Source organism: Rutilus rutilus (genome assembly GCF_951802725.1).
Source record: "Rutilus rutilus genome assembly, chromosome: 1".
NCBI classification, from domain to species: Eukaryota; Metazoa; Chordata; class Actinopteri; order Cypriniformes; family Leuciscidae; genus Rutilus; species Rutilus rutilus.
The window spans coordinates 20,729,659-21,012,158 of NC_140209.1; the positions used below are offsets into that span (position 1 = coordinate 20,729,659).

At 37.5% G+C, this 282,500-nt stretch overlaps 9 protein-coding genes and 1 long non-coding RNA gene across 15 annotated transcripts in view; 7 read left to right on the forward strand and 3 right to left on the reverse strand.

Annotated features, from left to right (window-relative positions):
* kdelr3 (KDEL endoplasmic reticulum protein retention receptor 3) overlaps positions 1-10,849 on the reverse strand; it is a 50,915-nt gene extending 40,066 nt beyond the window's left edge. The window contains exon 1 of one of the 2 annotated variants that reach the window (XM_084412504.1): positions 10,683-10,849. The gene's annotated coding sequence lies outside the window, so the exon portion shown is untranslated. The remainder of the gene's footprint in view (positions 1-10,682) is intronic. The other variant, XM_084412502.1, reaches the window with a different exon arrangement.
* A 2,302-nt stretch (positions 10,850-13,151) lies between these two features.
* On the forward strand, positions 13,152-21,538 carry sox10 (SRY-box transcription factor 10). 2 transcript variants are annotated; one of them, XM_084405596.1, is made up of 4 exons: positions 13,152-13,262; positions 15,589-16,268; positions 17,809-18,071; positions 19,710-21,538. In XM_084405596.1, the coding sequence occupies exons 2-4, from the start codon at positions 15,829-15,831 to the stop codon at positions 20,459-20,461; spliced, it is 1,455 nt and encodes a 484-aa protein (XP_084261722.1). In that variant the 5' UTR covers positions 13,152-13,262; positions 15,589-15,828; the 3' UTR covers positions 20,462-21,538. The 2 variants fall into 2 exon arrangements, with proteins under 2 accessions (XP_084261722.1, XP_084261723.1); XM_084405597.1 differs by lacking the exon at positions 13,152-13,262 and adding an exon at positions 14,147-14,840.
* A 6,416-nt stretch (positions 21,539-27,954) lies between these two features.
* Positions 27,955-87,173, reverse strand: polr2f (RNA polymerase II, I and III subunit F). Of its 2 annotated transcripts, XR_014627792.1 has the most exons (6): positions 86,811-86,957; positions 86,456-86,525; positions 81,548-81,678; positions 78,226-78,297; positions 77,675-77,893; positions 27,955-27,993 (listed from the first exon to the last, which is right to left on the reverse strand). XR_014627792.1 is itself a non-coding variant. In XM_084412599.1 (5 exons), exons 1-5 carry the CDS (start codon positions 86,828-86,830, stop codon positions 77,803-77,805), a joined length of 384 nt encoding a protein of 127 aa, XP_084268725.1. In that variant the 5' UTR covers positions 86,831-87,173; the 3' UTR covers positions 77,549-77,802. The 2 variants fall into 2 exon arrangements, 1 of the variants encoding a protein (XP_084268725.1); XM_084412599.1 differs by lacking the exon at positions 27,955-27,993 and having other exon boundaries at positions 77,549-77,893; positions 86,811-87,173.
* Positions 34,713-66,807, reverse strand: LOC311291786 (GTPase IMAP family member 8-like). 2 transcript variants are annotated; one of them, XM_084411057.1, is made up of 7 exons: positions 66,740-66,807; positions 66,379-66,423; positions 66,248-66,283; positions 39,717-40,424; positions 39,230-39,265; positions 38,324-38,914; positions 34,713-36,679 (listed from the first exon to the last, which is right to left on the reverse strand). In XM_084411057.1, exons 1-7 carry the CDS (start codon positions 66,753-66,755, stop codon positions 35,466-35,468), a joined length of 2,646 nt encoding a protein of 881 aa, XP_084267183.1. In that variant the 5' UTR covers positions 66,756-66,807; the 3' UTR covers positions 34,713-35,465. The 2 variants fall into 2 exon arrangements, with proteins under 2 accessions (XP_084267183.1, XP_084267182.1); XM_084411056.1 differs by having other exon boundaries at positions 34,713-36,682.
* A 1,168-nt stretch (positions 87,174-88,341) lies between the features above and the next one.
* LOC311291708 (uncharacterized protein) lies at positions 88,342-181,459 on the forward strand. Of its 2 annotated transcripts, none has more exons than XM_084410899.1 (7): positions 88,342-88,393; positions 88,974-89,069; positions 98,419-98,478; positions 98,660-99,229; positions 99,295-99,891; positions 163,666-165,588; positions 177,431-181,459. In XM_084410899.1, exons 2-7 carry the CDS (start codon positions 89,048-89,050, stop codon positions 178,999-179,001), a joined length of 4,743 nt encoding a protein of 1,580 aa, XP_084267025.1. In that variant the 5' UTR covers positions 88,342-88,393; positions 88,974-89,047; the 3' UTR covers positions 179,002-181,459. The 2 variants fall into 2 exon arrangements, with proteins under 2 accessions (XP_084267025.1, XP_084267026.1); XM_084410900.1 differs by lacking the exons at positions 163,666-165,588; positions 177,431-181,459 and adding exons at positions 102,199-104,031; positions 106,745-107,878.
* On the forward strand, positions 110,074-120,481 carry LOC311292883. The gene is made up of 3 exons (XR_014627835.1): positions 110,074-110,131; positions 120,123-120,222; positions 120,299-120,481. It is a non-coding gene; the product is annotated as an uncharacterized lncRNA (long non-coding RNA).
* Positions 121,096-142,384, forward strand: LOC311291942 (GTPase IMAP family member 8-like). The gene is made up of 6 exons (XM_084411316.1): positions 121,096-121,151; positions 122,041-122,136; positions 131,965-132,021; positions 132,188-132,826; positions 133,505-134,089; positions 139,099-142,384. Exons 2-6 carry the CDS (start codon positions 122,115-122,117, stop codon positions 139,836-139,838), a joined length of 2,043 nt encoding a protein of 680 aa, XP_084267442.1. The 5' UTR covers positions 121,096-121,151; positions 122,041-122,114; the 3' UTR covers positions 139,839-142,384.
* A 10,250-nt stretch (positions 181,460-191,709) lies between the features above and the next one.
* On the forward strand, positions 191,710-204,272 carry LOC311291734 (uncharacterized protein). Its single transcript, XM_084410949.1, has 8 exons — positions 191,710-191,765; positions 194,717-194,812; positions 196,208-196,264; positions 196,981-197,619; positions 198,378-198,977; positions 199,393-200,724; positions 201,803-202,411; positions 202,527-204,272. The coding sequence occupies exons 2-8, from the start codon at positions 194,791-194,793 to the stop codon at positions 203,396-203,398; spliced, it is 4,131 nt and encodes a 1,376-aa protein (XP_084267075.1). The 5' UTR covers positions 191,710-191,765; positions 194,717-194,790; the 3' UTR covers positions 203,399-204,272.
* A 19,145-nt stretch (positions 204,273-223,417) lies between these two features.
* LOC311292709 (GTPase IMAP family member 9-like) lies at positions 223,418-242,627 on the forward strand. Its single transcript, XM_084412489.1, has 4 exons — positions 223,418-223,497; positions 224,315-224,411; positions 241,016-241,072; positions 241,238-242,627. Exons 2-4 carry the CDS (start codon positions 224,390-224,392, stop codon positions 241,903-241,905), a joined length of 747 nt encoding a protein of 248 aa, XP_084268615.1. The 5' UTR covers positions 223,418-223,497; positions 224,315-224,389; the 3' UTR covers positions 241,906-242,627.
* A 9,014-nt stretch (positions 242,628-251,641) lies between these two features.
* Positions 251,642-262,945, forward strand: LOC311292251 (GTPase IMAP family member 8-like). Its single transcript, XM_084411866.1, has 3 exons — positions 251,642-251,831; positions 259,403-260,011; positions 261,822-262,945. Exons 1-3 carry the CDS (start codon positions 251,699-251,701, stop codon positions 262,607-262,609), a joined length of 1,530 nt encoding a protein of 509 aa, XP_084267992.1. The 5' UTR covers positions 251,642-251,698; the 3' UTR covers positions 262,610-262,945.
* Positions 262,946-282,500: the final 19,555 nt, after the last annotated feature.

Here is a 282,500-nt window from a genome sequence, read left to right on the forward strand (position 1 = left end):
GGAGAGTATACTTAACACACACACACACACACACACACACACACACACACACACACACACACACACACACACACACACACACACACACACACAGACACAGTCACACACACACACACACACACACACACACACACACACACACACTTTACACCATTTTACATGTCTGTGTGTGTTTGTCTGTGAATGTGTGTGTGTGTGTGTGTGTGTGTGCGTGTGTGTGCGTGCGTGTGTGTGTGACTGTGTCTGTGTGTGTGCGTGTGTGTGACTGTGTATGTGTGTGTGTGTGGGTGTGTGTGTGTGTGTATTAAGTATAGCACACTCTCCTCATAAACACACATGATCTGAGCAACATGACAACAAACACACTCAACATTACGACTGCAGGTTTGGTCAGTATGAACCATTTTCACCTGCCGGACGTACTATGTCCAATGAAGGAACACCCTAAAACCATATCACAACATCATAGCAATGGCACTACTAATTCTTGCTAAGTTATCAGGTCTTTGTGTTTGTTTGTTTTTATTATTATTGTAACATCTCCGCTTGTGAAGACATTTATATTTATGCATTTAGCAGACACTTTTATCCAAAGGGACTTGCATTGCATTTCAAGGTACACAATTACATTCTTATCAGTTCTTGCTTTCCCTGGGAATCGAACCCATGACCTTGGCGTTGCAAGAGCCAACGCTCCACTGTTAGAGCTACAGGAAAGCGTAGCTTTTTAGTGTTTGTGTGTGTGTGTTGAAGAAAAGCTTCAGATCAGATCTTCAGGTTTATCAATCCGTGATGTGATTTCAGTGAAGATCCGTAGTAAACCTCATTTGACAGAGTCACAGCTGGATGATTTGTGCTCTCGTCACTGAATCCGATCAGCAGGAACGAGGCATGAGAAACTTTTGCATCCGAGCTGAAGCTCCTCAATCCAGCGTGACCTCCGAAACCCAGAGGAGCGTCACGAGGCCCGAGCGGCCCGAGGGCAGGGGCTTTACAGGCCCGGCCTGAGAACGCACAGACACACACAGAAAGAGTCTTTTGTCGTCTGAATTCTTCTGCAGCGTTTTCTGCATTTCATCAGCTGTGACTCAGACTCACCCACAAATCTCATTCCTTCCCTCTCCGTCCATCCATCCATCCATCACTCACTGTGTGCGTGTGTGTGTGTGTGTTCTGCACAATAACACACACACACAAACATACATAAAAAACAAAAACATTTAATCAGGTAACCTAAAATGTGCTTCAAGCAGAAACAAAGATCAACAGGTTTTATTCAACGACTGAATCAACCTGACTGCGATCTGACAGAAGGAAGCTATAGAATGAATGATGATTTTCCTATTTCCCAATGGCATATGTTCCTCAGTCACCCCCAACCGACTCTGTAACTTGTGCTGCAACAAAATACAGAAACACGCAGCAAATACTCACAACACATCCAAATACAGAAACATGCTGCAAATACAACACACACAAATATATAAACTCATTGCAAATACAACACAACCAAATACTCACAACGCACACAAATACATAAACTCACTGCAGATACTCACAACACAACCAAATACTCACAACACAACCAAATACTCACAACACAACCAAATACTCACAGCGCAACCAAATACAGAAACGTGCTGCAAATACTCACAACGCACACAAATATATAAACTAATTGCAAATACTCACAACACAACCAAATACTCACAATGCACACAAATACATAAACTCACTGCAGATACTCACAACACAACCAAATACTCACAGCGCAACCAAATACTCACAACACAACAAAATACTCACAGCGCAACCAAATACTCACAGCGCAACCAAATACTCACAACACAACCAAATACTCACAACTAGGGCTGTCACGGTGAAGGATTTTCCCTTGCGGTAATTTTGAGTGGTTCAATAGCGCGATATGCGGTTTTACCGCATTTATTAATTTATTTTGATTTATTTATATTTATTTGTTGCTATAAGTGTCACGATGTGGTCAGCATGCACAAAAACGAGTACATTTTCAGTAACCAATAAACCGAAACTAAACAGCGTCTCTCCGCATTGAAAGCCTGTCACTCAGCGCGCAGTTGTTACGGCAACGGACTGTCTTTGAGTGAGTCATTAAACCATTCATTTAACAACACGTTCAAAAACGCTGATTGATTCATTAAAAGATAGTAATGAAACAAGGTAAATTATTTTTAACTTTGAGCTCCACTTTTCAAGGCTCAGCTGACCAGCAATGCGTCGCATGGGTAACGCTGAAGCTTCACAGAGACAAATGGCATTGATTCAATGCGTGACTCACTAAGTTTTGTTTCCCGCGACCGCGAGTTCCTCGTGCTGTGGATGCAGACCAGCGCTGCCTGTCGCTGATGCCATTCATGGTAAATACCCTTTATTTTAAACGTTAAAAGGATGACAGGACAAATATTTAACTTTCCTTGGACACGGCAACCTTTTCACGTATATGACTTGACCTCAAAGACAGACGCAGGTAATCGCACGCGCTCAGTCGATCTCTCTCATTCACTGTCTTTTTAGGCTTAAGTGCAACTCCACGAAGCCTCTGTACAAATCACCATAATAAAACCATGATCACCACGTCTTATTATCATTAACTTATTTAACATTCAATACACATGAACAAAACAAGAAGGGTATTATTGCCTTATGAAAAAAGAAAACACGCGAATATCGCGGTTGCTGCGGTTACTTGAATTCCTCTGCGGTTGGCTTGTCAGAAGCGCGGTACTGCGATATTGCGGTTATCGCGACAGCCCTACTCACAACGCAACCAAATACAGAAAACTGCTGCAAATATTCACAATGAAACTAAATACAGAAACATACAGAAAACACTCAAACAAAACCAAATACAGAAACATGCTGCAAATACTCACAACACAACCAAATACTCACAACGCAACCAAATACAGAAACACACTGCAAATACTTACAACGCAAACTAATACATAAACTCAATGCAAATACTCACAACACAACCAAATACTCACACAACCAAATACAGAAACACACTTCAAATACTCACAATGCAACCAAATACAGAAACGCACTGCAAACTCACAACGCAACCAAATACAGAAACACGCTACACACATACTCACAACGCGAACGCATTGCAAATTCCACAACGCAACCAAATACAGAAACCCGCTGCAAATACTCACAACGCAACCAAATACAGAAATACGCTGCAAATACTCACAATGCAACTAAATACATAAACTCACTGCAAAAACTCACAACACAACCAAATTCTCACAACGCAACCAAATACAGAAATACGCTCCAAATACTCACAATGCAACCAAATACATAAACTCACTGCAAAAACTCACAACACAACCAAATTCTCACAACACAACCAAATACAGAAACGCACTGCAAACTCACAACGCAACCAAATACAGAAACACGCTACACATACTCACAATGCAAACAAATACAGGAACGCATTGCAAATTCTCACAATGCAACCAAATACAAAAACCCGCTGCAAATATTCACAACGCAACCAAATACAGAAACCCGCTGCAAATACTCACAATGCAACTAAATACATAAACTCACTGCAAAAACTCACAACACAACCAAATTCTCACAACACATCCAAATACAGAAACGCACTGCAAATACTCACAGACCACAACAAAAATGTTTCACGTAGACCCCAACAAGAGACTAACCTGGCTGGAACTGCTCAGTGTTCAATGTTGTCAGTGGTGTTGCTGGTGCTTTTTCTATTTGCATGTGTTTTCTTCAGTTGCAGCTTTCCCAGCCACCACTGATATCAAATATGTCACAAAAAGTGATGTATTTAATGCATGTATTCAAATGGGAATCATGATCTCAGGAAACAATGTATCAAATTCTCAAATGTCACGTTTATTATTGACTAATATCATAAGGAATCAAACTTTTGAAATAAAACAGTTTGGTGAGCTCTGCTTTGGATTATTTGGATAAAATTGTCCCCTAAATCAATAAATGTAAATATACTATGTAAAATGCTGTAACATTAAATCCAAACTCAATCCACCCAGAACATTTAATGAATCTTATAGACAAGTCCTACTTGAAACAAGCAGGTGTGTGTTTCCAAACCTGTGTGACTTATGTCTTCTATGAAACACAAAGGTCTGTGAGAAACTGAACAAATATTTAAATGAATCTTCCCTGTTGTACAAAGCTCTTCAGTCTTATTTTCATTCAGTTCAAATATTTTGTGTTGCTGTCAATCATCTGTCATCATCAAGGTCACATGTGGTGTAACGTGTCTTAGTGCGCCACAGTTAAACTGAACAAACACAAAGGGTATTTGAGAGCTACAGCAGATTTTAGCATAATGGTGGTTTTTGCCATTTTTCATTCACTTTCATGTGGAAAAGAGCAACCCGGCTAACAGGGAACATTCTTAGAATCTTATGGCAAGGTTCTCTCAAAGTTATGAACAAATGTTCTTACAGTAACATTAATAGAACGTTCGTTCAAAGTTATCTGGTCTTTAATAATGTTCTCCAAACATTATCACTAAAGCGTTATAATGGAACGCCAAGGAATGTTTGCAAAATGATAAAACAAAATGTTTTCTTAACGTTCACATAACCAATTTTTTTTTTTTTTTTTTATTAACAAAACTGGACGTTTTGAACACTCAAAAAAAAATTTTTTGGAATGATTGCAAAACTTTTGTAGAAAACTATGGCCATATTTACATGTCAGCGACACCTAATCATCATTGTTCAGTTCATGTGCACATGATAATGGGGCGTTTATACAGGAGTCTTGAAGGTACCGCAGCAAAAATGGCTTGTTTTGGGTCAAAACCCATCAAAATGAAGTCTAACAAGTGGAGCTCAGATTTGAATGATAAAACTGTAGGAAATGCGCTCTTTAAAAACACTCTATCTGAGCTTAATTCATCTGTTTCAATTATATGAATGATACTTTTCATGCTGATATCACTAGAGTCAATCTGAAATGAACACATCATCTAAACAATGGAAACATAATGTTACATTATAAACACTAGCACACTACTCTAACTATCTACTGCATCCCACACACAATGCAGAGCACACTTGACCTGATGCTGCATTCCCAGTGTCAATAAACTGGAAGAAACACCACCTTAACACTTAACCAAATTAAATTAAAAAAAGACACTTAAAGATAATAATCAACTCACATGACATATAATGAGGTCATGTGACGAATACAGCGGATTGCTAATTGAAGCGTTTAGCATGAAGCAATTCTCACTGCAATGTGACTCACACTGTTTGCTCAACCTCAACAGAACAATGCCATATTTGACTGGTGAAATATGTGTTTTTGTGTTGTTTATATGTTGCACACACAAAAATAATAGTTTTGCTAACGTTGCTGAATGTTCTCTGAATTTAAGAAAAAAAATTTTTTCAGAAAAAAATATTAAGGAAACATTTCATTTGATTATTTTAGGAAAGTTACTTTTGAATGTTCTCTGAACATTTAGAAACATAAAAACCATCCACCTAAACCGTTTGAAAAAATGTTCGATTAACTGATGTATAAATAATATTTCGATAAGATTATTAAAGATGTTCTAAGATATATATGTTCTAAGAACATTTTTGCAAACGTTCCTATGAAATCATGAAAATGTGATTTCAGAATGTTCACTGAATGTTCCAAACATCCAGATTTTGAAATGTATGGAAACATTCCGTTTTATCATTCTTCAAACATTATTGGAATGTTTCTTTGAAATGTTCTGTGAACGTTCCGAAACAAGAAGTAACATTTAAAAACTGAAACGTTTCAGGAAAACAAATGTTCTAAGAACGTTTTGAGAACATTAAAGACCAGATAACTTTGAACGAACGTTCTATTAACGTTATTGGAGGAACGTTTGTTTGGAACTTTGGCAGAACGTTTTTAGAATGTTTTCCCTGATAGATGGGATATTGCTTGAGAAGGATTTACGCATACCTGAAAACCAGGTAACCAATTCTCTCTCTATCTTTCTCTCTCTCTCTCTTGCCCTCCTCCTCCTCCTCCTCCACCCGAACCCCCATTAAACCCTCCGAAACCCCATATCAGCTTCCTTTAGATGTTTCTCCAACACAATTGGGGTAACTGGACTCTTGGCGGAGGCAGTCGGTGCAGATATGAAGTGACCACACAATGGTGCATTCATGCTCTCTCTCTCTCCCTCTCTCCATCCATTCTTCCCCAGCTGCAGAGGAATCCTGTCCAACTTTTGCCCCCCACCACACAACTGCCACCCGTCCACCAGCAGAAAGAGAGAAAACACAAAAGCAGGATTCATCCCATAGAGACGGGGATCCATTTAAGCGTTACGCAGCTGCATGGATTTATTAAAGATGGGTGGAGAGGGAGAGATAGAGGGGGGTCAGCAGAGGTCACGGACCCCCAGACTTTTATTAACCCTCTCAACATGATGACATGTTAATGAGCTTTAAGCATTAATATTCAGCAGAGAGTGGGAGAATGTACAGAATGGAGGGATTGATGAGAAAAAGAGAGAGAAAGTCTTCATCGCATAATGATTTAAAGTCAGTCGATGTATTTCAATTCACATGTATTTGTATAGCGCTTTCGCGACATGTCGTTTCACAGCATAGATTCGTGTTTCAGATGTTACATTCAAGACTGTTGATTGTAATATCTCTTCATGTATCATGTTTATGTTTAGAAATCTCAAGCATCTAAATAAAGGAATGTATGCAAATGTAAACAAATGTTTTCCTGCTTTTACTGTGTTTCACAAATGTCTGTTATGAACAAACTGTCTCTCACACTTACACACAAACACAAGCTCTTTGTATTTCCACACCTGGAGGATCGAGCGCAGGTGCAGATGATCTAGAAATATGTCATATAAACATAGAAATGAAGAAATCCATCGCCAGCATTCAAACACACTGAATCACAGCCTATAGCTGAACTTCAACAGCTGCCGGAATACATACATACATACATATATATATATATATATATATATATATATGTATATATATATATATATATATATATATATATATATATATATATAATACAACATTTAATTAATAATAAATAATTCATTAAATTATTTCATTTTTAATTAATTAATGTTAATTAGTTGAATTTTAATTCATTAACATTTAATTAATTTAATTTTAATTATTTTAGTTTTATTTTATTTTAATTTTAAAAAGTAAAAATTAAAGTTAATTATAAATAAATTATTTATTATATATTCACTTTTATGATGAATAAAGTAAGTAATCAATTGAAAAAATAAATTATATATATAATCAGTATTCATAACCAGGAAAAGTGATTCATTAATTATTCATTAAAAGTAAATAAAAATGTAAATTATTCTTATGAGCAAAAGCCATGAGGTATGGCTGTATATCAGCACGTGATTCGTCCGTAGGTAATCGCTGATATACATACGGCTGCGAGTGTGATATTGCATTTATACCACAGTTCGACGGCAAACGTGAGTAAATAAATAATAAACAACATCGGAGTGTCTTCCGCCACGGATTCAGATCTCAAATTGACAATTTAATAGTTGAGCGCGAGCCTCCGTTACTAAAGTCTAGTCACTTTAGAACTATTAGCGAAGGAACGTTGAGTCGCTTCATCGATGCTTGTCGTATTATGTAGAGTACAGTATTATAGTATTATGAGAGAGATATCGGCTAAACGAGTGTAGGCTATTACCTGCATCTGAAATAGCATGCATTTCGTAGATGTTCTTCTCGTGACAGCGCTAAAATAAAACAACTTCCTTGTTCCGACTCACTCATAAAGACCGTCTTTGCTGCCATCTAAAGGCGTAATAATGTAACTTTCACTGAAGTCCAAATCACAATCACTGTTACAACATACTGTTCATACAAGATACATACAAGCAAATAGTTCAGTCAAAAGTACAAAATCAGCGTTAGTTGTAATACCTAGGGTAAACATTTTATATTTCAGTCTGATGGCCAAAATAAGTTTTCTTTTTGCATGTTTAATTTATTGTATTTCCTAGTCGTTTTACTGTTCATATGTGGCCAGAAAGCCTGTAATATATTACTTTTATCATGGTCATAGTAATAAAATCAAGTAATGGTAAAATGAATGAATCGATTAATTGAAAGATTAATTAATTAGCCTATAAAAAATATATATATTATGTATAATAGAAAAATAATAATAAACGGAAATAAACAAAAAATTGTAAATAAATAATATATAATTCATATTCAGGAAAATTGATAAATATTAGATTCATTAGTTGCCAGTAATTAATTTTAATTTAAAGTAAATTATATGTATAGTCCTAGTCATAATCACTGTAAAAGAGTTGTTACCTTAAATTAAGTACAATCAACTTGGAGGTTTAAGTCAATTCAACTTAAATTCCATAAATCTGACCTAAAATATTAGTTGAATCCCTTCTAACTTGAGAACTGCTAAACTTATTTTGATGAGTTAAAGCAATGTAAAAACATATGTTGTCATAACTTATTGCTCATATAACTTTTACAGTTCTATATGTGTGTGTATATATATATATATATATATATATATATTTATATATTTATATACACACACACACATACACACACACACACACATATATATATATATATATATATATATATATATATATATATATGAACAAATTTACTCTCTTTGCAGCTGTTTGTGAATAGAAAACTAGAATTGAAGCAAATTCTGACTGTTAGTTACACACTCCAGCCTGAAAGAGTCTGAGATTCAGCACAGATGAAAGATGAAGCCCAAGCGTTCAGTAAAGTGTGTTTCTCAGGCCTATCAGAGTGTATAGAGTCAGACAGGTGAGTGTGTACAGGTGAAGCTGAGGCTCCGCCCACAGGAACTCATTCAGTGAGGACAACAACATGAGATCATCCCATCAGAGTCTGACCTTTCCTCCAGCACAACTTCATCCACATGCAGGAATTCCCCCAGGAATCTTCACATCATCACCAAAGCAGACAAAAGGGCAAAACCTTTCCTTCTCAGAGGGAAAATGAGAAATGCTCCGCCCACTCGCTCCCTCTCTCTCTCCATCTCCATGTCTTTTGTTCACTCCACTTCCTGTTGTGCCAGAAACTCAAAAACATGCAGACCCAATGCCATCAGGTGTGTGTGTGTGTGTGTGTGTGTGTGTGTGGAAGCTGGTCATGAGACAATCATGTCCTCATATTGACCTTTTGACCTCCACAGTCACAAACATCTTCAGCCAGCATCTCCAACGGCAACCGTCAGCATCATCACTGTCACATGCTGCACTAACACACACACACACACACACACACACACACACACACACACACACACACACACACACACACATTAACCAATTAACTGTGCTCAGAATGACATGTTTTAGTTTGCTGAGAGCATCAGTTTGGTACAACTGAATCTGTTCATTCTCTCTGGTTCAATAATCCACTTCATTTAAAAAGCGCTGTTGTAAGACAGATTATTAATTACTGCACACAAAACGCTTTCATTTACATGATCTGGTTTGGTTATTCAGCCTAAATCATTCACGCGCGCTCGCAGTTTTAACGGGATTTACTCTGGAAGTAACGCGAATGATAATAAATCTCGCGATTAAATAACTAATCATATTATCGCACGAATAGAGGCGCATTAATAATAAACCAGCGACATATATCCTGCCTCGAAATCACTTATTCTTCTGGTCGTCTTGATGCAGATGGTGTTTAATAAAATGTAAAAAAAAAAAAAAAAAAAAAAAAAAAAACGATTGAACATGAAGTGAAACAAGTTCAACTTCTTTTAGCAAATTTAGTTAAATTATGAGTCGGCGAGAGTGAAAACAATCTTCACAAAACAACTACGAAATAATATTTTTTGCCAATTGTCTATTTGATTTTCAGGCAGAATTTGAAATGGAAATGCAAACAGGATAATTCAGATATTATATATTTTTCGATGATAATAGTTTTGACAGTATTTTAGCTGTGATTTGTAAAGATTCCGAATGCACGAAAATAATAATTATAATTAATTAGTCCAGATGATGACGAGCATCTCGCGCACCTTAGCTTATTTCGATTTGAATATTTTTTAATTTATTATAAATTCAATTTCTGAACTGTACGACAAATACTTATTAATTATTATTATTATTATTATGTTTCTGATGTATCATTAACACGGAAGCCCTTGCAGAGAACGAATGTATAACAGTAAACTGATCATTTGTGATCATGTCAAATAATTAACGTGAAACGAAACAATTGACATTAGTGCAAATTAATTTATAGAGCAAGAGCCGTAAATGAAATCTCAATTTGACGCGATGCAGAAACGCAGAACAAAGATGCAATACAACAAAACTTTCCAGTTCTCAATCACGACCATCAAAAATAACAAATCATGACAAATAAAAAAAGCAACTTGAGTTTAACAGCTACACTTCAATTCAATTCTATACAAAACCCCCGATTTCCCTGCGAAATGTTCCTTGAGGATCAACACATCTCCAGCTCTGCGCGTTTTAAACGCTTCTTTGGAGACAGTGCTATTTCTAAACGCGTTGTCTGTCTCCTCGCTTCCCTGCTTCCCAAACTTTTCCCTGAGATCAACAGGCAGAAACTCACATCAAAGCTCGCTCTCTCGCGCAGGCCTCGGTCCGCTCCGTCCACGCGCCGCGCGACGCGTTCATTCCCGCTATATGTGTACGTTTGAAGGACACGGAGAAAAAGACGCTCTAAAGGGAGACACACGTCTTTTCTCTTTTCTTTTCTTTTTTTATATACACAGAACTGCTTTTTGTTCCTCATTTTTTCATTTAAGAGGGTAATGGAAGGGGGGTGTTCGTTTGATCACATGATTACAATTCACCTGAGATAAAACAAAGGACGCAAAGAAAGGAGAAACCGAGACAGAGAGATGCTCTCATGGTCAGGATCCCCTTATCAGAGTCAACATTCATGGATAATGAAAAAGGCAATGATTTTTGGCTTGGGTGGGGGGGCGTCGCGAGCTGGAAATACAAGAGGTTATTGTTGGCCAGAACAGCGCGCGTGTTTGTGTGCGTTTGGCCCGTCGTTTGCCTCGCTTCTCGTCTTGCTATATTTTCTGTTTAAACGTGTTAAATGCGCTCTCTGTGTGTTTATGTGATGCGATTATAAAACTAACGCATAGCACTACACGACGCGGCAGGAGCTCGTTCCAGCGCCAAGCGCGCGCGCGAGGGTCACAGGCCTGCGCGCGCACCGTCCCGCATTCACAACTGATGTTTAACTATTCTACAGAAATAAAACTAAAGTGTAATGCTGAATAAAATTAGCTCACTTGGACATTTTCAGTTCCCTACTTATTTGGGAGATATTTTAACATTTTTAGAAACCATACACTCTTGGGAATTTTTTTTGCATACGCTTAAAAATAAAGGCATCTATGAAGAACCATTAGCATCATAAAAAAATAAAGGGGGGTTTCTCAGCGATGCAATGATAAAAAAAAACGCATATTTGGTTCTCTAAAGAACCTTTCAGTCATCAGTTCTTTAAATAACCATTTTTTTCGTAATGTGAAGAACATTTTAATAGTCAAAATAACCTTTTGTAGTTACTTGGATGTTAAAGGATCTAAATGGAACCATCGATGCCAATAAAGAACTTTTATTTTTATAGAGGAAAAAATATATATTTCGATTTTTTTAAATGTTCTTCACAAATGGCTATTTTAAGAAATGTTCTATGGGGAACCAAAATTGTTGCGAAACCCCCCTTTAGGAAACTTTATTTCTAAATATTATGGTGAGTGAATTCAGGTTAATTGATACATTCTTTGCCATTGAGATGACTGGGGGAAAAAGTGTCTCAATTAACCTAATGTCACCCCTACATATCAGTACATTTTGAAGGGGTGGCCTACACGAATATCCAGAGGTTTGCGAGTTAAAACCCTACAGTTGTGCTGTTGCTCCACGCGCTGCGTCAGAAGGAAGCGTTATTGCGCACAGCAGGTGCGCAGAGTCCCGGGGGCGCGCGAGCTGTGACGGGGCCGGTGGAGGACCTCTGCTTCACCCTGAGGCACACCCGGGCCAACAACAGGCCAGTGTGATCGGACAGACCTTAAAAAAGAGAAATCCCACAACCCCCGGGACACGCCGACACTAATGAACGACCACCTGTGACAGTCAAGGCATGATGCAACCAAAAAACTCATCAAATATATCGCGCGGCGGCATTATACTATTACAAATTTGAGAACTTATTATACAATTGAAATGTTTCCCAAACAACTTTGAACTAAAATATTTTTGACGTCTCCCTTACATTTTCAGTTAATATTTCAATAATTTAACAACATGTTCACGCGGTTCTCTGACGCAGTTAAACAAATACAAGTTTTTTTTTTCCAGTAAGTGTTTTATTTTGATTGTTTTTTTTTTATATTCTAATTAGTTAGACCTATTTATTTTACTTTAACCTTTTTATGATTTAATTAGCTTTTCATAAACTCTAACTGTTATATTGAAATAGGCTACAACAAATTATTATTATCATCATGGTAACACTTTATTTTACAGTGTCCTTGTTACAAATGTTACATGTATTTACCATAGTAATAACAGTAAATTATGCATGGTTACATGCAACTAACCCTCAACCAAACCCTAACCCTAATGTATAGTTGCTTAATATTACTCAGTTCTTAAATATATAATTACACTGTAACTATGACACCTTAAAATAAAGTGTAACCATTATTATTAGAACTTAAAATCTTGCAATAAATTGTGCCTGAATAATAAGGAATACGAATAATGTCTGATTTTAAAGTGACACATTTATTATGACAAAGACAAATATATAGACCTAACTGAGATCTAGATCAAGAATGTTGACTTTCAAATAAATGTATAAAAGTTTAATATCACAAATAAAGTATGATCAGAATCCGATCTGCCGAATATGACAGCAGAAATCACCGCCCTCCGCTGAGAGAAACTTCACGGCGAACTCCATCAGCCAATCAGAGGAGGACCCGATGGGGCTCTGCTGCTCCTTTAAGAGATTTTTTCCATGAATTGATTTTTTTTCTCGCTCTTCACACAACGAGGCTCTTTAAGCCCCGGCGCGCGACACAGAGCAGGCATTCAGAGCGCGAGCGAGGGGGCTGAACCACGGACCGATCTCGCGCTGGGCGGGCGACCTGCGACCAGTGCAGTAAGACCTCTCTCTCTCTCTCTCTCTCACTGACTCTCTCTGTGCATGGGGATATACGACACTGCAATGTCTAAACCGAGAAATGACGATTTTATTATTATGATTAATATGAATAAATATTATTCGCGATGAATTTATTCGCTGCATTGGCTTCTCACTTGAATTCGTTTTCTGTTCGGTTTATGTTTGCTGAAGTTTGAGGGATAGCAAAGTTTCTCATCGAAATGGATTAAAATATACATGCGATTATTTATTAAGAAAGTTTGTGTCACGAGGTGTACCCTACATTTCGAGATTTGCTTGATTGAGTAAATGGGAGACGTGTTGAGTTAATCTGTCTTAGCTTGGGGAAAAAACGGCTTAATCTATCCAAACTACTCCAAATATAATACACTTCGATCTTTTAGTACAATTTGAATTTGAATACTTTGATTTGATACGAGCGCGTAATATTTGTCCAGCATTTTACGTATGTGCAATTATATTATAAATCTGTTTTATAATCTGTTTGTATACGCTTAAGGCTAAATGTGGTATATTTTCTGTTTTACCTGCATATTTGTGAGCAATAGCTATATCTGGTCCAAATGCTCGTGTAACCTGCTTAATTATGAAGTAAAAATTCCTTTCAGCACAATATAGAGAAAATTGCCGCATTCCAATATTCTGAATTTATAGGCTATATCGCCCAAACTTTTCAGTAAACTAATCAAATCAATAGAATTTCGCATCACCTGAAGGTCGAATCTAATATTTTGTCAAATCTAAGCACATTTGTTTAATTGTGCCATTTAGGAAATGTTTTGGCATGAGTGAATTAGGGGCAAATTATTGCCAAACCAGGCGTTATGATCCGCCCTACTCCAGCCAAAGATGAACTCAATCACATTTGAACAAATAAAGTTAGGAATGGCGATGCGGTAAAGAGTTAAGAGTGGTTAACATTAATAAACAGAAAGTTTATATGTGCGCGTTGTTCTGAAATGTGAATGGAAAACAGAGCAAATCCAGAAGCGCAATTAGCCTACTAAATGAAATGGACCGTGTTACTAAAAAGAAAATTGCTTAATGTTTTGCCCCAAAGAAACTTCAACTTCACACACAAGTCAATCAGATAAATTATTAATCACGTGTAGCTATTCCCGTGACCCCAACAAATGGGTCTGAATTAATATGAACTCAATCTGTTATCTGCTGAAGTGAAGTCACCTGTGTGTGATCTTAATTAATACTGGTGTCGGATGGTTTGCTCTCGTGTTCGGCGGAGATTTGATCAGTCGTTCAAGCTCAGCTCTGGATAAAGAGTTTTTGCCTTGGGCTATTTAAATCAATACCTGCTGTTATAGGCTACTCATCTTGGATTGATTTTAATAATCAGACCAATAAAAGGCGCAGTATCATGTCGCGCGTGCGTGTATTCACTGTGCCGGACCGGTTGCTTGCGTTTTCCTAAACACACAGCTCTGATTTTCCTTATTTTCCTGCTGGTTATGAGTCGTCGCTTGTGCTTTCACCAACAAACACTGTGTAATTCAGCAGCGCTCCGTGTTTATCCAGCAGCGAGGCGGAATGAAGCCGGTATTATTCCAGCACTTTCTCTCCCGGGAGCTTGAACAAACCGACAAACCTTCAACAGTAGCTGTTAGCAGGAGTGAAGCTAAAATAACACACACACACACACACACTCACGCAGACCGAGGCGAACTGACGCCACCGTATGATTGGCCTGGAAAAAGAGACCAATTCTAAATAAAGTCAAAGCCTCAGTGTTTGTAACTGTTTTTCCCTGAACAGGTTTTTTCTTGTTCGCAAGGCGTTTGAGTGAACAGCGAAGAGGTTGTGCGTGAGGGAACGTTCAGAATGTTAAAATTCTTTAAATGACATATTTAGAACGTTCTCATCACATTATCTGAAATGCGTTCTCGTGATGTTGAGAATTTTTTTTTTGGAACATCATGATGCTATTTCTACTTAATGATTCTTAACGTTAACATTCTTGGGATATTACAAATAAATCTCCATAAAATTGAAATAAAATGTTTATATTGTGAGTAACAATAAGTTTCAGGATAATGATGGAATATTAAAGTACATGAAAGTAACCTTTATATTGTTCAAATCAGACAAGAACAATTGATTTTTTTTAGAAACATTGCTTTTCCCACATTGTTTTCAGAACATACGTTTATTAGCCGGTATAAAAACACGAAAATAATATTATTGTACACTGAGAAGAAATGCTTTACAGAAACATGACAATGTAACATACAAACTCCAGGCCACCTATAATATTAATTAAAATTACCTTTGTGTTTGACTTTTGCAGGTTTATCAGCAGATCTACTTCCTGAGGAAGACGGCGGATGGATTCATTCTGACAGAACCGAGCTTGTATGATAAGAAATCTCATAAAGTTTCACTGGATGACCTATAGTATAATAAAACAAGAACCCCTGGCAATTGTTTTCCAGAAAATAAAATAGTTTTTAGAGAATAAAACAGAGGTCCTGTTTGGGGGGGAAAGTAGACCCACCGAAGCCCCCTGTGTCCGCAGAGCGAGAGCACGATGTCGGCGGAGGAGCACAGTATGTCTGAGGTGGAGATGAGCCCCGGGGTCTCGGAGGACGGTCACTCCATGTCCCCCGGTCACTCTTCAGGAGCTCCAGGGGGCCCGGACTCCCCTCTCCCCGGCCAGCCGCCTCTGATCCCGGGCGTCGGGGAGGATGGAGCCGGAGTCTCCGCCGGGGTCTCGGTGAAGTCCGATGAAGAAGACGACCGGTTCCCCATCGGCATCCGCGAGGCGGTCAGCCAGGTGCTCAACGGCTACGACTGGACGCTCGTGCCAATGCCCGTGCGCGTGAACTCGGGCAGCAAGAGCAAGCCACACGTGAAGCGGCCGATGAACGCGTTCATGGTGTGGGCGCAGGCCGCGCGCAGGAAACTGGCGGATCAGTACCCGCACCTGCACAACGCAGAGCTCAGCAAAACACTGGGAAAACTCTGGAGGTGAGAGAAAAACATCACTTTAACGGGCACAAGCCTTGAAAAGGTCACTGTGTGCCATGTCATGCACTAATTGTAGCCTATCATGCATTCATATAGGGTAAGGCAAAGCTTTATTTATAGGCTACTACAGCAAAGTTGCATGGGCCTAATTCAAACTGGTTTACATAAAAAGGATTTAAAAAATAATCATAATTAACAGTAAAAAAATATCTTAAAATGTATTCAAAACAATTGTGCATCTCCATTAAACCATGATGATCTGAACACAAAGCACTCAAGAAACAGCCTCCATCAATTCATTACTGTAATTCTGTCAGTTAATAATCGACGCTCCAGTGTCAGTGTAACGTGTTCTGCTGCAGATCCTCATATTCACTGCTATCCGGCCTCTGGCTTTGAGTTTCTCAGGGGCTTTAGCTCAGAATAATCATTCCTTCAACATGCCAGATTAGAGGGACAAATCCCTTCAGGAGCTGCTGTGGAAAACACACGGCATTAACCCGAGCGAGAACGCCAAGAGGGCATTTATCTCAAACGGGTTATTTTCAGAAGGATTTTGTAGATGCACAACTAAACTAGTGAAAGAGTCTCGCTTTACAGATGACAGCATACATATATATATGATATATATATATATATATATATATAACAGGTGGAGAATCAAAGCGCTCAGAGTTGGTTCATACACCAGCTGGAGTATCTGATGGTGTTAAACTCTCAGAGGAGAAATCTGAGCCAGAATCAGCATTCAACAGTTCAATACTCTCAGAGTCAGGTGGCATTACAGGTCATTCGATGCTTCACTTGTGTTTTAAAAAGCTCTGATAAAGTTTAGACAAGATTCTATGTTTCATATGAGAGTTTATAGTGATGGTGTGTTAGTTATTTGTCCAGTGATCAGGTTACAGGACCTATTTCTCTCTATATGTCATGTTTTTTAGTCAAAATACATATTTAAAAAAACGTTTTTTAGTGCACATGATACTGATCTTTTGGTAACACTTTTACAAAAAGGTTCGTTAGTTAACATTAGTTAACTACATTAATTAACATGAACTAATCATGAACTGCACTTATACAGCATTTATTAATCTTTGTTCATGTTAATTTCAACATTTTCTAATACTTTGTTAAAATCTTGTTAACATTAGTTAATACACTGTGAACTAACATGAACTATCCGCTGCATTTTTTATTAACTAACATTAACAAAGATGAACAAATACAGTAACAAATGGATTGTTCATGTTAATTAATATATTAACTAATGTTAACTAATGAACCGTAAAGTGTTACCGTTCTTGGTAACACTTTATTTGACAGTGTCCTTGTTACATATGTTACATATATATACAAGTACTTACCATAGTAATAACAGTAAATTATGCATAATTACATGCAACTAACCCTCAAACAAACCCTAATCCTATAGTAAGTACATGTAGTTGATTAATATTACTCAGTACTTAAATATATAATTACACTGTAACAATGACACCTTGAAATAAAGTGTAACGATGTGTTTTTGTGTGTGTTTCAGGCTGCTGAACGAGACGGATAAGAGGCCGTTCATCGAGGAGGCCGAGCGTTTGAGGAAGCAGCATAAGAAGGACTATCCCGAGTACAAGTACCAGCCTCGTCGACGCAAGAACGGCAAACCGGGGTCGAGCTCTGAGGGCGACGGCCACTCCGAGGGCGAGGTCAGCCACAGCCAATCACATTACAAGAGCTTGCACCTGGAGGTGGCCCACGCCGGGGTCACGGGGTCACCACTGGCCGACGGACACCACCCGCACGCCACAGGTGAGGCTCATATAGTAGTGCCAAAAACCTGTAGTGTTTTTAAAGAGCATTTTTGAAGCCCAAAGTGGGCGGAGCCGGCTTTCGCCATCTTTGCAGCGCGTCACTCCAGGATAAATGAAAATGGGCAAAGAAGCGGGATTAGCTGAGGTGACGTGACGCTAGACAGCAGACAAACGGCTAGTAGTGACATCAGCGGCAATCCACCTGTCACTCAAGTGGCCACGCCCTTAATTATGCAGAACTTTAAGGCTTAATATAATTTAAACAGATGTTTTATAAACAAATTCACCCCCTCACAGTTGTCATGAATGGCAAAATTAGTTATATAGACCAAAAGCACTTTCTGCACCAGGCTGTAAACATATTTTTTTCTGCTGTAAAGTTGGGCATTTTAACATGGGAGTCTATGGGATTGACTCTCTTCTGCAGCCGGTCTCTAGTGGCCAGTCGATGAACTGCAGTTTAAGTCACTTCTGTGTTGGACTCAAGAGAGAGACCCGCTTGTTTTCAACATAACAATCAAAAATGTTTCTTGAGAAGCAAATCAGCATATTAGAATAGCTTCTGAAGGATCATGTGACACTGCTAAAAATTCAGCTTTGATCACAGGAATCAATTCCATTTTAAAGTATATATGTGCATAGAAAACATACATTTTTAAATTATAGTGCTGGGCAACGATTAATTGCTATTAATCGCATCAAAAATAAAAGTTTGTATTGACAATATATGTGTGTATAAAATATATGTGTGTATAACTGTGTATAGTTATTTTATATAAATACACACATATGCATGTATATATTTAAGAAATATTTGCATGTATTTACTGTGTATATATTTATACATATTTTATATTATATATAAATATAAATATTTTATATATAGTCAAGTCAAGTCACATTTATTTATATTGCACTTTTTACAATACAGATTGTATCAAAGCAGCTTTACAGTGATAACAGGAAAATAATGCAACAAAGTTTTGTTTGAAGAAGAAAATAGCGCCACAGTCCAGCTTAAGTAAGTTCAGTGATGGTTCATTTTGTTGTAAAAAAAAAAGAAAAGAAAAGTTATTTATTTAGTTCATTTATATATATAGCCACTTTGGAGAAACCGGGATGTCATCGTCCAGCTCAGTTCAGTTCTCATATAATGGTGTCAATGCAGGCTGATCGATATTATTGGTGAATATTCAATTAAATGTAATAGATAGATAACTCCTAGATAACTTCTTACACATATACATGCATTTGTGTGTATTTATTTCTACAACATAATTATTCACAGTACACACAAACTTTCATTTTGGATGCGATTGATCGCGATTTATCGTTGCCCAGCACTAATAATTATATTTGACTGTTTTTACCGCATTTTTGATCAAATAAAAATGCCTTGAGAAGAGACCTTGTTCAAAAATGCCCTCTAAAACTCTTTGGTTTGTTTCTTCAGGTCAGAGTCACAATAAAAAAAATAAAAGTCTATAGTGTTTCATCGCCATCTAGTGGCCTAGCAGCAGAATCCAGCTTTTTTTGGGATTGTTTTGACAATCGTCTATACATGGAAAACTCAAAGGAAAAGCTTCTTTGTTTTAAGTGTAAACGTACCTTAAACCTCTTCCGTTCTTCTCTCCAGGTCAGAGTCACAGCCCCCCGACGCCCCCTACGACCCCGAAGACGGAACTGCAGGGCGGGAAACCCGGCGAGGGGAAGCGTGAGGGCGGAGCCTCCCGGAGTGGTTTGGGGGCGGGGCCAGACGGAAGCTCTGCCTCCTCGTCCGGCGGCGGCGGCAAACCACACATCGACTTCGGCAACGTGGACATCGGCGAGATCAGCCACGACGTGATGGCCAACATGGAGCCGTTCGACGTGAACGAGTTCGACCAGTACCTCCCGCCGAATGGGCACCCGCAGGCGTCGAGCGCCGGGTCTTCGGCGTCACCGTACGCGTACGGCATCTCCAGCGCTCTAGCGGCCGCTAGCGGGCACTCTACCGCATGGCTCTCCAAACAACAGCTGCCATCTCAGCAGCACTTGGGCTCGGATGGAGGGAAAACACAGATTAAGAGTGAGACGCACTTCGCTAGCGATGCCGCCACGGCTAGCGGTTCGCACGTAACGTACACGCCTCTTAGCCTGCCACACTACAGCTCCGCCTTTCCCTCGCTGGCGTCGCGCGCGCAGTTCGCGGAGTACGCAGAGCACCAGGCGTCCGGCTCGTACTACGCCCACTCCAGCCAGACCTCGGGCCTGTACTCCGCCTTCTCCTACATGGGCCCCTCGCAGAGGCCCCTGTACACCGCCATTCCCGACCCCGGATCCGTGCCGCAGTCGCACAGCCCGACTCACTGGGAGCAGCCCGTCTACACCACACTATCCCGACCGTGACGCGCGTTACGGAGGTGACACGACGCTCTCGTTTCATTTCCAGTCACTGAAGGTCCAAACTAAAGTGTGTATGTGACCGAAAATCATCAAAACACTCGCCTGCACCACAATCCACACACAGAAAAAAAACGTGTGTGGAGATCTGCAGGGAAAACATATTCTCACGTTGCCTCAGGCTGATTAGATAAACCATCATGACCCGTATCACAGAGATCTTGCTCGTCCGCCGATTTGACACCAGTGGTATTTCATGAGGACACATTACCAAAGTACTGAGACCAAAACATTAAAATAAATGAGCAACTTAAACGGGCGTAGTCATTGAACTCTGTATGGTTTGGTATCAGTGTATCAGATCACAAACTTCTTCCAATACATTCACATAAACTTACACCCTGATGTTATTACCTGTACATCCACATGTTGTTGTTTTTTTGTATTTGTATGTATGAATAATCTCTTTTTATTAACCAAAATAAGGCCATATTGTTTTTATCTTGGACAAATAATGACGTGTTTTTATTGTTGTAATCTTTTCTATTGTTGTTACTCTTGTGTTGCCATAACTACACTGAAAAGTCTTCACCACTGTCTAGTGTTTGTTAATGACATTTGTGTTTTATGACTTTCAGCGTGTGTAAATATCAGTGCCAGGACGCGATAAACGCGTCTAAACGGTGTTACTCCAAACACACAAACGGAGTACTGTATTGTAATATGTTTTGTCACATCTGAATTAACGTGATTATAAGTTTCCGCTATAAAATTACCTTATATTTTGTTTAGCTAACACCGCTAGTGCCTCAGTCCATCGGAAACGGTTCATAACCGCTGATCGAATTAAATCACGTGATACTCTTTTCAGGGCGCGAACTTTCATCCATTCGCCAATTTGAATATTTTATGCCCACCTGTATGCGAGTTTGAAATAGATTTGTATTTTGTGGAAATAATGTCCGTTTCAGAACATTACCCTTGATGCCTATCAGTAAAACACAGCGATATTATTTCATAAAGACAGTCTGTTACTGTAAACGATGTTTAGTTATTTGCTAAACTAAAGCAAGTTTAGCCCCCCCCCCCCCCCCCCCCCCCCCCCCCCCGGTACTACTTTTTATAGTTTTCGCCCTCTTTATTAGTACTATTCAAAAACAACTGAAGCAAACAAACAACATTATTGTTATATATTACAAAATATTATTTATATTTGTTTTTTTTTGTTTTCATTTTTTATCAGTAGCGTTTTACTCTGATGTTGGAAACTTTTGTCGTGTAATTCTGTGGTGGGTACAAGTGTTGTTGTTTTTCTTTATCAGTGTAAATAGAAGAGAGCAGTGACTAACTTCCCTCACTCTAAATAAAGCTGCAGTCTGTACAAACGCGTCTTCATTTTCACACACACACACACACACACACACACACACACACACACACACACACACTTGAATATTAATCTTATCTGCTCTACCTGTGAGATCATGACACAAGTCACGTCAGTTTTCAGAATAGCACATTACGATAGAATCATTTATCATCTATAGGCTACTGGTATTATTATCCGTATATTTCCACAGAATTCGGTATATCCACAATATATTAATTTTCTGCACTGAATATAACTGACATTCAGCAGGTTAAATTATATCAGAGTAAAGAGGTTGTTAGCTGAAAGTCAGTGGAACGTTCTTCAAACCTAAAAAGAACATTATTTTTTCATAAATAAAACTTCAAACACAAACTTTAGAAAAATGCATGTTTTGGGAACATTATGGGAAACAAAATGGTTAGCCTAACTCCAGTATACACACTGTAAATAAGATATTGTATATAATAATGCAACATGCTTGACTTGATTTCCATAACTGAATTAAACATGCAAAATAATGAGGTCATGGGACAACAATATATAATATTAATGTTTGAAATATGTGCAGTATATGCTTATGATTCATAATGAAACCAGTTTGCTTTTATTATGCATATGAGCTTGCAGGTTCATCCTGATTGGCTGAAACCAATATCATGACAGCGCATATCTCAACATCCTCTGCATTTCTGCATTAATATGTGTGTGTGTGCTGCCCTGTATATCTGCATGTGTGTGTGTGTGTGTGTGTGTGTGTGTGTGCTGAGAACTGAAGCTGATTTCTAATTCCCCTGATTTAATCATCTGTGTGATACTTTGGTTAAACAAAGAGACTCATTCAGCTCTGGCTGAGCGAGAGGAGGGGAGGGGGGGTACTGGCCTGCAGTTTCACTGGATACAAAGACACACACATACACACACTGCAGGTCTCACTGCAGCAGGATTTGCACATTCCTAAACAGTGCAATGAGAGAGAGAGAGAGAGAGAAGGAGAGAGAGAGAGAGAGAGAGAGAGAGAGAGAGCAGATGGACGAGTCTAACCCAGCATCTGAAACATGGCTAGTTTTCTGCCACTATATCATCATACGACTGTGACTCCATGTATCATGAGGGTTATCAATATTAATTTCCCATCAGCCACTGCGAATCTGTGTTCAGAAGTGATACTAGAGTATCATTCACTGGATACTGTGCACTAGTTATACATGAAACCCAATTACTTGATGTAACTATCCATACCACACTGGAGCTGTGTATATATTTCCACCACAAACAATCATGCTTTGGTAGACCGATTGTGACATACTAAGTCCTTATTATGAACAACAAGTCATAATTATGACATTTACAATTTACAAAAAAACAATCTAATTATGACTGTCATAATTCCAGCTTTTCATTTCATAGTTATGCCTTAATTACGACATAAAATGAATAAATAAATAGATTTACAACAAAAATGAACTAACAATGAACTGGACTATGACACTATTTTCTTCTAGATCTGATGTACAGCAGAAACAAACTCTGTTGCGTTATTTTCCTGTTATCACTGTAAAGCTGATTTGAAACAGTCTGTATTGTAAAAAGCACTATAGACATAAAGGTGACATAAAAAGTCAAAATATTGACATACTGTTTGACAAAAGCATGATATTTTCTCCTGTGACGGCTTCCATAAGTATGCGTCTACTGTACACTTTCTATACTCATGAATCACAGTCATCAGTTTGCTCATCTTCAGGATCAGTGTGAGGAATGAACTGGAACTGATGTATACTGGCCCCGTCTCAAACGGCACACTTCATGTGCACTAGTGCTCGTGTGTTTGTGTATCTAAGTCCACAAGACCGTAGGGGCCCAGGAATACTTCAGCCAAACATGAAAATGATGCCGTGGTTTACTCACCCTCAAGCCTCATCCTAATATGAGTGTGTTCTTCCAGCCGGACACAATCCTGGCTCTTCCAGGCTTTATAATGGGAGTGAATGGTGCCCAAGTTTCTCAAGCTCCAAAAAGCGCATCCATCTCTCATAAAACATGTTAATAAATGCCCTCAGAAGTGAAGCGATGGGTTTTTGTAAGAAAGATCGCCATAACTTTATACACTGTAATCACGGGCTTCCGGCAACAGCCGCACGCGTGTTCACGAGAGAGTCGAGTTCTGGTGGACGAATGACCTCTGACCTGACACATGACGTTACTGCTCTTTTCTTATATTGAAAATCTCCTAAACTTTTCTTTAAAACTTCTCGTTTTAGACTTATAATTGGTGACGGCGTTTTGTTTTGCTCTATCCTCTGTGAAAGTTTGGATGCGTGTCTCTAGTACATTTGACACCATGTTATATCTCAAAAAGACACAAACTCTTCATGGAAGTAAGATTCAGCAAACAATGAATTCATTCATTTAATGTAGCCTACAAATTAACTACAACATAGGCTAAATATGTACTCATTTGGCAGTTTAATGTAAGCTTTTACTCTAATAAAAGATGGTTTTCTTATAAATGTTTCACCCTCAGTGCTGACAGAGAAGAGACTCCACTACACATGTGGCAGGCAGAGCAAGAGACACTAACAAGAGAAGATGATGGTCTGTGCACTGTGTAGGAGTGTACTATGTAAAGCTCACACACTCAACTGTGTTCAAGGCAGAGCAGAACGTGGAAAATGAACTATATTCAGGGTTTCTTTTTGGGACAGGGCCTAAAATTCATTTTAAAGTTGCATTGTGTATAAAGAAGGATCTGTTGACAGAAATGCATTTTCATATACATTACTATGTTTTCAGTGGTGTATAAAGACATACTTAATGAACCGTTATGTTTTTATTACCTTAGAATGAGCCATTTCTCTCTACACACACCGCGGGTCCGCTTACATCGACATGTTACTACAGTGGCCCTGAACGCACAAACGCGTTTCGTTACTATGTTGTTCTTCGTGCAAAGAAGCTAAAGCTAAAGTCAGCGAATAAAACACTCACACAATGATGAATAAAGTAACAATAATATTCGCAATAACATATTGTTTTACTGAATAATTAAATAAACCTCATTGCTGAACTGGCTACTCTCTGCTGTCTCAGACCATAGACTGTAAAAAAAGATGGACAACGCCCCTTCGCTCTCTTTTTTTATTTATTTATTTTTTTTTTATTAATGCATAACACATTTGATACAATTTTCAAAAAAATAAATTAATCTTGTAATACAAAATTCATTTAGATGCAGTTCACGTTTTCAAAAGGAATAAAAAATTAATAAAAGTAAGAAATACACATCAGCCAATAGAGAGTTGAGACAAATATCATACAAGTAACAAATAATCTGTATAAAAATTATAAATAACATAAAAGTATACAGCCAGAGTATCAGACAGTAAATATCAGTTAAATTAATTATAAAGTTAACTTAGATAAGTATTGCATACATTTTGATGCTGATTTACCATCTAATCCAGAGATACAATCTATATAATTTTTTAAGTCAAGTTTAAAAACATTGAAAAGAGGTATGTTCTTCATAAATTTCGATTTATGAATAAAGAATTTTCCAAACAAAATAAATAAGTTGACTATATATTGTACAGAGGAGTTTGAGTCAGAAAAGTAAAAGAAGACGTCAAAATTAGATAAGTGAATGTTTGAGCCAAGTTGTCCATTAATGAAACACTGTATATCATTCCACAGAGAAGAGCTATGTGAACAGCTATAGGGTCTAATGTTTCTGTTTCCAGAGAGCAGAAGCTACATTTTTCGTCTACAGTAGGGATAAATTTAGAAATAATCTTGTTACAGGGGTAATAATGATGAAGAATTTTAAATGATATTTCTTTTACTTTGTTTGTAATTAAAAATGTGTGTGGGTTACTCCATGCTCTATTCCAATTAATATTTTCATATAAAGGGGACCATTTGTATCTGGAAGCAGGGATAGATTTTGCACATAAAAGGTTTTTTATTACTTTGTTGTTGACTTTTCTGTCTAGAAAAGGTAGACCATTTATTGAAACATTATTGGAGAATGATATATTAATTTGATCCAACTCTGACTCATCTCTAAGTAGGGTGATGATCCCATGGGGTATAGCTCTGGTTACAATATCAAATTCTTTTCTTGGAGGATGGAAATTAAATTTATGTGTGAAATCATCATAAGTTAAAATTTGATTTGAGTTATTTAATAATTGGGATACCAGCATAATATCATGTTTAAACCAGTTTTCTATAAAGAGAGTCTTGTTTCTATATATTCCCCTTCGCTCTCTTCCATTGATGAGAACTGAAGCCGCCAGAGTCTCGATATGGCGCTGACATATTGGAACTTGAGTCTGCGCAGTAGCGATCTCGGGACCAGACCTAAGCAGTAGTGAGCAGGAAGTAAAGCCGCGAAGTCAACGCTCCGCCCTCACTCCCGCAGAATGCACTTAGGGAGAGTGGATTCTGCACACTTTTTTAAAAATTGATTGCAGTAGGACAAGAGGCTTGTTAAAATAAAGTAAATACAATCTCCTCAGTCCTCCGAAGATCCCGAAAAAATGTCCGTTGGTGCTTCAGTGACTACTTCGCTCAGAGAACCTGTCAATCACAGCTGTCAATCATGACGTTACACCACCGCATCATGTAACTAACTAAAAAACAACTTATTTTTGAAACAGACACTTGAACTCACATCAGCGTGATAAAACGACAGCAAATGAAAGAAACCACGTTTGGAAAAAAGATATTTGAAGTGTATTTTATTTGTTTAGTTGGTCTCACGTCCCGTTGAATAACACGGGGAGGCGGGGCTTATGACCTATACTAGGACCAGTCACCGGGGGGCGATCGAGACGTTTTGGCTTCACTTTTCAGGGCTTGTGTGGCACGCTTGTCTCAGACGACATCACTTCCTGTCGACCACCCTAACTTCTGCTGGGTGCAATTCACAACCTCTCCACTAGATGCCGCTACAATCACACACTGCATCTTTAACCACTTTTGGAAAGTACACCTCACATGCTAAATTAAACATACAATATAATGCGGTAATGTGACAATATATAACACACTACTGCTTGAAAGAGCTTATTGTTGGATATTACATATTTTGTCTTCAATTATTATTGTTTAAACAGTAACAGCACACCGTGCAGTCTGAATTAACTGTGTGCAAATGAAATGCACATTAAACTCCGCCCACATGAACGACATCATCAGATGTTCATCCACTGGTAAAGTAGCGAGTTTCTCTGGAAGCTTGACCACAACAGAATAAAAGAAAAAGAATAATAAAAGAACAAAAAAAGGTAAATATGACTCCTTATCTCACAATTCTGGCTTTTTTCCTACTAATTGTATGTTTATATTTCGCAAATTTTGACTTTTTTCCTCACTGAGAGTTATCCTCAAACTGGGACTTTCTTCTCTCAGAATTGTGAGATATAAAGTCGCAAATATTATTTTTTATTCCATGGCGGCAAGTTTCCACAAGTTTCACTTCAAAACGTTTATTCACACACCTAACAGTGTAAACAATGAATATTTACATTTAGATCACATCGCTCTTGCAAAAACTGATACATTTGATATGAAGCAAAACCTTTTCAGCGCGAAAACTTTATCAACTGTTAAGCTGAGCTGAATATTTTTATTATTAGAACTTAAAAAATATATTTCTGAATCAGATATGAAACAGATAATTGCATAATTATATCTTTAAAGACAGCCTGTTACTGTAATTGACGTTTAGTTAATCGACGGTTTCCTTCATTTCCTCCACTTTTATAGTTTTGCCCTCTTTATTAGCGTTATTTAGAAACAAAACAACTCATTCTGCATACCCTCCGTTTTACAAACTTAAGTACAAAATGATTTAGTGGCAATCAACATTTGATTGTAGATGCTGTATATCGAGTTTAATTGTATTTAATCAGCAATATTAATTTATAAACACTCAACTATAAACAATTAAAGCGTTGAGTGCGAATCTACCGATGACACAGTATTTCCCAACAACAAAGATAAAAACAAAGAGTGGCATTTACTACAAAAAGGTTTAATCTCGCATGAATAAAACACAAATACACATTAAATAAGAGATTCAGAGTGAAGTGTGTGTGTTTATGGTGTGTGTGTGTGTGTGTGTGTGTGTGTGCTGCCCTCATGTGGACGAACACCAGACCTGCAGGATGAAACCAAACCAGTATATACACAGTACAGTCATATATAGGGGAGCGCGGGGCACAACCTAACGCGGGGTTAGTTGTAACACGCTTGTTTTAAATACTTCCGCACATGTTTGGATAACGAAACTTTGTGTATTTACTAGTTGTCATATCAACACTATATAGAAAAAAAAAATCCGCCAAAATTATTTATTTTTTGGAAGATATCCATAGACATTTATTAAACCATAGCAAAAGTAAATTTCTTACTTAAGATAATTTTTCATCTCTATTTTTTTGTGTTTATTTAAAATAAGACAAATCTGATATTATTTTAATCTCCAAGATGTTATTTAACAGTTGAGATAGTTCTTTAATGCTTCGCTAACTAGCAGAAGACACTAGCAGGGTTTAAATCCCAGTTGTGCAGGCGGGGCATGTTGTAACACTGCGTTACAATGTGCCCCTATTAGAAATATGCTATTATATTCTATACTTTTATTAATTTTATTGAGAAAACGTGAGAAAAACGTGAATAAAGACTGAGAGTCAATGTTCAGAAATTACTAATTATTTATTTGTTTTGAACTATGTTGTATAGCTGTGTTTTCATGTGTTCGTAGTCAAAACTCAAAAATGAGTTTCTATTTAATTATTAAAAATTGCCATTATTTTATATGAAAAAGTTTTTTAATTGTATTTTATTTAGAAAATATTTTGGTTTGTTTTGTATATTTTTTTTATTAGATCAGATAACATTTTAAGCTGTCATATGGTCATGTTACAATGTGCCCCTGCACATGTTACAATGTACCGCACCTATGGGGCATGTTGTCACATTTCACTTCCATTCTTTCGGGGTATATCAAGAAAAAAGTATATACTGTATTGATAAAACAAAAACACATAATTGTAGTAGACATGTGGGAAATTAATGTGGGAAAAAATAAATACTCTGAACCATAAGTAGATTTACACAAACTGAGAAAGTCAAAAAGCGTTAGGTTGTGCCCCGCTCTCCCCTACACTTAAATTTTTTGAGAATACAAGACACAAACAAACACGCCTATCTTCATAATTCTAGTTTTCTTCTAAAGTTTTTAATTTGACCCAAATCAAAGATTTCACTGCACTGACTAGGCTACATTATGAGATACAGTAAAAGTCACTTTTCATATAATTTTTTCATGATTAATATTGCATTGCACTAATACCACACTGACCAACTGTCACATTCTGCCTTTTCAATGTCAGTGACAACAACAAGCATAATTAAAGCTGCAAGCAGCATTTATCGGGGTTCAAACAGTTTAAGGCCTTTAAGCACATGCGTAAAAATATATTACATTTTTTTTTAGCAAGCATGTGAACACTTAAAAAACTTAGGAAACAAAAAGTAATTTATAAAAGATCATATAAGAGATTCAGTCAAGAATCATTGTGAATAATGTATGTTGGATTGATGTTTATAAGGAAGTTCATCCTGATAATGCATTGTCAGCATTTGAAAGATTATTTTACCATTTGTTGGACAAACATGCACATATGAAAAAATATACAGTGAAGAATGTTACAGGACACCATGGATTGGTAATGAGTTGAAAAACATTATGTTTGAGAGAGATGTGGCAAAGGGTACAGCAAACAGAACTGGGAGGATTGGGACGTCTTTTGCAAATTAAGAAATCAAGTAAATAAAATTAATAGGAAAAAGAAAAGAATGTTTTACAAAATTAAAATAAGTGAATGTAAATATGATTGTAAAAAAATCTGCAGTACACTCAGTGAAATAATGGATAGGAAATTCCTTCTTTTATTGATACAGGTGAATCTTTTTTAACTATTTTAAACCATATGAAATTGGAAATTATTTAAGAAAAAAAAAATCATAAATAAAGTTGATAAATTAAGGGAAGAAATGTTGTTTGGCTGGCCCAGTTTGCCACATCTTTAATATCAGTATTGAAAAGGGGATTTTTCCTTTAACCTGGAAAGATGCAAAGGTTATTCATCTACAGAAAATTTGGTTTGAAAGTTAACTGTCTAATGGGACAATGTGTATTTATAATGGAAGCTATTCAGATGTGAAAGAGTTGCAATGTGGTGTGACTCAAGGAAGTTGTTTAAGACCAATGATCTTCCTTTTGTTTTAAAGTGTGTGGACAGTCATGTGTGCAGATGATAAAACATTATATTTACCTGCAACATCAATTAAGCAGTTGTCTACTGCTTTGGATGAAGAAATACAATTGGTCATAATGTAGGTTCAGAATAATAAGTTGTTTCTAAACTTGATAAAAACCAAAGGCTTTTATCATTTATTTGCATCAAACTGAATCAAAAGTTACATGTGTCTGTAAAGACTCTGCCTATTGAACAGGTAGAGGAAATAAGACTTCTTGGACTTATATTAGACAGTAGGCTGAAGTGGTCAAAACAGATATGAACATATGAAAATAACAGGTGGGAAGAGGTTTGCCAGTTATTAAGAGATGTGTAAACCTTTTTACCACAACACTGTATTTCTAAAATTGTGCAAAAAATGGTTCTTGCTTAGATTATTGCCCAGTGGTGTGGCCGAGTACATCAAGTTATAACACAATAACTTAACACAATTGTTAGGCTAACTAATTGAAAAATTACAATTAGTCCAGAACAGAGCGACACAACTCACTTTAAACTGTAATAGAAGAGCTAAGAATGCACTGGTCAAGGATTGTCTCTCTGCTTTGTTTTATAAGAAATATTTCTGTGTCTAGAGTTCCTAATGTCTTGTACTCTCAACTTTTGTATAATAGTACTAGTCATAATTTTAACGCCAGGCTGTTTTTTTAATTTATTTCCTGTTTCGAAAACCACTGCAAAACAACGGACTGTAATATATAGAGGAATTAAAATATGGAATGATTTACCTTTGATATTACACATTTTTTAACAATAAAAATTAGATATTTGGAATGAATGTTGGGTTAATATGTGTCATTGACTTAACTTTTTATTGTTGTTGATTAAATGTAGTTTTGTATATTTTACTTGTTGACCCCAGGAAGAGTAGCCACTGCCTAGGTAGTGGCTAATGGGGATCTAAATATACAAATAAACTTAGATGATTGATGAAAAATACCATTTACAGCATATACAGGTAATTTACCGAGGAAAAATATGTTTTTAAAAAATTTTTTGACAGCTATAGCACCATGTCTTGACTGATCTCCACCACTTTTATTAGGTGTCCTCAAAGTCTGCCCATACTGTGTCAAATTTGTTGTAAATATCTCATTTCGTTTTGAAGTTTAGACACTTATAGTTATGAGAGCATAAAAATGATCTATGGGTGATATTGGATTTTTTTTTGTCAGTTCCTATCATAATTTTGACATTTGGGCGTTATTGTTTAGCTATTGATCAATGTTTTCAAATTTACTGTGGTGTTTTTGTCTCGATCGGACTAACGGTTTCAAAGATAATCGCAAGTTTTTTAAAGTGCTAAATGACACAGTTACACAAACCATAAGGCGAAACCTGGCATGTTTTGTATCGTTGGACTCAGCAAGGATTCAGGAGTCTAAGGAGATCACTCTCGTGAAAAACGCTGGCTTGAAACTTCTCAGGCTCCTTCAGGGCATTGTGCCGATGACACGTACTGAGTTTTTTTGAGATACACCAATGTTCTCATAGATTATCATGGCACCCTGGACAAAGACACTGCATGCCAATTTTCATCGGACTAACGGTTGGGTGCGGTTATAGCCATTTTCATGATTTTTTTCCCTGTTATAGCACCACCAAGTCGCCAATTGTCGCAATTTTTTTTCATGTAACCTGAGATTGAGCTCATAAACATGTGTTCCGAGTTTCGTGAAAATATCTCTTTCCGTTCACAAGTTATAGGTGTTTTAGTAAAAGTGGCCCTGGTCACATTGAACATTTTGGACCCCTTAGCGACTGTGAATTGAAATTTCAATTTTTTTTTAATGATTATTGAGTCACTGTCCAGAGAATATTTCTGCAGTGGTTTGGTTCTGATCAGGCCAAAACCCTAGTAGTTCGCAAAAGTAGGTTTTTCAAAAGGCCTCAATTTACTCAAAAAAGGTGCCTGAAGGGGGAGCAAATCCTACTAAACGCATTGACCCAAGGATTCCAACGATAAAAGACACTTGAGCCTACATCTAACGGTTTAGGAGTTATGAGCCATTTCGTACTTTTGACCGCTGTAGCACCCCCGTCAGGCCGATTGGGGCGGGCCCTTGTGACGTTGTAGGCGGTGTGAGTACTACCAGCCCCCGAAGTTTCAAGTCTCTATGACTTACGGTTTGGTCTGCCCGATCATTTTTATATGGACAATGCTGCATCATGCACTGAAAAAAGTGAAATGTGCAATTCATTCAAAATATATATTTGCATTGGTCCAATGGAAAATTGTGATTTTCAGTTTATACCTTCTGTTTTCACTTTGTCTCAAAGTAAGTGTTACGCCCTCTAAAAGGATATTTTGGATTAACTTAAAAAAATTGATGTAATTTGTTACAGCTAATTTTTTAAGTTTTTCTCAAATTGTATTTATGATTTAGTTAAAACCATAAATTTTGATTAATGTCAAACCAAAATTTTTATTTTTTCCAACTCAACGTTTTACCTTAACCCAAAGTACACAGCAAAAACTCCAGTGTTAAATTAACACTCAAGAGTGTTAAAGTTAATGAGATAATTAAGTGATTAATTGAGTGATGATTGAGCATTATTGAAGACACCTGATGTTAACAAGCAGAATCACTGAAGGAGAAAATCACAAATTGTAAGTTACCATTATGGTGATCATTGTTTGCTTTAGTTGGACTCTTGACCCATATACGTTTACTTTAGACTTTGTTTGGCTGTTGTATCTGAGTTATAACTGACAGATGAGCAAAGTAAAAAAAAGTGATCTGATGGTGTTGGTTATATTATGACAATCATCATTTGAACTTGATCACTGATCACATTAAGATTGTTATTTCTGACATAGGTTTATGTTGTTGGTTACAACATAACTGTGATTCTGCATAAATATCCAGAATTTTAGATATAATACAAAGGATTTCTTAAAAGTTGTTTAAAAAAAAAAAGACTTTCTTTTAGGCACACACAGACGTCAAGATTCAGTCTATGCATCTCAACAATGGTGAGGAGCAGAATATTCAATTAGGAAAAGTAAATTACATAGACAATTCAGATCATAATTTATTCATAATGCAATGCATGATGGGAGCCATTAATGAGTTGTGATTGGTGGCAGCCACTGCAACATGCTTTATTATTGTCACCATTGTTGAGATTCACAGGCTGATTATTGATGTCTGTGTTTCTAAATAAATTCATTTGAAAGTCTTTTGATCAGAACAATGTTTATTAAATATTTTGGATTATAAGAAAAATACTGATAATCATATGCTGTAGAATCGCAGAGCTGCTGAAATTAACAAGTTAAACCAAACTATCTCAATAAGTTTCATTTTTCAGATCACAGCATGATTATGTCAAAACATAACCAACACTCTCAGATCACACTTTTCTTTGTTCATTTGACTGTTATAAATCAATAACAGCAGACAAACAAAATCTAAAGTAAACATATAATGGTCAAGAGTCCAACTAAAGCAAACACCCATCACCATAATGGTAACTTACAATTTGTGATTTTCTCCTTCAGTGATTCTGCTTGTTAACATCAGGTGTCTTCAATAATGCTCAACCATCACTAAATGAATCACTTAATTATCTCATTAACTTTAACACTCTTGAGTGTTAATTTAACACTGGAGTTTTTGCTGTGTACTTTGGGTAAAGGTAAAACTTAAAATTTTGGCTTGACATTAATCAAAATTTATGGTTTTAACTAAATCATAAATACAATTTGAGAAAAACTAAAAAAAAATTAGTAATATCAAAAAGTTAATCCAAAGTATCATTTTTTTCAGTGTGGGAAAATTAACAATAACAACAGTTTAATTATAATAAACTAATTATAAACTCCAGTGGTCAGGCAGCAGTAAACTTTCTCACTGCAGACTATAAGGTGAGAAATGTTGTGTAGTCCCGACCAACAGTTTGTTGTAGTCCTTAAACAATTTCTTTAAAAGCAAATATCTCCCTTTGCTTTGAACTTTGAGCATTGTAACTTTGCAGATGTTGTTTATGCTCAAACAGCAACATTACACAACGTTCGAAAAGAGAAATCGTAATCAACCAACCCTTTAAAGTTAAAAATCCTAATGGGTATGATGAATTGTGAGATAACCAAGATAGAGATAGAACCAGATAGAACGAAATCATTGTAAAGAGGTACAGGGTACCATCCGTTGAGTTTTTGCAGCGATTATATGTCAAACAAGTAACATCAAACGTATTCACCCACCACGCAAACACAGTTCAATCGTTTGTATGATAGAGAAACCTGAGTTTCCAACGCAGCTTGTCACAAGTCCATCTTTCTCAAAGTCAATGATTATAGTCAATAAACATCCACAAGAAGTTCCACAGGTTTAAGCAGTTCGAAGACGACAAACTCAGTCAATAATCCATTGATAATTCCCACGCACATTAAGCGGTCGCATAAAACAGCCCAATAGAGAAACTTGTCTCAAGACTTATTTAGCATGTGCTCAATTAGAACAAAAGGCTTAAATGAATAGCAAAGAAAATAACTATTTCTCCTCATTCCCTAATTTGTGAATAAAATTTCAACACAGAATCAGTTGCTATTTTTATTCAAAATGAAACTATTTACATTATTTAAGCTTGTAGAAGAGAACTAACATTTCAATGTGAATGTAGGGTTGCTCACAACTTGACCAGGTTAATAGATTTATATCACCACTGTATTAAATTGCATCCAGATTCACAGTGCATCACACTTGTCTCCAACAAATATGGGGCAATATGTCAACTAAATGCATTGTTTTTTGGTGGGAAAGGTTGGGAATGTTCCCTGTTAATATAAAAAAAATAAGACTTCAATTTAGGTTTTACAAAGACTCTTTAAAATTATTTACCGACTGAGCAAATGATTAAGAAATGACAGAACAATCAAAACAGTTTATGTGTAATTAAATGCCCATACTTTTGCCAAATATATACTGTAGTTATACATGCCAATTATAGTCTTCTCCAGTCCATATACACGTTTGTGAATAATGTAACATCACATCATTGTTCTCTTTTTATTCTGTTCACAAATGCAAAACAATATTTCAGAACACCGGAACCTTGAATCTCATCTATTACGCAGTCTCACAGTTTGACATGTCTGTCATTGGAAAGCACCATGCAGTGTTATGAATAATTAAGAGAGTGTCTTCTCATAGGATAAGAAAACTCAGTCTCATGAATATTATTGAGACACATACGCGTCTTAGAAGTACTATAGTGCATGACACAATGTAAATTTTAAACCAGGAAGATGAAAATAGCGAACCCCCTCGAACTTCTAAAACATGTTTTGTCCCTTATCTCAAAAATCAGTTTTAGCTAGTATTTTGCAAATGTAATACACAATGTCTTCACTACCACCAACAGCTCCTCCAGCAGCTGCTCCAACAACAGGAACATAGGAACCCCAGTCACGAGCTCGCTTTGCTCTGTTTGGTACTTTTGCTTCAGCTTCTTCTACAGCTTTAGACACTTCTTTCGTTAATTTTTCACTAAATTCACGTTCTGCTTTTTTTCTAGTTTCATTTAGAATTTTCTCCTGAAGCTTTTGTTTGTCCTTCTCGTGTTTTTCTTCCAGGAATTCAATGAAGTTCTGTTGTTGTTTTCCTAAACATTGTTCCTTTCTTTCATTCTCCTCTTCAATTTGTTTCTTCTGCTCCTTCAGTTTTCTCTGCATCTCTTTTCTAAGGTTCTCATGGGTCTCTTTCTTGACCTCTTCTTCTCTCTTTTTAAATTCCTCTTCAGTTCTTCTCAGTTCATTCTGAATCTCTTGTATTTCTCTCTCATTGTCTTTCTTCATTTGTTCTATTTCAGCTTCATATTTGGTTTTCAGCTCTTCTTCTTTTCTTTTGTTCTCTTGTTCTTTTTCTTTTATGATTCTCTCTTGTTCCTCTTTGATGTTCTTCTCCACCAGCTGGAACATCTCATTGGTGTAAAAACTCCCTCCATTTCCTGCCACCATTCGGTCAATCTTCTCAAGAAGCTCAGAAACCTGCATCTGATCTTTAGTCTCGTTGTTGTTGAACACATGGTATCTGTGACCACACTGCTGGACAATGTTCTTCAAACTATCATCATCTTTGATAAAATCTTCAACCCTTGTTCCTCTAAGTTCATCTCCTCTGGTGAACAGCACTATGGTGTACATTCTGGATTTGTCTCCAAAACTCTCCTGGATCATCTTCACTGCATCTTTCTCCTCTTGAGTGAATCGTCCCAGTTGAATCACCAGCAGAAACACATGTGGACCAGGTGCCGCCATTGAGATGCACTTCACAATCTCCTTTCTGGTCTCAGCATTATCAACTCCAGTATCAAACAGGCCTGGAGTGTCGATCACAGTGATCTGTCTTCTGTTGAACTCAGCTTTTTCTTTCTGACACTCTCGGGTCACTGAGCGTGAAGTCAGTTTTGATTCAAATGTGTCTCTTCTCAGTATGGTGTTTCCCGTTGCACTCTTCCCAACACCCGTCTTTCCCAGCAGCACAATCCTTAGATCATCATCATGTGTTACACCTGCTAACCACAAAGGGAACTGTCATTACATTGAAATTCTCTAGAAACACACACACTAAATGCTTATCCTCTATGATTTTCTATCTATACATTATTGTTCCATGACAGGTTGGATCACTGTGCCCCATTGTGCCCTGAGACCAAATCTGAGGGATTCTGCTTTGTCGGGACATGGGACAACTTTTTGAGCAATGTTTCTGGGCAATGATGCAGGCAACGGGCAACCAGGTGAGACACAGGGCCCACAACCAATTTAAATGATCCATTTGTTGGAAATTTGTTGCCCATTCTCAGTGTAAAAGTTCCCAAGCAACAATCGCTCTGCAGCATTGCCCAGCAAGATTGCTCAAAAAGTTGCCCCGTGTATCATCACCTTTAGGGACACCTGTTATCATAAGAACAGAAACACAGCATATGTGCTATCTGACGAAGGGGGGTGTGATAAAGTCTGCAGCAGGGGAATGAGTGCGAAGACAAGCTGTAATGAGGAGGTCATAAAGTGCATGATGACTAAAACTGTCTCTATTTCCAGTAACTGGTGGCCTGCAAACCTGGGAGAGGAAGAGAGAGACTTCACACATTTGGACTGTATTTTTGAATTCGTGTTTTGATGTGCGAGGCTGAGCACCCGAGTGGATTTATTTCTGTTATTATTGAAACTGAACAAAATGACTTTCTCTCCACACTGACTTCTTCATCATTTTTATTTGAACGGTTTACATGCTAATCTACTGATTGTCTGTAGGAGTTTAACTTTCATAATGTGCTTGTTTGCATTTAGGATTGATTTTAAAGTACTGTTACTGGAATATAAATCACTCAACGGCCTAGGACCTTAATACATTGCAGATATGCTCATGGAATATAAACCATCACAGGACAAAAACAGATCACAGGATCAAGTCAGTTAGAAATACCAAGGGTTCACTTAAAGCAAGGAGAGCTTGTTTTAGCTATTTTGGATCCAGCTTCCTGAAGAGATCAGATGTGCTCCTACAGGAGCCACATTCAAATCCAGACTGGATCTGTTTAGCTTTGCATTTACTGATTGAGCACTGTGCCGCTGTACGCCCCACTGATTGCACTTTATCTTATCTATGTATCATCTTTTTACTCTTAATTATTTTTATAACTCTTTTAATTATCTTTGTTGTTAAGATTATTTTTGGTTAGGGATGTTTGGATAGAAAAGGTTGAGAGAAAGGAGAGCGATATGGGTTCGCACTCATAAGTGAGTGAAGAGACGCCAGGCCATCAGAGGCAGACCCATTTTTGGGTTTTACGCTATGGGGGCACTTAAGCCATATTGGCTCATGGGAATGAAGAGACAATAGAAGAGAGTGGTTTAGTGTAACATCGCGACCCTGACTTGATTTTGTTCCACTCCAGATATGAGTACCCCGAACTTAGTGATTCAGGAATCATGTTAATAATTTGTATACTCTGATTCTATTGTAATCTTTATTTCTTCTGTTGCGATTATTCTAGGATTTTTTTTTATTTCTTTTCTTTGTAAACCACTTTGTGTGTGAAATGGGATATATAAACAAACTTGTTTGAAATTTAACATTAAAAACAAAATGAAACTGTGAAATTATTTTAAATTGTAACATTAACAGTTCACAGACTTTAATGAACTCATACCTGCTGTTGATGGACTTCTTCTCAGTTCCTCTATTTCAGCTCTGTGTTTGTTTTTCTCCAGTTCCACTCGAGCCTGAAGGTACATGAAGGTGGTGTAGAAACTTCCTTTGTTCTCTTCAACAATATTCTCCACATACTGAAGTAGAGCTGGAACCTGTGAGGGGTTCTCTAAAATAAAATGACGACCTCCAAATGTCTGGATAGAAGTCTTAGTAACTGAAGTGTGTAATATATTTAGATTGCTAATCATGCTCTTCACTTGGATTATGACAACCATGAGGTGGTTTTTGATTCTTGAGCCGAATATCTTCTGGATCTCTTCCATTTCTGTTTTGTCTTCATCAGTCAGTGGACCAGCAGGAATAATGAGGAGGAAAACATGAACTCCAGGATCACAGAGAGACACACAGCGGAGAGTCTGACGCATCACTTCCTCCTCTGAGAGCTGATTGAGAGCTGGAAGCTCCACCAGACTGATCACACGATTTTTCATTTTTCCTCTTATATATTTAGATACAGTGGCCTTCAGTGTTTCATCACTTCCACACAGCACCAAGTTCAGCTTCTGTTGTCTGGTGACACTTACACCTCCTTCAACAACAACAACAACAACAACAACAAAGTATTTTAATTGCTCTTTTTAAAATTGTCCAGAGGTGGGTAATCCAGGGGCCAAAGAGTAAAAGTCCTGCCATATGTTTATTCCACCCATGAACTCAGTCAGCTGATTTCACTAATTAGTTCTCTCTCCTGTCCGAATTAGCAAATCCAGGTGATTGGAACAAAATACTGAGGAGGACTTTTACTTTCTGAACCTGTAAACCTCTGAGACTTACATTTTATTATTCAGATTTATTATATGAAGGATCAAATGGAAACTTGCATATACTCAGTTTATAAACATACCCGTAGGCTGATTTTGCTTTGCACTTGTATTACTCACTGTAACAAAAAGAAGAAGAAGAAAAATCATTTTTCACCAACTTAAACTCATGGTACATACAACTTGAGATGATAAACACTTCAGTACCAATGTCATGATTCAGTACATAATAAGGCATCATGACTGAAACCTTGTTTAACTGTTGTCTAATATCTGTTGACTTGCGTCTCATAGAAGCATCTCTGCCCACACTAAAAATTTAAATGACTGAAATATAGATGTCTATTTATATGACATGCTTTTTCCATTATTTAAACTATGGAAAATTATAAGTATAGGATCCCTACATTAGACTGTATATATTATCAAGTGTAAAAACAAACAAACATGTTGTTATACTTATCCATTAACTTGAAATATCATGTATTATCTGTCCCTGATGTTCAATAACCTGGTGTCAGAATATTGGTTATGAATACGTTGTTAAAAAAAAAAAAAAAAAAAACTTACAATAGGATCCTATCTTTGGTATTTTATGAAGAAAATGTTTTGTTTTCTTCGTCTCTGTATGAGTTTCTTGATGTTGTGCATCATCCTTTAAATCAGAATCTTCCTCTTCCTCTGTTCTGAGTGAAGAGTCATCCTCCAGTGTTTCTTCTGCATAATCATATGGTTCACATGTGAGAAAATCTTCATTGTTTTCTCTTAGAATCTTCTCTAACAGTTGAGATATTTCAGAGAGACATTCCTCTGTTTCATGTTCAAGCTGCAGATGTCCTCCTCCACAGTCGGCATTTAACTGTTGAATTAATTTTTTAACTTTCACAGATGCTCCTTTAGCTCTCAGTTTCTCTTTATCAGTCGTGATCACAATGGTGCGTTTAATCGCCTCTTCACTGAATTCTTTCAGGACACTTTGCACTCTTCTCATGTCCTCTTCAGTGAAGTCTTTATATTGCAGTACGAGTATGAAGACATGAGGTCCTGGATCAGACAGAGACACACACTCTCTCACTGTCTGTGTGATCTGATGATCTGAGATGTGTGTCTGGAGCAGTTGAGGACTGTTGATGATGGTCACATGTCTGTCCTTCAGTCTTCCTCTGACTCTCTCTACAACATCTGGAGGAGCTTCACTGTCAAACGCTGCTCTTCCTAATATGAAGTTTCCCAATCGACTGTTTTCTGACACTCTCTTCCCCAGCAGAACAATCCTCACTGCAAAGAGTGAAACCATATTATGCTTAATTCTCACATCGCACACTCCTAACACTGCACATTCCATACAGAAAAATCTTATCAAACATTGAACAGTGTTTAGACAGTTTCACTACCATTAAATACCTGATGCTTTCATGACAAAACCATAATGTCTCATTTAGCAACAATTAACTTGCTGCTGTATTAAATAGCTTAACAGATCTATCAATAAAATATTACTGATAAATTTGTCACAATAACAGTCACAGCACTCACCTATGGGATCAAATTCCCGCCAAATATATAGCGGTCACGTATAAAAAAATAATAAGCGTGAATCAAAAATTTAAAAACACATGTAAAAATATATTGCACAAACTGAAAAAAAAAAATGCAAAATGATCAGAATAGCAAACAACGTGGTCACGGATCAAAATATAATAAGCGTGAATCAAGAAATAACAAGCATGAATAAAAACTTTAAACACATTAAAAGTTATTTTGCACAAAACTTGAACTTATGGTCATGCTTTCTTAAAAAGTATGTTTTCGCTCTTCTTTCTATGTTCTGCGCTTGCTTTCCCAAATGTTGCAGTTCGAGTTTCATGTAAATTAGGGCGGGCTTAAGCGTCACCATTGGTCCACTAGTTCTAGATTGACAGCTACTCCTCTAGCCAATCAATCAAAGAGGGGAGTTGACGTCACACCAATGCGACTCGTGGCTACTGATGCTTACTTGTTATACAGGAGAAGACGACCATCAACTCAGTTGGCAAAAAAATTTCCGTGGCAGGACACCTTTAAACTGCATGTGTGCCTGCAACTCAACCTGTTGCCGGTATATACGTATACCTGGCAATATGGTATCATTAAATTCGTCATCCTAACGACGACCTGTTACAGTTATGCCTGTCTGATGATCCATCATTCACCTCTAATAATCAATGCACTGGACCTGGCACCGCGAGCGTCGATCTTCTCCGAGCAGTAACTTGCCACCACCTACCGGCTGTTTTACTTTCATATTTAATCAATAACAAGGATGGGTAATGTCGGTCCTGGGGGCGATATTTTTTTTCCCAGGATGGTAGGGGAAGACTCATGAATATTCATTAGGGAAGTCATCCCTGATTGGTCTTAACCCCAGTGACGGGTAGGTTTAGGGGCGGGGTTGGGATAGGTCATCACATAGACCCCAGTGACGGGTAGGTTTAGGGGCAGGGTTAGAGTAGGTCATCAGACCAATCAGGGATGACTTCCCTAATGAATATTCATGAGTCTTCCCCAACCATCCTGGGAAAAAAATATTGCGTCCTGGGGTGCTTCTCATTTCTTATTTGTGCATCCTCGTTTCCTTTCCTCGCGTCTCAGCTCCGCCCCCTGTAGGATGCGAGGGAAGGCTGCAAGGAAAAGACGCGAGGACGGAGGAATCGAATGTAACTTTTTTTTATACATTGGAATACTTGATCGCTCGAGCGTCACTTCATCGCATCATCAGCAGCGCTCAGAGGATCTACCCTCATGTTGTTGAAGTTTGTTTATTTAAGAAATTCATAATAAATAATAATAAAGCAAGATACCCTGTTGAAATATGTGAGACTGTTGCCTTTGGCTTGCTCAGTTGGGGATATTTTGGGGATATTTAATTTTATTCTATCAATCAATAAATTTCACTAGAAACAAACTTTGTTGTATTATTTTATTTTAATACTGTGAAGCTGCTTTGATACAATCTGTATTGTGAAAAGCGCTATACAAATATACTTGATTTGATTTGATATGTGTGGTTTATTTAAACTGCAAAGGTAAAGTATAAATTAAAATGATTGTGACCGATGTGAAGGGGGAGGAGAATTTAGACGTGCGTCACGTTTAAGTCATAGACTGTAAAAAATATGGACAAAGCGTCTGTGACGTCACCCATAGACTTTCTGAAGAACGGGTTTGAAGCATAGACATAATAAATACATAGACGCCCTATTGGCCGCTTTGGAACGTTGCTGCGATACGTCAACGCGTCCGCCATTTTGCGGAGGGCAAGACTGCGCTGTAATCAAATGCAAGTAAACAGGTGAGCTGCGGTTTTTCTGTATAAACCCCCCAAAAAATATATTTATCAACCGATTTCAGTGGTTTGTATGTGGTGTACAAAAAAGTTCCATTTCTAGTTATTTAAAATCTCGATAGTTAGACTTATAAAATGTATTTATTTTTAATAAGGAATGGCCAAAGCTCAGGGTTGTCATGTATTTGGTTTTTCATTCTTGGATAAGAATGGTGAACACCCCCATACTGAGATATAATTTGATTTTCACATTAAATTAAATAAAGTTTTCTTATTGTGGGAAAAGCATATTCTGTCATTGACCCGATTTTAGCAATAAAAAAGATAACTGATGGATCCTTTATGGTAATACATGGTACAACTACAGTGCAATGCAAATACCGTAAAACTTCAAATAATAGCCGAGTCCCAAATAGACGCCTGTCTCTTTTAAACGCCTGGTGTGACGACAGGTTTGGGTAAATAAAGGCCGGTCTCAAATAGAGGCCTGGTCTGTTTTTTAGTATCGGGTTGTATTTGATCTTCTAAAACCCGTCAGATCGTCTGTTCTATGTTTTGATTAGATTTCACGTGACAGACGCAACCGTTCATGAACGATTGATCACTATTCGCGCGCGCGCGCGCGTGTGTGTGTGAAGAAGAAAGAGGAGATAATATATTTCATTAACTTCGGGATGTTATCCTTAGGTATGTGGCCTCACTGGCCTGACAGTAGCTTCTGATGGAAGCGAGGATCACCTTATCCATTGTTTCAAAGAGGGAGAGCCGTGCGCATCTGGGCGGGAGCTGTTAGTGCAAGCAAGGCAGGCAAAAGTTAGCGGAGGCTGGAGAGGGAGAAGTGGAGGAGAGCGACGAGGAGGAGGAATTCGCCAATGAACTTGTAATTGAGGATCGCGGGGATGATGATAGTGATGAATAGAGTAATTTTCTATCACATGATTGCAGTTGTTTTACAGGGTAGCCTTCATTCTTTCTTGTTAATAATAATAATAATAATAATAATACCTTTTATTTATGGGCGCCTTTCAAGGCACTCAAGGACACCTTACACTATAGAACAAAGCAATAAGTACAAAACATACAAACACATCGATGCTATACATCATACAATCATTTCATTAAAAGCTATTCTAAAAAGATACGTTTTTATCTGAACTTTAAAACAGGAAATTGAATCCATTTGGCGAATGTGCAAGGGTAATGCATTCCACAGCTTAGGCGCCACACAACTAAAAGCTCTACCACCAAAGGAACTCATCTTGAAGTTTGGCACAGACAATAAGTCTGCAGAAGATGATCTCAAAGATCTAAGAGGTGTATACAGATGAAGAAGATCTGACAAATATTGAGGAGCCAGATTATGAAGTGCTTTAAATGTAAGGAGTAATATTTTATAATGTACACGAAAATGAACAGGAAGCCAATGTAGATGGTAAAGAATTGGAGTTATGTGTTCAAAACAACGTGTACGAGTTACAATTCTGGCTGCTGAATTCTGTATTAACTGTAGTCTGTGAAGCTGTTTTTTCGGAATCTCACATAAAAGGGAATTACAATAATCAAGCCTAGATGTAACCAAGGCATGAATGAGAACTTCAGTACAGTGTTGAGAAAGTGAAGAACGAAGTCTAGTAATATTACGTAAGTGAAAAGATGCAGTACGTGAAATATTATTGATATGGGAACTAAAAGAAAGCAAACCATCAAAAATAACGCCAAGACTTTTCACCTGGCTAGAGAAGTTAACCGGGCAATTATCAATGAGCAAGGGGAAAGATTGAGCTTTAGATAAAGCAGACCTAGATCCAACAAGAAGGGCTTCAGTTTTACCTGTATTTAACTTAAAAAAATTATTAGTCATCCATATATTAACATCCTGCAAACATTTAGTAAGGTTAGAAGGGGGATGAGAAGCATTTGGTCTTGTGGATATGTATACTTGTGTGTCGTCGGCGTAGAAATGAAAATAAATACCATAGGAACGAAAAATATAACCGAGGGGTAGAATATAAATAATAAATAAAAGCGGACCCAAAACAGACCCCTGCGGAACGCCGTGAGTGACCGAGACAGGCTCTGATTGAGCAGTCTTAATCTGTACAAACTGTTTTCTGTCACATAGATAAGACGAAAACCAAAGTAAAACATTATTAGCTACTCCAATGCAGGCCAATCTTTCGAGTAATACTGAATGACTAATAGTGTCAAAGGCAGCACTAATATCTAAAAGAATAAGAATAGACAGGAAACCAGAATCAGCAGCCAAGAGAAGATCATTTGTAACCTTAACAAGAGCTGTTTCTGTACTATGATTGGATCTAAAACCTGACTGAAAATGCTCATAAATGTCGTTATCTTGCACTGTCCCAGGGTGGGATTTCTCCTGTTGGAAGCAGCACTGGCAGTCTCGCATCAGAGCATCTCACTGGCTGACAGCAGAATTCTAGTTGAGTTGCTACTATTCTTTCAAGGATTTTAGATATAAAAGGCAGGTTAGAAATGGGCCTATAATTATTTAGATCATTAGGATTGGCACCAGGTTTTTTGAGAATTGGAGAGATAGAGGCCATTTTTAATGATGAAGGAACAGTAGCAGAAGATAATGAAGAACTTACTATAGCTGTAATAATATGAGAGATTGAATAAGTACAAGACTTAACTAAAACAGTAGGTAAAGGATCAAGTGAGCAAGTAGAAGACTTAGACTTTGTGATCAACTTAGTGATGGAATCAACTGAAGGCAGCTCAAAGTTAGAGAAAGTTTTAGCAGGGGCAAAAATATGATTATGTCCAATTTGATAATCACTAGACATTAAGTCAGAATTAAGTAGTTCTTGATGAATATTGTCAATCTTAGATCTAAAAAAATTTGAAACAGATACACATTGATTGGGAGAAAGTGAAACAGTATTGTGAGGTTTCAACAGTTTGTTAAAAGTACTGAATAAAGTCCTTGTATTACTTTGTCCATTGGCAATGATATTCGCATAGAAAGATGATTTTGCGCTTTCCAGCTCAGCCTTGTAAGAAACCAGATGCTCAGAGTACATCTGTTTGTGTACTTCAAGACCAGTTCGTTTGCATAGTCTCTCCAGTCGGCGACCTGAAGCCTTTTGATGTCGAAGTTCTGGAGTATACCATGGAGACGAGTTGACATAGGATACAATACGAGTTCTCATAGGAGCAACATTGTCAAGTATTTGAGAAAAACTATTGTTATAGAAATTTACCAAGTCAGATGTAGAAGAATTAAAACAACAATTGTTTACAGAGTGATCGATCATTCCATCCAAAACATTAAGATCAATATTCTTAATATTACGAAATGAAACAGAGCGTTGAGACTTAACTTTTGCCAATGGAAGACAGATATTGAATAATATAGGATTATGATCTGAGATAGAAGATTCAATAGGAGTAAAATTAAAAGGCTTGACACCTGAACAGCATACAAGATCCAAAATATGTCCCTTGTTGTGTGTTGGAAATTTAACAAACTGCACAAGGTCAGCACTATCCAGAATTGACTTAAATTCATTATACTGAGTGTTAGTAGTATTGCCAAAATGAATATTGAAATCTCCCATCAACATGATGTTCGGAGACAGGGTACACAGATGTGTCAAAATGGTAGAAAATTCAGTAAAAAATATATTCATAGCAGATGCTTTTGGTGGTCTATAAATCGTGACAACAATAGTGGGAGTTGAACCTTTAAGCTGTACAGCCAATATTTCAAAAGATGATGGCTCCTCCGATATAGAAATTGGACAGACTTTATAACTGTCACGATATATAAGTGCAAGACCGCCTCCTTTACCAGTACAGCGAGGCTTGCATGTATAAGCATATCCAGCTGGTATTGTTTGATTTAAATGAAAAAAGTCGTTAGGCTTCTGCCAAGTCTCAGTTAGAGTCATAAAATCAATGTTTTGGTCTTGAATAAGTTCATGGATAATAGATGTCTTATTGTTGAGTGATCGAACATTAAAAAGAGTAAAACAAAGTGGTGCAGAAGGTGCGAAATCTGACCTGGGCAACGGAGTAAGCACTTCATAGTCAACAGATCGCCCAGCATTTTTCGGCAATCTTGGGTTTGAAGACCAAAAAGACCGAATTTGTCCAACACGTTCAGATTTAGCAGAGCTGAATCGGATATTCCGCTGAGACCCACGGTGAATGTATTTCGGTCGGCGTATAGGATCCGGATGATTACCGCTATGCAGCAGCAGTGGAGTTATGACAGGTCTAAGTTTGTATAGATCCGCCACCGAGTACACCAGACAAGGAGTAGCACTGAACAATGCAGAGGAGAAAATAATCCATAACAGCAGTTTGAAGAGCCACATGGTGAAGTCTTGTTGAATTAGGATAGACAAACCCAACGGTGATGCCAAGCTGAAAACGCCAATCTTCCGCCACGATCAGGAATAGATATCACTTAAAATCCGATTCAGAGTTCCAGGAGTGAAATAATGAACGGAGAGGCTGGATACAATTTCCCGACTTAAAAAGATTCAATTACAAAAGGAAAACAATAAAATAACCGGTGAGTAGCGGCAACCAAAACGTGCCAGCGTTCACTCAACCGGATGAAGGTTTGACACAAATGTGTTTTGTGAATTGTTGATGTGTTTCGGGCAACAAGTTCATATGCTCGATGGATTTTAGCGGCTGTCACATCGTTTCGTTTTTTATGGGTTTTTTTTATTTTTATGCTGCCAATAGCCAAAGACATTTCTTACATTAAATGATTTTGTTAAACACATTCGAATTAATTATAAATAAAACATAATATAATGTGGTAACCTCCTACTGTCATGCTTGAACATATCAACACTAAATTAAAGGCCTGTCTCTTATAGACGCCTGTCTCAAATACAAGCCGGTGCAGTTCGGCGATTTGGGTAAATAGAAGCCCGGGCTATTATTTGAAGTTTTACGGGTAGTAAATATAAAATAAAGTGAGAAGTAGGCTAATAGTAAATAGTTTAGTCAATAAAATAAACAAACAGTATACAGCAAATTAAATAGTAATGAAAAGTATAATTATATAATATCATAAGTACTAATATAATAATAATAATATATTGATAATAGCATATAGTTTATGTATAATACTATAATAATAGCAATAGAATATGAAATATCAATTACAGAATATAGACAATAAAAAATAAGTTAAATAGTTATCCATCTTGGAACATCTTGGGAAATCCTAACCCCGCCCACCTTCTGACGCAGCGCGCGTCACTCAGCTCGCTCTGCTACTCCGGTTATCTCTGTGTATATTTTAGGCAACGAAATATGTTATAAAACACCACACTAACTATTTTCGTTTTCATTTAAAGAAATCTTAAACATTATAGCCACACAAATGTGGTTCAGGCAACGCGTATTGATTATATTCACTGCACGTTTGCCTATTTATAAAAAAACTAAATATAAAACACAAACCTGCCTCTTTTCGTTTTAAATATAATATAAAAATATTAAACATTTTAATATGGTCCAGGCAATATGTGCATTTGTACTAAACAACAGATGTTGCAGTAAACAACATTACAGATCATATTCGTTGTATTAAAATTTAAAATGACAAAACTCAACCCAGTCTCTTTTTGTTACATTTCAGTTTTATCAATATTAGCCATTATAAAAGTAAAGGTACAAGAAGCTATACAAATAGAGCAAACAATTCAGTCAAACATACAAAGTCAGCGCTCTAGTCTAACCATACAACGGTAAACTTAAATAGCTTATAAAGTTATGAAACTTCCCCTCAGCCAAAACGATTGACCAGGGAACAAATTATAGATTCACGAAACCAAAAATCGCCCGTTAGAAATACACACGATGAATTATATCTCATGTTTAACCACTACAGAGACGCCAGAGACAGCGGCAAACCTCATAACGACAAGCCGAGGAAAGGCGGTCATCGCTGGATCTCACAACTGGATACAATTTTCATAAATCTTTATAAATAAACCACAGATTTGAGCTTTAAACTACTACATTCTCGCCTGAAAAACTCTTAAAACTACATTTCATGATACAGAAACAGTAGTATTATATGTCAACTGTATTAAAAAATGGCGCTTCTTATGTTGTCATTCTCCGTGGCGCTGCCTTGTCAGCTGTCAATCAAGCTGTCAATCAAAGTTAACCACGCCCTTATTGTCATACATTTTATATCTAAATACGATCTAAACTAACGAGTTAGAAAAAAATTCACCCCCCTCACAGTTGTCAGGCACTCGGAACCTATCGAAAAATACAATAAAAGTCCATGGGACCAACCTGTAAAAACATGAATTTATGCTGTGAAAACGGACATTTTAACATGGGGGCTATGGACATTTGCTCCCTTTTGGGACCTGCCCCTAGCGGATTTTCGATGTATTGCAGTTTTTCGCACTTCCGGGTAGGCTTCATTTTTCAGATCAGAATGTTGCCGCTTGGTTTAAGTCGATAAAACTCTTCCGCATAGGATCCACCTGTGTATCCTCGCTCATGACTCCTTATGAAGCCTCCTAACTCCTCGATCCTCGACTCCTCGCGGTGCAATTAGAGAATTGAGATGTCCTTCAAGATGGCTGAGCTCGATCGGTTTCCGGGTCATAGGATGGAGGACGGAGGAGAGAGGAGACAAGGAGGGATATTGACAAGCACCCCCAGGTGCGCAGAGTTTAGCTCCTCCAACCCTAACCAAACACACCTGAACCAGCTAATCATCGTCTTTAGGATATTTAAGACAGGTGAGGTTTTTAATCGGAGTTGACGCTAAACTCTGCAGGACAGCGGCACTCTAGAAACAACGTTACCTATCGCTGATGGAGATGTTGCTGTATTCAAATTTTAAGCTATACTTAAAACATTAATCCTAAAGTAATATGCAATTATGTAGCTATGCAAGTAAACACAATAAGTTTGTAATAAATCACTGTATTAAATTCAACTGGTTTCTGTATATCTTCTCTGTAACACAATCATTTTCAATAATCTTGTCAAATTTGGCGAGGTTAATAAAAAAAGGTAGGCAATGCGTAGCGGTGACAGGTCAAAGTCCTAAAGTCTTCAGACAATGGCCGTTTTAGTTTTTGCAACGAATTGTAGCGTTTCATAACTGCAGGATGTTTTACTTACAGCAGCCTTAGCATATTGACATCATGAGCCAAGTAATATTGTTTAACACCAATTACAAGTGTGCACATTAACATTCTCATGTATCTCAAAAAAGATGAATTTAATTATTAATGTCTAGAGTTCAGATAGCTTTACTGCTTGAAAGTCTTTGTAAAGTTAAATTTAACTGCCGCCTTCCCCTGTATAAGTAAGTGTAGCACTCCTGAAAAGGAGTAAGGATTAAAGAAAAATGAAATAAAAGAGAGCGCAGCAGTGCTTCTTTGTTGTCATATTTACTCAGAATGAAGTGCATCACGGCGCGCACCAACCACTGAAGTGTGCAGTGACGTAATCACGCTGGTATGCCAGGCGAAAATAATTAATTTAATAAATTAACATAAAGCACAAATAAGAAATTAAACAGTATACAAAAGTATTAGAAAAATAACATTTTAGTATATTATAATGGAATTTAATAAATTGTACAAACATAAACAGCTTGTACTCCTACATAAGCATCAGTAGCCACGAGTCGCATTGGTGTGACGTCAACTCCCCTCTTCGATTGATTGGCTAGAGGAGTAGCTGTCAATCTAGAACTAGTGGACCAATGGTGACGCTTAAAGGGACACTTCACCCATTTGCATTAAGCTTTGTATTGTTAGAAACCCAGTCATATATTATAATAAACGTGGATTTTTCATTCATTTTTCCCTGAGATGGGAGAAATAAGGATTTAAGTGTTTTACTTCCTGCTTATTATGACGTAAAAATCATCATTTTGCGTCATAATAAGCAGGAAGTCACATTGCATTGAAAAGTGTAGAGACTACAAACACTAGCTCCTCATTATTCCAGGGGGCGGGACCTGCTCACGCTACAGGCCTATTACAGATCAGTGACTTCACTTTCTGAAACTAAAACCAAGATCCTCCATCTTGTTTGGAAGCTAAGCTAACAGGCACTGTGGAGACAGATGTGAAGATATGACAATAGCAGAGGGTAATGTTACTCAATTTGATGTCGAAGAAGAGGATTTTGGAAGTCTGATGCTTGAATCAGGTGTTTGTGGCTACCTTTACAAGCCGCATAGCGAAGAGCAGCCGAGGCAGAAGACCTGCCTGCCGCGGACGAGAAGCCCGGACTGGCTCGAGCTGTGGGCGGACTGGTGGCGCCGGTGATCTCACTATGCAACTACGAGCACAGAGATACAGTCCGTCTGCGGCAAAGAATTTAAACGATGCCAATTTCTCCTGGACGAAATCTCTGAATCAGACGAGGACACGGACGTTTGTGTTGTGAACCATCCTAGTTTCGCACCGCATCTGACTGAACATCCCGGTAACGTTACCATGCAATAATTCACCACTTCGAAAGAAATACAAATGAGGAGTAATTCACTAATGAGTTCACCAACTAACTAACGTTAGACATTTTGTGTGAAATGAATTTCAAGCTCCGGTGGTAGCTAGCCTTATAGACAGATGAGTGATTCATATGCTGTTCTGGATTAGTGGGAGTGGCTTGCGCAGCTGTGCAATGTGGTGCATTGTGGGAGTTGTTGTCTTTCATACAAATGCGTCCTGAAGTTACTTTCTTTCTTTCCTCGGTCAAGAAGGCACCAAATTCAAAATTTATTTTACATTTCGACTACATATATGACCCACTTTCAATAAAGATCAATGTTCCCATGGGTGAAATGCTCCTTTAAGCCCGCCCTAATTTACATGAAACTCGAACTGCAACATTTGGGAAAGCAAGCGCAGAACATAGAAAGAAGAGCGAAGAGAAAAACAGCACAAGCGTACAAAAGAGTAAAATATGAGCAGAAAATGCAAGAAAGCACAAAGTACACAGTAATAAAACAAAGGAAAACATACTTTTTAAGAAAGCATGACCAAAAGTTTAAGTTTTGTGCAAAATAACTTTTAATGTGTTTAAAGTTTTTATTCATGCTTGTTATTTCTTGATTCACGCTTATTATATTTTGATCCGTGACCACGTTGTTTGCTATTCTGATCATTTTGCAATTTTTTTTTCAGTTTGTGCAATATATTTTTACATGTGTTTTTAAATTTTTGATTCACGCTTATTATTTTTTTATACGTGACCGCTATATATTTGGCGAGAATTTGATCCCATACTCACCCAGCTAACAGACTTTTGTTATAAGGACGTTCTCCAAATATTCAGTGTTGGTTCTGGGAACATGAAAAATGTCCAGTTTTCTTGATGTTAGAGAAACGTGTTTTAAAAGGTATAATGTTCCTCAAACGCTCTTTCAACTTAATTTTGATTTTAAATTCAACATTATAGGATGCTGGGATGAAATTCAACATTGATTTCTAACATTCCAAGAACATAAAAATATCCAGTTTCCTGAATGTTACTAGAATGTTATTTAAAGGTTAGTGTGATGTTCCTGTAACATTCTTTCAATCATATTTCAAAAGAGTAATAAGAACACAAACTACAACTTTATTCAGACACAGCCTTAGATGAACTGAAGATAAAAGACATTAACTCTTCGGAGTCTTGGGCTATTTTGGCCGTTTTTGAGTACTTTTTATTTTTTTTTATTTTGCGACATAAACAAATGTTTACCATACCAATGTTTGGTATTGTTTTTTTCAGCACAACATCACCTATATGAACAGACAATTATTTTTTCACTTTTATGTACTGTATCAACATACTGGACCCAAAATCACACAAAAAACACAAAATCCGAATAGAAAAATTATAGTTTTTTTACTACAAAAAACACAAACATGCTCAATGAAGCATTTTAAAAGGTTTAAAATGTAAACACAAGTTGTAAATGTCAACATATACAGGTAAAATTCTGATATAATCAAGCTATATACAAAAAAAATATGATTTACAAAAAAAAAAAGCGAGTGTAGCCATAGGCTTTTTTTTCTCTTTTTAGCTTTGCCACTTTTTAAAAGTTTATGCACACAATTATACAGAGAGCTATATTTAAGGCCTTGCATTCCCAGAGTATGAGGGTTCCCAATTAGTGCAAATACAACATAAAAAAGGTAAAATTGAGATAAAATCTAACTATATACAGCAAAAAGCAGGTGTGGCAATAGGCGTTTTTTTTTTTGCTTAGAAACTCTACAAAACACTTCATGTACAATTACACAGGCAGCTACATTACAGGGCTTTCCTTCCTTGAGTAAGAGGGGTTCCTAAAAAGTGCAAATATACTATACAAAAGGTAAAATAAACACAAAATCAAACTATATATACAACTATTTACAACGAATATCAGGTGAGTTTTTTTTTTTTATCTGTGCCACTCCTCAAAACAGTTTCTGTCAACAATGAGACCAAAGACATTCGCTTCATTTTCCTTCCACAAAAAACTACCTAAACTATCTACACTACTCCTAAACTACTCTCAAAATCTATTCAAACTTTTCCAAAAACTAGCAATAATATCTCTCTCTCTCTCTTTCTATATGTCTCTGTCTACTCCGTCAATCTCCCGACTCCCGCGGGCGCCTTTCAATTTCACTTCTTTGCTCAGTTGGCTCCTCCTCCACTCCCTAAAATGTGCAACCTGAAGAGCAGAGTCAGCAGATTCACACATTTTTCTCCGTTTTGCTTTATGACAAAAACCGACGAAGTTATGAGAATAAATGCAACGCCTGTCGCATCCCATCTTGCGTTCCTTTACGAACGCGTCAATATTTTCAAAAAAAAATTATATAAAGTTTAAATTATCATATCTCCGTTTTTACTTGGTCTATCAACACAAAACAAAAAGTAAAATAGAGTTTCAAGCCAGCACTTTCGACAGAAGTGGACAGCAGCGCTCAACGTGACTTTGTTTTTATGCTTCGACGTCTTAAACTGGTCATGTGATTTGATCACGCCGGCGTGATCGGCGACTCGGAAGAGTTAAGTCTCTCAAGATCTGATTAAACAACTCCACAAACAGCATTACCAGCTTCACTTATTACTAACCAGACTGACTTTATTTCTGTCACATGTCTACAGAAGTTCTTATTGAGAATTAACAGAGATTTAGATGTTGATGTCTTATTGAAAATGTTTCGTTTGAGGTCACCATCATGGAGATCAGTGTTTGCTTTAGTTGGGCTCTTGACCCTTGAGTATCTTTGAGTTTGTGCTTTATCAGTAATTGCAGGTGTTCATGGAGAACATTTCTGCATCGATAAAGCAGATTGACTTGTCTGTTATAATAACCAGTGTTTCCCCTACAATGTATTAAGCCACCGCTGGATTTTCAGCGCCGCTGCAAAATCTTCACATGATCAATAATATCATGACATTCACTTACACACATTGCCATAAGGGGCCGTTCACATTCACGTTCACATGCAAATATTTCAAATGTGGGCGCGCGGCAAGCGCACTCATAATAGAAGCGACGCGGCGCGCTCGTTTTAAGCATGGACATAGGGCTGGGCGATTTAAATCGCGATATTGTTATGCGCATCTCGTCAGTAAAGCCGGTTCCTTGATTAGTAGTAAATCACCATCACCTGCTTTCAGATGGAGCGGCATTTACTACAAAGAGCCGTAGTTAACTGACAAGCTGAGCCATATCGCATTAATATTGCGGACGTATCGCCAGCGATTATTAATGCAATATGGCTCAGCTTGTCAGTTAACTACGGCTCTTTGTACACAGCAAAAACTCCAGTGTTAAATTAACACTCCTGGGAGTGTATATGAGTCCACACTCAAGAGTGTTTAAGTTAATGATATAATTAAGTGATTAATTTAGTGATGATTGAGCATTATTGAAGACACCTGATGTTAACAAGCAGAATCACTGAAGGAGAAAATCTCAAATTGTAAGTTACCGTTATGACGATCAATGGTTGCTTTAGTTGGACTCTTGACCCATATATTATTAACTTTAGATTTTGTTTGGCTGTTGTTTCTGAATTATAATCGCCAGTTGAACAAAGAAAAAAGTGATCTGATGGTGTTGGTTATATTATGACATTCATCATTTGAACTTGATCACTGAACTCATTAAAATCCTTCTTTCTGACTTCGATTTATGTTGTTGATTACAGCATAACTGTGAATCTGCATAAATGCCCAGCATTTTTGATATAATATAAAGGATTTCTTAAAAGTTGTTTAAAAAAAAAATCATTCTTTTAGGCACACACAGATGTCAGGATTCAGTCTATGCATCTCAACAATGGTGACGAGCAGAATATTCAATTAGGAAAAGTAAATTACATAGACAATTCAGATCATAATTTATTCATACCGCAATGCATGATGGGAGCCATTAATGAGTTGTGATTGGTGGCAGCCACTGCAACATGCTTTATTATTGTCACCATTGTTGAGATTCACAGGCTGATTATTGATGTCTGTGTTTTAAATGAATTTATCTGAATGTCTTTTGATCAGAACAATGTTTATTAAATATTTTGAATTATAAATAAAGTACTGATAATCATAGGCTGAATAATCACTAAACTGCTGCTAACAAGTTAAAACAAACTATCTCAATAAGTTTCCTTTTTCAGATCACAGCATGATTATGTCAAAACATAACCAACACTATAAGATAACATTTTACTTTGTTAATTTAACTGTTATGAATCAATAACAGCAGACAAACAACAGTAAATATTAAAGTAAACATATAATGGTCTAGAGCCCAACTAAAGCAAACACCCATCACCTTAATGGTAACTTACGATTTGTGATTTTACCCTTCAGTGATTCTGCTTGTTAACATCAGGTGTCTTCAATAATGCTCAATCATCACTAAATTAATCACTTAATTATCTCATCAGCCCTAAAATGCCGCTCCATCTGAAAGCAGGTGATGGCGATTTATTAGGCTACTAATCAAGGAACCGGCTTTACTGACGAGATGCGCATAACAATATCGCGATTTAAATCGCCCAGCCCTACATGGACAGATCTAAAGTTTTTCAGGCGCGCCTCTGTTCATGGTTGGCATAGCAACGACAGACGCCACGGGAGATTGAGCAAGCGCTTGTGCTTGTGCAAAGGAGAAAGCGGTACGAACTTTTCTCCGTTGAAGTCTATGGGGTCACTGTGTCCATATTTTTACTGTCTATGGAAAATATGCCGTCCCGGTGTCGTGCCGAAAAGTGATGGTCCGCCGAAAATTGATTGCCGTCCGCGGGAGCGCGCGCGGCGTGTTAAAGCCCTTAAAGCTGTATCGCCCAGTCTCTTTACGACTACAGCTGCTTTTATGTGGATCAAACAGACATAACGCGCACATAAACATCCGCTTATGTCCGTGGTAATAGTGATTGATGCCTAAAAGTGATTGAAGCCTCTAAAGGTTATTTCTGCCCTGAAATTAGTTGATTTCATTCAGAAGAATTATGTTTGACAGATTATAACTCACATAGTACTTTTTACCTCTTGAAATACCTGTAGATGGCCAGTACAACCATTACAATGCAGTATTTTACCTGCCAAAAAGTGATTGTAGCCTCTACTTATTGACTGAAAGGTCATTTCTACCCTGAAATTAGTTGATTATATTCATCAGGGTCATATCTGACAGATTATAACTCACATATTACTTTTTACCTCTTGAAATACCTGTAGATGGCCAGTACTACCATTATAATGCAGTATTTTACCTGCCAAAAAGTGATTGTAGCTTCTACTTATTGACTGAAAGGTTATTTCTGCCCTGAAATTAGTTGATTTCATTCAGAAGAATTATGTTTGACAGATTATAACTCACATAGCACTTTTTACCTCTTGAAATACCTGTAGATGGCCAGTACAACCATTACAATGCAGTATTTTACCTGCCAAAAAGTGATTGTAGCCTCTACTTATTGACTGAAAGGTTAATTCTGCCCTGAAATTAGTTGATTATATTCATCAGGGTCATATCTGACAGATTATAACTCACATAGTACTTTTTACCTCTTGAAATACCTGTAGATGGCCAGTACAACCATTACAATGCAGTATTTTACCTGCCAAAAAGTGATTGTAGCCTCTACTTATTGACTGAAAGGTTATTTCTGCCCTGAAATTAGTTGATTTCATTCAGAAGAATTATGTTTGACAGATTATAACTCACATAGCACTTTTTACCTCTTGAAATACCTGTAGATGGCCAGTACAACCATTACAATGCAGTATTTTACCTGCCAAAAAGTGATTGTAGCCTCTACTTATTGATTGAAAGGTTAATTCTGCCCTGAAATTAGTTGATTATATTCATCAGGGTCATATCTGTAGTACTGGCCATCTACAGGTATTTCAAGAGGTAAAAAGTAATATGTGAGTTATAATCTGTCAGATATGACCCTGATGAATATAATCAACTAATTTCAGGGCAGAAATGACCTTTCAGTCAATAAGTAGAGGCTACAATCACGTTTTGGCAGGTAAAATACTGCATTGTAATGGTGCGTTCACACCGGACGCGTTTAGCGCGTCAGGCGCGAGTCATTTCAATGTTAAGTCAATGCAAAGACGCGTTACGCGCGTAAAAAATTCCTGCGGCGCGAATGAGGCGTTTAGCGCGGCGCGGTAGACGCGAATTCGCCTCATTCGCGCGTCAAGGTCGCGCTACGCGTTACGCGCGAATGATTTTAGTGCTATTTGTGCATTCACGCGTTTGACGCGAATTCGCGTCTGCCGCCCGAGTTGAAAAATCTGAACTTCTGCGTCAATTCGCGCCGCGTTAACCAATCAGGAGCCTGCTTGCTGCTGTCACGTGGTGAACTCACAGTTTATAATGTTATTTTATGTTTGGCCTCAATAAATTATTTTGTAATATGACTAAAATGCACAACAAAGCAAATCTTTCACATAAAAACTCGATTTCAATATGAGAGATACTCATTTTTTATTGAATGCTATTTATTCCATATCTATTCTAGATTATATGAAACTTTATTAATCTAATGTAAAGACAACAAACACAATTTAGTGTATAAAAACTTTAAAAAAAAAAAATCACAGGACAGGTTTCACTTTTGGAGGCTGGCTCCATTTATTATCAAAACAAAAATAAATGACAGATTAGGTGCGGGCGAGGGTGAACCTCGCGCCGGGATGTACAGCGCGGGCTCGTCATGCAGCGACCACTCGAGGCCGAGGCTTATACGGCCTACGCTGTCCTCGTCAGCGTCCTCACCGTTAGGTCCACCAAACCTACCTCCTGGAGCAAATTGTGAAACTCCTGAAACCCTCCGGAGGGTCTGGTGGACCCGAGTACAGCGACGATGTCTCCTACGCAGCTGTTTCTGCTCTCCAGAGCATATACGAGCGGTGACTCTCTCGATTAATGCTACTGCTAATGCTCGATAAACATCTAAAAAAGATGGCCGCCAACAGGTTTCGAAACTTTCGCCTCCGGATTTCGCCTCTGACGCGCGTGACGCGCGTAAATTTCATTTCAAACTTTTGATTTTACGCGCGTCAATTTCGCTCTTGACGCGCGAATTAACACAAAGTGGTCAAGCGTATAACTAGACGCGGCAGGCGCGAATTTGACGCGCTATTCGCGTTTGGTGTGAACGCAGCATGGTTGTACTGGCCATCTACAGGTATTTCAAGAGGTAAAAAGTACTATGTGAGTTATAATCTGTCAGATATGACCCTGATGAATAGGCTATAATCAACTAATTTCAGGGTAGAAATGACCTTTCAGTCAATAAGTAGAGGCTACAATCACTTTTTGGCAGGTAAAATACTGCATTGTAATGGTTGTACTGGCCATCTACAGGTATTTCAAGAGGTAAAAAGTACTATGTGAGTTATAATCTGTCAAACATAATTCTTCTGAATGAAATCAACTAATTTCAGGGCAGAAATAACCTTTAGAGGCTTCAATCACTTTTAGGCATCAATCACTATTACCACGGACATAAGCGGATGTTTATGTGCGCGTTATGTCTGTTTGATCCACATAAAAGCAGCTGTAGTCGTAAAGAGACTGGGCGATACAGCTTTAAGGGCTTTAACACGCCGCGCGCGCTCCCGCGGACGGCAATCAATTTTCGGCGGACCATCACTTTTCGGCACGACACCGGCCCTCCGTTTTCGGCGAACAGGTTTCATTCTCGCGCAGCTTGTTTAGTAACTTCACGTGCGAGTCTTTTCTGCTCCGTGATTGCGCCACGCTCTCGGTTCCATGTGTGTGTGAGTGTGTGTCGGCGCACTGCGCTCTCTGCTCAATGTTCCACTCCGTGTTTGCGATGCGCGTTCTGCTCTGTGGTTAACGGCCCAAACGCTCCAATCATGTACCGAAAAGCAAAGTATGCTCAAATAACGTGAAACTTCTCAGTAGTAGACTTCTATTTGCTGAGCTGGTATAGCCATGCTGGCCATGGTAAAATTACCTGCTCTGATCACATGCTCTGGTAATAATAGCTTTGTATGACTATACTTTATTTTGATAATTAGTCAAAAAATAAATCTGTTAAATCTGAGTATGTTGCATAGAACTGAATGAAGAATAATATATTGATGTTTTATATTTTAATATAGGGCTATTTTCTGTCCAATTTGTGTGGACATTTTTCTTTTTTCCCCTTTTTTTGTGTGTTTGATTTAATTAGTGAATCTACATTTAAATATTGATGATTACAAGTTTGGAGGAAATGCAATTAATTGCGATTAATCACAGCAAATTGTGCGATTAATTAGTTGTTTTTTTTTATCGATTCCCAGCCGTAATATATATATATATATATATATATATATATATATATATATATATATATATATATATATATATATATATATATATATTTTTTTTTTACATAGTGCCCCTTTCTTACATTTGAGCCCCTGCCCCTGATGAACTCTTTGCACGTCCCTGGAGGTTAGTGAAGTAAAATAGGCTATGCAAGCTATAGTCACCTTTTAAACTAATGAAAAGTTTAATTTGGATTTTAATGTTCAAAATGTCTACAGGATAAAATAAATGAAAGTACTGCTTACATGATGATGTATCTAAGTGCTAAAGTGTGTTACAGAAAAAAATATCAGTAGTGCAGGTGAGGGAGAAAAGAGTTTCATTTTTCCACTATCAATTTCTACCTTACATCTGAAAATTAACACAGAAGAAAAACATAAATAATCCTGTCCTAATCCTGTTTGTGACCAGTTCAAGGTACGTGCTGCAATAATCATGCCTTCTGTTGATGGTATGTCAAATTTGTATGTCTCAAAATGTCCATTTCTATCCACAAAACTTGCCAAAAGTCATGGTTTAAGGGTTATTAAAAAAAAAAAATCTTCCAGGGGTGTATGCCCCCGGACCCCCCGCGAGCGGCTTGGTAACAACCTCCGGCACGTAACAGCACCGCTGCTGGAAAAATTTATAGGGGAAACATTGATAACAGACACATTATTACTTTTTCTGTAATTGATGACTTAACAAATTGAAAAACTATACTGAAAAATATAGTACCCAACAAGTGAAAAAGATGATTTGCAACATTATTATGTTTCAGCTGCTGAATGTTGATTGCTGTGAGATTATATAAAACTGAATTTGTTTAGTTCTGTTGCTTTGCATTGCAAACTTGCTTTGAGTCTTTTATACACTCACAGACATCAACATTCGGTGTATGATACACAACAATGGTGACATTCTTCATGCCAGCATACAAAACACATTTATGGCTCCCAGCATGCATTGCGGCATGAATAAATTATGCAGCTGAATTATTTTTTGATTGTCACCATTGTTGAGGTTTGTATGACAATTGATGATGTCTAAGTCACTTTTAAAGGTCCCGTTGCATGCGATTCCATGTTTCAAACTTTAGTTAGTGTGTAATGTTGCTGTTAGAGCATAAATAATATCTGTAAAATTATAAAGCTCAAAGTTCAATGCCAAGCGAGATATTTTATTTAACAGAAGTTGACTACAAAAAACGGCTCGATTGGACTACACACCTCTACATCCTGCATTAGTGACATCACCAGAACCGTTTCTTGACTAACCTCCGCCCACAGGAATGCTCCCTCAACTCTACTGGCTACTTGCGCACTTCTTATAACTTAGGCTACTGTGTTTACTCAGCTCTTACGGTGATTTTCTGAAGTAAAACTGACGCTTCATCTTTTGTGTGATGTACAATAAACTTTATTAAACTCATCAGTACATGTTTGATCATCATTCAAACAGCAGACTTGTAGGCTATTAATAAATAATGGATACATAGTAGTGATGTATGTCTCGAGACCGGTCTTGGTCTCGAGACCGGTCTCGAGACCACTTTTACGTGGTCTCGGTCTTGTCACGGCCTTGACGGTCTTTGGTCTTGGTCTCGGACCTCTTGGTCTTGGTCTCGGACCTCTCGGTCTTGTCTAGGTCTCGCTGTCTCAGACCGACATAGTGGTCGGGGGATTTAGCAATACAATACTACAATATCCATGACGACACAACGTTCGATAATGCAATTATTATCCGCAACGGAACGGATTGAAGTGCGCGTCCGAGTGCTGACATTGCGGAGTGTGCGCGAGCCACACGAGAAAACATTTTATCCGCGCCACTGATCGCAGCGGCAACGAGCACTTTGATCACTTGGTTTAAAAAACACATATCAGTGACATGATGGGTTTTAACTTCATTCAGGAGTCATTCATTTTGGGTAACTGCTAACTGCACAACTAACGTTACACAACTGACAGATGACTTTGAGCGCACCGCCAACGGTGTGTGTGTGTGTGTGTAACCATAGCGACAAAACGACCAACTTTCGGATCCCGCCTATAATTTCGTTTTTAAAAATGTAATTATGTATTTAAAAGTTGCAATTAATTTGAAGTCTGAGACTCCGAAATCGGCAGAGATAGGCAGGCATTTGCTTGGATGAATTTGTGTCTTTGATATCTCTCTGTGTGTGTGTGTGTGTGTGTGTGTGTGTGTTGTGTTGTTGTTGTTTGATTACAGTATTGGATTTAAGATGGTGTTAGACTAAATAAATGGTCTTTTAAATATCATCTGCATATCTCCGTTGTGTTGACTAAACATTAGGCCTAATCCAAGTTTATAATTGTGTATCTTTAATTTGATGTTATACAATTTAATCTAGACATTAAGTATAATTTCAATTGGTTACATATTTCTCATTCTTTAGACAGTTGTTGGAGGAGCAAGATGGTGTTGGAGGTGTTTGATGTTTTGTCAGATGAACCAGTCAGTAGGCCTACCAGTCATGTCAGTCCTCAACAGTACACAAAAGTTAAGGGAGTCTCAATCCTCTAATTGTGCAGTAACAGCCGTCATGCAATTGCTACACATAGTTGATCTCACCCAGTCTGCAAAAAACATTTACAATGAGCTCACAGTCACACACATGACATGGTCTGTCTCTGTATTGTTCTGCCTGTGTAATTGAAGTAATTCATAGATGCCACCTACGTCACTACAAATAGAACGCCGCCATATTTGCGACCGACTCGCCCGGTATGGCCGCCCAAACTGCCCATTTGAATGAGAGAGAGAGACAGAGATACCTGGAGAAAATTTCTATTTAGGCTCCTCCGATCCTTATTTGTTACCGCCAGTTTTCTTTAGTCCATTATTATCTCCCCCAGGCTTGCCCCAATTGGCCTTTCATGATGTAGAAATACTTAAAGTCATAGAGCTTCATGGCGCGCGTTCATGAGAGTCGAGGCAATGTCATGAATGAATCTATGAATCTGCAGCTGTTCGGCATGAATGAATCTATCTAATCCGAACAGCAGCACAGCCAGAGACATCAGCCGAATATCATAAAAGACTGCCATATCTATCCGAAAGAACAGATGTTCAATTACAGAGAGAAGGTTTAATACACACAAATATCGAAAGAATCTTTCGAGTCGAATCTTTTTGAATGATTCGGCTGCGATTAAAAGCTATCAAGAGGTAAGCTCAGTGATTATAATATAACGACTTAAATTGCAGTTTGTTCGTCACATAAAGCTATCATATGAATAAATAACGCTATTAATATAACGGACGAGTCGTATTAGATCACTTTTATGATACTTTAGTGATGTTTTTTTTTTGTCTTTTATTATTATTATTTTTTGCGTGACAGCCCCCAGTAGGCTAACGTTACTCATTCACTTTCATTACATCGACAAGAAGAGTCTCCATTAGGCTAACTTACATATTCAAAAATGTCCCTTTGTCTTCCACGGAAAGTAAACTTCAGGATTTGCACATGAAGGTGAGTAAATGACGGCAGAATTATCATTTTTGGAAGAACTAGTCCTTTAATATGCATTTCAAGGCTGAGATTATGCATCGTCTGCAGAGCTAACGTTAACGTTACTTACACAAAATAACATCTAAAGCGCATGTGACGAAGACAATTTATTAACTTCATAAAAATATTTATTAGATTTAGGTAGGTATTAACTAACAAACAGACACAGTTATATTCAAAACAACCCCAAATCTTACTAACTTACCATGATAAAGTGCATTTAAACAGATCCAACAATAAAATGAAGACAAAACATTATCTGTCGATATCTGTCTGTATAATGTTGGCCACTGAGAGTATAATGGAAATATAATTAACGTTAACCACAAACCAACATGAGACTTCAAGTCTTTTAAATAAATTATTCTCTCTTCTCTCTTATTTTGGTATAGAATAAAATACCAGTTCAGGGTTCCTCTTTCGGCTGTTGTTGCAGCCAACTGCACAACATATTGCAGGCATTACTGAGATCGGTCGCAAAGATGGCGGCGCAAAGCTACAGTGACGTCACGTGAACCGAATGAATACCATCTAGTATTGAATGTAAACTGCGGCTGAACCCTATGCTGCTGTTCTTGAATTCACAAGTTATTGCTTAGCTTCAACTAGTCTGTTTTTTCCCCCTCCTAGTGCAGCAGATTAGTAAAAAAATCACTATCCGGTCTCGACTTGGTCTTGGTCTCGACTTGGTCGGTCTTGGTCTTGGTCTTGTCTTGGTCTCGATACCCTCTGGTCTTGGTAGTGTCTTGGTCTCGGTTTAGGCGGTCTTGACTACAAGTCTAATACATAGCCTACAAGCAGATGACAAATACGTTATAATAACCGTAATTAAACTACTAAACCATACCTGTTTCATCTCTATACAGCACTCTGACTCTGTAGGCATTATTGTCCGACTCAAAATGAACGCCGTTACTGAGAGTTTCTGATATTATCATGGAATGTGAGATGAATTTTCCCTGACAGACTGAGCACGAGCTCATGAAGCTCCGCCCCCTGGGTCGTCCAGCAGCAGCTCATTTGCATTTAAAGGGCACACACTGAAACGGCTCGTTTTTCTGAGCCCCAAAAAATGTCAATTTAAACATGCTGTAAAAAATGATCTGTTGGGTATTTTGAGCTCAAACTTCACATACACACTCTGGGGACATCAGAGACTTATTTTACATCTTGTGAAAAGGGGCATAGAACGGGACCTTTAACTTTTGAAAAGTTTTGGACAATCTCACACAAATTTATTCTGTTACAAATGATTTTAATCACATTAATTGAGTTCATTATCTTCTTCTCTAATTACTTTTAAGATCCAAAAGTACATGCAATTTTCTACCTGCAGTCTTTATCTGTTTTTATAACAGACATGTTGATCTGCTTTATCAATGCAGAAATGTTCTCCAAAAACATTGCAATTGCTGATAAAGCACAAGCTCAAAGATAGTCAAGGGTCAAGAGCCCAACTAAAGCAAACACTGATCTCCATGATGGTGACCTCAAACGAAACATTTACAATAAGACATCAACATCTAAATCTCTGTTAATTCTCAATAAGAATTTCTGTAGACGTCTGACATAAATAAAGTCAGTCTGGTTAGTAATAAGTGAAGCTGGTAATGCTGTTTGTGGAGTTGTTTAATCAGATCTTGAGAGACTTAATGTCTTTTATCTTCAGTTCATCTAAGGCTGTGTCTGAATAAAGTTGTAGTTTGTGTTCTTATTACTCTTTTGAAATATGATTGAAAGAATGTTACAGGAACATCACACTAACCTTTAAATAACATTCTAGTAACATTCAGGAAACTGGATATTTTTATGTTCTTGGAATGTTAGAAATCAATGTTCCTATAATGTTGAAAATTAAGTTGAAAGAGCGTTTGAGGAACATTATACCTTTTAAAACACGTTCCTCTAACGCAGTGGTTTTCAAACTGTGGGTCGCGACCCACTTGTGGGTCACACAGTGAGAAAAGGTGGGTCGCACAAAGGCACTAGCTGCAGCTAAATTTACGTTACGATGAGTGAAACAAAACCAGTCCGATTAATGACCAAACGACTCTTAAGTGAGTTTTAGCGCCCGCCAAAGTGATTTTTTGTCCCGCCAAAGTCTTATTTGATCGGTGAGTAATGTAGATGAACTGCTGCGCTTGTGACAGAGTCACAGTGCATGTTTAACTGAAAGAACGAGCAGAGAGAGAGAGACTCGGTCGCGCGCGCGCTCTCTCTCTCTCTCTTCGGAGCCAGGCGAAAGTGTAACAAGACTTCACCGTCTCCAAACTAAGCGCTGTCTTGCTCTCTCTCCCTCGCACATATTAATCAAAATAAATCGACACGGTGGTAAAAGGTTGGAAGACCAAAGTTTCATGTGGAGCATCCGGAGATTTTTTTTTTCCTGAATTACCGCTGGGTGTGAATTGTGCTAAATAAGTTGTTGCTTTATCTTCTCTGAAAAGCGTCCCAGACATTCAGCTGACATAAAACAACACTTTAATTAAACGAAAAAAAAAAAAAAAAAAACTATCCAGTGATGAAATGTTTTCTGTGTTGACACAAATCTTGGATGTCCATGTCCTAACTGCTGGGATAATCACACAACGCGCACGACACGTCCAATTCGCGAACTAATGACTCCTTTGAACCGATTCATTTTAATAAATGGTTAAAACAACTGATCTTTCCAACAGTGAACTCAGTGACGTCTGAATCGGTGTATAATCAGTAACACTGTACAATAAGGTTCTATTTATTACATAAATTACATAAAAAGTACAGTTTGCTTACTCAAGCTTTAAAATAAATAAAACCCCTTGTTTTTTTTGAAAAGCATATGCCTACATTTTTCCACACAGTGCTATCAAGAATCGATAAGAGAATCGTTAAAGAATCGGATCGATAATCAGAATCGTCAGTGGCATTATTATTATTGATAAAATCGTATCATTTCCCATGCCTATGTGAAGACGGTAAAATTACAATCAAACATTAAAGAACATACATGTTTTTTTTAAAGTTTTTTAAGAGTTAAAAGTTTAAAATATTTTTGCTAACATGAGGTCTTGTCACTGTCAGTCTTTTTACATAAGTGTAAAACTAGGGTATGCAGATTAAGACCATCAACATGCATTGATTAATCCCATGGCATGTAGCAAAAAAAAAAAAAAAAAAAAAAGTGCGACCAGAAGACTGAGAAATTTGGTAGCACCAGTGCAAGTGGGTCTTGAGATTGATTATACTTGTCTAGGTGGGTCCTAGACTGAAAAAGTTTGGGAACCCCTGCACTAACGTCAAGAAAACTGGACATTTTTCACGTTCCCAGAACCAAATATTTGGAGAACGTTCTTATAACAAAAGTCTGTTAGCTGGGCAGGACTTTAAAAAATATTACTTTTCTATTGCTGTCAAATCATTTAATGACTTACTGTTTGGGCGATTTAAATCTGCACTACTTCTTCTCCCTAAAAAACAACAAAAGAAAACAAACTGTTTGTGAATCTAGGTAAGATGAGCAACATGACTGAAATGATTCAGAATACGTTATTCCAAAACTCACGTTTCTTCTTTCCACTCATAGTCGAAATCGATCGTGTAATAATGCCTGGAAAAGACCAAAAAACAACACGAAATAACCACTAATAAATGCAAACACAAGTTATAAAGTACCCTTAGTTTAATGGCAGAAAACGGCACAACAGGCTACACGTTTTAAGATTTCTAATTGTAGGCCTAACAGTTGTGTGTTTAATATGCGTAAGCCGTGTTTTGTTTACTTTGCTTAACTTATGTCGCAGCGTTTAATGATTAAAGTGAGATTTTTAGTTGCTATAAGATTATATTATGATGGATCATTAAAGACACTTGCTAATAACTTTAAATAAAAGTAAACATGCCAATATACATTATTCAAATCTTACCTGAACTGTTCGCCATTTTGTCAATGCGTTGGTGATATTTACTAAATCGAAACCAGGCGGGAAGGAAGTCGACCGGAAGTTGAAGCCGGTGTGGTATAGTATTCTGTACCCGTATAGTAATGGGTCCGGGCTGAGGACCCAAGCAATCCGATTGGTTCAAAGCCCGTTTTATGGGTAATCGCTTTAGTGCCTGGTTACAAATCATACAAAATCACTTTATTATAGAAGACGTTTGTACTACGTTATAACGAATCATTAATGTATTTAATGTATTTTAAATTATACGGTTCATATACTAGTATTTAACCGAAGCTATAGATTGTGAAATTAAACATTTCTCGTTGGTAGTGTTTTTTAGTTAGCTTAGATAATAGCATAGCATACAGCTAACGTTATCCGATGATCGTGATTCGTGCTATGAGCTTTTCCTGAGCTTATACTGCACTGATACTGCCTTACCATATTAACAGCCATTCGTAATGCAATTATAATTATGTAATTATTTTTTACACTTTTATTTATTAAAATAATGCTTATTTGTGTATATTACTATTTTTCGTATTAACAGTTTAGACATTTAAATAAATTACAGAATGCTAGCTATGTGTTGTGGGTTATAAATAAATATAAAATATAAAATCTAGCCTTGACTAAAGAACAGTATAATAAAATTATGGAATCACAATTTTTAATGTAATTAATCAAACCCCTTAATTCATATAATAATCTTTTATTTGAAAGAAATAACATTTTTAAAGTATGTTTTGTGACAAAGTTATTTGTTATTCAGCAATGGGGCATAAATTGCTTTTTTATTACAAGCATGTCATTTGTGTACTAATGCATATGATTTATGTCATAATTAATTCTTAATACAGAACATCATACAACACAATAACATTTAATGTAATAAAATGAGAGAACCAAAACTTATATAAAAATTTAATTAAATTACACAATACAATACATAATGAATTCAACTGAATTATGAAATGTAATATATTACATTTGTATTAACACAAAACTACAAGCAAAATGCACATTGTTTTAGGACATTTATAGGGCTTTTTAAAATACACAATACAAAGCAGCTTTAAACAAACATACTCTAGTATGTATTTACTTTCCTAAACACTTTTGTGATAGTCCTCTGGCTATACATTGTGGAGATTTAAAAACAATTAATGTTGAGTTAGCTGTGTTAAAATATTTAATGAACTGTAAGGTTAAAGTTTTTTGAGAGCTAATGAGACACAAATAGATGCAGTGTCTTTTGCTGTATGTAAAGTCAGATCTTTAGTTTGAAGTAAATTCATGTTGTATGTGCAGTCAATTCTTTGTGGAACCATCCTAAGGTCTAGATGATGCAGTCAGTCAGTTTCCCCTTTAGATGGTGCGGTCGTGACCTGGTAGGTGAGGAGGCTGGACTAAGTGTCATGGACTGGCACGAGGAACTCTGCAAAAACACACACACAACACGTCACATGCAACTGTACAATTGCAGTCTTTAGTGCTGTGGAACATCACTCACTGTTTTTGCTTTGATAAGCAAACTCAAAGGTGCAACGCAGCAGACGTAGTTAGCTCGTTGAACCTGAGTGTCGTGGATGGACTGGCACGAGGGAACTCTGCAAAAACACACACACAACACGTCACATGCAACTGTACACTTGCAGTCTTTAGTGCTATGGAACATCACTCACTGTTTTTGCTTTGATAAGCAAACTCAAAGGTGCAGTAGTGTAGTGTGTACTGTACTGCAACTGCAGTGTAAGTGCTGACTGGTGAGGGTATAGACAGCTGTCTTCTGTAGTGTAGTGTGTAGTATAGTGTGTAGTGTAGTGTGTACTGCAGTGTAAGTGCTGACTGGTGAGGGTATAGACAGCTGTCTTCTCTGAAACATATGGAGTCTTTAACCACTGTTCACCTGATGTGAGCAAAACATACAAAAAATGTAACATAATGAACATTTATGAAACGCATATTCATGTTTTGTAAATGATTAGTTAATCATTAACTAATCAATTGTAAATGGCTTTTAACTGAATCTACACAACATACATAAAATAATGAACATATCACTTATTAATTATTTATGAACGCATAGTCATGTTTCATAAATAATTAGTTAATCATTTACTAATCACTTGTAAATGACTTGTAACGAAATTTACAAAACATACATAAAATGTTATTATATCACTTGCTAATAATTTATGAATGTTTTGTAAATGATTAGTTCATCATTAACTAACCACTTATTAATGACTTACAACTGAACGTTATTATACAGTGTTACCCAAGTTTCTATACGTTTTTACTATATTTTATCATTTAATAACTTCACATTTAATCTCCAGATTAATGTAGAAACAACATAAAATAACTAAATAAAGACATTATATTTTAAATACTTGTTTAATGACATTTTTTTATATAAATGAAGGCCAGTATCACTGATACTAATACAGCTACTGATGTCTTGATAAATATGGGAAAAACAAAGAAATTGAATAAAGCGATCAAACACTCTGCACTGCATAATTTATAAATTAGATATAAATTAATCCTTATTAAAGCTACAAAGGTTCTTTAGTTAGGAGCAGTGAGTAATTTTCTCTGTTCCCATTGTTATTTGATTGACCTCGAGTGAGACCGCTATATTGGGTGCTGTCCCTTTAAGACCTGCGTTGCCGACTGCCAACTGCTGCGCAGTGCGCACCAAAGGTGCGCGTCTGTCAGGACACGTGTGTGTCTTTTCGCGCTCGAATGTTGTAAAACCATTTGCTTTAATAGCATGATCAATGTAACACTAGCTAAAGGATGACAGAAAAAAATAAAATAACTTGGATAGCACGAGTTATTAATATATATATATATATATATTAATATATTCAATGCAACTATGCGCAAGTGCTCAAACTCGTTTTGATGTATTTATGCAAGTGCCTATAACGTTAACGTTACACGAGCTGAGGCCTTTCATTTTTAATTCTTCATTCGGCAACAAAGACTTTCGTCCAAATTGTATTAGGCCTATAACATTGCAAATAGTTTTTCCGAAAGAAAATCATGCTCATGCAAGAATTATGAACTTAGTTTTAAGTATCTATAACGGTAAAAAATATTACAGGCCGATAATTACGTTAATATTAAAATATAACTACAATTAAACATTATTAAAATACACCGGGTGATGGATATACTTACTGAGATGTTGGTTGATGAGAGGGGGAAAAAAACAATAATTAATGTGAAGTTAAATTGATAATTAAATTGTATTTTTGAATTAAGTAAGGTAAATGTATTGGTCACAGAGATGAAACTGTCCAGAGAGATGCTCAGATGTCCAAAAGATGTAATTTTCGCAGAGATACTTGGTAGAATTTCTGACGAAAGGGACCTGTGAAACATGACAATTGTATATATAGTCCCGCATTTAAAAAAAAAAAGTGATGAGGCATTCTCATTGGTCATTTTCAAGTGTCTTTAAAAATGACAATATTTTATTGATGAGTCGCATTAAATTGTTTTTAAAAACCTGTGTAACATATATATATTGCCCTTTCGATGTGTGCAAAAATATTGTAGATGATAAAAAAACGTTATCTCTAATAGTTTTTTTTTTTTTTGTAATGTACAAACGTCATGGCAATATCATTACATCTTTGCATTAGAATATACAGAACAGGTGCATAAAAGAAATACAAATACAACAATAAAAATTATAATCATAGTATTAAACAAAAAATATTGAAAGGTTAAAGGGGCTTGGTTGTGTTTTTGTTTTGTAAATCATATTCTTCTTTAATGCAAACACTATTTATTGCATTCTTCTTTTTCATCACTTTAAGGGCTTAAGGGCTTTGCAGTGTAACAAATGCTTCGTGGAATCTCCATATCTCAGCTCTGGAAGGCTCTAGAGCCTCCAATCTTGCACTCCTGTCTGCGCCTCAGCACCCATATCCGAATCCAGAGATCCCTTTTTAAAGACATAAACTCATTAAGAAGTTGTCTCTCATTTATAACTCTTCTCATTTATAACTCATTTATAAGTAAAGTAATATATTACAAGTAACATGCATTACATAATAAGATCACTTTTGATGTAACGAGTAAAGCAACGCATTACATTATATGAAATCAGATTACTTTTTGATGTTACGAGTCAAGTAATGCATTACAAGTCACATACTATATAATCACATTACATTCTAATAATACCAAATACATTTAATTACAGTAAAAAAAAATTCACTGCAGATTAAGTGTTTTCGAAAACAATATTCACAGTATAAGTATGAATTGTAGCTGAAATGTAGCCATTGATGCATGAGGTCCACTATAGTGGACATATGATTAATCAGATTTCTCTCCCAATCTAAAATCAAAACTTGGAAAATGTAACTGGGTCATTATACGAAAACGTGTCATTTCCCACTTTTAATGTTTGATTTTCAAAGTACTGTTTTGAAAATCTTTAAAGGGATAGTTCACCCAAAAATGAAAATTCTGTCATCATTTACTCACCCTCAAGTTGTTCCAAACCTGTATGAGTTTCTTTGTTCTGCTGAACACAAAGGAAGATATTTTGAAGGATGTTTGTAATCAACAGATCTTGGTCCCCATTGACTTCCATAGTAGAAAAAAATATACTATGGAAGTCAATGGGGACCGAGATCTGTTTGGTTACAAACATTCTTCCAAAACTATCCCTTTAAAGATTTTCAAAACAGTACTTTGAAAATCAAACATTAAAAGTGGTAAATGGTACGTTTTCGTATAATGACCCAGTTACATTTTCCAAGTTTTGATTTTAGATTGGGAGAGAAATCTGATTAATCATCCCTTTAAGCACCTTTTTGGATGAAGTAGATCCTTACCTCCTTACCTCTCAGGAAAATGTGCCGTGCCATCTTATGTATTTTATTTTTTTCATATAACCAATGTAAATGTGTGTGTTTGGTCAACCCTGTTACTGACATATTAATTACTTTTTGAAAAGGTTTTAAATAAATAAATAAATTTTTCCATTTTAAATAAATGCAAAGGCATTTGCAAATGAGAAATGTTCCAGAGATATCGCTGCCACCAAAGTCAGTCTACTTTCGCATCCCCAATAGCGGCTGAAATTTTTCACCTTTGCTCTAGAGCCCTGTGCTTTTGGTACAGTATGTCACTCGGGGCGGGCCCTGGGGTCACCGTGCCGAATTTGGGGCCCCTGGGACCTTTCTATAAAACTCCAACTCACCAATTAATGTTAGTGGCTGAAAATGTTAGTTTTAGGGTTAGGGTTAGGGAATATTTTTGCCTTCGCTCTACAGACCGGCGCTTTCGGTATGTCGATCAGGGCAGGCCCAGGGGTCATCGTGCCAAATTTGGGGCCCCTGGGACTTTTCTATAAAACTCCCACCTACCCATTAAATGAATGCGTTTACCACCACAGTGGTTTCGCAGACACCGCTTAGAAAGGGCCGATCGACTAGGGGGCGCCATTTTCCATCTCGCCACGGCCCCCTGGAGCGGGCGGAAAAGTTTGGTGTTTAAAGGTTTCATTCTCGTTAATTAAACCACCCCTACTGTACTAAGCACACTCGACTGAACACATCACACTCATTTTCAAGTCATTTTAGTGCTTGATTTGCATAAAAATGCAGTGTCCGTGAAACCATTATTTTGCATCCTCTGATTGGATCTGGGACATTTATGTGTTTTTGCTCTCCCGTCATGTGTGATATCAATTCTCATTAATTAAACCACCCCGACTGTACTAAGCACACTGTCCACTGTCCGCGAAACCACTATTTTACATAGTGTAACAAATGCTTTGTGGAATCTCCATATCTCTCCATATCTCAGCTCTGGAAGGCTCTAGAGCCTCCAATCTTGCACTCCTGTCTGCGCCTCACCACCCTCTATCCGAATCCAGAGTTTCAAGAAGATCAGATAAACTTTATTTTTTGACCCAAAAAAAATGACAGGGGTAGGGTAGGGCCTTTTAGTTTTTTTGGTTCGAAAAATAAAGTTTCTCGGATCTTCTTGAAACCTTGGATTCTGATAGAGGGCGATGAGGCGTAGAGAGGAGTGCAAGTCCTGGCTCTCTACACCTCTCCTGAGCTGAGATATGGAGATCCCTTTTTAAATATGTACAAATAACTTTTTAACGTATGCTTTTCTGGTAACAGGGCTGACACAATGAGCGTGTCCCTGTCTTTCAGATATTACATAAACTCAAAGAAAAGAAGAGAACACTTGTCTTCTACCATCAACTTCATGAAAGGCAGATGATACAAGCAGAAGTAGAAAAATCATACTGAGGGACATGCCATTTTCAACATTTCTGCAAGATGCTTTGCACAAAAAATGTGATTAAAATCCTTTAAAAACAAAAGAAACAGAAATTAATTTATTCTTATATTATTAGACATATTACGGAAACTAAATTATAAAATATTTTATTTGTTTTATGGTTTATTAAGATTTACAGAGCTTTTTTTCCCTAAGGGACACAAAATGGCACGTTTACGTATAATGACCCAACTGTGATAGGACTCATTAGATATTGCTTGATGCTGCAATATTTTTTTTACCTACAAGAGTCTCCTAGGATAGAAGGAATGGGTGGATATTCCGGAGCAACTTGGCATTTCTGACTGACCATTTGCCATCTTGGTTTGGAGGGGGGAAAAATCGAAACACAACGGCTTGCCACTTGGTTTAAATATATAGGATGATGCACCAGGATGGGTCCACTGAAGAGGATGATGTGCAACTATGCCATTAAAACAAAATTTTATTTTTTTTAATAGCTGTCCACTGTAATGACCACTATGCATGAAAGGGTTAATCCATATAAAACAGCGCTTAATCTTGCAAAGTACGTTTTGGTGTTACTGCTATCATCGCTATGTTGTGAGAAGGTATTCCTTTGCAGAGATCCCAACCCTAACTAAGCATTTAACAAACAGAAAAAAGTGACATCTCATTACCAGATGTTCTCCAGTCCTAAAAGTAAAACAAAAACACAAACAATCTATATTTAAAAGATCTTTTAGAAAGTCATGGTCTCTTTTGAGCCTTTGTCAGTGATGCTTGATTTCTTTCAAGACAACATACTCTGAAATACTTCCCATACATGAAAAGAAAAATACATGCCGTGTTGGTGATATCATATTATATATATATTAAAATATTCTTACATAGGCTATATAAAATAAAATGCCACAACCCTGTCTCTTTTTGTTAAATTTCAGTTTTATTGATCAATAATAGCAATAATGAAAGTATAAGTAGCCATACAAGTCAAGAAATAAAGTAATTAAACGATTCAGTCAAACATAAGTCAGCAGGCACAACGTTAAAGATAAATAGCCTAAACAATTTAACGTTATATAAAGTTATAAAACTAAACTTTGCCCCCCGCCAAAACGAAAATGATAGATTAATGAGATCAAAGATCGTCCGTTAGACATAGCCTACACAAGACGAATTATATCTCATGTTTAACCACTCCACTAGACTCAGCGGCAGACGTCAGCAGCTCTAGCCGAGATAAGACTCTGCCAGGCGGGATACGTGAGCGCTGAGCGCCCGGTGATCCCTTGGATCTCACATCTCCGAAAACGTCAGATCAAAATTTGAAATAGGCGCTATCTGTATAAACAAACAACATATTTGAGATTAAAATAACTACATTCTCGACTGAAAAACTCTTAAAACTACATTTCGTGACACAATAAGAGTAGTATTTTTAAATTTCGCGGTCTATCTCCTGCTATTGACGCAACTTGAGATTTTAAATATTAGCTATAGAATATACACAATTTACATATACAATATAAAATTTAATTCAATCTTACCTTGCATATAGCAGCGGGATTTAGCATTCTACATAAAGCTACCACATAATAACACTTAAGGCTTGTTCGACTTCATGCAGCTCTGCGCAGACCGATCGGCGGCTGACTTAAAGCAGTGCATGCCGGTTAGAAATTTTGTCCGACTTGATACAGCGCCGACGCCACGTGACTGTGACATATGCCATCAAAGTACCGCGAGAGCGATTCGAGAGTAGCCGGAGAACTCAGCCAGCGCAGCTTCTCAAGAGCGGCTGCACTGGGCTGCAGGAGGGCTGATGACGACACAGCTGTTCCACGATTGGCCGGATTCACCGCATGACAACGATCACGTGTGTTTCGTGTTTATTTCGAACACCTTTAGTTCCTCTAAAGCTCTCAAATCAGTTTATTATAACAGTGAACACTCTTTTCATGTCGTTGCAATGTTATATTGTGTCATGTTTATCCAATTAAAACTGATTAAAAAACGTAGACTCCACTTCATTGATAGTATCTTATGTTGAACTTTATTCTTGTTCAAACAGACTCCGTATGAAGCAATACATAAAGTATTGAATGAAAATGTCTCTGAAACATCTGTGTATTATTTGGCAAATATTGCATTGATTTATTTCACTTAAGCTGTGGTAAAGTATGCGAACACCACGTGAGTGGTCACTACGGGAACCAGAAAGTGCCCGACTTCACGTCTCCGTTTGCAGCTCCTCCCCGCCTGCACGCGGCTACTCTCGCCGATCGGTTGCATCCAGCCGCAGCCGATGTCGAACACACCTTTAAACAGCTCACGTTAGCTACAAGTTATCGCGAGAACAGATTTAGATCAGGCATACTACTGGCATACTAACTGGGTCCTCAGGGTTACAGAATACCAGAGAATGTCTAATATGGCAATACTATACGGGTACAGAATCATAGATATCATATATAAACGCTAGAAGTCTTATGGCACATTCACTTCCGGCATCGCCGTTCGGCCATCTTGTGTCAGTGCTCTGTGCATTAAGGTGAATGATCAGCACGCACACAAATCCTCTTATCTCGCTGAAATATTGACGGATTTACAAACGGTTTGGTTTCTTACAAACGTTATTAACGTGGCTATAATTCCGAATGCTTAAACATGTATGTTATAATTTTTCATATGTATGCAGTTTATGTATGTAGTGTCATAACTACATCTCTGACGTTCATAACAAACCAAACCGTTTGAAAATCGGTAGAAAATTGAGCAAGTTATGGTTATTTAAACGTATATGCACCATTAAACGAGTGAGCGAGTCCACTGTCGCAAGATGGCCGCCGTGTGCAGACATCGATCTCCATTGGCCAGCAGCGCGCACGAGACATCTAGCCTTTATATATGATATCTATGTACAGAATACTATACCACACCGGCCGCGTGCCACCATCTTGTAGCAGAACTTCACCTGCAGTTAGCATCCCATTGACTCCCATTCATTTTGGCGTCACTTTGACAGCGAATAACTTTACATCTGAGGCGTTTGAAGACTCCATTTGTCCATTATTTATTTCTAAAGAAACACGACAATGTATAAAATGCTCCATTACCTTGTAGCTTATGTTATGGCCCCGTAGAAGCAGTTTTTGTAAAAGTAGGCTAACGATTGCGTCATAACCACGCGACTCTCTGTCGCACAGTAGAGAGATTACCGTATGGACGGGAGGAGAAGCTCGCGGGCAATCGGGGGGACGTGGAGGCAAAATGACAAAATAATTAATCAGAATACCTAGCAAAAGTTGCTCCTGCTCCTAGCTCATGGACAGCTCCTACTCACACTCTCCGTCTCTGCAAGATTCGGAAGGGAATGATTCAGATTTCTCTTGGCACAGCTACTAGAAGACAGACGGGTTGCTCACGTGGTCCGTGTAACGCTTTGCTCGGTTTGAGTCTGAGCGTCAGGAAAGGAAGTGCTAAGAAATCGCTAAAAATGGGCTTCACTTGTCTCAATTGAGATCCAATGAGATGGCTCTGTCCACTTCTTATACTGTCTATGGTCGAAACTAAACTAATTTCGATGAGGATAAAATGAACAACTTAACCGCCAATGCGGCCCCTTGTGGAGGCTTTAAAACACATCGACAGATCCTATAGCGTATGCCTACTAAAAAAGAGCTCAATGTTCGCTAAAATATGTTTTTGTACTTTTCAGTGCAGTGGAAAAGACATGTAAACTGATTAAGTGGAATATAACCATTTCTTTCCAATCCCTGTAATTTATTATAGTGATTGTAATCAATCACATTTTGTGGCTGTCTTGATAAAATAAACATTTATATACGCCAGTTGTTATGGTCAGGTAGGCTACCATCTAAGCAAAATACACAGATGGTTCATGTATAGATTTTAAAATAATCTCAGCATAAAAATAGCTAATCAATGACTAATGCTACAACTGCACTTTCATCAAAACGTAAGTTTGAATTATTGTGCTTCAGACACCACATCAGAGAGTCAATGAATTAAAAGAAAAAGAGTTAGTAACATGACACAAACCTATTTAAGATTTAATATGCGTCTCATCTGTATATTACTCATAGAGGAACTCATGTTTGCATCAGCATCTTCTGCTTCACTCCATTTTTACCCAAAACCATAATACAAACGAGCCTGATTTCTGATTAAGATTTCTTCCTAGTGTGAATTTTCATGTCAAAATTCACTGTAAAATTGGTGAGTTTACTTAGAATTCCTCTGAAAACAGATCGCCGTTTTTAGCAAGTAAATTACCTAGTCATTTTTCAGTGACTTCCTTAAGTATGCGTATACAGTGCACAATATGAGAACTTTCTATACTCATGTATCACAGTCATCAGTGTGCTGAACTTGATTCTCACATTGTGTTTCAATGTTGTCTGTGTGTCCATCAGGAGCAGAAAGATCTACTGACATTACAGTATTTTCACAACAACAAAGATAAAAACAAAGGGCGTCATTTACTACAAAAAGGTTTAATCTTGCATGAATAAAACACAAATACACATTAAATAAGGACATTCAGAGTAAAGTGTGTGTGTGTGTGTGTGTGTGCTGCCCTCATGTGGACAAACACCAGACCTGCAGGATGAAACCAAACCTCCACTATAAACCAGAGCAGAACACACACACACACAAGGAGACCTGCGCTGTAAACACTGATGTGACAAACACAGATCTGCTGTCTGATCTGAGTGTGTGTGTGTAGGTCAGTCAGTGATGATGAGCTCGTCGCAGCCCCAGTCCTCATAACTGCCGTCAGGAAGATACCGGCGGATGATGATGGGGATCTTCCTGCTCCTGAGGGACAGTAAAAACACACACATCAATAAGCTTTATCAGTGTGTTTTTGTCCATACAATGAAAGTCAATGGGGTCCAATGTTCTCAATATGACTAAACAAACACACACACATACACACACACGTCATCAACACAACAGATGAGAAACACACACATACGAGACAGTTCTGTGTGTATATTATATAAGACAGGTGTTCTCAACCATGAGCTCTCAATATGACTTTCACATTTACATGTATTCATTTATCAGACGCTTTTCTACAACGAGCGCTTCATCCGGACAGATCCTGGAGTCAACAACAGTCGTGTGTGTGTTTGTGTGTGTCGTACTTGAGCTCCTTCATGGCGATCTGCAGCGGATCCGTCTCTCCTTCCAACTCCACCATCACCGGCGCACACATCCTGTCACACAGGAAGTGATGTCACTAAGCACATGCTGTCACACAGGAAGTGATGTCACTGAGCACCACTGCAGCGCTAGCACAGCAATAGTGATGGGCAATCCGGCTCTTTTTCATGAGTTTGACTCAGCTCACTAAAAAGAGCAGGCTCTTTTTGACTCACAAACGGCTCTTTAAAAAATATATGTTTTAACTCGCTGAAAGTCCACCACACAACTGTGCAACGTGAATATTCACATTTTTAATTGTCCATAACAACCCAAAAACTTATCTGCTTGCCTTGCACATCTAATTAATGGGCAAAGTTATGACTGACTATTCTTCTTACCTTCTTTTTTTTATTTTATGGATGTTATTGAGCTTGTAGAAGTTTAGCTCTTGTGTTCTTCTGAACATCTTGCGCTGCAATTGCCCGATGTCATATCAGACCATAATCTGTCTCTCTTTTAAATGCCTATTCCACGAGTGGTAGGCTACGACTGGCTGTTTTAAAATATAATTAATATCGAAACAAAATAGTATAAGTCAATTATTTTAAATACAATTAAAATCATTCGTTATTTCATTATTAGCCTACATAATGATTTAATTTCTATATACTATATTTTTAAAAATAGAGTCTGCTCTTCAGATATGCGAGCCAGCTCCCGACGTTCACCTACAAGAGCCGGCTCTTAGATCCGGCTCATTCGCGAACGACCAATCACTACACAGCAAACCCAGACGTGCCAAGCTTGAGCACCATCAGTGTGAGACGGGACACACACAGACACACACCTCTCCTCATAATTCTACTTTTCTTCTAAAGTTTTAAATTTGACCCAACTCAAAGATTTCACTGCACTGACAACATTATGAGATACAGTGAAAGTCACTTTTCACATTATGTTTCATGATTAATATTGCATTGCATAATGTGAGCCGGTCAACTAGTCAATTTAAGAAACCCCTAGAAAACAGTAAAAACAAAAAAACAACAGGAACATTGTGTGCACATGTGATTCATTTTAAAATAGGCTACTTGACTTATTATTCCAATATCCAAATATGGTCCTAAATCCCACAGAAAGAAGGGTTTATATGCGTGACATTATAAACAGGACACTCATTAGCTGAATAAACGTTAGCCAATACAAACATATTTATAGAAAACAGTTCACAATGAATAAACAGGACCAATAATAGCAAAACGAATCCATTATATTCCAAAAAAGAAATCAAGTATAAGTTAGCCGAATCCGACATACAACACGCGGTTGTTTTAACTAACGGTAAAGCGTCCATCATTTAATGAGTAAAAAAAAAAAATTGGATGAATAATACAAAATGCTTTTTGACATAAAAAAACAAGCAAGAACAAAATGTAAAGCTAGCACATACATATCATAGCGGGCAAAGTGCCTCAACTGAAAAAGCCGCTGCGCTGCCAAAACGCTCTCAGGCGTTCACAGCTAGCTAGTTTTCAGTCGGCTAAAAACGCTTTGGTGGAACCGCGGCCTTAAAGAGACATGCACTGAAACGGGTCGCTGTGATCAGAGCTGTTTTTGAGGAGGTAAAGGCTGTTGTTTTTCACAGCCATTGAGGAATTTACACCAAAGTATGTTACAAACTTTACATGAAGACATTACTTGAGCATTTTATAATCTGCATGTCTGAATGATGTCTTCTCCTCTGAGTGACTATGATTGACAGAGCGTATTTTAAGTTAATCCACACAATCACTCCCGTGTGATCGTCGAATCTAGAGGATTAAGTAAACTCAACACAATATTCACCTTTCCACATCCACCCCAGGCCCGTTTACCTTCAGGAGCAGGGTCCGAAATTAACTTTTTGGCTCACCTGCCACGGGGACTGGTAGATGAAAAAATCCACCAGCCAAGCATATTTTTTACCGGCCAAAATAATAAACAGCCCTTTTTTTTGTCACATATACATTCATTTCAGTACTTTTAATTGAGATAATAAGGTAGGCATATTATTTTGAATACAAACATAAAAAATTGTCCAGAGCAAAATTTGAAATGTATAATAAAAAAAAAAAAAAAATATATATATATATATATATATATATATATATATATATATATATATATATATATATATATATATATATCAAAATGAGAGAAATATATGAAATATTACTATCATTGGGGTGAAATCATTATTTTATTTTTTTTGTCAGTTTTGTTTCCTGACTCGTGCAAGGGAAGGCAGAACGTACTCGGCTAAGTTACTTACGTAACCTCGGTTCCCTGAGAGATAAGGGAACGAGTATTGCGTTGCAAACGCTATGAGAAAACTAATTTTATCGAGAAAAGACCGGCCATGTATGGTGTGTAAAGCATAAGCAGCCTGGCCAGCGGCGGAGTATGCACGATCCGCGAGTGCTGAAGACGCTCTGCACGACTTTGATGAGCAGGACACAAATGGGCGGCGACAGCTTCTTCCAGTGGCGGGAGCTTCACATATCCTTTTTCCTCAGCGCCGTCAACAGATACGTACACACCGCCGCCGACTTGAGCTGCAAAGAAGCTCTGGCCGCCCTGTCAAGGACGCTTGTCAAAAAGTACGGGACGCTTGTCCACTCTGAATAGTGAGTGCGCGCGCGTCCGGGGCTCACTCACTCGCTTTCGCTCTCTCTCTCTCTCTCTGCTCGTTCTCGTAGGAGGCAGAAGAGCGTGTGCGCGCTGACAATTTTATTATTTTGGTATGAACATTCACCCGCCACTGTGGCGGATAGCCTTTTGAGATATACTCGCCAAACGGAAAATCTACCCGCATTTGGCGCTTGGCGGGTGTTAATTTCGGACCCTGTTCAGGAGTCAGAAGTACTGTTACATGGCCAACTACTGTTGCTTTTATTGTGCTATATAAATAAATGTTGATTGATTGAGTGATACTGTAACGTTACTGTCCTCGCTGAAAGAGATCAGTCAGACGGCAGGAGTGGAAGAGTTTTTGCGGTCGATTTTCAGTCTCAGTCATAGATAATAGATAATGATCATCTGTCAATCATCCCCGCTTGCTATTTGGGGAATGAACCCAGCACTGTGATTGGTCGAACTCTGTTGCTTGATTTGAGGACTGCGCGTGCACAGGTTTTTACGTACTTTAGAGTGACAAATCGCACCAGCGTACTTTGAGGTCAAAATGCATACAGGTTGGCAGGTCTGCAAACCTCAGCTCTATAATCCAGCTGTAAACTGAGGTATGTTTGTGCAGGAGGTCAGGGGTCAGAGGTCACTCACGCGATCTGCAGTGCTCGTGTCCCCAGGACTCGTGCGCGCTCGTATTTGGTCATGTAAGGTGTGGTTATTCTCTTCTGATTGGCCTGCTGACCTTCACCCGCCGGCAGGATCTGGACGTTCTCCTGGTCCTCCTACACACACACACCGTCAACACATCGGATGAGAAACACACACAAGACTGTCAGAAGAGACTGAAACTGATCAACTGAGACTGCAATTATGAGCCAAAAAACTAGAGAAACAACACTATTCTCACTACAAATACTCACATGTGATTATGCACTGAAGAGTGAGAATCAAACAAAGTCTGAACAATAAATAGTAGCCTGTTGTATTTAACATTAAATATTGTACTTCATTGCCAAAGTCACAATAAAACAATCTTAATAGTCCTAAAATATGCACTTATCAATCTTACTGGGACTGAGATTATGAGCTAAAAAAGCAAAATAAACTAATATTTAGCTATAGGGCTGGGCGATATATCGCATCACATTGTTATGCGCATCTCGTCAGTAAAGCTGGTTCCTTGATTAGTAGTAAATCACCATCACCTGCTTTCAGATGGAGCGGCATTGACTACACAGCAAAAACTCCAGTGTTAAGTTAACACTCAAGAGTGTTGAAGTTAATGAGATTATTAAGTGATTAGTTTAGTGATGATTGAGCATTATTGAAGACACCTGATGTTAACAAGCAGAATCACTGTAGGAGAAAATCACAAATTGTAAGCCATCGTTATGGTGATCAGTGTTTGCTTTAGTTGGGCTCTTGACCATTATATATTCAGTTTAAATTTTGTTTGTCTGCTGTTATTGATTTATAACAGTCAAATGAACAAAGAAAGTGTGATCTGATAGTGTTGGTTATGTTTTGACATAATCATGCTGTGATTTGATAAATGAAGCTTATTGAGATAATTGAGCTCTGTGATTCTACAGCATATGATTATCAGTATTTTTCTTATAATCCAAAATATTTAATAAACATTGTTCTGATCAAAACACAATCAGATAAATTAATTTAAAACACAGACATCAGTAATCAGCCTGTGAATCTCAACAATGGTGACAATAATAAAGCATGTTGCGGTGGCTGCCACCAATCACAACTCATTAATGGCTCCCATCATGCATTGCGGTATGAATAAATTATGATCTGAATTGTCTATGTAATTTACTTTTCATAATTGAATATTCTGCTCGTCACCATTGTTGAGACGCATAGACTGAATCTTTATGTCTGTGTGTGCCTAAAAGAAGGATTTTTTTAAAACAACTTTTAAGAAATCCTTTATATCAGGGATGGGCAACTTCGGTCCTGCAGAGTTTAGCTCCAACCCTGAAAAAAAAAAAATAATCACCTGCCTGTAATTTTCTAGTAATCCTGAGGACCTCAATTAGCTTGTTCAGGTGTGGTTGATTAGGGTTGGAGCTAAACTCTGTAGGACATTGGCCCTCCAGGACCGAAGTTGCCCATCCCTGCTTTATATTATATCTAAAATTCTGGATATTTATGCAGAATCACAGTTATTCTGTAACCAACAAAATAAATCAAAAACATAAAGTTCAAATGATGATTGTCATAAAATAACCAACACCATAAAATCATTTTTTTTTTCTTTGTTCATCTGGTAGTTATAACTCAGATACAGCAGACAAACAAAATGTTAAGGGAATGTATAAGGGTCAAGAGCCCAACTAAAGCACAGGGGTGATAGTAGAAAAAAATCCTGAGCCTGAACTTTTTTCCCTGGGAGATAAGTGGGCCCCTAAGCCAAGATATATGCCCTGATCAACATAATTGTCAAGCGGGATCCAGGGGTGTGCTCCCCCTAGGAGAACATTTTGATAAATAGTCCCTTAAATGATAGATTCTGGTGACTTTTGTGGATATAAATGGACATCATTCAGACATGAGATGAACAAACCCAATACAAGCCTATATTACAGTAGCAGGTTTCAGTAAGTCAAATTTACGACCTTTTTAAGACATTTTAAAGGTACCGTATTATGCCCCTTTTCACAAGATGTAAAATGAGTCTCTGATGTCCCCAGAGTGTGTATGTGAAGTTTGAGCTCAAAATACCCAAAACATAATTTTTTACAGAATGTTTAAATTGTCATTTTTTGGGGCTCAGAAAAACGCGCTGTTTTAGTGTGTGCCCTTTAAATGCAAATGAGCTGCTGCTGCACGGCACAGGGGGCGGAGCTTCACGAGCTCGCGCTCAGTCTCTCAGGACAATTTCATCTCATGGAATGATGATAATATCAGAAACTCTCAGTAACGGTGTTCATTTCGAGTCGGACAACAATGCCTACAGAGTCAGAGTGCTGTAGATGAAACAGGTATGGTTTAGTAGTTTAATTACGGTTATAACGTATTTGTCATCTGCTTGTATGTATCCACTATTATAATAGCCTACAAGTCTGCTGTTTCGGACCAGGTCCGAATGATGATCAAACATGTACTGATGAGTTTAATAAAGTTTTTTGTACATCACACAAAAGATGAAGCGTCAGTTTTACTTCAGAACATCACCGTAAGAGCTGAGTAAACACAGTAAGTTATAAGTGTGCAAGTACATAAACGAATTTCGGTAGAGTTGAGGGAGCAATTGTCTTTAAAAACAAAATAATTCCACCTCGTCTTCAGCGGCTGCCTCAGATTTCGGGAGTAAATAGAGAGAGCTATGTGGATTAATACATCCAGCCACACAACACCTACAACGAGGAGACATTCTCATCTATGGCTGTGAACTCGATCAGGGCGGGTCAAAACAAAGGTGATTTGACTCGGGATGAAAATAACAGCGTCTCGACGACATGGCGACAAACGTGTATTCCTTTTTTGTGTATTCCTGTGGGCGGAGGTTAGTCAAGATACGGTTTTAGTGACGTCATTAAAGAAGTAGAGGGATGTAGTCCAAATCAACCGTTCACTGTAGGCGACTTCTGTTAAATAAAATACGACTTCTGTTAAATAAAATACCTTTAATAGAATTTTTTTCTATTAAAAATAAATATAGCATTTTTTTTTAATAGAAAATTGTACTTTGCATATTATTCACCTTATTCTGCGCCGTTCTATTTCCCATGATTCATAGCGGTTTTAACTGACTAAATGGTTTCCACTTCCGGTTGAAGTGTTAGTTTGCATAGAATGTTAGTACTAGCGTAAAGGCTACGGTGATCGTTTGTAGTTATCAAAAATAGTAGATAGGGCCGTAGTACTTGAGTCCGGTCTTGGACTCGAGACCGTTTTTCTGTGGTCTCGGACTCGGCCACTAGTCTTGCCATATATGGCTTTTGGTCTCTACCGAGTCCAGGTGTCTTTATTATGTTCCCAGTAAGCACACGTCGCTGCGATATTAAAACAAAATATTATTGGAGGGAAAGTGAAACACTGGCCACCTAATAACTTGCGTTGCGATGGGCATTTCAGAAAAAAACGAGCGCGTCGCTTCAATTATGAGCGCGCTTACCGCGCGCCTACATTTGAATGAACTTGAGCGCGCAAAAGACGCGATATGTGAACTACCTCAAATCAGGCAATGAGTTACAGTTGCTTGATGACTAGGGTCTAACTCGTTTCGAGGCAGCACTTTTTTCCCGCTAGTTCCATATAATATTTTCCTTGCGCACAAAGTGCAGAAACATGCTCCTGGTTGCCGGAGTTTTTGATACCAGCTTCCGAAGGGCTTTTCGTCTCTACCCACCTCCTCTATCCAAGACGATTTATTCTTTATGCCTTTATCGACAAGTTTGGTGTCTTCCCCTGGCTTCATAAAGTTGCACTCCATGACTTTGGCTACGTTTCGCGCTGCCAGTGTGGGAAACACATTCGTAGTGTATGGGAAACACAAAACAAATTTGCACGTGGAGTGACTGCTGAATCAATCTGATTGGCCAAAACCCAAGACCAGCCCCTACCCTATTACCGATTGGCTGAAGTAGGCTTACTGGTGTGGTTTAGTGAAAGCGCCTCTCAGATCTTGGGATAATTGTCAGATCACGCGAACCTGTTTTTTTTTTTTTTTTTTTCGCAGACACGTCTGTACACGCCGGAAATCCGGCATGGCGCCGGAGTGCTATCAGGCCTGAAAGCAAACACCGATCACCATAATGGTAACTTACAATTTGTGATTTTCTCCTTCAGTGATTCTGCTTGTTATCATCAGGTGTCTTCAATAATGTTCAGTCATCACTAAATTAATCACTTAATTATCTCATTAACTTAAACACTCTTGAGTGTGGACTCATACACTCCCAGGAGTGTTAATTTAACACTGGAGTTTTTGCTGTGTACAAAGAGCCGTAGTTAACTGACAAGCTGAGCCATATCGCATTAATTATTGCTGGCGATACGTCCGCGATATTAATGCGATATGGCTCAGCTTGTCAGTTAACTACGGCTCTTTGTAGTAAATGCCGCTCCATCTGAAAGCAGGTGATGGCGATTTACTACTAATCAAGGAACCGGCTTTACTGACGAGATGTGCATATCAATGTGATGCGATATATCGCCCAGCCCTAATTAGCTACATAACAAAATTGACCTAACTTACATTATACTAACACAACAATAAAGATCATTTATAAATATATACTCTGCTGTATTATTATTTAATAAAACAACAACAATTATTACAGAATTGAAAGTTGAGGAGTTTAAATGTACAATAATATCTTGTAAATAATGTCACAATGCAATAAACCAAATTCTTATAATGAAAAATTAGTCTTAATATAATTTATATGCAAAATACAACGACTTTCCAATTCCTTTCGATTTTGACATGAAATATCAGCCGGAAATCTTGACATTATGAGATTACATTATAATACATTAACAGTTATTTGTCAGGAAACAATAGTGAGAATATAATCATAATAAAACATATCTCACATCCTCCACATTCTCCAGATCATCCAGAGGCTCTTCATCTTCAACATCATCAAAATCTCCGTCATCAAAACTGATCAACAACAACAAACAAACACAAACTGAAGTCAATAAACAAACCGACAACAGATCTCACGATGTAAACTAACGTTAAACCCTAAACTAAAGATTTACTAAAGCACGATGTAAGTTAGAGAGTTACGGAGTTACTCGTGTTATAATATCGTTCACATTTATAATGTTTAAGTTTTAAAATAGACTAAAGAAATATGATCTCATCGTGTTGTTTTCACACTCACACACTTTAAACAACAGTAAATATTTAGAAACCACTGTAGCCGACGCGTTCAGAACTCACTTGTCTTCGTTGTCAGACATTATTAGTGTCTTGTGTGTCGTAAAGACGATTTAATTGTTAATTTTTCCGATAATTTCAGTGTGTTGTCTCGTCTCGCGCCTGACTGTAGAACGAGTCGAAGCGTGGAATGAACTTCCGGCGGTGCTACAGCTTTCACAGTCCGTGCAGAAACACCAGCGCCACATCACCGACCTTCCCCAAACACTTACACATGTATCGACAATCCCCCTTCAAAAAGCAGCAGAAGCCTAACTTTATTTATATGACACATTTAGAAACCTTGTTTGATAGACCATGATGCACAACACAACTAAAGCTTCACGAAGTTTCGCAACCTTTTATTTCGAATCAGTGTTTCGAAGTGCATGTCGAACTGAAGTCACGTGATTTCAGCAATCACTGAAGTTGTAATTTCCTATAAATTTCTTAACATTCTGTCTGTACGTGTTTTGCTACAAATCTGTTTACACAGATTTTAAGAGAATAATATTGAGTGATGTTTACTCATGTTATAGATTACACATTAAAGACAACGCTTGTAGTTGCTTTGCAGAACATTATATTACTGTTCTGTGGTCTCGTTGCATTTACATCTTTAAACCAGCAGAAGGCCTCAGTGCGAGGAGTCTCGAGCGCTTCGTGAAAGATTTTTTTTTTATCAAACCTTGCGTCTTATATAAGGTCAAGCTGTCTGTGGTGCCTCAAATAAATGACAATAATTGATAATCGAATAAGCAAGTATTAGTGAGTAGATACGTGATTTGTGATTGGAACTTGATATATTGGTATAACTGATATATTTTTAGTTTATTGGATAGGCTATGTAGGTATATTATGTATTTATAAAATTATATACCATACTCTATCGTTCTCAAAGGATCTGGAAGGTTTTTGAAAGAACATTCTTATAAAGGCTGCATTTATTTGATAGTCAAAAACAGTAATATTGTGAAATATGATTACATTTTAAAATATCCTAATGTTTCTCTATTTGAATACATTTTAAAATGTGACTACAACTATAATGATAATGATATAGAGAAACGATATGATTGGGATCACTTTTAAGAAAAAAAGAAAAAAAAGAAAAAAAATCCAGCTGTTGAACGATAAAACACTGACAGCCAAGCAGAATCTATTCTACTTTAAGGGCTCGCGCATTTAAAATGGCGGAAGACATTGTGGAGAAGTTAATCGCCGAGGTAGGCTACAGAAAAACCCAGCACTGTTTTATAAATCACCATTTTCACCAGTCAAGAAAATGGATATGAAAAACAATCGTTCATACCCTCTGAATAAATGATGAGAAATATTACATCAGGTATTAAAAATATCTTTTACATGTAAAAATTTAATTGTAGAGCTCTCTGGTTGAAATTTTTACTAGTAAGAATTAAATTGTTTTGCTCTGTAATTTAATTCTTACATGTAAAAATACAATTATGATGAGTAACACTGGGAACATTTTAAGCTAAAATGTCTTGCCATGCTAGGATTGGTCTGGATGACTGTGACGTCACTAAGCCCGCCCACACATATTTCTTCCTGCTTTGTTGAAGGAAATGATAAACCTCGACATGCAGGTATCACTTTTACTGAAAAGACACTGTTTGTGGAGCGTAATTCAATATGCAAATTTGATATACAACACAAAATGACGATTTTATATTAATTTGGAGTGTAATTGTAACTGTATGAGCTGCAGAAATGGTTGGTTTCACTTTCACATGGAAACAAAACACAATCTAAGACACAATCTAACACAATCTGGTGCGTCTTCTATTTTAAGTGCAAAATGTGCAAATGTATTGTAGCATACACTTTTATTACAAATTGTACATGTTGCTAAACAAATTTCTCAAATGACTCTTGTTTTGTGATTAAATCAAATATGTTAAGTTATTATTATATCTTTGAGCAAATCATTGTAATAAGATGCTCATTGCTCAAATACACAGACACACAAAACAATCATTCAGTTTTTATCAGAATAGTGAATCAGAATCAGTAATGTGTGTGTTTTGGAGAAAACAAACCCCCATACAGAATAGTTTTAAACAACGGCATATTAAAGTATTATCATATTAAAATAAATGTTGTGGTGTGGTAACATGATCTCATTAGTGTGTGTTAATGAAGTAAAATCATTATAATCTCTCACAGGATGATGAAGAGACAGACGTCAGGAGTCAGAGAAGATGATCCACTGAAGACTGAAGAAATAACAGAATATCATCATGTCCAGCAGAGAAAGCAGAGGTCAGAGGTTATGAATCAATGAATGATATTAATAGCTGAATCAACATCAGTCATATCAGTCAGTCATCTCTGGTTCAGAAAATAACTGATTATCTCAAACTATAAGCAGCTGGGCTCAACTCAAACAGGATCGTCATATAGAGACAGAGCCAATGGTTACATTAAAATAATCACTTGAAAAATGTGTGAATGACGAAAGTTCAAGAATACAAATAAGTTATAAGTGTTCTCCTTCAGTGAAGGAGTGTGTAGTGTAATATTGAGATCTCCTGTGAACAGCTGGTCATTGATCAGTTCATTTAACACTGTGAACCATCCAGATGTGTGTCACTGTTTCCTTTAAGAACTGGAAGTCTGATAGCACTCATTTATTCTGTCCCAGACAGCAACATAGAGTCGGCCCAGATCCGGCCCACATCTGGGCTGTGTGGAATCCTCCGGTACCAGATGTGGGCCGGATCTGGGCCGACAGTATGATGCTGTCTGGGGTAGTTGGTCTCTTTGCTTTGTACAAGTTATTTATTTATCTTTGATCCGTTCAAACCTTGTCTCAATGAGTCTAGGTCCATTTGTATATTGGATGACAGCTTTTCATATGTTAATATGATAATATAAATTGTTTATGCAGGAACATATAAACTAAACTGACTAAACTAAAAAGTATTTAGTCAGCCACCAATTGTGCAAGTTCTCCCACTTAAAAAGATGAGAGAGGCCTGTAATTTTCATCATAGGTATACCTCAACTATGAAAGACAAAATGAGAAAAAAAAATCCAGAAAATCACATTGTCTGGTTTGTAAAGAATTTATTTGCAAATTATGGTGGAAAATAAGTATTTGGTCAATAACAAAAAGTTCATCTCAATACTTTGTTTTATACTCTTTGTTGGCAATGACAGAGGTCAAACGTTTTCTATAAGTATCCACAAGGTTTTCACACACTGTTGCTGGTATTTTGGCCCATTCCTCCATGCAGATCTCCTCTAGAGCAGTGATGTTTTGGGGCTGTCGTTGGGCAACAGATTTTCTATGGGGTTGAGATCTGGAGACTGGCTAGGCCACTCCAGGACCTTGAAATGCTTCTTACGAAAGCCACTCCTTCGTTGCCCGGGCGGTGTGTTTGGGATCATTGTCATGCTGAAAGACCCAGCCACGTTTCATCTTCAATGCCCTTGCTGATGGAAGGAGGTTTTCACTCAAAATCTCATGATACATGACCCCATTTATTCTTTCCTTTACACGGATCAGTCGTCCTGGTCCCTTTGCAGAAAAACAGCCCCAAAGTATGATGTTTCCACCCCCATGCTTCACAGTAGGTATGGTGTTCTTTCTCCTTCAAACACGACGAGTTGAGTTTTTACCAAAAAAGTTCTATTTTGGTTTCATCTGACCATATGACATTCTCCCAATCCTCTTCTGGATCATCCAAATGCTCTCTAGCAAACTTCAGATGGGCCTGGACACGTACTGGCTTAAGCAGGGGGACACGTCTGGCACTGCAGGATTTGAGTCCCTGGCGGCGTAGTGTGTTACTGATGGTAGCCTTTGTTACTTTGGTCCCAGCTCTCTGCAGGTCATTCACTAGGTCCCCCCGTGTGGTTCTGGGATTTGTGCTCACCGTTCTTGTGATCATTTTGACCCCACGGGGTGAGATCTTGCGTGGAGTCCCAGATCGAGGGAGATTATCAGTGGTCTTGTATGTCTTCCATTTCCTAATAATTGCTCCCACAGTTGATTTTGCAGATTCAGTCTTCCCAGCCTGGTGCAGGTCTACAATTTTGTTTCTGGTGTCCTTTGACAGCTCTTTTGTCTTGGCCATAGTGGAGTTTGGAGTGTGACTGTTTGAGGTTGTGGACAGGTGTCTTTTATACTGATAACAAGGTCAAGCAGGTGCCATTAATACAGGTAACGAGTGGAAGACAGAGGAGCCTCTTAAAGAAGAAGTTACAGGTCTGTGAGAGCCAGAAATCTTGCTTGTTTGTAGGTGACCAAATACTTATTTTACCGAGGAATTTACCAATTAATTCATAAAAAATCCTACAGTGTGATTTTCTGAATTTTTTTTCTCATTTTGTCAAAAATTACTATGATTTACTATCAAAATTACTATGATGAAAATTACAAAAAAAATACGAAAATTACAGGCCTCTCTCATCTTTTTAAGTGGGAGAACTTGCTCAATTGGTGGCTGACTAAATACTTTTTTGCCCCACTGTATTTCCTGTAGTTTTGAATAGGGGGACTGTGATTGTTTTGTATCTTTTAAACTATTTCCTTGCCAGAGTTTTTTTTTTTTTTTTAAGTTGCCAGCCACCAACAGAGTTTTTGATAATTTTCACAAACTTTTCATGGCCCCCAGAATATTTTGTTGTATGAATATCTGAACAATATATCAAAAGAAAGAACAGCCTCTGCTTTTAAACAACAACAAAAATGTTGGTTTATTGGTTTCACTTTATTTTGATAGTCCCTTCAACACATTTGTTATGTTGCACCTTTATGTATACCAATTCTCATTAGAGTATTAGCAGACTGGTAGGGTCAGAATAAGTACATGTAGTTGCAAAGTTACTTATAGTCAGTATAATATCTGTCTGAGGAGCATCAGAATAAAGAGTTAGCAGATATTAAGCAGACAGTCTACTAATACTCTAATGAAAGTTAGTTGATATAGGGTTGCAAACAGAATGTTCAAAGTGACCATTAAAATAAAGTGTTACCAAAACATTTTATTCTAGCTTCATGCATTAATGCATTTTTTAATCAACATTTGAATATGGGTATGTTTAATAAAATAAAAAAACAAACATTTTGAGCAAAAAGCTGAGAAATTTGTTTGTCAAAAACTACAATGTGCGTATAGTGCTGTCGTGGTGAATTATTTTGAGTGGCTCAATAGTGCGATACACTGCAAAATCCCCAGTGGTAAATTAACACTAACTCAGTGTTTATATGAGTCCACACTCAGAGTGTTATAAGTAACACTGAAGCAGTGTTGAAGTTAATGAGACAATTAAGTGATTAATTGAGTGATGATTGAGCATTATTGAAGACACCTGATGATAACAAGCAGGATCACTGAAGGAGAAAATTAAAATCCATGAGGCTACGTTTACACGTGAATGGCTATTTTCATAAACGGACATTTCACCCCTCTTTGTTTTCAAAAATAACATCGTGCACACGAATCCGTGTATATGCTGTCAAGAGCATGTCAAACCTGTAGGTGGCAGTGTAACGAGAAGCTCAAGCCCACGGTAGCCAATCAGAATCCCGAAAATAGTCACATTCTGTGACGTCACTGCCTAAAACTCTGTTTTTCTCAGTTTACATGAAAAACGTGCAAATGAAGTTTTCCAAAATCTCCACTCTGGCCGGAGTTTTTAGAAAGAATCGTTTTCAGAGGCGCATTCTCCGTTTGCGTGTAAACGAAGTGCACAAACGAAGGGAAATGTCTCCATTTTTCAAAATAGCCATGTACGTGTAAACGGGGCCATATGGGCTATGTGCACAAGCGTCGCGACGAACTTCCGCTATTGTCAGAAGTTGGCATATCAGTTTCCGGTTTACGGCCGCTTCATCGGCATCCGATGTAAACAAACAAGATGAGTGCTGCTGTTGTACGAAATAAAGAGATATAATGTGCGTGACACATCTAAGTTTCTAAGAACTGTAGGTGGATCTAACGCCCGTTTCACGTTTCCGTGTGTGTGTGTGTGTGTGTGTGTGTGTGTGTGTGTGTGTGCGGTGCAGGAGCAGCACGCGCTATATGCTTCACATTATGATGCGTTTGCAGTGAATAACTGATTCACGGCAGTACCACAAACACTTACTATTTTTATTTAAAATCCAGAAGTTACGCTGCAACTTTTATTTAAAACAAAGTTTTGTCAGCATTGCGATTCTCTTTGTACACATATAACTTACACTCTTTATGGATGCATGCACATTTAAGCACAATTTAAACAACGTTACGTGGGGCTATTATTCCATGCATTACTTATTAAGTTGCTCAAGCAAGTGGCCAAATATTTAACTGTAAATTGACAAAAACAGCCGATCGACTCTCATGCCTTTTCTTTTCCATTTAAATATTAATAAAATAAATCTTGCATGTCACAAAGAACTTGTTTTCCACCTCCACGAATGAGACGAGTGTTGTTCATTATGTCGCCTTGTTGAAGTAAATTGTAGTTTACCTTGCTTTACCCCGGTCTTCTAAAAGTAAAAAGATGACTGTGAAAAATAATAGTAGGCCTAACTAAATGCATTTATGGTGAGATTTCTACATTTTATTTAATTAAACCCATTCATGGTGAAATTACTACATTTTCAGGTCAATCTTTGTTCATTTTGACCACGAAACATGCGCTGTCACTTTAATTCAGCGTTTGCGGCACAGCAAAAATAGACTCGGTGCGGAAATAACGATATCTGCACTTCTGTATGCTGTATATTTGCCGCACCTGGAACGGATCGACGGACTGCAACCGCGTGCAGTGTGAAAGCTCTAACCTGTTAGCATGGGTACATATAAGGAGCATTGCTGTGTGCCACTTTGCTCTGCTTCAAGTCGCTAACAGCCATTTGAGCTTCAATTTCGCTCATAAAACTTTTGCATTCTATTACGAGCGAACGCATGCATACATGCATGTGTGTATTTATATACAAAATAATTATACACAGTACACACACATATATTATGTAAACACAAACTTTTATTCTGGATGCGATTAACTGCTGCACAGCCCTAATTGAAATATAGATTTAGAAAAATTGTGTGACGACCCTTAACCGTCTAGTATGAAAGCCCATTTTCACCACATAAAAAAACATCAATAAAAATATGACATAAAAAGACGATATTATGATATACTAATCCACAATTATGAGATGAAAAGTCAAAACTTTGACTTGCATATTCATAATAATGCAGCTGAAATTGACATACTAAGCAGAAATCATGACATTAAGTCATAACTATGACATTAAAAGCCGAAATTATGACATACGACAATTTACTTCAACAAGGCGACATAATGAACAACACTCGTCTCATTCGTGGAGGTGGAAAAACAAGTTCTTTGTGACATGCAAGATTTATTTTAATAAAATTTATGGAAAAGAAAAGGCATGAGAGTCGGCTGTTTTTGTCAATTTACAGTTAAATATTTGGCCACTTGCTTGAGCAACTTAATAAGTAATGCATGGAATAATAGCCCCACGTAACGTTGTTTAAATTGTGCTTAAATGTGCATGCATCCATAAAGAGTGTAAGTTATATGTGTACAACGAGAATCGCAATGCTGACAAAACTTTTTTAAAATAAAAGTTGCAGCGTAACTTCTGGATTTTAAATAAAAATAGTAAGTGTTTGTGGTACTGCCGTGAATCAGTTATTCACTGCAAACGCATCATAATGTGAAGCATATAGCGCGTGCTGCTCCTGCACCGCACACACACACACACACACACACACACACACACACGGAAACGTGAAACGGGCGTTAGATCCACCTACAGTTCTTAGAAACTTAGATGTGTCACGCACATTATATCTCTTTATTTCGTACAACAGCAGCACTCATCTTGTTTGTTTACATCGGATGCCGATGAAGCGGCCGTAAACCGTAAACTGATATGCCAACTTCTGACAATAGCGGAAGTTCGTCGCGACGCTTGTGCACATAGCCTATAACACTCTGAGTGTGTGGATTATATAAACACTGAGCAGTGTTAATTTAACACTGGGGATTTTGTCCCAAATGGCACCTAAGTACTCGCAGTCTTCCTACGAGTCCGCACTTTCGTGACGTAATGCTGCTGTGACTGTCGGGAAGAAGTGTTAATTTCAAAAGTGCAAATGCACGAGCACCCTTTTGAGACCTAAAAGGACAAATGGGACACCCTGATGGACACTCGCACGTGACAGCCATTGTAAGTCAACAAGACCGAAAGCGCATATGAAGTTTGCCATTTGGGACAGGGCCTTCGTCTCTGCACATAGACAGGCTGTCACTCAGCGCACAGTTACATTGTTACGCTACTAGGTGGTGGCAAGGTAGTGTCTTTGAGTTAGTCATTAAAGCGGTGGTTGATTGCGATTTCACTTTTTTCATTTTAAATAGTGTGTACTGTTGCTGCTGGTGAACAGTATCTGCAAAGTTGCTGCGCTGAAAGTTCATCGTAAGCAGAGATATCGTCTTTTAAAAATCAGGAAGTTTAATGCCTACAAAAACGACTCGAATGGGACTACAACGAGATACTTCCCGGGTTTTATACGTAACTAACCCACATCAACCCTCCCTCCGGAATATGCAGAAAAGGGGGCATGGTCATATTTCTGCGGCTTTGTCGAAGAGGAAGAGTTATAGTGGAGAGCTGTAGCCATGCCGTCGAAAGTGTGTTATTTTCACCCAGCTGTCAGGTCTTCTGTGTTCGGGCTTCATACGGACGCTGTAGTTCGTCAACAATGGCTAAAATTTATGTTTGATTATGTTCTGGAAAATTACCATCGTAATTTAGCTCTCTGTGCTGCGCATTTTACGGAAGACAGCTTCTATAATCTCCACGAATTCAATGCCGGATTCAATAAGAAACTGTTACTAAAACATGAAGCAGTTCCAACTTTAAAACCAGAGGCAGCAGTTGTTGGGCCACAACCTGTAAGTAAGACTTAATAATTTTAAATGTATTTGCATGTATAATTTCAGACGTAATGTTTTAGTTTTATCAGAGCGTAAACAAATGCCAGCGCTGGCTTTAGTAGCCACTTAGTTCGTGTGTCTATGACAAACGCGTACAAACATTTTGGACCTGAATTTGTAATTATGTACTAATTTTGTAAATGTATTTTCCATGTATACTTTATGACGTAATTTTTCGATTTGATCAAGAACGTGAACCAACGCCAACGCTGTTTGTTTATAGTAGCCAGTTAGTTCGATGCTATTTTATGTGTATAAGACAAATGTGTAAAAAGTTAAAAAAATTATATGTAATCGATAAAACAATAACTTTAAAAAACGGTATTACTCAGTCATGTATTCAGTTATTAAATGTTTAATCAGGAGAAAACCGTATCTCAAAAGCTAACAAGCAGCAGTAGCATTTTCAAGTAACAAAGTATCTAAATTCTTATATAATAATAGTAGAATAGAATAGAATAATAATAATAGAAAAATTTACCATTCAGAAACGTTTTGTAAGAGCCGTGTTTGCGGAGGTTCTGCTTGACTCTCTTCATTGCCGCTTTCTGGGTCTGATTCTGGCTCAAACTGATACGGCAGTATTGACACCATTATTTACATTTGACCGGAGCACATGCAACTTTCGCCCGTAAAGGTAATGGGCGTGAAGTTTCCGACAACGTGCACTACGCAGTTTAGCCAATTACAACACACCGGCCCAACTAACCAATCTGAGCCCATTGCCTGTTTCTGAGGGAGTGGTTTCATAGAATCGGGAAGTCCACCGGTCGTTCAAATGACAGAGGAGAAAGCGGCTTACAATAAAGGTGAAATTTATGAAAAATAAGGCAAAAAAAACAAAACACACGAACTAGACATGTTGCTCCCCATAAACACAATCATGCAACGAAAAAAAGCAGTAAACCACCCCTTTAAACCATTCATTCAATGAACACGTTCAAAATGCTGATTCATTAAAAGATAGATGTATTGAAACAAGGTGTTAATTATTTTAACTTTGAGCTTCACTTTTTAAGGCTCAGCTGACCAGCAATGTTAATAGAGACGCCATTTAGCGCATGGAAGGAGTGCCGCTGTCTCCTTTCCAAAGCGATTTCGCTCCCGTGGCATCTGTCAATGCTATGACAGCTATGTAGAGCTCGCAAAAGACGCAATATGTGAACGGCCCCTTAAAGGTTAAAAGGATGATACAACAAATATTTCACTTTCCTTTTCACGAATATGACTTGACCTCAAAGACAGATGTAGAATCGCACGCGCTCAATCCATCTCTCTCAATCACTGTCTAGGCTTGTTAATTGCAAATCCACGAAATCTCAGTACAAATCACCATGATAAACACAGCCTTGTTATCATTATTAACTTATTTAACATGGCAAATATCACAGTTGCTGCGGTTACTATCTTCTGCGCTTGGCTTTGTACTACAATATTGCGGTTATCGCGACAGACCTAAATGTGCGTCAGCAATGCTTCTTCCTTGCGTTTCTGCTTCTTCTTCGCATGCGTTTTGATCAGGAGATTCTGTACTCTTTCAGAAGATGTGTAATAGCACCCCCTTCTGTATAAGAGTGAAAACACTGAAAGCCGGATAATTCCTTCAATGGCAGGAAAAAAGTTAACTGGGAAGTTTCACTTAAAAGTGTCTAACTTACTTACAGTAGAAAAAATGCCTATACTTTATTGTACTTAAAAGTGACATTTTACATATTATAATTCTATGGTGTCCCCAGAATGTGTCTGTGAAATTTCAGCTCAAAATACCCCCAGATCATTTATTATAGCTTGTCAAATTTGCCCCTTTTTGTGTGTTTCCCTTTAAATGCAAATGAGCTGCTTCTGAGGCCGATCCTTTACACGAGTTTCGGATACTCCGGCAATAACAAAACATGCAACTAATTTCACATATCCAGAATCTCAGAAATAACCAGAAGCGAGTTGCAGCCTTACGGAGAGATTCAGGAAGAGGTTAAACTTTTAGACACAAATGGACATTTCTGAAAGGTTAGTGGATACATTTAGATGTTACATGTAGTTGTTGTGGAGTTACACTGATTCATCTCATCGACTTGCATGTACCGTCATGTTTAACTTTTAAACAAGTGTTCACAGATCCCTGAAGTCTTTATAAGACTAATAAGTCTAATAGTGTTCAGTGCTCGTCTGTGCTCAACGACAGAACAGTTTACATGCTTTGCTCAAACTTTTGTCATCACGTTAGAACTGGTTACACTTTTGTCGCTTGTGAAAACTAAATGATGTCGCCGTGAGTGAAATGTGCAGATTAACAGGCGGTAATATTATAATAAGATCCCCTTCCTACGTCAGAAGGGGAGCGAAATCTGATCGGCTCATTTTTTTACATTCTTGCAGAGAAAGGCTTACCAAAACAAAGTTACTGGGTCACTTTTCACGTTTTCTGGGTTGGTAGATGCACAAGGGAACTGATTATAGCACTTAAACACAGAAAAAGTCAGATTGTCCCCTTTAAGCATTTAGAAGTAAGTTGAAGTACTTGGCTTTACATTTGTTGCTTTTTGAAAAACATGAAAAAATAAAACGAGAACCTGCAGAAGCTGAAATGTGGAATTATTGAGTCATAATCAAGATCCAAATGCAAGTGTTTTTGTTTCTGCAGCTGTTGTTCGCGGTTCTGCTCGCAGGAGAAGAAGCAGCAAATCGAGAGACCCACCCTCCAGTGAGTCTTTATATAGATGAACACTGAATAACTTTCATGAACATATGTGATTAATATGGTCAGTTTTAGTCCCTCCTAAACAAAAATTTGAAATTCAGACCTTGAAAGCAGCTTCTGCTGATGTTTTCCAGTTTGGTAAAGATCTTGATGTCATAACATGTTGCTCATGTATGTGTTTCAGTGAGCGATCTGAGGATTGTTCTGCTGGGGAAGAGTGTGCCAGAAAACAGTGGAGCGGGAAACTTCTTATTAGGGCGAGCAGCGTTTGACAGTGAAGTTCCTCCAGATGTTGTGGAGAGAGTCGGAGGAAGATTAAAGGACAGACATGTGACCATCATCAACAGTCCTCAGCTGCTCCAGACACATCTGTCACTCCGTCAGATCACACAGACCGTGAGAGAGTGTGTGTATCTGTGTGATCCAGGACCTCATGTGATCGTTCTGCTCCTCAAACATGATCAGTGTTCAGCAGAAGATCAAGAGTGTGTGGAGAAGGTGCTGGACTCTTTCTCTGAGGAGGTTCATCAACACACCTTGATTCTCACAACACAAGAGCAGACTGAAACCAATGACATCCTACAGAAAATCATTCAGAAATGCTGCAACAGACACTTCAGTCTTCAGGGAAGCAGCTCTCCTGATGATCTTCTGCAGACGTTTGAGGACATTGTGAAAATGAATGATGGACGGCACCTGGTTTGTGCTGAAGCATCACAGTATTTCACAATGGAGCAACATGCCACAGAAAGACGTGAGTGTGATGATATTTGATGTTTCTAGTGATAAATTAACAGTTTTTAAATGTTCTTCTATCAGTTTCAGAGGGAGAGAAGCTGAATCTGGTTGTGTGCGGGAGCGACGGCACATTAAAATCCTCCATATCAGAGCTGATCCTGCAGAAGACAGACAGAAGATCAGACGTGGAGCTTCATGGTCGTGTGATCAGTCTGGTGGAGCTTCCAGCTCTCAATCGGCTCTCAGAGGAAGTGATGCGTCAGACTTTCCAATGTGTGTCTCACTGTGATCCTGGAGTTCATGTTTTCCTCCTCATTATTCCTGATGCGCCACTAACTGATGAAGACAAAGCAGAAATGGAGGAGATCCAGAGGATCTTCAGTTCAAGAATCAACAAACACATCATGATCCTCATAATGCAGAATTCAGATCATCAGACAGCAGAACTCAATGAAGAAACACAGTCTGTCATTGAGAGTTTTGGAGGACGACATCATTTCTTTGGTCCCACCACACAAGTGTCCACATTGATGGAGAACATTGAGCAGATGCTGGAAGAAAACAGAGGAGAGTTTTTCTCTACAGAGTCATTTCTGGAGGCACAGATGAAAAAACTGCTGCAATTTGAAGAGATGAAAAAGAAAATTCATTCACTAGAGACACATTTACTGCCACAAGGTAATGACCAGAAAATCAGTTAAATTCTAAAACTATGGAGCTAGAAATCCTGCAGTAGAGATTTATTCTATAGTGTTTTAGACATTTGTATTTGTAAACAGCAGAACTGCAGCATTTAACATTCCACAGAATATTTAATCTCAAATTCAAAATTAAACATTACAATTGTTATTCAATTACTCAAATGTATCATTTTATCACAGAACTACTACAATAGCCTAATAGCAATAATAGCAACAATAGCATAGCCTACATTTGAAATAAAGATTTTGCACGCGCAAAAAATGTGGTTGTATCGGGGTAGTTTTACGAGCACAGTATCGGACCGACACCCAAATACTGGTGTCAGTATCAGTGCATCCCTATTTATGTCATTAATATCAGTCCATCAGAAAAGCAGTTCTAGGCTTATTCTTGGGTGGATAACTCTTAGCAGGTTTAAAAAGCCCTTTTAAAATTAATATGAACGCAGCTTTGGATTAAATAAAAGTACAATCAAGTCAAATAAAACACAATATACACTTTAATATATGTACATTTAATGTAAATTAAGCTTTGGTACCGAAATTGGTACAGAGAACCGTGGATTTTCTCTGGTATTGGTACAGAATACTGACATTTTGGTACCGTGACAACACTAGATTCTCCTGTACCCGCTGGTCCCTCCCAGCTCCAAGTCTTCTGTGTTCCTGCTGGTTCAGCCCAGCTCCATGTCTCCTGTGTCCCTACTGGTCCCACCCAGCTCCAAGTATAGTGTGTCTCTGTTGGTTCAGCCTAGCTCCAAGTCTTCTTTGTCCCCACTGGTCCCACCCAGCTCCATGTCTCCTGTGTCCCCACTGGTCCCACCCAGCTCCATGTCTCCTGTGTCCTTACTGTTTCTGCCCAGCTCCAAGTCTCCTGTGTCCCCGCTGGTCCCACCCAGCTCCAAGTATAGTGTGTATCTGTTGGTTCAGCCCAGCTCCAAGTCTTCTGTGCCTCCACAGGTCCCACTAAGCTCCAAGTCTCCTGTGTCTCTAATGATCTTGCCCAGCCTTCCTCTCTTACCTCCTCTTTCAATAACAGCCAGTTCCTCAGCCACGCCTCCACTGTTGCCCTTCAGGCCCTCGGCTTCTACTCTAACACCACTCTGCTTTGTGGATTTACCTCAGGTCTTCTGGTCTCCAGCTCCACCTAATCAAGAGGGTCTGCCAAGCCCATATCTCCACCTCGGCTCGTCGACCAGTCGGCTCCATCTTGCCTCCATCAGCTGTAACTGGGCCCATCATCCTTAAGGCTCCACTGGCTCCCTTTTTCCTCCAGCTTTAACTTGATCAGATTTTGCTCTAACTGCATCACGGTCTTCAAGCCTTCAGCTGCGCTTCATCCCCCCACCCCTATGGCTCTGTCAGGCTCTGATTTTCCTCTGGCTCTGCCTTGGTCCTCAGTCCCACCGGCTCCGCCTCAGTCCTCTGGCACCCTGGCTCCATCTCGGATGCTCATTGCTAGGGCTCCACCTTGCTCTCTAGAGCCATCAATGTTGTGTGGTCTTATTAGCTCTTTGTCCCCGCCTGGGTCTCCACTTTCTTCGGCTTTGTCTCCGTCTCCGTCAGTTGTCCCCCTGCTTTTGTCAGCCAAGTCTCCACCATGCCTCCTCCCCCCCTTGACTCTACAGTGCACCATCATCCTGGCTGTTCTCTGGGTCACTGTCTGGCTACTCCTGCTCCCCGGTCCTCCCTGGATCTTCCCACCATCATCACCGCCTTGGTCCCTCCCACCGTCATCTCTGCCAGTTCCCTGCCCTTCGCCTGCACCCCATCTGCCCCAGGACTCCCACCCCCCCTCCTCAGTTTTAGACTGTTAAATACAGTTATGGTGCGAGGATATGCCTTTCTGAAGGGGGGTATAATGTCAGGGTTATGTTTAGTTCTGTTTGGTTTCTTTTTCAGTCAGTACTATGTTCCCATTTTGCTTGTGTTCTGTGTTCCCTAGTTAGTTTTCTTGGTTGTTAATTAGTTTCACACAACTGTTCAGTTGATTACCTCTCTTTGTGTATTTAAGCCCTTAGTTCTCCCCAGTGTTGAGTCTTGCATTGATGTTGCATGTTTGGTTAGTGGTTATCATTACTTTTCCTGTATTCTCCTGAGTGTCAGTTTTTTAAAGAATTGGTATAAATACATGTATAACAAAGAATATTTTTGACTCATCAAAATAATGAAACGGTGAAAATTGACTCATCTTACCCCAATCCTCTGATAATCTTGTGACTTGAATGAATGAAAGATGTTTTCTTAAATTCCAGTATGATTTGTTCTGTTTTTATATTTTCAGGTTCATGTGAAAACAAAGATGAATTGAGGATTGTGCTACTGGGAAAAACTGGAGTTGGAAAAAGTGCAACAGGAAACACTATTTTAGGAAAAGAAGCGTTTACAGCAGAAACATCTCACCGATCTGTGACTAAAGAGAGTCAGAGAGAAACATCTGACAACAACGGCCGACATGTTACTGTGATCGACACTCCAGGACTGTTTGATACTGAACTGACCAATGAAGAGATCCAGAGAGAAATCAGCAACTGCATCTCCATGATCCTGCCTGGACCACATGTGTTCATCATTGTGCTCAACTTAGGACAACGATTCACTCGAGAAGAAGCAACATCAGTGAAGATTATCCAAGAGACATTTGGTGAGAAATCTTTAATGTACACTATGGTGCTCTTCACCAGAGGAGATTTCCTGAAGAACAAAACCATTGATCAGTATCTGGGAGAACCTGGATCTCCTCTGATGAACCTGATTGAAGCGTGTGGAAACAGATATCATGTGTTCAATAATAATCAGACTGGAGACCGAACACAGGTGTCTGATCTACTGGAGAAGATAGATGACATGGTGAAAGAAAACGGAGGGAGTTTCTACTCGTGTAAGATGTTCAGACAGATGGAGAGAGAAAAACAAGAACAACAGATGAAGATCCTGATGGACAGAGTCAGAGAAAGAGAAGAGGAGATGAACAAACTAGAAGAAGATAAAGAGAGAATAAGAATGATGATGGAGGAAGAACGACAGAATAATGACAATGAGAGAAAGAGAAGAGAAGAGGAACTCAAAAGAGAAATAATAGAACAAGAGAAACATCAGAGAGAAATACGAGACGAGATGAGAAAAGAACGAAAGACATTTAAACATGAAATAGAGGAAATGAGACAAGAAAAAGAGAATGTGAAGAAAGAAAAAGAAAAACTACAGATCAGATTTGACACAGAAATAGACAGACTGATGAACAGAATAGAGAATGAAAGACAGAATCAAGAAACAGAAAGAAAGAGAAGAGAAGAAGAGTTTAATGCAAGAGTAGAACAATATAAAACACTAATGAAAGAGAAAGAAGAGAGTGAGGAAAAGATGCGTGAGGAGATGAAGAGTGAACGAGAGACATTTAAACATGAAATACAGGAAATGAGGCAAGAAAGGGAGAAAATAAAAACAGAAAAAGACCAATTTCAGATGGAAATAGACAGAATGAAGAACAGAATAGAGAATGAAAGACAGAATCATGAAACTGAGAGAAAGAGAAGAGAAGAAGAGTTTAATGAGAGAGAAGAACAATATAAAACACTAATGAGAGAGAAAGAAGGGCTGATGGAGAAACAAGAAGAAGAGAAAGAGAGGAATGATGAAGAGAGAAAAAGAAGAGAAGAAGAGTTTAATGAGAGAGAGGAACAATATAAAAGAGAACTTAAAGAGAAAAAAGAGAGTGAGGAGAAGATGCGTGAGGAGTTGAAGAAACAGAAACTAGAGGAAAAGACGAGAAGAGAAAAAGAGGATGAGAAAAGAAGAGAGAAAGAACAGAGAGATTGTGATGAATTTAATGAGAGACTGAAAGAAGAGAGAGAGAGAATGGAAAGAGAGAAAGAAGATCTTCAATCTAAACATGAAGCAGAAGAAAACAAATTCAGAGAGAGAGAAGAACGATATAAAACACTGATAAAAGAGAGAGAAGAAAAGGAGAGTGCAATGTTAGAGCAGATGAAACTGGAACGACTGCAGTGGGAAAAAGAAAAACAAGATGAGAGACGGAAAAAAGAAGAGAAGAAAAAAGAAAAACAGAAATCTGAACATCACCAGAAACAAAGTCCAGTTACTGATCACACAGAGAGTAAGTTGAACTTCAGAACTCAATGTAAAACATTCTGTGAAATATAAATATTACAGTGCAAGATGATATTTCCATTCACTGTGTTTGATTTCAGTGTTAAAATATTTCTGCTCTGATTCTGCCTGTACAATCATCATTATAGTGTGACGCACTTTTCTGCGACTGTAAGCTTGACACAGCTGGTAAAAAACTAAAATAAAATCTGTCGCTTAAACTGAAAGATTCAGACAAAAATCAACATTAAAAAATTAATTTATGATGATCTGTCACACTGGGTCTCATTCACTAACAAATGTGTGTGAACAAATTATGATTCTTCAGTCAAATTTGTTTTAAAAAGGGTTTTGGTCAGGTTTAGTTTTGACATGTTATGTTAGTCTGATACATCTTTTCTCTGATACCCAGCAGCACCTTGATGTCAAAATTACGTCACGAAATAGGTCAAAAATGAAAGTCACATTGACGTCAAAGTGTCAATGTCAATTTGATGTCAAGATTCTGACCTCTGCTGATGTCATTTTGCCAAACAAAAAAGGTGAAATGCATGGCTGTACACTTATTACCAGCTTCAATTAAAACTAACCAGATTTACTTTATTTTATTTTCGGTTTAATGAAATCATATTTTGTATTTTAAAGTCACCATGATGGTGGTTAGCGTTTGCTTTAGTTGTGCTCTTGACCCTTAACTCTTTGATACATAAATAAATCTCTTGCTGCTGTAATTGTGTGTTTATAAAGCACAATTGTTGTAGCTAAAAAAGCCGTGAGATCAGGTGATGTTGGCTGTTTATTGATGATAACGATGTCATCATGTAAATGCCTAAATCACTGATCATGTTTGGTGTCTAATGCTTTGATTATAGGACTTGTGGTTTTTATGTTGTATTATAATAGAATCCATTACATTTTACAGCATGAGCAATGTTGTTTATCAAATAATATAAATGATTTTAAAAACATTTAGTGCATTAAACTTTTCTCTCTACTTTATTACTTAGCCATCAAGAATCAGTGTATGACTCTCAACAATGGTGACAATCAATGAAATGCTTCATGCTGCAGTGCATGCTGGGTACCACCAATCAAAACTCACCCATATCTCCCAGCATGCATTGCGGCTTTAATAAATGATGCAGCTGGAGTTGATCTGATTATCTGGATATTTTGTTTGATTGTCACCATTGTTGAGATTCATATGCTGTTTCTTGATGTCTGTGTGCGTCTAAGTAATGCCATAGATGAACGGTTTTCGTGCACTAAATAGTTACAAAAAACCAAGTACATTATTTGATAAACAAAACTGCTAGACATGCTGTAGAATCAAATTACTTCTGTTATGAATAAAACACTTTTGAAACCGCAAGTCCTATATAATCAAAGCATTAGACACTGAATAAGATCAGGGATTCAGGCAATTACATGATGATATCATCTTCATCATCATCAATAAACAGCCAACATCACCTGATCTCATTTTATCATGGCTTTTTTAGCTACAACAATTGTGCTTTATAAACACTCAATTATAGCAGCCAGAGATATTTTTATATATTAAAGAGTCAAGGGTCAAGAGCACAACTAAAGCAAATGCTAACCACCATCATGGTGACTTTAAAATACCAAATTTTAATGATTTCATTAAACCGGAAATTAAATAAAGTAAATCTGGTTAGTTTTAAGTGAAGCTGGTAATAAGTGTACGGCCATGCATTTCACCTTTTTTGTTTGGCAAAATGACATCAGCAGAGGTCAAAATCTTGACATCGACACTTTGACATCAATATGACTTTCATTTTTGACCTATTTCTTGACGTAATTTTGACATCAATGTGATGTTATATTGATGTTAAATTGACATCAAATGCCCACTTGATAGCTTCGCACTCTTTGTAAAGTATGTCGATTGTTTCATATGGTTTATAGTATAAAATGTCTATTAAAAACAAACGTGTAATGTAAGAAACACAGGACATTTGCATAGATTCATTATTTCTCACTATGTGGAAATGACTGAAATCAAATATTTTCATAACTCTGTATTATATGCTGAATATGTGAATTTTTTAAGCTTTTTTTGCTAGCATTATAATGATTTCCTATTTCAGAATATGATCAAAGATTGTATATGTGGACATGATCAGAGAATTCAACTATAGAAAATATAACATTTTAACTTGCTTGAATACATTTTGCTGAACAAAATTCAAGCATCAAATCAATAAAACAATCTGATCTTCACTGAACACAGCTGAAGAAGAAAACAAGCTTAAGAAAATTAATAAATTAATTAATGAAACTGAATCACTGATGAAACTCATTCAGAAATATGATTAGAGATGTGTTCAACAATATGACCTCATGATCAAGTGACACTTCTGAAAGTTTTACAGAGGAACTAAAAGTCTAAAAAGCTTTTTTTATTTGTAGGGAATGTGAACATTAATGAGCCATTAGGCTTCATGTTGAAAATATTAAATATTTAATTCATTCTGTCCACATTAGCAGTGAAAAATACCTTTAGAAAAAAAAGAAACGTTGATATTAATAAAAAAAGAAGCTTAAACATCTGTCTGATTATTATGGACACTGAATTGGTATTTACTATAACATAGTAACATCTTATGTTACTGTAACTGTATTTTATTAGTGCAGTAAAGTACATGTTGTAGTAAAATAAGTGATGGTGTGATCTGTTTTCTCTTTTTATACAGTGTCAAAAACACAAAGAATCCCCATCAACATCAAGGACATTCCTGTCTCCAGTCCCTCATCCAGACGGATTGTTCTACTGGGTCAAACTGGTGTTGGGAAGAGTGCAGCTGGAAACACAATACTGGGACAGAGTGTGTTCAGATCTGAGTTCAGTGCGAGATCAGTAGGCAGTGTTTGTTCAGAAGCTCACGGCACTGTGTTAGGCAGATCTGTGTCTGTAGTTGATACTCCTGGATTATATCACACAGAGATGAACTCTGAAGAGTTAATGATGGAGATAGCGAGAAGTGTTTATATATCCAGTCCTGGACCGCACGCTTTTATCATTGTGTTTAATATGAGTATGATGATCACTGAGGAGGATTGGCAGATTCTTCAGATGATTAAGATGATGTTTGGTGAAGAAGTGTTAAAATACTCCATCATTCTCTTCACTCATGGAGATCTGCTGAAAAGAAAATCCATAAATGAACTCATATTGGAGAACAGTAGATTAAGAGATCTAGTTGATCAGTGTGGAGGCAGATTTCACGTCTTCAACAATGAAGATGTGAATAACAGAGATCAGGTGAATGATCTACTGCAGAAGATTGACACAATGATAGAGGAGAATGGAGGAGGACACTACAGTCATCAGATGATTGAAGATGCTCAGAGACGTAGACAAAGGCAGATCTGTGTCTGTAGTTGATACTCCTGGATTCTTTCACACACTGATGAAACCAGAACAGCTAATAACAGAGAAAGCCAGAAGTGTGTAGTTAGCCTTTATTTTTCCTCAATGTTTTCGGAGTAAATGACAGCTCATGGAGACCATAGAAAACCTCACTGAGTTTAACACTATTTTAAGGCACACAATAAAGACAATATAGATGTGAATAACAGAGATCAGGTGAATGATCTACTGAAGAAGATTGACACAATGATAGAGCAGAATAGAGGAGGACACTACAGTAATCAGATGATTGAAATAACTTGAAAGTAACTTTAATTGTATATTAATAGTTAGAAATTGTAATATGTAAATTAATTCTGTAGTATTTCAGCATGGTCTTGTTTGTCCAGATGTTTCATACATTGTAATGCATTATGTGTAACGTGATATTCTGTGATATAAAACAACACACAGCATGTGTTGATGGTGTAAGACTGAAAATACTGGTTGAGGCCCTGGTCTGAGACAAAGGGCTAATTACCATTTGACCTCCCCCATACGACCTCACTTCCGCAAACTACTAAGAACTCACACAAGAATATGGTTTAATGTGAATGTTTATCATTGACTGTTATGTTTTTGATGTCATTTGAAATTTCTCAAAGTGAGTGGTACATATATATCATATCCAGATAGATAAAATAAAAGGTAATAAGGTTTTAAGAGTTTATGGATAACTGACTTACAAAGGAAGGTGGTCTCTCAAGCAAATGGTCACCCACCCCCATGAAGGTGCGACCACTGCATGCAAATTTCTTTTGTTAGCACATGTTTCCATGTGAAAGAGGTCTGACTATTTAATGAGATGCAGCAGAGAGTTCGGGGCCCTTTTCTGTACTTCAAATTGGCCCGTGAGGCTGAGAGAAAGAAATCTCTCAGCCTCACGTATTTCTTAAAGTTGGGTTTGCATCTTCTCTCTATTCCAGAGCATTTGATGTCTTACAATGGTATATGGACACATGTTGTGTAGATTTTTAACACAATGTAACTCTGGATTAGGGCTGCACGATTAATCGCAATTTCCATGTAATCGCACTTAAATCGAGATCGCTTATCGCGATTTTAAAATCGCAAAGGCTGCTATTATTTTTTATGCGCAGTTTGTCATTGATGTACGGCTCTGTAAATGCTGCTCCACCTGAAAGCACTGTGAGTTTGAGTCACTTATAACGTGCATTTGAAAAAAACAACACGAGTCAAATATCTTTCCAAACACGAGAATCATTTATGAACCTCGTTTTAATAACATGCAACATTTAAAGGGGTCATATAATGCCATTTTTGTACAAGCTAATATGATTCTTTAGGGTCTAAATTAAAAGTTTGTAATATACTTTAATTAAAAATTCTCATTAGTATTGTAAGAAAACACTAATTTTACCTGGTCAAAAACAGCTCTGTTTTCAGCACGCCGTTTCAGTGCATGTGTCTTTAAATGATAATGAGCTTTGCTCACCCCGCCCCTCTGTTCTGTGCGTACACCGTTTGTAACACAATAACCACGCGTTGTTCATTATAAACGTGGGATTATGAATTATATTGAGAACGTCGTACATAGAAAACATGCTGTAATGTACCCTGAGTGTAAACCTTAGATGCATTCATCGTGAAGCCTGCAGCAAGGTTTGCAAATTTCACGAAGATTAATATAAATACTAATATAAAGGTTAATAAAACATTACACTCACATCTTCTGGAGGTTCAGTGCAACCCGGGAAAATTGTAACACACGTGTTGAATGAAATATACAACCACAGCAATCCAAACATAGTGTTATCACTGCATCACACCACCTCCTAAGATGGAAAATATAGCCGCTTCCAGTAGCCTACCCAGCCCCCTAAAATGGCCAAAGTTAAATAAAGGAAACAAAAAAAAGAAATAATAAATCACAATATACAATACAACAATCAACCAAAGAAAACGAAGTTTACAATACTTCTAAACAAAGTTAAATAAAGGAAACAAAAAAAAAGAAATAATAAATCACAATATACAATACAACAATCAACCAAAGAAAACGAAGTTTCAGTACTTCTGATCCAAAACAAATACAAAAAAAAAAACTCAATTAAAAACAAACTTTAAGTACTGGGAAAAAGCAGTGGTCTAGTGCCATCGGCTGCCGGATAATCTGTCAACACATAATACATGTTTAACACACCTACATTTGTATAACATTGGAATATACAAATAACATCTAGACTATACCTTTCATTTATATATCTCTATACAAAATATAAAACCACATAAAACATTTCACTACCTGCACCATGTGTCACAAATCACGAACACGATGCTGCTTAATATGAGACGTACAGCTCCACGTGCATGACCGTGGTTTCAGGTTTGTTACTATAACACATACAACACATGCTCAACACAATACTCTATTTTCTCTTGTACGTAGTAAAAATCGAACAACCTACCCCTCCCTCGTCACCAGCAACATGGACAGAAAGCTGATTAATATGAGGCGTACAACTCCACGTGAATGACCGGGATTTCAGGTTTGTTACTATAACACATATAACACATGCTTAAAACAATGCTCATTTTCCCTTATACGTAATAAAATCAAACAACCTACCCCTCCCTTGTCACCAGCAACATGGACAGGAAAGCTGATTAGTATGAGGCGTGCACTCCACGTGAATGACCGTGATTTCAGGTTTGTTACTATAACCCATGCAACACGGATACTCAGGAACAAACAATACTCCGCTTTTATCATACATAATAAATCGCATGACCTACCCGGGGATTATTGGCAACATACACTAGCAGGCAATAACTTCGGCATGCAGATTCAAAAGCTCTTCCCGCGTACAGCAATGCCACGCCAAACAACCATGTGCGTCTCCCACAATAATGTGCCACGCCTCTTTTAACTTCCTTAAGCGGAAATTACGCTAAACGCATTCTGCCATGACGTCAATCAAACTAAAAGAAAAAAAAACACATATACATCCCCACTACCAACCCACTACACACACCCCCACTTTATAACAATTCGCCGTCCCGGTGAATTCCTCATAATACTCCTATAACCATGGTCTAAATGCTGTTAAATGTGAACTCACTACTGCATCACTAGGACCCAACTCTTGAGATACAGGCTGAGGTAATCGAAATGGATTTGGGTGACATCCAGCAGTGGGACGTGTAGTTCGCCTAACTGAGGGAGGAACTATATCCTCTCTGCCTAATCCATTACCACTTAGAGCAGACGGACCACCACACCCTGCATTTTCAGGTGAAGCCAAACTTTCACTTGGTGTAACACTCTGGTCCCCCGTCCCCCTAAAACAATCTACCTGACCTCCAGAACAAGAATATGGACGCAACTGTATTCCTGTTTCAATTTGCCCCTCACTTACTTGATCTAAAGTACTTGGGTGGGAGACAGTAACTTCCACCACCAATCCATCACCTTCCTCCAATTCAATCTCCTCCTCCACTCCTTCACCACTCTCTACTCCTCCCTCTACCACCGGGACCATGCTGATATGTGAAGTCGGGACCGGTTTTAACTCAGATCTATGAAGGCACTTAGAAGTACCTGTGCCATCTCGACGTCGCACTTCGTAAACATTTCCAAGGCCATCCTTACATTCTACTACTTCAAACATGCTAGGAGACCATGCATCTTGGATCTTATTGCGCCCCAAAGGGTGACTCCTACAATAAACCAACGTGCCTGGAGCAAGTATAGATGCATCATTTGGTAGCACTACTCCCTGGTATGGGGCCTTCTCCTCCAGATACCTCCGTGCACGATCATAAACCAAAGACAAATGCTCTTTATGTTGGAGAATCCAGTCGCTCACATGGCCTCCTACCAACTCTTCCTCCGCTGCACCCAAGAGGAAATCAATCGGCAACTGTGGCTTCTGACCAAACATAAGTTCGTAAGGGGAGTGCTGTGTGGACTGATGAACAGTGGTGTTATACGCAAACAACAGTTGCGGAAGGAAGTGTGGCCACTTCCCTTTCTTATCTGGAGGCAAAGTCCTCAACAAATCATGCAACGTTCGATTGAAACGTTCGCACTGCCCGTTCCCCTGAGGGTGATATGGGGTAGTACGACTCTTTTGAATCCCATAAAGGTCACAAAGATGTTTAAACAACTCACTCTCAAAGCTACGGCCTTGATCCGAATGTATACGCTTAGGTACGCCATACACACAAAACCACTTTTCCACCAGTATTTTAGCCACGGTCCTTGCTCTCTGATCTGAGGTTGCAAAGGCTTGAGTAAACTTGGAAAACACGTCGGTCACCACCAGAACATTCTCTTGACCGTTGCTAGCTCGTTCCATGAGAGTGAAATCAATTGCAAGAATTTCTAAAGGTCGGGATGCAGTTAGACTTCCCATAAAGGTGCGGAATTTAGGCTGTGTGGCCTTAGCCAGTACACACCGCTCACATGCACTGCACCACTGTTGAACATCCTTCCACATTCCTGGCCAATAGCATCTTTCCCTTAGCAAGGTCATGGTTCGCTCGACACCCTGATGGCCATGGTTATTGTGCACATTGTTAAGAACCTCAGTCCGTAACGCAATAGGGAGTAATAACTGCAAGATGGTCTCTCCTGCCGGTGGAAGCTGTACTTGACGGTATAACACTCCTTTATCCTCCCTAATCCGAGGCCACTGCCTAACCAACTCCCTAAGGCCTACCTGGCTCTGATCTACTTCTCCCTTTGAGGGCAGTGTTCCCCTCCTCCAGTGTCTCAGGAAACTTCCAATCACCGGATCGGAGGCCTGCAATGCAAAGAGATCACATTTCTCTCGCACTGGTACAGCATTTATAGCTGAGGCATTAGCGACATGGGGGTTTGACTTAACAGCCGGCTGATGTAAAATAACCTCAACTGGAACTACAGTCCCGGCACTGCTCATCATCTGACTACTCATAGTGGGGGAGGGAAGACGTGATAATGCGTCCGCGTTACGATTAGCCGCCCCTGGTCGATACCGAAGGTCAAAATCAAAAAGAGCCAGCTGAGAAGCCCAACGCTGTTCTACGGCTGCCAATTTTGCAGTTTGCAAATAACTCAAGGGGTTATTATCGGTATACACAATGAACCTGTTGCCCATTAGGTATTCCCTGAACTTCTCCGTTATTGACCATTTTAAAGCCAAAAGCTCCAATTTCATTGAGCTATAATTTGACATATTCGTTTCAGGGGGCCGCAAACCTCTACTGGCAAATGCGATAGGCCTAGTCTGTCCCCCCTGGTCTTGAGACAAAACTGCTCCGAGACCACGGTGACTCGCATCAATTTCCAAAATAAAAGGTTTAGAAAAGTCTGCATACCCCAACACCGGAGTATGCACCAACTTCTCTTTAAGGATCACAAAAGCTCTCTCACAATTATCACTCCAATGTTGTTCAAAGGAGCCTGTAGTTCTACGAACCACCTTGCAGTGCTCCCACCAACTTATGCAAGGGTGCAGCAACCGAAGCAAACCCTTCAACAAATCGGCGATAATATGAAGCAAAGCCCAAAAAGGAACGCAATTCTGTCACACTACTAGGCCTTCGCCACTGGGCAACAACACTAACCTTTTCGGGGTCAGTAGCTACTCCCTCTGCCGAAATAATGTGCCCTAAATATTTCACCTCAGTCTGGAACAGATGGCACTTTTGTAGCTTCAATTTCAAGTGATATTGCTGGAGACGTCTCAGCACCATTTCTAACCTCTCCAAATGCTGCTGGAAAGAAGTTGAAAAGACCACTATATCGTCAAGATATAAAAGCAAAGCATGAAATCGTTGGTCACCAAATATCCTTTCCATGAGGCGCTGGAAGGTACTCGGCGCATTGCACAACCCAAAGGGCATCCTAGTGAACTCGAAGAGCCCAAAGGGAGTGCAAAACGCAGTCTTCTCTTGATCTTGACTGGCTACAGGAACCTGGTTGTATCCGCTAGCTAGATCTAGGGTACTAAACAACCTAGCCCCAGCCAAAGCATCCAAGGACTCCTCAATCCGTGGGAGAGGGAAGGCGTCCTTACGAGTTCTTAAATTCAGCTGTCTATAGTCTACACACAGCCTAATTGAACCATCCTTCTTTTGTACAACAACAATTGGAGATGCATATGGACTGCAACTCTGCTTTACCACTCCTTGATCTATCAGCTCTTGGATATGCCTCTTTACCTGATCGTACTGAGAAGGAGGTAACCTACGATAACGCTGTCGCACTGGAGTCTCGTCTATCAAAGGTATTGTATGCTCAACCAAGGTAGCACAGCCCAAATCACCTTCCCCACGACTAAAGATGTCACTATACCTCTCCAGAAGAGTACGGGCCTCCAATACTTCCCGAGAAGACAGATTAGGACAAACTAACTGTGAAAAATCCACGGAAGGGAGTTCTTCCACTGCCACAGCTTGGACTACAGCTACCTGCTCTCCAGTGGAACTCTGGGAATTGAACTCTACTTGTGTTGTAGACTGCACTGAAACTAGATGAAAGTCTCCAAGAACTACCTTAGGTTGAATCCACCGATCCTGAGTCCCTAAATTTACGACAGGTACCTCCAGCCTCCCCTGAGCTACTGGAAGAAATGCAGAAGATATGATCAAATCACAAGGTAAGTGACAATTCTCCAAAGGCAAAGGCTCCAACAAACCTGAAGAAAATGTAGATCCTAATCCAGTGTGACAAATAGCAGAAACAAACTTTAAAGTACCAGCTGGAACCAGAACAGCAGGTCCGGGACGAACCCGAACGCGACCAACTAACCCTGTGTCCAGGACACGATCAAGCTGTCTGCATTCCGCCATTGCCTTCTTCCATTCTTTTCCTGAAGCTTGTACCCCTAGGTGCTGAAACAAAGAATCTCCATGCTGGATAAATAACTCTTGATAACACTGATTGATTACGTTCATTCCTAACAAGCCGGCGATATGGCCATGCTGCCCTTGACCCGCACTCCCTCTGCATTCTTCACTACTAGAATTCCCATACCAGGAAGTAATCTGCCCAATACTTGGACATCCACCTCCAAGTAGCCCAAATATGGGATAGCGAGACCATTAGCAGCCTTTAACTTTAGCCAGTTGCAAGACTGCAACTCTGTTCCCAAAGACGGCTGAAGATGTTCAAAAAAAAAATTGTTCGGTAATCGTGGTCACCATAGAACCGGTGTCTAACAAACAGGCTACAGGTAACCCCCCAATTATCATTTCTACCGTAGGACAGTTCCCTATAAGCTTAATACCATCCTGTCCTTTAAAACCCGAAAACTCCCCTTCCGATGCCTGGGCACCAGCACCGGAGGGTTCTAGTTTTCCGAGTGATCAACAGTGGCTCTTCGTGGGCCATCCCCTCCAGCAACATGCTGAGATGACTTCAGATCTACCTTGCAAAACCTAGCAATATGACCTGCTTTATTGCAACAAATACATATGGGTTTACCATCTGGCTGGTAGGGAAAATTAGCACCACGTGGACGCCCATCATACCTCTTAGGAAACACTGGTGGTTCAAGATGTCTCATAATAGAGTCTAATTGTGCTTGTTGCTTACGCAAGCATTCCTTTAATTCTGTTAGCTCATCTACTGGCTGTACTGCAGCTACATTTGTTTGAATCTCCGCAGCCCTGCCCTGAGCACTATATGAATAAGCACGGGGCCTCTGACTAGCCATGCGTTCTCCTTCTTCTACCCATTGGATAGCTTCAGTACGAATATCCAAAAAGGAGGCAGAAGGTTCCATACGTACCCTTCTCTTTAACTCTCGTCTCAACATGCTATCCCTAACATGCTCGATAAACTGGTCCCTAAGAACAGAATCAGGATTAGCAAAACATTGTGGGTCTCGTCGCTTAACTGACTCAATAAGAGACATAAGGGCATGAGAATATTCTAGGGCTGGGCGATTTAAATCGCGATATTGTTATGCGCATCTCATCAGTAATGCCGGTTCCTTGATTAGTAGTAAATCGCCATCACCTGCTTTCAGATGAAGCGGCATTTACTACAAAGAGCCGTAGTTAACTGACAAGCTGAGCCAAATCACATCAATATCGCGGACGTATCGCCAGCGATATTTAATGCGATATGGCTCCGCTTGTCAGTTAACTACGGCTCTTTGTACACAGCAAAACCTCCAGTGTTAAATTAACACCCCTGGGAGTGTATGAGTCCACACTCAAGAGTGTTTACGTTAATGAGATAACTAAGTGATTAATTTAGTGATGATTGAGCATTATTGAAGACACCTGATGTTAACAAGTAGAATCGCTGAAGGAGAAAATCGCAAATTGTAAGTTACCATTATTGTGATGGGTAGTTGCTTTAGTTGGTCTCTGACCCTTTCATGTGTACTTTAGATTTTGTTTGGTGGTTGTATCTGAGTTAAAACTGCCAGTTGAACAAAGAAAAAAAAGTGATCTTTGTTGGTTATATTATGACAATCATCATTTGAACTTGATCACTGAGCTCATTAAGATCCTTCTTTCTGACTTCGATTTATGTTGTTGGTTACAGCATAACTGTGAATCTGAATAAATTTGATATAATATAAAGGATTTCTTAAAACTTGTTTTAAAAAAAAATCATTCTGTTAGGCACACACAGATGTCAAGATTCAGTCTATGCATCTCAACAATGGTGAGGAGCAGAATATTCAATGAGGAAAAGTAAATTACATAGACAATTCAGATCATAATTTATTCATACCGCAATGCATGATGGGAGCCATTAATGAGTTGTGATTGGTGGCAGCCACTGCAACATGCTTTAATATTGTCACCACCATTGTTGAGATTCACAGGCTGATTATTGATGTCTGAACGTCTTTTTGATCAGAGCAATGTTTATTAAATATTTTGAATAATAAGTCAAGTCCTGATAATTATAGGCTGAAGAGTCACAAAACTGCTGCTAACAAGTTAAACCAAACTATCTCAATTAGTTTCCTTTTTCAGATCACAGTATGATTATGTCAAAACATAACCAACACTTTAAGATAACATTTTACTTTGTTCATTTAACTGTTATAAAACAATAACAGCAGACAAACAACAGTAAATATTAAAGTAAACATATAATGGTCTAGAGCCCAACTTAAGCAAACTCCCATCACCTTAATGGTAACTTACAATTTGTGATTTTCTTCTTCAGTGATTCTGCTTGTTAACATCAGGTGTCTTCAATAATGCTCAATCATCACTAAATGAATCACTTAATTATCTTCTCAGCCCTAAATGCCGCTCCATCTGAAAGCAGGTGATGGTGATTTACTACTAAATCAAGGAACCGGCTTTACTGACGAGATGCGCATAACAATATCGCGATTTAAATCGCCCAGCCCTAGAATATTCCCTCAGCGATTCTCCCTCCATCTGTTTTCGTTGAAAGAACTGAGTCTGCAGACCTATGTAAGATTTAGAACAACCATAGGTCTCCCGAAGGATGGAAAAAATCTTTTCTGCAGTATTTCTTTCTGCAGGGGTCCTAAACTTCATCTCAGCCTTTGCCTCACCTTCCAGTAAATTGAAAACAAAAAAAGCTTGTTCATTTTCTGACATATGACGTAAAGTCAAAGAGCTACGCACCTCCTCTATCCAGTCCTCGACTCCCAAAGAATCCTGGGAAGCCTTTCCTGAGAAATGCAGACACTTTCTTTCCCTTGGGACATAAACATACCGCTCTGTTACCACTGGAAGAGATGGTCCAGACACAGGAATTGGTAAAGAATTAGTAACAGGAATAGTCACAGAGGAAGGGCCCTCCAACGAATCACTAGCCGGGATAGCTATCACTCTCTGGGTGGTTTCTTCTCTAAGCCTAGCATTTTCTGACTGCAATTGTTGTACCAATTCAGTTAATGCCTGCAATTGTATTGCCATTTCTTCTGCCATACTGTGAAGAAAAAAAAAGGGGAAAAAAAAGAAGAGAAAAAAATAATAATAAATTTACATATGTCTATCACTCAGCACATGAACAATCTACTGTTCCCAACCGGTGCTCCCAGCCCTTTAGCGATGATCCAGGTCTTCAACCACTGCTTTTCCCAGTACACAACACCATTTAAAAAAAAAGAAAAGGAGAAGAAAAAAAAAAAAAACGTGCACCATACACCCACAGCCTTAATACGAAAACCCGGCACGACTACGCCAATTGTAACAAGGCGGACCTCCGCCGTCTATAATTAGTGGGGAATTAAACTCGCTCAAGTTGTTCAATTGAATGAAAGTATAAGCAATAGTGAGGTACACGGTCTTTATTTCTCTACAATGACTCTTAAAACATTTACTGGGAGCAAATACTAAACATCATAATCATACACCCAATACAAACAAATGAAATGGCCATAATAAGGAGGGCGACCAGATTGAATCAGATATACAAGTCTTGGGCTGGAAGCAACGATCTCCACTTATTTAAGTGCAACCCGGGAAAATTGTAACACACGTGTTGAATGAAATATACAACCACAGCAATCCAAAAATAGTGTTATCACTGCACCACACCACCTCCTAAGATGGAAAATATAGCCGCTTCCAGTAGCCTACCCAGCCCCCTAAAATGGCCAAACAAAGTTAAATAAAGGAAACAAAAAAAAGAAATAATAAATCACAATATACAATACAACAATCAACCAAAGAAAACAAAGTTTACAATACTTCTAGGCAAGGCAAGGCAAGTTTATTTATATAGCACATTTCATACACAATGGCAATTCAAAGTGCTTTACATAGAAGAAATTAAAATAATAAAAAGAAATAAGAATAATTAAAACAGTTTAGAAGAATACAAAATAAAATACAGTACAAACAGTCGGACGAACATCTAAACAAAGTTAAATAAAGGAAACAAAAAAAAAGAAATAATAAATCACAATATACAATACAACAATCAACCAAAGAAAACGAAGTTTCAGTACTTCTGATCCAAAACAAATACAAAAAAAAAAAAACTCAATTAAAAACAAACTTTAAGTACTGGGAAAAAGCAGTGGTCTAGTGCCATCGGCTGCCGGATAATCTGTCAACACATAATACATGTTTAACACACCTACATTTGTATAACATTGGAATATACAAATAACATCTAGACTATACCTTTCATTTATATATCTCTATACAAAATATAAAACCACATAAAACATTTCACTACCTGCACCATGTGTCACAAATCACGAACACGATGCTGCTTAATATGAGACCAGGGACGTGCGGTCAGGGTAGGCAGGCAGTGCCTCACCAAAGGAAATGTTGACATTACATTTATTAATTCCAAGAACTTTATTAATTCACCACATTATTAATTGCATTTATTTTATTCCAAATATTAATTTTTGTTACAAAAATTTTCAGGAATACACATATAATATACTCATTTTGCCATTGTTTGCTCCTAAAACCATTGTTTCATGCAGGAAATGCAAGGCCATGTCCATTGAGGCAGAGGTTAGCAGTGCCTCTTTGGTCCATAGAACGTAGTTTACGTAGGTTTGCGCATGCGCAGTCAGTTCTCATGCTGTCTTGAATTATCAACATTGAGGCAGAGACCGAGCTTGCTTCATGTCACGTGATCCACTCGCTCTCACTCAATCCGCGCTTCCCGATCTAGCAGCGCCTAGCGTTGGCTGTCAACAGGCCCGGGGTGGGTAATCGGGAGAATTCCCGGTGGGCCGCTTCACTTTTGGGCCGGTCGAGGATTTTCTTTTTTCACATTTGTCACGTTAGTTACATTAGGCTACACACGTTCGGACGTTCCGCATTCTGACACTGCAGCGCGCAGCCTCTGCATGGGTTGTACCATGTGAGGGAGTTCTCCCCTCCCCTCCTATAGAGTTGGTTGGGTCCATAGCCCGTCTTTTCCAAAACGTTTTCTCAGGAGTAGGCTACCGCGGCACCGCCGGCGCCTACCGATAGCTGGGCCGGCCCTACCATAACGCGTCAGGGAGGATGGATGGGAGGAAGAGGCCAGGAGGACGACTTTTTATCTCACAATTGCGAGTTTACATCTCGCAATTCTGTCATTATTTCTCAGAATTGCGTGAAATAAAGTCGCAATTGCGTGTTATAAAGTCAGAATTGCGAGATATAAAGTCAGAATTGCGTGAAAAAAAGTCGCAATTGCATGTTATAAAGTCAGAATTGCAAGATATAAAGTCAGAATTGTGTGAAATAAAGTCGCAATTGCTTCTTATAAAGTCTAAGTGAATTATTATTTAACCTTTACATTATTTGTTGAACCATGGCATTAATACAAACTACAATAGTGACTAGGCTGCTTGTCGGTTCGCTGACACGGCGCCGCCTCCCTCTCTTAACGTTACTGTGTCCCGCACAAAACATTTGTTTGTTGTATAAGTCATAAGATAGATGTGTCCATTAATTTGATTATTAGATTTGATTGTGCATTAGCCTCACATATGACTGACTTTGCTGTATGCAGGCAGCGATGTGATGATGCCTGATATGAACTTGGGTTGCTACATTAACTGAATGAATATATAAACAAATAGGCTATGCCACATTGATAGGTCACAGCCTACCCATGACAAGATTTCACCGCACGTTACTGTATGAGACGTACAGCTCCACGTGCATGACCGTGGTTTCAGGTTTGTTACTATAACACATACAACACATGCTCAACACAATACTCTATTTTCTCTTGTACGTAGTAAAAATCGAACAACCTACCCCTCCCTCGTCACCAGCAACATGGACAGAAAGCTGATTAATATGAGGCGTACAACTCCACGTGAATGACCGGGATTTCAGGTCACATGCTTAAAACAATGCTCATTTTCCCTTATACGTAATAAAATCAAACAACCTACCCCTCCCTTGTCACCAGCAACATGGACAGGAAAGCTGATTAGTATGAGGCGTGCACTCCACGTGAATGACCGTGATTTCAGGTTTGTTACTATAACCCATGCAACACGGATACTCAGGAACAAACAATACTCCGCTTTTATCATACATAATAAATCGCATGACCTACCCGGGGATTATTGGCAACATACACTAGCAGGCAATAACTTCGGCATGGAGATTCAAAAGCTCTTCCCGCGTACAGCAATGCCACGCCAAACAACCATGTGCGTCTCCCACAATAATGTGCCACGCCTCTTTTAACTTCCTTAAGCGGAAATTACGCTAAACGCATTCTGCCATGACGTCAATCAAACTAAAAGAAAAAAAACACATATACATCCCCACTACCAACCCACTACATATATATATATATATATATATATATATATATATATATATATATATATATATATATATATATATATAATCTGATTATTACGTTTTATTCATGTAACTGTAACAGCTACTGGATTGTTGCATTCTGATCCAGTGTTCTCTAATTCAATAACAGCTCTGCAATGTTTTACATGTAAAAATTCTATTGTAGAGCTCTGTAATTAAAAATGAATGGAAGTCAATGGAGACATATGACTAGTTAAAATTAATTGATAGAGCTCTCTGATTGTAATAGTTACTAGTAAGAATTAAATTATTTTGCTCTCAAAGTAAAAATAAAATTATGACGAGTAACACTGGGAACATTTTAGCTAATATGACTTGCCATGCTAGGATTCGTTTGTTGAGTTTGGTGATGACGGTGACGTCACAAACCCCGCCCACAGAGACTCCTACCTGCTTTGTTACAGGAAAAGAAAAACTTCGACATGCAGGTATCACTATTACTGTAAATACACTCTTTGTGGAGCGTAATTTAATATGTAAATATGATATAAAGCACAAAATGAAGATTTTATATTGATTAGGAGTGTAATTGTAACTGTATGAGCTGCAGAAATTGTTGGTTTCACTTTCACATGGACTCAGTCTAAGCTTGTGCGTCTAGATTCTGTATATTTTAAGTGCAAAATGTGCAATTGTATTCAGTTGTTATGAAGTGTAAAGGTACATCGTTATATACACACTTTTATTAAAAAATTGTCCAGGTTGCTAAACAAATTTCTCAAATGACTCTTGTTTTGTGATTTTCACAATACGCATTTCACAGCAGCTTTACAGAAAGTGCATAGTTTCAATCAATATTACAATTTAGAGTGATCTTTTATCAGAGGAAACTGTCTAAGTTATGTATTTCAGAAATGTACATGTATATCATGTACATATAAAAAATCACAGTTAGCTAAAAATGTATTCATTTAAACAATGTATTGTTTAAACAAGCTCATTGAAGCAATGAATACTTGTTAACAAATGATTATGACATTTAGAAAATATAGTATTGTTGCATGTTATTACTATTTCTATTCAAGTTACTATATAATTATAGTAATTACGTTACTAGTAATTCAAGTTACTATATCTTTGAGCAAATAAGTGTAATAAGATGCTCATACAAAGAAACACCCCAAAACAATCATTCAGTTTTAGCAATTTATAGAAATTTATGTAATGTGTGTGTTTTGGAGAAAACCAACTCCCATACAGAATAGTTTTAAACAACGGCATATTAAAGTATTATCATATTAAAATAAATGTTGCGGTGTGGTAACATGATCTCATTAGTGTGTGTTATTGAAATAATATCATTATAATCTCTCACAGGATGATGAAGAGGCAGACGTCAGGAGTCAGAGAAGATGATCCACTGAAGACTGAAGAAATAACAGAATATCAACATGTCCAGCAGAGAAAGCAGAGGTCAGAGATTATGAATGATATTAATAGCTGAACATCAGTCATATCAGTCATCTCTTTTAGGCTACGTCTACATTAAACCGGATAGATTTGAAAATTGAGTTTTTGTTTCAAATGTTCTCCGTCCACACTAGTGTTTACAAGCGTTTTCCAAAAGTTTCTCATCCACACTGAAACGTCGGAAAATGCTTAATTCACCTCACAGCACATGCTTAAACCCTCATAAAAGCTCACTGAGACGATACAGACGAGAATTACCTCTCCTGGACGCTATGGGGAAAACTCCTTTTTCTCTTTTTATTGAAGCCTTTTATTCAATAACGCAGTGCTCCTGCACAGCCATAACAGTGCTGAGATCTGGTCGCTCTTATTGGCTGAGTAGTGGAACTGAATGAACCTATGGCGATGCGGCGTGCCTGCGCGAGCCAATTGGGGCGCATCCCTCAGAACACACCAGAAGGGGCAGGGCATCTGCATATGAGCAGCTGGTCTCGCCATTAGAGGTGGGCGATACTCCAAATTTTGGTCTCGATCCGATACCAAGTAAATACAGGGCCAGTATCGCCGATATCGATACCGATACCAATACTTTTTAATTTTAAAAGCATGCACTTGAACTTGTATGCACTTTCCTGTGCTAGAGCAGTGTGTCATGATTTATGAGGTGAATGCATCATTAATATGCTAAATCTGAAAACGTTTTCATGACTACTAAATATTTTGTGATTTGTACTCTCAACTCGCCTGTAATATTAGTCAGTGACTTTTACAAAACTACCCTAATTATAGTAAAAGTACTATTGTACACGAGCCTACTGTTCAAAAGTTTGGGGTCTGTAAGATTTTTTATTCTCTTCTGCATTTATTTGATCAAAAATACAGTAAAAACTGTAATATTACAATTTAACATACACTGTAAAAAATAAAATCGTAAAAAAACAGCCATTGACTGTCAGCTACGGCTGCCAAACAAAAACCGTAAAAATAAAGTAAAATATCCTAATTTAAATTAAGTGCAAAAAACTTTTACAGAAATTTTCCTTAAATGTTTTACGGAAAAACAGTGTTTTTTTACAGCTATTTCCTGAATTATTACGATCAAACACCTTCATTGTAAAAAAAATCCCATAAAAAACAGTCAAATGACTGTCAGCAATGGCTTCCATACAAAACCGTAAAATTAATGTAAAATATCCTAATTTAAATAAGTGGAAAATACTTTTACAGAAATCTTCATTAATCTTTTTTAACAGAAACACACAGTTAAAACACAGTTAATTCACATTTTTTCTGATTTTTTACTCGGGCTGGGCGATTTAAATCGCGATATTGTTATGCGCATCTCGTCAGTAAAGCCGGTTCCTTGATTAGTAGTAAATCACCATCACCTGCTTTCAGATGGAGCGGCATTTAGGGCTGAGAAGATAATTAAGTGATTCATTTAGTGATGATTGAGCATTATTGAAGACACCTGATGTTAACAAGCAGAATCACTGAAGGAGAAAATCACAAATTGTAAGTTACCATTTAGGTGATGGGAGTTTGCTTAAGTTGGGCTCTAGACCATTATATGTTTACTTTAATATTTACTGTTGTTTGTCTGCTGTTATTGTTTTATAACAGTTAAATGAACAAAGTAAAATGTTATCTTAAAGTGTTGGTTATGTTTTGACATAATCATACTGTGATCTGAAAAAGGAAACTAATTGAGATAGTTTGGTTTAACTTGTTAGCAGCAGTTTTGTGACTCTTCAGCCTATAATTATCAGGACTTTACTTATTATTCAAAATATTTAATAAACATTGCTCTGATCAAAAAGACGTTCAGACATCAATAATCAGCCTGTGAATCTCAACAATGGTGGTGACAATATTAAAGCATGTTGCAGTGGCTGCCACCAATCACAACTCATTAATGGCTCCCATCATGCATTGCAGTATGAATAAATTATGATCTGAATTGTCTATGTAATTTACTTTTCCTCATTGAATATTCTGCTCCTCACCATTGTTGAGATGCATAGACTGAATCTTGACATCTGTGTGTGCCTAAAAGAATGCTTTTTTTTTTAAACAAGTTTTAAGAAATCCTTTATATTATATCAAAAATTCTGGCCATTTATTCAGATTCACAGTTATGCTGTAACCAACAACATAAATCGAAGTCAGAAAGAAGGATCTTAATGAGCTCAGTGATCAAGTTCAAATGATGATTGCCATAATATAACCAACAAAGATCACTTTTTTTTCTTTGTTCAACTGGCAGTTTTAACTCAGATACAACCACCAAACAAAACCTAAAGTACACATGAAAGGGTCAGAGACCAACTAAAGCAACTACCCATCACAATAATGGTAACTTACAATTTGCGATTTTCTCCTTCAGCGATTCTACTTGTTAACATCAGGTGTCTTCAATAATGCTCAATCATCACTAAATTAATCACTTAGTTATCTCATTAACTTAAACACTCTTGAGTGTGGACTCATACACTCCCAGGGGTGTTAATTTAACACTGGAGGTTTTGCTGTGTACAAAGAGCCGTAGTTAACTGACAAGCGGAGCCATATCGCATTAAATATCGTTGGCGATACGTCCGCGATATTGATGTGATTTGGCTCAGCTTGTCAGTTAACTACGGCTCTTTGTAGTAAATGCCGCTTCATCTGAAAGCAGGTGATGGTGATTTACTACTAATCAAGGAACCGGCATTACTGATGAGATGCGCATAACAATATCGCGATTTAAATCGCCCAGCCCTATTTTTTACTGAAAAACATGCAGTTAATTATATGCATGATTTGCTGTGACAATACGTCACTACATCAGCAACTACACAGTTACTGTCTGTTAAATAAAGTGACATGCAGCATATCATCAATGTTTCTCTGCTCATCCTGGACTGAAGCTCAGGCTCTACTCTTCAACACAATGGTGACACACAAAACACACCATACAGAAACACTTTAAACCCCAACAGAACATTAAACACTATCAGGATCTCAGCATCTTCACTTATTACAATCCAGACTTTATTTCTTTCATACTAACATTCTTATTGAGAATTAGCAGAGGTTTAGAAGTTGAAGTTTTATTGAAAAGAATAAAGTTTGATGTCACCATGATGGAGATCAGTGTTTGCTTTAGTTGGTCTCTTGACCTTTTAGTGTTTTATTTTAAAGTATCTCTGGCTGCTTTAACTGTGTGTCTTTGATTCATATTAGTTATGGTAGGAATCCAAGAGAAACTCAGATCAGATAATGTTGGTCTCTTTTTATTGATAATAGTCATCATGTAGTGTCCTGCTTCTCTGATACCACCTGAAGTGTAATATCTGATCAAGTAAATAAACATTAGTTGTTAATTTTTGCCTGATAAAACTGCTATATAAGATCCTGCAGTGCTGTGATACTCAGATTTTATGAAGTCATTATACAGAAAATGTTTTGACAGGATTATATAGACTCACTCAGACATCAATAATCAGCGTATGAATCGCAACAATGGTGACAACGAAAAAAAATCTGAACTACTATAAAGTCACAAAAAGGCTTCGTTGGTTGTCACCATTGTTGAGATTCATATGTTGATTCTTGATGTCTATACTACAAAAAAAAAAAAAAAAAAAAAAATTAACCAGCTCAAAACTTTTTCCATATAATACATATCTTTTTAAATTTCAGATTATTACAATATTGTTGCCAAGGATCATGTGAGAAATTATGACATTATAGTCTTTGTATAAAGCTAAATTCAATCTACATATTATGTAATCTAAACTAATATATTCAGAGATTTGGCTGTCATATCAGTGAATCAGATCATCACAATGACTGTAACATCACTTATGAATGATCAAGATCATCTGATATTTCTCCTGCATTTATTGCTATAACAAAGGTATATTAAATACACAGTTAAAGCAGCCAGAGAAAACTAATGTTAAAAACTCACGGGTCATGAGCCCAAATAAAGCAGACACTGATCTCAATCATGGTGATATCAAATTTATTTTAAAGCTGTCAGCTGCGGCTGTCAAACAAAAACCGTAAAAATAAAGTAAAATATCCTATTTTAGAAGTGCAAAAAACTTTTACAGAAATTTTCCTTAAATGTTTTACAGAAAACCACTGTTATTTTACAGCTATTTCCTGAATTATTACGATTTAAAAAAATTATATGCATGTGAGAAATTATGACAAGACTTTATATAAAGCTAAATTCCATCTACATGACTAAGATAATATATTCATATTTTTGACTGTCATATCAGAGAATCAAGCCATCATATGATGACATCATCAAAGAATGACCAAAATCATCTGAAATTTTCTCCAGCATTTATTGCTATAACAAATGTGCATGAAATACACAGTTAAAGCAGCCAAAGAAAAACGTAAGTTAAAAATTGAAGTCATGAGCCCAACTAAAGCAGACACTAATCTCAATCATGGTGACATCAAATTTATTTTAAAGTTTTTTACAATTTATTTAAATTAGCATATTTTACTTTAATTTTAGGGTTTTTGTTTGGCAGCCGCAGCTGCCAGTCATTTGACCCTTTTTTTACGATTTTTTTACAATGAAGGTATTTGATTATAATAATGCAGGAAATACCTGTGAAATAACAGTGCTTTTTCCGGTTTATTTAAATTACCATATTTTACTTTAATTTTAAGGTTTTTGTTTGGCAGCCGCAGCTGCCAGTCATTTGACCCTTTTTTTACGATTTTTTTTACAATGAAGGTTTTTGATCGTGATTATTCAGGAAATACCTGTAAAATAACAGTGTTTTTCAGTTTATTTAATTTAGGATGTTTTACAGTTTTTTGGGGAGCTGACAGTCATTTGACCATTTTATCATTTAACTGTTTTCTTTCTGTTAAATTACAGATTATATTTGTAATTTTACATACATTTTTATGTAATTTAAGAAAACAGAAAAAATACTGTATGAAAAATACAACAAATGTTCTGTATAAAAAGTGTGAATTACTGTAATTTGTCATTAATGTCACAATACCTAAAATAACAGCTGAATTTTTATTTTACAGATATTTTTTGTAATTCTACAGTGTTTTGAGTACAATTTAAAATGAAAGAAAATGATCGTAAAAAAATCACAGTTATTTTCTGTAAAATTAGGATTTTTTTTTACAGTGTAGGCTATCTGTTTTCTATGTCATACTAAACTGTAATTTATTCAATTGAACAGAAAGAAAGAACAGGATTTATATGAAGTAGATTTTTTTAACAGTGAAAAACCCTTGACTGTCACTTTTGATCAATTTAATGCATCGATCCTTGTTGAATAAAAATATTAATTTCATTAAAAAAAATCTTACTGTCCTCAACATTTTTAACCGTTATGTACACTTTTGCTTTGTTTATTGCAAAATAACTCCTGATTGTTTCTCTGTCATCTAAGCAAGGCTTCGTTTCCCAAACGTGCCTGTGAGCTCAGTGAAGCACCAGCATCGAACGCTCTCTGTGATTGATTGGTTTCGTCTTGTATCCAGATGACTAGGAGAAAAAGTTCTATCCTACACAATTATCCGCTAACATTCGCTTATTTTTCCACTTAGAAGCTTATTTTACGCACTGAATTGCGTGCTAAATTAATAAAAATTACTGGAAAAAAAACACATTTGGATCGATATTTTTATGTGAGGATCGATCCTTTTCGATACCACGTCAGAATCGAAGTATCGATACTTTAGGATCGATCCGCCCACCTCTACTCGCCATAGGAATCAGGTTTAATTCGACTGAAGCGACGGACACCAAGTCGTGTAGCGCCATAGCATGGCCGTCTATGCAATACTCATGGAATCTCAGGGAACCAAAGTTACGTCAGAAAACGAGGTGTTCCCTTTCAAAACGTTTACTCGTATTGTGACTGCTAGACACTATGGGCAACCAGTCCAATCAAGCCATGCTATGTTTAAGCAGAACAACATTTTCCTGATGTGCAGAATGAGCCTCCTGAGAGGTAATAGTGGGTTAAGCTCATTCAGAGGTCACTTTAACTAGACAGAGAGGATTCGTGCCTGCAGTGCAGGGACTTCCAAGTTGTAAAATCTGGTCAAGGTTGACGCGAGGACCAGCTTACAGCCGCACAGATGTCACTTGTATAAAAGTTTTATACAATTTTGTCTGTGTATCTGAAGATTATTATTTTATTTTTTTTACATAATGCATTTAAAAATCTAAATTCAGAATGTTTGATCTTTTGCAAGAAAATATTGATGGTGAATAAAATCTTTTTATAGCAAATCACTTTTGGTCAGGAAAAAAAGTATTAGTGAATTATTCTACCTTAAGATGCTTAAAACTATATCACCTAATCATCTTTGTTTCTGGCTTTCTTTGCAACAAATCATGTTGTGGTAAACATTGTTACAAAGACCACAAACTCACATCAAATGTCAAGAGACAAACTAAAGGAAACGCTGATCACCATAATGGTGACCACATATTTTCAATAAAACATCAACATCTAAACCTCTGTTAACCCTCTGAGGTCGGCAAACGCGCTGGCGCGTTTTGCTGGATTTTCTTCACATTGTAGCCCTATAAACTTAAATTTATTCATCATTTATGGTCATACAGAAAAAAGAAATATAAAAAAAAATCTGTGATATTTCTACTTTTGTATGTGTCCACTTACAATCAAATAAAAACATTGTGCTTTTGTAAAATAAAGAAAATAAACAGGGTGTGCGTTCTGCCTCTCCGTCGCGGTGAACTTTTTTTTCTTGAGCACGTCTATAAACTGAAACAAAACTCAGCGAATACTTGTCACGCATTTATGAGCCATATACCTTTATAAACATTTAAGTGTGTACTTTTAAATGATCGGATTCAAACTGAAAACAAATATTCTCTGTTTAAGTAATTTGTATAAAACCAACAAGATGTCCAGCTTCTCAAACGCTTCCTAATTATTTTTAATTCGACCACGCCCACTCGCGCAAAAGATATTCACATGCAAATTTCCACATGGAACTCGAACGCGCTCATTACCTCAACAACAAAACACCAAAACACTTCACAAGTCTCTGCTTTTCGTCGAGTTTCGTCAAGACGCGCCGTGAGCTTACATTGGATTTAGGCTACCTCAGAAGAAGAAGAACGCGATTTGAAGACAAGAAAGATGTAAGGTAAGACATTCTTACATATTAGTTTGTTATTGTTGCATAAATTTCACATTGCAGTTGAACTGTTGCTAGATATATGGTGAATATTATAATATTTAGACCCGTGTTTACTGTTACTGTGTGTTTGTGGATATCTGCTCAAACGTAGATATGTATATGGTAACCATAATGTTTTATATTTGAGCGCGATCGCGTTTTAATGTATCATATTTTGGATCGCGATCGCGTTTGACAAGCAAAACGCACCAAACGGCTTCATGTTTTTACTAATATCTCATTTCATATCATCATAACGAATGGAAACATTTGAAGTAACTTGATAATCAATATATTTTTTTCTAGCTAAGTTGTTACTGAAATATTTTGGAAAATGTATAGGCTGCTATAGGTTATTGTTATTATTATTTTATCCAGCAATGTGCATAGCCTATGCCTACAAGGCACAACAAACCTGGTGTTCATTATATTATATATTGTTGGAAACATTTGTGTGTGTGTGTATTCTGTGAATTTTAAAAAGCAATTTTAACCAGAAAAATAAAAAATGTATTCCCAAAATCGTCCAGGCCTTTCTCTTGATATCAGTATGTTCACTTTTTTTTCTTTCAGGGCCCAGATGCTGAGTCCTGCTGACTTCAACATTCACATGAGTCTCTGTACATGAACATGGTAAAGTGGAAAATCAAACACCTTGGAAATGAAAGGTATGTACAATGTTTTTAGGAATGGCACAAATGTCTCTGTCTTTGGATCATTGTTTTCAATGAGTGCTTTTTTGTCATTTGTTGTGTATCTTTGGATTATGTTGTGTTGTAAATAAATCAAACAATCTAAAAGCCATTCTTTTTTAAATCTCCTCATTCTTTGTGCAAGGTTGCTCAGAATGACAGGGGCCTGATAGCTCCTAATAGGGCCGTTAGGGGAGGGTCTTTCTCAGGTGTGAAAAGCTTGCATATTAATGAGCTCCCGCATAAAGCTTTGTGGCACAAAACACGTCGTAAAATTTTTAAATCAATATATTGTCTTCTCTGAATGAGCAGTCAGGGTGATTTTCACATAGTTTTAGAGCAAATATTCTAGGCTACGTCATACAATTTTCAAAAGTCTTGTGAAGAAATAATCAGTATGGGTTTCATGACCTTATTTCAGTGAGATTTTTTTTTTTGTATTTTCACAAACCACGCATAAATGTCATTATCTCAAAACAACAAACTTTTACACACATGCTGCTGATATATTATTGTAGCAGAGTTTGTGCTGAATACAGTGTAATTAGACTTTAGCCATGAAAATGTCACAAGTAACAGAAATAAGCACAAATGTCAGAGCATGTCAGAACACCTCCAGGGCCCAGAAAACAGCTCAGGCCCCAGAGGGTTAATTTTCAATAAGAACTTACACTGAACAAAATTATAAACGCAATACTTTTTTTGCCCCCATTTTTCATGAGCTGACCTCAAAGATCTAATACTTTTTCTATGTACACAAAAGGCCTATTTCTCTCAAATATTGTTCACAAATCTGTCTAAATTTATGTTAGTGACCACTTCTTTCCATCCACCTCACAAATGTGGCATATCAAGATGCTGATTAGACAGCATGATTATTGCACAGGTGTGCCTTAGGATGGCCACAATAAAAAGTTACTCTAAAATGTGCAGTTTTAGAGTGAAAAAGCTGAATTACAAGAACTACAACTGACTTCAGCCACAGCCTTAGATGAAATCAACTGAGGAGAAAAGAAGACATTAAATCTGTGAAGATTATGACAAAACATAAAAGAAGAGTTAAGAGCCCAACTAATGGAAACACTAATCACTGTTATGTGAAACACGTTAGAGTTAAACCTCTGTTAATTCTCAATAAAAACTTGTGTAGACGTCTGACAGAAATAAAGTCAGTCTGGTTAGTAATAAGTGAAGCTGGTAATGCTGTTTGTGGAGTTGTTTAATTCTCCTCTGCTGATATCTTCACAGATTTAATGTCTTCTTTTCTCTTCAGTTGATTTCATCTAAGGCTGTGTCTGAAGTCAGTTGTAGTTCTTGTGTTTCTGCTCGTCTCTTTTTCTGTTCTCTTCTTTCCTTCAGTGATTCTGCTTGTTAACTTATTAAGGATGAGATGACATATACACAGGTTTTGTGGCTCAGAAAAGGTCCAGTTCTGGTTTATTTCTTTGCTCTTGGCTGACATGTGGCATTGCTATGGCCTGCTTGTGGCCCAGATCTGGCAAACAGGAGTGAGCCGCCCAAGTGCCGTCATTCCACGCTGCATGTGGACCAGATCAGTATTCCACCAGTGCCAGATGTGGGCCGGATCTGGCCGAAACAATGTTGCTATCTGGGATGTAAAATTTAATTGCTATCATATTATTTATTTTGTAAACAAAGCTTTCTGCTTCACTTCTGTCATAATATTCATGTAAAACAACATTCACATACAAAAAAATGTGTTTTGGTGGACCACCGTCGGTGCTACTCATCCACCACAGTGTCGCTTTCCAACCGCGGTGTTGCGGTCAAGTTTCCCGGCACAGTCCTACCAAAATCGCACAGTGTGCAACCGGCTTAAAAAAAAATATCTCATTAAATGTATTTTGTGGTTTTGAGGTTGTGTTATTAGTTGTTTTATGTCGAATCCAAGAGTCAAACATAAGCTGTTTTGTTTCTGCAGCTGTTTTTCGGGGTTCTGCTCGCAGGAGAAGACGGAGCAAAGAGAGTCCACCCAACAGTAAGTCTATAGATGAATATTTGTGAACATGATAAACAACACGCAACAAATGTGGCCAGTTTTGCTCTTGCTAAAACACAGAAACTATAAGCAGCCCCTGTTGGTGAGTTATCTGTGATATTTGAATGTTTCAGCTCATAACATGTAATTCATGTATGTGTTTCAGTGAGTGATCTGAGGATTGTTCTTCTGGGGAAGAATTTGTCAGAAAACAGTGGAGTGGGAAACTTCATATTAGGAAGAGCAGCGTTTGACAGTGAAGCTCCTCCAGATGTTGTAGAGAGAGTCAGAGGAAGACTGAAGGACAGACATGTGACCATCATCAACAGTCCTCAGCTGCTCCAGACAAACATCTCAGATCATCAGATCACACAGACAGTGAGAGAGTGTGTGTCTCTGTCTGATCCAGGACCTCATGCATTCATACTCGTACTGCAATATAAAGACTTTACTGAGGAGGACATGAGAAGAGTCAAACAAGTGCTAGAAGAATTCAGTGAAGAGGCGTTTAAACGCTCCATTGTGATCACGACTGATGAAGAGAAACTGAGAGCTAAAGGAGCATCTGTGAAAGCTAATGAATTCATTCAACAATTAACTGAAGAGTGTGGAGGAGGACATCTTCAACTTGATCATGAAATAAAGAGACAGCTCTCTGGAATACTGCTACAATTAGAGAAGATACTCAGAGAAAACAATGAAGAATTTCTCACATGTGAGCTGTATTATGATGCTGAAGAAACACTGGTGGATGAAGATCTGAGCAGACTTTTTGCTTCACTCAGAACAGAGGAAGATTCAGATGGTGAGGACACTCAAATACAAAAATAATGTTTTTTGTTTTGTTTTGTTTTTTTTGCAGTTAACTAGAATTAAAATTTTCCTACTTTTGAAAAAACTTTAATGAACTATGTATATTCTGATGCCAGGTTATTGAACGTCAGGGGCAGATAAAATATGCAGATTCAGCCTGAGGGTTTATAGTAAACAAAAAAAATATTCAACAGGACATTTCTATGCAATACTGATATTAGTATATGGTGTGTGTAGGGGACATAAAACTCACCAGTGGTTTCAGAAGCACTCAGCCATCATTGCTGTCCCTATCAAGCCTAATCGTCTGCCTTTTCCACCCAAATGATCATGTGAAGAGTCAAAGATAGACACTGGACAAATACAACGATTCAGTCATGATGCATCGTGTATTGTTAATCATGGCATCATATAGGGATTTGTATCATACTCTATAGTAGTTAATGATATCAAGTCACATAGTACATTTGAGTTAAAATATTAAACTAACAAGGTTGTGAGTATAAGACTTATTTGATTAATAATTTATTTTCATCAATAATTAAAACATTATTGCATAAACAGGAAATGTATGAACTGATTACAGACTTCCAGTTTACATTTGATTCAATGAAATCTAAAATAAACAATATCTAAATATGTTATGGTAACACATGTTCTTGTGTTTAAGGAGGTGTAGGTGCCACCAGACAGCAGAAGCTGAACTTGGTGCTGTGTGGAAGTGATGAAACACTGAAGAACTCTGTTTCAAAACTTATAAGAGAGAAGAAAGACGTGGAGCTTCATGGTGGTGTGATCAGTCTGGTGGAGCTTCCAGCTCTTATTCAGCTCTCAGAGGAGGAAGTGATGCGTCAGATTCTCCGCTGTGTGTCTCTCTGTGATCCTGGAGTTCATGTTTTCCTCCTCCTCATTCCTGATGCTCCACTCAGTAATGAAGACAAAGCAGAAATGGAGGAGATCCAGAGGATCTTCAGCTCAAGAATCAACAAACACAGCATGATCCTCATAATGCAGAATTCAGATCATCAGACAGCAGAGCTCAATGAAGAAACACAGTCTGTCATTAAGAGTTTTGGAGGACGACATCATTTCTTTGGTCCCACCACACAAGTGTCCACGTTGATGGAAAAGGTTGAGCAGATGCTGGAAGAAAACAGAGGAGAGTTTTTCTCCACAGAGACATTTCAGGAGGCACAGATGAAAAAACTGATGAAATATGAAGAGATGAAAAAGAAGACACATTTACAGTCACAAGGTAATGACCAGAAAATCAGTTTAAGTCTTAATCAGTGGAGCTAGAAAAAAAAACAAAAAACCTTTAAATTCTAAATCCGTGTATCATTCGTTCAGTCGTTTTTTTTTTAATATTGAAAGTAGAAAAATGAGAAAACGGTTCCTTTTTCTTTATTTAAGTTTTTCCAAAAAACGAAAAACAAGTATTCAGCTTGATTTTTCATTTTTCATTCTGAGGTAGAAAAATTAAATAAACAGCTTGAATATTCGATTTCTATTGTTTCTATTGTTTTAATGGTTACATGCTATCTGGGATAGTCCAGGGGTCAGAAAATAAAAGTCCTGCCATATGTTTATTCCACCCATAAACTCAGTCAGCTGATTTAACTAATTAGTTCTGTCTCCTGTCTGAATTAGCAAATCCAGGTGATTGGAACAAAATACTGAGGAGGACTTTTACTTTCTGAACCTGGACTTTACACCTCTGCATAGCAATGCCACATGTCAGCCAAGAGCAAAGAAATAAACCAGAACTGGACCTTATCGAAGCCCAAAAATCTGTGTATATTATATGGAGTCATTTCAGCCACAGCCTCAGATTAAATCAGCTGAAGAGAAAAGAAGACATTAAAGTGTTGAGTTCATGGGTGGAATAAACATATGGCAGGACGTCTACTCTTTGGCACCTGGATTTCCCACATCTGCGTCTGATGTAGTCAACTGATTGGGGATCCTAATAAAACACCCCTACTGCTGCCACCTTCCAGTGCCTAGACAAAAGCCTCCATATCGTCTGCATCTGCGGGAAGACAGGGCTTAGGCCAGGAAAGTCACTGCTGTTCCACAGTACCACTGGGAAAGCGTACCTTTCGTTGGAAGTAGGTAAAGAGGTAGGAGGCCCGAAGGAGGTAACGTGGAGAAACACATATAGACTGAGCGAACTAAGCGGGCAGTTCAACATATGGCATGTCACTGAGGTGGCACCAGTCAATAACTGGGGGAGACGCAACCGGTCAGTGACAGCAGGTAGCAGGGAGTCAACCAGGGAGTCAACCTGTGGAAGAATACACATATGGGATGACAACATATGGACCCCACCTAACACAATTTACACAAGCATACAAGTGATATGTCTAGTATCAGACGCTCTGCCACGTCCAACACCGACGGGGTGAGGAGGAACTCAACAGGGTTCGGAAGAGGGAACTCACCTGGAGCAAAAAGGCGACTTAATGGACTTATCCAGTCCATTGGAGGGGAATAGCGCAGTGAGCCGACACTACAAAACCGGGCTAAGGTGAAGCTGGCTTTGTGTGAAGGGAACCCACCAAGAAACCAGCTTTTGACAAGTAGGCTAATTTCTTAGCGAATGTGCTGGTGTTTCGTTGCCGAAAATGTGTTCAGTCCCCTATCTTCTTGATAGAGCAAGCTAGTAGAAGAACTACTGTACAGGCTGGTGAATCAGAGGTAGCTGAAGGTTGCTGTAGGCTGGTGAATCAGAGGTAGGTGAAAGTTGCAAGGCTGTCAGGGTCGCACACCGACCAGCTAACTTCTCTGGACTCAGGAAATGAGGAATTTGCTCTTTCTTTTAATATGTAGGTACTGCTGTTGGCCGGCGGGGCAGGATGTGCCGGATGGCCTCCCTCTGCTTTTGGACAGCAGAGAACTGTTGGGCAAAGTAATCTACTGCATCGCCGAATAACTCAACCTGGGAAATGGAGGAGTCCAGGAACCGAACCTTGTCCGCTTCCCTCATATCCGCCAGGTTGAGCCAGAGATGGTGCTCTTGGACCACTAACTTGGACATCGCCAGACCGACCATGCGAGCTGCAACCTTCGTACCCTGGAGGGCAAGGTCGGTTGCAGTGTGGAGCTCACCCATGAGCTCACGGTCTGAGCTACCCTCGTGCATATCCATGATTGCTTGGGCCTGGTGGACCTGAAGCAGCACCATAGCATGCAGTGTAGATGCAGCCTGCCCACAGGCTCTGTAAGCCTTGTCCATAAGGACAGACGAAAACTTACAGGCCTTAGAGGGGAGATGAGGATCCCCCTTCCATGAAGTAGCAGTCGACAGACACAGCTGCATCGCGACAGACCGCTTCACTGGAGGGATAGCTTCGCAACCCTTAGCTGCACCTCCATCAAGGGTAGTGAGCGAGGAGGAACTACCAAAGCGGATTTCTGGCAGAGAAAGGTGCTGTCCACGAACTAGTAAGCTCCTCATGCACTTCAGGGAAGAAAGGTACTGGGGCGGCGGTACCAGCCCGGCCCGCCCCGAGAAACCAATCATTCAACTGGTGGCCCTCTTCAGCATAGCTGACATCTCAGGATCCGTCTCGGGCAACGCTGCTCTCCTAGAGGGAAGCAAAGGAGCTGAGTCGTCATCTCCAGAGCACAGCTCTCCCTCTGATACTGCAATGGACATCCTGTCCTCTGGTGGGGCCCCGAATGAAACGACCAGTCGGTCCACTACAGAGGGACTAGCTCATTCCTCTGGGAGCTCCACCGGCTGCTGTGTAAAAGAGGAGGGAGGGATCCACGGGGCTTTGCCGGGCGGATTTCCCCTCACCGTAATCCTCAGATCACCCAAACCTTGCGGCGTTCCATGCTTCCCCTGGGAAGTTGACCCAGAGGGCGCTCTAGAGCTGGGGATAGGCGTGGGGACTGCACCTTCACGTTTAATGAAGGCGAGTCTCATTCTTAACACCGAGATGATCATGTTCCCACAGTGAGAACATGAATCATCCACGACACCTGCTTCAGCGTGCTGTAAGCCCAAACACGTGATGCATCTATTGTGATCGTCAGAGGAGGACAGAGCCCTACCGCACCCAGAAACGCATGGATGGAATGGCATCTTTAAAAAGACGCAAACACACCCATGTTGCTCTTTTAGAAATGAGACCCGTCAACAGTGCCGAAGCACACAGGGGAACAACCGTGGAAACACTTTTCAGTGAAGCACTTCGCTTCAACACAGTCCTGAAGTGTCACCTAGTCTCTCCCTTGTGAAGGCCCCCCTCCCTTTACCTCTCTACAGATAAAGCTTTGTCGGGATAATTCCGGTTCGCGTGGCTACGCGGAAGTGATAAGAATTCTGTATTATAAATTTTAAGGCCAGACAAATAGTTTGTTGAGGGTTGGTTTGTAGGGGAGGACTTAACGCCTGCGCAAATATATTCAAACGTGCATACCTATAGACTGAACACGTAGTATGCATGTGCCTGCCATCACTGTTCTCACGGGTTCGCGTTTTTGAAGTTTGCGCAAAAAAGAACTTTAGAGTTTTCTGTTAAAACGGTGTTGTGTTAGCGGCCCCTAAATTAATAACTACTGATCGTTGCGACGGAAGTGAATCAATCAAAACTAACTTTAGCTGGACAATAACTTTATTCTAGAGCTGCTATAAAGCCAAAACAATCTCTGTTACTTTAATTTCCTATCATCAATGTAAAGCCACTTTGGAACAATCTACATTGTTAAAAGCGCTATATAAATGAAGATGACTTGACTTGATTTGACTTGACTACAACAACCCTTCAACAAAACACTCTATGAAAATGCTGTGAAAACAGCAGTTGAGAGCTTCCGTAGCTCGCGATCACCGCTGCACTTGCTGTAAACACCAACACTGGGAGAGTCTTCCAGAAGAACACTGACACGGTCGTTGTAAAGCAACACTCTTCAGAGACATCAGTATTTCGATCGGCTCCGAAGCCAAAGACAACTGGTGCGTGCATCCACTTCCATATTTATACCCAAGTTGCGGGACGGGGCGTGTGATGCAATTCACGCAAGCCAATGTCCATTGGCTCATTTGTACAATACTCGAGGATGACAGGCTCCCTGACGTGATCCCAATCAGTCGACACGTCAACTACGTTGAACGTGCCCGACTGAAAGGGAACTGTTTGTTATGGCAAGACTAGTGAAAATGTGATCAGATGATGTCAGCTTTTTGATGATGATGATGATAATGAGATTCATACGCTGATTCTTGAGGTTTGTGTTTGTCTCGATGAAGAGGGTTAAAACTTCTTTTAAAAAAGGGTCTTTATTATCAGCAAGTAGCCATCATACTTTATCACATTTTCTCTTGCTATAACAAACACTTATAGTAGCCAGAGAAAAACTAACATCAAATAGTAAAGGCCAAAGAGCCCAACTAAAGCAAACAGTGACCTCCACAAAGGTGACCAAACCAAACTATTACTTTCAAACAAACTTCGACTTCTAAACCTCTTTTAAGAGGTCCAGTGCTTGGAAACTTCCCGCTAAAACTTTATAAGACTGTTGGGGATAATGTTATCACTAAACATGTTTAAAATGTTTTTAGAGAGTGTTATCTATCTTTTAGAAGAACATTCTGGTAACAAAAATAAAATTAGCTACAGAAAACATTACACGAACATAACATAATGCCCTCAAAACATTTATAGAACAATAACATTTCTAGCTGGGATGAGCTCATATTGTGGTCATAGTATGAGCTCACTGTGAACATTGTTAACGTTGGGACCACATGGTGAGATCACTGTGTAAGCCTGTCTATAGGTCCAATGGCGGTTTCCGATAGAACCGGTGAAGGTTTCTGCGTTTTACTGTCTTTTCAGTGTAGCAAAGTAATTTAATTCCAATTAAACTGATCTGACTCCATTTAATCACAACCTCGAATTTAGGTTAGAATGCCAATTGGTTAATGGTCAGATATATATTTGATTAGCAGCAAATATATTTGGCATTTGATTACATTTGATTATTCCTTTCAACTCTTTACTTATATTTTACCCGTTCATATTAGGAAGCTATATTTTACCCGTTCATATTAGGAAGCTAGGAAGCTTCTTGTTTTTAAGACTGAAGCCTATTCCTTCCCAGTCAACACTTCGATGGCATCCTGCTCCCAAATTTGATTTTATTCTGATATGGTATTTATATGTTACTGTAACTGTATTTTATTAGTGCAGTAAAGTACATTTTGTAGTAAAATAAGTGATTGTGTGATCTGTTTTCTTTTTTTTTATACAGTGTCAAAAATACAAAGAATCCCCATCATCATCAAGGACATTCCTGTCTCTAGTCTCTCATCCAGACGGATTGTTCTTCTGGGCAGTGGTGGAGTTGGGAAGAGTGCAGCTGGAAACACAATACTGGGACAGAGAGAGTTCAGATCTGAGATGAGAATTAGAGCAGTAACCAGTGAATGTTCAGTGAAACACGCCACAGTTTCAGGCAGATCTGTGTCTGTAGTTGATACTCCTCCATTCTTTGACTCACAGATGACACATAAAGAGTTAGCTAAGGAGATAGCAAGAAGTGTTTATTTATCCAGTCCTGGACCGCACACTTTTCTCATTGTGTTTCCTGTGAATAACAGATTCACTGATCAGGAGCTGCAGATTATTCAGTTCACTGCGATGTTGTTTGGTGAAGAAGTGTTAAAATACTCCATCATTCTCTTCACTCATGGAGATCAGATGGAAGAAAAGCCTATTGAGAAACTAATTGAGGAGAACAGTAGATTAAGAGATCTAGTTGATCAGTGTGGAGGCAGATTTCATGTCTTCAACAATAGAGATGAGAATAACAGAGATCAGGTGAATGATCTACTGCAGAAGATTGACACAATGGTAGAGAGGAAAGGAGGAGGACACTACAGTAATCAGATGATTGAAGATGCTGAGAGATTCAGACAAGAGGAAGAAGAGCAGAGACAGAGAGAGGAAGAAGATAGAAAACAACAAAATAAGGAATGTGTCTGTAGTTGAACCCTGAGCAGTTAATGATAGAGATAGCAAGAAATGTGTATCTATCCTTTATTTTTCCTCAATGTTTTCAGAATTAATGACAGCTCATGGAGACCATAGAACAGATCAAGGCACACAATTAAGACAATAGAGATGAGAATAACAGGTGTATATCAGGTGAATGATCTACACAGCAAAATCCCCAAAGTTAAATTAACTCTACTCAGAGTACATATGGTCAATGGCGTAGATTTGGTTTGAACATTGGGAGGAACCCCCCCCACGCGGCGCGCCGATAGCTAACAACACACAGACATTTGAAGCAGTTTTACTCACCGCCTGCGGTTCTAACGTACAACCGTGAACCTTTATCGTTGGGACTGCTCCATCCTTAAGCATTAGACGATCTGCAAATTCGGCGTCGAACTGGGCTTTGTTTATAAAACAATCATCGTCAAAATGGAGGGAACAAACAAAGTCCTGTGACTGCAGCCGAGCACAGCGCTTTGATGTACTGCTTTCGCTGTCTCGCTCTGGTCTACGGGTGCGCGCGGGCCCTTCCGGAGGAAGTGCCCTTAGGACCCGTATAAGGAAATTCCGCCCCATCTGACGTCACACAGGCCCATACTCGAAAAAAACTTTGCGAAACTTGTGACAAACCGGAAGGAGTATTTTTGGCACAGAAATACTCCATCAAACGTACAACTTAATTTTTGAAACTTTGTCCATGTTTAGCATGGGAACCCAACTCTTTAACAGTGTAAAAAATGCATTAAATAGCATTTCACCCCCCCTTTATGAGAATAATGTTTATGCGTGGTTATTGAAAAAAATAAAAATGAAAGTTGCTGAAATAAGACCACAAAACTCATACTAAATATGTGTCCACAAGACTTTTGACTAATGGATGTTGTCGCTTCGAGTTCTGGCTTCAAAATTATGTGAAAATAGTCTTGCTTTATCGTTCACATAAAACAATACATTGATTTAAATTGGGTAAGACAGGTTTTGCTTGGAAAGCCAATATGCAAGGGGGGCGTGAACGAGGAGTGGTTTACACGTGAGAATACAATGTCCCACCCATTATGCGTAATGTCTTGCATAATGAGCCATTCATTCAGGTGTGACACTGACTGGGCCAAGAATGAATGCAAGGACAAAATAACCCTTAAAAAGAACTTAAAAAGAATTTAAGATTTTGCTTACATCTATCTTGTAAATATGTTTTGCTATTTAATTAAAAAGGTTACAATTACAACAATAATTACAATTTCAACAATATTTCAAGTGTACTCTTTCTTTGTAAAAAAAATATTATAGGCCTACATTTTATCATAATATGTATTCATTAGTTTGAATATAGCCAACACTGGAACAGCTAACATCTTAGTTGATGACTTTATTTTTGACAAAAATAGTATTATATATATATATATATATATATATATTCTACAGCACGAGATTAGCAATGTCGCATTACCTGTACATTAGAGTTTAAATACAGTGTGTTCAGAATCTTTCAGTATATCACACACACACACACACACACACACACACACACACACACACACACACACACACACACACACACACACACACACACATTGCAGCATGAATAAATTATGCAGCTGAATAATCCTACTATCCTGACTATTTGCTTTTATGTTTTTCTGTTGTTTTTGCTATGACTTATTGTACTTTTACTGTGTTGTTTTATCATCTGTCAGGTTTTATTTAAGCTGGCACAAGTCGGTAACACTTTATAATAATGGTTCGTCATTATGCAGGAAGTAATGCGGGACTATTGAGTATTACCTCATTAACACTTCAGCTTCTACTATTAACTAATATAGAAACAAGCAATTAATCAGTAAGTAATATCAAATTTAGGATATTGTTCCTTATTAGGTAATCAATAATCACTTAATGAGATTAGCTTAATTAATAACTATTAACTAACTGACAAATTATAAAGAACATTATTGTGTGTGAAAAACGTAATCAGTCATAATTTTCATCATTTTTATTTGATCTGGACCGTTATATTAAAGTGAAAAAGATGTTTACTAGCAGTTCCTGAAGAGTGCCTGTAACACTTGAGTAATTAGCGATGCTTTTTATGACTATTGTCATAACCCGGCTCAAAGGCCATGACAAATGCGAAGAGGACACGGAAAATTGCCAAAAATAAACATATTTATTATAACAACTTAAACAATAAACTAACAATTAACAATATAGAGTGTGTTAGTCAGTAACATCAGTAGTGTAAATGTGGATGAGTGACTAAAGTGGCGTTTTGATGTTGAGAAACGGTAACAAAACAAAATATAACAAAACAAAGATATGGTGCTGCTGCAAGCAGGAGTGGAATCAAATCAGAGAGAGCACGAAATCCAAAGAGCCGGAATATTTATCCTTCCCACAGCATCTAGCGCAGGTGTTCCCAATCTGACTCTAGCGCAGGTGTTGCCAATCTGGATTACAGGCACCGATACCTTCAGGGACAAAAGGAGACTGTAAACTGCCCAACACCACACAGTTAAACACCTAACCATGGATAACCGTCACACTATATTCAGAGTAAAAAAAAGACAACTGCTCACGTCTCAGACATGTTAGTGTTGTGATTAGTAATTAATTAGTAATTTGTCATAATTACCTATTGGTTCTTAATGATCCCAATCTCATTAAGTAATTATTTATCTAATTATATACCTACTAACTATCTTAGTCCTCAATTCTATATTACTTACTGATTAGTTAACATTAGTTAATAGTAGTAGCTGAAGTGTTAATGAGGTAATACTCATTAGTCCTGCAATACTTCCTGCATAATTACTTATTAATGACGGAGCATTATTATAAAGTGTTACCCACAAGTCTAGTTTTCTAGTCTCTGCATCATCATTGCATCCTCACATACGTTTGTAGGATTACTTATTTATACTTCAAAACAATTTATGGTCAATTAAATTTATTTATTATATTTGTGTCATTGTACCCTTACGGAATGAAAATATATTTCCATATATTTATGATCAATATATTAAATGGTGTAAATATACTGAAAAATAATGTGTTCATATATTGTGTTAATATATTACAATATATTAAAACATAAAGAATTTACACTTTTCATACATTGAAAATGTGACAATATATTCACGGTGTAAAATGTAATTATTTGAGTGTACTTAGAAAACATGGAAAAAGATTACCTTAAATTTCTCAAGGATGTTTTACTCAAAGTTGTTCATACAAAGACACATAAAAGTGTGTTGGGACAATGAAATATGTGCGTTTTCAATGTGCGTTTCTGTAATTAAAAAATAATAATCTGTTGGGTATTTATTAATCATGCCATAGTCATCATCAAGTTGAACATACTTAATGTAATTGAGATTTAACTTTATGCTAATTCGAGTTTATTGAAACCCCTGCGTGACATCTGACTCCATAATCCCTTTAAATGAGTTTACTGACGATAATTCACATTGTACAGGTGTGGTTCTGGAACAAATTCAGATATAAAATCACATTTATTATACATTTACTTTAATTAACAAGTATGATTTTAACAACAATTTAGAGCCTTTAATTACAGGTACTAGGCAAATAAATAGAATAGCCATTATATGTATTCCCACAAGATGGTGCCATAGCGCATTAATGGAAACTAACATTTAAAGGGGCAGTTGATTATGATTTCACTTTTCTAACTCTAGTTAGTGTGTAATGTTGCTGTTTGAGCATAAACAACATCTGCAAAGTTACAATGCTCAAAGTTCAAAGCAAAGGGAGATGTTTGCTTTTAAATAAATGGCTTTTTAACAAACTACAACATACGGCTGGTAGGGACTACACAAGCTTTCTCTGGGGTTAGTGACATCACCAACCCTAAACCTTACATAAACCCCGCCCCCTGAAGATTTATAGATTATCAAGACAGAATATGCTAATCATTGATTAGAAGATAACTACACATAAGCTACATAAATTCATCAACTAACCATTCAGAAATGTCCTGTTGCTTCTACATGTTGTCACTTCTTCTTGAGTCTCTCCATCATTGTGTGAATCCGGTTTGAACATAAAATGCTAAAAGTTTTAGTAATTTTCAGTGCATGTGTGTGTGAGGTAAAAGGACTCAAGCTCTTGAAGCTCCGCCCTCTGTGCCGGGAGCAGCAGCTCATTTGCATTTAAAGGAACAGACACAAAACGGTGCGTTTTTGCTCGCCCTCAAAAAGTGACAATTTTAACATGCTATATAAAAATATCTGTGGGGTATTTTGAGCTAAAACTTCACATACACACTCTGGGGACATCAGAGACTTATTTTACATCTTGTGAAAAGGGCATTATACCACCCTTTAAACTATAATAAACTGGTACTCTTAATCGCGAAATAACACTCTAAAACCTTGGCATATTACACTTGTACATTCAGAGGTTATTACTTGCAGTAACTATAATGAACATTAAAGAAAGAATAACAAGACTGCATAATTTACATTTATGCATTTGGCAGACGCTTTTATCCAAAGCGACTTACATTGCATTTCAAGGCACACATTTACATTCTTATCAGTTCTTGCTTTCCCTGGGAATTGAACCCATGACCTTGGCGTTGCAAGCGCCTGCGCTCTACTGTTTGAGCTACAGGAAAGCCTATATAAAGCCTAATAATTAATTAGATAATGCAGGGAATACTCGTTTATATGGCGCAGGATGTATCCGAATCGCAGCATGAAACAATCTGCATATTGAAGAGTAAGAACTGACAAAATACACTTATTCACGCACACTATATGATCAGTAATCTCAAGATGATACCAACACGCTCGTGTTCACTGCTTTCTGCTCAGCGCACCTGCTTTTACTTTCTTGGCACTTGATCTTTGCTGACGTTGCAGGATGCGATTGGTCAGTTATCTGAGAAGTACGGTGGCCCAGTAGTGCACAACACAACGAAGTTTAAAAAGCAGACATAAGTTCACAACACAACGAAATTAAGCCGCAACACAACAGAAATGCTCCCGACCACTAGAGGGCTCTCGGCGCGCGATAAAGTTAGTTTGTAAAGTTAGTAAAGTTAGTCAATGGGAAATACATCATGCTAAAATAATCTGTCATATACTGTGGCTCACATTATTGGGGTCGCTTGCAGGTCGCAGCAGCACGGATTACGTGACCAGCAACAAATATTGTGCGTAGTTAACAGTGAGTGGTGGTTTCAGACATTATTTTATTAAAGTGCAATTGTCTGTGCATTTGAACTATAAAACACTGACAGCCAATCAGAATCTATTCTACGTTAAAGACCACTTAAAGATCCACCACTGTTTGATAAATGACAAGTCAAGCCCCTTTTCAAGAAAATGGATATGGAAAACAATGGTTCATACCCTCTGAATAAACAGTGAGAAGTTTTACCTCAGGTATCCAGCGCTCATTTCCACACTATTGTCTTGCGTATTTGAAGTGCTGTGAAAAAGACTAGGTGTTGTTTTTTCCACTATATAGGGCTTGGGCGTTGTGACGTCATTACTTGGCCTCCTTTACTGCTAAGTTACTTGGACTACAGCGCACTGTTTATAGACGTACTCCCTCTCAGTCGTGTGTCTTAATTTGATTAATTTGGCGTTACTATTTCAACCGTGGAAAACCGATGCTGTATTGTGGGGTGTAACAGCGCAACACATAATCGCCATGGGAAAAAGATCGAAAGTGGATTATCTTTCCACCGCTTTCCTGCTGTGCAACCACAGAGACCAAGTATCCGAGATAACAAAGAGTCGTCGGCTCGCTTGGATCGCGGCTGTAAGACGACCAAACATAACCTTCCACAGTATCCCGATGTCGATGAGAGGGTGTTCCCTGCATTTTCATTCTGGTAAGTTAAAGATGGTGTACAATTTTCTTTTTATACATTGTTTCTTTCCCTCAACCGCGACACCACATACATGCACATGAATGCGAGCGCACACAAACATAACACAACACAACATTATGGTTCTATATGTTTTCAACACTTCTGCTATGGGATGATAATTTTGATTGTGTTACCAGGAAAACCAGCAAATGAAATGTACAACTCGCATCCGGATTGGGCACCATCACTAAACCTGGGCCACACTGAGATGAAGGCCACAAAGACTGCACGCTATGAGAGACAGGAAACGAGAAAACGGCAAAGGATTGACAGTACACCTGCGATGGATGAGACAGTTATTGATGACCTTGTTCCACCAGGTAAGCCTTACAGAGCCAGCAGATACAAGCACATAACTAATAACTGTGGGATTCTGGACAAACTGTTACCTGGGGATTTGGTGTTGGCTGATCGCGGCTTTGACATACAGGACAGTGTGGGACTTATGTGTGCCTAGGTAAAGATCCCTGCTTTCACAAAAGGACGCTGTCAGCTGGATGCAAGAGATGTGGAGAGCACAAGAAAAATTGCCCACCTCCGAATTCATGTGGAAAGGGTGATTGGAACCGTCCACAACACTATTTTCTCAGATAAAGTACCGATTCACATGACATGACATTCTTTGATAAGATTGTGTCTGTATGTTGTGCTCTGACAAACATGAGCCCTAGTGTTGTGCTGAAATAATGTGCATTAAATACAGCCGTAAGTGTCTGTTGCATCCATACCCACAATCTTCACAATAAACATACTTAAATGCATGTGTCTACAATGCATGTGTATTTTGTCCACATACCGGTCCCTGGCTTCCCTATACGTATCCCGGTAAATTCCACATCCTTTTCGGGATTTTAACATCTTTTTTCTTTCTTTTCTTTCTCCCAACTCTGCTTCTTCTCCTCGTTCGACTTGCTGTATGTTTACATTCGCGAGGCATCAATATAGCCGCCACGTCCCAGAATGCAACGCGGCACCCAAGCCCTATTGACAACGTCAGCTAAATTCACTGTTTCACAGATTATTAACTCGATTACAGGGGAGGAGTTATGATGGCGGAATGAGCGGTAGCGTTTTTTGCAGGCTCTGTTATTAAAGTCTTGAAATCGTCCTAAACATTTAATCTCCGACAGAAAAACTCAGCAACTTCACATAAGAACTGCACGAACAACATCTCAGCCCCACGGAGTTCTGTTTTTCGAAGCTGACCACCTTTGCTCGGTTTTTCTTTTTCTGCAACGTGAACGAGATGGCTAACGTTAGCAAAGCGGCTAAAGCTTAACTGCTAACAGACCACGACTATAATCTGACGGCCCTGCGCGAGGCATGTGAGGAAGAAGAAATAGAGGCAATGGAGGAAGAAAATCGGAAAATGTCTCATGACCACACACCTTTGCCTAGCCCAAATCCCAAGAAAATGAAACCAAAGAATCAAGATGTGGGAAAACAGCCGGGTGAGATAACAAATGAAACCATCTTAGATGCAATTCAAACTTTGATAAAGAGATTTGATGAACAAGATGACAGACTGAAAGCTTTTGAAAGTCGAATGGAATAACACACAAGCAGTGAGAGAAAATAAGGAAGAAATAAGCAAAGTGAAGGAAGAAATGTTGCTGTTGAAAAAAGAAAATACGTCACTGAAGCAGATCTGTTTGGAGCAAGCCAGGTATAAGAGAAGGTGGGATCTTAGACTGATGGGCCTTCCTGAAAAAGACAAAGAGGATACAAGAGAGACCGTGATTGGCATCCTTACAAGAGTGATCCCGGTGTCAGTGGAGAAACTCCGTGAGTCAGTTGACACAGTGCACCGCTTGGGAAGGAAGAACGATGCAGCCACCAACAAGATGCCCAGACCTGTAATCATCCAGTTTGCCTTGAGAACTGTCCGTGATGAAGTATGGAGGAGATCAAGAGAGGCAAGAGTGTGCAGAGAGATGAGCATTCAGTTCAAGGAGGACTTCTCAAAAGAAGATCGTGAGGCTCGTGCAAAGCTTTGGCCTAAGGTGCAAGAAGCCAGAAGAAACGGAAAAAAGGCCTCCCTAAGAGAAGGATACGCTCTCATTGATGGACGCAGAGTTGACCCCTAAGTGCTGTGTAGTAAGCAAATGCTCAGGCACTTTCTGCTTATTTAGAGCAAAAATTCAGTAACATGGTAAGATGTATTTAAGTTTTACAGAAAGAACTCTCAGGTATTTTATTTAAACATATTCTGTTAGTATGAATCTTACCAGGTGAACGTTTAATTGATTTAACTGCTTAAAGGGGTTGAAGGACTTCAATTACGAGTTGATGTTTTTTCTATATTTTTGATATGTTAATCAGGACAACATGTTCATTCCTGCAAAAAAAAACAAACAAACAAAGTTAAGCGCATTTAGAACAACCATACTTTCTTTTATATCATTGAATGTTAGGGGATTGAATAACATTACAAAGCGTAAAGCCATTTTTTTGTTTTGTAAGGATCAGAAATCGCAATGCATCTTTTTACAGGAGACTCATTCTGTTATGGATAATGAAAAATTTTGGAAAATTCAATGGGGGGATTACGCCTTCTTTGCACATGGAACATCACACTCAGCAGGAGTCATGATACTATTTAATAGATTTCCAGGTAACATAATGGATCATAAAAAAGATACTGAAGGTCACTGGTTAATGGTGGTTGTGGAGACAAATGACAAACGTTATATTTTGATATGCGTTTATGGCTTTAACAACCAAGCAATCAATGTGAAGTTGTATGCGAAATTAAGCCAACTTATAATTGAATGGAAAACAACATATGATTCAGATAAAGTAATATTGGGAGGAGACCATAATATAGCCCCTGATTCATGGCTAGACCGCCCAGCCAGCACAGCCATGTGGGGCCCAAATGGGTTTGACCTGGGCTATCTAACTGGGACCCAGCCAGTTTTGTCCTCGGTTTCCATGTTGGCCCCACATGGGTTTGCCCAGATGAAATGAACACTGCTTAGTATGCACAGTACAGGCTGTTTAATGTAACACTGAATCAGTGTTGGAGGTAATGAGATAATTAAGTGATTGAATAATGATTGTGCATTAATGATGAACACCTGCTGTTAACAAGCAGAATCACTGAAGGAAAGAGAAACACAAACGCAAGAGAACTACTTCCAGCCACAGCCTTGGATGAAATCAACTGAAGATAAAATACATTACATCTCTCAAGATCTGATTAAACAACTCCACAAACAGCATTACCAGCTTCACTTATTAAAAACCAGACTGACTTTATTTATGTCAGACATCTAATGAAAAGAATTAAGAAGAGGTTTAGATGTTGATTACTTTTTTGAAAGTAATAGTTTGATTTGATGTTACCATTGTGGCGATCAGTGTGTGCTTTAGTCAGGCTCTTGACTTTTTAACATTAGTTTTTCTCTGGCAGCTGTATCTGTTTGTTATGGTGAGAACAGCAAGAGAAAATATGATCAGATGCTGTAAGCTGATTGATGATATGAATATGATCGTCATATAGTGGCTTAACTCATTGATTATTTTCGAGGTTCATACGGGTAGTATGCTATTCATTTTGTTTTATTGTTGTGATTCTACAGCAAGAGATCCAGCACAGTTTAATCAGAACATCAAATGATTTTTAAAACCCCATTTACACATGTTGGACTACAGAAAGTTCCACTTGCACAGAGACATCAAGAATCAGCATATGAATCTCCACAATGGTGACATGCTTCATGCTGCAATGCATTCTGAGTGCATCATACAAAACTTATCCATGGCTCCCAGAATGCATTGCAGCATGAAGCATGTCACCATTGTTGAGATTCATATGTTGATTCTTGATGTCTGTGAGTAAGATTAGGAGGAGCGCAAAATATGTAAATGGAGTTTTAAAAATAATTTGACGTTCTGATTAAATTCTATTATTCTCTTGTTGTAGAATCACAACAATAAAACAAAATGAATAACATACTACCGTATGAACCTCACAAATAATCAATGAGTTAAGCCACTATATGACGATCATATTCATATCATCAATCAGCTTACAGCATCTGATCATATTTTCTCTTGCTGTTCTCGCCATAACAAACAGACACAGCTGCCAGAGAAAAACTAATGTTAAAAAGTCAAGAGCCTGACTAAAGCACACACGGATCGCCACAATGGTAACATCAAATCAAACTATTACTTTCAAATAAGTAATCAACATCTAAACCTCTTCTTAATTCTTTTCTGTAGACGTCTGACAGAAATAAAGTCAGTCTGGTTAGTAATAAGTGAAGCTGGTAATGCTGTTTGTGGAGTTGTTTAATCAGATCTTGAGAGATTTAATGTATTTTATCTTCAGTTGATTTCATCCAAGGCTGTGGCTGGAAGTAGTTCTTGTGTTTCTCCTTCAGTGATTCTGCTTGTTAACAGCAGGTGTTCATCATTAATGCACAATCATTATTCAATCACTTAATTATCTCATTACCTCCAACACTGATTAAGTGTTACATTAAACAGCCTGTACTGTGCATACTAAGCAGTGTTCATTTCATCTGGGCAAACCCATGTGGGGCCAACATGGAAACCGAGGACAAAACTGGCTGGGTCCCAGTTAGATAGCCCAGGTCAAACCCATTTGGGCCCCACATGGCTGTGCTGGCTGGGCGACTACCTCATAGGAATTCTCAACCTGTATATAGCGACACTATACTATCTTTATGTACAACAACGTATATAATTGATTATTGGAGAGCATTAAATCCAACTTCAGTTCAGTTTACATGGTATAACTCTGCAGGAAATGGTCAATGTTCAAGATTAGATTACTGGTTGATTTCATGTGAGTTATGTAGTGATATTTCAGATTGTAAAATATCAGCCTCTCCGCTTACAGACCATTGCATGATTAGTCTAAACCTATTAACATCCAAACAACAATTGAATTCTCCAAATATCTGGAAGTTTAATAATGATTTCTTAAAAAATGCTGAATTTTGTGAACAGGTGAAGTCTCTTATCCCAGAGGTTGAAAAGCTAGACATGAGTGATATCAGTAAATGGGAATGGTTTAAGTTCAAAACCAGACAAATAGCAGTTGACACAGGTAAAAAACTGTCATGTATAAGGAAAAGGAAGCAAAAGGATCTAATTGACAAAATCAATCAACTAACAAGTAATATACAATTATCCTTAGACAACATTACTGAATTAAAGTTATTGCAGTCCCAATTAGATGACATGTACACAACAAAGGCAAATGGAGCTTATGTTAGATCAAGAGCTAGATGGATTGAAAACGGTGAAAAAAGTTCAACTTATTTCTTCAGACTTGAAAAACAAAGACAAAGTAAGAAAAAAATAAATAAACTTATGATAAATGGTATAACAATGAAAGATCAGAAATTAGTCCAAGATGAAATTAGTCTCTTTTATGGTAACATATATAAATCAAAATTTAACAAATCAGATTGTGACTTTTTATTTGAAAAAATCGATGTAAACTTTAAAAAACTGGATGTGGAAGACAAACACATACGGTACTCGAAGAAGAATTAACTATAATAGAAATTGAAACTGCATTAAAACAAATGAAAACCGGTAAATCCCCAGGAATAGATGGGTTAACATCTGAATTCCTAAAACATTTTTGGGCAGAAATTAAAAAGTTACTATGTAAAGCTTTTTTGGAATGTATTAAGGAAGGATGTTTGTCCCCTACTATGAAAACAGGATTGATAACCTTATTACCAAAACCTCAAAAAGATTTGTTGATGTTAGACAACTGGAGACCAATAACCTTATTATGTAGCGATTATAAACTTCTTGCTTTAGTGTATGCAAATCGCTTAAAGCATGTAATTGGAAAACTTATTGAAGAGTATCAATCAGCTTTTATAAAGGGAAGATATATTCACAATCATATTCGTCTGATTCTAGATATGATTGACTACCAATCATTCATTCAATCAGATAGTCTTGTTCTATTCATAGATTTTTTCAAAGCTTTCGACACTGTGGAACATGATTTCATGTTTACGGTGCTCAAAAAATTCGGATTTGGAGAAGGGTTCTGCAAAATCATAAAAATGTTTTATAATGATATTCATAGTTACATCTCCCTCAACCCTGGAATGACACCAAAAATTAAGATTTCGCGTGGTATTAGACAAGGTTGTCCTATTTCACCAAAATTATTTATTTTATGTACACAAATGCTAGCATATCTAATCGTAAATCACCCTCAAATTAAAGGAATCACCATTTTCGATTACGAATATCGAATAAGCCAATTTGCAGATGACACAGTAATCTTTTTAAAAGATAAATCTTTAATTGGAAAAGTCCTAGATATAATATCAGTTTTTTCAAAGCTTCAGGATTATGTCTAAACCTGAAAAAATGTGAAATACTATGTCTTCATCCATGTGCTGAGACGAATATAGACTCCATACCTGTCAAAACTGAACTAAAATACCTAGGATTAATAATGTCTAAAGATAGAAATAAGAGAGAACAACTAAACATTGAAGGGAAAATAGAGAGTATGAAAAAATCTCTTAATCATTGGCTCATGAGAGATCTCTCTATTTTTGGCAGAATCTTATTAACAAAAGCAGAAGGTTTATCAAAATTAGTATATCCTTGTCAATCTCTTTATGTCCCCCCCCAAATGATTAAAAAGGTAAATTCAATCATTTTTAATTTCATGTGGAAAAATAAGACACACTACCTTAAAAAGTCTGTGATGGTTAAAGACTATAAACACGGTGGGCTGAAAGCTGCTGACTTTGAATCCATGATAGGTGTATTAAAGTTGAACTGGGTTAAAGCTTATTTGACACAACCAAATTCCATATGGTTCCACATACCAAAATATATTTTCCAAAATGTTGGTGGATTAGAATTTTTGTTAAGGTGTGACTTTGAAATAACTAAACTACCAATCAAACTGTCTGACTTCCATAAACAAATACTGCTCTACTGGAAAATGATGTTCACTCACAACTTCACACCGCATAGCTCCACCTTGTGGAATAATAGAACCATATTAATTAACAGAAAGACACTATTTAAACAAGAATGGTATGATAAAAATGTTCTATATGTTACGGACTTGATGGATAAAAATGGCAGTCTGTTGCAGTTTAATTCCTTTGTCGAAAAGTTTAATTTAAAATGCTCTTATAGAGAATTTAACCAAATCAGTAGAGCTATTCCACTTCCCTTAAAATTCATGATTAAAAATATCCTCACAAATTCAAATGTGACTGTTAAATTGCCTGGATTAAAAATTGGTGAATTGAAATTTGGAGAAAGAAAATGTAATAACAAAATACTTGGAAGTATGTTTAAAGAAAAACTATTCTATGATATCAAAAAGCCAACGAAAATAAAGATAACAGATAATCAAGTTACATTAACAGAGACTTGTTGTAGCTATCTTAAATGGCCAATTTCACCTAAGGTAAAAGAAATTCAGTTCAAATTAATACATAATATTTATCCTGCTGCTGAAACCCTAAGGAAAAGGTTCAATTTTGAAGTTAATCAGTGTGTTTTTTTGTATGACAGAACACGAAACAATTGAACACCTTTTTTTCTCTTGTTCAGTCACAATGGGGTTTTGGAAGGATGTTTATCGATGGTTAAATATTGGGATCAACAACTCTTTGTTTAACAAATTTCAAGTGATGATATATATGGATGGTCTGTCAAAAAAGATATCTAAAATGGTGAACATTATTTTCATTATGGGGAAGTATCATATACACAAAAATAAGTGGAATAACAGCAAGCCCAACATAAACTGTTTTAAGAATGAAATAAAAAATTATATAGCATCTCTAAAGGTGTTATCGGAAGAAAACCAGTCCATAAATGAGTTATATGGAACAATGTCAGAGTCTCTTGCTCCTTGAGTTTACAGTCCTATGTTCTTAAACACGCTTGAAGCACTATGTTGTTTGTCAGCCCCTGTAAATTTTTATTTTTTATTTTTATTTTTATCTTATTTGTTGATATGATGTGAGTTTGTACTGTTTAAAATGCGAGCACATTTTTTTTTCCTCAAACGAGTTTTTGATGTTAAGTTTATATGACATATTATAAATTGAAAATAAAGCTTTTTGAAAAAAAAAATAAAAAAAATAAAATAAAATTAACTCGATTACAGTAGCTTCACACAAAACACAGCATGCTGAGGACATCTGCTGGTTAAAGCTGTGTAAATGCAACAAGGACAGCAAAAACATGTTCAAAACTTTAAAACTGCAGGGTGCAAGCTTAGAATAAACAGACTGTTATCGTTCGTTGGTGTGGACGGACGCAAATAAAGTTATCATTATATTTATCTTTATAGTTATCACTGTTGGTGTGAACGTCCCTTAGTGCTGGGAACATTTTAAAATAAAACGGCCATCATAAGAATGCGATTGCCGAGTTCACTAATTCAATAAAAGAGCTCTGCAACTACATATCTTTAATGTGTTTTTTTACATGTAAAAATTCAATTTTAGAGCTTAATTAAAAATGACTGGAAGTCAATGGAGACATGTCTAGTAAAAATTCATTGGTAGAGCTCTCTGATTGTAGGCTAATTGTTACTAGTAAGAATTAAATAGTTTTGCTCTCTAATTTAATTCTTACAAGTAAAAATACAATTATGACGAGTAACACTGGGAACATTTTAAGCTAAAATGTCTTGCCATGCTAGGATTCGTTTGGAGGACTGTGACGTCATTAACCCCGCCCACACATATTTCTTCCTGCTTTGTTGCAGGAAATGACAAACCTCGACATGCAGGTATCACTATTACTGTAAATACACTCTTTGTGGAGCTTAATATATTACGTTAATATGATATACAGCACAAAATGACGATTTTTATATTGATTAGGAGTGTAACTGTAACTGTATGAGCTGCAGAAATGGTTGGTTTCACTTTCACATGGATCCAAAACACAATCTAAGATGGTGCGTCTAGATTCTGTATATTTTAAGTGCAAAATGTGCAATTGTATTCAGTTGTTATGAAGTGTAAAGGTACAGCGTTTATTATTGTTGCATACACTTTTATAAAATAATTGTCCATGTTGCAAATTTCTCATATTACCCTTGTTTTGTGATTAAATCAAATATGCTAAGTTATTACTATATTTTTGATATTAAATCATTTACATTTACATTTACATATTAAATCATTTACATTTACATTTATTCATTTAGCTGACGCTTTTATCCAAAGCGACTTACAATTGCTATATATGTCAGAGGTCGCACGCCTCTGGAGCAACTAGGGGTTAAGTGTCTTGCTCAGGGACACATTGGTGTCTCACAGTGGATTCGAACCCGGGTCTCTCACACCAAAGGCATGTGTCTTATCCATTGCACCACCACCACCCAAATCATTGTAATAAGATGCTCATATACACAGAAATACACAAAACAATCATTCAGTTTTTATCAGGATAGCAATTTATGTAATGTGTGTGTTTTGGAGAAAACCAACTCCCATACAGAATAGTTTTAAACAACGGCATATTAAAGTATTATCATATTAAAATAAATGTTGCGGTGTGGTAACATGATCTCATTAGTGTGTGTTAATGAAATAATATCATTATAATCTCTCACAGGATGATGAAGAGACAGACGTCAGGAGTCAGAGAAGATGATCCACTGAAGACTGAAGAAAGAACAGAATATCAACATGTCCAGCAGAGAAAGCAGAGGTCAGAGATTATGAATCTATGAATGATATTAATAGCTGAATCAACATCAGTCATATCAGTCAGTCATCTCTGGTTCAGATAATAACTGATTATCTCAAACTATAAGCAGCTGGGCTCAACTCAAACAGGATCATCATATAGAAACAGAGCCAGTTGTTACATTAAAATAATCACTTGCAAAATGTGTGAATGAAATTTCAAGAATACAAATAAGTTATAAGTATTCTCCTTCAGTGTTGACCAAAAAAAGCATCAGAAAGGGTCTTCATGACTTACAGTGTAATATTGTGATCTCCTGTGACCAGATGGTCATTGATCAGTTCATTTAACACTGTGAACCACCCAGATGTTTGTCACTGTTTCCATTAAGAACTGGAAGTCTGATAGCACTCATTCATTCTGTCCCAGACAGCAACATAGAGTCGGCCCAGATCCGGCCCACATCTGGGCTGTGTGGAATCCTCCGGTACCAGATGTGGGCCGGATCTGGGCCGACAGTATGATGCTGTCTGGGGTAGTTGGTCTCTTTGCTTTGTACAAGTTTTTTATTTATCTTTGATCTATTCAAACCTTGTCTCAGTGAGTCTAGGTCCATTTGTATATTGGATGACAGCTTTTCATATGTTAATATGATAATATAAATTGTTTATTCAGGAACATATAAACTAGTTTGGGATTGTCAGGGTCTCTTCTGGCAGTCTGGAGAATATGAGGTTTTCTCTCGGTGACACTGTGAGTTTAGCGTAGTTTCTTTCATTGGTTTATTTTTGAGGTTAAACTGAAGTGTTTTTCTAAACATATATTTCTTTTTAAACTGTGTTTTAAACTCCATTGCTGAGTTGTTATTTCTTACTTCTCCTGAAAGACATTTATTCATTTTTTTTTTTTTTTTTTTTTTTTACATTTATTCATTTTAGCTGACGCTTTTATCCAAAGCGACTTACAATTGCTATATATGTCAGAGGTCGCACGCCTCTGGAGCAACTAGGGGTTAAGTGTCTTGCTCAGGGACACATTGGTGTCTCACAGTGGATTCGAACCCGGGTCTCTCACACCAAAGGCATGTGTCTTATCCATTGCGCCACACCACCCTTGTGACATTTCCTGTAGTTTTGAATTGAGGGACTGTGATTGTTTTATATCTTATAAACTCTTTCCACGCCAGAGCTTTTGATAATTTTCACAAATATTTCATGGCCCCCAGAATATTTTGTTGTATGAATATCTGAACATACAATATATCAAAAGAAAGAACAGAGCCTCTGCTTTTAAATAACAACAAAAAATATTGGTTTCACTTTATTTTGATAGCAAGGTGTCATTAAACCGTTCATTCAATGAACACGTTCAAAATGCTGATTCATTAAAAGATAGATGTATTGAAACAAGGTGTTAATTATTTTTAACTTTGAGCTTTACTTTGCATCGCATGGGTAACGCTGAAGCTGATGCTTCACTTAATAGAGACCAATGGCATTGATTCAATGCATCGACCAGCGCTGCCTGCCGCTGATGCCATTCAGCACATGGAAGGAGTGCCGCTGTCCCCTTTCCAAAGTGATTGCGGTCCCGTGGCGTCTGTCGATGCTATGCAACTATGAACTGCGCTCTCCACAACGACGAGGAAGTTTCAGAAAAAACTTTTTTCACCACCGAAAAACGCGTGCTGTAGCTCGGCTTCTCATCGCTTCCAGTATGAACTTGAGCGCTAAAGACTCGATATGTGAACGGTCCCTTAAAGGTTAAAAGGATGATACAACAAATATTTCGCTTTCCTTGGACACGGCGACCTTTTCATGAATATGACTTGACCTCAAAGACTGACGTAGAATCGCACACGCTCAATCCATCTCTCTCAATCACTGTCTAAACTTCTTAATTGCAAATCCATGAAACCTCAGTACAAATCACCATGATAAACACAGCCTTATCATTATTAACTTATTTAACATGGCAAATATCGCGGTTGCTGTGGTGACTTGCATTCCTCTGCGCTTGGCTTTGTAAGTACTACAATATTGCAGTTATCGCAACAGCCCTAAATGTGCGTCAGCAATGATTCTTCCTTGCGTTTCTGCTTCTTCTTCGCATGCGTTTTGATCAGGAGATTCTGTACTCTTTCAGAAGATGTGTAATAGCACCCCCTTCTGTATAAGAGTGAAAACACTGAAAGCCGGATAATTCCTTCACTGGCAGGAAAAAGGTTAACTGGGAAGTTTCACTTAAAAGTGTCTAACTTACTTACAGTAGAAAAATGTACTTTAAAGTACTTAAAAGTGACATTTTACATATTATAATTCTATGGTGTCCCTAGAATGTGTCTGTGAAATTTCAGCTCAAAATACCCCCAGATCATTTATTATAGCTTGTCAAATTTGCCCCTTATCCCTTTAAATGCAAATGAGCTGCTGCTCCCCGCCTCCAGAAGAGACCGATCCTTTACATGAGCTTCGGATACTCCGGCAATAACAAAACATGCAAATAATTTCACATATCCAGAATCTCAGAAATAACCAGTAGCAAGTGCAGCCTTACGGAGAGACTCAGGAAGAGGTTCAACTTTTAGACACAAATGGACGTTTGTGAATGGTTAGTGGATACATTTAGATGTTACATGTAGTTGTTGTGGAGTGACACTGATTCATCTCATCGACTTGCATGTACCGTCATGACTAATAAGTCTAATAGTGTTCAGTGCTCGTCTGTGCTCAACGACAGAACAGTTTACATGATTCCTCAAACTTTTGTCATCACGTTAGAACTGGTTACACTGTTGTCGCTTGTGAAAACTAAATGGTGGCGCCGTGGGTGAAACGTGCAGATTAACAGGAGGTAATATTATAATAAGATCCCCTTCCTACGTCAGAAGGGGAGCGAAATCTGATCGGCTCATTTTTTGACATGCTTGCAGAGAAAGGCTTACCAAAACAAAGTTACTGGGTCACATTTCACATTTTCTGGGTTGGTAGTTGCACAGTTGTACTTGGCTTTACATTTGTTGCTTTTTGAAAAACATGAAAAAATAAAATGAGAACCTGCAGAAGCTGATATGTGGAATTATTGAGTCATAATCAAGATCCAAATGCAAGTGTTTTTGTTTCTGCAGCTGTTGTTCGCGGTTCTGCTCGCAGGAGAAAAAGCAGCAAATCGAGAGACCCACCCTCCAGTAAGTCTTTATATAGATGAACACTGATTAACTTTCATGAACATATGTGATTAATATGGTCAGTTTTAGTCCCTCCTAAACACATATGTGAAATTCAGACCTTGAAAGCAGCTTCTGCTGATGTTTTCCAGTTTGGTAAAGATCTTGATATCATAACAGGTTGCTCATGTATGTGTTTCAGTGAGTGATCTGAGGATTGTTCTGGTGGGGAAGAGTGTGTCAGAAAACAGTGGAGCAGGAAACTTCTTATTAGGGCGAGCAGCGTTTGACAGTGAAGCTCCTCCAGATGTTGTGGAGAGAGTCGGAGGAAGATTGAAGGACAGACATGTGACCATCATCAACAGTCCTCAGCTGCTCCAGACACATCTGTCACTCCGTCAGATCACACAGACCGTGAGAGAGTGTGTGTATCTGTCTGATCCAGGACCTCATGTGGTCGTTCTGCTCCTCAAACATGATCAGTGTTCAGCAGAAGATCAAGAGTGTGTGGAGAAGGTGCTGGACTCTTTCTCTGAGCAGGTTTATCAACACACCTTGATACTCACGACACAAGAGCCGACTGAATCCAATGACACCCTACAGAAAATCATTCAGAAATGCTGCAACAGACACTTCAGTCTTCAGAGAAACAGCTCTCCTTATGATCTTCTGCAGACGTTTGAGGACATTTTACAGATGAATGATGGACGGCACCTGGTTTGTGCTGAAGCTTCACAGTATTTCACAATGGAGCAACAGGCCAAAAGACGTGAGTGTGATGATATTTGATGTTTCTAGTGATAAATGAACAGTTTTTAAATGTTCTTCTATCAGTTTCAGAGGGAGAGAAGCTGAACCTGGTTGTGTGCGGGAGCGACGGCACATTAAAATCCTCCATATCAGAGCTGATCCTGCAGCAGACAGACAGAAGATCAGACGTGGATCTTCATGGACTTCCAGCTCTGTTCAACACTCGGCTCTCAGAGGAGGAAGTGATGCATCAGACTCTCCACTGTGTGTCTCTCTGTGATCCTGGAGTTCATGTTTTCCTCCTCATTATTCCTGATGTTCCACTCAATAATGAAGACAAAGCAGAAACGGAGGAGATCCAGAGGATATTCAGCTCAAGAATCAACAAACACATCATGATCCTCATAATGCAGAATTCAGAGCATCAGACAGCAGAGCTCAATGAAGAAACACAGTCTGTCATTGAGAGTTTTGGAGGACGACATCATTTCTTTGGTCCCACCACACAAGTGTCCACATTGATGGAGAACGTTGAGCAGATGCTGGAAGAAAACAGAGGAGAGTTTTTCTCCATGGAGACATTTCTGGAGGCACAGATGAAAAAACTGCTGCAATTTGAAGAGATGAAGAAGAAAATTAATTCACTTGAGAAACTTTTACTGCCACAAGGTAATGACCAGAAAATCTGTTCAAATCTAAAACTATGGAGCTAGAAATTCTGCAGTAGATATTTATTCTATAGTGTTTTAGACATTTGTATTTGTAAACGGCAGAACATGCCATCATGCCAAATAATAATTCTTCTCAAATTCTTAAACATTACAATTATTATTCAATTACTCAATTTATCATTTTATTACAGAACTACTGCAATTTTCTTTAAAAGTTAAAAATGTTCACTTAGGATGAATAGTATTTCTGTCCAAAACCACTCATAATCTTACTACTTTCAGGGTTATGTTTAGTTTCATAGTTTTGTTTTGTTTTCAGTCAGTACTGTGTTCCATTTTTGCCTGTGTTCTGTGTTCTCTATTCATTTTCCTTGGTTTTAAAGGCACACTATGGAAGATTTGTACCTTAATATAACAGCTTCGAACTCTTTTCGATGGTAAAACTCATAGTAGGGCGAATCATGGTGGGGGGAGGGGGGACAAATCTCCCGACAAATCTCGCGAGAATCATGACTTGCTTTACGGCACGACGTCACATACATCAACAACATATGAAGCAGCCTCTATGGAAGACACTAGCACACATTTCAGACGTAAATCATAGCAGAGTCGACGAAGAAAGCATGGTGGAAGAGTGCAAAGACGGCTCTGCGTGAGTGGTATTTACAACAGTAATGTTAAATACAAGTACTTTTTTTACGCATAGCATAAAAAAACGCAAGCTGCCAACCCCATTTCTCCACCTTGGCTCATTGACCAGTCGGCTCCACCTTGTCTCCTCCCTCCCTCAGCTGTACCTGGGCCCATCGTTCTTATGGCTGCACCGACTCACTTGTCCCTCCAGCTCTACCTTGATCAGATGTTGCTCTGCCTGCATCAAGGTCTTCTCTTCCTACAGCTGCGCTTCGTCCCTCCACCCCTATGGCTCCGTCAGGCTCCACTTTTCTTCTGGCTCTGCCTTGGTCCTCAGTCCCACCGGCTCCACCTGAGTCCTCTGACACCCTGGCTCCACCTTGGTTGCTCATGTTGCGGCTCCTCCTTGCTCTCTAGAGCCATTAATGTTGTGTGGTCTTATTGGCTCTTTGTCTTCGCCCGAGTCTCCACTTCCTTCGGCTTTGTCTCTATCAGTTGTCCCCCTGCTACTCCTGCTCCCCACTCCTCCCTGGATCCTCCCACCATCATCACTGCCTTGGTCTCTCCCACAGTCTTCTCTGCCAGTTTCCTGTCCTTCGCCTGCACCCCATCTGCCCCAGGACCCCCACCCTCCCTCCTCAGTTGGACTGTTAGATACAGTTATGGTGCGAGGATGTGCCTCTGGGGGGTGGGGGGTGGTAATGTCAGGGTTATTTCTGTCAGGACCACTATCGTCAAATACGATTGACAATTAGCATACAGTTTGGATTGGCGGTATGGTTCTGTTCTGGGCAAGAATTCCCTGTCCATCCATGTAGCCTAGCATGGATAAGAGTAGCGAGAGCAGCAATACCCTTATAACAGAACAGAACCAACATGAATGTTTTGCAGATATCATTAATTCAAGATTTATATAATGTACAACATAATTCGAGAATTTTGCCTGATTCAAAAGGAAACAGAATGCCAAATCCTGACTGATGAGAAGAGGAGCTGGGGATGGAGGAGGGTAATTAGCTTCTGAGAAACGTGATAGCTGCTGATAATACTGAAGGAGCTTATATATGAATACAGTGATAGGCGTCGTATTCCTATAGGTAGACGTGGATCAGCTGAGAGTCAGCTGATGGAAGGTTGACTAACGTGACCTGCCAGAACTAACGCTACACTTGATGTTTAGTTCTGTTTAGTTTCGTTTTCAGTCAGTAATATGTTCCCATTTTGCCTGTGTTCTGTGTTCCCTTGTTAATTTTCTTGGTTGTTAATTAGTTTCACACAACTGTTCAGTTGATTACCTCTCTTTGTGTATTTAAGCCCTTAGTTCTTCCCGGTGTTGAGTCTTGCATTGGTGTTACATGTTTGATTAGTGGTTATCATTCCTTTTCCTGTACTCTCCTGAGTGTCAGTTTGTTAAAGAAATTATTTAAAATTTTCTGTCATTGCGTTTACTGACCAGCATAGCGTAAAAAAAAACAAGACCTAGATTCTTTTTTTTGCTGCTCTTTCGTTTCCCCACCATGGACTTACGAGCTGTCCAACTGCTCTGCCTGGAACAGGAGCAATGAAGCCTGGAGGACTATACCAGGTTTTTTTTTTAGACCTGGCGTGCCTCACAAAGTTTTCAGACCGCACAATGTGTCCCACCCAGCTCCAAGTCTCCTGTGTCTCTGAGGATCTTGCTTTGCCCCCCTCTCCCACGTCCTCAATAACAGACAGTTCCTCAGCCACACCTCCACTGTTTCCCTTCAGGCCCTTGATTTCTCCTCTGATGCCACTCTGCTGTTTGGATTTGCCTCAGGTCTTCTGGTCTCCAGCTCCGCCTAGTCATGAGGATCCCCTGGTCCCGCCTCCTGCTGCGAGCCCATCTCTCCACCTCGGCTCGTTAACCAGTTGGCTCCACCTTGGATCCTCCCTCCCTCAGCTGTACTTCAGCTGCGCTTCGTCCCTCCACCCCTATGGCTCCATCAGGCTCCGCTTTTCTTCTGGCTCTGTCTTGTTCCTCAGTCCCATCGGCTCCACCTCAGTCCTCTGTCCTCCTGGCTCCATCTTGGTTGCTTGTTGTTGCGGCTCCTCCTTGCTCTCTAGAACCATCAATGTTGTGTGGTCTTATTGGCTCTTGTCTCAGCCTGGGTCTCCACTTTCTTTGGCTTTGTCTCTATCAGTTGTCCCCCTGCTTTCGTCAGCCAAGTCTCCACCATGCCTCCTCCCCCCCTTGACACTGCAGTGCACCATCGTCCTGGCTGTTCTCTGGGTCCCTGTCTGGCTACTCCTGCTCCCCACTCCTCCCTGGATCATCTCACCATCATCACAGCCTTGGTTTCTTCCACCATCACCTCTGCCAGTTTCCTGTCCTTCGCCTGCACCCCATCTGCCCCAGGACCCCCACCTTCCCTCCTCAGGACTGTTACATACAGTTATGGTGCGAGGATGTGCCTTTCCGATGAGGGGTATAATGTCAGGGTTATGTTTAGTTCTGTTTGGTTTCGTTTTCAGTCAGTAATATGTTCCCATTTTGCCTGTGTTCTGTGTTCCCTAGTTAATTTTCTTGGTTGTTAATTAGTTTCACACAACTGTTCAGTTGATTACCTCTCTTTGTGTATTTAAGCCCTTAGTTCTTCCCAGTGTTGAGTCTTGCATTGATGTTGCATGTTTGGTTAGTGGTTATCATTACGTTTCCTGTATTCTCCTGAGTGTCAGTTTTTTAAAGAAATTATAATAAATTCTCCATCGTTGTGGTTACTGACCAGCATATTATAACAACAACAGGCATGGGGTAAGTTGTGCCAAAGCTTATTAAACCGTTTTTAGTTATGGAAAATTAAAAGGCAATTTTAGAGTTTGATTTGGTATAAATATAACAAAGAATATTTTTGACTCATCAAAATTAATGAAACGGTGAAAAGTGACTCATCTTACCCCAATCCTCTGATAATCTTGTGACTTGAATGAATGAAGACGTTTTCTTAAATTTCAGTTTTGATTTGTTCTGTTTTTAATTTTCAGGTTCACGTGAAAACAAAGATGAATTAAGGATTGTGCTACTGGGAAAAACTGGAGTTGGGAAAAGTGCAACAGCAAACACAATCTTAGGAAGAGAAGCGTTTACAGCAGAAACATCTCACCGATCTGTGACTAAAGAGAGTCAGAGAGAATCATCTGACATCAACGGCCGACATGTTACTGTGATCGACACTCCAGGACTGTTTGATACTGAACTCACTAATGAAGAGATCCAGAGAGAAATCAGACACTGCATCTCCATGATCCTGCCTGGACCGCATGTGTTCATCATTGTGCTCAATTTAGGACAACGATTCACTCGAGAAGAAGCAACATCAGTGAAGATTATCCAAGAGACGTTTGGTGAGAAATCTTTAATCTTCACCATGGTGCTTTTCACCAGAGGAGATTTTCTGAAGGACAAAACCATTGATCAGTATCTGGGAGAACCTGGATCTCCTCTGATGAAGCTGATTGAAGCGTGTGGAAACAGATATCATGTGTTCAATAATAATCAGACTGGAGACCGAACACAGGTGTCTGATCTACTGGAGAAGATAGACGACATGGTGAAAGCAAATGGAGGGAGTTTTTACTCGTGTAAGATGTTCAGACAGATGGAGAGAGAAAGTCAAGAACAACAGATGAAGATCCTGATGGACAGAGTCAGAGAAAGAGAAGAGGAGATGAACAAACTAGAAGAAGATATGAAAAGAGAACAAGACAAATGTAAAAATAAAATTGAGCAACTGAAGCAAGAAAAAGAGAAACTTCAGATCAAATATGACACAGAAACAGAGAGACTGATGAACAGAATAGAGAATGAGAGAAAGAAAATAGAAGAATATATAAAAAGAGAAGAACAATTTAAAAACCAAATACAAGAGAAAGAGAGAGACATGATAGACAAGATGAGACGGGAACAAGAGAAATGGGAGAAACAGAAACAAGAGGAAAAGACAAGAAGAGAAGAAGAGGATGAGAAAATAAGAGAGAAAATTCAGTCTAAACATGAAGCAGAAGAAAACAAGATGATGATGAGGATGATGGAGCAAATGAACAGAGAAAGAGAAGAACTTATGAACAAACTAAAAGAAGAGAAAGAAAGAATTAAGATGATGATGGAGGAACAACAACAGAATGTTGACAAAGAGAGAATGAGAAGAGAAGAACTCAATAGAGAAATAAGAGAACAAGAGAAACATCAGAGAGAGATACGAGATGAGATGAGAAAAGAACGAGAGACATTTAAACATGAAATTGAGGAAATGAGACAAGAAAAAGAGAAAATAACAACAGAAAAAGAAAAAATTCAGGTCAAATATGAAACTGAAATAGACAGACTGAAGAACAGAATGGAGAATGAACAACAGAAGCATGAAACAGAGAGAAAGAGAAGAGAAGAAGAGTTTAATGAGAGAGAAGAGCAATATAAAACACTAATGAGAGAAAAAGAAGAACGGATGAAGAAACAAGAAGAAGAGAAAGAAAGAATGAGAATGATGATGGAGGAAGAACGACAGAATCATGATGAAGAGAGAAAGAGAAGAGAAGAGGAACTCAAAAGAGAAATAAGAGAACTAGAGAAACATCAGAGAGAGATACGAGACGAGATGAGACGAGAACGAGAGACATTTAAACATGAAATTGAGGAAATGAGACAAGAAAAAGAGAAAATAACAACAGAAAAAGAAAAAAATCAGGTCAAATATGAATCAGAAATAGACAGACTAATGAACAGAGTAGAGAATGAGAAGAAGAAAAGAGAAGAAGAATTTAATGAGAAAGAAGAACGATATAAAAGAGAACTTAAAGACAAAGTGGAGAGAGAGGAAAAGATGCGTGAGGAGATGAAGAGAGAACGAGAGAAATGGGAGAAACTTAAACAAGAGGAAGAGATGGGAAGAGAAGAAGAGAAACAAAAACGTAAGCAATACAAACTTTAATAAACTGTAAGTTGAAATGATATCTTGTGTTTTACAATCATCAAGCAGCTCTTGATGGTCAGAGAATTGAACCCGGTTAAATGAGTCTCCAAACGCTTAATTTACTGTCGCGTCACTGAAGCTTTTACAAGCTAAAACACTGATAAACTGCTGAACTTAAAGCCCCAAATATACTTCAGTTTGTACACATTTGCTGGAGTTTGACTGAGTGACCAGTGGCGGCTCGTCAGGCGAGGCAAGGGAGGCACAGCCTACCCAAGATTTTGAGGGGAAAATGGGAGAAAGTTCCTCTGAAATTTCACAGATGTAACACCACAACATGTTAATAAAACTGAAAGCACCGCTTTTTTTTTCTTGGACGTGTCGAGCAAAATGTCTGTATAAAGTTTTTGGAATTATCACTATCCATCCCTTGTTTTGTTAGTTTTTTAAATGATCAAATACTGAGTAACAAAAATGCTTGCATTGTGTTCCCTTTCTAACCAAATATTATTGTGTGATTGTAATCATAATGCAAAACCTGATAGTTATCTAACAAAAATATCTAAACCTCGACAAAAAGTAGTCTTTTAGAATGTTTAAATATATATCTAAATAAAAAAACTAATAAAATGGAGAAATCATGTCTAAAAAAAACAATGGGAATCAAAAAGCCTCTCTATGTATTTATATAGGGAGCTACAGTATACCTTACAGGCGGTTACACGACATTAGGCAAGGCAAGGCAAGGCAAGGCAAGTTTATTTATATAGCACATTTCATACACAATGGCAATTCAAAGTGCTTTACATAGAAGAAATTAAAATAATAAAAGAAATAAGAATAATTAAGACAGTTTAGAAAAATAAAATAAAATACAGTGCAGTACAAACAGTCGGACGAGCATTGGCACAGTGCTCATTCAGTAAATGCATAGTTAAACAGATGTGTTTTGAGTCTGGATTTGAATGTGACTACAGTAGGAGCACGTCTGATCTCCTCTGGAAGCTGGTTCCAGCTGCGGCTGGCATAATAGCTAAAAGCGGACTCGCCATGCTTAGAGTGAACCCTTGGTATTTCTAGCTGATATGATCCTAATGATCTGAGTGATCTGTTGGGTTTATATTCAGTGAGCATATCTGCAATATATTGAGGTCCTAGGCCATTGAATGATTTATATACCAGTAATAATACTTTAAAATCAATCCTAAATTTAACTGGGAGCCAGTGTAAAGACCTGAGGACTGTTGTGATATGCTCATATTTTCTGGTTCTGCTCAGAATCCTGGCGGCAGCGTTCTGTATGAGCTGCAACTGTCTTATGGTCTTTTTGGGAAGGCCAGTGAGGAGTCCATTACAATAATCCACCCTGCTGGTGATGAAAGCATGCACAAGTTTCTCTAGGTCTTGTCTGGAAACAAAGCATCTTATTCTTGCAATATTTTTCAGATGATAGTATGCTGATTTAGTTATTGCTTTGACATGATTACTGAAACTAAGGTCTGACTCTAGTGTCACACCAAGATTCCTGACTTGATTTTTTGTTGTTTGACCCCTAGAGTGAAGGTATGCATTCACCTTGAGAACTTCATCTTTGTTTCCAAACGCAATGACTTCAGTTTTGTCTTTGTTTAACTGAAGAAAGTTTTGACACATCCAACTGTTGACTTCATCAATGCATTGGCACAGGGAGTCAATGGGGCTGTAATCGTTAGGCGAAAGGGATAAGTAAATCTGTGTGTCGTCTGCATAGCTGTGGTAAGAGATTTGGTCCTTTCTCATTATTTGGCTCATTGGGAGCATATACAGGTTGAACAGGAGTGGCACAAGAATTGAGCATTGAGGGACTCCGCATGTCATGGATGTCCACTCAGACTTATGGTCTCCTATACTCACATAATAACCTCTCCCATCTAAGTATGACCTGAACCATTTTAGGACTATCCCGGAAAGCCCCACCCAGTTTTCCAGCCTGTCCAGAAGTATGTTATGATCGACAGTGTCAAATGCAGCACTGAGGTCGAGTAGTATCAGCACTGATAATTTGCCTGAATCAGTATTTAAGCGAATATCGTTTATTATCTTTATGAGCGCTGTCTCTGTGCTGTGGTGCGGTCGGAAACCAGATTGAAAATGGTCAAAGGATCCATTCAAGCTCAAGAATTTGTTCAGCTGATTGAAGACAACTTTTTCAATGATCTTGCCTATGAAAGGAAGATTTGAGATCGGTCTATAGTTGCTTAATATGGTCTTATCCAGATTGCTCTTTGTCAGGGAGTTTGGAAAACTACCAGAGAGAAGTGAAGCATTTACCACTTCTAGAAGATCTGCTTCTAAACTGTTTAACACACTTTTGAAAAATGATGTGGGAAGTGTGTCAAGAGCGCAGGTTGATGTTTTAAGGTGCTGTACGGTTTCTTCCAAAATGTTGCCATTAATTTCTTTGAAATCAGACATAGTAACTACTTTCTCAGGTGGTCTGGTCTGTCTGACCCCAGTGCAACTCAAGGATGTGCTGATCACCTTTCTGATATTATTGATTTTCTCAGAGAAGAAAGAAGCAAACTCACTGCACTTGCTGTCTGAGAGCATTTCACTGGGAATCTGGCTTGGGGGGTTTGTCAGTCTCTCTACAGTAGCAAAAAGAGTGCGTGTGTTGTTTAAATTACTGTTTATAATATTTGAGAAGAAAGTCTGTCTAGCTTTGCCCAGTTCCATATTGAAAGCATGAAGGCTGTCTTTGTAGATGTTATAATGGACTACAAGTTTTGTCTTCCGCCACATGCGCTCTGCTTTTCTGCATTGTCTTTTCATATTTTGCACTGCTGTTGAGTTTCTCCAAGGTGCTTTTTGTCTGCCACTCTTCTTCCTGACTTTAACAGGAGCAATATCATCAATTACACCTTTAACTTTTGAGTTAAAAGAATCAAGGAGAAAATCAACAGAGTCTGCAGATATGCTTGGTGTTAAGGATATAGCATTCATAAATAGGACACTAGTGTTCTCATTTAAGCATCTCTTCTTGACAGACACAGATCTCGCTTCAATGGCAGGAGAGATCAATATATCAAAGAAAATACAGAAATGATCAGACAGCGCTGCATCCTTAATAACAATCGATGAAATGTTTAGACCCTTACTGATAAGTAAATCTAGAGTGTGTCCACGATTGTGTGTGGGTCCATGTACATGCTGAGTCAGATCAAAAGTTTTTAAAACAGTTTTGATTTCTTTTGCCATATTGTTTTCTGCATTATCTATGTGAATGTTAAAATCTCCAGCAATGGCAAAACAGTCAAACTCTGAGGTAATTGTTAATAACAGTTCTGTAAAGTCCTCAGCGAAGGCTGGAGAGTATTTTGGAGGCCTGTAAATAATGATAAGTAAAATGCGTGGAGCACCTTTTAACACAATACCCAGATATTCGAAAGAAGGGTAATTCCCAAATGATATTTGCTTACATTGATAGATATCTTTAAAAAGAACAGCTAGACCCCCACCTCTCTTAACAGCTCTGCAGACACGTTAGGAGGGGCTGCTTCATTGAGGATTGTTGCACTGCAGCTGTCTTCTAGCCAGGTTTCATTTAGAAGCATAAAATCTAGGTTGTTTGTGGTTATTAAGTCGTTAACTAGAAGTGATTTATTTTTAAGTGAACGAATGTTTAAAAGTGCTAACTTAACAGTCGTACTTTTTGTCCCCACATCAATCTTACTTTCACATGTAATAGGCACCAGATTAGATGGGTTTGCTGTACGGCTATTGAAGGCCTTAGACTTTCTATCATGTAATAGAACAGCTATAGAGAAAGATACAGGCACACTGGGTTCCCGCTTGTTTTGTAAACATTTGAGAAAGTTACTGTTATCAGAGCGGGGACCCGACACATATCACTGAGAGCTGGTATCAGTTGTTTTTGGTTCACCTCGAGCAGATGGAGGAGGGTGTGGGCCCTGGCGTTGTGGCAGAGGCCAAAGAGCTCTCACAGGAGGAGGGGGAGGACGAGCTGGGCCCGCAGGCTTTGGTGGCAGCGGTGCCTGTCGTTTTTTGGTTGTTATCTGGGGGCTTGCAGCAAAAGAGTGGGATAGTTTGGTTCCAGCATACACCAGTTCTTCCATTTTCTGTGAGAAGCACAGAAGTGGCGATGCTGGGGAGAGGGAAAAGGTGTCTGGTGAAAGGGGCTGTTGCTCTGGTGTTAAAGGAGGCTGTGATATGCTGTCCTGGCTTCCCTGGCTGTTTTCCAGGAAGTCGTCCTTGGGTGCTGAATCTTGGAGCAGCTCTAATATGTCTGTCCAGTGTTTCCCCTAGGTTTACAGGTTTTGGGGGGGGGGGGGGGGGGGGGGGGGGGGGTTGGTTGGTTTGGGGAAAATTGACACAGACGCTATCTATCTATCTCTATCTATCTATCTCTATCTATCTATCTATCTGTCACATAAATTGGTTGTCTGGGAGGGTAATGGTTTGTAAAAGTTAAAAAATGTTAACATAAGATATCTCTTTAAAAAAATAAATAAACATATTTAAATCTTTTTAAAATTGACTTTTGCAAATAACCTTTGTTAAATTTATAGAAGTATTTGTTAATATTAATGGACCAGAGCTTAAATAGTTTTGTTTTTTAACTAACAACTAAAAAAAGATTTATAAATACTAACCAATATATATATAAATTTTAAATGGGCTTTTTTTATGAGAAGTTTTTATTTCTATGATGCATTTATTGGAGAGAATAATCCTGTCAGACGCACCACTGCTGTGAACGCGCGTTCACGTAACACAATTTAAACAATGTATTATTCAATACATTACTTCTATATAATTATATATTAAGTTGCTCAAGCAAGTGGTAAAATATTTAACCATGTACTTATATTAAAATCTTTTGTATTAAAATTTTAATACAATAAATCTTGCATGTCACAAAGAACTTGTTTTTCCACCTCCACGAATAAGACGAGTGTTGTTCATTATGTCGCCTTGTTGAGGTAAATTGTAGTTTTCCTTGCTTTAACTCAGTCTTAAAGTGAAAAAAGTAGTAATTAATTAAATAAATTTATGGTGAGATTACTACATTTTATTTAATTAATCGCACTTATGGTGAAATTACTACATTTTCAGGTCAATCGGTGTTCATTTTGACCACGAAACATGCGCTGTCACTTTAATTCAGCGTTTGCAGCACAGCAGAAATAGACTCGGTGCAGAAACGATCTCTGCACTGCTGTATACGCACCGCAACTGGAACAGATCGATCATCGACGGACTGCATCCTCGTGCAGTGTGAAAGCTCTGTTAACACGGGTACGGAAAAAAAATACTCACCGCAAACGAAATATATGTGAAACGGGCGTTAGACTTGGAGCAGGAGAGCTACTCCGGCTGCTACTCGCAGTAGAGCGAGTGTTGCCATCTTCAGTTCAGCGACACATTTCCAGCCGCGCGCTCTCTGTCCGCTAGTGCTCAACTGTATGTGATGCAAGTGTTTGTTTGTGTGTGAGTGTGCGCACTCATTGGGATAATTGTAAACACAGACAGAAAAGACATGCCATCGTGGAAATAAGATAAATAACATATTACTTAAGGCCATTTAGGTTGTTTTTTTTATAAAATAACAAATTGTAATCTGTCGCTATAAAGAAAATCAAATCAAATTTACTTGACCTCCAAGGGGGGCGGGGGGAGCCGTTAGGAGGGCGGGGCGCCCCCCTTATATAATGGTAGGGGAAACACTGCTGTCTGTGGTGAGCTCTGTGGGCAGGGCTCAGCTGAGATTGAGTCCGTGAGCAGAGGTTGTTGTGGCGGAGTGGTGTTATCATTGTCCTTGTGTGATATGTCAACCGCATGTCCATTTTGCTGCTGAAGTGAAGTCCTGTGGTCATTCATACTGTGTCCAGGTGTGTGTGTGCCATTTAGATTGAGTGGATTGGCACACATTGCAGAAGGATGATTGAGGGAGAAGTAGAAATTGTCCTTTAACACTCTTGAACCAAGTTTGTTTGGGTGATGGCCATCCCGATGAAAAAGTTGTCTCTGACTCCAGAAAAGATTGAAATTGTCAATGAAGTTTACTCCTTTTATATTGCAGGTTTTTTGCAGCCATGTATTTAGCCCAAGCAACCGTGAAAACCTGTTTGTTCCTCTTACTGGGAGTGGTCCACTGATGAATGTTTGAACTTTCAGTCTTTTAAGTGTTTCAAAAAGTTCATGGAAATCCTTCTTAAGGAGTTCTGACTGCTCTTTATGAATATCATTCTTCCCCACATGAATGATGAGTCGATTTGCAGTCTTATGTTTCATCAGAATGTTCTGAAGTTCCCTGTTTATATCAGAAGTTGTTGCTTGTGGAAGGCAGCACGTAGTTGTATCCCTGCCGCTAATGTTTCTGATTATGGAGTCCCCCACTATCAGAGTCCTGGGCCCGGCTGCGCTCTGAGCTGAGTGCCGCTGTCTGCTCGACCTTGAGCGCCAGTTAGCATCAGTGTTAGCTACTGGCCCATTCAGTCTGTTTTCAATCACATTCATCACATTTGGGGATTCCTCATTTACATTCATTAGTACTTCAAATCTGTTCTCAAGATGTATAGGCGGTGGTAGCAGACCAGTGTTTGCAATCCTTGTCAGAGCTGTATCTGGGGTAGAGGATGCTACTGCGGCAATATGTGATGCTCGTGACAATCTGATGTCTCGAGTGCCTTTGGGTCTCGCTCCCTGTTTGTGCCATCGATTAGTAAGTCGATCGGCTTGTTTCTCTACCTGTCGAGGAGTACTAGTTTCACGGGACTCACCGGCTGTATCCCAGCCAGCACAGCCATGTGGGGCCCAAATGGGTTTGACCTGGGCTATCTAACTGGGGCCCAGCCAGTTTTGTCCTCGGTTTCCATGTAGGCCCCACATGGGTTTGCCCAGATGAAATGAACACTGCTTAGTGTGCACAGTACAGGCTGTTTAATGTAACACTGAATCAGTGTTGGAGGTAATGAGATAATTAAGTGATTGAATAATGATTTTGTATTAGTGAAGAACACCTGCTGTTAACAAGCAGAATCACTGAAAGAAAGAGAAACACAAGAACTACTTCCAGCCACAGCCTTGGATGAAATCAACTGAAGATAAAATACATTACATCTCTCAAGATCGGATTAAACAACTCCACAAACAGCATTACCAGCTTCACTGATTAGTAACCAGACTGACTTTATTTCTGCCAGACGTCTTCAGAAATTCTTATTGAGAATTAACAGAGGTTAAGATGTTGATTACTTATTTCAAAGTAATAGTTTGATTTGATGTTACCATTGTGGCGATCAGTGTGTGCTTTGGTCAGGCTCTTGACTTTTTGACATTTGTTTTTTCTCAGGCAGCTGTATCTGTTTGTTATGGTGAGAACAGCAAGAGAAAATGCAATCAGATGCTGTAAGCTTATTGATGATAAGAATATAATCATCATCATCATGTAGTGGCTTAACTCACTGATATTTTGTGTAAGGTTTATACGGGTAGTATGTCATTCTTTTTGTTTTATTGTTGTGATTCTGCAGCAAGAGATCCAGCACAGTTTAATCAGAACATCAAATGATTTTTAAACCCCATTTACACATGTTGGACTACTGAAAGTTGTACTTGCACACAGACATCAAGAATCAGCATATGAATCTCAACAATGGTGACATGCTTCATGCTGCAATGCATTCTGAGTAGGGCTGGGCGATATATCGCACAATATTGTTATGCGCATCTCATCAGTAAAGCCGGTTCCTTGATTAGTAGTAAATCGCCATCACCTGCTTTCAGATGAAGCGGTGTTAAATTAACACTCCTGGGAGTGTATATGAGTCCACACTCAAGAGTGTAAAGTGTTAAAATATGAGTGTTAAATTAACACTCAAGAGTGTTAAAGTTAATGAGATAATTAAGTGATTAATTGAGTGATGATTGATCATTATTGAAGACACCTGATGTTAACAAGCAGAATCATTGAAGGAGAAAATCACAAATTGTAAGTTACCATTATGGTTATGGGTGTTTGCTTTAGTCGGGCTCTTGACCCTTGTATGTTTAAATTTTACTGTTGTTTGTCTGCTGTTATTGATTTATAACAGTTAAATGAACAAAGTAAAGTGTGATCTGATAGTGTTGATTATGTTTCGACATAATCATGCTGTGATCTGAAAAATGAAACTTATTGAGATAGTTTGGTTTAGCTTGTTAGCAGCAGCTTTGTGTTTCTACAGCATATAATTATCAGTACTTTACTTATAATCCAATATATTTAATAAACATTGTTCTGATCAAAACACTTTCAAATAAATTCATTTAGAAACACAGACATCAATAATCAGCCTGTGAATCTCAACAATGGTGACAATAATAAAGCATGTTGCAGTGGCTGCCACCAATCACAACTCATTAATGGCTCCCATCATGCATTGCGGTATGAATAAATATAATCTGAATTGTCTATGTAATTTACTTTTCCTAATTGAATATTCTGTGCGTCACCATTGTTGAGATGCATAGACTGAATATTGACGTCTGTGTGTGCCTAAAATAAAGATTTTTTTTTTTTAAACAACTACTAAAGAAATCCTTTATATTATATAAAAAATTCTGGCCATTTATGCAGATTCACAGTTATGCTGTGTAACCAACAACATAAATCAAAGTCAGAAAGAAGGATCTTAATGAGTACAGTGATCAAGTTCAAATGATGATAGTCATAATATAACCAACACCATCAGATCACTTTATTCTTTGTTCAACTGGCGGTTATAACTCAGATACAACAACCAAACAAAATCTTAAGTAAACATATAATGGTCAAGAGTCCAACTAAAGCAAACAATGATCACCATAACGGTGGCTTACAATTTGTGATTTTCTCCTTCAGTGATTCTTCTTGTTAACATCAGTTGTCTTCAATTATGTTCAATCATCACTAAATTAATCGCTTAATTATCTCATTAACTTCTTGAGTGTTCATATACACTCCCAGGAGTGTTAAATTAACACTGGAGTTTTTGCTGTGTACAAAGAGCCGTAGTTAACTGACAAGCTGAGCCATATCGCATTAATTATCGCTGGTGATACGTCCGCGATATTAATGCGATATGGCTCAGCTTGTCAGTTAACTACGGCTTTTTGTAGTAAATGCCGCTCCATCTGAAAGCAGGTGAAGGCGATTTACTACTAATCAAGGAACCGGCTTTACTGATGAGATGCGCATAACAATATCGTGCGATATCGCCCAGCCCTAATTCTGAGTGCACCATACGAAACTTATCCATAGCTCCCAGAATGCATTGCACCATGAAGCATGTCACCATTGTTGAGATTCATATGTTGATTCTTGATGTCTGTGTGCGAGTAAGTCTCACTGGAGTCCAAAATATGTAAATGGTGTGTTAAAAATCATTTGACGTTCTGATTAAATTCTATTATTCTCTTGCTGTAGAATCACAACAATAAAACAAAATGAATAACATACTACCCGTATGAACCTCAGACATAATCAGTGAGCTAAGCCACTACATGATGATTATATTCTTATCACCAATCAGATAACAGCATCTGATTATATTTTCTCTTGCTGTTCTCACCACAACAAACAGATACAGCTGACAGAGAAAAACTAATGTTAAAAAGTCAAGAGCCTGACTAAAGCACACACTGATCGCCACAATGGTAACATCAAATCAAACTATTACTTTCAAATAAGTAATCAACATCTAAACCTCTGTTAATTCTCAATAAGAATTTCTGAAGACGTCTGATAGAAATAAAGTCAGTCTGGTTACTAATAAGTGAAGCTGGTAATGCTGTTTGTGGAGTTGTTTAATCAGATCTTGAGAGATGTAATGTATTTTATCTTCAGTTGATTTCATCCAAGGCTGTGGCTGGAAGTAGTTCTTGTGTTTCTCTTTCTTTCAGTGATTCTGCTTGTTAACAGCAGGTGTTCTTCACTAATACAAAATCATTATTCAATCACTTAATTATCTCATTACCTCCAACACTGATTCAGTGTTACATTAAACAGCCTGTACTGTGCATACTAAGCAGTGTTCATTTCATCTGGGCAAACCCATGTGGGGCCAACATGGAAACCGAGGACAAAACTGGCTGGGTCCCAGTTAGATAGCCCAGGTCAAACCCATTTGGGCCCCACATGGCTGTGCTGGCTGGGTGGTTTTCCTGAAAAAAAAAAAAAAAGTTACATTTTAAGGCTTCGGTCACTTTTGACCGGGAAGGAGCCAAGTGTGACCCCTAAACGAAGAGGACCAGGGGATTAAACAAGTTCAGGCAATTAAAACACTGTTTGCAAAACTCATTCACTAAAACACATTTTGCTCTGTGATTCACTTATGTTTCAAAATGCTAATCACAGGCAGGCAAAAGTTAAACACAACTACAACACAGTTGTCATCGTTTACACACAACGACTCAAAATTGTTCACACGTATTTCTAATGATGAGACCAAACCAACGGTACTTAAAGCAGCACTCAGTAGCTTCGGGATTTCTTCGCTGTATTCTCGCTTTTTGCTCGCAGGTTTCTCTCTAGAGCTCCCCCCACAGCTTCGGAATAGATATTTGACAACACTGTTGTAAAAACTCTTTGGTGATTCTCAGACACCAGAGGCTAGCAGATCAACGACATCAAAGCAGATGGGACATTCTTTAAAACGTCTTCTTCATTCGGGTTCGAACAGCGTGAGGGAGCGCAATAATGACAGTATTTGAGCAGATTTCTTTTGGCCGTAAAGCAATTGTTTACATCGCGAGACCTGATATCACGTGATACTTCCTGCCGCGGCTGCCGGCGGCCCGCCGTCTCAAAGTTGCAAGTGCGTATTTTCCGCTCACGGGCACCAGGGGGGTGCGAAACGACCACCATTCAACCCGAAATAAGTAATATAACCATTCCAATGACTCCGAAGCTGTTCAGTTAAGGTAAAAAAGTTACTTAGTTCACCTTTAATACAAGTCAGTTCAGAGTCCCAAAATTGACTCAAAATATTGCACTGAAAGTTGATACAAATAATGGATGGAAACAATATAAGAGGGAGAGGGGGAAGAGTATGTGTATAAGAGATGGTGAAGGAGGAAGAGGAGGAGGAAAAGCAGGTGTGGAGAAAATTCCAGACCCAGCATGAAGACATGATGCAGAACCAAAATCTATCTCTCTCATTGATCTTGATTCTGCAGTTGCACACTTCTGAGTAACTGTAACGTGCTTTTCATTTAGAGCTTTTTCTGTAACCTTTTTGGCTTTTGCAGTTGGTCACTGTATTTTCACAGAACACAAGTGCTGAATATACAGACATTCAATACTATACAATATTTACTATACTGTACTGGCAGTGAATACAGTATACAGTTTATTCACCTAACTACTGTAAGTTTCATTTCTATACTTTTTTTACGTAATTGTTTACTTTGTTACAATATACTTTTTTTCTGTAACTGATGCTCTGGATTCTGTTCCATTTTTTGATGTAGTGTTTAACGAATGATCTGTAGTGTTTATAATATTGACTGATGTGTGTATGATCTGACATCATTGTTTGATTTTGAGCAGATAAAATCATTTTTTAGACAATTGTTTGATTTTGCCAGAAGGGTCAGAGGTTCTCTGAATGTGGTTTGAAAATTTGGTTTGTGTTTAAGGTTTTGAGAAAGTGAGTGATGGTTTCAAGAAATGTGTTTTTGCACTTCAGAAAAACTGTAAACCTCATGCAAGTCAGAGTCATGCATTGTTCCACTTGGGACTGATATAGATACTGTATATGTTTAAACACACAATGTGTATATTCATACATATAAACATCTTCTAATATGATTTTCAGATGATCAGGAGTGTCTGAGGATTGTTCTGATCGGAAGAACAGGAAGTGGAAAGAGTGCAACAGGAAACACTATTCTGGGAAGACGGGTGTTTCACAGCCAATTAAATCCAGATTCAGTGACGAAGGTTTGTAAGAAGGGAGTTGGTGAAGTTGATGGTCGATCAGTAGCTGTTGTTGATACTCCAGGACTCTTTGACACGACACTGTCAAATGAACACGTGGTGGAAGAAATAGTGAAATGTGTTTCAATGTCGTCTCCTGGACCTCATGTGTTTGTCATTGTGTTGAGTTTTTTAAGATTCACCAAGGAGGAATCAGACACTGTAGATCTGATAAAGAAGATCTTTGGTCATAAATCTGCTCAGTTCAGCATCGTTCTGTTCACTAGAGGAGACGATCTTGAGGATGAATCTATAGAGGATTATGTGAAGAGAAGTAACTCTGCAGAACTGAAGAAACTGATCAGAGATTGTGGAAACAGATTCCTGGTGTTCAATAACAGAGAAAAACAAGACAAAACTCAAGTGATTCAACTGTTGAACATGATAGAAGAAGTGAAGAATACTAATGAGGGACGATACTTCACTAACAGCATGTTTGAGGAGGCAGAGATGTCCATTAAAAGGAGAATGGAGGAAATACTGAAAGAGAGAGAGAGAGAAATTCAGGCTAAACATGAAGCAATAAAAGACAAATATGAGATGGAAAAGGAAATCATGATGAAGAGACTCGAGGAAGAGAAACAAAGAGCAGATGAGGAGAGAACGAAAATAGAGAATCAAATCAAAGAAAAAGAGGAAAAACTCAGAGAAGAGTTTGAAGAGAAAGAAAAAGCAGAACAGAGGAAAAGAGAGATTGAAAACCAGAAACGATCAGAAGAGGAAAAACAGAGAAGAGCTGAATATCGTCAAAATATAGAAGAGATGAAGAGAGAGATTGAATATCGGAGATCACTGTATGAAAAACAGAGAAAGGACAGAGAAGAAGAAGATAGAAAGAGAGAAGAGAAATACAGACAAGATCAAGAAAAGATGAAACACGAACAAGAACGTATTATAGCACAGTTAAAAAAAAAACAAGAGGAGGAAATAAAAAAGAGAGATTCGGAGGAGAAAAAAAGGATTGAACAAGAAGAGAAAGAAAGACATGAATGGGAGAGAAAAATAAAGGCAGCTGAAAATGAAAAAAAAGAGACTAAAGAGGAAATTAAACGACAGCAGAAAGAATGGGAGGATGAAAAGAAACAACAGATGAGAAAAGGAGAGGAAGAAGAAAGAAAGAGAAAAGAGAGACACGAGGAACAACTGAGAGAAAAACACAAAGAACAGGTAAACCTTAAAACTAAATTTGAAAAAGAGCGAGAAGATGAAAGAAAGAAGATAGAGGAGGAGAGAGAGAAACAGAGAAGAGAGAGAGAAGAAAAAGAGAGAGAATATAATAACAAGAAAACTGAAATGGAAAGACAATATAAGCAACTGGAACGAGAGAGAAAAGAGGAATGGGAGAGAAGAAAACGAGCAGATGGTCAGAGACGAGAAGAAGAGAGAAAGAGATGGAAGAAAAAATATTGAAGATCTGAAACAAGAGCAAGCAGAACAGATCAAGAAAAAAGAAGATGAGAAGAAGAGAAAAGAAAGATAAGAGAAAGAGCGAGATTAAATAAAACAGAAACATGAAGAGGAAATAGTAAACATAAAGAAGAAACATGAAGATGAAGCCAGAACAAAAGCAGAAGAAATGAATGATTTCAGAGAGAGAAATGAGAAACACGTTCAAGAGCTCAAACTGATGCTGGAAGAACATCAGAAACAACATGAACTACTGGAAAAACTCTATCAACATCTGCAGGTCCAGAAAGGAGAATTAAAAGAGCTAAAAAATCAGAACGAAGAAATAAAAAAGCAACAAGACCAGCAAGAAAAAGAAAGATAAGAGCAACTAGAAGAAATTATAGTATTGTAGTAGACTGAAAAAAGTGAATGTGTTATTCTGTGATTTTCAAAGCATTTTAAAGGTCCCGTTATATGCCCCTTTTCACAAGATGTAAAATAAGTCTCTGATGTCCCCAGAGTGTGTATGTGAAGTTTGAGCTCAAAATACCCAACAGATAATTTTTTACAGCATGTTTAAATTGACATTTTTTTGGGGCTCAGAAAAACGAGCTGTTTTAGTGTGTGCCCTTTAAATGCAAATGAGCTGCTGCTGGACGACCCAGGGGGCGGAGCTTCATGAGCTCGAGCTCAGTCTGTCAGGACAAATTCATCTCACGGAATGATGATAATATCAGAAACTCTCAGTAACGGCGTTCATTTCGAGTCGGACAATAATGCCTACAGAGTCAGAGTGCTGTATAGAGATGAAACAGGTATGGTTTAGTAGTTTAATTACGGTTATTATAACGTATTTGTCATCTGCTTGTATGTATCCATTATTTATTAACAGCCTACAAGTCTGCTGTTTCGGACCAGGTCCGAATGATGATCAAACATGTACTGATGAGTTTAATAAAGTTTATTGTACATCACACAAAAGATGAAGCGTCAGTTTTACTTCAGAAAATCACCGTAAGAGCTGAGTAAACACAGTAGCCTAAGTTATAAGAAGTGCGCAAGTAGCCAGTAGAGTTGAGGGAGCATTCCTGTGGGCGGAGGTTAGCCTAAACACGGTTCTGGTGATGTCACTAATGAAGGAAGTAGAGGGGTGTAGTCCAATCGAGCCGTTTTATGTAGTCAACTTCTGTTAAATAAAATATCTCGCTTGGCATTGAACTTTGAGCTTTATAATTTTACAGATATTATTTATACTCTAACAACAACATTACACACTAACTAAAGTTTGAAACATGGGATCACGTAGAACGGGACCTTTAAAATAAAAACATTCAGTCTGGCCATAGCATCTATTATTGTGGGAATTTTTATTTGATTTATTTATTTATATGATTCACTGTATGTTCAGTCATCTTCCAATGATCTTAACATTTCTGGAAATAACAGATTTGGTGTCAGCCTGAGCAGGACCTTAAAGGGGTCATATAATGTCATTTTTGTACAAGCTAATATGATTCTTGGGTCTAAATTAAAAGTTTGTAATGTACTTTAATTAAAAATTCTCATTAGTATTGTAAGAAAACACTCATTTTACCTGCTCAAAACCATCTCTGTTTTCAGCACGCCGTTTGAGTGCATGTGTCTTTAAATGCAACCCGTTCTCATCAATGTGCGTATAAATAACACGACTTTACACTTTCAAATTGCGTGCAATGCATACGCCAAAATCCAATTTTACGTGATAATGATACGCCAATCCTTCCCATTAACTTCGGTGGAGAGCAGATGCGTCTAAATACCACGCATCACCTTCAACTGCAATGACGTCACCAGCGAGGCTCAGTTCGCCTGCACCTGATGCGCGTACCGTAACCGTTACACCTTCAAACAGGTAAGTAAGGGCAGCAATCCTTTTTTTTGCAATGAGATCACGGTGTTAACTGTATTATTTTAATTATTTCAGTGTTTCTGTTACATGGGGTCGTGTCAAAATGGCAGCGTAATGCGTTAAAATTAGTTGTTAGTGGAACCGTGCGCTGCTCCGTTAGCACAGCTGGTATCCTACCATTGACATTAGCCTAAGCTAACTTCTGCTGTATGCATGTTGCAGTTTGAAATAAATAAAAAACTGTTTTTAACCATGTTTTGACATGGCTGATGACAGCACTACAAATCAGCAGACTGAATTAGTGTTTGTTAACGTTTTTAGCTAAAGTGGCATGGTTAGCCTAAGCCTACGGGACCCCCTAGGGGTCAATAATGTGGACTAATTAGTGTGCATGGAGGGGAGGGGAGGGGAGAGATGCTTTTTGCATTGCATATCGTTGTTCCGATTAATTCGGTTCGGGAGTAGAGATAAACTAAGAGTTTCGGGATTTTTTTTAATCGGGAGATTTTAACTAATTTGCGGGCATCAGGGAGTCAATATGCGGTATACTCCCGGAACTTCCGGGAGACTTGGAATGTCTGCCATTGTGTCATTCCCACTATTTCACAATAGTTATTGGGTAACAGTACTGTCACACAACCTCATCTGTCCTCAAGAATATGGAAGTTCCATTAATTAGAGAAGGTAGTAGTAAGCCAATGCTTCCAAAGTATTACATAGTGCATTGCATCAATTTCTACATTGATGATGTAGTACTGTTGTAATGCTAATAATTACACATTTTTGCCAAAAATGGACACATTAATATTACAAAAGTTATTTGTCATTACCATAAAATAAGTTACTTTGTGATATTACCCTATGGGCCTAATGTGTGTTGTGTAAAGTGCTACCCATACTAACTTTGATATCACACACTTACTTTACCTTGCAGTTCAATATCATTAACATCAATTGGATTACTTAAGTTAATATGCAGTTTGTCTGATGTGTCTGATGTCACCCATCCCTAGGTCCAAAACAATTTATCCATGGTGGACAATAAAGAAAAATGTATGTCGTTGTTTATCTTTGTAGCGACATTGGAAAGGCATACACAGCAAAAACTCCAGTGTTAAATTAAAACTCCTGGGAGTGTATATGAGTCCACACTCAAAAGTGTAAAGTGTTAAAATATGAGTGTTAAATTAACACTCAAGAGTGTTAAAGTTAATGAGATAGGTAAGTGATTAATTTAGTGATGATTGAGCATTATTGAAGACACCTGATGTTAACAAGCCGAATCACTGAAGGAGAAAATCACTAATTGTAAGTTACCATTAAGGTGATGGGTGTTTGCTTTAGTTGGGCTCTTGACCCTTATATGTTTACAGATCACTTTTTTTCTTTGTTCATCTGGCAGTTATAAGATACAACAGCCAAACAAAATTTAAAGTAAATGTATAAGGGTCAAGAGCCCGACTAAAGCAAACACTGATCACCATAACGGTGGCTTACAATTTGTGATTTTCTCCTTCAGTGATTCGGCTTGTTAACATCAGGTGTCTTCAATAATGATCAATCATCACTAAACTAATCACTTACTTAGCTCATTAACTTTAACACTCTTGAGTGTTAATTTAACACTCATATTTTAACACTTTACACTCTTGAGTGTGGACTCATATACACTCCCAGGAGTGTTAATTTAACACTGGAGTTTTTGCTGTGTAGGAGGATATGCTCACATCAGGCCCTCCCACAGAATTAAATATTTTGTTACGTTGCATGTCGATAATTATAATTTATTTTTGTTTTGTTTGTAGTGAAAATGCCAGGTGGATCAACTCTTCGACAGTGCACCCATTGCATGGAAAAGATAAATTGTGCCAATAGAAGATGCACCAAGGTAAATAATGTACAATAGGCTATTGAACTGTCTAACTGCTAACCCCCATTTTCATGCATTAAAGCAACACCAAGGAACTTTTCCTCTGCGGTCGCCCTACAGGTTGGAAGCAGAATTGTCCATTTCCGCTGTCGTATATAATTTAGCCTACCGCATCCTAGTGTCGCACGCGCACGCTCGCTCGAGTACGCTCCACCTATCGGCAATTGTAGTGCTTGCCGTAAAGCAAGTCAAATTTGTAGTTTTCTTATGTCTCATTAGAACTACAGAAACGTGACCCGATCTGGCAATCTTACATAGCGTGGATATACCAGATAAAGGACCGCAAAGCGGTGGCATAAGTGCCTTTCACCCTGTCACGACTTGAACCACTGAAATGATTTTGGAAACATTATTTGAAGGTAAAAAAATCCTACTTGGTGTTGTTTTAAAGCCAGAGTCATTAAGTCCAAATTAAAATAAACTTTATTGGCATTAAATATCTCAGTATTTGTTGCCCATGCAATAGAGTGACAATAGGGACTAATTACATAATATTAAAGTACTTTATTTGAGTTACAAATACATTACAAATTCATTATGGGTGTCTACGAAACATACAAGCAATATACCATATACGCGTATTATATTTGAGTAAAAAATATATGCTCAGTGATATCTTTGGCTTATTCCAAATACTACAAATTGTAGACTTTGTCTTCAATAACAAATGCTCATTAATAAACAAATATTACTTAGCGTATACTATACTTAGTACTATGCTTTGTACAATGTACTATTTTATACTATAATGTATTTTGAAAGTAGACTTTCAATGCATTGTTACAATGATCATTTCCAGCACACAATATACACAGAATATACCTAAGGGTAACACTTTAAAATATGGATCCTTCGTTAATGAATAACTACACAGGAACAAATGAGTAACACAATGTAGTAACTACAGTTAACTAACAAGTAACTCTGATTAACGAATTAGTAAGTAATAGCACACAGATTTAAGTGGTAGTTCACTATTAACTAATCAATAACTACTATTTTTTAATACTTCACAGAGAACTACTGAATTTTTTACAGATTTAAGTGGTAGTTCACTAATAACTAATCAATAACTACAATTTTTTAATACTTCCCAGAGAAATAATGAAAAAAAATCACAATTCATGCAAAACTTAATAACTAATGCAGGAAAAATTACTAGCACTAGATTAACATTACTGCTAGATACTGTACACTAATTATCAATATGTAGTAGCGTAGCAGACTTATGATTTGGGAAAGCTGTCAATAATTAGCCTATGCACTGCTGTCTTTTAGAGAACTATTCATAAACTAAATAATTTTTAAGAATTGTTTTTATAAATGCACTTGTCTGGAACACTTACCCTGTGGCCGATTTTCCGGCATTCCTCTGGACTGGCTTTGAATAACTAGACTCATCATGGTGAGTACTGGAACATACTGAGTCATCAGCCATCCAAATACCAGTTATTTTATTATTTAACCTACCTCTCAAAATTGTTTTTATGTATGTCTCTTTGTTCATATGTGTATATATATATATATATATATATATATATATATATAAATAAATATGTGTGTGTATATATATCCTGTGAATGATTAGATGATTCTACCCTTTCGGGTTGGCTCTTCATTAGTAACTACAGCATGGAATCATGATAACTAGTAATGACTCAAGTGTTAATGCATACTTTTATAGGACTTACAAATTATTTGGATCCGTATTCTAAAGTGAAGATCATGTTAACTAACTAGTAATGACTCAAGTGTTACTACACTGTTAGACCTTACCGGGGTTTTTTACAGTAAAATACTGGCAACACTGTTGCCAGTAATTTACTGTTAATTGTACAGTTCTTTACTGTAATCTACAGTATGTTACTGTAACATGCACTAAAACTCGAGTTAACTAATTTCACTTGCAGAAACCTTAAATTGACCAACTGTCATTTAAATGTATTAAACTAAAATTTATAATGCATTAATAACGTGAGCAAAGTATTACTGTAAACTTCTTTCATTTGAAACCACAACAAAAGTTTTGTAAATAAAGAGATTTCCACTGGACCAGCAACTACACAGTCACCGCCTGTTAAATAAAGCAACATGCAGCATATCATCAATGTTTGTAGATCTTCTCCTGGACTGAAGCACAGGCTCTACTCTTCTGCACAATGGTGACCCAAAAACCAAAACTTTACAGTAAACTACTGGCAACAGTGTTGCCAGTATATACCCGTTTTATAACTTACAGTTTATTACTGTTAAAATACATTTTGTGGGTGTGTCTTTTTATCTTACACTGTTAACCCTTTCAACCCCACAGGAAAATCCACACTACAAAGAGTAAAAAGTAACATTGAGACAATGTTGCAGTGAGATAATTAAGGGAATATGTAAGTGATTGTTGAGCATTAGTGATGAACACCTGCTGTTAATAAGCAGAATCACTGAAGGAAAGAGAAACACAAGAACAGAAAATAGAGAAACACAATAACTACGACTGACTTCCAGCCATTACACATTATTACACTTATTATTAACCAGTATGACTTTATTTCTGTCATACAGAAATTGTTATTAAAAATGTTTGTTTGAAGTTACCATTATAGAGATCAGTGCTTGCTTTAGTTGGGATGTTGATGATTTTTTTTCTGCTTGAGCTGTGTTTTTGCAAGTCACACTTGTGCACACACACAGTTTATGAATGTTTGCGGTTGTAATGCTGATGATGACAAAATCATCATATTGCCTGTTCATTCACTAAGGAATTAATTCTTATTCATTCAGAGTTTTATCCTCGATCAAAAGTGTTACATTATCACCACTGTGAAACTACAGCAATAAATTACTATGACTAATTTTTTTTAACACATCATGCATAAAAAATTTTTTTAAAAAAAGAGAGCTACAGTGTGTTTCAGAAACACAGAGATATCACAATTTAGCACATTAATCTCAACAATGGTGGCAATATTTCTTTTTTATTATTATTATTCATGCAGCAGTGCATGCTGCATGAATGCTGCATGCATGGAGCTTTAAATTATCCTGGAACCCAGCATGCATTGCGACATGAAACTTTTCACCATTGTTGAGATTCATATGCTGATTGTTGATATCTGTGCGTGTCTGAGCCAAGCAGGAAAAAAATAAAATTGAATGCACTATATGATTGTTATTTTTCAGAAGAGCTGATTACAGAAATATTGATTTCAATTTGTAGATACACAGATGAATATGCTAAACATGAAATACCCATAAATTCAAAGAATATATAGAGGAAAGATCTGATATTCTGACATGTCCAAGGTGATTGTGACATCATCACAAAAGCCAAAAACAACTAATCATCTTCCTCTTGACTTTTTCTTGCCATAACAAATGTGTTTTATAAACTCTCTGTTACAGCAGTCAGAGAGAGGTGAATGGTAAGCAGTCAAGGGACAAGAGACCAACTAAAGCAAATACTGATCTCCATCATGGTGACAACAAACTTTATTATTAACTCAATCTTTGTTAATTCTCAACAAGAACTTTTGTACATGTATGAAATAAATAATCATAAACTGGTTTGTAAACTGGTTTCACACTCTGTGGCTGGAAGTCAGTTGTAGTTCTTGTGTTTCTCTTTTTTCTGTTCTTTTTTCTCTGTCCTTCAGTGATTCTGCTTATCAGGTGTTCATCAGTGTCTCAATTCACTCACTTATTTTCATTCACTCTGTCAAGGGGACTATATTAGTGAACTAGGGAATAGTGAATGAGGGTATAGGGTGTGATTGGGAAAACAGCCTCTGAGTGTCGATTTTGAGCATTGTTAATTCACAGTATATTCCTGTAGGCTATTTTTGTTTTCTACTGTATATTACTGTTTTAATGGAAAATGGTATGATACTGTCTGAATTACGCCTTTTTTTACAGCAAGGGTTAACAGTGTACATACCTCTATAGGAACCACTAATTATTTGGATCCGTATTCTAAAGTGAAGATCATGTTAACTAACTAGTAATGACTCAAGTGTTACTACATACCCCTATTTGGATCCGTATTCTAAAGTGAAGATCATGTTAACTAACTAGTAATGACTCAAGTGTTACTACATACCCCTATTTGGATCCGTATTCTAAAGTGAAGATCATGTTAACTAACTAGTAATGACTCAAGTGTTACTACATACCCCTATTTGGATCCGTATTCTAAAGTGAAGATCATGTTAACTAACTAGTAATGACTCAAGTGTCTCAAATGACTCAAGCTATAATAAAATAACTGGTATTTGGATGGCTGATGACTCAGTATGTTCCAGTACTCACCATGATGAGTCTAGTTATTCAAAGCCAGTCCAGAGGAATGCCGGAAAATCGGCCACAGGGTAAGTGTTCCAGACAAGTGCATTTATAAAAACAATTCTTAAAAATTATTTAGTTTATGAAAAGTTCTCTAAAAGACAGCAGTGCATAGGCAGTGCAATCATTATTTCTCTGGGAAGTATTGAAAAATAGTAGTTATTGATTAGTTATTAGTTAACTACCACTTAAATCTGTAAAAAAATTCAGTAGTTCTCTGTGAAGTATTAAAAAATAGTAGTTATTGATTAGTTAATAGTGAACTACCACTTAAGGCGAGACACTACAGGTGAATAGGGTAAAAATTTTAACTAGCAGGTATCACCATGAAACTTTCCCAGTTGATTACCTACATTAAGATGAGAAAAAAAAATGTATTACAAGTTTTCTGTAATTTAATGTTTAAATATGCAAATCAGGCAATATCTAATCAAATATGCACTAATTTGCATATATTTTATAAAACGATATCTGAGTATTGGATAAAGCCAGATTAAAAATTATTTTTTCATTGTGTTCACATATTAGATGGGAAAAAAATTACAGAGGGATTTATGGATATCTACTTTTGTTATCCTGTAAATCAGAAAATACTGTCAATAGCCTTAAAAAAATGATTTTCGCCATGTTTTTTGGAATAAAATGTTATATAAATCAGGCTAGGAATAATATATTTACAAATCCCTCTGTAAATGTCTTCATAATATAACTAGGTATCCCCAAATCTCAAACTTGACCAGTAAAAAAAAACTATGTTTTTGCCTGCCGTGTCTCGCCTTAAATCTGTGTGCTATTACTTACTAATTCGTTAATCAGAGTTACTTGTTAGTTAACTGTAGTTACTAGATTGTTAATATTGTGTTACTCATTTGTTCCTGTGTAGTTATTCATTAACGAAGGATTCGTATTTTAAAGTGTTACCCCTAAGATATATTTGTAAGGAAAGTGCAAATAAATACACTTAAAAAAAAACACATAATTTTATTCTTATTTTTAGTAGCTTATATTTTTCTAAAATATGTTTTTAGAAAATAGCCTACACTAAAGTAAAAAAATAAAATAAAGTTTGTTAAAAGAGATAAAAGCTGCTATACTTTTAATATATTTAAAGATAGCAAAATAATTTGGGCTATATTTCAAATACAATGATGTATACTTTTTTCACTAGGGTAGTAAGAATGTGATTGCAGGGTTCTCTACACTGTTAGACCTTACCGTTTTTTTTTACAGTAAAATACTGGCAACACTGTTGCCAGTAAAATACTGTTAATTGTACAGTTCTTTACTGTAATCTAGTTTGTTTCTGTAAAAATGCACTAAATTATAGTTAACTAATTACACTTGCAGAAACCGACTGCCTTAAATTGACCAACTGTCATTTAAATGTATTAACTAAAATGTATAATGCATTAATAATGTGAGTAAAGTATTACTGTGAACTTCTTTCATTTGAGACCAAAAAACTATTGTACATAAAAAGATTTCCACTGGATCAGCAACTACACAGTCACCGCCTGTTAAATAAAGCAACATGCAGCAAATCATCAATGTTTGTAGATCTTCTCCTGGACTGAAGCTCAGGCTCTACTCTTCAGCACAACGGTGACCCAATTTTTTATAACTTACAGTTTATTACTGTTAAAATATATTTTGTGGGTGTGTCTTTTTTATCTTACACAGTTAACCCTTTCAACCCCTCAGGGAAATCCACACTACGAGTAAAAAGTAGCGATGCAGTGAGATAATTAAGGGAATATGTAAGTGATTGTAAGCAGAATCACTGAAGAAAAGAGAAACACAAGAACAGAAAATAGAGAAACACAAGAACTACGACTGACTTCCAGCCATTACACATTATTACACTTATTATTAACCAGTATGACTTTTTTTCTGTCATACATCTACAGAAGCTGTTATTGAGATGTTTAATTGAAAATGTTTGATTTGAAGTTACCGTTATAGAGATCAGTGCTTGCTTTAGTTGGGTTGCTGATGCTAAAACATTAGTGTTTCTTTTGCTGCTTGAGCTGTGTTTTTGTAAGTCACACTTGTGCACACACAGTTTATGAATGACTGCAGTTATAATGATTATGATGACAAAATCATCATATTGCCTGTTCATTCACTAAGGAATTCATTCTCACTTCTTCAGAGTTTAATCCTCAATCAAAAGTGTTACATTACCACCACTGTGCACAGCAATAAGATACAATGACTCTTTTTTTTTAACACATGATGCATAGCCAGAGAAACAGAGCTACACTGTGTTTTAGAAACACCGAGATATCACAATTTAGCACATGAATCTCAACAATGGTGGCACTATTTCTTTTTTATCATTATTATTATTCATGCAGCAGTGCATGCTGGGAGTTTTATATTATCCTGGAACCCAGCATGCATTGCGACATGAAACTTTTCACCATTGTTGAGATTCATATGCTGATTGTTGATATCTGTGTGTGTCTGAGTCAAGCAGGAGTAAAATAAAATTGATTACAATATTCTTCAGAAGACCTGATTACAGAAATATTGATTTCATTTAGTAGATTCACAGATATATGCTAAATATGAGACAACTATAATTTCAATGACTATATACAGGAAAAAACTGAAAATCAGGCATGATTGTCCAGGATGATTGTGACATCATCACACAAAAAATAAAAACATCTGATCATCTTTCTCTTGACTTTTTCTTGCCATAACAAATGTGTTTTATAAACTCACTGTTACAGCAGTCAGAGAGAGATGAAAGGTAAGAAGTCCAGAGACAAGAGACCAACTAAAGCAAATACTGATCTCCATCATGGTGACAACAAATTATATTAATAACTAAATCTCTGTTAATTCTCAACAAGAACTTTTGTACATGTATGAAAGAAATAATCGTAAACTGGTTTGTAAACTGGTTTCACACTCAGTGTTACTGGAAGTCAGTTTTTCTGTACTTGTTTGTCTCTCTCCTTCAGTGATTCTGCTTATCAGGTGTTCATCAGTGTCCCAGTTCACTCACTTCTTTTCATTCACTCTGTCAAGTGGACTATATTAGTGAACTAATGTAGGGAATAGTGAATGAGGGTATAGGGTGTGATTGGGAAAACAGCCTCTGAGTGTCGACTTTGAGCACTGTTAATTCACAGTATATTCCTGTAGGCTAGTTTTATTTTCTACGGTATATTACTGTTTTAATGGAAAATGGTATAATATTGTCAGAATTTTACAGCAAGGGTTAACAGTGTAATTCAATAACAGCTCTGCAATTTTTTACATGTACAAATTACTGTATATTGTAGAGATCTGTAATTAAAAATGAATGAAGACATGTTAGTAAAAATTAATTGGTAGAGCTCTCTGATTGTAATTGTTACTAAGTATTACATTGTTTTGCTCTCAAAGTAAAAATAAAATTGACCCTTCGCTAAGCCCCGCCCTCCTTAGTTACTGTTGCTACGCCTGTCAAGCTTTTGCGCCTGGCACGTCTATTACAGTATGTATGCACTGGTTTCAGACATTCCCAAGGAGATAATTAGTCATTTTTGGCGAACAGGTGAAAATCTGAGAGCAAGACAAAAGGGACTGCAGTATGCATTCGAGGGATATATCCACGACATAATATGCAAACGATTAGAGAATAATTTCATACGCTGACCATTCAAATGGGAAACACACAAATTGAGGAACAGCTATGTGCATGCACAGCAGGGTGAGTGAAATTTGAAAATCTAATATTTATAAATCAAACAGCTTATCCATAAGTATTGTGGAATAAACACAAGACATTAGCCTGACCACTTTGCAATGATAACATTCTCCCGCTTATATTTTTAGTGCGCCAGGCTACCGCTCACACGTCGTGGGTCACATAAGTGACTAACGTTACTGTTATGAACTGATTAAGTTTGCATACCAACCTTTTCCTTGGAGATCTCCGGCAAGCCCCCTGATGTTCCCTCCTTTTACTAACTACCTTTACTTATACTAGAACTAACACCGGGAGAGTCGCGATCGGATTGGGGTACTAGTTTAGCCGTCGATTAACAAAATGCTGAAATATATTTTTACGTAACGTTAAGTTATGTCAGTGAGCCTCCGTCTTGCCTTTAATCACACTGCTTGATCCACGAGCTGGACAATAACTTTATTCTAGAGCTGCTATAAAGCCAAAACACTTTACTTTTAATTTCCTATTATCAATGTAAAGCTGCTTTGGAACAATCTACATTGTTAAAAGCGCTATATAAATGAAGATGACGCCCGGCATTTCTCCCCTTGGGTTTTAGGTTTCGGGAAGGCAACAAAATCCACCACCCCGTCCAAACTTTTAGGATACCGGGTATCAGATTTGCACAATCCATACGCATAACGCTTGGGCATGTTTCCCTCGCTCGAAAGCTTGCCAGACCTCCCGCGCCTAGTTACGGTTGCTAAGCCACGATTGGCCAGTGGCGGTTTTCGGGCGTGGCTTAGCGAAGGGTCAATTATGACGAGTAACACTGGGGACATTTTAAGCTAGAATGGCTTGCCATGCTAGGACTCCTTTGTTGAGTTTGGTGAGGAATGTGACATCACTAACCCCGCCCACACAGATTTCTTCCTGCTTTGTTGCAGGAAATGACAAACCTGGACATGCAGGTATCACTTTTACTGTAAATACACTCTTTGTGGAGCATAATTTAATATGTAAATATGATATACAGCACAAAATTATGATTTTAGATTGATTAGGAGTGTAATTGTAACTGTATGAGCTGCAGAAATGGTTGGTTTCACTTTCACATGGAACCAAAACACAATATAAGATGGTGCGTCTAGATTCATATTTTAAAAATTAAATAATGTTTGCAAAATGTGTAATTTCATCAGTTGTTATGAAGTGTAAAGGTACAGCTTTATATACACACTTTAAAAAAAAAAATGTCCATGTTGCTAAACAAATTTCTCAAATGACTCTTGTTTTGTGATTAAATCATATATGTTAAGTTATTAATTCACGTTTATTTGTATTGCGCTTTTCACAATACACATTTCAAAGCAGCTTTACAGAAAGTGCATGAGTCTAGAGTTTAGAGTGATCTTTTATCAAAGGTAACTGTCTTAAGTTATGTATTTCAGAAATGTACATTCAAAAAATCACAGTTAGCTAAAAATGTATTAATTTAAACAATGTAATAATTTAATGCAGATACAATGAGCTCATTAAAGTAATGAATACTTGTTTGTTAACAAATGATTATGACATTTAGAAAATATAGTATTGTTGCATGTTATTAAGTACTATATATGTTATTAAGTTACTATATCTTTGAGCAAATAAGTGTAATAAGATGCTCATTTACACAGAAACACCCGAAAACAATCATTCAGTTTTTATCAGTATAGCAATTTAATGTGTGTGTTTTGGAGAAAAACAAACTCCCTTACAGAATAGGGCATATTAAAGTATACGGCATATTAAAGTATTGGCATATTTAAATAAATGCTGCGGTGTGGTAACATGATCTCATTAGTGTGTGTGGTAACACTTTAAAATACGGATCCTTCGTTAATGAATAACTACACAGGAACAAATGAGTAACACAATATTAACAATCTAGTAACTACAGTTAACTAACAAGTAACTCTGATTAACGAATTAGTAAGTAATAGCACACAGATTTAAGTGGTAGTTCACTATTAACTAATCAATAACTGCTATTTTTTAATACTTCACAGAGAACTACTGATTTTTTTTACAGATTTAAGTGTTAGTTCACTAATAACTAATCAATAACTACTATTTTTCAATACTTCCCAGAGAAATAATGAAAAAAATTCACAATTCATGCAAAACTAATTAATAACTAATGCAGGAAAAATTACTAGCACTAGATTAACATTACTGCTAGATACTGTACACTAATTATCAATATGTAATAGCTTAGCAGACTTATGATTTGGGAAAGCTGTCAATAATTAGCCTATGCACTGCTGTCTTTTAGAGAACTATTCATAAACTAAATAATTTTTAAGAATTGTTTTTATAAATGCACTTGTCTGGAACACTTACCCTGTGGCCGATTTTCCGGCATTCCTCTGGACTGGCTTTGAATAACTAGACTCATCATGGTGAGTACTGGAACATACTGAGTCATCAGCCATCCAAATACCAGTTATTTTATTATAGCTTGAGTCATTTGAGACACTTGAGTCATTACTAGTTAGTTAACATGATCTTCACTTTAGAATACGGATCCAAATAGGGGTATGTAGTAACACTTGAGTCATTACTAGTTAGTTAACATGATCTTCACTTTAGAATACGGATCCAAATAGGGGTATGTAGTAACACTTGAGTCATTACTAGTTAGTTAACATGATCTTCACTTTAGAATACGGATCCAAATAATTAGTAGTTCCTATAGAGGTATGTAGTAACACTTGAGTCATTACTAGTTAGTTAACATGATCTTCACTTTAGAATACGGATCCAAATAGGGGTATGTAGTAACACTTGAGTCATTACTAGTTAGTTAACATGATCTTCACTTTAGAATACGGATCCAAATAATTAGTAGTTCCTATAGAGGTATGTAGTAACACTTGAGTCATTACTAGTTAGTTAAAATGATCTTCACTTTAGAATACGGATCCAAATAATTTGTAAGTCCTATAAAAGTATGCATTAACACTTGAGTCATTACTAGTTATCATGATTCCATGCTGTAGTTACTAATGAAGAGCCAACCCGAAAGGGTAGAATCATCTAATCATTCACATGCAGGATATATACACACACACACATATATATATATATATATATATATATATATATATATATATATATATATATATATATATATATATATACACATATGAACAAAGAGACATACATAAAAACAATTTTGAGAGGTAGGTTAAATAATAAAATAACTGGTATTTGGATGGCTGATGACTCAGTATGTTCCAGTACTCACCATGATGAGTCTAGTTATTCAAAGCCAGTCCAGAGGAATGCCGGAAAATCGGCCACAGGGTAAGTGTTCCAGACAAGTGCATTTATAAAAACAATTCTTAAAAATTATTTAGTTTATGAAAAGTTCTCTAAAAGACAGCAGTGCATAGGCTAATTATTGACAGCTTTCCCAAATCATAAGTCTGCTAAGCTATTACATATTGATAATTATAGTGTACAGTATCTAGCAGTAATGTTAATCTAGTGCTAGTAATTTTTCCTGCATTAGTTATTAAGTTTTGCATGAATTGTGAATTTTTTTCATTATTTCTCTGGGAAGTATTAAAAAATAGTAGTTATTGATTAGTTATTAGTGAACTACCACTTAAATCTGTAAAAAAATTCAGTAGTTCTCTGGGAAGTATTAAAAAATAGTAGTTATTGATTAGTTAATAGTGAACTACCACTTAAATCTGTGTGCTATTACTTACTAATTCGTTAATCAGAGTTACTTGTTAGTTAACTGTAGTTACTAGATTGTTAATATTGTGTTACTCATTTGTTCCTGTGTAGTTATTCATTAACGAAGGATCCATATTTTAAAGTGTTACCGTGTGTGTTAATGAAATTAAATCATTATAATCTCTCACAGGATGATGAAGAGACAGACGTCAGGAGTCAGAGAAGATGATCGACTGAAGACTGAAGAAATAACAGAATAACAACATGTCCAGCAGAGAAAGCAGAGGTCAGAGATTATGAATGATACTAATAGCTGAATGAACATCAGTCATCTCTTTTAGGCTACGTACATTAATCCAGATAGATTTGAAAATTGAGTTTTTGTTTCAAATGTTCTCCGTCCACACTAGTGTTTTCAAGCGTTTTCCAAAAGTTTCTCATCCACACTGAAACGTCGGAAAACGCTAAATTCACCTCAGCGCATGCTTAAACCCTCAAAAAAGCTCACTGAGACGATACAGACAGAAAGTCTCTGTTACTAATTTAACCTTGGTTCCCTGAGATAAAGGGAACGAGTACTGCGTCTGCTAGACGCTATGGGGAAACTCCTTTTTCTCTGATTATTGAAGCCTTTTATTCAATAACGCAGTGCTACTGCACAGCCATAACAGTGCAGAGATCCGTGTGCGCTAATTGGCTGAATAGTGACCTCCTGAAAGGTAATAGTGGTTTAAGCTCACTCAGGTCAACTCCAACTAGACAGAGAGGATTCGTGCTTGCAGTGCAGGGACTTCCAAGTTGTTAAATCTGGTGAAGGTTGATGCGAGGACCAGCCGGCCGCCGCACAGATGTCACCAATAGATACACCACAGGCCACGCCTCTAGTGGAGTGAGCTCTGACGCCGATGGGGCAATGAAGGATCATCGAAGCGTAAGTAGCCGTGCCTTTGGCTTGAGGACGACCTTGGAGTCATTAGGCCCAAACTCAAGACAGAAAGCGCTGATGAAGAGCGCTTGCAAATCGCTCAATTGCTTGACCGATGCTAGCACTAAGGAGTGTAGTCTTAAGACTTTTTTTTCGTGTTTAACAACACGAAAACGACGTTTTAAAATTTATCCACTTTTGGAGAGCGTTTTCAAAAGCTTCGTTTTTGTTGCTAAAAACACTATCTCAGTGTTGACCGAAGGCTAAAATGGAGAGAAAAAGACGTGTTTTCAAATGACAGTGTTTTAGTGTGGACAAGGCCAATGGCTTTAAAAGAAAATAACAGTTAAAACCTAAAAATGACAAGGGTTTGTTAAATAAATGAATGTAGATCCTGTGAAGAACATCTGAAGTTCAGTTACTACAGGTGAACTTTATATTTATCCTTTTGAAAGATGAACGATGGACATGATTTGTCTATTTTTCAATTAATATATTTTGGTCAATTAAAAGTATCTAAACAAAAGTTGGTGATGTTTCAGTTCATTAGTGTTTGTGAAATATCAGCCTCTTTCTTTCTATAAGTTGTAAGTTATGATGCGTAGTGTTCATATTATGTTCGTATTTTACTGCATGTTTACTGACATAACATTGCAAACTTCTTTAAAAAAAAAAAAAAACTCAATGTGTTTTAGTTGTGCTATTAGTTATTGTGTTGTATCCAAGAGTCAGACACAAGCTCTTTTGTTTCTGCAGCTGTTTTTCGGGGTTCTGCTCACAGGAGAAGACGGAGCAAAGAGAGACCACCCTACAGTAAGTTTACACTGTAAAATAAGTTGACTTTACTTAGAAAAAGTAAGGATTTCGATTGCATTAAAATATCCAAGTAAAGTAGTGTATTGATTTTTAGTTGGCACAACTTAATAACATTTGTATAGAAAACTTGTTAACCAAGTATATTCAAGTACTGTTTAACCAAAATCATTAGTTTTTTACAATCATAATCCAAGTGCCCAACCAAAGGGATCACTAATCGCCATTATGGTGACTAAAAATATTTGAGGAAAATCAACATCAATTTATGAAGTCAACTTTTTGCAATTTTTCCGTTGTATTGACAATTCAACATTAAGCATGACTTTGGGAAATTAGTGAATGCAAACAGAGAAAAAATAACTGCAGAAGTGGAGGAAATGAGTGAAAAGTCCATTAAGAATTTCCCTGCCTCAAAAACTAACTCAAACCAGTCAATTAATCTTAATTTGGGTTTTCTGAGTAAACAAAGCATAGTATGTGAATAGTACAGATTACTAGATTTTAACAATTAAGTTAAGACATTAAGTAAAGTTAACAAAAAAAATGTGTTAGAATCACTGTTGGAACATGCAAAACAACACGCAACAAATGTGGGCAGTTTTGCTCCCGCTAAGACATAGAAACTCAGACCTTAAAAGCAGCCCCTGTTGGTGAGTTATCTGTGATATTAGAATGTTTCAGTTCATAACATGTTGCTCATGTGTGTGTTTCAGTGAGTGATCTGAGGATTGTTCTGCTGGGGAAGAGTGAGTCAGAAAACAGTGGAGTGGGAAACGTCATATTAGGACGAGCAGCGTTTGACAGTGAAGCTCCTCCAGATGTTGTAGAGAGAGTCGGAGGAAGACTGAAGAACAGACGTGTGATGGTCATCAACAGTCCTCAGCTGCTCCAGACAAACATCTCAGATCATCAGATCACAGAGACGGTGAGAGAGTGTGTGTCTCTGTCTGATCCAGGACCTCATGCCTTCATACTCGTACTGCAGTATAAAGACTTCACTGAGGAGGACATGAGAAGAGTCAAACGAGTGCTAGAAGAATTCAGTGAAGAGGCCATTAAACGCACAATTGTGCTCATGACTGATGAAGAGAAACTGACAGCTAAAGGAGCATCTGTGAAAGCTAATGAATTCATTCAACAATTAACTGAAGAGTGTGGAGGAGGACATCTTCAACTTGATCATGAAATAAAGAGACAGTTCTCTGGAATACTGCTACAATTAGAGAAGATACTCAGAGAAAACAATGAACAATTTCTCACATGTGAGCTGTGTCATGATGCTGAAGAAACACTGGTGGATGAAGATCTGAGAAGATCTTTTGCTTCACTCAGAACAGAGGAAGATTCAGATGGTGAGGACACTCAAATAAGAAAATAATACATTTCTTTTAACAAGTATTGCATTTTTTCCTACTTTTGAAAAAATATTAATGAACTACCTATATTCTGACACCAGGCTATTAAACATCGGGTGCAGATAAAATATGCAGATTCAGCCTGAGGTTTATATAGCAAACAAAAACTTTCAACAGGACATTTCTTTGCAATACTGATATAAGTATTATGTCTAAACTGTCAGTGTCTAACAAATGAAAACAAAAGAAAGACAATGACTGCAGTAACTTTCTTATAGTATAATACAGAATTCTTCAACTAACAACTTGCACGTGAAAATCAATCAGTTTTATATAGACCTAATTGATTTGGTTAAATATATAATCTATTAACAGAAAACTCACCAGTGGTTGTAGAAGCACTCAGCCATCATTGCTGTCCCTAATCTTCTGCCTTTTCCACCCAAACGATCATGTGAAGAGTCAAAGATAGACACTGGACAAATACAACGACTCAGTCATGATGCATCATTGTGTATTGTGAATCATGGCATCATATAGGGATTTCAAGTCACATAGTACATTTGAGTTAAAATATTAAACTAGCAAGCCTATGAGTATAAGACTTATTTGATTAATACTTTATTTTCATCAATAATTGCATAAACAGGAAATGTATGATTACTGACTTCCACTTTACATTTGATTCGATAGAAATGAAATTAAAATAAACAATATCTAAATATGTTCTAGTAACACGTGTTCTTGTGTTTAAGGAGGTGTAGGTGCCACTTCACAACAGAAGCTGAACTTGGTGCTGTGTGGAAGTGATGAAACACTGAAGAAATCTGTTTCAAAACTTATTATAGAGAAGAAAGACGTGGATCTTCATGGTCGTGTGATCAGTCTGGTGGAGCTTCCAGCTCTTATTCAGCTCTCAGAGGAGGAAGTGATGCGTCAGACTCTCCACTGTGTGTCTCTCTGTGATCCTGGAGTTCATGTTTTCCTCCTCCTCATTCCTGATGCTCCACTCAATAATGAAGACAAAGCAGAAATGGAGGAGATCCAGAGGATCTTCAGCTCAAGAATCAACAAACACATCATGATCCTCATAATGCAGAATTCAGAGCATCAGACAGCAGAGCTCAATGAAGAAACACAGTCTGTCATTGAGAGTTTTGGAGGACGACATCATTTCTTTGGTCCCACCACACAAGTGTCCACATTGTTGGAGAAGGTTGTGAAGATGCTGGAAGAAAACAGAGGAGAGTTTTTCTCCACAGAGTCATTTCTGGAGGCACAGATGAAAAAACTGATGAAATATGAAAAGATGAAGAAGAAAATTCATTCACTAGAGACACATTTACTGCCACAAGGTAATGACCAGAACATCAGTTTAAATCTTAAACAGTGCAGCTAGAAAAATGACGAAAAACAGTTATTTTACTTTTAAAATCTACAGCAGTTTTATTCTTTAGTATTGTTTTATGAATTTGTATTTTTAACAGAAAAACTGCAACATGTCAAAGTTCAAAGATTCGAAAATGTAAAAAAAAAAAAAAACCCTGGTGATCAGTCAAATGCCAAGCTTCAGTGTTCCACAGGAAAAGTAGATTAGTACACAACAAAAAAATCCCATGAGTTAAAAAACTTTTTATGTGAGTTTGTGGTCTTTGTACCAGTGTTTAACAAAATACATAACTTGTTGCAAAGGAAGCCAGAAACAAAGATGATCAGGTGGTATAGTTTTCAGCATCATAAAGTAGAATAAATTCTGTTTTTAATTTTCAGGTTCATGTGAAAACACAGATGAATTGAGGATTGTGCTGCTGGGAAAAACTGGAGTTGGAAAAAGCGCAACAGGAAACACAATCTTAGGAAAAGACGCATTTACAGCAGAAACATCTCAAGAGTCAGTGACTAAAGAGAGTCAGAGAGAATCATCTGACATCAACGGCCGACACGTTACTGTGATCGACACTCCAGGACTGTTTGATACTGAACTCACTAATGAAGAGATCCAGAGAGAAATCAGACACTGCATCTCCATGATCCTGCCTGGACCGCATGTGTTCATCATTGTGCTCAATTTAGGACAACGATTCGCTCGAGAAGAAGCAACATCAGTGAAGATCATCCAAGAGACGTTTGGTGAGAAATCTTTAATGTTCACCATGGTGCTCTTCACCAGAGGAGATGATCTGAAGGACAAAACCATTGAACAGTGTTTGGGAAAACCTGGATCTCCTCTGATGAACCTGATTGAAGCGTGTGGAAACAGATATCATGTGTTCAATAATAATCAGACTGGAGACCGAACACAGGTGTCTGATCTACTGGAGAAGATAGACGACATGGTGAAAGCAAATGGAGAGAGTTTCTACTCGTGTAAGATGTTCAGACAGATGGAGAGAGAAAAACAAGAACAACAGATGAAGATCCTGATGGACAGAGTCAGAGAAAGAGAAGAACTGGTGGACAAACTAGAAGAAGAGAAAGAGAGAATGAGAATGATGATGGAGGAAGAACAAAATAATCATCACAAAGAGAGAAAGAGAAGAGAAGAGGAACTCAAAAGAGAAATAAGAGAACAAGAGAAACATCAGAGAGAGATACGAGACGACGAGATGAGAAAAGAACGAGAGACATTTAAACATGAAATAGAGGAAATGAGACAAGAAAAAGAGAATGTGAAGAAAGAAAAAGAAAAACTACAGATCAGATTTGACACAGAAATAGACAGACTGATGAACAGAATAGAGAATGAAAGACAGAATCAAGAAACAGAAAGAAAGAGAAGAGAAGAAGAGTTTAATGCAAGAGTAGAACAATATAAAACACTAATGAAAGAGAAAGAAGAGAGTGAGGAGAAGATGCGTGAGGAGATGAAGAGAGAACGAGATACATTTAAACATGAAATAGAGGAAATGAGGCAAGAAAAGGAGAAAATAAGAATAGAAAAAGAAAAGGTTAAAACTGAATATGAGACTAAACGAATGCAGTGGGAAAAACAGAAACAAGATGAAAGACAGAAAAGAGAAGAAGAGAAGAAAAAAGAACAAGAACAACAGAAATCTGAACTTCACAAGAAACAACAAAGTCCAGTTAGCGATCACACAAAGAGTAAGCACTGTAAACAAGACCATATTTCATTTCATTTCATTCTGTTTGTTTTCAGTTGTGTTGAAATAGTTCTGCTCTAGATTCTGACTTTACAATCATCTACTACATGCAACTCTGAAGCTTAAAGTTCAGTTGTTCAGGTTTGGCTCAGTCTGTGAACAGCATCTCTGTGCAGTAATTAAACACTGAAACAGAAACTGAACTCAGATGAAGACTGTCAACATACAACAACTTACACTATTTCTAAATGCAAAGCTTTATGTCTTTTAATCTTTATTTCATATTCTTATGCCTTTGTGCGAATAACAAATAGACTTGAAGTTACATTACTTTCCCAACCCAACATTATTGGATTGTAATGTTGTATTCCTCCCTCACTGTAAAAAAGAATACATTGATTTTATTGATATCTAATCAATAAAATTGAGGCAACCGATTACAAGCAATATTATTAATTAAATTTAACAAATTAGAGTTGAGTAATAATTAATCAAATGAATTCCTTAAAAGTTAACCATTTAAAATGAGTAAAATGTACAAAATTTATTTTATTGCCTTATTTAACTAAAACACACGCACTGATCTCCATAATGGTGACTTTAATTATTGTTTTCTCTTTCAGTGATTCTGCTTGTTAACACCAGGTGTCTTCAATGTTGGCAATAAAAGATATTTTGTCAATTTTACTCTTTTTAAATGGTTAACTTTTAAGGAATTAATTTGATTAATTATTACTCAATTCTAATTTGTTAAATTTAATTAATAATATTGCTTGTAATCTGTTGCCTCAATTTTATTGATTAGATATCATTAAAATCAATGTATTCTTTTTTACAGTGCTCATGAAGCACACCTGATTAAACTCCTCAGCTCGTTAAATGGCAGTGTTAGATGAGGGAAACATCTCAAATCATGGAGAATTCAGAACATGTGCAACCCTTGCAAAATTATAAATGTTTAACTTTATTTGGAGGATTTTATATGAAATGTGATATTATTTTACTGTAATAGCAAACAATTACTATGGTAAACTGTTCAGAGTGTGTTACTGTATTTATTTTGTGTTATTTCTGTCTAGGCTGCGGAAGAGAAATGGAGGGAGCAAATATGACGTTCAATCGGCATTTGAATTTGGTGCTACTGGGAAAAACAAGAGCTGGGAAGAGTGCATCAGGAAACACAATACTGGGACGAGAAGCTTTCATCTCTAAGAAAAGCACCAGATCAGTCACTCGAGATGTTGCTGTTGAATCTGGAACTGTTGATGGGTTTCCAGTCACTGTTTATGACACACCAGGATTATTCAACACACACATGAGTGATGAAGAGATTCAGCAGATGATAAATGAAAAGGTTCTTCAAAGATGTGAATCAGGTCTCTGTGTGTTTCTGCTGGTCATCAAAGCTGACAGATTCACTGAAGAAGAGAGAGAAACTGTGGAGAAGATTGAGGAGCTGTTAGGAGAAGAGCGCTTGAAGAAAACTTGGATCCTCTTCACCAGAGGAGACGAACTGGAGGACGAAAACATGACAATAAAAGAGTTCATTAATGACACTGAACCACTGAAGAAACTCGTTCAGAAATATGACCAAAGATACAGTGTGTTCAACAACAAGAAGAGAGGACATACTGAACAAGTTAAAATGCTGCTAACAAAAATACTTAAGCCTTACTTTGACATACAGGGTGAGTCTTTAATTCTATTATTAAATAATTATACTGGACACTTTTTAATTACAATTCTTTGTGATAACTGTCTGTTAAAAATAGTATTCAATTTTTTTTTTTTTTTTTTATGCAGGAGAAGAAGAAGAGATGCTGAAGCTGAATCCACTGATGAGAAAAATACCAGATAACATTGAACCAGATGCTCTTCCTGTCAGTCTCTCATCCAGACGGATTGTTCTTCTGGGTAAAAGTGGAGTTGGGAAGAGTGCAGCTGGAAACACAATACTGGGACAGAGAGAGTTCAGATCTGAGAGGAGAATGTTTACAGTAACCACCAGTGAATGTTCAGATGCTCACGCCACTGTTTCAGGCAGATCTGTGTCTGTAGTTGATACTCCTGGATTATATCACACAGAGATGAACTCTGAAGAGTCAGTGACAGAGATAGCCAGAAGTGTTTATATATCCAGTCCTGGACCACACGCTTTTCTCATTGTGTTTCCTATGAATATGAGATTCACTGAACAGGAACAGCAGATTCCTCAGAAGATTGAGATGTTGTTTGGTAAGGAGGTGTTAAAATACTCCATCATTCTCTTCACTCGTGGAGATTTGATATATGGAGAGTCTGTAGAGGAACGCATTAAGCAGGACTGTAGATTAAGAGATCTAGTTCAGCGGTGTGGAGGCAGATTTCACGTCTTCAACAATAAAGATGTGAATAACAGAGATCAGGTGAATGATCTACTAAAGAAGATTGACACAATGATAGAGCAGAATGGAGGAGGACACTACAGTCATCAGATGTTTGAAGATGCTCAGAGATTCAGACGAGAGGAAGAAGAGCAGAGACAGAGAGAGGAAGAGGACATGAGACAGAGAGAGGAAGAGGAGAAACAGATACAAGATGATATTGAGAGAGTGAGAAAGGAGAGAATCAGAGCAGAGAGACATAGAGAGGAAGAACAGAGAAAACAACAAAATAAGAAATGTGTCTGCAGTTGATACTCCTAAATTCTTTCACACAGAGATGAACCCTGAAGAGTTAATGATGAGAAGTGTTTCTATATCCTTTATTTTTCCTCAGTGTTTTCGGAGTAAATTTCAGCTCATGGAGATCATAGAAAACCTCATTGAGGTGAACAATAGATTAAGTTACTCAATAAATACAATAGAGATGTGTATAACAGAGATCAGGTGAATGATCTACTGAAGAAGATTGACACAATGATAGAGCAGAATGGAGGAGGACACTACAGTAATCAGATTATTGAAATACATTAAAAGTAACTTTAATTGTATATTAAAGGATCCGTATGAAAGATTGTGGCCAAAACTGGTACTTTCAAATTACTGTATAGAGCGGTGTATCCCCTCCCCCTCCCCCCTGTCTCGAGGTTGCCAAATAGGCTGCAGGATCCAGCAGGAACGTAGGCTGCTACACGGAGCTGCAGCTGTGGTAACTAGAGCAGAGCTGGCAACCCGGATGCCGAAACACTACTGACTTCATGATTGGTAGATAGGTGGAGGGTGGAGCATCAGGCCAAAACACAAGATGACAACATCAACATTAGTTGAGGGCTGCAACTTCACTTTTTAAATGACAATATCCTGGCCGGACTACTGTTGTCAGTGATATAAGTATTTGAAATGAACATGATTTCTTAATGTCTAGTGACATATCAGGGCCATTTTATGATTAATTGAAATACATTTCTTACATACAGCTCCTTTAATAGTAAGCAATGGTAATATGTAAATTAATTCTGTAGTATTTCAGCATGGTCTTGTTTGCCCAGATGTTTTGTACATTGTAATGCACTATTTGTAACGTGATATTCTGTAATATAATAAAACACACAGTGTGTTGATGGTATATGGACACATGTTGTGTAGATTTTTAACACAATGTGAGTTAAAATGTAACTCTGGATGGAATAGAGATGTGTGGAGGGCAGTTTGTGTTCATGAAAAAAATAGGTATGTTTTTTATGGTATCAAATAAAAGCTCTAAAATAAATAAAACAATAATTTAAAATAACTAAATAAAATCTAATTGTATTAAAAAACAGGTGTTTTTTTGGCAGCCAATCACTTTCAATATAAAATACTGCATTCACTGCACTTTTAACTTGTTATTATTAACCAGACTGACTTTATTCTGTCAGACTCTATATAAGCTCTTGATGAGAATTAACAGGTTTAGATGTTAATATTTCATTTGAAGTCACCAGAATCATGATCAGTGTCAGCTTTAGTTGAGCTCTTGACCCTCGACTCTTTAACATTTATTTACATTTTTCTCTTGGTCCTGAAACTGTGTTTGTTTTTTTGTTTTTTGCACATTTGAAGCGTCAGGAAAAATCATGATAGAAATAAGATCAGATGTAAATATCATTAAGCAGTTTTATTAAGCTCAGCAAGTGTTTAATATCTGATTTCTGACTTTCCTTGACTTGAAGGTTTTTATTCTTGTGGTTCTACAGCACGAGATTAACAATGTCGCATTACCTGTACATTAGTGTTTAAATACAGTGTGTTCAGAATCTTTCAGTATATAACACACACACACACACACACATTGCAGCATGAATAAATTATGCCGCTGAATATTCCTACTGTTCTGACTATTTGCTTTTCTGTTTTTCTGCTGTTTTCTCTGTGACTTTAGTTGCTTTTTGTGATGTTCAGAGTTTATCTGTTTATATGAATATTTTCTTGATTTTCAACTCATCATTTTATAAGAGCGCCGACACTCATCATCAATGTTCACTGTATGCAGTGTTAATGTTCTCAAACAGTGTAAATAACAGTTATTTATATACAATATTTTGTCAGTTGCTTCATTTTGATTAAATTCAAAGTGTAAACTCTGTTAACTGTTATCTCCTCATGAACTTTTGTCAAAAGCAGCATTATCAGTTAGGGGTTGAAGCGTGAATAACTGAATAATGTCCAGTACAGTGAGTCTGTCCAGTCATTGAGCTTGAAACATTGTGTTGTACTTTGTGTGCACATGCATTCTGTACTCGACTATTGATTAAATGGTTAATATTTTTACATCTGGCCCTTTCACTTTATTTTTAAAATGACATCTGAGTATGTAATTACCTGACACAATTTGTGCGTTAAAATGACTTACACATTTATTGTGTTAAGTTTGACACAACGTGTGACATTTTTAACACATCTCTTAAATATAAACTGTCTTTCTCATGACCTCTGTCTATCTGACACTGATACTGGACTCTTTCCTTGAGGTTTGATGGATGTTTGTGACTCCTGAGTTTCTTCTTTTAGTGTTACTTTCACCTTTATTTGGCAGGACAGGAGAGAACTGACTGGAGGTTTATTCTGTGTTTGCAGCTATTATACTTTTACTGTAATGTTTTATCATCTATCAGGTTTTATTTAAGATGGCACAAGTCGGTAACACTTTATAATAATGGTCCATCATTAATTAAAATTGTGTCTAAACATAAGATTTACAGTTACAGTCACTCTTCAAGGACTATCTGGACCGTTATATTAAAGAGAAAAAGATGTTTACTAGCAGTTCCTGAAGAGTGACTGTAACACTTGAGTAATTACTGATGCTTTTTATGACTATATTTAGAGTAAAAAAAGACAACTGCTCACCCTCAGACACGTTAGTGTTGTGATTAGTAATTAATTAGTAATTCTTTATAATTTGTCATAATTACCTATTGGTTCTTAATGATGCCAATCTCATTAAGTAATTATTGATTATCTAATTATATCATACCTACTAACTATCGTAGTCCTCAATTCTATATTCCTTACTGATTAGTTAACATTAGTTAATAGTAGTAGCTGAAATGTTAATGAGGTAATACTCATTATTCCTGCAATACTTCCTGCATAATTACTTATTAATGACGGAGCATTATTATAAAGTGTTACCCACAAGTCTAGTTTTCTGGTCTCTGCTTCATCATTGCATCCTCACATAAGTTTGTAGGATTACTTATTTATACTTCAAAGCAATTTATGGTCATTTCAATTTATTTATTATATTTGTGTCATTGTACCCTTACGGAACGAAAATATATTTCCATATATTTATGATCAATATATTAAATGGAGTAAATATACTGAAAAATATACTATGTTCATATATTGTGTTAATATATTACAATATATATAAAAAATAAAGAATGGACATACATTTTCATACATTGAAAATGTGACAATATATTAACACTGAAAAATGTAATTATTGGAGTGTACTTAGAAAACATGTGGAAAAACATGTGCCTTAAATTTCTCAAGGATGTTCATACAAAGACACATAAAAGTGTGTTAGGACAATGATAGACTGTGTGTTTATCTGTAAATAAAAAATAAATAAATAAAAAAAAAGTTAAACATACTTAAGGTAATTGAGATTTAAAGGTGGTATCAGTGATTTCAGGCCCAAAAATATTTTTCTCACATTCATCTAATCTTTCCTAACGATCCGCTAGCTGCCCGCCCCATAAGCATGCCGTCAAAAAAACGCGTCTCTGTAGGCAGCCTAGGCTCTGAGATCTGCACACAAAAACAAATGGTTTAGCCAAACACTCAAAACCAAAACAAATAGTGTTCCAACCAATCACCGACAGGGGGAGGGTGTTGTAAGGTTTTGTGCTTGTGCACGGCTGCACGCAAAGTCAGAGCTGAAGAAAGAACCTCACAACACCCTCCCCCTGTCGGTGATTGGTTGGAACACTATTTGTTTTGGTTTTGAGTGATCATTGCTGATAATTTACTCACCCTGATGTCATCAAAGATATCCATGTCTTTCCTTCTTCATTCAAAAAAAATTTAAGGTTTTTGAGGAAAACATTCCAGGATTTTTCTACACAGAATGGACTTCAATATGTATATATATACACTGCTCAAAAAAATAAAATAAAGGGAACACTTAAAGGGATAGTTCACTTTGAAATTAATTTTTGATATGTTTTAGCTTACCTCAAGGGCATCCAAGATGTAGGTGTCTTTGTTTCCGCAGTAGTTTCAATTTTGATATTTTTAGGTCAAACCGTTCTTGTCTGTCAGTCATATAATGCAGGTCTGTGGTCACTGTCTCAAAACACAATTCCCCATCATAAGTACACATTGATGGCCTAAGACACGAAACGAGCGGTTTGTGTGAGAAAACGAACAGTATTTATATCGTTGTTATCTCTTGAAAACAGCACACGTCCAAATGATCTGACGGCGCGGGCGGGTATAGATATATACATAGATGTCGCCTTGGCTACTGCAGTTCATTGGAACGAAACCGTAGCCAAGGCGACATCTATGTATATATCTATACCCGCCCGCGCCGTCAGATCATTTGGACGTGTGCTGTTTTCAAGAGATAACAACGATATAAATACTGTTCGTTTTCTCACACAAACCGCTCGTTTCGTGTCTTAGGCCATCAATGTGTACTTATGATGGGGAATTGTTTCATTTGGACGATGGGGAATTGTTTTAATTTGGACTCTGTGCTTGTGTTTTGAGACAGTGACCATAGACCTGCATTATATGACTGACAGACAAGAATGGTTTGACCTAAAAATATAAAAATTGAAACTACTGCGGAAACAAAGACACCTACATCTTGGATGCCCTTGAGGTAAGCTAAAACATATCAAAAATTAATTTCAAAGTAAACTATCCCTTTAAATAACACAATGTAACTCCAAGTCAATCACACTTCTGTGAAATCAAACTGTCCACTTGCAACACTGATTGACAATCAATTTCACATGCTGTTGTGCGAATGGAATAGACGACCGGTGGAAATTATAGGCAATTAGCAAGACACCCCCAATAAAGGAGTGGTTCTGCAGGTGGTGACCACAGACCACTTCTCAGTTCCTATGCTTTCTGGCTGATGTTTTGGTCACTTTTGAATGCTGGCGGTGCTTTCACTCTAGTGGTAGCATGAGACGGAGTCTACAACCCACACAAGTGGCTCAGGTAGTGCAGCTCATCCAGGATGGCACATCAATGCGAGCTGTGGCAAGAAGGTTTGCTGTTTCTGTCAGCGTAGTGTCCAGAGCATGGAGGCGCTACCAGGAGACAGGCCAGTACGTCAGGAGACGTGGAGGAGGCCGTAGGAGGGCAACAACCCAGCAGCAGGACCGCTACTTCCGCCTTTGTGCAAGGAGGAGCAGGAGGAGCAGGAGGAGCCCTGCCAGAGCCCTGCAAAATGACCTCCAGCAGGCCACAAATGTGCATGTGTCTGCTCAAACGGTCAGAAACAGACTCCATGAGGGTGGTATGAGGGCCCGACGTCCACAGGTGGGGGTTGTGCTTACAGCCCAACACCGTGCAGGACGCTTGGCATTTGCCATAGAACACCAAGATTGGCAAATTCGGCACTGGCGCCCTGTGCTCTTCACAGATGAAAGCAGGTTCACACTGAGCACATGTGACAGACGTGACAGAGTCTGGAGACGCCGTGGAGAACGTTCTGCTGCCTGCTTTCATCTGCTTTCAGCTCCCTGTATGCACAGTAGCTACACGGTTTTAATATGTTAAATTTGAACATTTTTATAAAAACATTAGGCCTACTGTAATTCATCTAAAGTTTTCTTTTTTTTTCAGGTCCCAAAGCTTGTGGTATAGCTTCCTAGTGACCAGACTGACATATTACATGTGGAATTGTGCCAATACCTTCCTGTAATTCACCAAATTTTATTTTTATCAAATTCTTTTTTTTATATATATAGCTATAGCTGTCTGTCCATTAAGCCTTTTCCTAAAATATCTTCTTTCTTCATTATGTCCTCACCTTTCATAAAGTGATTAAATGGTGTATCACGATATATATTATATTTACTACAAATTTAAAAGCACATGATATACATTTTCAAATACACCACACACACTGCATAATCCATAAGTGCCAGTGTTGATTTCAATCGTGTGTGTCCTAATCTTAATCTAGACAGCAATACTTCTTTTCTCCCTGTGCTACTATACTGTCCCATCTAATTTTCTTATTCATTACCTTTTTCTTTAAAATCGATTTTGCTTCCTTTCCCCCACAGGTATTTAACATCTACCTCTCTCTTGTCCAGTGCTTGTGTTGTTTATCAGCAACCTCATTACCAGAGACCCCAACATGTGCTGGTAAAAATACACCATATTCCAGCCTCTTTTAATCTGTGTAATGATAAATACTTCCATTAATAAATCTTCTCTGTCTGATTTTGCATGGAATCTGAGCATATTACTTCTCTGCTTGGCCTGACTTGTTTAACCCACTGTAGTCCTATTATTATTATTATTATTATTATTATTATTATTATTATTATTATTATTATTATTAATATTATAGTGTTAACTCTGCCGTGTACACAGATAATTCATCTTCAAACTAATCTGTGTTTTAAATTTCGGAATCTAAACACCTATTCCAACCTTTTGACTCACAGGTTCCCTATAGGACCATCTGTAAATATTTGTAAAATTGAATAAAATGTGTTATTTAATATAGCATTCGTCTCTTTTCCTATATGTTCTTCTTTGGGCTTGTCTAGTACGCTCAAATCAACAAGCGGTTCAGGGACTTTCCATGGTGGAGTATCAGTAATCGGTACATCAGGACAGATATTGTCCATGCCACAATCCTTCGCCCACATCCCACTCTTCCATCCACAACTATTTCCTCCATCATATGAATATTCCCAGCACTCCTCTAATATTTTCAGAGTAAGATGATTTTTCACTGATTGTTGAAGATTCACCCAGTATGTCATTGCCAGTTTTTCCCTTCTAAGATCTAAGGGCATCTCTCCCATTTCCATTTCTACCCCAATTGCATCTACAGGGGATGTTTTAACTGCTCTTAGTGATCTGGATTGAATAATATCACATTTGGTTGCCGACCCATATACAATGCACCCATAATCAAAGCAAGACCGAATCAGTGCTTGATACATGCAGCAGTGCACTAGGACTAGCTCCACAATAGTAACTAGCACCTGCACATGCAATTTAAGATCTTATTACACTTTAATTCAATTTTACTAATATGAATTTTCCATGATAATTTTTCATCAAACCATAAACAAAGGTATTTAAAAACAGGTATTATTTAATGTTTTATCACACAACTTCAGATTTAAATGTTCAGTCCTCTTGTTCTTTGTGAATGACATATATTGTGTTTTTGAGACTGAAAATGTCAGACCCCGATCCAGTGACCATTCCTCCACTTCTTTAATCGACTCCTGTATGCCTTTCACTGTAATATTACGACTTCTTTTCCACACTGCTCCGTCGTCTGTATAAAGAGCTAACCATGTTCCGTTTTTTTTACTTTATCAAATACATATTTAAATTAAACAATATTGTGCTACTTGCACTACTCTGTTACAGCCGATTTTCACCTGAAAGTGCGCTCAAATAAAAAGTCTAAAACAGTTGTAAAATTATCCACCAATTCCAATTTTATTGAATTTATTTAGCAAAACTTCCCTCCACAAGGTGTCATAAGCTTTTTCTATGTCAAAGAAAACTGCAATCCTGTTTTATTTCATTATAAAAGCTTTTTTAACTTTAAATTTTCAAACAATACCAAAGCATCTGCTGTAGACCTGCTTTTCCTAAAACCACTTTGAAACACTGAAAACACTTCCTTTTTTTCAAGATGAAAGCAGGCAGCAGATCGTTCTCCACGGCGTCTCCAGACTCTGTCACGTCTGTCACATGTGCTCAGTGTGAACCTGCTTTCATCTGTGGAGAGCACAGGGCGCCAGTGGCGAATTTACCAATCTTGGTGTTCTATGGCAAATGCCAAACGTCCTGCACGGTGTTGGGCTGTAAGCACAACCCCCACCTGTGGACGTCGGGCCCTCATACCACCCTCATGGAGTCTGTTTCTGACCGTTTGAGCAGACACATGCACATTTGTGGCCTGCTGGAGGTCATTTTGCAGGGCTCTGGCAGTGTTCCTCCTGCTCCTCCTTGCACAAAGGCGGAAGTAGCGGTCCTGCTGCTGGATGGTTGCCCTCCTACGGCCTCCTCCACGTCTCCTGATGACGTGGCCTGTCTCCTGGTAGCGCCTCCATGCTCTGGACACTACGCTGACAGAAACAGCAAACCTTCTTGCCACAGCTCGCATTGATGTGCCATCCTGGATGAGCTGCACTACCTGAGCCACTTGTGTGGGTTGTAGACTCCGTCTCATGCTACCACTAGAGTGAAAGCACCGCCAGCATTCAAAAGTGACCAAAACATCAGCCAGAAAGCATAGGAACTGAGAAGTGGTCTGTGGTCACCACCTGCAGAACCACTCCTTTATTGGGGGTGTCTTGCTAATTGCCTATATTTTCCATCTGTTGTCTATTCCATCTGCACAACAGCATGTGAAATTGATTGTCAATCAGTGTTGCTTCCTAAGTGGACAGTTTGATTTCACAGAAGTGCGATTGACTTGGAGTTACATTGTGTTGTTTAAGTGTTCCCTTTATTTTTTTGAGCAGTGTATATTTAAAGATAGCAAAACAAATTGTTAGTAGACTATATTTGCTATCAGGCTTGGGAGGGCTACATTAAAAATGTATTCCGTTACAGTTACAAATTACTTCATAAAAAAAGTATTCAGTAACATTATCCAAGTACCACAATATGAAAGACTTCAAGGTCACATATAAATAAAGTCAAGCAAGAAGAAATATTATTACAGTTTTTTTCAATCGCTAACAAGCGCTTACCCATACTTCAGATACTTTTTCTAAACTCTTAACACAGACTCACACCTACAAAACACAATTGGCCAAATGGTTAATTGTCTTCTCAAAAACACATTTAGTTAAATATATACTAACTCTTCATTTCAAAACAGAACACATGTTTCTCTGCACACACTAACTTTACCAAAACACTGGAAATCTGACTCAAAATGAAAATTTTCTGTCAAAGAATAACACTTGTTTTCACTTCACAAGGTACATGCACTCAATCAAAGTACACCAGGTTTCAAAATACTGGCTATTGTTGACATTACTAAAACTGCATGGACTTTTATGCATGGACAAAAACCCCCACAAAATTACTGTATCTAATCTCTGCGATCTTCAGGGTTAGGCCACATGTTTTCATCAAGATCACATCTGATATCATCCAAGGCGATGCACCTGGGATAAAACTGCTTGGTATGTCGGATCCACCCTTGGAGCCAGCATCCATGGCTTCAAGGAGGGACATCTGGTCATGTGGCTGATGGTCATAAACCTTCCACCTTCACATTACATTTCGTCCAGGTCGACGCCTTTTGGCCAGATTGAATCCTGCCTCATCTGTAAATGAATTCATGAGGGGCCTGGCTGGCCTCCAATTCCATAACTCTCAAAACAAAGTTTATGTAAATCATGTCATTACTGTATACTATACTCTAACCTACTACCTACTAATACTGTAACCTATTACTGTGTAGGTTACCTACTTGCAAAGTGCAAAGCTTACACTGTAAAAATGAATACGCTATATTTACTCAATAAAATTGTGGCAACAGATTACAAGCAATATTATTAATTAAATTGAACAAATTAGAATTGAGTAATAATTCATCAAATTAATTCCTTAAAAGGTAACCATTTAAAATGAGTAAAATTTTTATTGGCAACATTGAAGACACCTGATGTTAACAAGCAGAATCACTGAAGGAGAAAACCGTAATTGTAAGTCACCGTTATGGTGATCGGTGTTTGTTTTAGTTGGGCTGTTGACCTTAAATCATTATCTTTAGATTTTGTTTGGCTGCTGTACATGAGTTATAACAGCCAGATGAACAACGAGAAAAGGTGATCTGAAGGTGTTGGTTGTGTTTTAACATAATCATTATTTCACAATCATTTGACCTGATTCTCTGAACTCATATAGTTAAAAATAATATTATACTGTAGAGGGACAGAGCTGCTATAATTAATTATCTAAAATATTATCTAATATACAAAAAAAAATTGATTTCGTTTTAAAATACACAGACATCAAGAATCAGCCTGTGAATCTCAACAATGGTGACATTTATAAAGCATGTTGCAGTGCATTCTGGGTTCCACCAATCAAAACTCATTCATGGCTCCCATCATGCATTGCTGCATGAATATATAATGAGCTTATGATCAGAGGTGATCTGTTTGTCACCATTGCTGAGATTCATACGCTAAATCTTGATGCCTGTGTGTACCTACATTAAAAAAAAGTTTTTTTTTTTTTTGTTATCATTTGAATTTCATTGAAAAGGCTAAACATATTATGCTGTACAAGGACAGTGCTGCTATAATTAATAAAATAAACACAACTCAGACATTGGGCTCTGTATGAGTTCAGCGATTCAGGTGAAATAATGATTGTTAAAACACAATCAACACCATCAGATCACCTTTTCTCTTTGTTCATCTGGCAGTTATAACTCAAATACATCAGCCAAACAAAATTTAAAGTTGATGGTTTAAGGTCAACAGCCCAACTAAAACAAACACCGATCACCATAACGGTGACTTACAATTACGATTTTCTCCTTCAGTGATTCTGCTTGTTAACATCAGGTGTCTTCAATGTTGCCAATAAAAATTTTACTCATTTTAAATGGTTACCTTTTAAGGAATTACAGTTTTTCTCGATTGTTTACACACATTTTCTGGTACTTGAGACACAATGACCACAACATGTAACTCATTCACCAACCCCCTGAACCAATTCTGCTAAACTACAAGCACAATTCCTGCTTTACACTCAAATTGCAGGTCTAAAACACACTTTTTTCAAAACACTACACACAATTCTCTGCTTTTGGCACAATTTTCATGCAGAAAATCTCTTGTTTTCACAAGGAACACACTGCCATTCAAATATGCACACTGACTCATCACATGGGCAAACACCCGTCACACAGTTTTACAATTAGCAATCAGAGCTTAAGCATAAAAGGGCAACAGGTGAGCTCTTCAATGGAGCAATGGATGCCAACATTGGAATTTTTTTTTTTTTTACTGTAACTGTATACAGTAAATTCTTCTGTTGTTTTGTATGTAGACCACTGTATGTACAACTTTGTGTTGGTTGGGATGTACACTGTGTACATTGTTTTTGTGGGAAAAATAAAATATATTTGTTACTGTGTATTTGTGTGTTCTGAGTATAAAAACAATATTCTCAAATATTTTACAACACACTTATGTATGTACTGTCTGTAGTAAGTGTAACACTGAACAAAAAAAGGCCTAAGTCATTATGATGAATGGAGAAGAAGTGTTTTCCATTCATCATAGTGTTTTACACTGAGCACATCAGTGTTCAACTGGTTCTTATAAATGTCTATTCATATGATGGTTTGTGTGTGTCATTTGAAAACAAAATACCATTTTGAGAGGAAATAACATTGTTTTGAATGTAAAGTTTCATTTTGCAGGAGAATTGAGGGGTTTTGCCCATTGTGTGTGTTTTTTTGGATTTGTGTGTAGAGTTCTGAGAATATGAGGCATGCTTTCAGAAAATGTGTGTAAACAATCGAGAAAAACTGTAATTTGATTAATTATTACTCAATTCTAATTTGTTAAATTTAATTAATAATATTGCTTGTAATCTGTTGCCACAATTTTATTGAGTAAATATAGCGTATTCATTTTTACAGTGTATAGAACTGGACATTGAATTGAATATACAGTACACTATACCTGGACATATTGTCGTTGTAGCTCCTTGACTCTCACTGATATATTGTTTTTGAACTGATATCATTGCAGAAGCAGAGGTTTTTATAAACTTTCATATTGTAAAATATTAGTACAATTTGAAATAACTGATTTCTGTTTAAAAATATGTATGTCATGTAATAAATTGTGTAAAATGTAATTTATTCCTGTGATGAAAAGCTGAATTTTCAGCATCATTACTCCAGGAAGATGCATATGGACTCGAAAAGCTTGTTTCTTCATGACATTGTTCAAAAGCAACACATTTTGCTAGCAATCAAAATCACATTTTGCTAAAATCATGAAATTTACAAAAATGGTAAAAGTTAATGTAAATGGTAAATAAATAAATGCAGTCCATACTGTATCTAAGGTTTGGAATATTGTTTTTGCTATTGTGGGATGTTGTGTGTTAACATTTGTAAATACTACAAAAACAATCCATCATTTTGTTGGGAGGTATAGCTTGTCTGTTAAGAAAATGTAAGCATTATGGAAATGTGTTCACTGACTGCATATTGTGTGAAAACGACAAGAAATGTGTGAATGGTATGGCCACAAAAGACCGATGCTGTGCTAATTGTGTTTAGAGTTTTGAAAATGTGAACACTGATTGGACAAACGCTTGTTAGCGACTGAAAAAAACTGTAAAAAAAAAAAAACTTTTATTATTAAGAATTTAGTCCAGTGTACAATATTTGCAAAATATAAACTATTTAAGAAAATGTCATACAGCTGTAAGTAACTATATTGTAGCTAAATGCTCAGTTAATATGAAACCAGAATTTACACTACAGAAATGAAACTGAACAAGCTCGGATCAAACATTTCTGTTCATGTTTGTTCTGCTTTAATGTTTAGCATGTTGGTTAGTTTTAAAACCTATAAAAACTAAGCAATCATGTCTCATTTACACAACTTGGGAACAAACAGCCCTGAATATATATTTATGTAAAGGGCTATACAGACATCTAGTGGCTACAGTATGGTATTACAGATTTTTTTTGTTTTACTTATAACTAACACGTACAAGGAAAAAATAAAAACATTATTATTATTTATTATTTATTATTTAATATATTAAAACAAAAATTATACACAATCTACATATTAGTTTATTTTAAATTAGGCCAACATGTTGACTAAAACCATGATCTTTCTTAATTTGCCTGACTGAACATGGGGCGTTGGCAGTGGGAGTTCCCCTACGTTACCTAGACATCGAAACCCCGTTAAAGCTGCATTCAGTAGTTTCGGGATTTCTTCGCTGTATTCTCGCTTTTTGCTCGCAGGTTTCTCTCTAGAGCTCCCCCCACAGCTTCGGAATAGATATTTGACAACACTGTTGTAAAAACTCGTTGGTGATTCTCAGACACCAGAGGCTAGTAGATCAACGACATCAAAGCAGATGGGACATTCTTTAAAACGTCTTCTTCATTCAGGTTCGGACAGCGTGAGGGAGCGCAATAATGACAGCATTTTAGCAGATTTATTTTGGCCGTAAAGCAATTGTTTACATCGCGAGACCTGATATCACGCGATACTTCCTGACGCGGCGGCCGGCGGCCCGCCGGCTCAAAGTTGCAAGTGCGTATTTTCCGCTCACGGGCACCAGGGGTGTGCGAAACGACCACCATTCAACCCGAAATAAGAATATAACCATTCCAATGACTCCGAAGCTGTTCAGTTAAGGTAAAAAAGTTACTTAGTTCACCTTTAAGTGAGAAGAGTACTAAAGCATACTAAAAACTCTCCTAATTTCTACAGATTACATCATTGCTAGAAAACCAGAGGTTCCAAAAATGATCTTGCTAGGAGAAAATTTTGATTTTCCTGATCGCGACATTTGCATTTTAAGGTGTTTTGAAGGCCAAAAAAATGGACAACAGTAGCTTTAAAAGCATGTCAGTGGGCAGTAGCATGAAGTATTTTATCAGATAACAGATTCTTAAACATGATGTCGCAATGAATGATCCACACTACAAAATGGAAATGCAGAATGTTTATGCTTATTGTTGACAATACACAATCATATATTCGAAATGGGAATGGGCTAGAAATCACTGTTCTCGCGATCGCACGATAAACATTTCCACAATTTTGAAACATTTTAACGAGACAGAGCATTGCATTCACTTATCTGTCAGTCGAAGAGAACAGGTAAAAGACATTCACTTTTAAATGTAAAAGACTACTTTTACACACACTGTTAGACCTTACCAGGTTTTTTTACAGTAAAATACTGGCAACACTGTTGCCAGTAATTTACTATTAATTATACAGTTCTTTACTGTAAACTGTATGTTACTGTAAAAATACACTAAATTAAAACTCAAGTTAACTCATTTCACTTGCAGAACCCGACCTCCTTAAATTGACCAACTGTCATTTAAATGTATTAACTAAAATTTATAATGTATTAATAACGTGAGCAAAGTTTCTTTCATTTGAAACCACAACAAAACTTTAGATAAATAAAGAGATTTCCACTGGACCAGCAACTACACAATCACCGCACGTTAAATAAAGCAACATGTAGCATATCATCAATGTTTGTAGATCTTCTCCTGGACTGAAGCACAGGCTCTACTCTTCTGCACAATGGTGACCCAAAAAAATAAATCTTACAGTAAAATACTGGCAACAGTGTTGCCAGTATAAACCTGTTTTATAACTTACAGTTTATTACTGTTAAAATACATTTTGTGGGTGTGTTTTATCTTACACTGTTAACCCTTTCAACCCCACAGGAAAATCCACACTACAAAGAGTAAAAAGTAACATTGACGCAGTGTTGCAGTGAGATAATTAAGTGAATAAGTAAGTGATTGATGAGCATTAGTGATGAACACCTGCTGTTAATAAGCAGAAAGAGGAACACAAGAACTACAACTGACTTCCAGCCATTACATATTATTACACTTATTATTAACCAGTATGACTTAATCCTCAGTCAAAAGTGTTTCATTAGCACCACTGTGAAACCACAGCAATACATTACAATGACTCTTTTTTTTTTTAAACCAAAGAAACAGAGCTACACTTTCTTTTAGAAACACATAGATATCACAATTTAGCACATGAATCTCATCAATGGTGGCAATATTTTTTTTTTACATTTTTATTCATGCAGCAGTGCATGCTGGGAGTTTTATACAATCCTGGAACCCAGCATGCATTGCGACATGAAACTTTTGATTGCCACCATTGTTGAGATTCATGTGCTGATTGTTGATGTCTGTGTGTATCAGAGTTGTATAGTCCAGGGGTCAGAAAGTAGAAGTCCTGCCATATGTTTATTCCACCCATGAACTCAGTCAACTGATTTCTATCTCCTGGCTGAAAAATGGCTAATTAGCAAATCCAGGTGATTGGAACAAAATTCTGAGCAGGACTTTTACTTTCTGAACCTGGACTTTACACCTCTGAAGAGAACAGAAAAAGAGACGAGCAGAAACACAAGAACTACAACTGACTTCAGAGACAGCCTTAGATGAAATCAACTGAAGAGAAAAGAAGACATTAAATCTGTGAAGATCTCAGCAGAGGAGGATTAAACAACTCCACAAACAGCATTACCAGCTTCACTTATTACTAACCAGACTGACTTTATTTCTGTTAGAACTCCTTATTGAGATGTGTGTAATTTGAAGTCACCATAACAGTGATTAGCGTTTCCATTAGTTGGGCTTCTTAACTCTTATTATGCTATTTGTCTTTTTTGGCAGCTATGTCAGTGTGTTTGTCAAATACATTTGCAGCAGCAAAGAAAGCTAAGTTAAATCCGGGCAGGTGATATTGGTTACCAGTTTGTTACCTGTTGATGGCTTTGTAATCATAATGATTTTGTCTGAATCACTGATGTAATTTGTATAATACAATTTTGTTCAATTAATATCATAAACCCTGTGTTACTGCAGCATGAGATCAAGCAGTATTATACCTATCAATTAAAATATTTTAACAAAAATTGTACCTACAGTGTGACACACACACTTATCAACAATCAGCGTATGTGTCTCAACAACGGTGACAATCAAAAATATTCAGATAAACTGATCAACTCTGAACATTACAAAAAAGCTACTAAATGTCACTACAAAAACAACAGCAAAAATAAAAGCAAATATTTAAAATTAAACAAAATAATAGGACAATTCAGCTGCAAAATTTATGTTGCAATGCATGCTGGGAGTTTTATACTATGCTGGTACCCAGCATGCATTGCAGCAAGGTACTTTTGCTTGTCACCATTGTTGAGATTCATACGCTGATTGTTGATGTTTGTCATAGTAAATTAACATTTAGTGATCAAGTTTATAAAATTCTTCTGAATAATTCTTATAGTACTGCTGTGTCTCATACTGTAATAACTCAGGGCTTGTGATATGAAAATATTAATGAAACACAATTGTTAGATTTGAAAATCATCAGTAGAGCAGGATACTTCATGATGATTATAAAACATCAACAGGTAACCATCATCATCTGATCTCATTTCACTTCAGCTTTCTTTGCTGCTGCAAATGTGTTTAACAAACACACTGTCACAGCAGCCAAAAAAGACATAATATATAATAAGAGTTAAGAGCCCAACTAATGGAAGCACTAGTCACTGTTATGGTGACTTTAAATGAAACACAGAGTTAAACCTCTGTTAATTCTCAATAAAACTTTTGTAGACGTCTGACAGAAATAAAGTCAGTCTGGTTAGTAATAAGTGAAGCTGGTAATGCTGTTTGTGGAGTTGTTTAATCCTCCTCTGCTGAGATCTTCACAGATTTAATGTCTTCTTTTCTCTTCAGTTGTTTTCATCTAAGGCTGTGTCTGAAATTCCTATTTTTTTGGCTTTGATAAGGTCCAGTTCTGGTTTATTTCTTTACTCTTGGCTGACATGTAGTCAGAGGTGTAAAGTCCAGGTTCAGAAAGTAAAAATCCTCCTCAGTATTTTGTTCCTATCACCTGGATTTGCTAATTCAGACAGGAGACAGAACTAATTAGTGAAATCAGCTGACTGAGTTCATGGGTGGAATAAACTATGGCAGGACTTCTACTTTCTGACCCCTGGACTATACAACTCTGGTGTGTATCTGAGTCAAGCAGGAGTTAAAAATGTTTTAATGCACTCTATGATTACAATATTCTTCAGAAGACCTGATTACAGAAATATTGATTTCATGTTGTAGATTCACGGATATATGCAAGCCATGAAATACCCATAAATTCAATGAATATATACTGAAAAAATCACTGTTAAAGCAGTCAGACAGAGATGAATGGTAAGAAGTGCAGGGACAAGAGACCAACTAAAGCAAATACTGATCTCCATCATGGTGACAACACATTTTATTATTAACTAAATCTCTGTTAATTCTCAACAAGAACTTTTGTACATGTATGAAAGAAATAATCGTAAACTGGTTTGTAAACTGGTTTCACACTCAGTGTTGCTGGAAGTCAGTTGTAGTTCTTGTGTTTCTCTTTTTTCTGTTCTTGTTTCTCTGTCCTTCAGTGATTCTGCTTATCAGGTGTTCATCAGTGTCTCAATTCACTCTCTTCTTTCATTCACTCTGTCAAGGGGACTATAGTGAACTAATGTAGGGAATAGTGAATGAGGGTATAGGGTGTGATTGGGAAAACAGCCTCTGAGTGTTGACTTTGAGAGTTGTTAATTCACAGTATATTCCTGTAATCTATTTTTGTTTTCTACGGTATATTACTGTTTTAATGGAAAATGGTATGATATTGTCAGAATTTGGCCTTTTTTTACAGCAAGGGTTAACAGTGCAGGTAAAAGACTACTTTAGTCTTGCAAGTATCTGTTTTCATTTTGACGTGCTAATTTTTTTATCTAAATTATTTGTTGTTGTTGGAATCGTGACATTTCAGTGGGTAACAGTGTACAGTGAACTGTAACTGTTTCCATGTGCCCTTAAACTTGAATTATCTGAATTCAAAGGGGTAAACATGAAACATGTGCAACCTATTATAATGTGTTATGAAAGCCACAAATATATTTTACTCTTTTCTTTAGATCATTATGATATGAATTATGACTTTTTAACTTGGCAAGTTTATTTGTATAAAAAATAAAGATGAAAAACTGCACTCTCAAGGTATAATTTCATAAATGTATTGTAACCATGTCCACACAGACGCGTTTCGGCCTAAGCCATGGCTTAGGCCGAAACGCGTCTGTGTGGACATGGTTACAATACATTTATGAAATTATACCTTGAGAGTGCGGTTTTTCATCTTTATTTTTGATAATATTTTTACTACTCGCACCCATAAATGATTTGGGAGTCGAACGCGCCTGTTCTCAATATAAGTTTATTTGTATAGCACAATTCAACAGCAAGGCAATATAAAAATACAATATAAGAAAACAATTAAAAATACTTTAAAATACTTAAACAAAAACAAATAAAACCGAATAGCAAAAGTTACAGTGCAGTGTAATAAAATAATAATTTTTCCAATTAATAAAAGGTAGTGGCAATTTAAACATATAAGCTAAATGTTAGCCTTAACTTTAAATACGTTTTCTTGGAGTTTGTTCCAGATACTGTATATGGTGCATAAAAACTGAACACTGCTTCTATTTAGTTTTGACTCAGGGAGTCTGGGACAGAAAGCAGACAAGCAGAAGATCAGATATGTACTTTGGTCCTAAACCATTCAGTGCTTAAAACAACATGAGTATTTTGACAGATAACACTTACATTTACAGGCAGCACGATATTCACATAAAGGAATAAAAGCAGCTTTCCCAATTGTTCTAATGCAACACGATACTAAACATGTGACGTGTTTAATTATACTTGCATGTACATAAAGAAATAAAACCAATTCATCATTTATTCACTGTTGAGAATAAAAAACCTTTACAGTTATGTAAGTTATGCCTAGCTATACTTGTTTAAAATATTTTATTTTGTCATTCTTTATGTTCATTAAGTTAATTTCCAACATTTTTTATTATAATCTTTATATATTTTTTATTGTATTTATAATATTTTATTTTCATAATTGTAATTGTATAATTAATAAATGTTTGCAATGTAAAATGCATAATTGTATATTTTTCTCATTTGTTATTATCTTAAGTTGTTAATTTATATATTGTTCTTAATAAAAGTTTTATATTTATTTATGTTTTTTTTTGGGATGGATTGTCATGTGTGTGTTATATTTGAGTAAACAAAATCCTTAAGTTCTATTTTGTTGTCTATTATATGTAGTTAATCATTTGCTGTCTATTTGATGACTATAGTCTATTCTTAGGCTACGTTTAGACGTCTATTAAATTTTCACTGACAGCCCAAATTCAGCCTTGGTTTAGCCTAGACTAATATTCACTTTCTATTAGACGTATATAGTTGTTCAATAGTGGTCTAATTGACATCTAGTCTATTATTGTGCTACGTTTAGACGTCTATTAAATTTTCACTGACAGCCCAAAATTAGCCTTGTTTTAGACTAGACGTCAGGGCTGTGTTTGTAGGGCTATTAGACGTCTTTTAAACACAGAATTTCTTGCTGGGCAGGGGAAAAAAGGTCATCAACGTACATTTTTCGTCATAGTTTTCGTTAACGAAATTAATTAACACTTTTATTATTATTATTATTTTACAAAATTTGAGTCACTATTCAAATTTAGCTTTTGAGGCTTTCAGGGGGTCTCATGGCTTAATCGGGGGAGTTTGAGCCCCCCCAGAAAAATGAATGGGAGTCAATGGGAATGCTAACGCAAGTGAAGTTCTGCTACAAGATGGCGGCACGCGGCCGGCTTCAACTTCCGGTCGATGGATTACCCGCCTGGTATGCACCAGCACACGTGAGTCATTACTGGCAACAGAACCAGGAACTACTGTATAATCAAGCAGCGCTTAATGTTCTGTTATTATGCCAAAATACTGATTTATTTAGTTTTAAATGAAACCATTGTAATCCTGAAAGTATTTCCCCCTTTTTTTTTAATTAACTATAATCTTATTATTAAGTTTTTTTCATGTAACTGTAACAGCTACTGGATTTTTGCATTCTGATGCAGGGTTCTCTAATTCAATAACAGCTCTGCAATGTTTTACATGTAAAAATTGTATTGTAGAGCTCTGTAATTAAAAATGAATGGAAGTCAATGGAGACATATGACTAGTTAAAATTAATTGGTAGAGCTCTCTGATTGTAATTGTTACTAGTAAGAATTAAATTATTTTGCTCTCAAAGTAAAAATACAATTATGATGAGTAACACTGGGAACATTTTAAGCTAAAATGACTTGCCATGCTAGGATTCGTTTGTTGAGTTTGGTGATGACGGTGACGTCACAAACCCCGCCCACACAGACTCCTACCTGCTTTGTTGCAGGAAATGACAAACCTCGACATGCAGGTATCACTTTTACTGTAAATACACTCTTTGTGGAACGTAATTTAGTATGTAAATATGATATAAAGCACAAAATGAAGATTTTTGTGTAATTGTAACTGTATGAGCTGCAGAAATTGTTGGTTTCACTTTCACATGGAACCAAAACTCAGTCTAAGATTGTGCGTCAAGAATCTGTATATTTTAAGTGCAAAATGTGCAATTGTATTCAGTTGTTATGAAGTGTAAAGGTACATCGTTATATACACACTTTTATTAAAAAAAATGTCCATGTTGCTAAACAAATTTCTCAAATGACTCTTGTGATTTTCACAATACACATTTCACAGCAGCTTTACAGAAAGTGCATACATCCATATTACAATTTAGAGTGATCTTTTATCAGAGGAAACTGTCTAAGTTATGTATTTCAGAAATGTACATATAAAAAATCACAGTTAGCTAAAAATGTATTAATTTAAACAATGTATTTGTTTAAACAAGCTCATTGAAGCAATGAATACTTGTTAACAAATGATTATGACATTTAGAAAATATGTTGCATGTTATTACTATTTATGTTATTAAGTTACTATATCTTTGAGCAAATAAGTGTAATAATATGCTCATATACAAAGAAACACCCCAAAACAATCATTCAGTTTTTATCAGAATAGCAAATCATGTAATGTGTGTGTTTTGGAGAAAAACAACTCCCATACAGAATAGTTTTAAACAGCGGCATATTAAAGTATTGTCATATTAAAATAAATGTTGCGGTGTGGTAACATGATCTTATTAGTGTGTGTTATTGAAATAATATCATTATAATCTCTCACAGGACGATGAAGAGACAGACGTCAGGAGTCAGAGAAGATGATCCACTGAAGACTGAAGGAAAGAACAGAATATCAACATGTCCAGCAGAGAAAGCAGAGGTCAGAGATTATGAATGATACTAATAGCTGAATGAACATCAGTCATATCAGTCATCTCTTTTAGGTATCTCTTTTTGTTTCAAATCGCTCTCTGTCCACACTAGTGTTTTCGAGCGTTTTCCAAAAGTTTCTCATCCACACTGAAACGTCGGAAACCGCAAAATTCACCTCACAACACATGCTTAAACCCTCATAAAAGCTCACTGAGACGATACAGACGAGTATTACCTCTCCTGGACGCTATGGGGAAAACTCCTTTTTCTCTGTTTATTGAAGCCTTTTATTCAATAACGCAGTGCTACTGCACAGCCATAACAGTGCTGAGATCTGTGCGAGCTTATTGGCTGAGTAGTGGAACTGAATGAACCTATGGCGATGCGGCGTACCTGCGCGAGCCAATCCCAATGCCTGCGCATCCCGCAGAACCCGCCAGAAGGGGCGGGGCATCTGCATATGAGCAGCTGGTCTCACAATAGGAATCAGGTTTAATTCGACTGAAGCGACGGACACCAAGTCGTGTAGCGCCATAGCATGGCCGTCTATGCAATACTCGTTCCCGTTATCTCAGGGAACCGAAGTTACGTCAGCAACCGAGGTGTCCCCTTTCGAAACGTTTACTCGTATTGTGACTGCTAGACACTATGGGCAACCAGTCCAATCACGCCGTGCTATGTTTAAGCATAAAAACATTTTCCTGAGCTGCAGAATGAGCCTCCTGAGAGGTAATAGTGGGTTAAGCTCACTCAGAGGTCAAACCAGTCAGTATCTGGTGTTACTACCATTTGCCTCACGAAGTGCAACATATCTCCTTCACATAGAGTTGATCAGGTTGTTGATTGTGGCCTGTGGAATTTTGGTCCACTCCTCTTCAATGACTGTGCGAAGTTGCTGGATATTGGCAGTATCTGGAACACGCTGTCGTATACGCCGATCCAGAGCATCCCAAACATGCTCAATGGTGAGTATGCTGGCCATGCAAGGACTGGGATGTTTTCAGCTTCCAGGAATTGTGTACAGATCCTTGCAACATGGGGCCATGCATTATCATGCTGCAACATGAGGTGATGGTCGTGGATGAATGGCACAACAATGGGCCTCACAATCTCGTCACGGTATCTTTGTGCATTCAAAAAATAAAAACCTCATAAAAATGGGAGCAAAAAAAGTATTGCGTTTATAATTTTGTTCAGTGTAAGTTCTTATTGAAAATTAACCCTCTGGGGTCTGAGGTGTTTCCTGGCCCTGGAGGTGTTCTGACATGTGCTGACATTTGTGCTTATTTCTGTTACTTGTGACATTTTCATGGCTAAAGTCTGATTACACTGTATTCAGCACAAACTCTGCTACAATAATATATCAGCAGCACTGAATCTGAAGCGGTTTCACACTCAGACTCATAACAGGAAGATTTAAGAACATCAAGCGTCCGACTGTACTGGCCGTGGACCTACAGTACAGTCAAGTCAAGTGAAAGCAAATCTGCAAATTAATTATTTTGTTTGCCAGCGATGAAGATCTTTATTAGTTGAACATCTTCGTATGCTGTCTGAATGAATGATTCCACAGGATGATACATTCGATTTCATTTCATTCAGGTAATACATTTTACAACCAAACAGATTATATACACATCATTTCTAGCTGTTTGATTCCAATACGGTAACCTATTCAAATCTTTCTTAATTAGATCATGTAATGTGGAAAAAATAAGACAAAAACTGTAGATGAAATATTGTTTAAATAGACAGAAAAGAGTTAACCCTGTATGGCATGACTTTTTTGTTTTTTGGGGAAAAAAATCTTTCACCCCATTTTTTGGGAGCTTGGGGGTCCCTGATAATATATCCATCATAAAATGTGCCCCACCCCACCCCTGAACCAGATATTGGTTTGTGCTACGTGGGTACTATTGTTGCTTTGTGCAACAATGTGCTACGAGGGTACTAAAACTCAAAGGTTTTCTACATAGTTGGTATAGGGAAAACATGCAATATGTGTATTAGAAAAAGTTTCATTTTGACAAACATCAATCACAAATGGTCACAAAATCACACTACATACTCTCTCTCTCTCTCTCTCTCTCTCTCTCACTCTCACGCACACACACACACGTTACTTTGCTGACTGACCCCTAACTGACCCCTGACCTCCTAACTGTGTCTCAAACCTGATTCAGGGATCCACTCTTCCTGACTTTCCTCAAGCTCACTGTCCTCAAGCTCACTGTCCTCACTCTCAGAAGGAATGACCCTAACCATGTTTCTTTCACCCATAAAATGTTCTTGTGTCCATTTCCTGCAAGTATCAGTACATCGCAAAAACACTGACTGTTGATTCGTTCAAGTCATGTCAGAAAGATTGTAATTACAAGTTGAATGCACATGAACATCACCACAAAGTCGTAATTACGAGTGGGAAGCAATGGCGGAAGAAAATAGTTTTCAATCATGATAAATTTAATTCTAAATTCCGACAGTACAATTTAGTTTGTGTACGTATTATGTGTACTGTTAATGAAACACTACTCATTTAGCCAGTTTATGAGCTGATAGGCATGAGTGACCAAACTACATTTCCCATCATTCTCTGTGGCAGTATAATAATAATAATAATAATAATAACAACAATAATAATGAAACATAAATTATGACACATAATGCGTATTATTTCAGTTTTCCGAACTTGTAAAAACAAACTTCCCAGAAGAACTTGAATGCACCATTTGGTCCTCCTAACCCTATGATATTGCCTGAACAAAAGCGGTCTAACTGCACAGTGTTGCCCTGAGGCAACGAACAAAAAAACACAGTTTTAGTATATAAATAAAAACAAAATAAATCTTTAAACAATCAAACATACTTATTTACATAGTGATGCACATGCATATATTTTTTAATATAAAGTTATTTTAACTTAAACGTGTTAAAAAGTGATATTTATCTTCCTAATTGGTGGCACTGTGTACCATGTGGCTTTGCTTCATGAAAGGACTACTCCACCCCCAAACAAAAGGTCACACCCACTTCAGCCCCTCATTTCATTGAACAGACATGTCAGGGGATATTATATAGGCTATTTAAAAAAATATATTAAAAAAATTAAAGGGCGGTGTGAGGTCCAAAGGGTAGTTTGTTGCCTGAGGGCAACACCATGCCATAGAGGGTTAACAGAAAGCCTAATGCTAGCTTCATTGACTTAGCTATTTTTATTGACTAAAATGCAAACTAAAAAAGACAAAAAACTATGCAATATTTATAGCCTAGCCTATATTATAGTAAACCTCATCACTTACCAATAGGGGGTAAGCCCTGAATCATGGAAATAACTTCAGAGGTTGAGTAGCTTTTCGATCTTCTTGATGCACCTGCCATCTTGAAAAGTTTGTAAAATTGCCTAAGTCTTATTGCCTTTTGACTTAGGCAAAATAAAACGGCCTAAGTCACACACTTGACATAGGCGATTATACTATAGGGGTAGAATTGCATGATCTGTTCAACTGAGGATGTGGGCGATTTTACCAGAGGTGGCCAGCATCATAAGGAGATGACTTATGCAAAAAAATCATTTTTGTAAAAAAATGACTTAGGCAATTATTTTAGGAAGGTGACGATATGTTACTTCAAATGTTTCCATTCGTTATGATGATATGAAATGAGATTAGAGAAAACCATGAAGCCTAATGTTTGGTGCGTTTTGCTTTTCAAACACACAACGTGTTTTGAATATGAAACATTCAAACGCACGGCGCTCCAAAATATGAAACATTCAAACGCACGGCGCTCCAAAATATGAAACATTCAAACGCACGGCGCTCCAAAATATGATACATTATGGTTACCATATTACTAGGGGTGTAACGATACACAAAACTGACGGTTCGGTACGTCCCACGGTTTTGACATCTCGGTTCGGTTCGGTTCATTTAGGTGGAGTGGGGGGTTTAGAAAGCTAAAATTGCTTCTTTTTTTTTTAAACAGTGCTTTAATGAACAAATTGTGTCCTTGTCTTTAAATTAATTCAATTACAAGTAAACGTTTCGCAAGGATAAAAAAAATGATCTGCTAATTCTGTAAACTATATAGGAGCCCTTACTTTACATTACTATAACATTAAAGCTTAACAACAGAGCCTAGACTTTTAGCCTAAATTCAGTTGCTATTTATTTTTAGATATAATAATTAGGGATGTGCACGAATATTCGAATTTTCGAATATTCGATCTGTAATTATTATTCGAAAAATAAAATACTATTCGAATTTTATCGAATTTATGAAGCCGTAAATACTTTGCGGGTCGTAAATGCAGTGAATCCCTGATAAATCCAAAGCACTAACTCGCAGTTATAATTAAATGCACTGGGTGGCACTGTGGCGCATGTTTAACAAGTTGTTTGTATTTTATCATAATGTCGTCGTCTGCCTCGCGAAGTTTGGAATTACTAGTCGAAAATGAGGTTACTAAATGATTTTACAAAATGGAATTACTTTTGATCAAATTAATTAATTAATCTGGAGTTATAATATCATCACCACAATGAGAAATCACATGAAATCCAAACAGCAGCAGTCGACTGAGGACAGACAGCTGTCCATCACTGCATCACGACTGCAGGTAAGCGCAGCTGTAGTGCGAGTGATCCGAGATGATAACTTATCTAATAGTAAAATGATTTTGAGGTATATTCTTCCTTTAAGTTTTCTTTGAGAGAGAGGTTTAAAAACAGAAAACGCAAGGTGCTGTTAGAAACTTAGAACTAGAACACCGTTATCTTTGTTTCTCTGAAACGTCTGTCAGCGCAGCGCGTTTTCTCACTCGAGCATAAATTGCTCGCGGCGTCCCTCCATGTGGATATTATTGTTTTTCTCAACATAAACGTGAAATAATATAAACACGATAATCATATGCTGACTCGAGTGTATGTGTACGTTCTGTACGATAACTGGCGCAATCTGCTACTCTGCTTTATTAGGCGTTTTTTTCCGTTCGCGCTGCTTGAGCTTATATCCTTTTGTTTTTATATTTTTTTTACACATAGGCCTAGCCTACTGTTTAATGTTTTCAACTAAAAGAAAACTTTAACATGTTGTAAGCTTGTTGTGTATATTGCCTAATCGTAAGCTTCTTCAGAAATGGCGAAAAAAAAAAACTTAAAAAATAACGTATTTTTCGTTAAACGTCATTTAAATAAACGAATATTCGAATATTCGAATTTTATGAGCCCGAATATTCGAATGCAATATTTTTGAAAAATGCCCATCCCTAATAATAATAATCAACACTCAAGTAACAAATTGTATGAAAACATGTAAACTGCATAAGGCAGTTTTTACATTAACATTTTTACTCTAATTTATTATTGAAATCTAATCATTTAAACAGTTGCTGTAATTTTCATGACAGATATTTTAAACATACATTAAATAATCAAGATGTCATTAACAGGTTAAGTAAAATATAATATATAGGCTAATATAGTGCATTTATTTAGTGAAAGAGTTCATTTCCTTAGCAAACCAACAAGCTGTGGACACTGAATGACTTGCCTGAGGTAAATAAAGCTATGTGAAAAACTAAGCGTTTTATTGACGTATTTCCGCTGTTGAAACACTGACTGAGCGATTACACGAGTTATGATGCCTTTCAGTAAGTATACTGTATTTTTCAACATACCTTCAGGTGTCCATTCATGTTTATTCTGTAACTGAGGAAGAGAATCGCGTTGAATCACGTTTACTCGCGCTCCGCGCTGCCGCTTTAAATGAGGAGCCTAGTACGGTGATCCGTCACGCCACATCAAAGAGCGCCAAAACGACATTTAATGTTTGAATTTCGTGATCAAATAGACAGAATTTGAAAGATTACACCTTGCTTATTATCGAATGTAACAAAACACTGAGCTTACTGCGATTAAATGTGGTTAATGGTGGTTAGGCAACTCTGTATTCGTTGTGTACACATAAGACATGAGGTCCAATGAGCCGGGACAGCAGGGGGCGGGGCGGGCGTGTTCGGTACGCCATGAGAGTATCGCCATTCGTATCGTGGGTGGTGTATCGCGGTTTTTCGGTTCGGTTCGAATATCGTTACACCCCTACATATTACACATATCTACACTCAAAAAAAAAAATTGTGTCTAAACATAAGATTTATGTATTTGAATTGCATGTAAAATTTCCATGCATTTGGATTACATAGTTGTAACATAAACCAATCAATAATCTGAATGTGATTCATATTTTTAAGTCATACATAAATGAAACAGATAAGATTTATGTAATTGTATTAATAAACTGAATGTGATTTATATTTGTCAGTCATATGTAAATGAAACAGGTAAGATTTATGTAATAGTACACAGAAAAACGCCCATGTTAAATTAACACTGCTCAGTGTTCATATGTGTGCACACTACAGAGTTAAAGCGGTGTTGAAGTTAATGAGATAATTAACTGATGATTGAGCATTAATTATGAACACCTGCTGTTAACAAGCAGAATCACTGAAGGAAAGAGAAACACAAGAACTACAACTGACTTCAGCCACAGCCTTAGATGAAATCAACTGAAGAGAAAAGAAGACATTAAATCTGTGAAGATCTCAGCAGAGGAGGATTAAACAACTCCACAAACAGCATTACCAGCTTCACTTATTACTAACCAGACTGACTTTATTTCATTTCCGTTTTAATGAAATCAATAGTTGTATTTTAAGTCACCATGATGGTGGTTAGCATTTGCTTTAGTTGGGCTCTTGACCATTGACTCTTTAACCCTTTGAGGTACGCACCATGAAAAAAGCAAAGGAAAAATTATTTCTTTGCATTTTTTATTCAATTATGATAACAATAACAACAATCAATTTTTTTTTTTTAAATTAGACCCTACAGTATTTTAGATACAGTCCTCTACCAAACGGTTGAGATGTCTGTTCATAATAAAAGAACAAAATTCAGAACAAGTCATATTAAGTGCAATTTCTTGACCAATAAAAAATCTGATGGCTGCTATTGATGGCTCCAAACATATCAAGTGTGTGTGTGTGTGTGTGTGTGTGTGTGTGTGTGTGTGTGTGTGTGTGTGTGTGTGTGTGTGTGTGTAAAACTTCACCCAAGATTTGATTAGTACAGAGCCCCCCTAGTCCCACTTTGTCAAAAAAAGATAGTATCTTGAGGCCATGAGATAGTATCTTAAGGCCACGAGTTACTATCTTGTGGCCACGAGTTACTATCTTGTGGCCACGAGATAGTATCCTGAGGCCACGAGTTACTATCTTGAGGCCACGAGTTACTATCTTGAGGCCACGAGATAATATCCTGAGGCCACGAGATAGTATCCTGAGGCCACGAGATAGTATCCTGAGGCCACGAGATAGTATCCTGAGGCCACGAGTTACTATCTTGAGGCCACGAGATACTATCTTGAGGCCACGAGTTACTATCTTGAGGCCACGAGATAGTATCCTGAGGCCACGAGTTACTATCTTGAGGCCACGAGTTACTATCCTGAGGCCACGAGTTACTATCCTGAGGCCACGAGATAGTATCCTGAGGCCACGAGTTACTATCTTGAGGCCACGAGATACTATCTTGAGGCCACGAGTTAGTATCCTGAGGCCACGAGATACTATCCTGAGGCCACGAGTTACTATCTTGAGGCCACGAGTTACTATCTTGAGGCCACGAGATAGTATCCTGAGGCCACGAGATACTATCCTGAGGCCACGAGTTACTATCTTGAGGCCACGAGATAGTATCCTGAGGCCACGAGATACTATCCTGAGGCCACGAGTTACTATCTTGAGGCCACGAGATAGTATCCTGAGGCCACGAGATACTATCCTGAGGCCACGAGTTACTATCCTGAGGCCACGAGATAGTATCCTGAGGCCACGAGTTACTATCTTGAGGCCACGAGTTACTATCTTGAGGCCACGAGATAGTATCCTGAGGCCACGAGATACTATCCTGAGGCCACGAGTTACTATCTTGAGGCCACGAGTTACTATCCTGAGGCCACGAGATAGTATCCTGAGGCCACGAGTTACTATCTTGAGGCCACGAGTTACTATCTTGAGGCCACGAGATAGTATCCTGAGGCCACGAGATACTATCCTGAGGCCACGAGTTACTATCTTGAGGCCACGAGATACTATCTTGAGGCCACGAGATAGTATCCTGAGGCCACGAGTTACTATCTTGAGGCCACGAGATACTATCTTGAGGCCACGAGTTACTATCTTGAGGCCACGAGATACTATCTTGAGGCCACGAGTTACTATCTTGAGGCCACGAGATACTATCTTGAGGCCACAAGATACTATCTTGAGGCCACGAGATAGTATCCTGAGGCCACGAGTTACTATCTTGAGGCCACGAGTTACTATCTTGAGGCCACGAGATAGTATCCTGAGGCCACGAGTTACTATCTTGAGGCCACGAGATACTATCTTGAGGCCACGAGTTACTATCTTGAGGCCACGAGTTATTATCTTGAGGCCACGAGTTACTATCTTGAGACCACAAGATAGTTATAATTTTTTTTTTGACAAAGTGGGACTAGGGACTCCGTAATAAATGCCATTATTTTATATGAAAAAGTTAATAATTGTATTTTATTTAGAAAATATTTTAGTCTGTCTTGTATATTTTTTTTATTAGATCAGATAACATTTTAAGCTGTTTTATGGTCATGTTACAATGTGCCCCTCACATGTTACAATGTACCCCACCTATGGGGCATGTTGTCACATTTCACCTCCATTCTTTCGGGGTATCTTCTTTCTTATCAAGAAAAAAGTATATACTGTATTAATAAAACAAAACCACATAATTGTACTAGACATGTGGGAAATTAATGTGGGGAAAAATAAATACTCTGAACCATAAGTAGATTTACACAAACTGAGAAAGTCAAAAAGTGTTACTTTGTGCCCGCTCTCCCAGAAATAGTGAAAAAATTATATTGATCAAATATTTTTCATCAAATATGTAATTGAATAATATTAAATTAATCATTTTAACAACACTAACCCTTTTGTTCATTGTAAATAGCTCATTTTACCAACATTAGCTAATTTTACCAACATTAGCTAACTTCTCTACCATAAAATGACAACTCAACCGTTTGGTAGAGCATGTTTTGAAAAAATTATTTGACCCTTATAAGACTTATTTTTGTTTAATTAAGTTACATAATTCTGTTTAACAACTCCTCTGAAACGATAATATGTCAACAAAATAGTTTTACCTTTAAAAGTCCCGCCGATATGCGTCATCAAAGGATGAGTAAATTTTCGCTGTGTCACGTGCTGTTTGAAGGAACACTGAAAAGGCATGCTTCTCACAGACACAGTGCCATCTAGTGGATTTTTTTAGCATTGCACAACTACACCAAACGATAGAGATGGCTCATTCAGGTTGAGTTAAGCTTGATGCATTTTTCAATAAAATATAGTGACTTAAAGTGTGGTCTACCAAACGGTTGAGTAGTACCTTAAAGGGTTAATATAAAATTTTCTCTGGCTGCTATAATTATGTGTTTATAAAACACATTTGTTGCAGCAAAAAAGCCAAGAGAAAATGAGATCAAGTGATATTGGCTGTTTGCGTGTTTGTCGACCTCAGAGGGTTAAAAGAGGTTTAGATGTTGATGTTTTATTGAAAATATGTCGTCACCATTATGGTGATCAGCGTTTCCTTAAGTTGGGCAGTTTGTCTCTTGACTTATGTGTGTGGTGTTCACAACCCAATAACCCCCCTGGTGTTCTTGGTCAAAAATGACCGGACTATAAAAAATAGCTTATAATTTTCTCATTATACTATATTTTTACCCAATATTGGATTCAATCTTTTTGTCAACTTGTTCTCTTTCAATTAGGACTGGTTTTATATTTCTATTTGCATCTGATTAATCGTAGGCCTCATTTATTTGATTTCATTTCATTCCTCATTTCATTCTTTTTCACAGAGAAACTTGATCCTACCCTGAACTGCATCTAATATCCATTCATCCATCTGACATTCATACACATACACAAACTCAAACACACACATACAGTGAGGAAAATAAGTATTTGAACACCCTGCTATTTTGCAAGTTCTCCCACTTAGAAATCATGGAGGGGTCTGAAATTGTCATCGTAGGTGCATGTCCACTGTGAGAGACATAATCTAAAAAAAAAAATCCAGAAATCACAATGTATGATTTTTTAACTATTTATTTGTATGATACAGCTGCAAATAAGTATTTGAACACCTGAGAAAATCAATGTTAATATTTGGTACAGTAGCCTTTGTTTGCAATTACAGAGGTCAAATGTTTCCTGTAATTTTTCACCAGGTTTGCACACACTGCAGGAGGGATTTTGGCCCACTCCTCCACACAGATCTTCTCTAGATCAGTCAGGTTTCTGGGCTGTCGCTGAGAAACACGGCGTTTGAGCTCCCTCCAAAGATTCTCTATTGGGTTTAGGTCTGGAGACTGGCTAGGCCACGCCAGAACCTTGATATGCTTCTTACAGAGCCACTCCTTGGTTATCCTGGCTGTGTGCTTCGGGTCATTGTCATGTTGGAAGACCCAGCCTCGACCCATCTTCAATGCTCTAACTGAGGGAAGGAGGAGGTTCCCCAAAATCTCGCAATACATGGCCCCGGTCATCCTCTCCTTAATACAGTGCAGTCGCCCTGTCCCATCTGCAGAAAAACACCCCCAAAGCATGATGCTACCACCCCCATGCTTCACAGTAGGGATGGTGTTCTTGGGATGGTACTCATCATTCTTCTTCCTCCAAACACGTTTAGTGGAATTATGACCAAAAAGGTCTATTTTGGTCTCATCTGACCACATGACTTTCTCCCATGACTCCTCTGGATCATCCAAATGGTCATTGGCAAACTTAAGACGGGCCTTGACATGTGCTGGTTTAAGCAGGGGAACCTTCCGTGCCATGCATGATTTCAAACCATGACGTCTTAGTGTATTACCAACAGTAACCTTGGAAACGGTGGTCCCAGCTCTTTTCAGGTCATTGACCAGCTCCTCCCGTGTAGTTCTGGGCTGATTTCTTACCTTTCTTAGGATCATTGAGACCCCACGAGGTGAGATCTTGCATGGAGCCCCAGTCCGAGCGAGATTGACAGTCATGTTTAGCTTCTTCCATTTTCTAATGATTGCTCCAACAGTGGACCTTTTTTCACCAAGCTGCTTGGCAATTTCCCCGTAGCCCTTTCCAGCCTTGTGGAGGTGTACAATTTTGTCTCTAGTGTCTTTGGACAGCTCTTTGGTCTTGGCCATGTTAGTAGTTGGATTCTTACTGATTGTATGGGGTGGACAGGTGTCTTTATGCAGCTAACGACCTCAAACAGGTGCATCTAATTTAGGATAATAAATGGAGTGGAGGTGGACATTTTAAAGGCAGACTAACAGGTCTTTGAGGGTCAGAATTCTAGCTGATAGACAGGTGTTCAAATACTTATTTGCAGCTGTATCATACAAATAAATAGTTAAAAAATCATACATTGTGATTTCTGGATTTTTTTTTTTAGATTATGTCTCTCACAGTGGACATGCACCTACGATGACAATTTCAGACCCCTTCATGATTTCCAAGTGGGAGAACTTGCAAAATAGCAGGGTGTTCAAATACTTATTTTCCTCACTGTATATATACACACACACACACACACACACACACACACACACACGTATTCGCAAACTGGATTTAGTTTCACAGTGTCTTGCTTGTCATTAATTTTGTAGCAGCACAATGGCGAAAAAGCTCTCTGTGCATGATGTTCTTCATCAGATCATTGATCGAGACATTAGTGAGGAGGGGGCGATGCAGAATTAATCTTGCAGTGAAGGAGCATTAGAAGATGTATCAGAAGAAGAAGGCACCAGATGCTAGAGACCTTGAAACAACTGATGAGCAGCAGTGATGATGAGGGCCCAGCTGATGGTTACATTCTGGTCGAAAGATGTAACTTTGTCCTGGTCTTCATCCCCACCTATGCTATGAAGCAAGGTAGTTTTTCTTCTGAGATTCATCCTGCATCGCCTCCTCCTCACTAGTATCTTGATCAATGATCTGATGAAGAACATCACATGCATACGTGTCTCTGTCTGTCTGTGTGTGTGTGTGTGTGTGTGTGTGTGTGTTTGTGTGTGTGTGTGAGAGAGAATGTCAGATGGATGAATGGATATTAGATGCAGTTCAGGGTTGGATCAAGTTTCTCTGTGAAAAAGAATGTGTGTAATACTCAAAATAGTTTGTGTGTTTTAACGTGTATGTGTGTTTGGGTAGCATGTGTATGCATGTATCCACACATGCACAGGTTCAAGGGCTCGATGTTTGCAAGCACACATGCACATATGTGTACATAAACATAATGAACATGCTCCTGAAAACTTTTCAGTCTCTCCCATTCACTTTCAATGGCCCATTGAAACAACAGCCCTCAATGGCCCAGTGGAACACCACAAGTGTAAATCTGTGCCATTTTGTACAAAATAAAAGTTTTTCAAAACAAAATTCCTGGTGAAAAATTAAAGTAGACTATTGTGATCAACAGTGCCAATTTTCTTCAGATTGTATTTAATATTTCCAAAATTATTCAAAAATAATGTTTTTTTTACTCAAAAAATGAGATGCCTACTCTCAAATAAATGAGGCCTACAATTAATCAGATGTAAATAGAAATATAAAACCAGTCCTAATTGAAAGAGAACAAGTTGACAAAAAGACTGAATCCAATATTGGGTGATAGTATTGCATAACGAGTGATTTATAAGCTATTTTTTGTAGGCCGGTCATTTTTGACCGGGAACACCACAAGGGTGACAATGTGCCATTTTGTGCCATATTGTACAAAATAAAAGTTTTTCAAAACAAAACTCCTGGTGAAAAAATAAATTAGACTAATGTGATCAACAGTGCAAATTTTCTTCAGATTTTTTTCAATATTTCTCAAATTATTCAAAAATAATGTTTTTTTTACTCAAAAAAAAAAATAGATGCCTACTATCAAATAAATAAGGCCTACAATTGATCAGATGCAAATAGAAATATAAAACCAGTCCTAATTGAAAGAGAACAAGTTGACAAAAAGGTTGAATCCAATATTGGGGGATAATATAGCATAACAAGTGATTTATAAGCTATTTTTTGTAGTCCGGTCATTTTTGACCGAGAACACAAGTGTAACAAGGTGACAAAACCCCCCATAAAAAAGTAAGAAAATTGTCAAAAAACATTTGAGAAGTAGTTATACCATTTGTGAACTAAGTTTCAGTCCAAAGCGATAACATGAACTATAGTATTTTCGGGGAAAAGAAAATCTTCTCAGGGTCAAAATTCCAGGGCCTTAAAAGACAGAGAAGTGACATTGTATGGGGATGGAGAAACCCACCCAAATTAGTTTCGGTTAAACAGGTGTATACTAATTTGGGTAAATGTGTAAGATTATGCCTATTGTTTCACATCTTCATGGACACCACAATGATTTCCCTTGTGTGGAATATTTTTCCTTGTAATTATGTATGGTTTGCAAAAATGGCAACTGCTGTGTCTGTGTAGATGAGAGAAGCAAAGTGTATGTGCGTTGTGCACACACTACATTATGGCCAAGCGTGCGCCCTTAAAATAGCATCTGAATAACATGCCACTGACTTTAGACTAGGTTTTTCCTGATCTGTGGCGTAATTGTTTTCTGGAACTGCAAAATAGCATCAGGGAACGTTTGCGCCGGAACACGCCTCCTCTTTTCGCCGAACCGCCCCCGGGAGTGCAAGTTCATTCCCTAATTTATTGACGTGCGTATGTGGAGGGAAAAGTCCGCTGTGCGTTGCGTGCAAAATAGGAATGATACATGCTTCGGTGTACAAAGTCAATTGTGCTGGGTGCAAGATAGGGCCCTTTGTGTAAATGGAATCGTTTTGATAAATCAGAGAGCTATCCGATCTGAGAAAACACATGAAGTGGCCGGGTGTAAACAGGCCCTTAGAGTGGGACCGGTTGTTCTCTGAGCAGAGTTAATTTAACTCTGGGGATTTCTGACGGCACACGGTTGTTTAATAAAGATGATTTAATCACACTGTGTCATGATACCTTACAGTATTACGCCGTTTTACCTGGTTTGAGTCTAATAATGCCTGTCCCTGTATTTTACTGCATGTTTACTGCCATAACATTGCACACTTCTTTAAAGCCTGGTGCACACTGTGCGATTAATAATAGTCCTTTATGATTGCTGCTTGTCAGACTGCAGGAACATGATCCTCACTGTAATCCATGTCACACTGTAAGATCTCAGTTGTCATTAATGTCAAGACTGTACGACAGTCAAGATGTGTTAAAAACGGACACGCAAGAAAACTTGTCTGGAGTTTTACATCATCAATCAATGACACGTTCGGTGATGTGAGCTGTTTAACACGCATGATTGAAATAGTGGCTACAAAGAAATCTCTAACATTATTTTTTTTTTCATGGCTTGTCTTGAAAAATGAAGATAATTTGACCATCGTCTTGGGTTGATGGTCACACTGTAGGACTGACTGCCAGAATTTCGTCAGAGGTAATATTTTATCGCAGCGGTCATTAATCGGCTGTTGTTGAACACGTCATAGTAACAATCAAATACTTCAGATTTTAGCCAAGGATCAGAGGAATCTTAGGATTTGCAAAATTTGTCTCAGACGCCCTCGTCTCTTTTTCTGTTCTCTTCTTTCCTTCAGTGATTCTGCTTGTATTTAATATAAACAGATTTTGTGGCTCAGATAAGGTCCACACAGCAAAAACTCCAGTGTTAAATTAACACTCCTGGGAGTGTATATGAGTCCACACTCAAAAGTGTAAAGTGTTAAAATATGAGTGTTAAATTAACACTCAAGAGTGTTAAAGTTAATGAGATAATTAAGTGATTAATTTAGTGATGATTGAGCATTATTGAAGACACCTGATGTTAACAAGCAGAATCACTGAAGGAGGAAATCACTAATTGTAAGTTACCATTAAGGTGATGGGTGTTTGCTTTAGTTGGACTCTTGACACTTATATGTTTACTTTAAATTTTGCTTGTCTGCTGTTATTGATTTATAACAGTCAGATGAACAAAGAGACAATGTGATCTGATGGTGTTGTTTATGTTTTGACATAATCATGTAGTGATCTGTAAAACAAAACTTATTGAGATGGCTTAACTTGTTAATTACAGCAGCTCTGTGATTCTATGATGGTTTCTATGATGATGAACACATGATTTTCAGTATTTTTCATTTAATCCAAAAATATTTCATAACCATTGTTCTGATCAAAAGACTTTCAAATGAATTTATTTAGAAACACAGACATCAATAATCAGCCTGTGAATCTCAACAATGGTGACAATAATAAAGCATGTTGCAGTCGCTGCCACCAATCACAACTCATTAATGGCTCCCATCATGCATTGCGGTATGAATAAATTATGATCTGAATTGTCTGTGTAATTTACTTTTCCTAATTGAATATTCTGCTCGTCACCATTGTTGAGATGCATAGACTGAATCTTGACGTCTGTGTGTGCCTAAAACAAGATTTTTTTTTTCTTTTTTCAAAACAACTTTTAAGAAATCCTTTGTATTATATCTAAAATTCTGGATATTTATGCAGATTCACAGTTATGCTGTAATCAACAACATACATCTAAGTCAGAAATAAGGATCTTAATGAGTTCAGTGATCAAGTTCAAATGATGATTGTCATAATATAACCAACACCATCAGATCTCTTTTTCTCTTTGTTCATCGGGCAGTTATAAGATACAACAGCCAAACAAAATCTAAAGTAAATGTATAAGGGTCAAGAGCCCGACTAAAGCAAACACCCATCACCATAACGGTGGCTTACAATTTGTGATTTTCTCCTTCAGTGATTCTGCTTGTTAACATCAGGTGTCTTCAATAATGATCAATCATTACTAAATTAATCACTTAATTAGCTCATTAACTTTAACACTCTTGAGTGTTAATTTAACACTCATATTTTAACACTTTACACTCTTGAGTGTGGACTCATATACACTCCCAGGAGTGTTAATTTAACACTGGAGTTTTTGCTGTGCAGTTCTGGTTTATTTCTTTGCTCTTGGCTGACACGTGGCATTGCTATGGCCTGCTTGTGGCCCAGATCTGGCAAACAGGAGTGGTCTGCCCATGGGCCGTCATTCCACACTGCATGTGGGCCAGATCATCTTTCCACATGTGCCAGATGTGGGCCAGATCTGGCAGAAACAATGTTGCTATCTGGGATGTAACATTTAATTGCTATCATATTATTTATTTTGTAAACAAAGCTTTCTGCTTCACTCCTGTCATAATATTCATGTAAAACAACATTCACATACAAAAAAAATGTGTTTTGGTGGACCACCGTCGGTGCTAGTCAGCCACCGCAGTGTCGCTTTACAACCGCTGTGCTGCGGTCAAGTTTCCCGGCAAAATCGCCAAAAACCAAAATCGCACAGTGTGGCTTTGAAAAAAAATCTCATTAATGTATTTTGTGGTTTTGTAGTTGTTAGTTGTTGTGTCGAATCCAAGAGTCAAACATAAGCTGTTTTGTTTCTGCAGCTGTTTTTCGGGGTTCTGCTCACAGGAGAAGATGGAGCAAAGAGAGACCACCCTACAGTAAGTCTATGAATATTGATGAACATGATTAACAACACACAACAAATGTGCCCAGTTTTGCTCTGAACACAGAAACTCAGACCTTAAAAGCAGCTCCTGTTGGTGAGTTATCTGTGATGTTTGAATGTTTCAGTTCATAACATGTTGCTCATGTGTGTGTTTTAGTGAGTGATCTGAGGATTGTTCTTCTGGGGAAGAATTTGTCAGAAAACAGTGGAGTGGGAAACTTCATATTGGGGCGAGCAGCGTTTGACAGTGAAGCTCCTCCAGATGTTGTAGAGAGAGTCGGAGGAAGACTGAAGAACAGAAGTGTGATGGTCATCAACAGTCCTCAGCTGCTCCAGACAAACATCTCAGATCATCAGATCACAGAGACAGTGAGAGAGTGTGTGTATCTGTCTGATCCAGGACCTCAGGCCTTCATACTTGTACTGCAATATAATGATTTCACTGAGGAGGACATGAGAAGAGTCAAACAAGTGCTGGAGAAATTCAGTGAAGAGGCGATTAAACGCACCATTGTGATCACGACTGATGAAGAGAAACTGAGAGCTAAAGGAGCATCTGTGAAAGCTAATGAATTAGTTCAACAATTAACTGAAGAGTGTGGAGGAGGACATCTCCAACTTGATCATGAAATACAGAGAAAGTTCTCTGGAATACTGCTACAATTAGAGAAGATAGTCAGAGAAAACAATGAAGAATTTCTCACATGTGAGCTGTGTCATGATGCTGAAGAAACTTTGGTGGATGAAGATCTGGGCAGAACTTTTGCTTCACTCAGAACAGAGGAAGATTCAGATGGTGAGGACACTCAAATAAGAAAAGAATAAGTTTTCTTTGCAGTTACACTGTAAAAAGATTCCTGTAGAATTTACGGGAATTTACTGGCAAAAAAGTTGCCAATAAAGTCCTGTAAAAATGTTGGTAATTGCTGTAAAATTGACAGTATGTTACTTTACAGTATGTTACTGTAAACATACCATGGAAGGTAACTCATATAATTTGGGGAACCGATTGCTTCAAACAGTTCGAGTTCAAAATCTAGTATTTATACTGAAAGTACTATGAACTGACTTCATTTGAGTCCACTGAATATTAATATCTTTTTATATAAAACTGCAAACACCTAATGTGTAATAAAGAATTAATTAAAAGCATGATTTTAACTAAAGTTTTTGAAGTTCGTTTATCGAACAATAGCACACATATGTGTTAAAGTATTTAGCAAGGAGATTGTCACTGCATCAGCAACTACACAGTTACTGCTTTTAAATAAAGCAACCGGCAGTATAACATCAGTGTTTCTCTGCTCATCTTTGACTGAAGCACAGGCTCTACTCTCCAGCACAATGGTGACACACAAAACTAATTAATTACACTAAAAGATCTCTCCTATATCATCTTGTGCAAAAACACATAAAACACTTCAGTTTAATATTTACTCTCCTTATCAGTTATTGACTTTGCATAACTTTCTTCTATGAACTTTCACTAATATTTCAGTGAAATTAACTTATTTTGTTTAATAAATCTGACTGTTACGTTTTACAGTATATTACTGTTTTTCCTTGATTTTACGGTAATCTACTGGCAGCTGGGTTGCCAGTAAATTGCTGTTTTTCTACAGGTTTATGCTGTAAATTAATTTACAGGTAATTACTGTTAAAATACACTTCACTCTGTTTTTTTTTTTTTTTTTGACACATTTAACCCTTTTAACTCCACTGCAAGTTTTGAATGAACACTTGTGTGTCCACACTACAGAGTGTTGGAGTAACACTGAAGCAGTGTTGAAGTTAATGATATAATTCAGTGATTAATTAACTGATGATTGAGCATTAGTGATGAACACCTGGGGCCCGTTCCTTGTACGTTGCTTAAAACATCCGAGATCAAATGAGACATCCAAGATGATATCATTGTGCTAATCATGATCTGGCTAACTCGGTTCTTCGAACACACTTGCCGGATATGATTAGTATAGCTGGTTTGAGTCATCTGAGATAATTGCGCGTTCATGCGCTGGTTAAAAGGGGATATGTATCGATAGTAGAAACATTGATCAGCAACGCTGCTATTGGCTGCTCAGCGTGGGCGTGGCCAAAGAGCGTGCTCAGTTTTTCTCCTTAGCAGAGCAAGAACTAATAGTCAAAGTTTATTCGGAATTTTAATGTTTAATTAAAACACCAGGGAACACCTCAAAGTCTGCAAAAGCCAGGAGAGAGGGCTGGCAAAAAGTAGCAGACAATTTAAATCCGTTAGAAGTGGCCATGTTAGATGTTTTTATCACTTATTAGCCTATATTTTTGTATTTTAATAATTGCATAATTACTTTGTTCATTGTAATGTCAGAGTCACCACACTAGAACATGGGAACAAATAAAAGTGAAGTACAAAAATATTCTACATAATGGTATTTTTTGTTATATAGTCTCTTTTATAAAAGGCACTGTTAAATAAATGGTTGTCTGATTATAAAAGCAACCAAGAAAAAGGCTGAGAAAAGAAAAGATCTTAGTAGCCTACACTGTAAAATAATTTTTGCTGCATTAAATTAAGGCATAAGTCATTTCAACTGTTAAATCTTGAGTGATGAATTGCTTTGACTTGTGAAAGTGAAAACTGATAAACTTATGTTAATGTAAAAATATTAACACTTGTATCTGTTCCCAAGAAAGTGGTGGCTGAAATATGTGCAGTAAGTGGACATTTTCTAACTTTCCAAAATAAATAAAGTATAAGACTTTATAATGTCCATTTGTTTCCATTGCACTGGACAGTGAATAAACCCTCTAATATAACTGTCATATGGAGGAACTAGCCTACCTGCAAGTGCATAAATAACTTTACTAAATTTATACTTGTATGCTTTATGGCTGCAATATAAGTTGCAGGATTCCACATCTACAGAAAGGCCTACAGAAGAGTCTGCACAGACAGAGGAGACATAGGCCTACAGGTGGCCAGTGTATAGCCAACTTTTCCTTTTTATTTGTTGCATGAGGCATGTGTCTAATATCTCTTGTTGCAGGCACTTGACCACTGGCTTTTCTTTACAAAGAACAACTGAAATAAAACTCAAGGAACTAAGCATATTTGTATTTTATTAAACATTTAATGAAAAGTGTGTTTTTTTGGCAATGTTGTGTAATATGGCACATGCAACAATGTCACAGGCCCTGTCAGGTGTGCAACCCCTCAGACTTTTCAGACACTGAAATCTTCCCTTTAGCCAAAGTTCATTTCATTGTGTGCCCTTGTCCTGGCTAGAGCTGCATTGTAACTGGTTTGGGTCAATGGGGTCATAAAACACCTGTCTGCAGGCAGGAACATGTCATAATCACCTATGAAAAAATGCAGTTCTGTTAGGATCAGCATAAGTGTATGTAATACAGTGAGCTTGATATTTAATTGTGGAACTTTCCTTACCACTTTCAAATAATGTGCATAAATGTGAATCTCTGAAAATGCTTAAGTCATGCACAGACCCTGGCCATTTTGCTTTCACATTTGTGATATGGAAGATTTTAGTCAATTGCCTTCTTTTTTTTTTTATATATAATATTACTAATCTGGAATATTAAGAATCACAATAGTAACTGGGCTGCACATTTACATTGTGAACCCTCTTTCTGTTCACTCCCCTTATTGAGGCCTTGATGGCAGTCTATAGCCTATAGTCTACCAATCACGTTAGTGAAGCCTGAGTGACATATACTGTAATCGGCATGGACCATGGTCATGATTGCATGATCTTCATAAAAAATTATGATAGCCTAAAAAAAAAGAAATAAAAAAAATGCTTTAAAAAAAATGCTTTACAACATTGGGTCTTAAGTGGCTTGGAAATTCCACAAAAAAAAAACAACCTAAAACTGTTTCTTAAACCTAAAAGCGCCAGGTAAACTCCGAATGACACGACAGACAGCACTTTCCATCAAGTTCTTCGCATCTCCAATAGTGTAAAGGAAAGCCACTCGCAAATAATCTTAGGGCAATGCAAACAGTTTGTGCTGTAGCCTAGTTAAAGCCCGACTCCGACAAGTCGAAAATAAATGTGCGTTTCCAACAAATTAATAATGTAAACGACAATCTCACGAATCACGAGAAAAAATATATAGCCTATCTCAGAAAGAAAGTGCACTATCGCGCTGCGCTGGACTTCCCGTATCAACTCCGCTTATGAAGCCGCAGTCTAATCCTGATAACATGAAATAAGCCTGCTCCCGAGCAGGTTTAAGATTGCGCACCTGTTGCTATGACAGCAAGTCCAGGATGAGCGTCGAAGAACCAAACAATCCAAGATCATGCCAAATCCCCAACAATCAAATCCAGCTAAGTGAGTTAGCGACGTACGAAGAACGGGCCCCTGATGTTAACAAGCAGAATCACTGAAGGACAGCGGAACAACAAGAAGATAAAAAAGATAAACACAAGAACTACAACTGACTTCAGCCACAGAAAACATTAAATCTCTCAAGATTTCAGCAAAGGATGAATAAACACCTCCAAAAAGAAATAGCATTACCAGCTTCAATTATTACTAACCAGATTTACTTTATTTATTTTTTCATACGTCTACAGAAATTCCTATTGAGAATTAACAGAGGTTTAGATGTTGTTTTGTTTCATTTGATGTTAGAGATCAGTGTTTGCTTTAGTTGGGCTCTTGACCCTTGACTTTAACATTAGTTTTTCTTTGGCTGTGTTTTTAAGACACATTTGTTATGACATAAACAAAGCCAATAAAAATGAGATCAGGTGTTGCTGATTATGATGGCATTATATAATGTTTGGATCACTGACCTCATCCCTTGTCTAATCCCTTATCAAAAATGTTTTTTTTTTAAGTACATATTAATTGTATGTTACTACACTGTGAAACGAAAAATAGCAATCAGTTATGAAGGATTCTTTAAATTCATCATTCACTAAAAAAATTAAACTATGACTTCAGTTAGACACACACAAATATCAAGAATCAGCCAATGAATCTCAACAATGGTGACAATCAACAAAAAAGATAACATAAAATCTGAACATCACAGATTACGCTACTAAAAGTCAACACAAAACCAACAGCAAAAATAAAAGCAAAAAGTACAAATTAAAGAAAATAACCAGACAATTCAGCTGCATAATTTATTCATGCTGCAATGCATGCTGGAAGTCATGGCTGAGTTTTTTTGTACTATGCTGGTATGCATGAAACTTATGCTTGTCACCATTGTTGAGATTCATACGCCGATTCTTGATGTCTGTGTGTGTGTGTCTGGCTGATCTGATTTTCAAAATGTTCTTAATATAAACTTTTTAAAATATTTAATATTTTCTGAATGGCAAATTTCTGGAAAAATCTCACACTGTAAAATCACAAAAACACCAAAATTTTAAAAAATCAATAAAAACATTAAAGCTGCAAGCAGCGATGAAAGGGCCCTCGCACCCGTGCCGCCGCCACCCGGTGGCTTTAGGAAGACAGAGCATGGTTGGACAATGTGCATTTAAGGAGGTATATATAGTAGTTGCTAGCATGTTTAGTGTGTTTCTAGCATGCTCAGTACACAATAGTTATGTGGTTAGTACTGCATTACTATGTTAACCATGTCAGTTTCTGTTGCCAGTAGGTGGGGCTATGTCTATATCTGAATATCGCTATGTAGATGTATTCAGTGCAGGACTTTTATCAAACATGTGGAGTTTGGGGCAGATTGGACATTGTATGCTTGAGTTACAACAACTTCTTTTAGCATTTCTAGCATGTTTTATGATGTTTCTAGCATATTACATATTAATTTTGGGGTAGATTGGACATTGCATGCCTGAGTTACAGCAAATTCATATTTAATTGCAGTAATAGGATGCTTTAACACTTAGCTAAGTATTTGATTGCATGTTTCTAGTATGTTGCTAACATGTTTAGCAGTTGGTGGCACTTTTTTATATGTTATTAGGAGTCCAGAATAGTGTTAAACGTCACTTCCTGTTGCCAGCAGGCAGCGCTATGACTATATCTGAATATGAGCATGGACTTGTGTTCAGGAGATAACTATTATCAAACGTGTGAAGTTTGGGGTAGATTGGACATTGTATGCCTAAGTTACAACAACTTCCTTTAGCATTTCTAACATGCTTTAGAACTTAGCTATGTGTTGCTAGCATGTTTCTTGCATGTTACATATTAAGTTTGGGGCAGATTGGACATCCCATGCCTGTGTTACAACAAATTCCTATTTAATTGCAGCAATAGCATGCTTTAACACTTAGCTAAGTGTTTGCTAACATGTTTCTAGTATGTTGTTAGCATGTTTAGCACTTGCTGGCACTTTTTTATATGTTATCAGGAGTCCACAACAGTGTTTAACATGTCACTTCCTGTTGCCAGCAGGCGGTGCTATTACTGTAACTGAATGAGCATGGTCATGTGTTCAGGACAGAACGCTTATCAAAAGTGTGAAGTTTGGCGCAGATTGGACATTGCCTTCTTGAGTAACAACAACATCCTGTTTCATTGAATTAGCACGCTTTAGCACTTAGCTAAGTATTGCAAGCATGTTTTAACATGTTTCTAGCATTTTTAGAAGTCAGTAGCATTTTTAACATGTTGCTAGAACGGCATCAACGTGTTAAACATGACACTTCCTGTTACCAGTAGGTGGTGCTATTACTATAACTGAATATTCTCATGTAGATGTGTTCAGGCCATGACTGTTATCAAACGTGTGAAGTCTGGGGCAGATTGGACATTCTGTGCCTGAGTTACAGCAAATTTCTATTTAATTGCAGTAATAGCATGCTTTAGCACTTAGCTAAGTGTTTGCTAGCATGTTTTAGCATGTTTCTAGTATGTTGTTAACATGTTTAGCACTTGCTGGCACTTTTTTATATGTTATCAGGAGTCCACAAGAGTGTTAAACATGTCACTTCCTGTTGCCAGCAGGTGGCGCTATGACTGTAACTGAATATGAGCATGGTCATGTGTTCAGGACAGAACGCTTATCAAAAGTGTGAAGTTTGGAGCAGATTGGATATTCCATGCCTTAGTTACAGCAACTTCCTATTTAATTGCAGCAATAGCATGCTTTAGCACTTAGCTAAGTGTTTGCTAACATGTTTCTAGTATGTTGTTAGCATGTTTAGCACTTGCTGGCACTTTTTTATATGTTATCAGGAGTCCACAACAGTGTTTAACATGTCACTTCCTGTTGCCAGCAGGTGGCGCTATGACTGTAACTGAATATGAGCATGGTCATGTGTTCAGGACAGAACGCTTATCAAAAGTGTGAAGTTTGGCGCAGATTGGACATTGCCTTCTTGAGTAACAACAACGTCATGTTGCATTGAATTAGCATGCTTTAGCACTTAGCTTAGTATTGTTAGCATGTTTTAACATGTTTCTAGCATGTTCAGAAGTCAATGGCATTTTTAACATGTTGCTAGAACGGCATCAACGTGTTAAACATGACACTTCCTGTTACCGGTAGGTGGCGCTATTACTATAACTGAATATTCTCATGTAGATGTGTTCAGGCCATGAATCTTATCAAACGTGTGAAGTTTGGGGCAGACTGGACATTCCGTGCCTGTGTTAAAGCAAATTCCTATTTAATTGCAGCAATAGCATGCTTTAGCACTAAGCTAAGTGTTTGCTAGCATGTTTTAGCATGTTTCTAGTATGTTGTTAGCATGTTTAGCACATGCTGGCACTTTTTTATATGTTATTATGAGTCCACAACAGTGTTTAACATGTCACTTCCTGTTGCCAGCAGGTGGCACTATGACTGTAACTGAATATGAGCATGGTCATGTGTTTAGGACAGAACGTTTATCAGAAATGTGAAGTTTGGCGCAGATTAGACATTGCCTTCTTGAGTAACAACAACATCCTGTTTCATTGAATTAGCATGCTTTAACACTTAGCTAAGTATTGCTAGCATGTTTTAACATGTTTCTAGCATGTTTAGAAGTCAATGGCATTTTGAACATGTTGCTAGAACAGCATCAACGTGTTAAACATGTCACTTCCTGTTGCCAGTAGGTGGCGCTATTACTATAACTGAATTTGAGCATGGACATGTGTTCAGGCCATGATTCTTATCAAACGTGTGAAGTTTGGGGCAGATTGGACATTCCATGCCTGAGTTACAGCAAATTCCTATTTAATTGCAGTAATAGCATGCTTTAGCACTTAGCTAAGTGTTTGCTAGCATGTTTTAGCATGTTTCTAGTATGTTGTTAGCATGTTTAGCACTTGCTGGCACTTCTTTATATGTTATTAGGAGTCCACAACAGTGTTAAACATGTCACTTCCTGTTGCCAGCAGGTGGCGCTATGACTATAAATGAATATGAGCATGGTCATGTGTTCAGGACAGAATGCTTATCAAACGTGTGAAGTTTGGAGCAGATTGGACATTCCATGCCTGAGTTATAGCAACTTCCTGTTTCATGGCGAAACATCAAAATTTGTCAGGCCGCCGAGGACCCGCCCTTCGACGAAAACTCAAGATCTTCGCAATTTAACGTCGCAAAGGCCTTAAGATTACACTCACCAAATTTGAAGATGATCAGATTAAAACTGTAGGAGGAGTTCGTTAAAGTACGAGGCATGAAAATGGCAAAAACTGCACAAAAATCTGAGAGGAAGTTGAAAATGGCTGACTTCCTGTTGTGTTTAGGGCTACGCTCCAAGAGACTTTTTTGTAGGTAGTAGGTCCTTACATGTATGTACCGAATTTCGTACACGTACGTGGAACATAGCGGGAGGCGCACTCCGTTGAACTTTTATAGGTGGCGCTATCGAGCCATTTTGCCCCGCCCAATTCTGAAACCTATATCAGTTGTAAATTTTCACCAGTTCTGACGCGTGTGCAAAGTTTCGTGACTTTTCGAGCATGTTTAGGCCCTCAAAAATGCGATTCAATGCGGAGAAGAATAATAATAATAATAATAATAATAATAATAATAATAATAATAATAAACAGAGCAATTCCAAGAGGGTCCTCACACCATCGGTGCTCGGGCCCTAATTAGACAGTAAATGAGATAAGAATTGGGCCACTATATGATGATTGAGACCATTAAAAAAACAGCCTTTGTCATCTGATCATGTATTCTTTCAGCTTTTTTGCCATAGCAGATGTATTTTTAAGACACAGCAAAAGAAAAACTAATATTAAGAAGTCAAGGGCCAAGAGCCCAACTAAAGCAATCACCGATCACCATCATGGTAACATCAAATGAAAATAAAATCTAAACCTCTGCCACCTTTCAATAAGACCTTCTGTAGGCGTAAATAAAGTCAGTCTGGTTAGTAATAAGTGAAGCTGGTAATGCTGTTTGTGGAGTTGTTTAATCCTCCTCTGCTAAGATCTTTTGCTAAGATTTAATTTATTTTATCTTGATTTCATCTTTTTTCGGTTCCTCTTGTTCCTCTTTCCTTCAGTGATTCTGATTGTTAACAGCAGGTGTTCCTCAGTGTCTCAATTGACTTCGAATTAACTATGAAATGATTCACTCAGTCAAGTGGACTATATTAGTGAACTAATGTAGGGAATAGTGAATGAGGGTATAGGGTGTGATTTTGAACACAGTCTGTTATTTGCAATACTGATAGTAGTATTTGGTGTGTGTAGGGGACATAAAACTGTCAGTGTCTAACAAAATTTAACAACTTGCAAGTCAAAATCAATCAGTTTTATATAGACCTAATTGATTTAGTTAAATACTGTATATAATCTATTAATAGAAAACTCACAAGTGGTTGTAGAAGCACTCAGCCATCATTGCTGTCCCTATCAAGACTAATCGTCTGCCTTTTCCACCCAAACGATCATGTGAAGAGTCAAAGATAGACACTGGACAAATACAACGATTCAGTCATGATGCATTGTGTATTGTTAATCATGGCATCATATAGGGATTTGTATCATACTCTACAGTAGTTAATGATATTAAGTCACAGTAAATTTGAGTTAAAATATTAAACTAACAAGGTTGTGAGTATAAGACTTATTTGATTAATAATTTCTTTTCATCAATAATTAAAACATTATTGCATAAACAGGAAATGTATGAACTGATTACAGACTTCCAGTTTACATTTGAATCAGTGAAATCTAAAATAAACAATATCTAAATATGTTCTAGTAACACGTGTTCTTGTGTTTAAGGAGGTGTAGGTGCCACCAGACAACAGAAGCTGAACTTGGTGCTGTGTGGAAGTGATGAAACACTGAAGAACTCTGTTTCGAAACTTATAAGAGAGAAGAATGACGTGGAGCTTCATGGTCATGTGATCAGTCTGGTGGAGCTTCCAGCTCTTATTCAGCTCTCAGAGGAGGAAGTGATGCGTCAGACTCTCCGCTGTGTGTCTCTCTGTGATCCTGGAGTTCATGTTTTCCTCCTCATTATTCCGGATGCTTCACTCAATAATGAAGGCAAAGCAGAAATGGAGAAGATCCAGAGGATCTTCAGCTCAAGAATCAACAGACACAGCATGATCCTCATAATGCAGAATTCAGAGCATCAGACAGCAGAACTCAATGAAGAAACACAGTCTGTCATTGAGAGTTTTGGAGGACAACATCTTTTCTTTGGTCCCACCACACAAGTGTCCACACTGATGGAGAAGGTTGAGTGGATGCTGGAAGAAAACAGAGGAGAGTTTTTCTCCACAGAGACATTTCTGGAGGCACAGATGAAAAAACTGCTGAAATATGAAGAGATGAAAAAGAAGACACATTTACAGTCACAAGGTAATGACCAGAAAATCAGTTTAAAGGGATACTCCACTTTTTTCGGAAATATGCTCATTTTACAACTCCCCCAGAGTTAAACAGATGAGTTTTACCGTTTTAGAATCCATTCAGCCGAACTCCGGGTCTGACGGTACCACTTTTAGCATAGCTTAGCATAGATCATTGATTCAGACGAGTCCAGTAGCATTTCTTTCAAAATGACCAAAGAGTTTCAATATTTTTCCTATTTAAAACTTGACTCTTCTGTAGTTAAACCGTGTACTAAGATCGACGGAAAATGAAAAGTTGCGATTTTCTAAGCCTATATGGCTAGGAACTACTCTCATTCCGGCGTAATAATCAAGGAACTGTGCGGCCGTACCATGAGTGCAGCAGGCGTAGTGATATGACGCAGCGCCTGAAAATAGGTCTAATAGGTTAGACAAACTTAGTCCCGGTCACGTTGGAAGAAGTTACCGAGCTGGGGACTATTTTTAGGCGCTGCGTCATATCACTACGCCTGCTGCACTCATGGTACGGCCGCACAGTTCCTTGATTATTACGCTGGAATGAGAGTAGTTCCTAGCCATATAGGCTTAGAAAATCGCAACTTTTCATTTTCCGTCGATCTTAGTACACGGTTTAACTACAGAAGAGTCAAGTTTTAAATAGGAAAAATATTGAAACTCTTTGGTCATTTTGAAAGAAATGCTACTGGACTCGTCTGAATCAATGATCTATGCTAAGCTATGCTAAAAGTGGTACCGTCAGACCCGGAGTTCGGCTGAATGGATTCTAAAACGGTAAAACTCAACTGTTTAACTCTGGGGGAGTTGTAAAATGAGCATATTTCCGAAAAAAGTGGAGTATCCCTTTAAGTCTTAATCAGTGAAGCTAGAAAAAACAAAAAAACCTTTAAATTCTAAATCCGTGTATCATTCGTTCAGTCGTTTTTTTTTAAATTTAATATTGAAAGTAGAAAAATTAGAAAACTACGGAAGAGGATTAGGGCCAAGCAATAATAAAAAAATAAAACCATCTCGAGATTAAAGTCGTTATAATGCAAAATTAAACTCGTTAAATTTCGAGAAAAAAAGTCGAAATACAATCTTGAGAATAAACTCATCAAATATCGAGAATAAAGTCGTTGTGTTTCGAGAAAAAAACTCGTTAAATTTCGAGAAAAAAGTCTAAATACAATCTTGAGAATAAACTCATTACATTTCGAGAAATAAAGTCGTTGTGTTTCGAGAAAAAAAGTCGAAATGAAATGTAGAGAATAACGCATTCGATCAGTGTTCATTGCATAGCCCGATAGAGGACATGGCAGAGTTGGATCACTAGTCAAGCTATATTTTAGACTTTCTTTCAGTAACAAAGAAATACTATCAACTTTAGCTAATTATGACAGAATAATAATTAGCATACTAACTTACTAGTATATGTTAATAATTAACATACTAACACTAAAGAGAATTTGCAAGCGGCTAGGTCTTTTTAATAATAATAATAATAATAATAATACCTTTTATTTATGGGCGCCTTTCAGGGCACTCAAGGACACCTTATATAGAACAATGCAATAAGTACAAAACATACAAAACACATTGATGCTACACATCATACAATCATTTCATTAAAAGCTATTCTAAAAAGATACGTTTTTATCTGAACTTTAAAACTGGAAATTGAATCCATTTGGCGAATGTGCAAGGGTAATGCATTCCACAGCTTAGGCGCCACACAACTAAAAGCTCTACCACCAAAGGAACTCATCTTAAAGTTTGGCACAGACAATAAGTCAATAATATTGAGGTGCCAGGTTATGAAGTGCTTTAAATGTAAGGAGTAATATTTTATAATGTACACGAAAATGAACAGGAAGCCAATGTAGATGGTAAAGAATTGGAGTTATGTGTTCAAAAGAACGTGTATGAGTTACAATTCTGGCTGATGAATTCTGTATTAACTGTAGTCTGTGAAGTTGTTTTTTCGGAATCTCAAATAAAAGGGAATTACAATAATGAAGCCTAGATGTAACCAAGGCATGAATGAGAACTTCAGTACAGTGTTGAGAAAGTGAAGAACGAAGTCTAGTAATATTACGCAAGTGAAAAGATGCAGTACATGAAATATTATTAATATGGGAACTAAAAGAAAGCAAACCATCAAAAATAACGCCAAGACTTTTCACCTGGCTAGAAAAGTTAACCGGGCAATTATCAATGAGCAAGGAAAGATTGAGCTTTAGATAAAGCAGACCTAGATCCAACAAGAAGGGCTTCAGTTTTACCTGTATTTAACTTAAAAAAAATTTGGCTCCAAAACGCGATAAACGCCATTTAAAAAAAAATTGAGTTCCCACAAAAATCAGTATTGAAAAGTCCATTTTAAATTTTACGTAAAATGCGATATCCGCCGTGTTATTCTGTCATGTTTTCTCCCTTTCTTTGCAAACCGGGACAAACGCCAGTCTCCTTTCTCTGCAGAATGCGATAAATCCGCTCAACCAATCACAGCGCACCATTCCACGCATTGTAAACAGTAACGGCGGCGCTCTGAATACACCCGGCATCCGAGTTTTTCCTATCTACTTTATACTTTTTGATCAACAATCAAACAAATATATCATTTTGACGGCATTGATGAACCTGTGGTGGTTTCTGCGGTAGGGAAGAATCGTAAGCCATCGAAATCTAATCATTTACGTGAGGAGATTAAGAAAACGAGGCACGCGGGAGGAGGAAAAATGCCAGGCTGTTGCTTGTTCTCACACGACAGCATCAAACTTCAGTCACGCTGACACGTTGACCCCAGGGGATCTTTTGAAAAACTTTCAATTGTTTTACTCAAAGTCAACGAAAACCGAGCAGGACCAAGCCATTTTACAGATGATGCTAGCTATGGCTGATTGAATGTATTTTTAATCCAGTGCAAGATATTGACCGAGTTCAGAGGCTGTCATATGTGGATCAACTTATTATGACCACCGCTAGCATAGCTAGCGAAAGCGGTCATATAGGGATTGTCAACTTTTTTTTTTCTTTTTTTTGTCATCTACTGAATTTTTCGTCAACGATACCAGGGACACCGAAACACCGGGGAACATGAAATTTGGTGGGCATGTAGCCCCACTAGACTTTTACGGAAAAATTTCGTTTGGTCCCCGGGGGCCACCCCCCCCCCCCCCCCCCCCGCGCTGGGCCCCCCCAAACCCAAAAAATTCAGTTTTTCCTAAATAACTACCTGAACCGTGGCTCCGAGGATGAAGAAATTTGTATGGTATGTTGGTCTTAAGGGCCCACATCAACCTAGCCCATAATCACTCATTTGTGATTTGCACCCCTCCCATAAAAAATGAAAATGCAATATTATTCTGCTTTAATCGCCCCTATCTTCAGTGGAGATGTTCAGAACTGCACCATATTTCATGTGTATGATTAACTTGACATCCTCTGGGGGTATGCTAAGTTTCGTAGAATTTCATCCATGGGGGGGTATAAAATAAATTCATTTATGTGCACATTTAGTGACTGTACACTCATCGGCCTGTAAATGGTGGTGTTGAGCGAAGGGTTGCTGGTTTAGGATGATACTGTCACTAAGGTTGCCAACTGTCCCGAATTAGGCGGGACGTCCCGTATTTTGGGCCTAATTTATTTGTCCCGTGCGTGACCTCCCGTGTCCCGTTTTTTGACAAGCTGATAAACCACTGACTGATACAACAGCAACAGCAGCAGTGCTGACCACGACACTTGAGAATGATCACCGACACCTGTCATCATCCAATCACAGCTTTTTTTAATCACTGTTTTGAGACAAATCATTGTTTGATTTGCGAACATCCTCTGCCGTCTGGTCGCTTCCGCTTCAAGCCGGACTCGTCTCGTGCTAACGGTAATTTCCTTTCACTGTCCACGTTTTGATTTCGGCTAATCAATTTTGGCGAATGCAAACAACGTGATTATTGTTCATGAGTCTAACATCCAGCCACGCAAGAAAACATGTAATCTACCTGAGGGAATAATATGCTCAAAAAACATTTCTGATTATTATTAATGTTTTAAAGCTTTTAGAAAGTACATAGAAAGCTTTTGTAACATTATCTTAACTGTCACTTTTGATTAATGTAATGCATCCTTGCTGAATAAAAGTAGGCAATTATTTTCTTTATTTTTTTTCCCAAAAAATAATCTTACTAACCCCAAACTTTTGAACTGTAAGCCGCCTAGTGTATAATGTTAAAAAAGCTTTCTATTTTAGATAAATGCTGTTATTTTGAACTATGGTTTGTTTGTAATGTGACTTTTTTCATGTATGACATTAAAATTATTTTTAGAATTAAATACATAAATAGGTTAAGCAATACAAATGTGTTTATGTCTGATAACCTTTTAAACACAAACTTAACTGCAGACACTGAAATGACGTACACTGTGTGATACAGTACAAATATTTTGAGTGTCCCTCATTTTCCTATAAATAACCACGATTGTCCCGCATTTTCCTTTTCTGAAGTTGGCAACCCTAACTGTCACACACACACATGCAGGAATACAAACAAACGCAAGCATGCACACACACTGACATCCACACACTGACATCCACACACCCATACACACACATACAAATCCACATGCACAGACACACACACACAAACACACACGCGCACACACATGTACGCACGCATACATACACGCACAGACACACACACACAGACACACACATACACAAACACACACACATACACACACACACAGACAGACATGCACATACTACTACTTTTTTTAGGTATATACATAAACACGCAATACAGCCAAATTGCTCCACGTCATTTATTTTTGTGGAAAGCCAGTGCAGGCCTGAGCGGCGGTCATATTTTGTACCACCATGCGGTACATCTAGTTTTGTTGTGTATTTTCAACAGTTTCAATATGAAAAATAACTTTTATATTGATTCAATGGATTAATTGCATTTTGAAAAAAAAGTGTCATTGAATTTTTTTTGCTATTATAACCTAAAGATGCTATGTGAAAGTTTGAAACAGAATATAGTGGTTTTCATCTTGCCACATTCTTGGTAAAGAAAACACATTTTTACTCAAATTAATCAAAATGGATTTATCGCGTTTTGGAACCAAACTCTTCATATTAACATCCTGCTAACATTTAGTAAGGTTAGAAGGGGGATGAGAAGCATTTGGTCTTGTGGATATGTATACTTGTGTGTCGTCGGCGTAGAAATGAAAATAAATACCATAGAAACAAAAAATGTAACCAATTAAATAATAAATAAAAGCGGACCCAAAACTGACCCCTGTGGAACGCCATGAGTGACCGAGACAGGCTCTGATTGAGCAGTCTTAATCTGTACAAACTGTTTCCTGTCACATAGATAAGACGAAAACCAAAGTAAAACGTTATTAGCTACTCCAATGCAGGCCAATATTTCGAGTAATACTGAATGACTAATAGTGTCAAAGGCAGCACTAATATCTAAAAGAATAAGAATAGACAGGAAACCAGAATCAGCAGCCAAGAGAAGAAATAATCAATCCAATTTGCGCGATGTACTCACTGTTGTCCAACATGAAATGACAACCAGTGGACAAATGCAATTGTTGGGAACTTTTTTATTCCTTCATCAAAGCAAAAACCAGGAGACTTGAGATGTATCTTATAAGCAGAAGAGATTTATTCTTCCAAGTAGTCTGTAGTTCATCATCATCAAGACTAACTCAAGACAGTTGCCTTGCAAATTTATAGACATTTAGGGGGAGGGATTTACATTGAGGTTGAACAAAGCATGCAAATTAAGTATACAGGTTTAGGTAAAACACCCTAGACTGAATGTCTGGCCAATCCTAATTTAATCAGCATAACAGTCTATTGCATTGCAAATTGCAAAGACGAATCATTCGTGTGCTAATCCCATCAGTCTGAGTGATACTGGGACTCAAAGAGCCATTAAAGACAAAAGGTGTGTCTTGGGGCTACTGGCTCGAGCCATTAACGACAAAAGGTGACTTATAATAGAGAAAACAGGTCTGGCAGAAACTGTTGATACCATTATCCTAACCTAACCTTAAAATGCTAACTTCAATACACTCAACTTTTACTGTTGTAAACTAAATTAAACATTTAATAAATTTGTAATCCAACACAAGGTTATCGCTGGCTTCACTATATGCGCAATTCATCAAGGTTTCGTGGTTTCCATATACCACAGGATACCATAAGACGCATTATTAAACTCAATGTAACGACTGTAACCATCTATACAGCAATTAATGACAATGCCGTACGGTTTTAATTTATCATATCTGTCCATATGCCAGAGTGCATTTGGGCTGGCATCTTCTCAAGCGTCTCCTTCGTCGAAATTCCACACCTTGAGGATCAACAAGTTTAATAATGCGTCTTATTGTATCCTGGGAAACTACGAAACCTCGATGAATTGCGCGTAGGTGAAATCACGTAAGGTCTAAAATATAGCTTGACTAGTGATCCAACTCTGCCATGTCCTCTATCGGGCTATGCAATGAACACTGATCAATGCGTTATTCTCTACAATTCATTTTGACTTTTTTTTCTCGAAACACAACGACTTTATTCTCGAAATTTAATGAGTTAATTCTCACGATTGTATTTCAACTTTTTTTCTCAAAATTTAACGAGTTTAATTTCGCATTATAACGACTTTAATCTCGAGATGGTTTTTATTATTTTTATTATTGCTTGGCTAAATCCTCTTCCGTAGAAAACAGTTCCTTTTTCGTTATAATTTTTTTTTCCGAAAAACAACTATTCAGCTTGATTTTTCATTTTTCGTTCTGAGGTAGAAAAATGAATAAACAGCTTGAATATTCGATTTCTACACGTGGGCGGGAATGAAACGCCCCTTTCCTCTGATTTGTCAGCCGAAGATCAAACTGTTGCGTCATCAGTTCTTCCTCAGTTCCCCACAGCAGAATAAGAGTCCTCCCCTGCTGCAGCTGATGTGTGGATTATTAACGCGTTTATCTACATTTCATCTTTTTCTCATCAAACAACCAGACTAACGAATGAAAAAGCGCAGACATATAATGGCCATTAAACAAAATAAACAAATATGAAAACATCAAATATACACAAACAGACACTTCAAATAATATTGTCAAATGACTTCACTTTATAAATATACTTCCTATACATAAATTAAAGAAAAGGAATTGAAATAGTCCTTGGAGTCCCCCGGGGCAGAAACTGTAATGGTTGCGGCCCGATCATTGGCTGGAACTGTACATATACATCCGAAGTTTCCGCCCGAACCCCTTGTAGACGTGCACCAGCTCACAGGACTTCACATAACAAACAAGCAAACCAAAACAGAACAGTAAGAATAAACTCAGCAAAATAAACGTTAAAGAGTGTGTGCGCACTTAAGTTTATTAAACCAAAATAATTTTGTTGTGACTTCTTTACTGTAAACAAAATTTCATTGAATAAAAAAGGCAAACTGACCTGACCCTGCCTCAACCAACATCCGCCACATATTGTAAACTGTTCCAAGTGTGTTACTGTATTTATTTTGTGTTATTTCTTTCTAGGCTGTGTAACAGAAATGGAGGGAGCAAATATAATGTTCAATAAGCATTTAAATGTAGTTCTACTGGGAAAAACAAGAGCTGGGAAGAGTGCATCAGGAAACACAATACTGGGACGACAAGCTTTCATATCAGAGAAAAGCTCCATGTCTGTCACACAAGATGTTGCTGTTGAATCTGGAACTGTTGATGGGTTTCCAGTCACTGTTTATGACACACCAGGATTATTTAACACACACATGAGTGATGAAGAGATTCAGCAGATGATAAATGAAAAGGTTTTTCAGAGATGTGAATCAGGTCTCTGTGTGTTTCTGCTGGTCATCAAAGCTGACAGATTCACTGAAGAAGAGAGAAAAACTGTGGAGAAGATTGAGGAGCTGTTAGGACAAAAACGTTTGGAGAAAACCTGGATTCTCTTCACTGGAGGAGATGAACTGGAGGAAGAAAACATGACAATAAAAGAGTTCATTACTGAGTCTGAACCACTGAAGAACCTCGTTCAGAAATGTGATCGGAGATATCATGTGTTCAACAACAAGAAGAGAGGACATACTGTACAAGTTAAAATGCTTCTAACAAAAATACTAAGGACATACGTTGACACAATGGGTGAGTTTTTTACAACAACTACATTTTAGATATTCTTTAACTACTTTTTAACTGTCATTCACGGGATTTTCCGGCTATCCGTGTTCTCACTTTAGAGGGCGCTATTACACTATTACGCATCTCCTGAATCAGCTCACAGTGGCGGAGCCAGACGGGTGTTCAGGGTGGACCTGGACACCCCTGACATCTCAATAGCCACACGGGTACCACCACAAAATGTAATTCGCTACTGGCAATTTTTTATTTTTTATTACATCTTACAAAAAGAAGCATTTATTTTATTCTTGAACACGATGCGTCTGATGTTGCAGCATTGTGATCTCCTCCAGTGTGCATTCTAGGTTATGAAGCATTCAGCGCAAGACTACGCAATTTACACTGTTCTCACGCTCTCACGCCGCTCTCAGACCACCTCCTTCAGGTATTCTCGGGTTCGGTACCCCAGTGCGCACCCGAGTCCGCATGACACCGTTCACATTAGTGATTTTTCATGCGAACCGTCCCCCGTTCAGAACTAAACTGCCAGTGTGAGATGTGACAGATCGATGTAACGCCTCATCTCAAGCTGCTCATGAACAGATCATCTCTTCTTTACTAGTTAGTCAGTTACATCATGAAATAAACATGAATGAACATCAGAAATAATATTGAAAGATACAGTACGAATTACTGGAATTAATCATGTATCATGTAATGGCTTAATCAGTGTTTCAACCGCGGAAAGACATCAATAAAACAGCTTGTAAACAGCCATGTTACATTTATGTCCATAAAGTGTTAGTGAGAATGAACGTACTCCATAGAGGTTCCCTGTATAGTTTAGAGCATTATTTGAAAGATTTTTTTTTTTTTTCTTAAAGGCAGGGTAGGTAGGATTTATTAAAAATTAAAGATCCAAATTTGTTAAAACTTTCTATATATATCAATACATAATTAAAATGTAAGAACTCTGAAAAAAAGAGTATAAAAATCAAGTGACTCTAGACCGTTTAATCTGTATTAAACACAGCTCATTATTTCGATTCGGGACGAATCAAAGGATTGGCTTAGGCGACTGTCACTCTCTCGCAACCATGGCAACCACCCTTTTGCCACACAGCACCTGCCCACTTGCGCGCGACCGTTTGATTTGAGGAGTGCGAGAGGCACGGAACCTGATCACACCTCCGTCCAGTAGATGGCGGTAATGCACTATGTTTGCAAGCTGCCAATAAAATCTATCGAAGAAGAAGAAGAAGGCACTGAACCTAGGAATACCAAAACAATGGCAGAGAAAGAGCAATCTAAATTTACAGTACCGGCATATGCAGTTAGTGAAGGCAAACCAGGCAAAAAAATGCCCCTTCCCCTCCGCTTGTCTCAGGTAAATAATGCGTCCTCTAGCTCAGCGGTCGGAGTCGCGCGTTCATGTGTTTTGGGGGCGTGGCTTTGGAAGAAGCACAGAAATGAGGGGGTGGAGTGAATGGAAATAATGAGATGTCTTTAAAACAGTCGTGAGAGGTCTACAGACACTCGATTTTGATACTTTCTTTTTCAGAGTACTTACATTTTAATTATGTATTGATATGTACATAAAGTTTAAACAAATTTGAAAAATAGAATTTTTAGACCATTTCTACCTACCCTGCCTTTAAGAAAAATAAACAACATTTTCTGGCAGCCATGGAAGTTTGGTGAAATTCATGAAAAATGCTGATGCTGGCTGGAAGAGTTAATAAAAATTCATTACAATGAGTGAGTGTTGTGGTAATAAATGTAATGGTATTGCTTTTTATTTTGTTATTTATTTTGTTTCTTTATTATGCAATAGAAGGTGCAGAGACACTGAAGCAGATTCCACTGAAGAGAAAAATACCAAAGTATTTTGGACCAGACACTTCTGTCTCCAGTCTCTCATCCAGACGGATTGTTCTTCTGGGTAAAAGTGCTGCCGGGAAGAGTGCATCTGGAAACACAATACTGGGACAGAAAGAGTTTATATCCATAAGGAGTACAACATCAGTAACCAGTGAATCCTCAGAGAAACACGCCACTGTTTCAGGCAGATCTGTGTCTGTAGTTGATACTCCTGGATTCTTTCACACAGAGATGAACTCTGATGAGTCAATGGTGAAGATGATGAGAGGCGTTTATATATCCAGTCCTGGACCGCACGCTTTTCTCTTTGTGTTCAGAGTAAATGACAGAGTCACAGAACAGGAGCAGCAGATTCCTCAGATCATTGAGATATTGTTTGGTGAAGAAGTGTTAAAATACTCCATTATTCTCTTCACTCATGGAGATCAGCTAGAAGGAGAGTCTGTAGAGAAACTCATTCAGCAGAACAGTAGATTTAGAGATCTAGTTGATCAGTGTGGAGGCAGATTTCACGTCTTCAACAATAGAGATGTGAATAACAGAGATCAGGTGAATGATCTACTGCAGAAGATTGACACAATGATAGAGCAGAATGGAGGAGGACACTACAGTAATCAGATGCTTGAAGAAGCTCAGAGACTCAGACGAGAGGAAGAAGAGAAGAGACAGAGAGAGGAGGAAGAGGAGAGACAGAGAGAGGAAGAAGAACAGAAACCAAGTTACAGATGTGTCTGTAGTTGATACTCCTGGAGAGATAGTGAGAAGTGTTTATTTAGCCTTAATTTTTCCTCAATGTTTTCGGAATAAATTTCAGCTCATGGAGACCATAGAAAACCTCATTGAGGTGAACAATAGATTAAGGAACACAATAAAGACAATAGAGATGTGAATAACAGAGATCAGGAGAATGATCTACTGAAGAAGATTGACACAATGATAGAGCAGAATAGAGGAGGACACTACAGTAATCAGATGATTGAAATATCTTGAAAGTAACTTGAATTGTATATTAATAGTAAGAAATTATAATATGTAAATTAATTCTGTAGTATTTCAGCATGGTCTTGTGTGCCCAGATGTTTCATACATTATTATGCATTTGTAACGTGATATTCTGTAATATAATAAAACAATTTTTACTCAGATCAGTTTTTCATGCATCTGTTAATCTATTAGGCAACATTATTAATCTAATAAGCACATTAATACACAGTCAGTATTTACATTGACATTTTGATTCTCCTGTCTGGGTTTATTTTGTGATTGGTTGACTGTACATCTTCATTGTTACCCTTGATCTTCATCAACGCCTCTTGAATAATCTGCCTTGCTCATGACCTTTGCCTATCTGACATTGATACTGTATTCTTTCCTTTAAGTTTGATGGATGTTTGTGACTCCTGAGTTTCTCCTTTTAGTTTTACTTTCACCTTTATTTGGCAGGACAGGAGAGAACTGACTGGAGGTTTATACTCAGTTTGCAGCTATTTTACATTTACTGTATTGTTTTATCATTTGGTTTTATTTTAGCTGGCACAAGTCTTGTTTTCCCTGTCTCTTTATCATCATTGCATCCTTTTTGCATCAGGTTTCTAGGACTATTATTTATACTTCAAAGCAATTTAAAGGGTTACTTCACCCAAAAATAGAAATTCTGTCAGTAATTACTCACCCTCATGTTGTTCCAACCCCGTAAGACTTTCGTTCATCTTCAGAACACAAATTAAGATATTTTTGATGAAATCTGAGAGCTGTCTCACTCCTCCATAGGCTTCTTAAGGGACTGAAACTTGCTGGCCCAGAATTAAAGACATCATTAAAATAGTCCAAATGACTACAGTGGCTCAACCATATGTTTATCAAGCGACGAGAATACTTTTTGTGCGCAAAAAAACCAACAAAACTAACGACTTTATTCCACTATTCATTATGTTCTCCGTGGGCCTGAGTGTGTTTACTTAGTAAAACTGCGTAGCGCGTCTGTGTTGCACGTCACACGCATCACACACATGATCAGCGTCGGCCAATAGTGAGCCTACGTGGTGACGTGCAACACAGACGCGCTGCGCAGTTTTACTAAGTAAACACACTCAGGCCCACGGAGAACATAATGAATAGTTACTTATAACACCCTGAGTGTGGACTCATATAAACTCTGAGAGTGTTAATTTAACACTGGGGATTTTGCTGTGACCTCACACACCTCAGAAAAATGGTTTTGCAGAAAGAAAAAATAGGACATTAATTGAAGCAGCGAGAACCATCCTCTCTTACGCTAAATTACCAAAGTCATTCTGAGCAGAGGCTGTAGCGACTGCAGCTTACATACATAACAGACTCCTCACATCTGAAACAAGTGACGCCCAGCGATGGTGCAACAAACAGCCAAATGTGAGTCACATGAAAGTGTTTGTGCACGTGTCCCAGACACAGAAAGAAGAAAACTGGACAAGAAGGCTGTGAACAGACAATGGCCCACCTTTTAATGGACTCGATTTCCTAATATTTATGTTTCAAACTCAGGAAGATCACCCCACTATGGCCACAAGCAAACACAGAAGCAGAGCGGTTTATGAGGACGCTGGAGATAGCCATTCAAGCAGCCCATGTGGATGATTTACCTTGGAATCAAGTTTAGGACACTTTCCTTCACTATTTTCGAGCCAGCCTGTTCACTGTCTGCACTAAAGTCCACTGCTGGAGTTTAGTTCAGAAGGCCGATACGCTGTAAGCTAGCAGAGCTTTCTCTAAAACATCCAAGCTGTGATGACATGTTTTGCTGTACAGATGCTGCAGCAAAATAAAAAATGAAATGGCATGCAGATAGGAAATATCACACCAAACCTTCAAACCTAAACGTGGATGACATTGTTCATAATTGTTGACCCTAATCAAACACACCTGAACCAGCTAATCAATGTCTTCAGGATTACTAGAAAGCTACAGACAGGAGAGTTTATCAGGGTTGGAGCTAAACTCTGCAGAAAAGGTTTCAACACACTTCTGTGTAAGAGGAATAACACATTGGTAATACAAAATGTGTAGTCCTTATAAACACAGAGATGTGTTAAGAATTGACACAGGTTGTGTGTTAAATTTGACACAACATGTGTTGTCCCTGAGCACACACACTACATGTGTTAAAATCTACACAACATGTGTTGTCCCTGAGCACACACACTACGTGTGTTAAAATCTACACAACATGTGTTGTCCCTGAGCACACACACTACATGTGTTAAAATCTACATTTTTAACACATCTCTTTTTACAGGTTGTGTTGTTTTCAACTCATCATTTTATAAGAGCGTGCCGACACTCACCATCACTGTGAATGGTATGCAGTGTTTGCTATGTTCTCAAGCAAACAGGCCAGTGTAAATACAAGTTATTTATATACAATATTTTGTCAGTTGCTTCATTTTGATTAAATTCAAAGTGCAAACTCTGTTAACTGTAATCTCTTCATGAACTTTTGTCAAAAGCAGCATTATCAGTTAGGGGTTGAAGCGTGAATAACTGGATATAATAACACAAAACTAGTAGTCCTGGAGCTCACCCACGGATGTGTCAAAATTTAACACAGGTTGTGTCATTTTTAACACATTCTTTCTAAGAGTGCAGTTTACTGAAAACAAGTGCATAATCTAATAAAAATTCTAACTAAGAACTAATAACACCATACAAATGTCTTTACACACCTGTGTTTAATCTCTGTCTGATCTTGATAAGCCTGTTTTTCAGAGGACTGATGACAAATGAAGAAGGAATGTGTGAAATCTGAGGCGAATGAAAAGATCATCCGGAATATGAGAACATATAGAAAAACAAAGGCCCTGTTTACTCTGTTTCAGGGACATTGTACATGTTTAATATAAAAAATGCTTAATGTGTCTTAACTTTACCTTCTGACCACATTGATCAAAAAGTGAGTCTTTCTCAGGTTTTTTTTTTTTTTTTTACCAGCACAAATGTTAAGATCCTTAAATCAAGATACATTTAGGCTACTTGAGAAGCAAAATTACTCAAGATAAGAAGTGCTATTTTCTGAGAAATTGATAATTGAGTTTATGATTAAAACAATAACAACATCTGCCATTGGGCTCAGAAGAATCTGCTTAATTCAAGGGGAAAAGGAAATGTTTAGATATTTGTATTGGAAAACAAAAGAAAAGTACTTATATTTATATATATATATTATATATATGGGCCATTCTACAGAATTGGTGCAAACTGTTGTCCCTCATCCAAAAAACACATTTGAAAAGCATTTAATTATTAAAATCTTAGATGTTTACTAAGATCCTTCAATTATCTATTGAAACCCACAATAATATTTAAGATATCAGTAAGCTTTACATATATAAAATCATTATTTATGGGCTACTTTCAATTAGGAGGTGGCTGTCCCAAACCCTAACCCCTAAATTTCAACTTGTGAAAATTATATTGAAAAAAATTTGGCAAATTTTTCCATTCTTGTTTTAAAATATATATTTTTGTTTTCTTTTAAAAAATGAAGTTAAAAAAATATATTTATTTTATTTTTTATTTTTAAATCATGAAACTTTATCTAAAAAAACTTGTCCCGCATTTTCATGTCACTACCAAAACAGTGAATGTTGTAGTCCATTGGCTGAGACTGATTTTAACCACAGCCCTACATTTTTGATCAGGAAATATTCCTGTGTCCCTCTCTCTCATGTGCTATATTAGTCCAGGCGTTTTAGGAAAAAAGGGTGAACAAATTGCAACAGAATCAAACTCAACTGATTTTGTATCCTCAATATGTCCTGAGTAAGGGAAAAAAAGCCCCGAAGAATCCCATTAGGGGAAAGTTCAGAAAAAGACCCAAATATATCCTATTCATACGCCTATTCATTATTTTTCTCACATGAATAGGGTAAAAAAATTAACCTTTAGATATCACCATGAAAATTACTGAGTTGATTACTTATATCAAGACAAACAAAAAATGTATTACAAGTTTTTAAAAATTGTTTGTTAACATGGACAAACGGTGCATAATCTAATTACAGATGTGCTAATTTGCATAAATACCACAACAGGTCTAAACATTGGGTATAGCCAGGTGAAAATGTCTTGTTGAATCTTGTTGACAAATAACAGTAAAATACTTCATGTTAAGGTCTGAATGGAACCCATTTAGACTACCCATGAGCATTAATATATAGAGGCAGGAAGAAGTACTTTAAACCAGCCTTTATTAATTTTTAAGAGATTGGGTTTGGGGCTGGGTCCGTGGGACTGTTTCTGGGGGACGAATCTGAGACAAGAACAGGAGACAATGGTAAGGAGAATGCAGAAGACAAAAGGTAAGTGAAAAAAAGTAAATCCCCAGAAACAGTCCCACAGACCCAGCCCCAAACCCAATCTCTGCAATAATAATTAATAAAGGCTGGTTTCTAAAGTACTTCTTCCTGCCTCTATGTATTAATGCTCATGGGTAGTCTAAATGGGTTCCATTCAGACCTTAACATAAAGTATTTTACTGTTATTTGTCAACAAGATTCAACAAGACATGTTCACCTGGCTATACCCAATGTTTAGATCTGTTGTGGTATTTATGCAAATTAGCACATCTGTAATTAGATTATGCACCGTTTGTCCATGTTAACAAACAATTTAAAAAAACTTGTAATACATTTTTTGTTTGTCTTGATATAAGTAATCAACTCAGTAATTTTCATGGTGATATCTAAAGGTTAATGTTTTTACCCTATTCATGTGAGAAAAATAATGAATAGGCGTATGAATAGGATATATTTGGGTCTTTTTCTGAACTTTCCCCTAATGGGATTCTTCGGGGCTTTTTTTTCCTTACTCAGGACATATTGAGGATACAAAATCAGTTGAGTTTGATTCTGTTGCAATTTGTTCACGGTTGACCCCCATTTTGGCTTAAAACGCCTGGACTATATGGTGAGTAGATTGATCCCCACATTTTGAAGTAAATGTGTTCTAAAGTCTAAAAATCTGTGTTGTAACTTTAAGGAATGTCACTACCAAACTAATTTTTTTCTGCTATTGAGAAAACTTTTTTGGATGTTATTCCATAAAATTTAGTTGTTATATGTGTTCAACTGTTCTGACCAGTGATTGCTAACCATGTGCTGATTAGCATCTTCGAGCTAGGCTCAAAAGTATCTAAAATTGTCACTACCAAAACAGTCACAACCGTAACATGTCTTGAAGTTTCGGTTGTGACATTATTGTTTTGGTAGTGACAAAAGGGAACACATAATCCTTTATTTGGAGGAATAAACTACATTTTAGTACAGTTATGCAAATAATTACTACTGTAGTATGTTTTAGTAGTGTTTTAGTATGCAAGATTCTGTTAAAATTCTGTAATGTGATGAGGTTACAATTACTTAAGGTTGCAGTCCATGATACTAGCTTAGGTGTAAGGTTGTTGTCAGTAATGTTAATTTCTATGATTAACTTGACAGGGAGAATGACAGAAAACACCAACATGACAAAAAAAAAAAAAAAAAAAAAACTACAACAGAGAGACAGAGAGAATACAAATAAAGGTTGAGGGAAGACCCAGTGAAGTACGAGGAATACTTAAAGGATTAGTTCACTTTAAAAAAAACTTTTGCTGATAATTTACTCACCCCCATGTCATCCAAGATGTCCATGTCTTTCTTTCTTCAGTCGAAAAGAAATTAAAGTTTTTGATGAAAACATTCCATGATTTTTGTCAATATTATGGACTTCAATGGGCCCCAAACGGTTCAAGGTCCAAATGACAGTTTCAGTGCAGCTTCAAAGGGCTTTAAACGATACCAGACGATGAATAAGGTTCTTATCTAGCGAAACGATCGGTCATTTCAAAAATAAATAAAAAAGTTTAAGTTTTATAAGCACAAATGCTTGCCTTGCTCTGTTCTTCTTGCTTCTGTTTTCATCAAAAACCTTAATTTCTTTTTGACTGAAGAAAGAAAGACATGGACATCTTGGATGACATGGGGGTGAGTAAATTATCAGCAGAAGTTTTTTTAAAAGTGAACTAATCCTTTAAGGAAAGAAAGAGAAAGAAATAAGAAACAAAGGGAAGGGAAGAAGGAAAGTTGAAGAGTATCAGTGAATTATCTGACAGGGAGCAAAGACAGGTCAGAAAAGCATGGAGGAAAAGACAGAAAAGACACAGGATGATGGTGAAAAGACAAAAAGAGGTGGAGACATTTTGCAGGGCTTCCACACCACCTAGCACTTCCAGTGAGGGTGATCAGACACCAGTACACACACACACACACACACACACACTTCAGTGGTTCTGGAGATTTATCTGAATGACTCAAACAAAATGTTGAAAATGTGAAAATAAAACAAAGTGGTTCTGAAACAGTCTACATTGTAAGTTGTTGTTGTTTTTTAGGAAGAAAAATCTATGAGCATACCTCTTCTCACTTGCACCTCAAGACCCAAAGTATAGAATAGCTCTAGGTGTGCTTATAAGATCTTTACTGTCAGATGTATGTCTGCTATATGTACTGACTGCATATGTGCATCATAGTTATTTATTTATATTAACATAAAATGTGGACAGTCTGATTCAGCCATGGCAAACTAAGTATTGTGGTCACTACCAAAACATCACTGTCACTACCAAAAATGTGAAGTCACTACCGTAACATGGGATGTTTTGTCAAAAATAAAGTATATTGAATTATCAACTAAGATGTTATGATAGTGTTTGGTTCAATGCATATTCAAACTAATGAATCCTTAACTTTGAAATCAGTATGATAAATTTTATGCCTTCTACAAAGAAAGATTGGGTTCAAAATACAACAAATCTCATAAATTACATTTAAAATATTATTAAAATTATAACCTTTATTGATTTAACCTGTAAAAATATTTTTTTTAAATAGAAAAAATATATATTTATAAGGTAGATGTAAACAAAATCTTAATAGGTCATTATAAGCCTTCTTAATAAATTATTTAATATTGTGTTTCGGTAGTGACAAATTTGGGGAGAAGGAAAATATTCCAGGATTTTCTAAAAATACAATATGAGAATTAACTGCACAATTACTAGAAAAGCATACCTTGGATATTATACAATTTACATACATGCAAAATTTGTGTAAAAAAACAAAAAAATTTCAAGATGTTTCCAACTCTGACTTTGCACCAATTCTGTAGAATGGCCCATATATGAGTCTCTGAAGCGACTTTGAAAAATCGTGTGGCACAGATTCTGAATTCGCTTCAGACTTTGATTTCATTTAGCCGCTAGAAATTAAATATGTTTGATATTTTGAGCTGATTTTAAAGCATCTTGTTGTGCATGCAGAGATGGAGAAGGAAAAACTGAAGCCACAGAAACACATGTGAACGCAGATGTGTACGATATGAAGTGGACAGATGTGGAGAGTCTGAGAGTGTGACATATGTATTGACAAAAAGCTTGGCTTGACATTATTCTTAATTTACAGGTTTTATAACTTACTATTAAACTTTACAATGAAAAAAAAAACAATTGTGAATGGTTTAAATGAGTATATGTTTAAATTATATAATTGAATAATAAATGATTATTAATGAATGAATGAATGCATATTTAAAGGGGTCATATAATGTCATTTTTGTACAAGCTAATATGATTCTTTAGGGTCTAAATTAAAAGTTTGTAATATACTTTAATTAAAAATTCTCATTAGTAGGCCTATTGTAAGAAAACACTCATTTTACCTGGTCAAAAACAGCTCTGTTTTCAGCACGCCGTTTGAGTGCATGTGTCTTTAAATGATAATGAGCTTTGCTCACCCCGCCCCTCTGTTCTGTATGTACACCGTTTGTAACACAATAACACAATAATGCGTTGTTTTATAAACATGGGATTATGAATTATATTGAGAACGGACGTCATACATAGAAAACATGCCGTAATGTACCCTGAGTGTAAAATAGCCGCATTCATCGTGAAGCGTGCAGCAAGCGATTTGCAAAGATTAATATAAAGATTAATATAAAGGTTAATAAAACGTTACACTCACTCACTTCTTCTGGAGGTGCAGCAGGAACACGAATAGTTGGTACCGATCCTTTTTTCAGGAGCAGCTTCTTAGTAAAACCAGCTTTATACTGATCCTCGTTTGTAAAGCAGCCTGGTGAAATGATTCGCGCAAACATGAAAGCAATGACGTTGTGGGGAATATTCCCTTCGAAAACATACTCAGCCACTGCGTCTTCGGATTTAGGAACATCAACATGACTGCTGTGTTCGTTATTACACCCAAGAACACCACAATAGCTTAGACGCCATTCTACTCAGTGCTCCAGCTATCAGCAATGAACGCGCCGGTTGGCGCGGGCTATGATTGACAGCTCGCTCATGAGGGCGTGTGGGCGGGTCTGTGTTGAAACGCTGCTGTCAGTCAACCATTGTGGGAGAGGCGTCGATTTTGTGACGTCACAAAATCAAACAGCTTGATTCAGGAGAGGGGGAAACATATAAGAAGATTTAAAAAAAAACACTGGATGGATTTTTATAATTTTATGATGGTTGTGTACAGGCACTGCCAACACACATTTCAGTACAATCAACTTGTAAAAGTGCATGTACCATTATGTGACCCCTTTAAGAAAGAATATAAATCACAACACAAATGTTTGGTTGGTCTCTTGAAGCAACACACACACACACACACACACACACACACACACACACACACACACACACACACACACACACACACACACACACACACACACACACACACAAACAAACATATTGCTACAAATAATCCTTAGATCAACACAGGACACAACAACATTGAATTAATTGAACATTGACGGAAAACATTCAGAAACATGTAGGGTATTGATAATAATAAAAGTTACAATAAAATAAAAGTCATAGAGAAAATAAGCAAGTTTGATTTATTTTTAATTCAATACGGCAATCAGTACAAAGTCAGTACAATAGATTTCTTTCCCCCCCCGTGCAATTTCTGATATTCATATCAGTTGTACTAGTTGTGCAATGTTCACAACTCTGAAAGCTATAGCGTTTATGCAGGAGGACACATGATGACTAGAAAGTAATTGCTTTAATTCATGTATGTATTAGCTAGCTCTTAGATTATTTATACTAAACATATTCGTAAACATAAATGTCAAATACCAGTCCTGTGTGTATTGTTGAAGCAAATGTGTTGTTTAAATATCAGTCCTTTTTAACATATTAAAGGGATACTCCACCGTTTTTTCATATTAAACTATGTTATTCCCTTAAAGGTACAGTATGGCATTTTTCGCCACTAGGGGTCGCTAACCTATTTACAATAACAAAGGCGTAGATTGATGACGCAACATTTGCTAAGAATTATGGATCTTGTCGTCAATGTCAAGCCGCCCGATCTAATAATGTTTATGGATGACTGAATACATCGGTGTTCTCTTTCGAGAGGTCTCTCATACTGCGTAAGATATCTTACGCTAGGGGAAAATCCTTTTTCCGCGAGATATTGAAGCCAAAAATTATCCTTAATTTTGTAATAATGCAAAACGCGTTGCGGCAGCATACAGACATAGGCAAGGCAGCTCGCGCGCCTATTGGCTGTTCTGCGGCAACTGCAGCAGCCTATCGAGCGAGGCCTGGCGTGACGCCAGACCCGCTGCGTCACATCCCGCCGAAACGGGTGTGGTCTAGGCCTATAAATACCGCTCGCAGGCAGCTATTATCTGATTTTTCATCCTTCAAGCGAAGCACACGCATCGCTGGAGCTGGAGAAGAAGCCGCGCCGTCTGAGAGAGAGCACCTTCAGCGGGACGAGTCACTGAAGTCGCTGGCCGCGCCGCCTTCCTTGCCTTCCTGTTGCGCTATCCAGCGTTATATCCTTTCTCTGCTACTGTGTTTATGTATGTGTGTGTGCTCGCCGCCGCGACACACACTCTCATTGCACTAAAAGAGCCGGGCGTCTTTTTGACGCCCCTTTCCTGAGGATCACACAGCTCTCGCGCTCGCTGACAGCGACTGCCCTCACTGCGAGCTAGTTACTGCCTATGGTGACTCTTAGGACTCACCTGGCATCCTTCTCCGAGACTGCTCCTTCGCGGACGGTCACGGGGCTAGCTTTCTCTCTCCCTCTGTTCAAGCCGCGCAAACTGCGCCGTTCACAAGGGAGGCTGGAAGCGGACGGTCGGGGTTAGTTTTTCTTTATGTTATAAGAAAGCTACCCTGCCACTGCGCCCCATTCATGCGTCACTCACCGGCGAAAGGAGAAAGGAGTTGTTTTTAGTCCCGCCGAGGATGGACTGACCTCAATTTCTCATACATTTCTCAGTTCCCTGATCAGGCGACTGGAAATATCAATATTGCAGCAAACGAGCTTGTTTTAAGCTTTATATAGGCAAGGTATACTTCCTGTGTCTGTGAGGCTATACGGGGTATTTCTATAAGGGGACGGTGTGTGTGTGTGTGTGTATATATATATATATATATATATATATATATATATATATATATTGATTGCCACATTTTGATGTCCAATGACCACGAGAGTAATGAAGAGCAGGCAGACTTACTATGTTGTTCTATTTTACTTTAAAAATGTTGGATAACAAATCAAATACAATGTGTACATATTCACAGTCAAAAGATCACATAAATGTAAAGAAAATGTACATATGAAGAGTGTAGGCCTACGCAAAATAATAAACAAATAAACAATGAATTATTTCAACAGAGTTGAATTTCAAGGATACAGCTGGTCTGTGATTCGGCAGTGAAAACAATGATTACAAGAGTCCGTGTTAGTCTCTTCGAAATGTAACTTATTAGTGATGTGAAGCTGTCTTCTCAGACGAATGATGAATCCTCTGCGATAATAAATGCACGTAGACCTAGGATGTGTATAACTCGATGTATGACTCTCAAATGTGGTTATTCAAGAATCGTCACCATGGAAACTTCAGCACGAAGTTTAATACCATCCGCTGCCAATGAAGACCCAAAATATTCTCTCCTGCAGTTCACAAAATGAAGGCGCTGCAGAAAGAGATTTTAATCGATCTTATTTTACTGCCTTTCAGGGAAGATTGCAGGACTTCAACTTTCCCTCAGGATCCAAACCGAAACAAAGATCCGCGCGTGCGCTCAGCTTAAGCCACGCCTCCTCACATTCAAATCAATGACCAACATAATAGCAGCACAGCCCTTATAATAAATGAACATAAACTGAACATGGGCTTTTTTACATATATACAGTGGGTACGGAAAGTATTCAGACCCTCTTAAATTTTTCACTCTTTGTTATATTGCAGCCATTTGCTAAAATCATTTAAGTTCTTTTTTTTTCCTCATTATTGTACACACAGCACCCCATATTGACAGAAAAACACAGAATTGTTGACATTTTTGCACATTTATTAAAAAAGAAAAACTGAAATATCACATGGTCCTAAGTATTCAGACCCTTTGCTCAGTATTTAGTAGAAGCACCCTTTTGATCTAATACAGCCATGAGTCTTTTTGGGAAAGATGCAACAAGTTTTTCACGCCTGGATTTGGGTATCCTCTGCCATTCCTCCTTGCAGATCCTCTCCAGTTCTGTCAGGTTGGATGGTAAACGTTGGTGGACAGCCATTTTCAGGTCTCTCCAGAGATGCTCAATTGGGTTTAAGTCAGGGCTCTGGCTGGGCCATTCAAGAACTGTCACGGAGTTGTTGTGAAGCCACTCCTTCGTTATTTTAGCTGTGTGTGTATAGGGTCAATGTCTTGTTGGAAGGTGAACCTTCGGCCCAGTCTGAGGTCCAGAGCACTCTGGAGAAGGTTTTCGTCCAGGATATCCCTGTACTTGGCCGCATTCATCTTTCCCTCGATTGCAACCAGTCGTCCTGTCCCTGCAGTTGAAAAACACCCCCACAGCATGATGCTGCCACCACCATGCTTCACTGTTGAGACTGTATTGGACAGGTGATGAGCAGTGCCTGGTTTTCTCCACACATACCGCTTAGAATTAAGGCCAAAAAGTTCTATCTTGGTCTCATCAGACCAGAGAATCTTATTTATCACCATCTCGGAGTCCTTTAGGTGTGCTTTCATGTGTCTTGCACTGAGGAGAGGCTTCCGTCGGGCCACTCTGCCATAAAGCCCGGACTGGTGGATGGCTGCAGTGTTGCCGCCCACGCGTTTTGCTGGATTTTTTTCAGTTCAGTTCAAAAGAAATTAATTTTGCTCTGTTGACTTTGATATTACAAGCAAGTTTCATACATCAATTGATTCTGTTAAATGTGTATTATTTTTGTGTATACTCACAATAAAAACAAACTGTTGTGCTTTTTGCCAAATAAAGAAAAATAAACGTGATGCATGTTCTGCCTTCTCTCTGTCAGTGAAGACCATTCTGAAACGCGTCCGAAAATGAACAATAACTCAGCGAATACTGAGTCAAACAGGCATACAGCCACACAGGCATGAAGCTTGAATTCTCTTCTTTAAAATGAGGTAATTTATATAAAAAACAAATATTCTCATCTTGTGAAATCTGTATTAAAAGAGAGCGATTCCAGTCGAGCTAATTAGACCTCATTCAAATGTAATGTGACTCCGCCCACGGAGAGCGCGTGCTATTCAAACGCAAATTACTGAGGCAAACCTGTGAACGCCCCCCTATCAGCTCGAGAAAACACAAGTTTAATCATATCATTGTAGCCTACGTGTTTACACCATCTGGCAGCGCTGTGAGGAATAATAATAACGGAAAATCTACCTCAGAGTGCGGGTATTGCAGGAGAGAGGATCCGAATACTGTAGTAAGTTTTTTCTCAAGTTAATCGCGTTTCTGTGAATGAATGAACGGCAGAGATGCGCGCTGTTTATCACAGCTGGCAAAAAGACAGTTTAAATTTAAATTGCGTCTCTGTGTGAATGAATGATGATGTTTTAGCAAACTGTATTGCTATACTGAGCTGAGTAAAAATCGACAGAAATATGTTGAAATAAAATGTAGGCTATTTGTATAAGCAACGTATTAAACTGAAAATTAACATTTATATGCCCTAATATTTCATAAAAACAACGTTACAGTCAGGCGTTTCTGTTTGTGAATGAATGTTTCGGTTTTAGCAAACTGTATTGCTATACTGAGTAAAAATCGACTGAAATATGTTGAAATAAAATGTATTTGTATAAGCAACATATTAAACTGCAAATTAACATTTATATTTCTTATAATAAAAATGAAAGACCTATGTTACAGACATATGAAAGACAACATTTCGTTGATTAGTTTTGGATAGATTATACATTCCCACTAAGCAAAATGATGTCCGAAAGACGTCTTTTCAACAAAAATCGGACGTTGAAAAGACGTCCACTGAGGGTCTAGAATGAAAGTTGATATGACGTCTTTTTTCGACGTGTTCTGCACGTCCGATATAGACGTTCATCGAACCTTCGTACAAGTTTAAACACTAGTTCATATGTGGCCATTGTGGACATATTTCAACATCATTTATGGTCTCATACATTATGGTGACATGTCAGTGTCACCATTGTGGTGATCAGTGATTGCTTTAGTTGGGCTCTTGGTCCTCTTTCTTTATACTTTAACTTTCCTTTGGCTACTGTAACAGTGTGTTTGTTTAACTTTTTTCAGTTATATTTTTTAAGAAAAAAAAAATTCTGTACATTTATTTATTTTTATGCAACTTTAAATGTGTAAATAAAAGATAATTCATTGCTCTGGACATTATTTTTGTAATGACAGTCATAATTTCTACATGAAACAAATTCTTCTATACCCTTTCCCCCCCAACTATTTACAACATACGTTAAACATCTCAAAATCAACATAAACATTTAAATTTACAGTACATAAAATAAGAAAAAATGATGTAGACTTTTATTCAGCTGAGTGGGAGACCCTGGTGTGCTGCTGGACCGGGATGGCCACAATAGAGACCCTGGTAAGGCCTCCTGCTGGTGGGACATCATCTGGGATGGTCTCCATGGTGTTTGACTGCATATTTTCACTATCCACTAAGTTGTCTACCAACAGGTTTGCAGGTCTGACTCATGGAATAAATATTGAGATACTTTATTACACTAAAGTACTTTTAATAACCACTAATACCGCATTGGGTTTTTATGATGGTTCTGCTTTTATATTACTGCATATGTTGCATTTTACTTCTGAATATTTTCAAGGTTGATACATTTAAACTATATACTTTAGTGTAGTTTAATGTAAAACAATGCATCATATTGTAAAATAACAATTTTGTAGTGTTGCTGTCCTGTCTGGAAAAATTACTTTGAGTATTAACGAAGTATGTAGTTCCTTACATACCACCACTGGTTATTTTGAAAATTAAAGTTACAAAATGTAGGCCTATTGTCACTATATTAACAAATTGCAGCCTTCACATTGGGACACAGCTTTTGTGTTTCTCTTTCCTTCCGTGATTCTGGTTATATCGGGTGTCTTCAATAATAGAACAATCATCACTCAGTTAATGACTTAATTATCTAATTAACTGTAACACTGCTTCAGTGTTACTTTTAACACCCTACTGGTGGTTCCCATATAAACACAGCTGTGTTAATTTAACACTGGGGAATTTACTGTAAAACATAGTAAAATATATTTTTTTCAAAGTTGTAAATAAGTTCGAGTTTTAAACCCTTAAAATTCAATGTGTTTTTTTTTGTAATTGTTTGTGAAATTTACTAGCAGTTACAGAGTGAAAAGTTTTTTCTACACTATTTTTTTTATATCACCCCTTTTATCTTAAAATTCAATGTGTTTCTTTGTAATTGTTTGTAAAATTTACTAGCAGTTACAGAGTGAAAAGTTTTTTCTACACCAATTTTTTATATCACTCCTTTTATCTAAATCTGAATCTAAACCTCTAAATTTAAATTTAAATCTAAATGTAATCATTTTAATTGCAGTTGGTTTTAATGGTTATAAAATAAAGCCTAAATATAACAAATATTTTATATATTTGTTTGTGGTTTGTTTCTGTATGATGCCAATACCGTACTGTGAACATGACGATATAAAAAAATCAACAAGAGGTTAACTGGCTAAGCCAGAAAGGACATGATTTACAGTAAATGATGCAGAGAAATAACAGGATGTGACACTTCAGCAGAATAACAACTACGAGCAGAGGTGTGGGAACACAGCAAAATCCCCAGTGTTAAATTAACACTCTTCAGTGTACATATGTGTATTAACACTGAAGCAGTGTTGAAGTTAATGAGATAATTAAGTTAACGCTGAAGCAGTGTTGAAGTTAATGAGATAATTAAGTTAACGCTGAAGCAGTGTTGAAGTTAATGAGATAATTAAATAAAAAGTGATTAATTGAGTGATGATTGGCCATTAGTGGTGACACCTGATGATAACAAGCAGACTCACTGAAGAAAAGAGAAACAAGAACGGAAAGAGAAACAAGAACAGAAAAGAGAAACACAAGAACTACTGACTTTGAACCATTATTGCATTTATTATTTTACCAGTTTGACTTTATTTCTGTCATACATCTACACACGGTCTTATTTAGATTTAACAGAAGTTTAGATGGTAATGTTTTATGGAATGTTTCGTTTCATGTCACCATTATGGTGACCAGTGTTTGCTTTAGTTGGGCTTTTGACCCTTTCCTTTTTAACATAAATTTTCTCTGGCTGATCCAACTCTGTGTTTATAAAGCACATGTGTTGAAGCAAGAGAAACTATGATTTTGCCTGTGTTTCCTGAAAATCTTGCCGCAAAGCACCAGTAAATGTAGGCCATTGATAATAAATGTGTCTGAAAAAATTAACGAGGCATTTTAATTGTTTATTAATAAACTAGTGTTTTGTAAATCAGTATCGGCTGCAAACATATCTCCACTGTAAAGTGGATGCGCCTTTACAGAGAAATGCACCTTTCATACGGATTACAATCAGACAATATTTGCTTTTGACTCAATTTGACATTTTAAGCTTTATATAGGCAAGGTATACTTCTTGTGTCTGTGAGGCTATACGGGGTATTTCTATAAGGGGACGGTGTGTGTGTGTGTATATATATATATATATATATATATATATATCGATTACCACATTTTGATGTCCAATGACCACGAGAGTAATGAAGAGCAGGCAGACTTACTATGTTGTTCTATTTTAATTTAAAAATCTTGGATAACAAATCAAATACAATGTGTACATATTCACAGTCAAAAGATCACATAAATGTAAAGAAAATGTACATATGAAGAGTGTAGGCCTACGCAAAATAATAAACAAATAAACAATGAATTATTTCAACAGAGTTGAATTTCAAGGATACAGCTGGTCTGTGATTCGGCAGTGAAAACAATGATTACAAGAGTCAGTGTTAGTCTCTTCGAAATGTAACTTATTAGTGATGTGAAGCTGTCTTCTCAGACGAATGATGAATCCTCTGCGATAATAAATGCACGTAGACCTAGGATGTGTATAACTCGATGTATGACTCTCAAATGTGGTTATTCAAGAATCGTCACCATGGAAACTTCAGCACGAAGTTTAATACCATCCGCTGCCAATGAAGACCCCAAATATTCTCTCCTGCAGTTCACAAAGTGAAGGCGCTGCAGAAAGAGATTTTAATCGATCTTATTTTACTGCCTTTCAGGGAAGATTGCAGGACTTCAACTTTCCCTCAGGATCCAAACCGAAACAATGATCCGCGCGTGCGCTCAGCTTAACCCTTAATCACTGTTAAAAAAGGACAACACCTTAATCACTGTTAAAAAAGGACAACACTTAAGGTGTTTGGGGTCAGAATGAGGGCCATAGAGACTCATTCATTTTCACTTCATTTTTCTTGATGCTTAAACTTCTCACAACTTTATGATATATATTTTGTGAATATTTATTTAAACATTTTGAAATACATAAAAAATATGTATTTTGTACAAAAAATATGTAATATGACGCAAGCTTGTTCCATGTTGCATATGTGAAATTTTTCAGATTTATGCCAGATTAGTTGATTTTATTTGCTAATTTCTATAAAAATGCTCTCTGTTGCAGTGACATACGTGTGTGTGTGTTTGTGTGTGTGTGTGTATGAGATAGAAAGTTCGTTCCACTTTGGGTTTATACTCTAGGACCAGACCTTTATTTAAATGTAATTTTTTTTAGATTTATGCCAGTTTTGTTTATTTTATTTGCCAATTTCTGTAAAAATGCTCTCTGTTGCAGTCACATACATGTGTGTGTTTGTGTGTGTGAGTGTGTGTGTATGAGATAGAAAGTTCGTTCTACTTTTTATTTATGCTCTAGGACCAGACCTTGGTTTATTTGTAAAAAAAATCAGATTTTTTATGGATTTACTTTTATTTTTTTGACAAACAAAATAAAAAAAAGTCTTTTTTTTTTTTCATTTTCCCATTCATTTTCAATGTGGGGTCATTTTGACCCCAAACACCTTAAATGGTAAAAACATTTTTACACACCTTTAGAACAACCAAATCAAGCCCAGTTTTTTTGTGCATGTTTAGATAGATTATTTAGGAAAAGTCACAGAGTTTCATGCCCTTGAGATGAAGGTAACACTTTTAAAAAATGAAGGAAAAGTCCATTGGGGTCATTTTGACCCCAAACAGTGATTAAGGGTTAAGCCACGCCTCCTCACATTCAAATCAATGACCAACATAATAGCTGCACAGCCCTTATAATAAATGAACATTTAGCACCCCACAGCACAGCACCCCATATTGACAGAAAAACACAGAATTGTTGACATTTTTTCACATTTATTAAAAAAGAAAAACTGAAATATCACATGGTCCTGTACGGTGAGCTGTACGGTCTTATATAGACAGGTGTGTGGCTTTCCTAATCAAGTCCAATCAGTATAATCAAACACAGCTGGACTCAAATGAAGGTGTAGAACCATCTCAAGGATGATCAGAAGAAATGGACAGCACCTGAGTTAAATATATGAGTGTCACAGCAAAGGGTCTGAATACTTAGGACCATGTGATATTTCAGTTTTTCTTTTTTAATAAATGTGCAAAAATGTCAACAATTCTGTGTTTTTCTGTCAATATGGGGTGCTGTGTGTACAATAAAAATAAAATAAAAAAAAACTTATATGATTTTAGCAAATGGCTGCAATATGACAAAGAGTGAAAAATGTAAGGGGGTCTGAATACTTTCCGTACCCACTATATCCATCAAGGCCTTTTGCAGCGCGAGCTCCGATCTAAACAATGTCTATCATGCCGTCTTTCCGTGCAAAAGCTAATGTAAGCTTGGCATGACATAGTTATGCCCTCTGTCAGCGCAGACCGCCAAGCTGCTCTATTTTCCGCTATATGATGCCATCGGTCAGGGTTGATGTTAAAGACATTCATATCCCGCTTGACAACATCCTTGAAATGGAGCTTTGGTCGGCCACAAAGGCGATGTCCAACAGCTAACTCCCCATGGAAGATAATCTTTGGGATACGTTCATCCGGCATACGACGCACATGGCCGATCCATCCAAGACGTCTCCTCCGGATTGCGGTGTACATGTCACTGCTGTTAGTGAGCTTCAGCACGGTGGTGTTCGGGACCCGATCCTGCCATGACAGGCCAAGGATCTGTCGTAGACAACGGAAGTGGAAAGCATTAAGCTTGTGCTCCTCCCGCCGGTATGTAGGCCACGTTTCACTTCCATATAATAAAACAGAGAGCACACAGGATTCATATACGCGCACCTTTACTTTGAGAGAAAGGTGGCTGTTGTTCCAGATACGAGACTGAAGACGCCCAAAGGTTGTTGAGGCACGACCGATCCTGGTATTCAGTTCAGCATCAAGGCTGTTGTTTGCTGTCAGAGTTGAGCCGAGATAGACAGATTTTTCGACAACCGACAGCACTGTGCCATTGATGGTGACGTGAGGGGGAGCAGGAACGTTCTGAGCCATCACCACTGTCTTACTGAGGTTTATGGTGTGTCCGAACTCTGTGCAGGCAGCGGCAAAAGAATTGCACATCTCCTGAATTTCTTGTTCAGTGTGAGCCACGAATGCAGCGTTGTCTGCGTAGAGCAACTCACTCACAAGGACGCGCTTCACCCTGGTTCTGGCCCTTAGACGAGGTCAGCAACACGCTGCAGTCTTGGGAGGATTGCACGGGCTAGGCATTTTCCTGGAAGGCTAAGGAGCGAAATACCTCGATAATTGTTGCAGTCCTGCCTGTCACCCTTGTTTTTATAAAGAGTGATGATGTTGGCATCTTTGAGTTCGCTAGGGATGCATTTATTCTGCCAACAGTATCAAAACAAGCAGTGAAGCCGCCTGACCAACACTGCCCCGCCACACTTCAGCAGCTCCGCTGGAATTCCATCGCTGCCCGGTGACTTGTTATCCTTCATGGTTGCAATCGCACACTCGATTTCCATTGTTGAGATCTCCGCATCCAGCTCGTTAAAGACAGGTAGTTGTGGGACAGCAGCAGAAACAGTGTTCAAGTCGACATCCACAGGAGTGCCATACAGCAAGCTGTAATGCTCAACCCATCTACCAAGCTGGCCTGGAAGGTCGTTGATGATGGTGCCATCATTGACTCGCAAAGGTGCTGTTTTTTTTCACTGTAGGACCCAGTGCCTCATTG

Coding starts and splice junctions, on each gene's coding strand:
- sox10 (XM_084405596.1), top strand. CDS start 15,829: ATGTCGGCGGAGGAGCACAGTATGTCTGAGGTGGAGATGAGCCCCGGG. Junction 16,269..17,808: donor ACACTGGGAAAACTCTGGAG/GTGAGAGAAAAA, acceptor TGTGTGTTTCAG/GCTGCTGAACGAGACGGATA. Junction 18,072..19,709: donor ACACCACCCGCACGCCACAG/GTGAGGCTCATA, acceptor TCTTCTCTCCAG/GTCAGAGTCACAGCCCCCCG.
- LOC311291786 (XM_084411056.1), bottom strand. Junction 66,284..66,378: donor TATGAGTGGAAAGAAGAAAC/GTGAGTTTTGGA, acceptor GTTGTTTTTTAG/GGAGAAGAAGTAGTGCAGAT. Junction 38,915..39,229: donor AAAGCAAAATCAGCCTACGG/GTATGTTTATAA, acceptor TTGTTGTTGAAG/GAGGTGTAAGTGTCACCAGA.
- polr2f (XM_084412599.1), bottom strand. CDS start 86,830: ATGTCTGACAACGAAGACAA. Junction 86,526..86,810: donor ATGTCTGACAACGAAGACAA/GTGAGTTCTGAA, acceptor GTTGTTGATCAG/TTTTGATGACGGAGATTTTG. Junction 81,679..86,455: donor ATCTGGAGAATGTGGAGGAT/GTGAGATATGTT, acceptor GTGTGTGTGTAG/GAGGACCAGGAGAACGTCCA.
- LOC311291708 (XM_084410899.1), top strand. CDS start 89,048: ATGTCCAGCAGAGAAAGCAGAG. Junction 89,070..98,418: donor GTCCAGCAGAGAAAGCAGAG/GTCAGAGGTTAT, acceptor TTGTTTCTGCAG/CTGTTGTTCGCGGTTCTGCT. Junction 99,230..99,294: donor GCAACATGCCACAGAAAGAC/GTGAGTGTGATG, acceptor TTCTTCTATCAG/TTTCAGAGGGAGAGAAGCTG.
- LOC311291942 (XM_084411316.1), top strand. CDS start 122,115: ATGTCCAGCAGAGAAAGCAGAG. Junction 132,022..132,187: donor CAAAGAGAGTCCACCCAACA/GTAAGTCTATAG, acceptor TATGTGTTTCAG/TGAGTGATCTGAGGATTGTT. Junction 132,827..133,504: donor AACAGAGGAAGATTCAGATG/GTGAGGACACTC, acceptor CTTGTGTTTAAG/GAGGTGTAGGTGCCACCAGA.
- LOC311291734 (XM_084410949.1), top strand. CDS start 194,791: ATGTCCAGCAGAGAAAGCAGAG. Junction 196,265..196,980: donor CAAAGAGAGACCACCCTACA/GTAAGTTTACAC, acceptor TGTGTGTTTCAG/TGAGTGATCTGAGGATTGTT. Junction 198,978..199,392: donor GACACATTTACTGCCACAAG/GTAATGACCAGA, acceptor TTTAATTTTCAG/GTTCATGTGAAAACACAGAT.
- LOC311292709 (XM_084412489.1), top strand. CDS start 224,390: ATGTCCAGCAGAGAAAGCAGAG. Junction 224,412..241,015: donor GTCCAGCAGAGAAAGCAGAG/GTCAGAGATTAT, acceptor TTGTTTCTGCAG/CTGTTTTTCGGGGTTCTGCT. Junction 241,073..241,237: donor CAAAGAGAGACCACCCTACA/GTAAGTCTATGA, acceptor TGTGTGTTTTAG/TGAGTGATCTGAGGATTGTT.
- LOC311292251 (XM_084411866.1), top strand. CDS start 251,699: ATGGAGAAGGTTGAGTGGATGCTGGAAGAAAACAGAGGAGAGTTTTTC. Junction 251,832..259,402: donor GACACATTTACAGTCACAAG/GTAATGACCAGA, acceptor ATTTCTTTCTAG/GCTGTGTAACAGAAATGGAG. Junction 260,012..261,821: donor GACATACGTTGACACAATGG/GTGAGTTTTTTA, acceptor ATTATGCAATAG/AAGGTGCAGAGACACTGAAG.